The sequence below is a fragment of the Mustela lutreola genome, chromosome 9, assembly GCF_030435805.1.
Source record: "Mustela lutreola isolate mMusLut2 chromosome 9, mMusLut2.pri, whole genome shotgun sequence".
Classification (NCBI taxonomy): domain Eukaryota; kingdom Metazoa; phylum Chordata; class Mammalia; order Carnivora; family Mustelidae; genus Mustela; species Mustela lutreola.
This window is the reverse complement of record NC_081298.1, coordinates 104,274,130-104,562,487: the sequence shown is the minus strand read 5'-3', so window position 1 is coordinate 104,562,487 and position 288,358 is coordinate 104,274,130. Positions and strand designations below refer to the sequence as shown.

The following is a 288,358-nucleotide window of genomic DNA, read 5'->3' as shown; positions in this document are numbered from 1 at the left end:
TAAAAGCTGTTATCAAGCTCATTTCCTCTGTAAGTTACAAGTTGAATCCCACCGGCTACTCTGGAAGTCAGCATAGAATATGTGCTTTGAGTTATCCTGGGGGGAGGGTGGTTGAAGGATATTTACACACTGTCTCTCACTGGTTTTGACCAAAGGTCTTCCAAGGGTCATTAATTTTTCAGAGCACCTAGTCTTGTGCAGTTATATTCTCCTGAAAGGATAAGCCTGTGTAGCAGCTGGGAAAACCTTTGAGACTTTGGGTGAGCTACCTAACTCTTACACATTCTGTTTTCTCTTCTCAATATATTATTTACATAGAAATATTAGACCTTTTCCATGAGGTAATAGTTATTTAGTTCAGTAAGGATTCTTATCATAATGTATCACCCTCAATTAAGCACCTGGCTCCCACAATTGAAAGCATGACTTTCAAGAAACCTGTGTGTGTGTGTGTGTGTGTGTGTGTATACACACATTTGGGTGTGCTATAGATTTACAAAAGAATACCTGTGGCTTGATTGCTGCATCTTCTTTGAAGTAATTAGGCACATCTATTGCTCTATATTTAATATTGGAGGGAGGCAATTGATGATGATGGTGATATGATTATGATAAAATATCCCTGAGAAGTAAAAAATAAATTGGGAAAGATTCAAAAATATTATCTTATTTGTCAGTGTCCCCCTTACTTGGCTGTTCTTATTACTGACCATACTGCTGCTGGCTGCTCTCCCACATGCTGGCTCTGAAGTTGGTGTCCACCAGCATCCCCAACTGGTGCCCAGAACTGAGGTCACTTTCTGCTGAACCTGTTGGCATGAAAGCCACTCCAGTCCTGAGTTCTCCACATCTCTCAAGACTTGAGCATAACCATGCTTTGCTTTTGTTTATGCCCTATATTTCCAGCTTTCTGCCTTGAGGATTAGTCATGAACTCTTGTGGCTTTCACTTACCCCTAAGCCTCTGGCTCCCTGCTCAGTGGGGCGTCTGCTTTTCCCTCTCCTTCTGTTAGCTCCCCCATTTGTGCTCTCTCTCTCTCAAAAAAAAACCAAAAAAACAAAAAAACAAAAAACCAAACTAACTAACTAACTAAATAAATAAAATGTATTTTGTTATCCCCACACCCACTGGTGCAGAGTTCCAGCCTCTCCTATCTGGCCCAAATTGGGGACATAAATAAGTGAGGCACATCACAAAGTACTTTGGGCAGTCCTGGGACATTGTGTATGTTTACCATGGACTGCCCACCAAACTGAGCCTCATAATCTATCTTCTTCCCATTCTCCAACCTGTTCTTTTTTTTTAAGATTTTATTTATTTATTTGACAGACAGAGATCACAAGTAGGCAGAGAGAGAGAGAGAGAGAGAGAGAGAAAGAGAAGCAGGCCTCCTGCTGAGCAGAGAGCCCGATCCCAGGACTCTGGGATCATGACTTGAGCTGAAAGCAGAGGCTTTAACTCACTGAGCCACCCAGGCGCCCCTCTCCAACCTGTTCTAAAGCCTGCTCCAGAATAATCTTTTCAAAAGCCTAAATAAATCCCATCAAAACCTGCCATGCATCCCAGTTCCTATAAGTATAAAGGCACAACTCCTGAGCACATGCCCATGACTTCCCACTCATTGGTTTTTGCCTTGTTGTCCAGGCTCATCTCTCACGGCAGCCTCCTTCTTGCCTGTTGTCTGAGCACACGGCCTCACTCAGGCATCTGAGCACGTGCTTGCGCCGTGACTGCATTCTGCTCTCCTTCCCTTTGCTCCTCCTTCTGCTCGGATGCGCCTTCGCCTGCTATATGCCTACTAACTCCAGATCGCTTTACAAGCTGGGCTCAGTCCCCTCTTTTCTGGAGCTCCCATGTCCTCCCATAGAGAGGGTCTCTATGCCTCTCTCAGGCCTTCCTATGTAGAACATGAATGAGGTTAGTAGCAACCACCTAGGTGGCTGTAGGAGATTAATGACAGAAAATGATCGGAAATGTGTAAACTTTCCTGGTGCAGAGTCAATCCTTGATGCATGTTAGCTTTCTAAACGAGGACTTTAGAAATCTCTACCATGAAGATCATAACCCATGGTTGTCCTTAATGTGCACAATTCCCAGTACCTACCAGATATGAACTGTGTCTTATTCTTTTTTATGTCTCCAGTACTTAGTATCATGTTAAATAAAACGAAGGAAGGAAACCTGTTATTGCTATAAGCTAACACTTAACCTAGACATCCGCATGTCAAAAACAAACAAACAAACAAACAAACCCCCTCCTTAATTATTTCACTTAATCCTTAAGTCCCTAAATTAGGGCAGTGAAACTATTCCTTAATGATACCACAATGGTGGATACATGGTATCAGACATTTGTCATCATAGACTACAAAACCAAGAGTGAACCCTAATGTAAACTATGAACAATGATTAATAACAACATACCAATAATGAGGCGTTGTTTGTAACAAATGTGGTACATGAATGCAAGACGTTAATCACAGGAGAAACGGAGGGTGGGGAAGGTAGGGGTATGTGGGCACTCTACTTGCTGTTCAGTTGTTCTCTAAACCAACACTGCTCTGAGAAATCATCTCTGCTAATTAAAAAAATTGCGTCATGAAGCAGTGAGGGCTAGTGGATGGTATTGCTGGAAAGTCAGAGGAAGTGTGTGAATGGTCCAAGGTCACACAGCGAAATCAGTCCGAGAATGCATTCAAGTTTTCTTACGCCTCACTTTCCATAGTTAGTACAGGATGAATTTTAATCTCCATTCTTTTTTTTTTTTTTTTTGGGTGAGGGGTCAGGCAACCTCACATTGATATTCTCCTTTCGGCACTTTTGGAAAGTAGGTCTTAGGTGGAGTGGAGTTTATCAGGGACTGTATGAGACATACCCTTCACAAGACTAATTTAGAGTCTTTATGGCTCAGTAGAGGCTGTCAATCCTAAGTTATTTGACGTTTAATTCCTGCTGATGTAAATTTTATATGACAAATAGTTTCATTTAATTGTGTCACCTCTGGCTTATATACACCATAAAAGGTTTCAGTTTTAACAGCCAGCAACAACAGAGTCCTGAATGAGAGGAGTAATGTTGAGAAAACTTGCAAGGGCACAGCTGGCTGGGGAAGGTAGGTGGCTCTCTGGGTGGGGAGATCTCTGGAGGGAGGCTGGGCTTGAGGCAGAAGTACATCTGGAGCTGTGTTTGTGCTGAGTGCCTGGACTGGGACGGCTGCTACCTCCTCCTGACATTTCAGCTGATATACCTTTCTTCCGGCAGTGAGTTCCATACATGGGCCCCTCCCTCCTCTGGGTCATCCTTTCCACCCATGGATTTTCCACAAAGAGTTCCTGCTTTGTAAAAGCTCTGGCATGCCCTAATAACATTATAATAATTTCATGAAAATTCCTGAACTTTGTACCTTTGTTTTATAGAAAATCCCTCCGCTTAGGGATGATGGCATGACTGAATCCCATAAATATTGGCAAGCGCTGACTTGTATCTATGTATCCTCAAGCTATTTATTGAGTATCTACTGTATGCCAAGCTATTTATTGAGTATCTACTGTAGAAAATGAGTGGTCTCTGTCCTGAAGAAGCTTTCAGTTTACTGAGAAAATCTGATATATCTATATGAGACAATAGTAAAGGGCATATATGGTTGCTTAAGGACTTCCATGTGTCCACTGCAAAAACACTCTCTAGGGGCACCTGGGTGGCTCAGTGGGTTAAGCCTCTGCCCTTGGCTCAGGTCATGATCTCAGGGTCCTGGGATTGAGCCCCACATCGGGCTCTCTGCTCAGCAGGGAGCCTGCTTCCCCACCCCCTCTCTCTGCCTGCCTCTCTGCCTACTTGTGATCTCTGTCTGTCAAATAAATAAATAAAATCTTAAAACAACAACACTCTCTAGGGCAGTAGAGAGTATATTTCTCCCATTTCATTGGTGATGACTCTGAGATCCATGGTGTGACAGCTGGACTTTCCCTTCCCAGAGCTGGTACTCTGTTCTCATCATGCTTGGGACATAGGCTTCTATCCACACACTACAAAGTCTCCCACTAGAAGTTGAGTCCTGATGGGGAGCATTGTGTACATTTCTAATTATAAGGAAATCAAAGTAGAGACTGGCTAATACAGGTTCATTCTGCATATAAAACATTTGTTAATATCCCTCTAATAAAATGTGTATTTTATTAAGATACACTATATATGAGCTATTTCTCATTTTGAGTCCAATATCCCTTCCCAGTACCAACCTTGCTTATTTTTAAAAGAGATTTTATTTATTTATTTGACAAAGAGACAGTGAGAGCCCATGTGCACAGGAGCAAGAGAGAACACAAGCACGGGGAGGGGCCAAGGGAGAAGGAGAAGCAGACTCCCCACTGAGCAGGGGGCCTGGGATCGTGACCTGAGCCAAAGGCAGATGCTTATCCTTATGAGCCACCCAGGCACCCCCAACCTTGCTTACTTAAAAGTTCTCTCCTCTGTAGGAAAGATGAGATACCCGGCAAATCTTTGAGAATGACAGTCACTATCTATTCCAGATATCTTTTGTTTACGCCACACCATCCACTCTTCACATTTCACGCGTTACTACCCTGCCCTCTGCCTGGAGAGGGTGACCTGCAGGAACTCCATCAGAGGGCTCTCAGGAGGAGGTGTCCTGTTGGAATTGGCCAAGGGGGATCCCTGCAGGTGATCAGAGGGAGGGGAAAAAGCCTGGGGCCCCACCTCTGTGAGATCATCTTGGACTGACCCCACTGCTCCTCTCCTTCCTGCATCTTCTCCATGTCCCATTAAGTTTAAGGGAAGTAACAACTATTTACAAAGACGATACTCCTTTTTTTTTTTTTTTCTTTTAAGGTTTTATTTATTTGAGATAGAGAGCACGCATGCACATGCAGGGGGAGGAGCAGAGGGAGAGGGAGAAGCAGAGTCCCTGCCTAGAGGGGAGTTAGGCTACAGGGGGCTCAAGAGGAGACGACCCCAGGATCCTAAGAGGTCAGACCTGAGTGGAAGTGACCTGAGCAGATCATGACCTGAGCTGAAGTCATTCTTAACTGACTGAACCACCCAGGTGCCCCCCACTCCCACTGAGCCACGCAGGCACCCTCCTATTGACAAAGGAAGCACCTAATTTGTAAACAATCTATTTATTCAACTCTTCTTAAATTATCTGAATCTGAGTGTGTCTTTTGTTTCCCACTGGGAGTCTGTGCACCTTGAAAGGTCCGTGCCCCACACACCTGCCTCTCTCTGGCTTATCCTTTCTATTTTGTATAGTACATTTTGTATATTTGGTAAAGTAAAAGTAAGTACAGTGAACCTAGAAAGAAAACCCAGGCCATATGAGGGCTAGAAAAAGTACATGCGACGTGAATGATAGGGTGGGAGTGGATGTGGGCAGGACTGGAGATGACAGAAAGGGCAAGCTCCTAGCGAGAAGTTTCTGAGTGACTTGCCATGTCCTTGGTGGGGGTGCATTTTGAGATACACAGAAAAAATTTTCCCTCGGAAGGTCTATTGCTAAAATATTGCTAAAATACATATGTAATATAAAAAAATATATATATATATATATATATACATATATATATACACACACACATATATGTTAGGGAAATAGAATACAGTGTAGTGGGAAGAGTCTGGGGATAAATTTGTGATCCACTACTTACTAGATTCATTATCTGTTAACTTCTCTGGAGTTTCTTACACTTATCTATAAAGGGCTCTATGCCCTTAATATAGGATAAGCATCTCTATTATTATTTGTGGTTTAATTAAGATTTTAGATATGTAGAAATATATTTTCCTTAGTGAAAAAAAATTGGGGGGGACTTCATTTTTATATACAGAGGAAGAGGAAGTATGGATTAATATTTATACTGAAAATTAAGTTCTTCCCTAAATATCCATCAATTAAGGCCAGACTATCCAGGGTTGGGACAACCTCAGCTAATGTTAGCCTGCCATTAGAGAACCTTTTGGAATAAGGATTCTGGGACTGATGATACCACACTGTATCATTAAATGGTTCTCTTGGCAAAAAGTTTATTAAGTAACTGAGTGTCTTCTGCATTTTTGCAAGACTCTATATTAGGAACTTCAGATATAAAAAATAAATAGGCAATGGTCTTTGCATTCACGGATTCCCTAGCCCTGTGAAGGAGAAAGGATAAGAGGTGATCTAGCAAGATCATAGTTCATGTCTTCTTAGCTTTGTCTTCCCAGTACTAACATAGATCCCAGTCCATTGCTGGTATCATAAAAGCTGGCTGAATTTGAACACATGGCTAACTAATAATGCCAGGCAGGACAGACAAAGACACCAAGTGCATTAGAAATTCAAAGGTGAGAGAGCTCTTTGTGGCCTTAAAAGTTTCATAAAGGTGGAGGAAATTGTTCTGGGCCTTGAGAGATGTATAGATTTCAGTAGGTTTAGAGGGCCGGGACAACACTTCAGGGGACTATTTGCTTAGTATAGATTTATTGAAATCAAATTACCAGGTAAAGTGGTATGAATTTTGATAGGAAGTGATTTACAGACACAAACTTACATAGTCTCAATTTTATTAGGCTTAATTTACATTCACCATGGAGAAGATTGTATGTATATATATTTTTTTACCACAACCAGCAAAATGTTAAAGTACTGTTTCTCTATAACAGCGCTAGCATAGTGTGTTATCCCTGAAAAATATTGAGGGAGCAGGAGAACATTGGCGGAAAGGGGAAGATGGGGAGAGGGATGTATGGCACAGAGAGAGGCCAAAAGGAGGGGCTGGTGCTGATATCAGCTTATGTAGCTATCAGGAGCCAGCAGAGCTTCTTGGCTGAAAGTGGGCCTGGCTTTTCCATTTATTAGTCATTTGATTTGGGGCAAAGCACATTACCCTTTTGTGCCTCACTTGCCTCACCTGCAAAGTAGGACTGCTATGGATTTTAAATGAGATGCTACATTTAACATGAATAGAAGGGTGTCTGGCACATGGTAAGTGCCTCTAAGTGTTAGCCACGGTTGGTGGGGACAGTGTCGTATGGTGGTGACAGGAGGTGGTACTTTTTTCTGCTTGCCATTATTACATGTTGTTGGTAGAAAAGGTGGTTATGTGTTGTTCCATAAGGATGAGAGGAATGGAGCTGAAGGAGCCGCGGAGGGCCAGTGTTTCCAGCAGGAATAAAAGGGAGTGGTCTCTAGTCCTTCCAAAAGGTTGAAGAATGCCCCAGGGGTTGCTGAAAGAATGCTTAGCATCCACCTAATCTCCTAAATCTTGGGACTTTGGAATTCCTTTATATGCAAAGGAAGCACAGCAAGAATCAGGGCAAACAGTTAACAATTTTTTTTTTTTTAATTAGCTGTGGAGATAGAATTTAGTGATTCATCAGCTGCATTTAACACCCAATGCTCATTACATCATATGCCCTCCTTAATGCCCATCACCCAATTATGCCACCCCCCAGCAAGCCTCTGTTTCCTAAAGTTCAGCATCTCTTATGATTTGTCTCCCTCTCAATTTTTATCTTATTTCATTTTTCCTTCCCTTCTCCTATGTTCATCTGTTTTGCCTCTTAGTTCCACATATGAGTGAAGTCATATGATTGTTGTCTTTTTCTGACTGACTTATTTCACTTAGCATAATCCTTTCCAGTTTCATCCATGTCGTTGCAAATGGCAAAGTATCATTCTTTTGATGGCCAAGTAATATTCCATTGTGTATATATGTGTACACACACACACACACACACAGAGCATCTTTTTTACCCATTCATCTATCATAAAAGCCACATATGAAAAACCTGCGGCAAATATCATCCTCAATGGGGAAGAACTGAGAGCTTTTCCCCTAAGGTTAAGAACACAACATGGATGCCCACTCTCACCACTGTTATTTATCATAGTCCCAGAAGTCCTAGGCTCAGTTATCAGACAGCAAACAGTTAACATTTGCTGCAGAGTTTCTGACTCACTGGGAAGAAAGGAAAAAATCTACACTGACTTTTTGAACTCAGCCCAAACATGACTCTTTCTGGTAGGCAGCTGGGGGTACTGCCTGACTTCTGCCTTTCATGAAACCCAGGAGTCCCTAGGTGCCCATCACAGTCTTGGCTTAATCTTGGTTTTCTGCTCCTTTATGTGGGAGTTTATAGGCGTGTCATCTGTTTTGATGGGCTTCGCTCCATAAGGTGAGCTTATGAGCTTTGTAAAAATAGCCTTGTTTTTAGTACCGTTTGGTTCCTCGGTTTATCATTCTTATTTATCTGTTTGGTCTGTGACCTTTTTCCCTTCTTGGTGTGGCCTGATGAAAACAAGTGAATATTTCCTGACAACTTTTAGCCCAGAGTTTGTAACTTCTGCTATGTTTCAGATTATTCTATGCTTTGTCTAAAGCTGCAGTGGTGTGAGAGACGTGTTTGTCACGATGATTCGGGCACTGGCTGAAAAGCTTCTACCCTCTGTGTGCCCAGGGACAGAGGCACCTGGAGAACCCGAGTCCAGACTCAAGGTATGCGTATCTCCTGAAATGGGAAAAGAGCCTCCCAGCTTTGAGTTTGGCATAAAGGGCCCTTTGTCCTTAGATGAGACTGAGTTGCAGAATATATCAAACCTTTATTTGGTTGTTGTCACCTCCGTCACGGGTGAGTTTATAACATTTCCTCTCTTGTAGGTGTTTTAATAGGACAGGCCACTTCTGACAAAGGGACAGGAGCCAGGAAAGATTCTGGACATGCCTACGAGGGGACCGTGTGCCGTATAGCCACCGCTAGGGGCTCTGGGAACTACAGAAAGCGCCTCAGCACACTCCCTATTTGGTTCTGTCTTGGTGTTGCTTGGAAAGGAGAAGCTTATGAAGGAGAAGGGGGCTTGGGAAAATCATCACAGATCATTGTTGACAATCTTGATCTTACAGTGTTGGGTTATTCACCAATATTGGTCTGTCAGCGCAAGAGGCTGTGGAGAGAAACCCAGTGTGGAAGGGTTCCCAATGAATAGTCCATTTATTACCATCCCATCTAAGGGAAGGGGGCTCCAGCATACACACACGAATAACTTAAGAGATGTTGGATGATAAATGATTTTTTTCCTTTCACAGAACAAAAATGATTCTCTCACATCTTTCCATTACTTGGTGAGTTGATTGATGCGGTGGTTCTCAAATTGTTATGTGGGCTCGGTGGATCTAGAAGTGGGGTCAAAATTTATCTTCAAGCGCTAGAGGCATAACCCATTGCATATCCATAGAAGAGGGAAAAAAAAGATACAGCTGCTTTTTAAATATCCACACTAGTTAGTGTGATGCTCAAATTTAACACAGTACATCAGATGTGGTCAAATCAATGTTAGCTAAAAATAAAACAATTATTTTCCAATTTTCAATATTGTGTTTCTCTTGATGCCATTGAAGATGGCAGCCATAAGCCACAATGAGGTCTCCATCCCCTAAAACTTCTGGGTCTTTTTTCTTTAGCTGCTGCTGGACCATATTCTTACCCCAGCCTGTTTGTGCAGTAGACTATGTAGAGCCAACTGTAGGAATTTACATTTATCTTTGTAAAAATGACATCTTGTAAGATTCAGCTCATCACCCTAGCCTGTTAAGAGACATTTGAAACTGGATTACAAGAAATTAATTTTCTTTTCAGCCTAATGTCATTCATGCAGTTGATGTGCACAGCTGGGAATTGATGAAAACATTGAAAAAGATATAACTGAAGACATAATCAAGTCCAGGACCGCTGTGCTGATGCCAAAAGCTTCTGTCCTAAGCCTAATCCAGGCCCACAGGAACCCGAGGATCACTCAGCTCCAGTCTGCCCCCAGCATTAAGCTTCCAGGGCCTCCTCTCCTTGAGCCTTCTGCTGTCCATCCCGACCATCTTTTCTGTCCTTCTCCAAGTCTTCACTCCAGAAAAGGACTGGAATGTCTCTTTTCTGAACGGTACCTTTCCTTGGGGATGACCCCATGACTCAAGCCCACATTAATTAATGTCTCCTATTCCTAGACCACTCTTTGGCCCTGGTTTATACTTCTCTTTACTAAAATAATTATTATACTAGCAATAGTTAATATTGCTTGAGCCTTTAATATGCACCTGGCACTATGTATTACATACATGATCTAATTTATCTCCACAGTATGTCTATGTGTTGTTATTATTGCCCCGTCTATAAAGGAGAAATCTGTGGCTTAGAGACTCACCTTGTTCAAGCTCACCTTGGTGTGTCATGGCTTAAATGTTGATCTGAGTTTTTACAGGTCTCCCCCTTTTGGATTGTAAAGTCTTTGAGGGTAGAGTCTGGTCTTAAATTTCTCTGTTTTCCTACCCAACAGAGACACCTCACAGAGTACTGATAGTGAGCATACAGTGGTGCTTAATATGTATGTATTGAATTAAACAGTAATGAATGAAACAGGTGTTTTGCAATATTCTTTTTCCTACTGATAGTATGCCAACATCTGGAGACTTCTTTTCAAGTGGAGAGAGATGACAATATAGATTTGTCTGGAACACTGCCTGTCTTAGTCTGCTGGAGCTGCTGCAAATCCAACAGACTGGGGGGCATATGCAACAGAAGTTTATTTTTTCATGATTCTGGAAGCTAGAAGTTCAAGATCCAAGTAGGGTTGGGTTTTTTTTCCTGAGGCTTCTGTCCTTGGCTCATAGAGGCTATCTTCTCCCTATGTCTTCACATGGTATTCCTTCTGTGTGTGTCTCTGTCCTAATCTCTTCTTCTTCTAAGGAGACTGGTCACATGGGATTAGGCCCAGTTGCTGACCTCATTTAACCTTTGTCACCTCTCTAAAAACCCTATTTCCAAATACAGTCACGGTCTGAGATTCTGGGGGTTAGGATTTCAATATATGCATTTTGGGAGGACACAATTGAACCCTTACCACTAGCAAACAGAACTCATGAGCATCATGAAGGTTCCAGGGTGTGTATTCTTCTTGGAACCTTTCACCAAGTTAGTGCTAATAGATTTGCTATAAGCTAGAGGAAAAATCAATCTTCCCTTTGGACATATTTTTCTCAGCAGTTTGATCTTTTCTTCTTAATCAAGTCAAAAGTATTTTAGATATTTGGGGATCTTTGTTCCTTTTCTAAAAGTAAAATCAATGAAGTTAATAGGGTGAAATAGGGTAAGTCTATTGAACGAGAAGAATCTAATTAGAGGTGAATTTTTTTGCTGCATATTGTCTCCTTAATTTGGCTCTCTTTGCATATTTTACTTAAAAGCATTTAAAGTTAACATTTGACAAAGTTGACATGTAAGATGTTGAAAAGTGATTTTGGGATAGGCATGCCTAGATTTTTATTGTTACTCTATCATCAGCTGCCGGGTTGAACCTTGTTACTTCTTACTCTGTCATTTGCCTGTGCCACTCACATATTCAGGAGTTGTCAATGTTTTGTGATTTCAAGGGTGCCTAGGAAATGATGACTGCTATCCTACCCTGAATCTCCCCCCGTTGGCTTAACTTTGATTCCAGTTAAGGCACAGAGTCCCTGGAGCAGAAGATTCCCTGAGAGGATAATGCTAAGAGTTAATCTTAGTTAATCTTAGGCTTCTCATAGAGCTCTGGAATCGAGTCAGTTGTGTTTCTCATGGTTTCTTCATGGTTCACATTGTGAACAATCAGTTCATAGTCACTTAATCTTCTTTTTAAAGACAGCTACAGAACACTTCGATTTATCCCATGGGATTTATTGCCTCGGGATCATCCTGTTGACCACGATGGGACTTGTGCTTGGAAAGAGTTAGAGTTGCTTCACAGTGTGATGGGAGGTTCCCCTGCATCTTTCTGATTTGTATCTGCCACTGGCCAACCCCTCCCCAGAGAACATCTGAAAAATAGCAATTCAGACTCCTGAATTCCCACAAGTCTCCAGCTTCCCACGACTTCATAAAGAAAGTCTTCTTACTTAGGTCAGATGCAGCCACTATAATATTCTTAAATTGAGTCCAAAGATGCTTCCTGTTGGCCTCTGTTCTGGTACTATATAGAATAAACCATTCTAACAGCTTTTTTTTTTTTTCCTTATTCTATTTTTCTGTTTTTCTTTTGCTGGGAAGCAGCATATGTCTCAGTCAGCTGAGATTCAGACCATGACCTCCCTTACAAACAAAAATAAATACTGCCTTTCTTAGACTTTTTCCTCCTTCACATTTGCCCTTGACATTCTTTTAATGTGTATTTCAAATGGATGACTACATGGCCTGTGTGTTTGAGAAAGTGGCAGCCGATGCAGATCACTGACACCTGCAAACCTGCTCGGTACACCAGGGAGAGCCTGTTCTGCTGAGCTTGATGGGTTTTCTGCTCACCTTTTGGAATTGAAGAATGCCATGCTTCGAGGGGAGGCTGTGAGGAACACACCTGGTGAGACGTCCAGGAAGGGCCTTGTGATTATCCAGTGTCCGCCTGCCTGTCTACAATCCAAAAGCATTGTAGATGGCAGGAAACCAGAGATCTTTGGCATGAAGAAGCAGACTTCCATTTTTGTGTAGAAGCAGGTGAATGGCCAACTGTGAACCGGAGGCAGAGGAGACCTGGAAATTTCAGGGCTTATTTGCATCTCAAAGAGGCCTTGGAAATATATGTACTTACAGCATTTCATGTATTCTAAACTTACTGTAATTAGAGTAAATGGCATGCATTTCAGATACATTCAGGATGGCGGGCAGGAGACACAAATATGTCATCCAAGGAAGTTCCCTGGCAAGCAGTTGTCAGCTGATAACACCGGTTGAATATCCTGTAGGAAATGCAGTGCCCTACCTAAGATTTCTGTGAATTCCTGGGAGTTCCTTCATCATAGGCACTCTTGAATCAGAGCCCCTGTGCCCCTGAGCCCTCACCCTTCTTCAGTCTCGTTTCTCTGTTCTGTTTCTTCTGTTTTATGCTTATCTAACTCTAAAGCTCAGCACTTTCCCCTTGCCTTCCCCTCAAATCATGCATACAAAGCATTTAAAAATGTCGCAGATTTTATGGAAGCACTGCAGAGGAGAGAAGATAATTTATAGTAACATAAATAAATTTAAGTGGACTATGAGATGTCCTTGTTCTAAAAAGCTCTTCAGTTACCTTGTCACTGGGAATTTCTGACTGGTCACTTTCCAGCGGAGTGAACCGTCTCCCATATTTCTTTGCCTTTCTCTTTTCCTTTCCCACCCCCTCTCCTCTCCTTTTCAAGATCCCCTAATTCCTCTTCATTTCTATCAGTTTGATCTACCATCATCTTCTAAGCTCTGGCCTTACCTACTATACTCAAAGGGGCTTTCCTACACAGTTTAGGCTCTCTATAGAATAAACCTAAACACAGATAATTCCCTTATGGGAACTCTCTAAATCTCATTTGTATCCTGAACAGGATAGTTGTGTCTGATGTATTGGTCTCCCTCTAGAGCACAAGCTCCGTTAGGGCCGAGACCTTCTGTGTCATTGCCTGTGCATGTGTAGCCCCTTATGGGTCCCCAGAGCAAAAGGGATGCTTGGGGTATATGAAAACTGACCCGGCCATGATAGAATTGTTGAATCATTATAGTGTACACCTGAAACTAATATAACACTGTATGTTAATTACACTTCAATTAAAAAAAAAAAGACAAAAGACTGACTTGGTCATTGTTCTCTTTCTGGATCTGCATATTGTTATGCACATGTGTTCACTTTGTAATAATTATTTGAGCTGCACACTTACAAGTTGTTCACCCTTTTACTTGTATAACATTCCAATAAGTATGCTTTTAAGAAGTGGCTTGCACAAGATGGCATCATTGTTAAGGGACAGCCTTGGGTCTGTGGACTACCAGTGAGGGGTGTCCTGCTCAACCTGAGGTGCCTCTCCAAAGACTGTAGTGGGTTGGCTGTCTTCTCTAAGAATATGGGGCTCTGTGTGAAAGAAACAAAGTTCATGTTGCCTCCCTACCTCTCTCCTCTACGTGCACCCTTGCAGCTGCCTGAGCCTCCCCTCTGAAGCCCCAGAGGCTGGCACATTCTTTGCTAACAAAGACTCTGTTTCCATCTAATTCTCCTTCAGTGAGCAGCATTCATCTGGTTTCTTGTCTCAGGATCATTTTTGAGGGGTATGGGTTTATTCCACCCACCCACCCCCACCAAGGTATGACAGGTAGGCTTGGGGTCTCTGGTTAGGGGTGTCAGGGCTTGTAGACAGAATGTTGTTTCCAGGGGCTGCTCTCTCTTCCACCTCAGACAGGGGTTCTCAACGTTGGCTGCAAGTGAATCTCCCAGGTAGCTTAGAGACTGCAGAGCCTTGGGCCTCCATTTCTCCACCCCCGGTAGAGGGTAGAGCGTGTCTACCATAACTGGTCTGGGCACGCAGATTTAAAATCTCCCCAAGTGATTCCATGTTTAGGAATCTTCCAACAAGGTTGGTGGCCACTGACTGTGACTTAATCACTGGAAGGACCTGCTAAACAATGATGGTCTCAGCTGGAAATAGGGACCAAGATGCTGAGATGTAGCATCTGATCTGTAGCTCTACCTGGGATGAATCCTCCTTGTGATAATCAGAGATTCTTGCTGTATCATGTCATAATTATTTGGCACCTCCTGTTGAATCTCCACCTGTGGCCCAAATTAGGCTGAGTAACTTATAGCAGAGAAGGCTACTTGAGATGTACATGCTGATTTTCTTTTTCTTTTGCTACTTTGGCTTAAGCAACTTCTAGTCAGATCTGGTTAGTCACAGGTAAGTGGGCAGGAAACTCAGCCCCACTAGGCTGGGTAAGAAGGGTAGATGTGGGATGCATGAGACAAGAAAACCAAAAGAAAGCAACTGGGCTGCCTAGGAAGGTCACAGTGAAGGCTCAAAGTAAAAAGACCAAAAGGCAAGGAAGGTCAGCTCCAGAAAATCTAACCAAGGCACAGTGAAAGCAAATCGAGAGGATAGTTGAATACTCTGGAGGTCATGAGTAAGTGGTACCTGTCCATATATGATGGGAGCTACTTTTAAGGTAGGACGACAGCTCCCCAGAGATGGTGGCACTTCATGTCCAAAGTGCAAACAGAAGGGCCATCTGTACCCCAATGTTCATAGCAGCAATGGCCACAGTCGCCAAACTGTGGAAAGAACCAAGATGCCCTTCAACAGATGAATGGATAAAGAAGATATGGTCCATATATACAATGGAGTATTATGCCTCCCTCAGAAAGGATGAATACCCAACTTTTGTATCAACATGGGTGGGACTGGAAGAGATTATGCTGAGTGAGATAAGTCAAGCAGAGAGAGTTAATTATCATATGGTTTCACTTACTTGTGAAGCATAAAGAATAACACAGAGAACATTGGGAGATGGGGAGGAGAAGTGAGATGGCGGAAATCGGAGGGGGAGACTAACCATGAGAGACTGTGGACTCTGAGAAACAAACGGAGGGGCAGAGGGTGAGGGGTTGGGTGAGCCTGGTGGTGGGTATTAAGGAGGGCATGTATTGTATGGCGCACAGGGTGAGATGCATAAACAATGAATTTGGGAACACACACACACAAATTAAAATTAAATTAAAAACAAAAAGCAAAAAAAACCCCAAAACAAACAAACACCAAAAAACAAAGTGCAAACAGAGTAAGAGCAGGACCACCATATTAGAGAGGAAGAGGCCCAGTGCAGAAGCTATGCACCCAGGATGATTCAAGAGGGCACACGGGGCAGGTGAACACACCTCGTGAGTGGACAGCCTGGCCTTAGCTGGTCCTTCAAGACAGGTATCAACCTAAGAGCCCAGGAGCTGAGGCTAACCTTAGGGCCCTGGCTTGATTCTCAAACTCATCTGATCCTGTGGTTACTGCTCACCACATTGTATTTGAGACTTGTGACAAGGCCAGAGTTGGCCTGCTACTGAGGGCCACAAACTATAGGAGCTGGAAAAGGCACCAGAAGGTAACAAAGGCCTAGATTTCACTAGCTCTTGGGCCTCAACTTAGTTGGCTCCTTTTTCCTTCTTTTACCTTGTTTCCTAGTTGTTACATAATCTGTCATCTGGAAGCTAGACTGCCTTTTGGGTGGTAATGTCCATCTCAAGTGTCAGAAGTATGATCCTGAGCTCATCACACACATGGCAAGTGTCATATGTCATCAGGCAGTCACCTTGCTTTCTGGGGTCATTGAAGACTTGTCAGGGAAATGCTTGTCTGTGGATTTTACTGGTAGGTTTTTAGGCTTATCTAGTGACCTGCCCCTTACAGCCTTCACTCAGTCCTGTTGGCCAACACTTCCAGACACTGGCTTGTAGCAGTCTCTGTGGACTTTCTCTTTTCTCCTCCTCACCCCACTCCCAAATCCTCATTCATTTTATGGAAGTACTATGCTTTTCCTTCTGAGACCAACCTATAAAACATGTTCTCCCAGGGGCAATTGCCTTTCTCTCCTTCTCAGCACAGATGGTTGGTCTTCATCATCCCACTTGTTACAAGCTGCTCTGAGGTCAGCATTTCGTGGGCATTTAGGTTGTTATTCCTGTAACGATTAGTACTACAATGTTACTAATGTTGGTTAACTAAACTATTTACTATTTATTGTCTCATTTATTCCCCTCGAAAATTCTATCAGATGGCTACTGTTTTAAGTAGTATTTTACAGATAAGTAAACCGAGTTTTAAAGATTAAGTGGGTATAGGGTATAGGGTCCCACTCTTGATTTCGGCTCCAGTCATGATCTCAGGGTCCTGAGACCTGTGTCAGGCTCAGCACAGAAGCTGGGAGTCTGCTTGAGAGTCTCTCCCTCTCCCTCTGACCCTCCCCCTGCTCATGCCCTCTCTCTTAAAATAAATAAATTAATCTTTAAAACAAAAGATTAAGTGGGATTAACTGGGATATTCACCCAGACAGTATTTACTTATCTACATCACTGGTCCTGGGTGGTCATGGGTTATAGGATGTTTTATGAAATTCATGAGTATCTTTTTGTACCCACCGGAGTACCCACTGTTGCAGTTTCTGCATGGCACTATGACCTTGCTTCTGAATATGCATAATGTTTATTGGATTGTTTCGTCTGACTTATGTAAATGAAACATGCAGACTTAGGAAAATGACATGATCAATAGCTCCAGTGAAGATGTTTGCTTGTTTAAAGGTAAAATGAACTGTTATGATCACTGGAACCAAGGCTTCCTCTCAGATGTGTGGAGCTGAAAATATTTCTCGTGGGGCTCCTGTCTGGATAAACACTTGGAGTCACCCCACATCAGCATGTCAGCTCCATTCTTGCAGCTCAGTCTTCTGCAATTCCATTAAAAGAAAACTACCTTGGAGAGTGGGAATACTCTGGTCCCAAAGGGAACTGGAGTTCAGATGGGACTCCATCAGACCCAGTGTACCCCATATAGCTGCTCTGATCTGGTTCTCCCAGTCTCACTTACCAGAAAGGGACTTAGGAAATATAGAGGAAGATGCTCCAAAGCACAGAGGTGCTGGGAGGCAGCAGAGCCGAATCCTGCTGGCCTGGGTCTAAAGTGTGATACTGGCTGGAAATGTATAAGAGGCAAATAATAGTTCAGATAGTTGCAATAGAAGGCTTGATAGGCATATCCTTAACTCAATACTGGGTAGATATTTATTATATCTCAAGGTACCTTGGTATTGTAACCCTATATTGATTTCTTGCTTTCTCACTCATAAACTCTGCGGCTGGCCCAGCAACTACGTTCTCTCCACCTGTTTCCTCATCAATGTAATAGACAGTGATGGCACCCTGCCAGGCTCACGTGCAGAGGTGCTGCTATCATCACAAAAGCCTACATTTATGGATCGTTGTGTGCCAGGAACTGTTCTAAATGCATTACATGGATTAGCTCCTTCATACCTCATCACAACCCATTGGCGTGGGTTCTTTTATCCTCTTTTAACAGATGAGAACAATGAGGTATGGAGAGATACCTCTGAGTCCAATGCCAGGGACTAAGCACCCAACCATCTTGCCATATCGACTGGCTTATCTCTTCTCAACATGAGGTAGAACTGCTTGAGGAACCAGTGACAGGGCACCCCCTTCCCAACCCCAAGTTCCTATTTAATTGGTCCAAAGTGAGGCACAGGCATCAATCTATTGAACAGCTTCCCAGGAAATTCACATGGCAGCCAGTGCTGAGTACTAACAGAGAGGGAGCGTGCAGTGAGCTTGGGATGTATCTCAGTCAAGACGGCTCACCCCTGACAACACCGAAGAAGTAAATGTGTCCAAGTGCATTTTAAAACCAAGTACCCCCACATATACAAAATTAGATTTGATATTTGTTAAGCCAGGACTTATCCACGGTCTTCTTTACTCCTACCACTGACTAGAGAAACAAATCTGTATAGAGCATCTCTTAAGAGGGAGCAGGGGAGGGAGCCTGTGACAGTGATGATATGGGGGAAGGTGGCCTGCTGTCAAGGGGAGGGGCAGCTTATCACTGACCACAGCGAGCAGTGCACAGGCCTCATGAGAAGAGGAAGCAGACTGACTTGCGGTGGCTTTATTATTATTTAAGGATTTTCTCTCATCCTGTCCCATTCACATGCTGCCACTTAGGAGATCACTGTTGTTGCTTTAAAGTATATCACCAAAGTGATAAATTAAATGTATATAAAAATAAAATCATTTGCTATCAGAATATATAATATATACTATATAATATAGTACTATATAATATATATACTATATAATATGTTAATATTCTATTTCTGTGCAGATCGTATATTTATACTAAGTAAGGAAATATATGAATAAAGTCATATAAATAAAAATATTTATATTTTTCTAAGGATTATTATCCCGAATTTTACAAATGAAGAACTTGAAACAGATTAAGTCACTTGCCCAGTGGTAGGAAGCTAGTAGTAAGTAGAAGACATTTGCTGTGCATTTACTGTGTGATTTACTTAAATTATTTCTCTTAATTCTTTCAACAATCCTATGAAGAGGTACTATTAGTCTTTTCTTTCTTTTTCTCTTTCTTTCTTTCTTTCTTTCTTTCATAAAAGGTATAGGAGAAGGACAAAACCAAGTCCACAGGATGTCAAAGTAATTTTTTTTTAATTTAAAAATTGTTTTAGCCCCTCCCCATTAGGAAGCGGCTGAGCCAAAACTCGTCCCCCTGCAGTTTGCATCAGACACTTATTCTTACACATAGGCCATATCACCTCTCACAAAAGGTAGGAGGAGGTACAACCCAAGTACCTTTTCTCAGTATACTGCCCCCTCTTCTTTACCCTCTTTACTTTCCTCTGTGATTATTCCTTATCCTGTCTCCAGCCTCTAGATCCCTAAAAGAAAACTCTACTATGTTACTCCAAAATATGCCAATACAGCATAAGGAATGTATTGATCTGAAGGCCACTGAGAAGAAGCAGATTCAAGGAAAGCTCCCTGCCCTCCCTCTTTTTGCCTAAAAATGAGACATACATTTTCTTTTTTTTTTTTTTTAAGATTTTTATTTATTTGACGGACAGATCACAAGTAGGCAGAGAGGCAGGCAGAGAGAGAGAGGAGGAGGAGACAGGCTCCCTGCTGAGCAGAGAGCCTGATGTGAGGCTTGATCCTAGGACCCTGGGATCATGACCTGAGCCGAAGGCAGAGGCTTTAACCACTGAGCCACCCATGCGCCCCGAGACATACATTTTCAAATGTGTCCCTCCTCCTTTGTCTACCAGGAAGGACAGAAGTTAAATTATCAGATGAGACAACTTTGGGCTTGTATCAATCTGGAGATGGGAAGCAGAGGAATAATAAACTTCACCAACTAGCCTTTATCAGTTTCCCACATGGACAGTTTGCCATCCTTGAAAGCCTAGAAACTGTTCCCTTTGTCTTATTATTACTCTACAGATTTATTGTTTTTTGTGGAAGATCCTATTTAAGCCTGAATTCTAAGCTGCCTCTTTGAGTTACTCTTCTCTGAGTTTCTCCCAGGTATATATGAGATATACATGTTAAGAAAGTTGTTTGTTTTTCTCTTGTTGATCTGTCTTTTATTACAGAACATCAGCCAAGAGCCTATGGTGGGTAGAGGACAAATTTTCCTCCCCTATACCAAATGATGCACACAGTTCACTGTGTTCCTCTTTGATTCTGTGATGTGAGCACTTCTTCCTGGTTCAACCATGGGTGCTTCACTCAACATGTCTGGAATTAGACTCCTGCATTAGCCCTGACATCTGTGTTCCTCTTGTGTCAAGATCCTGGCTAACTGCATCAGTGTTCACCAGTCTGCCACACTAGACTCCCACTTTCCATCTGGGAATTGTTTTGCCATCTCCTCAGGCAGGAATGTGACTACAGTGCACATATATCTAGCATCCAAGCCCACCTTCTCTATCTCTAGGTGCTTCTCTGCTTCTACCACATTCCTAAATTCTTTCAAACAAGACTACCCTATTGGAGATAATCTGAAAAAACTAAAATTGGTGGCTGTGTGTTCTTGAAGATTTAGCAAATCTCCCTTCTATATCTTTTCAACCACAAATTGGAGATAATATTAAGACTTTGAAGGAGAGCATGAGAGGAGATAATATGGTAGGCAAGTGGTCGTCATTAAGAGGACACACTTCCTTGCAAGAGAGGGCAGGTGTATTTATACTGCCTGTCTTTCTAGATTCAGAATAAGCTGGAGGCCTGGGAGTTTGGAAGTCTCTTTCATTTCATACGTGTTTGGAATTAAAAGGTGAATATGATGACTGGTAGCGACTAAATTGTGTCTCCCCCAAATTGATATGCTGCTAACATCCAATAAGACTGTACAGGGAAATAAGGTATTTATTTATTTATTTATTTAAAGATTTATTTATTTGACAGAGAGAGTGAACTCACAAGGAGGTCGAGAGAAAGGCAGAAAAAGAAGGGGAAGCAGGCTCCCTGCTGAGCAGAGAGCCTGATGTGATGTGGGGCTTGATCCAAGGACCCTGAGACCATGATCTGAGCTCAAGGCAGAGGTTTAACTCCCTGCCACCCAGCGGGCCACCCAGACACCAAGAAATAGAGCCTTTAAAGAGGTGACTTTTCAGGGTGGGTGGGGCTTTACTCCAAATGACTGGTGTCCTTATGAGAACATAGATAGGCACAAGGGGTGCATATATCCATGTGAGGACACAGCTTGAGGAACCATCTGGCCTTGTGGAGAGAAGGTCAGCTTCAGGAGAAACCAAACCTACTGATCCCTTGGTCTTGAAGTTCCAGTCCCCAGAACTATGAAAACATGAATTTCTGTTGTTTTAGCCACCTGGTCTGTGGTATTTTGTTATGGCAGTCCTAGCAAATGAATACAATTACTTTTGCACTATGAAATTTATTTAAAAGTGAATGTTTCCTATGTGTTCATTTGATCAAGGCCCTGTAGCAGCATGTATATGAGGAGCATTCAAGGCTGGGCTTGGCTCTCCCCAAAATGACTTCCATTATTTCATTATAACAAAGAAATGATCACCTTAATTTGCATGCTAAGAATTTTATCCACTAATGGCCCAAGCTGCATAAACAGCTTTCATCTTTCTGGAAGGAAAAAAAAAAATCAATTTCCTCTTTGTACAGCACTTATGGTCTTTTGTGTCTTCTAAGAGGCCTGACTCTTTAAAGAGACTTTGATGTTTGTCCCAATTTTATTTTTGTTATTAAATCTCTCTGCCTGGCAGGCATACTCAGTGGAGGCTTATACCATACTCTCCCTCTTAATTGAACCTGGTATTGAGTGACAGATCAAATGATCTTAAATTAATAACAATGACAAATTGCCCTCAAATGGCACTTGTACATAAAAGGAAACACTTCCATTAAACAAATGTTATGTCATCAAGAAACCCATTAATAGCTCTGCCAGTGATCATAGCTGTGTAATTTTTCTCATCAGTGTTAATAACCAGCAAAGTTATAATTGCATATGGAGCTTAATTAAAATTTTCTATCCTATTAATGAGTGTCCATGCTTCAGATCTCCCATTAAATGGAGTGCAAAATTTAGACCATATTTCTTGAGGTCCAGGTTCTTAGAAGACATGAACAGGTACAGACAGAAATGGATTTGGATTATAAAATCTCAATATGCTGTGATTATTAACCACTGGATATTAGAGGTGGAATTGGTCTTAAATATTATTTAAGCTAACTCCAGTCCTTTAAGCTGATTTTAATTTTATATATTTGTGTCTCGTACATACAGTGTAATAGAAATAACAAAGAAAACTGCCTATCTCCTAAGTTAATAATACTGAGCAAGTAAATCTACCTCCTTAGTAAACCTACTTTTCCCACTTTTGCATCCTTACTATCCACTCATATACATATTGTGGCACAGATTGACCAGATGCCCAACAGACCTACCTTCTCTTCCTCCTGAGCCCTCACCTGCATTACATCTTCCAGCACCCTTCATCTAGGTTCCATCAGGGACCATGTGACTTATTCCGGCCAATGGCCTTAAGCAGAAGCCATGTTTGTCACTTTCAAGTGGAGACAGTTAAGGGCGGGTAAGCCTTCTCCACCTCTCATTTCCTCCATCTGCTTTTCACATAGAGAGGATGAGGCAACCATAAGGTGATGGGCACACTGGTGGGAAGGATCCTGGGTCCCTAAATAACTGAGTGGAGTAGAGACCACCCACTCACCACTGCCCACTGACCTAAATTAGACTGTGATGTGAGTGAGAAATTAAGCTTTATTAGTTTCAGCTACTAAGATTTGGAGAAAATTACTTTTTGATAGCACAACACCTGCCCTAATACATATTTTACCTAATTTCGTAGGTAGTTAGGATTTTTTCCTACTTAAAAAAAAAAATTGACATTACTGGATATGGAGTTTCTACATACTACACAGTCTTCCATGTGATAGAGAATTGTGATTTCAATTACTGAATAATATTTCAAGTTAAGTGATGTGCCAAATTAACATCACCCTTTTTCAAATATTGTGCAGATCATTTCTTGTGTTTTCCTCTTTAGGGAATATCCTCATACATATAATATATTTCCTTAGAATTATGTTGACAAATTAACTTTTTATAATTATGTGTTAGTTTATATTGCCTCTAACCATTATAAAAGTACTAGCTATTATAAGAGTATATGTATAATCAACCTACATAGAATTGAGAATTTGTCTCCTTTAAAATTTACTTGACAATAAATGGTACCTCGTATATAAATACACTGTATGTATAACCCATATATATATATATATATGATATTTATACATACATATATATACTTTATATAACCACTGTGTATACATACTGATACACGTTTTATAATTTGTGCTTCTTTAATAACTGGTGAGTTTTATACTTTCCAAGTATGTTCATGCTTACACAAACATATTAGCTCCTTTCACATGGAGAATGTAATCCTGTCCACTGGGGAGCATATGATCCTTAGGCTTAGCAGATGACACAACTGAGAATAGAGGGCATTAGTGAAGGGAAGCAATGTTAGGATTATGACTAGGTATCAGAATACAGATCTTATCATTTAAACACAGGGATTTTTCCATTATAGAAAAACCTCCATGTTTATAAAATATGGCATGTCATTCTTGTCCTTATGACTGTCATCTTGGAAAGAATGATCATGACATAAATAAAACATGCATCTCACCTGGTATCATTCCCTGTCACTTGATAGACAAGCTGAATTCAATAAAGGCTTCTACGCACCCAGGGTTTCGCAGCCTTGGAAGCTCAGAGATTATGGTTAAATCTAACCCTGCCATGGATAGAACCAAGCCCAACAGTGTATTTCACAATCTGATTTCCTAGGTTTTGTCCCTATGACATTCATTTAGGGATGAATGAATTCTACACGAGTGATTTAGTATTAGTGACTGAATGTTTGAGTATTAGTAATGGCAGGAAGAGGGGCAGAGACATATGATAATTGAACAGCAGTAGTAGGTCATCCTGAAGTAGTAGTAGGTCAACCTAGAGAAGAAGCAGAAGAGAATGCTGGAGAGACAAGGTAGAGCTAGTATAAGTGAAATCAATTAGCAAGTACTGAATTCCTGCTATGTGCCAGGCTCTGCCATAAACATTGGGTGGATGAAAGGCAAATCAGATAAAAGCCTCATTTGAATCAAATAAGAGAAAGTATAGTTTAGTGAAGAAGTCAAGAGGTTTTGTAATTAGCCTGAAGCAGGAGACTCAAGGCTAAATTTTGTAAGCTTGGACAAATCTCATTATAACTTCCCCCATATGTAAATTCAAGATAACTATAGTATATGTTTGTTGGGAAGCAAACCTGGGAGATAATATCTGCAAAGATTGTAATGACCTAGTTGGTGCAAATTGTGCCCACTAAAATGCTAATTGTTAAGTTTCATTAACTGGGAAAACCAACTGTCAAAACAGTTATTATACAGCATGAATAAATGCAACAGTAAACACACACACAAAATATGCACTTAGCTCAGAAGAGACCTGGGGATATTGTTAATCTGAATGTGGATTGAATTATCGATACTAATTCTTTACCTTTCTGTGTCCATGGCCCTTGCCATGTAATTTATTCAGCTCCTGCCATAATTAAATTAAAATAGTGTCTATTCCCCTGAAAGAAGAAAATCCATTGCAGCAATAATTAAAATGATAGATTTTCAGAAAGTGACCCAAAATCACAAAATTAAACAAAGCTAATTGTCAATAATTTCATGCCAAAATTATTTTTAAGCATATGAATGGTGCAATATCCTAGGATTTTTGCCTTCTACCTATAAATCTCTGTGACCAATACCTCCCTCCCTTTTCACTTTGTTCTATATATAGTGAATGGGTTTCTCTACAGATCTCTTAGGGTTCTTGAACAGATCTTCCTTTTTAAGTTAGAGTGAAAAGATACTCAGACTGGGGATCAGAAGTTCCTGGCTGCTGTCCTGTTCAGCCAATGATTTATTGTGAGTCCTTGCACAAGCTCTTTTATTGCTTTGGTTTTGGTTGGATAATCTTTAACATCCCATCCAGTACCGATATCCATGCATCTAGCCAGCCAACAAATATTTCTTGAGTCTCTCCTACATGTCTAACAATGCCCTGGATCTTGTTCTGCCTTTGCAGGGAGAAGACAGTCAGTAAACAGATAAATTGATGAATGAGAACAGTGTCTGATGCTGGGAAGTATTCTGCAGAAAAATTAAGATATGATGTGACCTGATTATTATTTGGTCATTGAGTAGATGGTAAACATGGTCTTCCTGAGGAGGTGACATTTCAGTTGAAAAGAAGCAAATGAAAAAAAAGTGGCCAGCCTTGTCAGGATAGGGGAAAAGTATATTTTATTCTAAGTGACAACTCTCAGAAGTTCTGTAAATATGGGGGCTGGTGGGACCAAGCTATGTAAAGTCACCACTTAAATTGTCAAAGAGCTTACATTCTGCCATGACTGGTTAGTTCTAAACTGACTACTCAAAAGACCAGTTTGTCCGCAGGCAGGAGGCGTAGGGTACTGCAGACTAGCCGCTCAGGAGGTCAAATTATGAAGTAGGGCCAGAGACACGCACGGAAGTAAGTATAAATTCCACCACTAGGGTGCAGCATAATCATCTAAAACTATAGGAAGAGCAGTAGTGCCTATCTGGGCCCCGCCCCCTTATTCTCAGATCAGAAAACACAAAACCAGAGAGGCATAGTAAATCCCGAGGGTCTACTCTGCAAGTCATGTGTCCAGTTCCTAAGAATCACTAATCATGTAAATCATGAATCAAGTTTGTGATGGGACTTAACGTTTTTTGAGATGGGGTGGGGAGGGGAAAGGAGGCTCTAATTTTGCTATAGCCTGCTAAAGAGTCAAGTTACCTGTTACTACTAATTCACTACTTCTCCATATTCTGTTTCCATTTGAATAGAGCAGAATTATTACAACACTGGTACACCAAATGAGAGCAACCTCCCCACCCACCCCCCCAAAAAAAAGAAGGAAGGAAGGAAAGAAAGAAAGAAAGAAAGAAAGAAAGAAAGAAAAAGGGAAAAAGGAAAAAAGTAGGTTGGGTTGCTTAGTCCTATAACACAGCCTAATTCTCACTTGGCTAATTCTAGCAGATGTGAGTCCTAGACCCTATTGGTGACTAACTAGGGGAGGTGGTATGTAGCAGAAGTAAAATGCCAAACTACTGTTATCATGGTCAGAAGCCCTGTGTTCATTCCCTATGGTCAACCCTAAAACTTTCATTCCCCAGCCCAGAAAATGATCATTCCATTTGTCTTGCCTACCACATGTGATTATCAAAAGTTAAGAAGAGAACTCGGAGTGGTATTTTGTATATTAAACAACAAACGTAAAAAGTGCCTGATTGTTTACTAATGGAAATGATTTATTAGTTGGATTAATTCACTTTTTTGGGTCTCAGTACTCTTTTATTTTATTATTATTATTTTTTAAAGATTTTATTTATTTATTTATTTGACAGAGAGAGATCACAAGCAGGCAGAGAGGCAGGCAGAGAGAGAGGAGGAAGCAGGCTCATTGCTGAGCGGAGAGCCCGATGCAGGGCTCGATCCCAGGACTCTGAGATCATGACCTGAGCCGAAGGCAGTGGCTTAACCCACTGAGCCACCCAGGCGCCCCCTTTTATTTTTTTTTTTTAAGAGATAATTAGATTAAATAAACTCTCAGGCTCTTCCAGATCTAACAGACTTGATTTTATGACAAAATAGTAGCCTTACATCCTCAAAGAAGTATCCTCTAGGTCTTTCATCTTTATTATGGGGTTTGCCACTGGCAACCCAATACATTCTGTGGTATTGAAGGGATGTTTTCATTACAAAGAAGTTGCCTATCTTAGTTCATTCACATACCAAATCATAAGGCACATTTGGGTTGAAGCTAGAAAGCATGTTAGACCTCACAGTATCCTTTTCTGGAGCTGACTGACATGGAACCACAATTTCTCAAGTTTATATCGGCAACATAGCTAATGGGATAATTCCATGATGCCTCTTGCAAGGTTTCAAAACGGCTGCCTGATGAACCATAAATCTGACTGGATTTATGCTGTAGGAGTAGAATCCTTTCTGAGTTCCTGGTCATAGATAGCCTATTCTCATTCTGGTTCTCAGGGCAGGATTCTGTAAATCACTGAATAGAATAACTGCTCCCTGAATAGTAAAGTAAACTCATTAGGAGCCCATGAGAAAGTAAGTCATTCTGAAGGGGGAAATGAATGGGCCAATTTCCTAGATATTTCCAAATAAGATGGGCACCCTGAAGCCAGCAGCTCTTAAACTTTTTTGTCAAATGTTCACTTATAAGAAACAAAATATAGTAAAGACCTTTTTCATTTGCTCCATTTCAAAAGGAGGCAAAAGAATCACCCTTGTTTAATTATAAAGGAGTGTCACTGTACAAGCAAATTTTGGGGGAAATGTATCCATCTCTTAGCAATGGCAGGGAAGGTGATACATTATCTTTTACTTGGAAAGTATGTAGTAATCCCTCCTTCTCTGTGGTTTCACCTTCCATGGTTTCAGTCACCCACGGTCAACCATGGTCTGGAAGCAAATGACCCTTTTCTGACATATTGTACTGTCAGAAGGTTAATAGTAGCCCAGTGCTATGTCACAGTGTCTATATATGTACTTCACTTCATCTGGTCACACGGGCATTTTATCATCTCACATTATTACAAGAAGGATGAGTATAGTACAATAAGATACTTTGAGAGACCATATTCACATAAGTTTTACAGCATGTTGTTCTAATTGTTTCATTTTATTGGAAGTTATTAGTGTAAATCTCTTACTGTACCCGAGTTAGAAATTAAGATTTATCATAGGTATGTATGTACAGGAAAAACAGTATATATAGGGTTTGGAACTACCTGTGCAATGGAGATCTTGGAACATATACTCCGCAGATTAAAGGGGGGCACTAGTGTATATAACTGAAAGTCTGATTATTTCAGTTATACACATCATATATTGTTAAAAACCCTGATAAACATGTATATCAACTTGCATGATAGATTTTTTTAAATATCCGATGATAATAGTATTGATAATGATTAAAAAACTCATAGTATTTCAAAACTGGAAAGCAAGAACATCAGCAAATGAATACCATGCCTTACTGAAGACAGCACTAGTGGTGCATTGATGGTTTTCTTATAGTATTACTGAAGATCTTCTTGTATACATTGCCATTAGGATCTCCATTGGATAGCCAAGAATTGCTGAGCAAAAACTTAGCAGAATATTGAATTAGAGTTGCTGGTAAAATCTTGTTATATCCTACTTCTCATCTAATATCAAGTTCTGCTAATGCTTAATAACTAACTTAGGAGGTCAGTAGTCGTAAGTGCTCTTCACCATTGCAAACTTGAGTCCACTACAAGATTGTCCATCATTCACCTCAGAACTAAAGAAAACTGACAAACCTAGGAGGAAAATGTCACGGGTCCTATAGTAGGCTAACCACCTGGTGCTTAATAGTACTTATATACTTTTTAAAAATTTCATTTGTTTATTTGAAAGAGAGAAAGTGGGTGGAGGGAGAGAAACTTCAAGTAGACTCCCCGCTGAGCCTGGAGCCTGACATAGGGCTCCATGCCACTACTCTTAAGATCATGACCTAAACTGAAACCAAGAGTTGGACGCTTAACTAACTGAGCCAACCAGGTGTCCCAATACTTAAATGTTTTTTATGTGGAAGCTTTGTTATTCTATATAGGACTAAAATTTAATATAAAGTGGATCATATTCTTTCACTGAATCACTTAATTCTAGGAATTGGGGATGTAGTCAAGTACTTACCAAAGATCCTATTTTCAACTTAATAATTGCCTGAGAAAAAGGGAGGAAGGGACTATTACCAATTATGCACTAAACATCAGGAGTTTTGCTAGATGTTTTACATATGCTATTGTGTTTAGTGTTTTGAGCAATTTTCTGTGATATTTATTATTTTTTCCTGATTTATGGTTTAGGAAACAAAGACTCGAAAAGTTAATTAAGTTGTTCAAGTCTATACAGCTAGTAAGTTGTGGAGTGGGGATTTGAACCAAGTATCTTTTCAATTCAAAGCTCTTCTTTTCACATTATTGCTCCTACAAAGGTGACAGATATCCTTCCCCCAAGCACATACTTTCCAAACTCTCTGCCAACACTACGATGGATTAGTCCATAATGTTGCCTATGGTCTGTAGGCCACAGCAACCAGGAACTGCCGAGCCACGATGAAGGGTCAGCATTCAAGTTTAGCACATGACGTGAGTTTCTGGAGAGTTTTTTTTTTTTTTTTTTTTTAGTAATAGAATGTACCAATCCCAGACTTTCTATGTGACAACAGGAGGAGGAAAAAAACCTATTTTGCCCGTTTTCTCTTTTTTAGGAATCAAAGGAATGGATAACTCGGTAAGTATCATCAACTAATTCTTTGAAAAGAGGCCCAGTGAGATGAACACTTAGTTTCCTGGGGATGTGATAAAAGTTTAAAGCCATCAATATCACATCTCATCTCCCCTAATCCCATAGGTCTAGCCCACCCAGGAATGCCACTGGAGAATTCTGATGCATTTGAGAGCAGAATATTAAAGAACAGGCAATGAATAAGTCATAAGAGTGGGGAGTCTTTAGCCACTTTCCTTGTAGAGTATGGTGCTTCAGAGGCAGCTCTACAGTGAAGATAAGTGAAAATAAACATCTTGCTCCTATGAGCATAATACCAGGAGCCCTGCCAGATAATTTATGTGAGTAAGTGTCTATAATTACTCATGTTCATACATATTCATTCCCATGCTCCTAATTTTAGAGAACAGAGAAGTGAATAAATTGATTAGTAATTTGATTGTATTTGATTCAGCTGGCTCTCTTAAGTGCCTTATAAAGGTCCCAGAATAAGTTTCTACTAATGGAGAATTCAGGGGCAGGCTTGAGACCTTGGGAAATAGTAGATTGACTGATGATGGGGTGATTGAGCCATTCATTTATTCAGACATTTTATTCATTCATTCATTCATTCAACAATTATGCCCTGCTCTACCCAGGTACTGTGCTAGGTACAGAGGACACCCATTTTGATAATTGACCACACCTGCACTATCTACTGTCTATTCTTGTGGGGAAGATAGTCAAGTAATGAAGGCACTGATTACAGGACAACGTGGCCAAGTTTTAAAGGCATCCAACACAGGCTGGGGTTTCAGGAATGAGTTCCTCATGATGGAGAAATCTGAGCAGCTTTTGGAAGAAAAGTTAAGAGCCATCTGGATTCTGAAGGATGGAACATGTTTCATTTGGAGGCATAGCAGTAAGAAGGCTCTGGACCTTAGAGTTTCAGCAATTTTGTACCATTAGAAGGAAATGGAAGAGTAGTTGAAAAAGAGCCTCCAGGTGCAGGGAGTCAAATGGTTACTTCTCCTAAAGCCCAGGGTGGGGCCTGGAAGGGTTTTAGGCCAAGGGTCTAATACACTAGGTTTTTATCTCAGAAAGTTCACTCAGACTTCTGTGTGGAAGGCAGACTGCATTTGGCGCAGATTCTGGCACAGAAAATTAATGGAGGAATTCACACAAGGAATGATGAAACTTGAAACTGAATTCATAACAATAGAGACTACGGAAAGGAGGAACAGATTTGATAGATACAAGTAAGGGAAAACTTGCACAAGTTGGGGATATTATGGTAAATGAAAAGGGATATCAGGGCACACTATGGTCCTGTGAGGCAGCTGGACGATGAGGATACCATTCGTGAGGAGAACACACTGGAAGGAACCGTTCTGGGGAGGAATGTATAGGAGATTAGTTTAGCAACATGAGGAGTTTAAGATGTCACAGAATTCACGCAGAGCTTAGCCACCGTATCCAAGTGATGTAGGACTGTCTTCAGAATTCCGTTTCTTTGTTTTCACACCTTTGTTGTGTCTCTTTGGAATGCTTCATTTTCCTCTCCTTCCATCCTCCCCAGAAAAGCATGTACTTCTGTTTTAGGGTCATCTCCAATGCTGCTTTCTCCATGAAGACTTCTGTTGTCCACTCACCTTCTCCCTATCATGGTTCACTCCACCTCATCCTTGCCCTAGAAAAGCTAAGTCTAAAGCTATTTCCTTTAGTCCTCATCCCAGTGAATTGTCTTTACATGCACTAACGATGGTTCACCTGACATCCTGTATCTCATTCTTACCCTTGTAACCTCAGCTCCTAACAGAGCCCTAAAGGGCGTGCAATAAATGTTTGTCCCTTGAATCTTTTTTTTACCTGACATTCTGTGCTCACATAAGAGCCATTCATAGCTTTCTAAATGAGGCAAGGGAGAGTTACACCTTGATTCTGCTCATCTACTGATGGCTGTATCCCTGGGAAGGGGTAGAGCACGGTGGTCCAGAGCTCAAGACTGCTTCTCAGAGAGGTTAGGAGGGGACCCAAGAGGAGTTTTAGTGTAGAAAACAACATTCCACCAGTTCACTGACATTCACTCCCTTATTTCCAGTTCCCTGGTGCAGTGTGTTTGTTAGCTCACACAGGGACAGAGCCCTTAGGAGCAGAGGGGTCTGGAGAGCTCATAGCTATCAGGCAAGGCCTCTCCTGAACTTGGCCTACGGAAACTCAGCCTGTCAAAAACCATGACTAGATGGTTGTAGCTTAGTGGTTTTGATTTTTATCTTCCCCTTACAGAATTTTGACTTAGAACTTCAGTGAACTACTAGTTGGGAGTCCCAGTCTTTCCTAGTTCCACCTGGCTTCCATGAAGATTACCCAAAGAGGAGTTCCCTAAATCCCCAAAGCAAAACAAGCCCAGCCTGACCCTAATGTTAGCAGCACCTTGGTTGGACATAGCAAGTTGTGTCTATACAGAGTCTAGTCTTGGATACTCTGTGCCTAATGACTGAAGACAAAGAAGTGAAAGCAGGCTCCAAACCTTCCCATATACCCAGTCCCACAAAGGCAATGTGTCTAACCCCTTCTTCTCACTGGATTTAAGCTTTTTTGAAGATTAGACCATTAGCCAGGTCTGTCTTCCAATTCTCTATTGAGGGGGCAGCTGGGCTTTAAGCATAAGCTCAACCTGTTTTCTAGGTGACCCCAAAATATGCCTACTTCTCCTTGTACCTTGGCCTCACAGCTAAGATTTGTTTCTCATAATCAATTAATCATCCTAGACTCAACTCAATTACCTGATTTTCTCTTACTGTGATAATTGCTTCAGCCTGACACTCCTGATGTGTTTTTGCCTGCCTATCTTTGCTTGGATGTTCTTCAGATCCTTACACTTTCTTAGACTGCTGTGAAATGCCATACCCTGGGCAGGGCTGTTCCTGGGGCTCTGTCAGATGCCACCAGCCTCTGTTTGCACTAGAATGTATTCCCTGCTTATGGGCTCATCACTACTGCAGGACCCTGTAGCAGGCTGAGCCACTAGTGTCAAAGTTGGTCTCCTTTCCTTAGATAAACAATGGCCACCCTCTGTAGCTGACTCATTTGCTACCCTGGAGTTTGTGGAGTGAAGGGGGGAGCCAGGGAGCCAGGGAAGCCAGGTCTGTTACTTCCTCCTTCCCAAACCACACTGAGCAGAACCCAGAAGTCAGGTCACTTAGCTTAGGAGAATTAGAGAACATTCAAGTGACTGGCAAAGGCTCTGGAATTGTACTGTGAAGACCCAGTAGCCAGGGATTCAGGAAGAGAAGGTGTGCAAAGACAATAGGAAAATGGAGAAACCAGCTAGACCTGAATTAACATAGAGGAGGAGATATTTGAAGGGACAGATTTGTGGATTAACCTTACTTGAGGTGTATTTGCCAAGACCATGCTGAGAATCAGAACATCACAAATTCACAGAACCTCAGAGCTGGGGAAACTGTGAGAGATGATGTTAAAGAAGCCCTTGGGGGCAAGATGGGCAATGTGAAGAAGTGAATAAATAAGGATCATGGCAGATGGTGAGTGGTAACCCCCGCAGAGATCATTGGTACCATGCAGCAAGTTGGCCCAGTGCTGCAAGATCTTCACATTTTTCAAGGGAACCCAGCAATCCAAATTTTACATGAGCTTTCATGATTTCTAAATGTTGTCAAATAATTAAAATTGTTTTCAAACACATCAAATCAAAATATATCTGTCAGCTGGATGCAGTCTCCAAGTTAAAGGGATCTTCTATTTTTAAGGGGGTAATAGGGGAGGCCCAGGGAAGTAGGTAGATTTCTCAAGATCCAATAATTATAGAAGGGGAAATAATTGATGGCTCAAGTGTACTTTACTCTCTCCCTCCCTCCTCTCTTCTCTCTCTTTCCAATCCAGCACCTTGTGGAGATGTAGGGAACCTTTGGTATTTGACCCTCTCTCCTCAACCAGAAAACAATGGAATGGAGACAAAGACCCTTGTTGCTTTTTGACTTCCTGTTGGCTTGTTCCTTCTTTGAGAGGTTGACCTCCTATTCCGTGTGGTGAGAGTGGAAAGAGACTGGATCACATTCCAGCCCAGGCTTAGCTACTAACCTTGGAGCTTTGGAGAATTCCGTTTTTTTGGACTTCATTCTCTTTGTAGATATAACGAGGTTGTCAGTCTGGTAACTTCCAAGTTTCCTAAGTGAACCCAAGCTTACTTCAAATATCTCTATAAATGCTCATTCTGTTAGCACTTCCTCCTGCTCTGTTCCCCTCTCCCAGCATCCACACACATATTTCAAGTACCTGGTACCCTCATGTAGCTCCCCAAAGCCTGGAGTTTACCATCTGAATAAAATTATCCCAATGGTCTGCAGTGACCCACATTATCTGACCCCTGTTACGGGACTTTCTCAAATTCTACTCCCCCACTTCCCACTCTGCCCAGGAACACTGGCATCCAAGGTATTCCTCAAGGGCACTCTGAATGTAAATTGTAAAATGGTGAGGCTGCTTGAAAAAGAAATTGACAGTTCTTCAAAATGTCAAAGAGAATTACCATGTGACCCAACAATTCTACTCCTAGGTATGCACCCAAGAGAAATTAAAACATAAGTCCACACAAAAAACTTGTACACAGATACTCATAGCAGCATTGTTCATAACAGCAAAAAGTGCTGATGATGCAAATGTCCATTACCTCATGAATGGCTAAAGAAAATGTGGTATATTCCTGGAAAGAATATTATTAGATAATAAATTAGATAAGAATGAAGTACTAATACATGCTAGAACATGGATGAACCTTGGAAACTATGCTACGTGAAAGGAGCCAGTCACAAAAGACCACATATTATATGAATCCACTTATATGAAATGTTCAGAATGAAAAAAACCCTCCAGAGACAGAAAGTAGGTTAGCGGTTGCCTAGGGCTAGGGTGGTGGTATTGGGGTTTGTGTGGGTGGGTGGGGGTGGGAGGCTGGTGGAGGAGAATGGGAGAATGATAATAGTTATAGGGCATTTTTGGGGTGAGGAAAATCTAAAGTTGATCATGATGATGGTTGTACAACTCTGTGAATATGCAAAAAATTATTAAACTGTATACTTTAAATAGGTCAATCATATATGTAAATGATACTTCAATAAAGATGTTCAAAAGGTAAAATGAGAAGTGTTTACAAAGGGCTTTTATATACATTATCTCATCATTTCCTCAAACGACAACAACAGTGCAGGTAGGGACATGGGCTCACCTCCACTAGTGTGCAGAAGGGAAACCCAAGTTCCAAGTTTGGCCATATATCCAAGGTCACTCTGCTGGTAAGTGAATCATCTAAAATGAAGATTTCTGGCTTCATATTTTATTTTATCCCCTCCCCCCCCACGCGATTTCTTACTTCTTTGCCCTTTTGATTTCTATTTTTAGATCTGGTTTTTGATTTAATTCTGATGAGCCCTTTATCCTCTGTTTGCATTTTCTTCACCACAGCCAGCATTTTACTCATTAATTCATTTATTCAAACATGGAAAAACACAAAGACTGCTCTGCAAGCTAACTGCCAGATATATGAGTTACTTCACATTCAAGAGATTTGAAAATTCTGGAAGTGATGGTCCTTCATGAAAAATACCTTTTGGGCTCCCCACCCTGCATTGTGGAATCAGGCTACAGTTCTGTCAGCTGGCCTACCTGCCAGGAGAGATAACCTCCTGTGGCCTCCTTGTCTGGATGTACTTATTCATTTACCTCAATGACACTGTCTAACCAGGCTGGTTAGTCTGACAGTCTGTCATCCACATATCTCTAACACTTTAAAAAGTTCTCTTTCCCTCCCTTCCATCTTTCCTTCCTCCCTTCTTCCTTTTCCTCCTTCCTTTCTCTCTTATGAATGAATAAATTAATCAATATGTAAATGAATGCCTGGAACATAGGATTTTTAAAAAGGGGACTGGCACATATACAAATTTTTCACTTGGGAGATCATCCCTAGTGGCAGAGGAGAGGATTGGATACTGGGAAACCCGTTAGGAGACCCTAACTATTAGTGTTGGCAGTTGTGGCTATTTATTTTGATGATCAAAGGCCTTTCAAGATATCAAAATGCCATTCAGAGCATCAGAAACTCAATTGAGTTTCTTGTGGTTCGATTTCTAAGATCACTAACCTAGAAATTGGTTATAAATCACCCACTCCCAGACCATACTAGATTCACTTGTTTATTCATTTATTCAGTAAATACTTGCTTCGCATCTACTCTGTTCTTGGCATTATGAAACTGGGTATGCAGCAGTGAACAAAACCGGCAGAGATCTGGGTACTGCGGTCTAGTGACAAACTTTAGATAAGCCAGCAAACAGATATGAAAGTGGATCTGTAAATGATCTATAGTTATGTGCATGGAAACCAAAGTTATGGATAAAGGGAGTAATGGAAAATGAAATAGTGAAATTAGAAAGGGCAGCCAAAGAAAAGTAAGTCTTAAATGCCAAATTGAGTCAAAAGTGATGGTAATCATGATGATGATGTTGATGATGCTAATGTTGACACTAATGCTTTATATTTAGGTAATGCTGTTATATTTACAGTCTTTTTTTTTTTTTTTTAATACCTGTCCAATCCTCCCCCTTTCTACATGAAATCTGAGCAGCATAAAGAAGTAAAGTGAGTCATCTTTGGTGACAGAATTTCTAGTGTCAGAGGTTATAGCAGAACCGTCTTTGGTGACTCACTCTCTAAATAAGTGTCATTGTTGTGCTTTATTAACACACAGTTTTACAGGGAAGCCCACCTCTCCCCTTGGTCGTCTGTGCATACTTTCTTCTACTCTCTTTTGCCTCCCAGGCCATGGCCAAATCTCCAAGGTATACAGTTTGGAAACTGGCTAAATGTCATGCTCTTCTATGGACACACTCCACTAGATACTGGGAAATATATTTGTGCTGTAATTCTAACAAATGCACTAAATACTTTGGCTTATGTTCAACCTCATACCTTTCATCTAACCATCGCTAGGAAAATGTAGCCTCAAAAATTTAATATGGTTTTGTTCCTACTGTATTGTGCTGTTAGGTTGGTCATGAGAACGAATCTGAGGAGAACCATCAGTACTTTTCTCTGTACTTGCTGAGATCTTACCCTGATCCAGTGCTGTTATCCTTGACCAGCCTCTGGGATGTGCCAGCTTTCCCACTGTACTCAGGGGTATGTCTTTTCTCTGGGTGCTGCAGGACAGCCTACAGTTCAACATTTTAAAATCAAAGTATTTCTCCCTAAGCTCAGGAAAACGTATACTTTGCACCTCATCTGGGAATTGAGGCTCCCACTGTGGACTATGGTGGAGGGTCCCCCAGACTATTCCTTACATCAATCCTCATTATTCTCTGCACCTCTGTGCTCTGTTCCATCCCTTCAGATGCCAACATCTATGACTGGTATCACCTAACTCCTTTGCTCTCTGGCTGCCACTTGGGTTGGTCAATGGGAGGTCTATCAGGAGATTCAAGAGGAAGAAAGAGGAAGGCATTGGGGAATTTCTTCGAGTGGCTCCCTTCATGCTGTTCGGAAGTTTTGACTCTGGTATCCTCCTTTACAACCATAGCTTTTGTCAGTTGGCCCTTCTTCCATGGATCTAGCTCCCACTTGGGGTCTAGTAATATTGTTTCCTCCCCCTGATTCTCTAAACCTACAGTGGTAACTTTGTTAGTCCTGGGTCCCTCAACATTCCTTGTAGATGTTCTTAACCCTGCCCCAAACTCTGCAAATGGTTTCATCGTTAGAAGTTCTCTTCACATATGTCTTATAGGAGTACAGGACCCTACTGTGCCCTCTGTGTAGTGCCTGGAGGACTTTAGAGAACTAACCTTTTCTCCCTCTCAAATTCTCAAAGACTGTGTGAGCCTTTATCTTATAGTCTCAACATTTCTCACAGAGTCTACCCCATTGGAGGTGCTTAGTAAATTAATCAAGAAACAAATACATGAGGATGGAAGCTCTTTCACATTCTGAGGGTGCCTGACGTGGAAGTTCATCTCATGGGTTCCTAGGAATGGCAGGCTGAGTTTCAGAGCTAAATAGTGGAGTTCACTGTCCAGATAATTACAGTAAATAATTACTGTATCCCATTACATTTGTGGAATGATTATGCATCTACCATGGCATTTGACCTTTACCACAATCTAAGAGAAATAGAAAAAAGCCAGATACTACCTCAGTTCACAAAATGGGCCCAGAGAATTTAAGCAACTTACTGAAGGTCATAATCTTTGGTTAATTAATATACCTTTCAGTGTGGAGAGAAATCCATAAACAAAGGATTTTACCCCCATCCCAAAAATATTGCCCTGTAGCTGGTAAAATTCAGAGCCATCTTTGAAGGGAACTGTTAATGCTTCAGTATCCATTCTTCTATTCACTCAGACTTTGACCCCTGTGTTGAGCCCATGGAAGCAGTGGTAGGACAAGAGGTGGTGGTTTCTGCCCTATGAGCTCATGCTTTTGTGGCGGAAACAGGGACCATTCAACTAACTACAGGAGTAGACTGCAGACAGAACTAAGAAGCAGTGTGAGGAAGGAAAAGAACAGGTCATTCTGAGCAGGACCCGTGATTTGGTCAGCACCCTATCTGAGAAAATGATGTCTAAGTTGAGAACTGAAGAATAAGTAGGAGTTACTGAGTAAGGGGATTGAGAACTTGGGTGAAGAACATTCTAGGCAGAGCAACTAACCCATTCCAAAGCTGAAACAGAGATTAGCCTATCTGAGAAACTAAAACAAGCCTAGTGAGGCTGAAATTTGGTGAGGGCAGGGGAAAGACATGGCCTTCGGGTTCTCAGAGGCTTTGTTCTACCTGGAAGCTCCCATTCTCCTAGCATTAGGTGGAGCTGAGATGATTATTCTCCTTTATGATTGGAATCCATGCAATGAACTGTCAATAAAAAATTTGAAAGGATTTCCAGGAAGGAAAAGAAAGCTTCAAATTTTCAATCATGGAACACTGGTTTTTATTATATTGTTGACTCTTGGGGTGTTTAAAAGTAAGACAAAGGGGTACCTGAGTAGCTCAGTTGGTTAAGCGTCTGCCTTTGACTCAGGTTATAGTCCCAGGGTCCAGGGATGGAACCCCACATTGGGCTCCCCACTCACCAGAGAGCCTGTTTCTCCCTCTCCCCCCGTTCATGCTCTCTCTCTCTCTCTCTCCTTCACTATCTCTCTCAAATAAGCAAATAAAATCTGAAAAAAAAAAAAAAAAAGACCAAGGGACTGCACTGAAAATACTAAAAAATTAGTTACGGCTGATTGCATTTTTCATAACTAACTTCAATAAACAGAGTGGGATTAGCATCCTAAATGAAAATACTGTCGTATCATGTCAAAAAAACAGTAGTAGTGTAATGAGAACAGTTTTATGATCTGAGAAATTAAGTGTCATAATAGTATCTATGTGGCCTAACATGCAGTGGAGATTAGCAGTTGTAGTCAGCGTCCTGGTGGGAAACAGATAGTCCACTTGAAAGGCTAACTCAGGAGTTTATTGAAAGAATTATTTATAGGGGTGAGCACAGGGTTAAGGAAACCCACAAGAGATAGGCAGATGGTGACATACCTAAGGACTAATGGGAAATTAGTGCCACACAGAGACCTGACTGTATTTTTTGTACTCCTGATGTTCTGGCATCTGGGACCTTGATCCTGGAGAGACTGTACCCCAAGGGCTAATTTCTAGAGACAGCAAAAGACTTTCCTACCTTTGATATGCAAACAAACCAATCCAGTTTGTATACAACCATCAACTTAAATTCTTACTTAGCAAGCCATTTTTTTTCCAGCAAGCCTTATCTCCCCTCCCTGAAATCCACCCCAATTCCAGGGCCAGGTAATAAACAACTAAGGACCACCCCTATAGCTCCCAACATGTTGAAATTATTCAAGCTCAAATTCAAGCTCCCAGCTTCCTGTGAAAACCCCAGTAAAGTTTCTGGTCCATCTTCTCTGTCTTCACCCTCCTCTGTCTGCTGACCTATTCTGGTTCTTTCCCTATATGGCCCTATGTGGTGTGCATTGCCTTCTGTTTCTAAGGACCTGTGAACATAAACTTCCCTGTTATTATATTATATATATTATATATGTGGACAGTTATTTCCATGTCCACATGTCTTATAATACCTGCTTAAAACAAGTTCCAAACACATTTTAAGCACGACCCATAAGGAGCTTTTCTTGGCATCTAGGAAGAGTTATAGCCACTGAAGAGGGGCCATTCAACGGGAAATATGGATCTATGGAGGGGGATACAGCTGCTGCAAACCACAGACAGTCTGAGATTCAGGAAAATAAATACCCAACCTCTCTTTTTCTCCTCTCTGATCTCCTAGCTGGACCTCTTACAGAAAAAAGTCAAATGAAAGCCAGGTGATACAGACTTGTCTGTTCCCTTGGCACAGAGCAGGACAGGGAACAGTGGAGAATGGATCAAGAGGTTGCACATGGGTGAAGAACCGGTCAGTGGCCATCTCACGAATTTCAGCCATGAAGGCTGTTCCTAATCTAGTAGCACCAAAGGGATTTTTGACTGTAGCATAGATTTGGCCCATGGAGTCGCACTGAGAAGAACAAAACTCATTGTCAATTTAAATGAGCCCTAATGCTCCCTTGATTTCCATGGAAGAGCTATGTCGTGGAAAAGTCACGGTCAGTCCAACTATTCACCAGTATTTCCATCTCTAATTACTCATGTTTCTGATCCACTTTGTTACCTTTCCAGAACACAAGTCAGATAATGCGCCTTATTTCTTCAAGAACTTGCAAGGCTGCCCAGTGCCTTAAGAAGCCGGACCACGAGGTTCTCCACCTGCCTGGCCCTGCACGCAAGCCTCAGGCTTAGCTTTCCGCCCCCTCCCATTCAGCTTCTGTGTCTTTGCACTGTGAACTCTTCTTTATCCCTTAAGCATGTTGAACCCTTTCAAAGCACAGCCTTTGCGTATCCTGCGACTACTGTTCAACTTAACTTTTCTAATCTTTGCCTGAAAAAGTCCTTTCAAATACAACCTCCCCTGTAACATCCCTACTCTTTTCCTTCCTATAATAAGCAGAATTACTCCCTCCTCCCCCCATAGTACTTTGCTCAAATACCTATTAACAACGCATATAGCCTCATCTTATTTAACTCATCAGCTTTTCATTCAGTGTTTCCCATTTGTCATTATACCCAACAAAGCTGTAGGGGCTCAGCAGTTACTTATTTGAATAAATAGATGAATGAATTAATGAGTGATTAAATTCGCATCTACTTATGAAATAGTCCAGCTCCACTGAAGAAATTAGAGATTTAGTTGGGGATTTGGAGGTAAGGAAGGAGGGAAAGGAGACAAGTAATTGAGTATTTTTAGGATAGTGATGGCTGCTGGCAGACTGCCATCCCTCAACATCCACGTGTTGGCAGGCCCCGGGGATTGAGGAAGGGACCACACAGGGATGGAGTAAAGCACAGAGAGGGAACCAAGAAGAGGATGTACATTATTTAGGACAGTGATGTTCAAGCTTCAAGTACTACTTAAACATTTTTATTATGTACCACTTGTGTGCTATTAATGCTTTTTAATTGACATACTTTAAAAACACATTAATTTAAAAACCTGTGTATTTGCAACCATAATGGAAAACCAGTATGTCTTGCCAAAAAATCAGAAAATAAGGATAAAAATAAACCCTGGAAACAGAACCTTATTGCTAATTTCAACCTGGACACTGCTGCCTGCTGAAATTCAAAGTCTGAGACCTAAGCCCTCTTAGTTAAAAAGATAATTTGGCAAGTCTCAGAAGGTGTCAAGAACATATATGTACTAAATTAATACTTTCTCTTATAAATGATCAGAAAACTCAGATGTAAACGGAGAAAGAATGACTCTGAACTAGACCCTCGTGTCTAGTTCCCTAGCCATGCCATAGAGTCAACCCATGACATCCACGCTCTGGAGAACGCTGCTCCTGGGTAGTCACTGCCCTTCAGAGGTAAATGGGCTTCCCCAGAAACTTCACCACGGATGACATTGTTTCTGTGTGAAAAGGCATTCCTCATGCTCCAGCAGCAGTTTCCTTAGGAACTTTCCAGAAGAAGGAATAGTCAGAAGATACCTTTTGGTTCCCAGCACCCAGACCTAGAAAAAGTCCTTTGCCTTTCATGAGCTTCATTTTCTTTCACTGTGAAATGGGCACTATGGTACCCATCCAATTGTACTCACAATGCAAAATTAGCAAGAGTACCCAAAGTGCTGTACAAAATGTGTTGAACGCACAACTGGCAGCAGACAGCACGTAGGAAATATTATGTGTTAGTTTTGGATTGCTGGTTTGAGTTACTAGAAATTATACTGAGACTTTCCCTAATCATTTATTTATTTACTGTTAAATATTAAATGTGTAGCGTTAAGTACATACCCATTTTCCAGATGTGATAGTGGTTAACATTTTATCATATTTGCTGCAGATTAGTTTTTTAAGAACAGTATCTTACAAGTTGTAATTAGAGTTTCCTTCATATTCAACCTAATTACATTTTTCTCTCTCATTTGCTATAAAATATTTAATGCAATTGCTATGTACATATTGTCATAAACATTTAGATTTTACTTGTATGTTTTTAAACCTTAAATAGCATACCTTGCATATATTATTTTGCTACTCACCTTTTTCAATTAAAATTATATTTTTGAAATTTATCCATATTATCTATTTATCTATTTATAAGAGCTACATTCTATTCCATGTACAAATATACTGCGTTACTTATCTCATCTCAAATAGTGGAAACCCACCACCCCATTCTTTACTATCACATATAATGTAGAGTGTATACTCAGAATATTGCTACTTACTTATTTCTAGTGTGTGTATTTTAGTGGAATTTCTAAATCACAGGATATGTGCCTTTAACTCTATCAGATATTGCCAACTTGTTTTCCAATTATAACAATCTGTGGCTTTTTCCATGAGTATATAAACAAAAGAGGAACACTCTGAGTGGTGGCATTTTAGGTAGTGGAGAAGGGAAGGTAGGAGGCGTTGATGGGCAGATGAATTCCTGTGACACGAGCATTCCTCTAATTCTCCACGGTCTCACTATAAGCATCTTCTACGACGGTGATCAATGAGCCCTATACCTTCTCTTCCCTGCATCTATTAAACTGCCATGAGGTTTCTTCTTTGCTTCTGTTCAGATGGTCACAGGTGTAACCAGCAGTAACTCTCCCTGAAGACAACTTTTGGAGTACCGGGAATGGTTAAGTTCCGTAGACACGTATCCAACTGTGGATATTGCATTAGAAATGTTTGTTACCATGGTATCAGCCTTACTCTGAAAGCATGGGAATCCAGGTATTTTCTGCAGGGCTTTTCAACCCAAGAAGTTACCTGTATTTCCTGATCTATAGGGAATGATTTTTCACTGTCCGAATAATAAAATGCATTTAGTATTCAGAATCAGGATTGTTCTTCCCTCCCTCCACCCCCACTTAATGGTCATAACTCCAGACCTTCAGGGAATCTTTTATCTTTTCTCTGCATTAGTAGTTCTTCATCTTGGCTGCACAATGGAACCATCTTGGGAGATTTAAAACATATGTATTTATGGAAAAGTCCCATTGCTGGAAATCCTGATTTAATTGGTTTGGAGTATGGTCCAGGTATGGAGAGTTTTAAGAACTTTCTGTGTAATTGAAATGGGGAGCCCCGGTTGAGAACCACTTTTAGTTTTTCACGTTTTCCTCCTTTGGCTAACTTTCATATTCTTCTCTCTCCCACAGTATCTTACAAAACATTTTGATTTCTCTTACTTTGTTTCCTCTAATGAAGCTCAATTATTTCACATGGAAATTTTTTTCCCCAACAAAATGACAACACTCTTCAAATTTTCTTTTGTACCTATCCCAGCTCTGTGTATGCAGCAGGTATTTAATAAGTATCCAGCGGGTCAGTGTTCTAGAGATCACGGAGTGGCATACAGTCTCTTCTTCCTTCCGGTTGGAGCCAGCCTCCCACTCCAGAGAAAGCAGCAAGCCAGAAGGTCAAGAAGATAAATTGGTTTTGAGAATGTCAACATGAAAAATGAGAAAACTACTTTTAACAGTTGGAAACCTATTTAAACTCCTAATCCTCTATTAAACCTGTTTGAAGACAGCCTGGAGAAACCCAGGCTAAAGATACTTGCATTTACCATCCAGATGTACAAAATAAATAATGGAATTTGAATCAGCTGGAGAAGCTGCTGAGCCCTAACACCTGATGAGATTCTTTTATTCATTTTTCCCCTGGGAAAACTAATTACAGCAAACTGTTTCATCAAACTGTCCTGGAGAGTGGTTGTACTTGGTAGTGCCACTCTTGGAGAGAGGGAGTTCACTTGATAAAAGGATACGATCTCAATTCCATTACATTAAGGTAACAGAAACCAATCGCATAGTGTGTGGGTCTCATAGGGGCTGTTGTTATAAATGAGCCTGCAGGGGAAGGACAATATAGCCGTTTAGAGAACCACTGACCCAATCTTCAAAAGCATCGTGTGTATAATTGTTAGAAACAATTTATTGTTATACGTACTTGACACGAGGTTGGCAGGTTCAAGATACACATTTTTTCCCTTGAATTTTCACAGTGATGCTGAAAGCCGGGGAACGCTGCAAATAAACAAAGACTTAGAAGTTACTTGTCCACAGTTGCATAGGTTTCAGTGTGAAAACAGACCTAAGAATTCAGCTAATTTATTTCTGGTTTCTAAGTTTCTTATTACTATAGTGAAAAAAAAAAAAAAGCCCAAGGCTTTCTTAGGAATATAGTACACATGTAAATTTTGTTCTTTTCAGCTACGCACAGGTAGATGTTGGATTAAGATCCCTGACTCAAGGCAGTGACTCACATGAACACCAGCCTGAGGTACCAGGGAGGGAAGGGCTTTTGTGACCCAGGCTTTTTTTTTTTTTCCCCCTTCGGGGCCTGAAGCCCAGATGGAAGCAGATCTCTTCTCCACTGGATGCTAACCTGGGTCCTGCATCTGATTCTACTCCTGGTGTTGACAGTGACTGCAGTCCAGCTCCTGTCTGTCTCGGCCGTGGTCGCTTCAAAGTGCCCGCTGCCTTCTGTCACCGTCGGCGGGCTTTTGCTCCCTCCCTGTCACTTCACACCCGGATTACAGCATTAGCCTTCATGTCAGGTCCTGTGATTTCATTTTCTCCCTCCTCTTCTCCATCCTGAGGCCAGAGGCATCTCTCTTTAATGCTGCTCTCTCTCTGGGTCCCTCACCTGCTTCCAAACCTGTGCTGGCTCCTGTCACAACTCATGGCTCTGACCCCCTGGCAGGTTTCTCTTCTTCTCTGCAGAGGAGCCAACTCTGAGGTGTGCCTTCTGTTTCGGTCTGTCGGATTCGTACGCTGTATTTTCTGCCCTCATTTTTTCCCTCTCCCCTTCCCCCTTCATTTCTAGACACTCCTGATCATCTCTTTCTCCTCCGCACATGAAAGTCCTACATGTTTCCAAATTCCTGTCACCCAAAGCTTCCTTTGCTGATCCATGCTTCACTCTTAGAATTTGTTCCTAAATACTCTGTCTTCTAGTGTTCTTTGTGGTTCTCATTAGGGTTCTTGGTAGGTTTCCCATGATGCTGAGTGATCAGTAGATAGTCAGTGAACTTCTGGAACTTATTGGAAAAGGGGAGAGGGTGAGATAAAATGTGTTGTGGACCCCCTGAGACTTCCATATATCTTCCCTCCTTTAACTCAGGAAGAAAAAAACCCCAAATGAGAAGGGGTAATTACATCTGGAAGGATTTTATTCTGCTAGTCAGTGTTTCAGAAAATGTTTCTCTTCAAGGAGAGCCAGTCAGCCTAAAGACAGATGACAGAATTGGTGATCTGTTTATTCATTTGGTCGGTCATCCGTGCTCCTTTGTCTCCCAGAGTATGAGGCCAACTGACCCAACATTTCTTTCTTTCTTTCTTTCTTAAAAGATTATATTTTTTAAAAGATTATATTTATTTATTTGACAGAGAGAGAGAGACAGAGAGAGATCACAAGTAGGCGGCGGAGAGGCAGGCAGAGAGAGAGGGAAGCAGTCTCCCTGCTGAGCAGAGAGCCCGATGCGGGGGCCCGTTCCCAGGACCCTGAGACCATGACCTGAGCCGAAGGCAGAGGCTTAAATCACTGAGCCACCCAGGCGCCACTGATCCAGCATTTCTTAAATAGTGCATCGTTTCCAACTTGACTTGAAATAACCCCTTTATCACCCACTAACATCTCATTTGTCTGAGTTAGTGTCTTACTGGGTTAGTGCTCTGGTAGCTTTTTGACTAGGTTCAATAACTTGTAGAGAAAAAAATTCCTTTAGTTTTTCTTATTTTTAGGAATATTCCTGGCTATATCCACCCATTAATTTTCCAGATAAAAATTCAAATTTACTACGACAAGTTAGAAGATTCTATTAGGGGGTTTGCCTGGAATTTTATTAAAACTGTGCGGTAATTCGAGGGAGAGTTAACATTATCATCACTTAGAATAACCTCATTCAACAACACAGTTTGAGGCAGTGTTTATTCCAGATTTCTTTCCTACATTCTCACACAAAAATGTTAGTTTCCTCCTTTGTAGAGTGGAGACTCTAGGATCTACCTCAGGAGGTATTGTGAAGGTGGAAATGACACCGTAGAGCCCTCATATACCCTGCACATAGTGAGCAGTCAGTAAGCGTGAACTTTCCGATGTTAATCAGAGTGAGGATGATGCCTCTTAGTAAAGAATGGTCATTTGCTTTTATAGTACCTGCATATTTCTCATTTACCCTAAGTGTTTTATGTCCTTATTGTGAGCAGACCATTTATTTTTCGCATGATGATTTATAGCTGGCTACTACTAGCACATAGGGAAACATTTTACTTTATTATACACTTATTTTTAACTGGACAACTTATTAAACTCTTATGGGTTCCATTAGCTTTCAGTGGATGTCCCTGGATTTTCTAGGTAAAAACTGCCAAGAGCAGCAAAAATAAAATGAAATAAAATTTATATTTTTAATAGTTCTCTTTCTTAACCCATTTTGTTTTCTATATTTTATTCCATTGACCTGAACTTACGGATCAATGTTAAATGATGGTAGTAATGAGGGTAGGGATTTTCACTTTATCCTGCCAAGAACGTATTGTTTGATTCACGAACGAGTGCACATTGTACAGCTAGTGAGTGGAATATCAAAAGCTTTGATTTTAGGAGAGGAGAGCGTCCCGCGTTCAGATAATTTAGATAATTTACTAAATTGAAGCAGCTTTGTTTATTACAAGATTTTTGAAGGCAGTAGGCATTGGTACCTAAGGGTAAGATGATAGTCTGCAGAATTTCTTGAATGCATCTGACACATATTTGACCCTTTTCTTTCAGCGCTCATCTATCGATATCTCCCAAAGCGGCATCCTGTTTATATCAGTTTGGAAATTATTGCCCTGATGACTGACTCATCTGTGGAGAGGTGCACTGATCTTGATGATGTCCCCAAAGTTCATTTTCGCTTTTGTTTCCTTTGCCTTTGGAGACATATCTTGAAAGAAGTTGCTGTGGCCGATATCAAAGAGGTTACTGCCTACGTACTCCTCTAGGATTGTGATGGATGCACTGAGATGGATAAACTTTACAAATCTTATGAAGAGCCTTTCTCCTGAGGAGCCTGGGTGGCTCGTTCAGTTACGTGTCTGCCTTCGGCTCAGGTCCTGATCCTGGGATCCTGGGATTGAGCACCGTGTCGGGCTCCCTGCTCAGCAGGGAGTCCACTTCTCCCTCTCCCTCTGCCTCTCCCCCGGCTTGTGTTCTCTCTTGCTCACTCACTCTCTCTCAGATAGATAAATAAAATCTTAAAAAAACAAAGCAACCTTGAAGAGCCTTACTCCTAACAGAAAAAAAAAAAAAAAAAAAAAAAAAAAAAAAAAGATGTGGATGTAGAACTTTAAATGGCTGAGATCTTATGAACGTTTATAGGGTGAAATGGTCAAAGGCATTGATTCTGGAGTCACACTACCTGGCCTTGACTCCCAGGCCATCTCCCGTCAGTTGTGTGACCTTGAGCAAGGTACTTGACTTCTTACACCTTCCTCATCTGTACAATGGTAGTTTCACCTACTTCATAGATTAGCATCGAGGGTCAAGCAAGTTAATGAGCAAGGCCGACTTGCTTAACAATTTAATAAAACATTAAATAAAAACAGAATAATGTGTCTAGTCCCACAGGAGGAGATCCTTAGGTATTTTCCCATAATGATGAAGGACTCAGAATCCCCATGTTCTCGGTACCACCTCATCCTTCCCCTTCCGTTTTCATACGGAGAAGGAGAGGGGCAGGAATATGCTAGATTCCCTGTGTGAGTCATCCCTGCAAATCTGAGACCACCTTCCTTGAAACGAATGCCAGGAATCCCTACTGTGGACCAGCTGACAGAAATGAAAAAGATCCAAGGTCATCCTGTATAGATTTTCTGTCTTTAGGCAAGTCAGAGACCTAGCATTTCTTATAATTCTGAGTGTTTGTCTTTGCTCCTTATTTTATTTACATTGACATTCTCGAGTTTTGCCTATTTGGGGAGGAATTTTGTTTTCAAAGAAGCAGTTCCTTCATTCACTTATCCTATCATTTCTTTTCTCCCTGGGATTTATATTTGTATTTCTGCTTGTATTCTTCTTAATTCCTTTCTCTTGCTTTCTTGAGGATTTTGTCTTTGTTCTTTTCCTTATTTGAGTTCAAGGCACAATTTAATTTATTTTCCTCATTTTTGGCTTACTAAGAAAACAATTTAAATTTATGATAATGCCTCTGAACATGGATTTTACTGTCTGTCCCATTAGAATTGATACATAGAATTATTCATGCCTAATAATCTGTAACTTCAGTGTTGATTTCTTTGTTGGCTTGAGAGTTTTTAGGCCAGTAAAGGTGTTTGTTTGCTTTATTACTGTTTTTTTTCCTTCGACATCCATGTGCTCATTTATTTTTATTTAAACTTTTGTTTCTATTGTACTGATTGTTGTTGGGGACCAGGTCTTGTGCATGTCTGATTAGGAGAATATATTGAGATTTCCTTAGTGACTGAATATATGACACTCCTACATTTTGCAAATGTTCCACAAATTCTTCAATAAAATGTTTATTTTTCCTGGAGGCATACATAAGTTGTCCTTTCCCACTGCTATCCAAATCCAATTTGTTACCAAACTGTCAGATGTAAAAAAAAAAAAAAACAAAAAACTTACTTTATCACAGCCTCTTCGTGGAGGCTTTTACTGCTTTTATCCCTCCTGCCCCACGTAGCTACCATCTCTGTCTTGGCCCACTGGAATCAACGCCTTCCTCCTGCTTTGGTTCTTGCTCCTTTCCAATCCACTTCCCACCTGCCAGCCACGCGGCTTAAAGAAAGGATCAGTTTGGAGCCCTTCCCTCACATGCTGAATGTTCCCTCTTTGCATCTGTTGTCTGGACAAAATCAAGACCAACATTCTGCCAAGATGCCCCTTTTCCTCTTGCTTATATTCCATCTCGCCACAGAAGCACCTGCCTTCTCTTGGTCCTTAAATTTATCGAGCTTTTTCCCCTTTCCAACTCATGGCACCTGGTGTCCTTCTACCAGGAATGGTCTCTGTGTGTTTGCCTGCCTGGCTCCGTCTCCTGCCCCCAAGCCTTGTCCTTCTGAGGGCCCTTCCCAAGCTACTTAATCTAAAGGAGATCTACCCCTCCCACTCCATATTCTCTTTCCTTGTACCCCGTACTTTTCCCTTATAGCATTTATTGCAATTTGTAACTGAATATTCATTGGATAGTTGTTCAGAGACTATCTCTTCCACCATGCTGAAAGCTCTGTGAGTGCAGGATCTTTCTTTATGACTCATAGAAAACCTATTGCTTAGCCCAATTCAATGTATAATAGTCTCTCAAAAAATATGCTGAATGGAAGAACGATTTGTACAGAGTACAGAGTGTGGTATGTTTCCCCAAATTTAGTCCTATTATTTTTAGTACTCAGAACATATATCCTTATTTATTTGTTCTTCTTCATCAGTCAAGTGCAGAGCAGTAAGGAATTAAAGTTCCTGCTAAAATAGTGTTTCTGTCAATTTCTTCTTATATTTCTGGCATATTTCACTTTATGTGTGCTAGGGCAATGTTGTTCAGAGCCTAAGTGTTTTTTGACGGTAATAATTCTGTATGATTTAGGACCTTATTGGTTGTAACTAAAAGAATCAAATGTGAGCTTGAAGCAGCAGACCAGAAAAGAAAAGGTTTGCAAGGTTGCAGAGCAGGAATATAGCAGGACCTCAAGATGTCTGTGTGTTCTTGGGTTTCTTTTCATGCACCTTTGATTGGTTTTTCTATGAAGACCTCAGACTTGGTCAGAGACAATGGATGTAGATTTTCCTTTGTTTTTCCTCAATGATTATGACTTGGATTCTTCCTGCATCCTAAGCAGAAGCCTGGTGCATGTGGCCATCTCAGGAGGGGATTTGGTGTCCACACTGTATCTTATCTGTGTTTGGTGAAGTACCCTCTTTGTGGTATAACCCTCTCCACCTGACCTTCTGTCCGGCTAGATTTCCAGATGTCACTGAGCCTTGCAAGGACCAATGACACCTGGCCTAGCGTCCTCCTACCTGCTAATCCTGGCTGCCACAATTGAGTAGCCCCTGGTTGGCTTTCTGAAAGATACGATCATTCTTCACCAATGTTGTTGAACTACAATTGCAGACAGACACCAAAGAGCTTACCCCTCATCTGTTCCACAGCCCATTCTCACTTTAGCTCATCAACCCCAATGTGAGTATGTGGTCATGGGAAGGGGTTCCTCCCCTTTCCCTCAGTCAAGGCCATTCCCTGCCACCCTGCTGACTCTCTGCTCAGTAAAGCACCTTTTCAACCCAGACTCTCCCAGGATTGCTCCTCCATTAAAATGCTGCTTTGAGAGAACTACGTATCACTGTATGTGGAAGGTGTCATGATTGAATGTTGTCTGAACCCTGTGATCCCAGCAAACAGCACATTAAAGTGCTCCAGAAAGAAGCTTACTGCAAAGAACCACCCTTCCCTGTAGGGTAAGACTCACAGTGCTCCCTTGTTTATCTATGCTAAGACCAGGCAGAGCTCCTCCAAATTTCCATTCTTTGCCTCATAAATGATTAGCTAAACTGCCTGTCTTCCCTGATTAATCAGAACGAAATGCTCGTTAACCATACTTTAGTTAAGATTCGTTCCTTTCCTCAGCTCTCAAACCTTTTACCACCCTCGGGGTGAGCCAGCAGGCAGCCCTTCATTAAGGGCCCTTCAAGGACAACAGGCTGGTCTCTGAGTAAAATACTCCATCATGCCACCTTTTCATCCCACTTCCCATGATCACACACTTTTCAACCAGCTCCATCTGGCTTCTGTACTAAAGCCCCCCCCCCCCTTTTTTTTTTTTACCGCCAATGACCTCCACATTGTCATATTTGATGGACTTTTCTCAGTCTTCCTATTCCCTAGCTCCCGGTAGCATTTGGGACAGGTGGCCAATTCCTCCTTGCTTCTTGGAATGTTAACTGCTCTTGGCCTCCATGACACCATACTCTTCTGCGCTCATTCCTGCTCATCTAGCACTGACTTCTGTCTCCTTTGTTTTTCTGTCCCAATGCCTAATGTCATTTTGTGGGGCTCAGATTTGGGACATCTTCTCATGTTTTAGGCTCTCTTGAGGTAACATTCATTTCTACCTCAAGAAATACTGCATTAAATAAGCAATATTTAAATATTATATCTTTGTCAGTGCTCCTCCAATTCCTGTCTCCATCCCACATCTCTTTCCTGAACCCTAGCTCCATATATCTGACGCGGGAAATCTATTTTGTCTAAAATGAATTTCAAGCTTCATATACCCCAAATGAACTAATTTTTATTTTCAGTGTCTGTCTCTGAAGGTCTCCCACTCATTCCATCCACTTTGTCGCATAATCTTCAAATACACACTCCTCCTTCCTCATCCCTCTCTTCAAATCCATTGCCAAGTCCTATTTGACCTCAGGTCACGTCCCAGGTCAGCCCAGTTTTCTTTGTTCTCCACAGTCACACTCACAGTCCAAAACCACCCCGGTCTGTCATAGGAGCTGCTGCTGTAGCCTCCAGCAGACTTCCCTCAGCCTGTCATGTTGCCCACCCAGTCAGTTTCCCACACAACAGCCAAAATAATCTTTTAAAATCCCCTGTTCAAAACATATTAAGGAAATAATGTAACACATCATGTTATATTATATTAGAAAATATAATCTACAGTTTTTGTGGGTTTGTTTGTTTGTTTGGTCTCAGCACTATCGACATCTTGTTCTGGATAATTATGTGATGTAAGGCACCATCCTGTATGTTTTAAGAAGTTTAACATATCCCGGGCTTCCACCCACCAGATACCAGAAGCATCCTTAGTCTTTCTCCTCTCCTCCACCCAGTGGGGACATCAAAAATGCCTCTAGATATTGACAAATGTTCCTGGGGGCATGGATATCCCTGGTTGAGAACCACTGATCTATGCCACCTGTAAGGCTCTGAATAATGTAGCCCTTCCTTCTCTGCAGCTGCTGAATTTCTTTCTTCTTGTAATGCTTTGTCATTGTTTGTGACATCTTTTTCATCCATCAAAATTCTGCTCAAGGTCTATTACATATCAGCTCCTTCATGGACCCTTTCTGAGATTTCCCAACACATAAAACGGTCTCCCAGCAAAACACACAGCTCCCTCTCTTATTCTCCTCTGGCCTTCTGTTCATATTCCAACTACATCATTTATCAGCTTTGTGTTCATCACAATTCATTATTTATAGTTTTTATCCTCTTTTGAATGAAATACCGAGCGTCATACCTGAAACATTGGGAGCATAATCAATTTTAACGAGCTAAATCATTTTATCATTTTTTAAATGGAAAAAAGTCGCATCCCTCACATTCCTCTAGCCATTCTCTCTCCATGCACACAGAGAAGTACTTACGCTGTGTTCCCTTTTGAGTCATCTCTTTTCCTGATGGGACTTTCTGTTCTATCTACTTTGAATTTACAGCCTCTCTCCAAAGATGTTTTATCACCAGTGTCTCTGCCTCTAACACCAAGCCTCCTAGCCACTTGTCTTGCTATTCTGCAAAGTAGAAAAGCCACCAGAAAACCAAGTGGTCCAGGGTCACTTGGCTTGTGGGAGGCAAAGCTAGCACTAGAACAGAGCCTGCAATCCACGCTTCCTACACGGCCTTCCTAACAGATGGTCTATTGGAAAGGACAATTGAGACCAAAAATAGACCTGTAATGGCTTATTAAGAGGCATTTACGGAGAGAGAGCACACTTTGCCATGTCCAACAAAGATATAAAAGCCGTAACTTGCAGTTGTATAAAATTTTTTGAAAACATTTCATCTTGTGTCTGGTGCACAGAATGTTCCTTATGGCTAAGACTCTCCTTCTGATGTAGTGAAAATATGCCTGCTGCTGGGATGCTGTTTTTGAGACTTTTGAGCGGAGCTCTCTGTTTTCCAAAATTCCTCTCTTCGCTGACAAACAGACACTAGACACGTGGCTTTGACTGCTTTTCTGTGGTCTGTAGCCAAACAGGGGAAATGGCCATAATTAAAATGTAACAAGTCCCTTCAGGAGGCCTTGACTGAGAGATACATGTTTGTGTAATTTGAAAGAATTAATGAATATATTTGAAGTCTCCTTTAAAGAAAGTTCACATTTTGTTTTGTTTTGTTTTGTTTTGGAAAGGGGTTTGGAGATAGAATGAAAGTACCTCCAGCCAGTTTAGGAGAGACAGCAGCAAGAGAGGAGAGTATGAAGACTCATATACGTCATTAACAGAGTTGAGGGGACTGGGGTGTCCCTGAGGACAGGATGTAAGTCCCTGTGATCTGCTGAAAATGAGCACAAGGAAATAAGAAACTGCCATTCACAGGTGTGGCTCCAGCTTGAACCCAGAAATAGATCCTATGAAATGGGGAAATGCAGGTTCGACTAGATTCCTTTTTCAGCCTTCTGATGAACTGTTACTGTCGCATTTGTGAACAAATATCTTTTATGAATATCTTGGTGTCTAGAGCCAGAATTTCATATTTGTTAAATCATCACATACAAATAAGAAATGGGCATTAGAAAGCACTCCATTATTTTGATACACTATCTGTACACATTCAGCTTCCTCTTTATTTATCATAATTTGAAAAGAAATATTGTTACTTGCCAGGGGATAGAGCTCACCATATATTTGTCACAGTGTTGTTATTCTCAACATCTGCATGTGTAATTAAAGAGAGAAAAAAAGATAGGTTGTCTTTCCTCGTACACAGAAAAGATAGAATGAGAGGAATTATTTTTGGAATTGATGAGATGATGTTTGCTAATGATTTAAACTAGGATTACAAATGAAGATAGCCACAAACTTCATTCTAGTGTCAGTCTATCAAATTGTTGTTGGGAAATATATGCCACACCAGGAATTTTACATTACAAATATGTGAACTAACAGAAATGTAAAAGTTAACATTAGCAAGTAAAAGGCTTAATTACACACACACACACTTTTTCTCAAAACAGACCACCAGAATTAGGGATTTATAGGTCACTGAATAAGGATATACAAAAGATATAAAAGAACTTTTCCAAGGTCACACAGCATCTACCTTGATGTATAGTCTTTCCAGTCCTCCTGCCCCTTTGGTTTGGCTCCTCCCCTCAGACTTGCAGTGACTGAAGAAGAAGTGGGTCAAGGAAAGAAAGAGGAAAAGATGGTACAAGGGGTCTTGGAGTAAAGAGCAAAGGCTCTACCTGCTGTCCCAGCCCCAAGTCTCTTCCACTTGGATTTCCAGTTAAAAGACCCCTGACAAGGAATGAGGCTTAATGTCTCTGTGACCAGGATCTGGGCTTCAGGGTAGATAAGGTTAGTCCAGTACAGAGGATTAAAAACAGTGCTAGACACAAAGTCATACGATGTCTGTGACCTATGTTTGTAGGAAAGATAGGGAGGCCCCAGGAAGCATAATTTGGGCAGCCACATACTGGGGGGCAAGCCCTATTGTCCCAAGGATGAGGCTCCCACTCAAGGTGAGTCATATTATTGTGTAGCCATTTATATCACCTCCTAAGGTACCTTCCCTCCAACGTCCAGTCTTGGCACCTTTTCATGAACCCCACTTTCATTGGAGACCCTGGATCGCTTGAGCTCCTTTCTTCTTACACAGCCCTAGGTACCGTAACAGAAGTCCCAGAAGGTAAATTTCTTCTGTCATAGGATTTTTCCTGTTTGCCCTATTGCCTTTTGTATTTTGACTCTCTCACTTCCTCTCCTTATTTATTTACCTTATATATTCCTTGTGTTCCCAAAGAACCTCTTTTAAGAATCAGCTGAAGATGGAGAAGAATCAGATGAAGAATCGGATGAAGATGAAGAAGATACAAATAATGGGAATTTTAATTTTGAAAGATAATATTCCTTAAGAAAAGATTCCATTCGCTCCTCTAAGGCTGTGGTTCTTAGGTTATAGGTGCGTCTTGGGTTTCTCCAGAGAGCTTTTAAAAAACATAGGTTCTTGGTGCCAGCCTGGATCTTCTAACTGGACTTTGAGGAATAAAAGCCTAGTGGATTTTGAAAAATGCCTAGAATTAGTTTAGATCGTTTGACTTTTATTCTAAGACCAAAGCAATTTGTTGGAAAACCGATTACTTGAACTACATTCTTTAGTGCCTAATAGGATTGCATTTAGGAAATTGTTCTTTGGCCTTAACTGCTCAGGTTGAATTGAATAGCCTTATGAAAACTGCTAATTTAAAGTAAATTGGGTATTAAGGATATTGTCTACAACTTCACATACAACCTCACATTTGCATCGGACTCCTGGATAAAAATTTCTCTTAGACCCAAGTGCTGCCATGAGGTAGGGGTTGACAGAGGAGGCAGAAAACAACTATTTCTCCTGAGAAACTTTCATCTTTTGCATTTAAAAATTTGTAGCTAATCAGGTTCCCCCTTTTCTTTGTAGTCTATTACAAAGCTCTCAAATCAAATTCAAGCTCAAAATAGCCCATATTTAGTAATTGTGTACATCTTTCTGGTGTACCTACCTGTGTATAACCTAGGCTTCATTTTATTTTTCAAATTATATTTTGGGCTTCATTTCTTATTCTTTTTCTGTTATTTTGAAATTGTTATTAGAAATAGCATTAAATTCTCATGGAGTAACTAATAACAAGGCACAAACATACACATAACAGTGATTGCATTTTTTTTTTTCCTTTTACAAAGTTCATTACTAGATGTGGGAACAAATATAAACTCTAGGGTTTAAAAAAGTATAATAAATGACAGATGAAGGAACTTGAAATTAGAAATAATATCTTCTTGTAACCTTTCATTAATAGATACATATCAATTATTAACACTATCTTTTAAAAACAGTGATTAAATTTATGTGAATACCATGACTTCTCTCCTGATCATTTTTCACTCATATTGTGTGGTATGCTTCCACAAATTTTCTGTGTTATAACAAGCATTACAATTTTTTTAAAAAAAGATTTTATTTATTTGAGAGAGAGAGCGAGAGAGCACAAACCAAGGAGAAAGGCAGAGGGAAAAGCAGACTCCCCACTGAGCAAGTAGCCCAATGTGGGGCTCAATTCCAGGACCCTGGGATCATGACCTGAGCCAAAGGCAGACGCTTAACCAACTGAGCCACCCATGTTCCCCTATTTTCTCATTTTAGAGTTGAAAAAATAAAAAGATTTTATAATGTCCACAGAAGTATTATTCCTATATAGTGGAGGCATTCAGAAATTCCTGCTCTGACTCTGCTGTTGATCAATTAAGGTCAACTGTGTCTACAAAATTCATTTAATGTTTGTTAAATGCATGCAGCCTGAATGGCATGGTACCAGAGACTATGGTAAACATAGAGAGAATAATGTAGCCCCTGATCTCAAGATATTAAAACTCAGTTGGAGGGAAAGACTTATGACGTATGATTTTAAGGAAAAACTAAACAATAAATAGCATAAAAAAGTATCAGCCCAAAATAAGCTATTATAGAAAAATTAGAGTGATGTTATTTTATTATTTGTTTATCAAATTGATAAAGATAATATATACATCATATTCAAAACTAACAGTGATCTGAATGTATCTTAATATGCTTTTGAATTGTAATTTCTTTATAAATATTCTGGAGGACAATTTGTTAATATATATTAAAGATCTCAAATGTGTTCATATCCCTGGACCCCATAGTTCTACTCCTTTAACTTTAACCTGAGAAAATAACTGAAGACATAATCAAAGATGTATTTATGAGACTGTTTAAGTCTAAAATATTTATGAGACTTTACATGTATAATCACAGGGAAAAAATGGAGAACTAAATCAAGTTATTAATAATGTTTATCTCTGAATTGAAATTTTCTATACTTGGTGAAATACTCCAAAGTTTTATAGGACAGGGTATTACCTTTATAACCAGAAAAATCTGACCATACATCTAATTTTCAAATTCTCATCAAAGAAAGCAGTTATTGAATTCTATGTGAAGCCAGGTGTCCAGATGTTTAGAAATATCTAATTAGTAGTATCCAATTTTTAACTCTGGTTATTGCAGAAGGAAGAATGAGCAGTGGGGTTGGAGTTTGCATCGACTACATGCATCAGTACAGCTGATGTAGTTCGAGGAAGGAGAGATTTCAAGGAGAAATCTCTTTAAGGGCAACCTGTGTGCACCACCTTCCTTGAGATGTAGGGGGTTCTGATCTGCTGCTTTTGCCAGAGTCACATGAGCTGACATCAGTCTACATGGGGAAGAGGGACGCTCTATTCTGAGTGTGGCTGTCATGCCACAGCTGCTCCTACCATCTGTTCTGCCTTTGATTCATATTGTTTGTCATTTCCCTTGTGCCTTTTTTGTAGGCGGCTGTCCAGTGCTCATTTTTAAGTGACTCCTCCGAGACCAGGGGATTGATGGTCATAACAGCATGATTTTAATTCTATTTTACCTGGAGGGCTTCGGTTTCAGAAAAAGAAATCCAAATAATATATCAGCAATCCATGTGAGGCATTGAAAATTCAATTCGAGAAGTTAATCAAGTTTTTGTGATCCCTTTGTTCTGATGACCTAGTTAAGTATCTTGAAGATGATAGCAGGGATACATTTGGCTTGAGTGTAGACAGAAGGAAAGAGACATGGTTTAGATGGTACATAGACTTCAAGTGGCAGCTCAGAGGTGGCTCTTTTAGGGTCAAATCAGTCACGATATTTGTAGTGTCTTAATTGCTCTCAATCTAATGTTTTATGTAATTGATGGTTTTTGTCTTTTTCAGAGCCTTAAAGAACAAAAAGAATTATTTTAAGTAAAAATATTCAAACACGTTCATTCATTCATTTCTCCAGACACCTGGGCACCAGCTTTGAGGCTGGCTCAGCACAGGACTGGAGGTAGAGAGATGAGTAAGAGGCTTTCCTTCCTTGGAGACAACGATGAATTTGTTTCTTGACTGGGTTAAACACTGTGAGGTAGTTCAGCTGCTGTCTCTTTGAAGCAATGTCTGTGAAGACTCACTAGAAGAAAAGCACTGAAAAATCTGTTACGGAAGGAGGGAGAGCAAATGAAAAGAGACAGAAGAGAACCATGAAATCCTAAAATAGAAAACGGTATGAGTTAGGACAGTTTTATCATCTGAAGGAGAAGTCAGTTGTTCATTCCCTTGCTTTTAGGTCATCCAAAAGGGAGTTCCTTTTTCACTTCCTGGAGATCCCTGTGGAAAGTGCCTTGAGCCATTCCCGTAACAAGCCATTTAGGGGTCTCATTTCCCCCCTCTGACAAAACATTCTTCTCCATGTCCAATCCCACCTCCGCTTTGCGGAACCAGCGCAGCGCCTGCTAAGATCTGCTCCATACTCTGCAAAACCAAAACCATTTCCTTCTGTTCCATAGTCTCGACATCCGCAAACAGTATCTGCAAACATTCGGTGTGCTTTGTTGCGAAGGACACTTCGCATTTTTTTATCTTATTTAATTCTTAGAACCAGCCTGGGAGACTGGCATTTTTTTTTTTTTTTTAATCCTCATTTAATAGCTGAGGCCATTTGGATGCAGAGAATTAAGAAACTTGTGGAAAAACACTACGCCATAAGGGACAGACTCGGTTCAGGCTGCTCGGACTCAACAGTCATAGTTTAAAGCACAGGTTATTTTAACTAGTTATCATTGCTGCCATTTGCCAGATATTTCTGGGTCTTTATCCTTCCAGAAAACTGTTAGGCTTGTTTTTCCTGGCTCCCTCGTGGTACAGTGGTTTAGCCCATGAGTTGAAAGCATAGGGTAGTTGCTGGCATGAGAGGATCCAGAATTTCCCCCTCTCAGATAAAAGCTGGCAACGTTCAAGATGGTGGCTACTCACTGAACCTTTGTCTACCAGTCATGGTGAAAACCAGGGTCCCCACTGACCCATGGTGGTCAAAAGCGAACAACAGATGCCTTCATTTATAATTCATTGTGATTTTGGGAGTTGTTGCAGGAGCATAAATAAGCATATTCCGACCAGCACAAACTCTAAGCTCTTGCACTTGTGCAAAGAAGATCTTCTGTGTGTGTATGTGTCTTCCTTCTCTTGCGTGCCCTCTGGGCACACATCAGCCAGAGTTGATGGCAAAGTTTGGCTTTACCTTTGAAAGGAAGGGTGGAGGAAGGGCTCAGGGGGATTCAAAGAGAAGAGAAGGTATGAAATGGGTAAAGGTGATTCCTCTAGAGCAATGGTTCTCAAAGTCCTGTTTCTGGCTGGCAGTGAAGATCATGATGAAAGAGGCAGGGTTTGCCCTTCTGAGCTTTTATGAAGACCATAAATAGATATTTTGAAAATGACTATATCCACATCATGAAATGAACTTTACACATTTATTGAACAATTAAGTGTGTATTTATTGTATTTATTGTATTTATTGTAAATACACTGAGAAACCAAGTAGTTACTATAGAAATGTCTCTGATGGGATTGAGGTAGAGGTGAGACGATTCTTCCCATGAGCTCCAAAACTACAGAAACCCCACTGGGATTTGGGTTATTTCCTGGGACTCTTTCCTAGGAAGACTGTTGTTAAATATCAATAGCTAAGCACGTTTTATGACATGATTTCCAGATCTAGGTATATTTAGCATCATATGAGAAGCTGTTATAGCTCAAGATTCCTAGACCTCACCCCTAGATACTCTGTCACAGTGTTTGGCAGGAGCCCAGGGAAACTGTATTTTAAAGGAATGAAAGTGAGGGGGGCCTGGGTGGCTCAGTGGGTTAAGCCTCTGCTTTTGGCTCAGGTCATGATCCCAGGGTCCTGGGATGGAGCCCCACATCGGGCTCTCTGCTTGGTGGGGAGCCTGCTTCCCCCCACCCCTATCTGCCTCTCTGCCTATTTGTGATCTCTGTCTGTCAAATAAATAAATAAAATCTTTAAAAAATCAAAGCGAAAAGTCTCAACTCCAGAAATCCTGCTTGATTGCGCTGACCACAGCCAAGTTTGGTTGTTTTCAAATATCCTTCCCTTCAGAACTCTCCTTTCAAACGCACATTTGGAGCCCCCTTGGATGATTTCTGGTTGACTGGAGGAGGGTTATGCCTCAAAGTTTTCCAAACATGAATTTCCTGGGGTCCCAGGGAGACAAGCCTGAGGGGGACTGGGAAGGACATAAAGAGCAGAAAGTACAGTCTACTCCACGCATCTGCTACAACATAGAGGGCTCGCTGCATAAAGATGGCTGGATTCCTTGCAGAGCCTTTTATCTTCACACTGTCAGAAACATACAGACAAAAGCCTATGCATATTAAGCAGGAGTTTGCCTCAAATGACCAATAATTTATTTTTTGGAGGGAAGAGGAATCTAATTTATTCACTTATTTATTTTTTTTTTTTTAGCACTAAGGAAAACCAGACCCTGAAATTGATAAGATCATTCTGGAAGGCAGAATTTTTCTGGAAGGACTCACTTGCATGTCTGAATGACATGCTATTGTCCATTTGACATGCACCTCAGAGGCATGAGGTAGCCCCTAGGCAGTTCCCAAGTTCCACTTCTAGGTCTCAAGATACACCAGGCTCCTCCACTTCCTTTTCTCATATCCATATATCTATGCCATCTCCTGATTCTTTGATTTCTAGCCAAAGGTCCCTGGTGTCAGTAGTCCACGCTCTGGCATCTCCTGAGTCCTCGAGCATGGAGCTGGCTCGCCATAATTGTTGAAAATATTCTCCTTTCTTTCTTAAAGATTCTTAGCCTTAGTTATTTATAAATTAACATACAGAATTAAATGATGATCAGTGATGAATGTAGTTTAGATTTATGAATCTTTATGTTTTTCCTTTTCTTTTTTTTTTTTTTTTTTAAAGATTTTTATTTATTTATTTGACAGAGAGAGATCACAAGCAGACAGAGAGGCAGGCAGAGAGAGAGAGAGGAGGAAGCAGGCTCCTGCTGAGCAGAGAGCCCGATGCGGGACTCGATCCCAGGACCCTGAGATCATGACCTGAGCTGAAGGCAGCGGCTTAACCCACTGAGCCACCCAGGCACCCTGTTTTTCCTTTTCTTTAGGAATTATGAAACTTATAAAAAGTAATCTTATTATTAAAAGCCTAAGGGGGCACTTGGGTGGATCAGTTGGTTAAGTGTCTGCCTTCTGCTCAGGTCATGGTTCTGGGGTCCTGGAACTGAGCCCTGCATTGGCTCTTTGCTCAGTGGGGAGCCTGGTTTTCCCACTGCCTCCCGTTACTCCTGCTGGTGCTCTCTCCCTCTCTCTGTTAAATAAATAAATTTTTTTTTAAAGCCTCTGAAGTCTTACTAAAATGCTATGAAGATGTGCCCATTTTCAACTTTGCACAGAATGGAGAGAGAAGACAGGGAATGCTTCACGGTCACCTGTAGCAGGTGAAGCAAATGAGCTCAGTTGAGTTTTCACACTCACATTGCCCCTGTTCTGTTTCACATTGTTCTATGTGTGGAAATCATCTTTATTCCTGAATTTTCATAAAATGAAATCAAATGAAATCATTAAAGCACCCACAGAACACATTGGTATGTGTGAAAAACTTCGCTGAAGATTTGGAGAAAATGCTGAGATTGACACAACAGAAAGGCAAAGAGCTCGAAGTTTGATAACAGTTCTCTTATTCTTACAAGTGCCCGGCTGTTCCAGAGCCCAAGCTTGAACTTCCTCCACGCTGCCCTCCTCTCCCTCCCTTCTTCTCTCCTCCTCCTTTCTTCTCACTCTCCCTCAAGTTCATGTTCTCTTCCATACAGACCAACTTACCTACTATGTTTGTGGTCTTCGATCCTTAGAGTCAAATCCTCAGGATCCTCAAAGTACGTCTCTAAAAAGATACAACTCCTTCCTTTGCAGCTGAGAGTAGCCATTAAAAATGCATGAAGGGGCACCTGGGTGGCTCAGTGGGTTGAGCCTCTGCCTTCGGCTCAGGTCATGATCTCAGGGTCCTGGGATCGAGCCCTGCATCGGGCTCTCTGCTCAGAGGGGAGCCTGCTTTCTCCTCTCTCTCTGCTTGCATCTCTGACTACTTGTGATCTCTGTCTGTCAAATACATAAATAAAATCTTAAAAAAAAATGCATGAATATATATATTCCTCTACATAATTATAAAATATAAAATTGTGAAAACTAGAAGGATGCTCTGTCAACATGAATCTCAGGAAGACATGCGGGTCACCATTCTGGTTGGGTGCCAATGTGCCCGTAAAATGCAGATATAAGAACTGAGCGATAAAGAAAAAAAAATCAAAACATAACACTATAGGCATTAACTTTACTTTCTTTTAAGGTTTTGTTTACTTTAGAGAGGGGTTTCAAGGGCAGAGGGAGGAGGAGAAAGAATCCTTAAGCAGTCTTCCTGCTGAGTGGAGTGCCTAATGTGGGGCTTGATCCCAGGACCCTGGGATCGTGATCTGAGCCGAAGGCAGTCACTTAACTGACTGAGCCACCCTATGATACTATTAATAATTTTAAGGAACTGATATAAACCTTAAGATACATATAGTTTCTTATCCAACACCCGACTATTCTATGAAAGTGTTTTCTTGCAGACTTTCTTTGATACTATGCTTTTCTGGTTTGAGTTTCCCTCTCACCTGAAGTCATAAGCTGCTGGGTTAGCTGCAAAGCGTACTTGCAGTTAGAAGCTTGAACCTCAAAGGACCTGACCCAGCTATAGAATTCACTGGAAAGTGTAGTAGCCCTCATCTTGGCAGGTTTGAGTATCCAGGAGGTCCAATGTGAAGACTAGGGCTTGGCCACAGTAGTATTAGATAAAAAATAGTACTCAGCCCCAGGCAGTTGGAATTAGGGATCTGTTCAGAATAGGAGAAAACTATTCTATCCTATTCGCTTAATTTGTATTCTTCCTAGCTGTTATCATCTCTTGGATTAATTTAATTTCTAGTCTTTCCCCTCTGCATTCATTGTACGGAAATACATATGTTCAGGAAACGTCTTTCTGGAAGGACATAACCGTGTATGTAGAAGTTCCGTGACAGCACTTGAGCATCACAGAGCCTCAGGTGTGGGTGGAGGCAGGGCAATTTATGACAATTACAAGTAAAGAGAATGTAGGTTACTAGTAGGTTAATCACACTAGATAGTAGACCCAAAGGGGAGATCCCACTGTGACCCTGATAGTGTAACTTAATTGTATAGGGACTCCATTTCCTTATTTGTAACATGTTGTGAATAACACATGCTTTACGGGACTATTATCAGCCAAATTAAGATAAGATGATGTGAGTGACACATAGTAGGTCTTCAGTATATACTAAAACAAAATCCAAAACAACTTAAGTAAGTTTGAGTATAAGGTAGCATGATTTACGTTTATACCAGAAAGTAATGTAATTTTTCTAAAAACAAACTTCATTTCTTTAATTTTTATGTTAAACTCAAGGATTAGCTCAGTGAAAAGTGGCAAAAAATGTGACTAACTTAGTAAGATAATCAGCAGTAGCTAGATAATGACAGAAAGAAGGGTGACTAACAGATCTTAAAAAGGTCCAAATTGGGACACCTAGGTGGCTCAGTTGGTTAAGCGACTACCTTCAGCTCAAGTCATGATTCTGGCGTCCTGGGATCGAGTCCCACATAAGACTCCCTGCTTGGCAGAGAGTCTGCTTCTCCTGCTGACCTCTCTCCTCTCATGTGCGCGTGCTCTCTCTCTCCCTCAAATTAAAAAAAAAAGAAAAAGGTCCAAATTTGTCTCAGACAGCTACATCAACATGAAAATGGATGTGAAAATGTTTCATAAAATGTGAAGTCGAATAGAAATATTTGCATTAACTCTTGTTTTGAGAGATGTCATGATTAGAGGAGAGCAAAAGAGTGTTGGAATGAGGTAGACTCAAGTCCTGTAGTTCAAATTTGCCATTTTAATAACAGTCAGATTGCATGCATTAAAAAAAAAAAAAACAAACTTTATCTCAGTTTGCTTTTAGGGAGTACTGGGACATTGATTCCAACTTTGCAAGGCTGTTGGAATCAGCGTGATGTAACGTAAGTTCACATGGTTGCTCTCTGGTAGATGGAAACATCAATCGCAATTCCCTTCCTCAGTCTATATTTGCTGCATGAGTTAGCAGTTCATCCTTCTAGAGGCAGGTGGGTGTTCTCCCCTGGACTCAAGTATGGCTGGAAGGTGGGCTTTTCCCTTGTTTTGGCAGAGCACAGGACACAGGCAGAGACTGGGGATGCATTTGTATAATTCTACTTGCCCTCTTGTGCTGCTGCTATCACTATCAGAAGAGCCGCCCTCAAGGAGCTGCCTCCCCTTTAGGCTGGGAATTCAGCACAAAGACACACACGAGGGACCTGGGCCTAAGCCCAAGTGAAGAGTCAAGCGGAGACGCCCAGCCTGAAACAGTGATGCTCAGTTACTCTGAGTTTAAGTCGGTTGAACCACATCCAGCTGAGAGAGAAAAAGCTCACCAAGTTCTGGGAAGGTTGTCACCAGGGCTGTTGTGGTGGTGGATGACTGATACTCTCACCCACAGTATATGCTCACCAGAATAAGTGTACGTGACCTCTTGTAGGATTATTAATGGCATTGCCACAACCATTTCTGAAGAAATAAGAGCATAAACGGATGGGACAGCAAAAGGGCAGAGAGTGAAGTCAGACTTTCTTGAGACTAACTTCTGTGGCATTTTTTAAGATCACAAAGGGCGGGGGTTTTCATGTTCCCGCAGGTCCCAGAAATAACTGTATAGGTCACCTAACCTAAATCCCATAAGCATGTATCAGAATTAATAAGATTGATAAAGAAGCAGAAATCAAGTATGACTGATGTGTTAAGCCAACCTGAGGGGCAAGAGAACGTGCTGTTAGATAATTTTGTAATAATTTTGTAAATAATTTTGCTCTGGATTTACTCTTTTGATGAGCAGGAGGAACCCATGCCAGAGACCTGGAAGGGAGATCCCATCCCTGCTGAGGAATCAGACGTGAGTTCAAATCTTATCTCCTCTGTTTCCTCGGTAGATGGCTTGAGCCACAGAAATAGACACTCGGGAGAACATTTTGAGTGAGTGTGAGTTCAGTGAGAATACAGCAGGGCTCACACGGTGCCTCGTTTTTCCTAATGAACAGAGGATGAGCAGTGAAGCATGGTCATCTGTATAACACCCACAGCAACCCTGCAGGCCCCAGAACTCACACTTAGAATCTTCCCCGGCCAACACTTGTTCTCCTAACTGGCATCTCCAGTGGTCTTCCCACTTTAAATCCATTTGCTTTCTACTTGAAACCTCCTCTTTTCATGGTTTAAACTCCACATCTCCTCGGAACAGTTGGGTGTCATGTTGCCTTCTGCCCTGAAAATCTTCCAGAACACACACGCACTTCACAGGTGGCTGTCTCTGCAGTCTTTTCTTGTATTTTTACAGCTTTCTGCCCTGAAGCACCTCTTTGTTTCAGAGAAACTAGATTTAAAAAATGGACCTGTGCCCAGAGAGTTTACACATCTTTATAAAAAGTATCATGTGCTAAATAATGAGTGTGTGAATACCAAACACTGTAAGCGAATTACATAGCAACCTACTCGCTAATGGATTAGAGTATTTTCATTCCATTTAAAAGAATTAAAACACCAATTTCATGATCCTTCAAGAGTAAGTGAAAATTCCAACCATTTATTATTATTATTATTTAAATCTGCCTCTTGACATGTACTTTTAAAAAAATCATCTTTTTTTTTTAATGGCTTTAAAAAGGGGAATAATCCATTACTTAGCCTAGCCTACTTAATATGGGAAAGAACAACTGAAATGTATGATTTTGAAAACAGAATTTTGGTGTGAGGATGTATTAAACATGGAAAGAATGCTGAGTGGCTGTTGAGTGGAAATATACTAAGTGTTTTTTTTTTTTTTTCTTGGATACCATTCAACCTTATCTTTTTGGTTTTAGAATTCAATGAAAGTAGAAATATGTTAATGAAGCCTCTTAATGGCAAAAGCAATGAAATTGTATTGAACCATTAAAAGAGAAATTGGTAAGAAATGACTGAGTATGAAGACATTATAGGTACATTCTGTGAATTTTATTCAAAGTTATTCTCCTTGGTGGCTATTAATAGCACCCCATAATTTGGCCTATTTTTCCTCAAAGAGAAAAATTCCCAAAGAGAGAGGCAGATCATCATCTCCTATATGGCTTCTATACATTTCTAGCATTCCCTTAAATTGACAAAATTGCCCAAGTTATACTTTCCTGGACATTAAGATGTGCTCTGCACCCATAGGGCGATTCAAAAGTGGTATTTTTACTGTCCTTTTAAGGCTACCATCTTTGAAAGTTGAAATGAAATTATTGTTGAAATTATCTTCCAGGACTTTCAAAACCAGTGATAATGGCATAAACAACATGGCTCTTTCTTCGGCTATGACTAATTTCTACTGGAAGAAATACTTCCTGTCCAAGAGCTGGGTCAGTTCAACTTTGAGCCCCAGTTCTATTCCCTATGCTTCAAGTTCAAATCATGTCTCTTATGAGCAGTTGGCCTTGTTTGCCAGGAATCTCTTGAGCACTGTTTCTACGATGCATTTTTACCTCAGTGTGTCCCTCTTTTCTTCTCTCCCACAACACTGTTTGCCATTCTTCGTACGCATGAAATCATGCTAGGAGTTTAATGAAAAGAAAATACTATAAAGCACGCAGAACGGATATTAAAGTGTCTGGATTGCAAATGAATAGTGACAATGCTCACATTACCTCAGGCCATTTGCCTTATTTTCTTATGTTCAATCCATCTTCTCCCTCTCTTTGCAGGATTTGGAAATACAGCCGGTTTTTGGGGGGCTTGAGCTCTGCTGAGCCCACATAGTTCCTGGATACCTAGAGCTACCCTCATTGTAATGGAATGAAGATCCTTCCTTGTCTGGGCCGCGTGCTTCTCAATGTTCATTCTTCTCTGGGGCTAGATTAGAGTTCAGGTGGGAAAAATTTATTCAGATTCACATCAGCAGAACATCCTGCTCTGGCCCTAAAACTCAGGACTTTTTCCCAAATACGTTTCTCATTCAGGGTCCCTCCTGTTTATAAATACCTAAAAAGGAAGTCCTCTACCCACTTGCACCAGCATTATCCAAAAATTAAAAAAATTGAAAATTTTTAAAATTCAAATTCTTGGGCTCTTTGCTATAATTCTACTGAACCAGAATTTTAGGGAGTTTGGCCAGAGAACTGAAATAGTTAAAAGCTCTCCAGGTGATTCCTATACACATTAGGATGTGGGACCGCCACAATAAATGGCACCATTAGCCATCCAATTGCTCATACTAAACTCTGGCAGTCATCCCTAAGATTTTATGTCTCTCACCCTCCCCACATTTAATCAATAACCTAATCTACAAATTTACCTCTTAGAGATGTCATGATTATAAGAGATACTGTCTGAGACAGTGATTTATAATCTGATTAGGTAGGATGCCGAAGCATAAAATTAATTAATTCCTATGTGCGATTTATACTCTTCCCACAAAACTTAAAGATAAATACTCCTTAGGGAATAAGATGCTGAGTGGTTGAACAAGATGCTAAATCAAAGCGCTCGATGTCTAATCTACCAGATTCCCTCATCCTTTCTGGGTTTCAGCTCCCCTTGCTTATCCTTTCCTGATTATCTCTCCGAATCTCAAACAGACACTGTAACCTTGCTTAATTCCTGTTTCTGGTGAAAAGGCATGGTGTATTTTACTTTAGTACATTAAGGATTACAATGTTAAATCATGTGTTCTGCTGCTAGGTGATAGAAACTAATTTTCCAGAAGCTTAAATAACTCAGAACATTTTATTTTTTGCTGGGAAGTAAGACAGGGAAGAGAAACTTGAGGATGAACTTTCTTGTAATTGTGTCTTTTTTTTTTTTTTTTTTTAAGATTTTATTTATTTGACAGACAGAGGTCACAAGCAGGCAGAGAGAGAGAGGAAGGGAAGCAGGCTCCCTGCTGAGCAGAGAGCCGGACACGAGGCTCAATCCCAGGACCCTGAGACCACGACCCGAGTCAAAGGCAGAGGCTTAACCCACTGAGCCACCCAGGTGTCCCTTGTTATTGTGTCTTATGGTACCATTTGCTTGAATTGGTTCCCAATAGAATCGTTTCATAATGACCATTGTTAGAGCTAATGCTTATGAATGTATTTCTTAGTATCTCTAGTATTTCCTTTTTCACTTAAAATCATTTAATACCTTCTTTTGATTTTCTTATAAATATCTGACACTGATAAATAATTCCTTAAAATCAACTTTTTCTTGGGGCACCTGGGTGGCTCAGTGGGTTAAAGCCTCTGCCTTCAGCTCGGGTTGTGATCCCAGAGTCCTGGGATGGAGCCCTGCGTCAGACTCTCAGCTTGGTAGGGAGCCTGCTTCCTTCTCTCTCTCTCTGCCTACTTGTGAACTCTGTCAAATAAATAAATAAATAAAATCTTAAAAAAAATTAACTTTTTCTTTTTTCTGATTGTAATGTAATAATGACTCATAGATACAAGTTGAAAAACAGAGAAAAGTATAAAGGCAAAAGGAAAATCAACTATAATTCTACAAAATATGTAACTCCACATAAAATCAGGCTTAAAGAGGAGTTATGAAACTCTAAAGCATTTATGAAGCTCACAAATCCCTTTTAAGAAAAATGGCAATAAATGCTTATTAAGCACATACTTTGTGCCAGCCATGTGGCACAAATGATCTCTGAGCATTTAGTGGTGAATGATTTAGATACAGGTGCTACAGAATCTCATGGAGTTTACAGTCCTGAGTTTTATTTTATTTTATTTATTATTTTATATATATTTTTTATTTTGGCAAAAGTCACTGTGGACTTTCCATTAAGTGAAATGGTATCTTCTACTAACCCAGTTCAACAACATATTTATTCAACAATAATTCAACAAATATTTATTGAATTCTATTTAGTCAGCATAAGTAACACTAGCTGCTTTTAAAAAAATGCCTTAACAATTTAGAGTTTTAAACTAGTAAGACCTTTTCTTCTGGCTCCTGTTTCAATCTGATGGAGGTTGGAGAGGACTCCAAGCTGTGTTCTGAGGATTCTGACATCTACTTTGTAATGGCACCATTTTTAGCACAGACCTTCCTGGGAGGATGTGGATTATCACATGGGATCATTACAAGGGCCAGACCCAGAGTGTCTTATATTATATATGGTCACACTCCTTTGGTCAGTTGTAGTTGGCTCCCAACTCAGCAGCAAATGAGAGACCCAGGGAGAGGAGAATTAAAATGGACTCTCAATATTTAGCTTTATCTCTGCCACAGCTCATCAAATGTCCATCTCAGTATTTCCCACACAGGCAAGACTCCCTACTCCCATTTTCTCCCTACGGAAGATAACCTTAAATCTCATCTAGTCAAGGTTTAGTATCACTGTATAATGTGTTATCTCTTCATGTCACATTTTGTTGCCCTCAAGTTGGCTTAACAGTACAAACAATAAAGGAACAGATGATCTATTGCCCCCATACCTATATAAAATTGTGGAACAGGGACTGTTTAACAGCAACAAACACTCACAGGCAGAAAGGTGATGAATGGTAGATACTCTACAGCCCCTGGTCTGTTGCAGTCTAAAGTCCCAGTGAATGGATACTGAGAAGATTTCCCATCTTGGAGATGGTAGAAGGGAAAAAATGTCCTAACTGGTATAAGAAGAATTTACCCCTGAAAATGATTTTCAGCAAGACATGCAGATAAAATTTAAAAGGCACCAAAAATATCAAGCTTATATGGGTTGTGGGAAAGGTTTTTCGTCTGTAAACGTCTAGAACAAAGTCTGCTACATAATGAGCATGCATTTAATGTATCTTAACAAGATCGGTCATATACTTTTGGCAACAGGTAATAAAAGAGTAAGTCAAACTGGCCTTGAAAATTAGGAAATTTGGGACACCTGGGTGGCTCAGTCGGTTGGGCCGCTGCCTTCAGTTCAGGTCGTGATCCCAGGGTCCTGGGATTGAGTCCAGCATCGGGCTCCTGGCTTGGCAGGGAACCTACTTTTCTCTCCGCCTCTGCCTGCCACTCTGCCTGCTTGTGCACGCACTCTCTCTCTCAATCTCTGACAAATAAATAAATAAATAAATAATCTTTAAAAAATACATTAGGAAATTTATTATCTCATAAACCCTGAAATCCAGATAGGGTACAGGCTTCTAAGTTGGATTCCATAATGGCTCCCTGTTCTTTTCTTCTCTTTGCTCTGTTGGAGGGCCCCTCAGAGATTGCCAGCTCCAATAGGGTAGCATACTTTTTTGATCACATACTGTGAGAAAAAAAAACCCAAAAGCCTTTTTACCTCAACTCTGGAGTGAGTTCTTTATCAGTAGCCTGATTGGACCAACTTAGGTCACATGGCTTTCCTGCACCAAGAAAAACCTCAGGCTAATATCATGTGCTGGTTGGCTTGACCTAGAATACACTCCGGAAGCTGGAATGGGCTTCACATCCCTTGAGTTACATGGGCCATCTGAGGTTGGCAAGGGTTGTGGCTGGGAAACCACGTGTGTCTGTTTTACTTATATTGTGTTAAATATTGTGACGAGTGCTGGATGTTTTAAGATATGTGTGACACAGCTTAAAAACGAAAAAAAAAACCCTAAGACCTCCTATACAATATTTGTTGAGGAAAGCTCAGAGTGTTCTAGGAATGCATGAGAGAGACATAATTTCGAGGAGGTGAGTCAGGAAGGGGCAATGGAGGAAGACCAGTAACCACAGTGGGGCAGGATGTGGATGGGGAGGGAGGGAATTCAAGCCAAAGGTAGCACGGGAAAGCCTGAAGAAAATGAAAGTGTCTTAGATTTGCACTGTCGGATATGTGTGGCTATTGAACATTTGAAATGTGGCAAATGCCACATGTTGAAATAATATTTTGGGTATATTTTATTAAAATTCACTTCACTTGTTCATTTTTTACTTTTAAGTATGGCTCCCATTATATTTCTCTTGGATGGTGCTGGCTTAGACAGAAATGAGAGTGCGGGGGGGGGGTGCTGTGGAGTGAGGGGAGTTTGGGGCATCAAGCAGGGGCTGACTCATTTGGGGTTTTGAATGTTAAGTCATGGAATTCACATGTGATCATTTTATTGTTGGGGAGTCACTGAAGATCTGAGGTACATTCCAGCAAGTTTACCAGCTGCTTTTGGAGAATGGATTAAAGGGGGGAAAAACAGTGAGCAAGGAGCCCAGGAGATAGCTGTGGTAATTCAGGCAAGAGGTAGCATGAAAAAGAAGCAGTAGGGATGATGAATGAACAGATTCAAGAAGCAGGAAGGTGACAAAGTCAGCGGGATTTTGTGATTGATTAGATGGTTGGGCAGAGCTGAGAGAGAAAGTAGTATGACTTGTAGGATTTCTGGCTTTGGCCACCTGGGCTCCTGTGGTCAGAGAAATAGGAAATACACATAAGGGGGAGGCAGTGTGGGTTAAAGGTTGACAAACGTGCCCTGTGCTAGGAGAGGGAGATCAAAGGCAAAAACAAAAACAAAAACATGACTAGGGGTAGGGACTGGGGATGGTGGTCTTTGTCATGCCCTCACCAGAATAGTCTTTCTGGAGGAGAGTCAAATGCGTTGTAGGATCAGTGGAGCTGTTCTTGATGTCCATTACTTATTTGTTTCTTTTTGTTTTGGGGTGGTATTCTTTTATTATTATTATTTTTTTTTAGATTTTATTTATTTATTTGACAGACAGAGATCACAGGTAGGTAGAGAGGCAGGCAAAGACAGAGAGAGAGAAAGGAGGAAGCAGGCTCCCTGCTGAGCAAAGAGCCTGATGAGGGGCTCGATCCCAGGACCCTGGGATCATGACCTGAGCTGAAGGCAGTGGCTTTAACCCACTGAGCCACCTAGGTGCCCCGGGGTGGTATTCTTCTAAGTTATTGTCTTTCCTGGTACTTGGGATCAAGGATATTTTTATTCCCCCAATTTCTCTAATAAGTTAGCATACATTGTGACTTTTATTAATAGATAAGGAATCCAAGTTTCTATGAGTTTCCCAGGGTGTCTCATTATTATTAATGGCAGGTAATTTTAGTTTTTTGCTCACATCAGAAACCAAATCATCTCTGTGCCTCTCAGCTTTGTCACTGCAGTTTTGGCTTGCCACAGCAAAATGTCTGGCCCGGTTCAATTTTCTTTTCAGCTTCTGGGTTCAAAATGGAAGGGGATTTGGAATCCTAGTAGTTCTGTGTGTTTCCTTCCATATATCCTACACTATAGTATGATCTACTCTACTATATAGCTACGTTTGCTATGTTTGCATATATAAATGTGACTTTATTTTCCTGGGGAGATGCTGAAAGACAGGAGGTTTTTATGTCTCCTTTGGTGTTTGGAATCACGGCTGCCACTCCTGTAGGAGCAGCACCTGGAGACAGAACATATATGCTCTACGGAGGGGGCTTTAGAGAGGATAGATATCTGAGGGACAGAAGTCCTTTGACGATAATGACAAATTTTCCCGAATCACTTTGATGAGGCTTTTGTTATTTTTAAAACCAGTATTTCACTAGAGAAGAGAAGCATAGCATTTTCTAGCAGGATTTTGGATAGAGTCAGATCAATTAGATATACCAGCATAGAAGGGATTCTCAGGGATAAACAGAAGGAGGCTGTGTTATTGATGAAGGACCTTTAATAAGCCCTCTTTCCATGGCTGACCTAAATCCAGCCAATTATTATGTGGCTCTTTATTCTGAAATGAGTCCATTTTCTCTTCAACACTCACGCTAATAGTCTCATAATAATCAAGAGAGTTGCTGTGGGTTGAACATCTACCACGTGCCAGCTGCTTTATTATGTATGTATTTTTCTGATCCTTAAAGCAACTCTATCAATTAGGCATCATTACCCCCATTTTTTAAATTGGACTCTAGATACAAATATAGTTTTGTCATAGATGTCTGCATCTCTCACACAGTTTAGTTGTTTTCAATTGTATAAAAAGCTCGTAATGTTAAATTTTGCTCAATATTATATTATTAAGATTTATTCTTTGTGTGTCTGTGTAGTTGTAATTCAGAGAATTTTACTATTGTGTAATAATCCATCCTATAAGAAACATAATTTACTTCATTATACTACTATTAATGATTTTTGCTAACATGAAAAATACTATCATGAACATTTTTACACATGCCTCCTGATGTGCATTTGTGATATTTCTTTTGGGTATCTTATTCTATTTCCTTATTCTATTTCCTATTATTTCCCAATCCTATTTCCCCTATTATTAATATCTTGTATGAATGTGGTTCATTTGTCACAACTGATGGACCAATGTGGATACATTATTAGTAATTAAATTCCATAATATATGTTGGAGGTCACTTTTTTGTCTTGTGTAGTTTTGTGGATTTGACAAACGTAAAATGTGATGTATTCATCATTACAGTATCATACAAAATACTTTCACTCCCTAAAAATTCCTTGTGCCTGTAGGTAATTATGGTATCTCCTCATGAGTTTTTTAGGTACATTTTTGTTTGATTTTAACACACCTCTCTCAGAAATAGACAGATCATTGAAGCAGAAAATCAATAAAGAAACAAGAGCATTAAATGGCACATTGGATCAGATGGACCTCATAGATATATACAGAACATTCCACCCTAAAACAACAGAATACTCATTCTTCTCAAGTGCACATGGGACCTTCTCAAGAATAGACCACATACTGGGTCACAAATCAGGACTCAACCAATACCAAAGGACTGAGATTATTCCCTGCATATTCTCAGATCACAATGATTTGAAACTGGAGCTCAATCACAAGGAAAAGTTCCAAAGGAACTCAAACACCTGGAAGCTAAAGGCCACCTTGCTTAAGAATGCTTGGATCAACCAGGAGACCAAAGAAGAACTGAAACAATTCATGGAAACCAATGAGAATGAAGACACTTCGGTCCAAAACCTATGGGATACAGCAAAGGTGGTACTAAGGGGGAAATACATAGCCATCCAAGCCTCTCTCAAAAAAACTGAAAAATCCAGAACACAGCAGCTGTCTCTACACCTTCAAGAACTGGAGAATCAACAACAAATCAAACCAACTCCACACATAAGAAGGAAAATAATCAAGATTAGAGCTGAGATCAGCGAGGTAGAAACCAGAGATACAGTAGAACGTATCAATGAAACTAGAAGCTGGTTTTTTGAAAGAATCAATAAGATCGATAAACCATTGGCCACACTAATCCTAAAGAAAAGAGAGAAAGCCCAAATTCATAAAATTATGAATGAAAAGGGAGAGATCACAACTAACACCAAGGAAGTAGAAGCAATCATCAGAAGTTATTATCAACAGTCATATGCCAATAAGCTAAGCAACCTAGATGAAATGGATGCAATCCTGGAAAACGATAAACTCCCAAAATTGAATCAGGAAGAAACTGACAACCTGAATGGACTGATATCTAGTAACGAGATTTTGTTTGAATTTTAAAATGTGTAGGAAATTGTTACTTTTTATAATTAATTCTTTGAAATTTATGAAGGCTTGCTTTATATTCTAGTACATGATGAATTTGTATAAAGTTACTTATATTCTTGAGAAGCAGGTTTATTCTGAATAGTTGAATGCAGCTTTCTACTTATGTCCATATATAGGTCAAGCTTTGTGTTTAAATCTTTTACATAGTTTATTAGATCTGACTGATCAATTAGTAATGAGAAAGTCACACTGAAATCTCCCATTCTGATGATGAATTTATATATTTATAACTATAGGTCTATCATTTTATTAACATATAGAAGACCGTTTTTTAGTTGTGTGTATATTTAAAATTATTATATTTTCCACCATGGTGAATGGGAACTTCTATCAATGTGTAAGAAACTTCTCTATCCCTAATGAAAGTGTTTAAAATTTAAACCCTATTTTGTCTAATATAAACAGAGATATACTAGAATATTTTTCTTTAGAATCTGGCTGATACCTCTTTTTGCATCTTTTTAATTTCAACCTTGCCAAACTCCTATGGTTTAAGTGTGTTTATTACTTCTACGCATATATTTTTAAAACCCAACCTGATAATCTCTGTCTTTTAGTGGCTGAGCTTATTCTTCTTATATTTATTATAATTATTGATATATTTGGATTTGTTTCTATTACTTTTGTTTATTATTCAATTATCCTACCTCTTGTTTCTTCTTATTTTTTGTAAGCACTGATAGTGTATATACTTTACCACTAGACACAAATTTTTGCATGCCTTTTATTTCCCTTTTTCTCAAATTCTGGACTATTAATATATAGATTTTTAAATACTACATTATTCTGGTTGTGGTGTATAAACAATGAATTTTGGAATACTGAAAAAATGAAAAAAATACATTATTATGGAAATAAAGTCTTTTTTTGATGGCTACAGACTGAATTTATATTACATCTCTATATTAACAATAATTTAATATAGAGAGAGTTGTCTTACAACATCTTGATTTGTTTCTCCTATTTAATATCTTCTCCCAAATGGCTTCAGTGAAGTAATTATGCATCAAATCTTCTGAATCATTTATCTGCTAGAGAGGTTTATCTACCCCCTTCTTTTCTCTTTTAAGTTTTTATTTATTTATTTGTCATAGAGAGAGAGAGAGCGCACAAGCAGGGGGAGTGGCAGGCAGAGGGAGAAGCATGCTCCCTCCTGAGCAAGAAGCCCAATGCAGGACTAGATTCCAGGATCCTGGGATCATGACCTGAGCTGAAGGCAGATGCTTAACCTAACCGAGCCACCCAGGTGCCCCTATCTACCTTCTGAACACAACACACACACTGTCTCACATTTGAACAATAATTTGGCAAAATATAAAATTTTAGCTTCAAAAAACTATTTTCTTTTAATTCTTAAAAAATATTTCTTTATTGATTTCTCACCTCCAGTGTTGCCATTAAGAAGATCTGAGGTCAGGGGGCACCTGGGTGGCTCAGTTATTAAGCGTCTGCCTTTCAGCTCAGGTCATAATCCCAGGGTCCTGGGATCCATGGCCTGTTGGGCTGTCTGCTCAGTGTGGAGTCTGTTCTTCCTTCTCCCCACTCTTGCTCTCTCTTTCTTTCCTCTCAAATAAATAAATAAAAACTTAAAAAAAAAAAAAAAGATCTGAGGTCAACATGATCGTTCCCTTTGAATGTGATGTCTTCTTTTGTCTCCAGAGATTTTAGAATTTTCTGCTCATCTTTGATTCTTACATTTTCCTGTAACATGGTTTTCTTTTTCACTTTTGTTTGACATTCCATAGGGTGGTCAGCCAGACCTTCACATCCACTCTCCCTCCCTCCCTCCTTTTCTTCCTTCCTTCCTTCTGTTATTTTGGGAAGCTTAGCTCAATTATCCCTGCAAATATTTCCTTCTATTTGATATTTTTTTTCTTCTGTGACTCATTATTCAGTTGTTATAATTTATTTTCATTTTATTTTTTTAAAAGATTTTGTTTATTTATTTGACAGAGAAAGACACAGTGAGAGAGGGAACACAGCAGAAGAAGTGGGAGAGGGAGAAGCAGGCTCCCCACAGAGCAGGGAGCCTGATCTCAGGACCCAAGCCAAGCCAAGGCAGATGCGTAAGAACTGAGTCAACTAGGCACCCCAGTTGCTATTATTTAAACGTTTTTGTTTGTTTAACCTTTACTGCTTTTCTTCTGGACCAGGTTCTCAATACAATGTTCCTGCCCACAAATCTCTTCTTTCACTATATTCACTCCACATCTCTTACCATCATAATTAGAGTTAGCAGAACTGCAAGATTAAGGGCACAGTCATCCAGACTGCAAAATCTGCCCAAGACTTCTGACAGGAGGGGCAAGTTCACAGGTTCTCAGGGCTACCTACCCTCACTAGTCACAAATTTAAGGGTCACCATGGATCCCTTCAGATTCGACAATTTGCTAGAATGACATCAAACTCAGGAAAGTATTGTACTTGGGATTGTACTTTCATTACAGAAAAAGGATAAAAAAATCAAACTCAGTAAAGGAAGAGAAGCAGAGGAGAATCTGGGACTGGTAGGCTTCCGAATGCAAAACTTCTGTGTCCCTGGGGATGGGTTACCCTTCCACCTTTGACATGAGATAATACTGAGTGTTGCCAACCTAGGAAGCTCATCCTAGCATCAGTATGTAGCTCATTTATTGACGTTTCATTACATAGGCATTATTGATTGAATTATGGCTCATATGCTTGAACTCAGTCTCTATCCCCCTACTCCCAGAAGCTGGGCTGACTTCATGTGACTCAAACTCCAACCTTCTAATCACATGATTGATTTTTCTCACATGGACAGCCTCTACCCTGAGTCATTTTATTAGTATAAAAAGTTCCAGGGGTCCATCAGGAATAACAAAGGCATTCCTATCATTTGGGAAATTCCAAGCCTGTAAGGTTGCTCCCTAAGGGCCAAACTTCTTTGGGTAAAGTTAATTTTTGACTACACTGTATTGGTTCATTTCAAAAATTAAATTTACATAACTAATATTTATAACTAGATAGCTTACATTCTTTCTTTTGTTATATAATATTAATATTATACACATATTACATTTACTATAAAATGTCACCTTATGTTTAAGGTCTCTGCCCCTGATGGCGTCTGCTATCTAGTTCACAGCTTTTTCTTGTTTGCTTTTTTAGCTTTATTGAGGTATGGCTGGTATACAAAAAATTGCACATAATTATTGCATGCGATTTGGTGCATTTAGACATATGTATACACTCATGTTACCATCACCACATTTAAGGTAGTAGACATACCCATCACCTCTAAAAGTTGCCTTGTGTCCCTCCCCACCTCCAGCGTACATGGTATTTCAAATAGCTCTCTGTGCCTCCAAGTATTTCTCATAGTTGTTTGTTATTTCTTAGGTTTCTGAAAGTTTCAGTAGTTCCCCAACCTACCATTGTTCTCAGGAGAAGTCAGCAGTCTGTGATAATTCTGCTTCCTGTTGGAAATTGGAATCAGGTGCTACTTTTTAATCCACATCACAAAGATGAGGCATCACAGGTTAAGTTAAGTAAGTGTTCAAGAATCCATCACTAATAAGGAGTTAAAACCAGATTTCAAACCTCGTCAGACTAAATCCAAATCCTATGCTCTTTCTCCTCCATTTTTCTCTGTCTCTATGAGGGTTTAGACTAAACTGAATTTACCTTCCTTTTAGCTTTGTAGCAATCAAACCTTTCCCTTACCTACTGTTAAATAACAAAAGTCAGCCGAGGAAACGTGAAGATCTAATTGGCTTTAGTCAATGACTCATGAATTGTGCAGATTCCCATCTAGAAAGTACAGAGGGGCTCCGAGGAGCCCGATGATGGTTTCAGGGAAGGTCACCTTCCTCTGGGGGAAGGACGGTGGTCTCTCAGATTGCCTTAATGCTTTTCAGGAAATTACAGGTTGACTGGTTAAACATTACATTCCTGCAGTTAAATATTGGTTTGCTGTCATGGCAAGGAGCCCCATTTTGGGGCCGTTGTTTGTTTCACAGTACTCTCATTGCCACCTGAGGAAAATGCAATTGGTATGGTTAGGGAATGTCTGCAGAGTGGCAAGCTCTCCGAAACTCTGCAAATGAGCAATTACAATAATAAACCAGTATGGACCCCTCTGTGTTTTCCACAGAGCAAATTCATTGCTGGTTTGTCTGACCTTGAAACCTTGTGATACTGCTTTGTGCAATTAGCAGACTCTAAATGTATATTCAGGTCACATCTGTGCTGAATTGTTTTATTTATGTTGATTGATTGTGGGTTATGACACAGCATCCTTCCTTATTCAGAGTAAGTGGAGTGAGGAGTTTTAAGGACAGTGAACCAGCTGCAGAAAGGTCGAGAAGACAGAAGAGTGTAATATTGCAACTTGATAATGTAAACTTCAAGAATGAATTTTTATTAAACCATAAAAAACATCTGTACCTTCTTAAGACTGAAAGTTCAGGCTTATTAGGCACAGGCTGCATAATGAATTTTCCTACAGTCATCATAAAACTCTTCTCCACCTGCCATAGCTCCTATGGAGGAACATTGAGTTTATTCCTTACCTGGGAAGCATTTCAAACCTTCCCTTAAATATCCTCTAATGGCCAATAAGAGTTAGGGAATATCTTTAGGGTGATAGCCTGAAGTAGCTATAGAAAATTCTTATAGAAAATTCAAAAAATATTTCTTTGAATGATCACAGTTTTGTTTTAAAAAGGATCAGTTTCACACATTATTCTATAAGATAGCCATGTTGCTGTCATAAATACAAATACCACCCATTGCCTAAATCTTGCGGTTTGGGACATACCTCAGTTCCACTGAATTAGAATCACAGAGATACAGACTTGTGCATAGTTTTGTGTTCAGATGTGCGGCTAAATTGAAAGCTGCTATAGAAAGATGTTTCCATTGTCATGTGGCTTTGTATACTCCTTGGCACAGGAATGAGCAGTTCTGCTTAAGAAGTGAGGAACTCTGAAGATTGGATTCTATCTTCTAAGCCTAGAGAGTCATTAAAGGTACAAGGCTACAGGGACAAGTCAGAACAGCATGGTGAAGATTTCTGATGAGATACTCAACCAGCGGAACAGTGTTGGATATGACCCGCTTTTTTTTTTTTTTTTAAAGATTTTATTTATTTATTTGACAGAGAAAGAGAGCACAAGTAGGCAGAGAGGCAGGTAGAGAGAAAGGGAGAAGCTGCTCAGCAGGGAGCCTGATGCGGGGCTGGATCCCAGGACCCTGAGATCACAACCTGAGCAGAAGGCAGAGGCTTTACCCACTGAGCCGCACAGGAACCCCTGGATATGACACAGTTTTAAGGAGACAGCAGAAACCCTGGCTAGGTCATTGACAATGCAGTGTTGCATCTCTGTCTATTGTACACCAATAAATTTTACAGAAAAAGGGTCACTTTACAAAACTGCCTTCTTCGAAAGCTTCATGCTGGTTTGGTCTATGGGGCATTCAAAGATATAATCAACAAATTTGTTTTCTTTGGCTTCCCTTTCACCCTTCTGCAGTTTGGGTACAGCTCACTATATCAGTCAGCTGGAGGACCCACTTCGTGTGGGCCCTTGCTTGTGGTCATCAGGGGAGAGAAAAGGAAGAGGTAACTTTTTCTAGTAGTATTCTCAGTAGCAGAAATTGTTGGTCTCCCTTTGAATATTCATTCCCCAATCTTCACCCCCACCCCCCCACCAAACAGAACCATGACTTAAGTTCAGATGTCTACCTATTCCCCACACGACTCTGGGTAAATTCTGATTAGAACTTGGTGGTTTCAATCTTTTTTATTCAGTGATTTATTTAGGATGCGCTTGTGACCTAATTCTGGCCAGAAGCCCAAAGGACAGTCCACCTTAATGGTTTCTCCTCACCTTAAGGGTTTCTCCTCTTAAGCAGGAGACTCCAGAGAACACTGTACAACTATCTTATCCCCTTGTGTGGGGATAAGGTTTGGAATTCTAGCAGGCATCTTGTTCTGTGAGAGGAGCCAGCCCAGAGGCAAAACTGAGCCACTGAAGATGGTACAGAGGGGGTACCTGGGGGCACATTTGGTGAAGCATCTGCCTTATGCTCAGGTCACGATTCCAGGGTCCTGGCATAGATCCCCACGGAGCTTCAGTGTCCGGCTCCCTGCTCATCGGGGAGCCTGCATCTCCCTTTCCCTCTGCCACTCTCCTTGCTTGTGTTCTTCCTCTCTCTCTCTCTTTCAGATAAATAAATAAAATGAAATAAAAGATGGGACAGAGAGGGAGGGGTTGGAAAGAAACGGGGTCCTTGATGAGGCCACCGAGCCACTAAATCAATAAAACCTAGAGCCCTTCCTTGAATTTTTTTTTTTTTTAATTTTCTTTTTTACTTTTTGGAGACTTTTAGGTTCACAGAAACATTGAGCAGAAAGTAGAGATTTCCCACATAGCCCCCCTCCCAGCTCCCAACACCCTCCTCCACCATCAACATTCTGCACCAGACTGATACATTTGTTACAATCGACGACACTACAGAATCATTTTTATGATCTGTCTTCCATCATGGCTCCCATTTGCCTTTCAGCCTGGCCTCCAAAAGTTCCTTGAAGCTACTGGAAGCTATTATTTCATTCTGTTTTGTCTTATTCATTTTAGTGTTTTTCTTGCTTTATGGTTCGGTCATGTGTGGACGTGTGTGAATGTTGAGGGAAGTGGGGGTGAAGGCAAATTAGAAGATCCAGGCAGAAAAGAAATTTTCAATTAGTCATAATTAAGGGTCTAAACATACACTTCCTCTTACATTAAATGCCATTTGATGGAAAGGGCACAGTTCTGTCCTGGTGAAGTATTTTAAAATGGGATTTTGAAAACATTAATAATCAGGAACTGATCTATCTAATAAAAGGGACAACCAAATGTTTATTGAAGCTTGTCACTGTCAGGCTTGTTGTGTTCTGGCTTATAGGGAGTAAGAAATAACCATTATGAAGGAATTAACACCGCAAAATATAAATCTTGCAAGTAATTAGGCAGCTGTATATTTATCAGTACAGAATGTATTTTAATTTTTAATCAGGGCTTTTGTTCCAACTGACAAAATAATGGCTTGTTTGCAATCTTCCACTGAAACAGACTTCCCAAAATGGGATTTGGTGCATCAGTGGGCCCCTCTGTGTTTCATCTGCCATCAAGTCTGATGCATCATGTAATCCCCCCACTGAGAGGCCCCAAGGAAATACTGTGCTGCTTTCAAATTGGCTATGTTTTTCTCATATATGATTCACAAGGTAAATAAAAATGGTCTGTTTAAGCAATGCATTTCTATTTGCAGGGAAATGAAAGAGAAATATTATTACGAAGGTACTGGAATTATTATACAAGGAGCCAGAATGGTTTTTATAGGCCCAGAACTCAGATTAAATCTCCAGAGAAACTACAAAATTGAAGAACTCCAATTGGGATAGTTGTTATCTTGCCCATGGCAGAAATCTTCCCGTTTATCTCCACCCCAATCATGAACAATATGTATATAATTTAGATGCCAAGGATAATGGGATTTCAGAAACATATCTCTGTATCCCTAGCAATCATTTCCTAAAGAAATATTATTTGCCAAAATTAGTAGATATGAAGATGTCTGTGGCACGTTTGATAAAACAGTAGAAGGAGCTCCAGAATTTAATCAGAAAACCCAAACATGAATCCTGACTCTCAGGTTTATTGGGTGTAGCTTGAGCAAGCGGTTTTTGACTCTCTGGGCTCTTGTTGCCACTTTGGTAAAAGGGAATCATTCTACCTGGGCAATCATTTTGTTGGGCAAATTATTTGAATTTTGACTTTGCCTCTTATTTACTGTGACATTTGTAAGTTATCTCACCATTAAAGAGCCTCAGTTTCCTTATGTGCAACATGGAGCTAATGATTTCCATTTCACAGGGTTCTTGTGAGGACTTCTCAAAATCCCAGGAAAAAAACTTCATGGACATTTTAGGAGTGAGATCATGTTTGTTGAATGAATAAGGACAGTCCTTGTTCTGAAGAACTCACATAAACTTTGCTAATGTGAGTACAACAGAATCCATTTCAAGCTGATTTGGGAAACTGGGAGAAGGTTTGTTCATAAGGAACTGAAAATGGTATCTATTCCAAGAATGCTTGTTGAGCCCATGAACAGAGGTAGTCTATCATGGCTGGATGATAAGTATCATACTTAAGATAAGTATCTTAAGTTGCTACATATTATGTGTCTCTGTGACACACACTCAACTCTGCCATTGTGGCACAGAAACTTTATTTATGGTAGCTAAAACCCTGAGGAAGAAAGGAGCACGTGTCTTTGGAAATACAGTGAGAATCCATGATGATGTTCCTTTTCTTTATCAGGAGAGAGGACAGTGCCACATTGGGTGACGTAGATCCAGTCTCTTTACTTCTTTTCACTGAGATTTCCTTCCTGTTAGCAGTAAATAACCATTGCTGTGAAGGTATGAGAACATAAAACCCTGTGCCAGTGGTAATTATCATAGTGGAATCTTGTGAACTACCTTGAGTTAAGGTGTCAGAAGGGACAAGCTCTCTGCACTCCTGGAGATGCCAAGGGTATCCAGAGGAGAAGATCTGCTGACTACCAGCTGGCAGGCCAGGCTCCCCAGGGGGTGCTTACCCTGGTCTGTCTGCAACCAAAGTCCACAGTCCTGTCTCCGTATCATGGTCCATAGTGTAATGGAAATTGCCACTCATCCGGCACCCACCACTGACCACCACTGTATAACACCAGGCTGGTCACCTTTCCATTCTGAGCCTTCATCTCCACATCTATAAAAGGACCAGGCTGATCAAGAGGATTCTGACATGTCTTCCATTGTACCGATCCTATCGACTGTGACTGTATACACTGGAACCTTCCTGCCTTTGCAGAGCAGCTAACAGACATAAGGTCTTTCAGACCCTGGAGGATGATCCTCCTTCGGATGAGACCCCAGACAGACTAACTTTGCAATGAATTTCACAGTGAACAGTAACAGTAAAATTCTCCTTTTACGGAGCGCAGGACAGAACTCACTTTACCTATTGTTGCTCTTCTTCTTCTTTTTTAAAAAAATTTTTTTAAATTTAAATTCAATTAATTAACATATAATGTATTATTGGTTTTAGGGGTACAGCCTGTGATTCATCAGTCCCTGTTGTTGTTCTTTTTCCTTACGATCCCCCATAACCCATGCACATTTAGCCCTGTCTTTAGGAAGTGGAGAACCCATTCCCACTTGTCTTAACCAGATCCTTAAATGGAGTGGAAGAGGCAGTGCTGTGTGGTAGGCATTGCCCCAGGCTATGGTTTCGAGGAGACAGGTTTGTGTTTAGTATCTGTGTGGCCCTCCCTTGCCTTGGTTTCACACTGGTAAAATAATCATGATGCCTACCCACTTCATGGGGAAATTTTTTTTCTTAAAGATTTTATGTATTTATTTATTTATTTGACAGAGAGATAGAGAGCACAAGTAGGCAGAGTGGCAGGCATACGGAGAGGGAGAAGCAGGCTCTCCCGCCGAGCACAGAGCCCGATACGGGGCTTGATCCCATCATGACCTGAGTTGAAGGCAGAGGCTTAACCGACTGAGCCACCCAGGCATCCCTTCATGGGGAAATTCTGATGAGTAAGTGTGACAATGGCAATAAAGTTGTAAAACACAGTAACTGGAACATAGTAAGTGTTCAAAATCATTCATAATGATTATTACTTTTACTCTTCAGTTCTCCACAGAAAACTAAGTTTTTTCTTAGCACCAAGAAGACAGATTTGGAAGATGTCTCATTTTCCTTCTCTTTTAGGTCTCATAACTGGCTGCTTTGCTGTTGGACTCCCCTCTGGAGGAATGCTCCATCTCCCTGAGCACGGTGGAGAACAATCGTGACAAACATGGGCAAACACCAGCACCATATCATGTGATGGTACCTTGGTGTCTTTATTAGCTGCTAATGCATTAATTAAGTCATGAGGAGCCATGAGGCAGAAAGGGATAATTTTTTTTTCCTTCACAAATCAGACGCTAACTGAATAAAACTTACAGATCTATTCTTAACGTTATTGCACTGTGATACAGGATGGGATACAAGATGGGCTGCCAAGAGCAAGGGATCTCAGAAAAGCCCAAGAGATGAGGTCGGAATTGGAGGTCCCAGCGAGGTCAGAGCAGGTAGGCCAGGTAGGGGACTTACGAAGTGAGACATCCATGGTGAACAGTCAGCCTAGCTGAAGCTGGCAAACTTCGTAATGGACTGGCTGGTAAATAGTGTAGGTTCTTGGGCATTATGTATCTGTCTCACCTCTTCAGCTCTGCCATTGTGGCACAAAAGCAGGTACAGAACACCATGCATGAATGGGTGTGGCTGTGTTCCAATTAAATTTTATTCATGGACACCGAAATTTGAATTTTATTTATCCTTTTGTTGTTTTTGTTGTTTTGTCTTTAAAAATGTAAAAATCGTTCCTAGCTGGCTCAAAAACACAGGGTGGGGGGGGTGGTTTGCTGACCTATAGTTTAGAGAATTTGAAATTGCAAATTAAAGAGACTTGAGCAAGATATTACACTGAAAATGCAAAATATACAAGTGCAAAAATACAGCTATGGGACAAGCCCAGGCTCCTTGGTTGGGTATCTGCTCAGTAGGCTCTTACCTCCACCAAAAAATGTGGCTGCCCTTTACTTGAAGGTCCTGGCTAATCTTTAAGTGTGGCCTGAGGCCATCAGGATTTGTAGAGGAACACAAAAGAAAATGAGGACGGTGACAGATAGGTTCTGGCTCTGGTGGTTCCTGACCTACTTTTTCCTATTATTTCTAAAACATTTTCCTTCAAAGCTACTAGATCTTCTGCTGCTGCTGGTGTTGACACATGTCCTTTTGAAAAAACCTTCTACAGTATTCCTGCTGTCCTTTTGAGCAAATGCCCTGATCCTTTGCTAAAACCCAATTTGCTCTACAAGGAGATTTTGTGTTAGATGGGCGCACCCATGGATTTCATACAAGAAACTTTACTTACCAAAGAACTAAAGGAGTTCCCGAAAAGCCAGTCTTGCCCAAAGTGACTGTTACAGAGCAGATTCTTTGGTACACATACACACATACACACTGACTATTCTTAAATGTCCTCTATTAATTAATTCCACTCTGAAAACCTGTGCTTCTCTCCCTAATTTGCATCAAACACCTGAAAACGTGCATCACTGAAGACAATGTCAAGCCTGGATAAATTCAAGCTCCACCACATGCTGGCTAATGACCTTGGACACATTATTTGAATTTTGCCTAATACACATTTTTTAAAAAAGATTTTATTTATTTATTTGACAGACAGAGACCACAAGTAGGCAGAGAGGCAGGCAGAGAGAGAGGAGGAAGCAGGCTCCCTGCCGAGCAGAGAGCCCTATGTGGGGCTTGATCCCAGGACCCTGAGATCACGACCTGAGCCGAAGACAGAGGCTTAATCCACTGAGCCACCCAGGCACCCTAATATGCATTTTTCAAGCACATTTGATGATTATTTCCTGGTCTAATGATACAGGTATTTACTGGGTCTTAGAATGTATGAAAACAAAGGTGTCAGGCTGGTTTAATTAATTTGTATATTCCAGTATGTATGTGCTTTAAGTCATTTGGAAACACAAATTAAATATTGCATGGAGTCTTTTAAGTTCGCTCACACACACACACACACACACACACTCACACTCACTGCTGCAGGTGGTACAAAGAGACAAAAAATATATATGTGACTTCTGATCTCTGAGTGGGAACAGTGCAATACAGCAAAAAAGAACCCTGGCTTTAGAAACAAGGCACTGGGACTTGCATTACCGGCCTGTATCCATTTTTAATTAGCTGTAACAGTAGAAAAGTTGCTTAACACCTCTGAATCTGTCTTCCTTCATTTTTAAAAATGGGGATATTAACTCTTGCCCCCATCACAGGATTATTTTAAGAATCCACTGAAATAATGAACAGTGTTTTATAAAAAGTAAAGTGCTATGCAAATGTAAGCCTTGCTTCATTACCATCATTTTCTCCCTTGTGGCACCCTGAAAGTCTGCTCAAAATTTCTAGGGAGCCAGAGTTTGGAACCGCTAGCAGCTAAAATGGCAAACTTTCAGAAAAAGGTAATGGTTCATTGACAGGTGAAATATACTTACGGGATTTTCCTATATATGATGAGAAGACCAACTTCAAAGTATGCTTTATTAAAATCCAAAAGGTACCCTCAAGGTTCAACAATAGGATTTCTACTAAATCCAATAAATAAGAGATTCTGCCTATGCAGTCCACAAATGTGTATCTATTACTTTTCCTTGCATCTGTTAATGCAACAAAATGTCGAGACTCACTTAAGCACCAGGAATCTGAAGCTCCCTTTGACTGGAAAAAAAGAGAAACAGTATCTTTGCCAGAGTCATGGGGGGAAGAAAATTCCTTCCCAGCTTCTAAAGAAGGTCAGACAAACTGGCCAATTTCACCAGAGCAGTCAAGCAGTTAGTTGAACTAATTGCTTCCCTGAAATGACTTTTTTTCTGACTGAATATACTTGAGTCCAGAGGGCTGATCTCATATTGCTTGCTTGACCATCTAACACCCAAAGCCTCAGGCAACGAACCTAGTATAAAACAAAACACAAAAAAGTGGTTACAAAAATGGTTCTAGGATGTGTACGGAGTGACCCAAGTTAAACAGGCAGTCTCATGTCTGTTATTAATTTGACAATATAGTGGGAGCCCCCCAGTCCCACCCCTCCAAGAGACTGAAATTCTCAGCCCTTATTGTTTCAAATATTTCTTCTGTTTCCTACTCTCTTTCTTCTCCTTCTGGTATTCCCACTCCGTGTTTGTTACACCTTTTACGGTTGTTGCAGTCTTTAGATATTCTGTTCTGTTTTTTTTCCCCCGTCTTTGTTCTCTTTGCTTTTCAGTTTTTGAAGTTTCTATTGATAGATCCTCAAGCCTGGAGACTGTCTTCGGCCGTGCCCCATTGAGGGCATTCTTCGTTTCTGATACAGTGTTTTGATCCCTAGCATGTCTTTACGTTCTTGTAGGATTTCCATCTCTTGCTTACACGGTTCATCTGTTTCTATATGCTGTCTACTTGACTCGTTAGAGCTCTCAGCATATCAATCATCACTGTTTTAATTTCCAGGTCTTACAATTCCAGTACCTCTGCCATGTTTGGTTCTGAGGCTTGCTTTGTCTCTTCAAATTGTGCTTTTTGTTTCTTGTGTGCCTTGTAATTTTGTCTTCATAAAGGAGAATATACCAGGTCAAAGGAACAGCAGTAAATAGGTCTTCAGTAATGTGGTGGTGAGGCATGGAGGGAGGGAAGGCTTTCTCACTTATGAATAGATCTAGCTTTTTATTAAGCCTGAGCCTCTGGGCTGTGAACTTCCCAAGCATTTCTCAGTTTTTTCTCCTCCTTTAGGTAAGACAAGATGGCTACCATTGGCTGTAATTGTGTATTTTCCTTTTGCCATGTGGAAGGCTAGAGCTGACTGATGTTAAGTATTTCCCTTCTCCTGGGTCATTTGGCCTCTGGTAATACCCTAGCAGTTTAGGCTCTGGTTCTCCTGAAGGCAGGCCTTGTTAGGAACAGAGTGCTCTGGTACTACAAAATGGTTCCTCTTCCCCTCTCCTTACCAGAGCCATGAGAGGATTTTGTTTGCTATTTAGTGTAGGAACCTGGTTAAGCCCCTGGAGGTAAATCTTACAGTATTGCGAAGGCCGCCTGTGAGTGGGTCCCTCTGGGGCTTTCAGCTCTCAGACTTATCCATAATGAGGATCCAGCAATTTGTGAATTACAGTTCAGGTTTTCCTACCTTAGTATTGGTTTCCCCAGCAGTTTCTTCTCGTTAGTCTCTGGTAAGTAGTGACTCCCTATATGCAGTCTCGTCTCCAGTCTTGAGGACAGCAGTTTGCTCCATGTCCTCCACAGATCCTTATGGATCCAAGAACAGTTGTTGATTTTTCAATCTGCTCAGCTCTTCAGTTGTTAGGATGGAGTGACAATCTCCAAACTCCCTGCATGTGAGACTAGAAACCCCAAATCTATTCCTTTATTTTTCATCTTTCTAGTGTTTATTAAATACTTGCTATCTGTCATTATTTTGTAAGTGCCAGGGACATGATGATGTAAAAAATAATTTTTCTGCCATCATAGAGTATTTGTGGCGGTAAGAAGGAAACCATAAATAAGTTAAGTAGACACATATGGTGAAAAACATTGCAAAGGAAACCAGTCATGTCACAGGTAGGAACTGGATGGGGAATAAAGGGAGGCTAATTTACATGTAGAGGTCAGGGAAGGCCTGGGGAGGTTGACTTGTGAGCAGAGAAGTTGCCATCAAGGTTTGAATAGCATTAGAAGTGAATAGCATTCTAGGTACAGGAAACAGCAAGTGGAATGGTCTTCAACTGGGTGTCTTTGAAGAATGCAAAGGAGATCAATGTGGCTGGAATAGAGTGACCGAGTGGAAAACAGAAAAGTAGTGGAAAAGCAAGTTCCAGATCATGCAGTGCACCTTAGGCCAGGTAAGGATTTTGGAGTATATGGTAAATGTAAAGGGATTCTAAAGAAAGGGGGGATTAATATGGGGAAAAACCTTACAGGATTATGTTTTTTCCATCTCTTGGAAAAAACCAGTCTAGCTCTACACTGGAACTAGATTGGAAGCTGCAGAAACAATGAATACATTTAAGCATTTATTATTAAACTATCTTTTTTTGGTGTGTGTGTGTGTGTGTGTGTGTGTGTGTGTGTATGTGTGTGTGTTGAGAATATTTAAGCACTACTCTGCTTGCAACTTTCAAGTATATAATACAGTATTGCTGACTATAGTCCTTATCTCTTTATTAGACCTTAAAACTTACTCATCTCATAACCGAAAGTTTGTTCCCTTTGACCACATCTCCTTGTTTTCCTCAGCTTCTAGCCAATGGCAACCAACATTCTATTTTCTATGACTTAGGCATTTTTAGACTCTACATGTAGGTGATTTCTTGCAGTATTTGTCTTTTGTTGTCTAACATGTTCACTTAGCCCAATGCCCTCAAGGTACATGTTGCAAATGGCAGGGCTGCCTTCTTTTTTGTGGCTGTATAATATTCCATTATATATATTATGTCACATATGCCACATTTTCTTTACCCATTCATACATCTATTGACATTTAGGTTATTTCCATGTGTTGGCTATTATAATAATGCTGTAATGAACATGGGGGTGCAGTTAGCTCTTTGAGATAGTGATTTTATTTCTTTGGATATATACCCAAAAGCAAGATTGCTAGATTATATAGTGGTTCTATTTTTAATTTTTTGAGGAACCGCTATTCTGTATTCCAGAGTACCAGGTTACATTCCCATTAACAGTGTGCATGGGTTCCCTTTTATCCACATTTTTGCCATCACTTGTTTTCTCTTGTCTTTCTCCATTCTACCAGGTGTGAGGTGACATTTCACTGTGGGTTTGATTTGGAGATCCCTGATGATTAGTTAGTGATGTTAAGAACCTTTTCCTTCAGTTGTTGGCATTTGTATGTCTTCTTTGGAAAAATATCTATCCAGATCCTCTGACTATTTTTAAATCAGATTGTTTTTTGATATTGAGTTATATGAATTCCTTGTATATTTGCATATTATCCCCTTATTAGGTAGATGATTTGCAAATATTTTTCCCATGCCATCTTTGTTCATTTAGTAATGTATGTATTCAACTTTTCTTTGGTGTTAACTTTATATTTTGTGTGATATAAAGATATAATAATATTTTAGAAGATTATAGTGCATTGAGATGAATAAGATATGTGCAATGCAATACAAGGCAGCATTTGATAAAAGTAATATGAAAGGTTAATTAATCATGTATTCAGCTTTTAGAAAAACAAGGAATCCCACTCAGCTAGGTTAATTAGAGGAGGTATCATGGGAGAGGGCTGGAGGGGCTGAGAAGACTCACACACTGAACATTGACTAGTGTGTTCGTTTTCTATCTCATGACCACTCATTAAGATAGCACTGCCACTGTTCACTTAGTCAATGTAGGGTAAAACCTAGAATCAACATTGACTCCTCCCTTTATTTATTTACTGCCCACAGCAGGAATGTTGCTGTGATTGGTATTGAGTAAGGTTTGAATGATTGCTTCAGATCTCAAGGGATCTAGTTAAACTATCCCCCTTTCTTTGCCTTTGGACTATCTTCTTTATTCTAATCATTTTTGCTACTATCCAAGAGATTTTATGTTCTAGAGAAAATAACACATATTTTGCAGTCATATAAATGGCTTTAGTATAAATACTGTATCTACCACTGATTTTGTAATCAAAGGAACATGCTCCTTTCTTGTTTCATTCTTAGGCTTTGAATTTCTAAATTGAAGGAATATCAGTTCAGATTATGTTTAGTTTGAGAAAACAGAAATCTCAATTTATGTACCTTAGATATTTATATCACATAGAAAAATGTTTTGAGGTAGGAGATCCAGAAATGGTACATAGCTCCACAAAGATGTCAGAGATTCTGGTCGGTTTCCACTCATTGCTGTGACAGAGTACATGATGTGCACTGTCAGGCTGCAGCCAATACATCTGCATTCCAGCCAGCAGATGGAAGAAAAGATAATGAAAAAAGGTACAGAGAACACATACCAGCTATCTACTGAGGACATGTTTAAGATGCTCTAATGTAACACTTCCACTTACATTTCATTGCCTAGAATTTAGTCACATGACAGCACCTATTTGCAAAGGAAGCTGGGAAATGTGTTCTTTAGTTTTGTGCCATGTGCATAGCTGAAGATTGGGAGGATTTGTTATTAAGAACAGTAACAAGAGGGAAAAAAATCCCCAAATATTAATAAAGTGTCCAGTTCATAGTTAAATTGGTGTTTCATTTTTGTCTTTCTGATCCAGTCTCGCTTTCCCTAAATCATATTTTCCAGTATTATTTTGTGTCAAATTTGTCATGAATCCAGATATGTACATTCTTTGTCAGACTGTTAGTACATTAGTTTATGTTTATAAAATGCAACTAAATAGTTAAATCATTTGAACAGATTTAAATTTGGCTCAAAATAGGTATTTCAGTCTTCACTGTAAGAGGTAACCAAATACTTAGGTTATAGGAATAGGTATAAAAACTCCAATGAGAAGTATAGGAAATGAGATCAGGAGTGGGCTGACTTTAGTCTATATTGCAGATGCTTAATTTGTTGTTGGTACCACCAGATTCCTGTTCAAATTCCTCCCACAACCCCTCCCTCCAGGTTTTCACATAGCTCTGCATTGCCTCTTATACCTTCCACCAAAACTTGGGAGATCTCATTTGTTCCCCTACTAAAAACTCCTCTCTTTTTTATTTTGAGACCACTGAATAAAAAATGTTGGGGACCGCTTAAAGTAATTGGATTCTAGATGGATCAAGCCTTGAACACAAGTACAAGATAAAATGTGTAGAATTCCAGGAATAACAGCGTGAAGGATCTGCCAACACCAATTATTCATGGGACTTACCCTCTCAAAGCCAGGCTTATGAAGCTGTCAGGGCAGAGGACCTCCTCTCTGTGGGTCTGAGTTTCCACATCTGTTAAATGAGAGCTGGACTCAATATTACCAATTTCATACTCCAGGGGGCACCATCTGCATCGTATTCTATGTCTTACCCAGCTGTTCCAGTCTTAAAAAATGAAAGGCAAATGGTATCTCTGGTATTGGGCAACATAGTCCTAGACAACACCAAATATGTAACCGGACAACGTCCTCCTTTGATCAGACCAAATCCTTTTAAAATCTGTATGAAAATCACCAACTTGGGCGCCTGGGTGGCTCAGTGGGTTAAGCCGCTGCCTTCGGCTCAGGTCATGGTCTCAGGGTCCTGGGATCGAGTCCCGCATCGGGAGCCTGCTTCCCCCTCTCTCTCTCTGCCTGCCTCTCTGCCTACTTGTGATCTCTGTCTGTCAAATAAATAAATAAAATCTTTAAAAAAAAAATCACCAACTTGTGTTTTGATTGTATTTATTTTGCTTCTATATATTTTCCTATTGACTTTATGAATTAAACTGTTTACTATGCAAGATATGATCTGTGTTTGCAGAGAAAAACGCCATAACTTTTATTCAATTGAACAAAATGGTGGAGGTTTATGATCGTCAGTGGGGTTGTGGTTTGTTCAAACTAAAGATGAACAACTTTATTAACCATGTGCTGTGTATCATCATTATTGTTATTATTCTAGGTTGTGAGCAGATGATTCATGATTCCTGAGCAGTAAGTAAATATATGAACAGAGTTTACTGTTGTGATAAAATAAAACTTACAGCACAGTTTATCTGACTTTTTATGGAACACATAATCTGTATTGTGTTGCACAGTATAAACAGGCATAAATTGTGAACTGTTCACTTTAAGGCTTATGATTAAAATTACTTTTTACAAAGACAAATAATGTTTTCAGTTTTCTTATATTATTTAGCTTTCTTGTATGTAGAATCAACATCAGTGGAGTCTGGCAATCAGAGAATGATTCAGAATGGGGTATCCACCACTACTTAAAAGAAGAATGTGTGATTCTCTAAGTTCACTATAGCTTTAGCTAGAGGAAGATGTGATGGTCTTGTCATGTTCCAGAAGTAGGAGCAAATTGTCCAGAATTTTAGTTAATAGGAAGTGCACAGGGGAGTAGATCTGAAGGTTGAATATGTCTATTTGAATGTGGAATTAAAAAAATAAAACTGTAATAATTGTACTCTCTAATATACCTGTTAAAAGCACAAGCCAGGATGCTTTGATAATTTGTTTACCTGCTTATAAGATCTGGGCTGGACCAAAAAGGAGAAACTCAGTGTAGTGTATAGACCTTATAATATTAAAAATACCTGGGGCACCTGGGTAGCTCAGTCAGTTAAGTGTCTGCCTTTGGCTCAGGCCATGATCTCCAGATCCTGGGATGGATTAAGCCCCACATCAGGCTCCCTGCTCATCAGGGAGTCTGCTTCTCCATCTCGATCTGCCCTGCTTGTGCATATACACGCTCTCTCTCAAATAAAGAAATAAAATTTTTAAAAAATTAAAAAAAAATATTTGCTGTTCTCCCCTTATGAGAGGAGTATACTTTCCTCTTTCACTAACATGGGGTTTAGCTACATGACTTGCTTAGTCCGAAGAAGTATGAGGGAAGTGATGTTGGCCACACTGGAGCATAAGCTTTAAGAGCACTGTGAGGTTTCACTATGTTCTTTTTCCCTTTTGTCTGAAGACTGGCATGTTCCACACATGCTTCTTAGCCTGGGTCTCTGAATGAAGATAATATGAAGTCAAGTCACAGACAGCCTGCACAGGGCAGTTTAACAAGAGAGGGAAATAAGCCTTTGTGATGCAAGCCACTGAGCTTTGGTGTATCAAAACTCAGAGTCATCACAGCCAATGTGAGAAAATGTCTTATGTGTTCCGTGTTGATATGGGTCAACAAACGTAGAGGCGATTAAGGTATACAAATAAGGGGATTTATGATGCATCATATGAAAGCTAAGAGTCCAAGATCAAGCATTACAAATACAAGTGCATTAATAGAAAAAAATAGGACAACGTAAGCAGCAGTACTAAAACGCCAGGGAAACTGTAAAACAACATAATTAAAATGTAAAATCTGATTGACTTTTATAGAGGCTCGCCTTCATTTAATGAACATTTAGGGGACACCTCCTTCAATTGTGGAACTGTGCTAAATCTTTTGAACAGTGTTATCTCAGCTGTGCTTGAGGAAATTGATCCCTAGAAATAAATACCACATGGAGGTCAGAGGAGGCAGAGAATCTATGGTTCCAAAAGTTTGGGAAAAGCTACGAACTGTATCATGCTCTTGGGAATTCATAAGGCACACAGGAAAGTAACAGCTTGAGAATTCCTTCACCAGAAACCTGTTTCATTGGGTTTATTCCAATATTTCTGAAAGTTATTTGGACACAGTGTAGGAAATGTGGTCTTGAGGTATTCAAAGATTAATAAGACATGCTCTATTTCAACTCCCTCCCACCTCCCACCATAGCTAGTAGGGGGCAGAAAAAGTGTACACAAACTTCACAAGAGAATGCATGAGCAGGGTTGAGAAGTAATGAGGAGGAGGGACCAAACGTGCAAAGGGCCAGTTCCCAAACTCCAATTCAGAGCATGAGTGCTATATGGGAAGGAACATTTTTAAACCCTGACCCAGTAGCAAGGGCATCTTTAGCACATCATATATGAGTTACAACTGACTCCTCACAGTCCACTTCATCCTTAACCTCTTTCATTTTATCCTGCCCTGCTCATCTCTACTATTTAATCTTTTGAAGACCATAGCTTAATTTCCTTCTCAAAATCTTCTATGGCTTTCATTCTCTTCAGGATGATATCCATGTAATTGATTGATTTGTAAGAAGTTTGTATTATCATAATGCATGTCTCTCCTTGGGTGACCTTTATTACATTGTCATTGAGTTCTTCTTTTAGCTATTCATTCATTTAACAAGCATTCACCACGTGTCCTCTTTATATCTAGTATAAAGCTAAGCAGTGGGTTTTGGAGAGAAAGAAGCTTGGGGCTTGATGTCAGGCCACCCACACTCAAATTCAGTCTTCTACTCTCTAGTGATTTAGTTGTCTGTGACTAAATATCAAAGGTAAAAATAATAATACATGTATCTCAGGGTCTTAGAGATTTGATATGATTAAGTTACATGAAAAAATTTCACCAGATGCTTAGATCAAAACAGATGCTCAAACAATGCTAGTTGTTGAATCCAAATCTAAGTAGTATAAAATATAAAATGAGGTGGTCCATCCTTGAAGTTTAAGGAATTTAAAGGCAGCCTAAAAAGGAATAATACAAATGCAAAAGCAAACAAGGAACACAAACATAAACAGAGAAGACTCCAGACTGCATTTAAAAGTATGGATGTACCCTTTTGCATGTTATAGTTTGTCACAGGGTGCTTGAATTTGCCTCTTGTAATCAGATGTATGGGTTCAATTCCTTATTTCATCTTTGCTAACTCCATAACTTCGGTACAATTTCATAAACTCCCTGGACCTCTTATTTTATTATTTTTTTAAAATTCAGGTAAAATCTTATAGAACTGATTTTGAAATTAGCCTGTCTTCATGGAAGACATAAATCTTTACATGAATCTTTAAAGAAGTAAAGATATGAGATATTTGAGAAGAGCAGGCAGCATCAAAACAGATGAAGAGAAGGAAGGGGAAAGAATTGTGTGCGTGACTATGGTGGAGTGCACTTAGAGCAGCATTCCTGGGGCTTCTGGGAAGTGCTAAGAGCTCGGATATGTATGCCTAACGCAAGAGAGCGTGGTCATTGTGGGATGAAGGCAAGAAGAGGACACCACCGTTACAAATGACAGAAATGACCTGGGACAGGCAAGCGAGTAGATGGTATGGGCCACTGGAACAAACTGGAGACTACCTCAACTCACTTCAGTCACTACCCAGCTCTATACTTACATGCTGCCTCAGTGTGGCTCAATTGTCTATGTTTTTAGAAGCAGCCAATAATGTGGAACTTTATGTGAACTTCCAGAATTATTCATGTTCTTTTACCTCCTTATATCTTTAGGATTGCCTTTTCTTCTGTTATAATAACCTGCTCCTCCTTTCTCTTTGGCTAAGTTCAATATATCCCACAAAGCTCCCCCGCCCCCCCCCACATCACTTGCTTTGTGGAACCACTTCCTCAACCTGAGGGACTTTATTCTGCCTCTGTTCTAGCACTTCCCACATGGATTACAACCTTGAGGATAGGAGCTACACCAGGTTGTTCACTGCGTGGCCCCAGGGCTGTCACATACAGACTCCTATGGGGAATGAGCTCCTCAGAACCATGGGCCCAGGCGCAGGGCCTCCCTGAGGACAGAGCCTGCCCTCCCTTGGTTACAATGCCTAGCACAGTGTCTGACACAGAAAAGTCTTCAATGAGCATGTGCTGCAAGTCTGTATAGGGCTGGATTCCTGAGTCACAGGGGATGATGAGTTTACTGTCCATCTCTGCAATAGAGGAAACACTGAGAGGAACCAAATTTCCTTTCAGATTAAAAAAAAAAAAATTGAGTTCAGTTTAGCATAAAAATCACATTTGGAAAATATTTTGGAGACTCATTTTTTAAAATTCCCAATTCTCCTGTATCAGATAGGTCTACACATTTTTCCCCCCTCTATGTGTGACCAATTAAGTTTTGAAAATACACAGATCACACGCACGCACACACACACACACACACATGCACACGCACACACAGAAATGGACAGTTGTATCTATTAGTCAGTGGTGGGGGGCATGTTAAGGCTCTGTACTAATAAGTAAATCCGGAGAAAAAAGAGAAAGGAACACAGAGCCAGGCCATGCTGGTGGAGGGTCATGGTCTCCATACTAAGAAAGAAGTTTTTAAGTGGCAAGGGTGTCGAAAGGATATCTTGTAGAGGGAACAGGTGGCGCCCAGAAAATGCTCTGGGAGAACATGGGTGCACCAGTGACATAAAGTTGACAATGACACTGTCAGCTTGCAGCAGAGCTACCCAGTCCCCGAGTCCTCATGCTTCCTTTTTTTCCGATTCCCCATCTCTCCCTCCTTCCTTCCCTTCCTGCCTGCCTCCCTCCCCCACTCCGTTCCAGGAGTCCTGCTCCTACTACTTCTTTCCCTTTTTATTTTCTTCCTCCTTTTCCTCCTCACGATCTTCTTTCTCTTTCTGGTCTACTTCCCTCTTCTTCCTGCCTCTGTTCTTCTCACCTTTCCTCCTTCTCCTCTTTCTTCTCTTCAAGGAATCTAGCTCTAATTATGGAAGGAAGTGGGGCAGCAGAACTCATTTGAGAGTCAATTTTGCTGGGCTGCATTTATTCTAGAATATGAGGGCTGACGATAATTTTAAAATATTGTAAGATAAATTCTGGCAGATTAATCACATTTAATTAATCCCAATTTCTTTGTCAATGATAACAGAGCTTCTATCTGTCCTGTGTCATTTTCCTTTAGGCATCTTATGTAATTTAGCATAAGTGGGTTAAGTTTTTAATTAACTATGGTCAGTCAAGGAGACAGAATTGCCAGTATCTAATCATCTGTCTTATTTTGTCTTTTGAAATAGATTTGAACATGAGGAAAATCTGTCTTGTTTGGTTTGATTTGGTTCATTAATTTAAAACTTTTTAAAGGTGCCCATCTTCCATGTATTTGAGACATGATTTAAAATATTTTCTATTTTCAGTAATTAATACAACCATTTCCATGAAATTCAATTATTTCCTGATTAAATCAATTCTCCCTAATCTTAGGGTACTAGAATTTCTAGATATTAAATACTCCGTGGCTGTTATTCCATAACAGGCCTGATTAGAATCCATGTGGGTTGTTAAAGCTGAATGTCATGCTTAAAACTTGACAGTACATATTTTTGTAAAGTGAAGTGGGATGAAAGATATGTAAATGATGAGTTACCATTTTACCTGTGATAAAGAGTTTATTGATTTTTCATATTGCAATTTTAATAGAAAACTGTCACTTTTTAAAACAGTAGTTTATAATAAACCGATATTACCATATATGCTTGAAGACTTAAGGTTATTAAAATGGCTTTATTTCTAGTACATGAAGTACATCTGCTATTTTGAGACTCTGCTCTATATATGTCCAGGCTTATTTATCAGCTATTTGGTGTTCAAACCAGAACTATATAATTTATGTATTACTTTGATGGACTTAAGGCAATTTACATATATGCATTGTATTTTTAAAAATAAATGGAACTCAGGCGCACCTGGGTGGCCCAGTCAGTTAAGTGTTTGCCTTTGGCTCAGGTCATGATCCCAGGGTTTGGGATTGAGCCCAGCCCTGGGGCTCCCTGCTCAGTGGGGAGTCTGCATCTCCCTCTGGCCCTCCCCTTGCTCATGCTCTGTCTCTCACATGCTTTCTCTCTCTCTTAAATAAATAAAAATCTTAAAAAAAAAAATACATAGAATTTGGGACATTATTTCTACCTTTAAGAATTATAAAATGTCTTTCCTGTTCTTGTTTTCATTCTTTCTTGTCTTTTTTTTACACTCCTTAACCTTCCTTGCCTGCACCTGCTCCCTTACCTGTAAATGGGACTCCTACACATCTAGGATCATTCGTGCTCTCTTGGTCTTGATTCATCTCCCATCATATGAATCAAGGGGTCAGATCTTTTGGTAACTCCATCTCGGTCTCAGCCACTATCTTGTCTTGTCCCAAGTGAGTTTCCTTGTGAATGTCCTCACTTTGGTTGCCCATTTCATCTACGGAAGAGCTGCACTGAATTTGTTAAAATGCAAATCTGTTCAGGACGCCTGGTGGCTCAGTGGGTTAAAGCCTCTGCCTTTCGTTAAAGTCATGATCCCAGGGTCCTGGGATAGAGCCTGAGAGCCTGCATTGGGCTCTCTGCTCGGTGGGGAGCCTGCTTCCTCCCCACTACTGCCCCAACCTCCTGCCTCTCTAACTGCTTGTGATCTCTCTGTTAAGTAAATAAATAGACCTTAAAAAAAATGCAAATCTGTTCAACTCTCCAACCTTCCTTCTAATCTGGCAATGGCTTCCTACTGACCCTGGTAGGAAGGCCAGTTGGTTTTTCAAAAGATGAAACCCTACCTGTGATATCCATGATCTTTGCTTGGTTCTTCAGCTCTCCCTCTCACCATAGCAACCCAAAAACTCAATCCTCTAAATCCTCTAACCTACTGCATTTTCCAACGAGTCAAGCTCACATTTAACCCCAAGTCTTGGCACATTCTATTCTGTATGCCTTAAATGATTCTACTCCTTTTAGTTTCACATATTATGAATAAAATAAATATACTTCAAGTTTGTGAAAATAATGTCTCTACCTAAATCATATTTTTAAAATGAAAATACAAATCTATTAAAGTTGATATTCCATCTCAGTTCACTCATTTGGAATAAGAAGGTTGTAGCTACCTGGAGTGACTGAATCATTTTTTAATCCACTCTCAACAATTTCTGCCTTTTATTTGGTGCACTTAGATTGTTCATATTTAAAATGGTTATTGATGCAGTTGTGATAATATTTAGCATGCTTATAACTATTCCTTAAATACTTCATTTTCTTCTTTGTTTCTACCACTTTCACTGTCTTCTGTTTTTAATTGAGCATTTTATATGATTCTATTTTATCTTCTCTCTTAGCATATCAATTGTACTTCTTTTAAAAACTATTTTGGTGATTGCACTGGAGTTTATAACTAATATAAATCCACTTTCAAGTAACACTACACTACTGCATGAGTAGTGCAGGTGCTGTATAATAGGGAATTCACAATTTATCCTCCTACTTCCTTATTACACTGCTATAAGAAATTTTCATACAGGGATTGATTTATAATCATCATTTAAGGAATTATAATCTATTAGAATTTCCATCGTATAGCTAAGCAAATTGAAGTTGACAGAGAAGAGGGAAAAAAGGACTGGATATCTTATATTTCTTTGACACCAATAAAAAGGATCTTGCCAAGGCCCCAAAATAATTCTACCATGAACACTTGTAATTGCTATCTCTTGGAGATGGGGGCCGAACCATCTCTACTGGCTGAAGACCATTGACAAAATAAATAAATCTAACAGATTCATAATATGGTTCCTCATCAGAACTTGCTCACAATCAGCAAACACATGAACGTTCATATACAAACATACAATTGCTCTCCATTAGACATGAATACTTCTTGCAATCAAGACTGGGTTTGCCTCATTCCTATATTAATTAAATTGGTGATTAACCCATCAAAGACCATTCCTTAATTATGTTTTTGTCCCTAAGATTCAGCCACACAGTCTTGACTTCCTGTCTTGTCCCACTGGTCCATTCTGTTTATCAGAGAAACTGGTATGCTTCTTGGTAAAACCCAGAATGTTTTCCACATTCCGCATTGCCTCATAGAGCAGGCACTGGCTTTCCTTTATTCTACATAATCAGATATGTTTCATAAATCTTAAATCCCCCCATTAACATTTCTTGATTTATGCCAAAGTATTTGTTTTTGGTTGCCTTATTAGTCACCTTAGTCATGCTTATTCAATTACAGATTCCTATATTTCTTATTTGGCTAACGTGTACAGTTTTAAAATTTCTTATCTCCCAGGTTTTAAAATAAATACTGGTGAGTCCCAGGTATGAGTGAGGCACTCAAGCTTTCATTATCAGGTTTACAAAACAAGATATTTTATATGTTGGGAACTCTGATATGATATCAGAATAAAGGGAAGACTTTTTTGAGGATTTCCTGGTAAAAGACTCAAAAAAGAATGACTTTAATTATTTAGTTTATATATACACCAGTCTTGAAGATGGTGTGAAATTTTTAGTTGCATAGGAGATACAGTGCAATTATGACCTCTTTGGTCAATGCTGAATAGCTTCAGATGAAACATTTACTGATTCTTTGGGGTTGTATTTACTCTGGGAGAAGCTGTAGTAAAGGCGATCATAGCATAGCTTTGTCATTCCTTTTAAAGATCTTCCTTGTGATTAGACTTTTAAAATGCTTCAGGTGTGAAGAGTGGAAAAGCACCCAACACATATGAAAAGGTTAAATGGTTGCTGTTGAAAAGAGTAAACATCTTCCTGAATATAAATCTTCTTCATTCATTTCCTTGTAGTGATTTCCTTACTTGAAGTGACTTCTCTATCTTGGTAGACTTTTATCCTACAGATCCTGCTTAGACATAACTCTTTGCTGAAACCTTCTCCAATCGTCCTCCTCACTCAAATTGCTATATATTCATTCACTCACCCATTCATTCATTCACTCATCTACCTACTCATTCATTAAATAAATCTCTAGATCATTTACCAGGAATTGGGGCTATAAATTCCAATAAGATTTAGTATCTGTCTTCCAGAAATATATAATGTATTCAGAGGATACACATATTGAGAAAAATTAGGGCAATGCTCATTAAACCTTCTATTAGATAAGTCATTAGGAAGGATAAAGAGATTGCAAAGTCAAGAACTATTAACAACCTTAGGAACTACAAAGGTGTCATAGAGAAGGAGGCATTGTGATTATCTTAAGAAATGTGTACGTTTGGCTAGTGCAGCTGAAGCTGTTGGTAGCCTGTCTATGCTTTTGGTCTTTACAACATCTGTGCCTACTGGCTCAAAAGTCATTGGACTTTTGGCCATACCCATGATAGGCTGGACATGCTTGGAATGAACTATTCTCCTCAAGCAGCCCTCAATTATAGATACATGGCTTACAATCAGGAGAAAGGTCTGGGACAGAAGTATTAAGAATGGGAGTTGGTGGATAAATACTACACCTCTCTTACCCATGGTTGAGACAACTCTGAGGAATGTGTAGCATAATGATTAGGAGTCATCCAAGGAGAATAAACTCCAGTTACCCACAGTTTTAACTAGCTTTATAATGTACATTTATTAGCTGACTTCCTGTCTCACTTCCCAATTTTCTTACTTTTGAAATGACTCCCTATACTCTGTTATGGGATGATTTTTTAAAAAGTAAAATCAAGACTCTCATACTGCTATGAAATATAGACATATCACATACTACATTACTGATTAATGAGGGAAGTGAGGGCACTGGTAAGAGGTTACGTGGGGTAAATGTAGGACCTCCAGATGCTTAGTTAAATTTGAATTGCAGACAAACAACTTATAATTTTTCAGGATAAAATTGAATGGGACCATACTTATGTTAAAAAATAATTATTTATTTGAAATTCAAGTTAACTGGGCATCCCGATATTTTGATTTGCTAAATATGACAACCTTACTCAAAGAGGAATTCAAACTACTACATACAGATGCCAGATAAAGCATGCTCGGAAATAAATTTACAGATACAAAACTGACTGAACTAGTCAATATCTATAGGACCAGGAGGGTGTGCTCTAACAGAGCCCAGGCAAAGAGAGGAGAGCTTTGGGAAACAGGGAGCAAGAAACTATGTCAAGTGTTACAGAGAGGAACACCAGTAGGAATAGTACACCAGTACTAAAGTGATGAATATTGCCCATTAACCACTGGGGCAGCATTTTCCAAAGCATGCTCTGAGATACTCAAGTTCAGTGTACCATGTTCGCTTGATCTTAGCCAAAAGACCAAGAATCGATAGGGGTACCATGTTGAAATAAGCATAGGATCACTTGGATATCATATTCCCCTATTGTTGAGTTAAAAGAAACATCATTTAGACAACTTTGAGAAATTCTGATATATTTCCCCCAAAACAATAAGCACAGACAAGCAGTATGATTTAACATTATGTAGTCCAAAAGTTCCCAATCGGATTTGATGATGAAGCATTTTCTGTAACCCGCTACCTATTGATATACTCTGGAATATGTTTTTGGGAAGGATGCATTAGAATTAGTGAAGAAATAGGAATACAAGAGTAAAAAGTGGTAGGTGAAACAATGTAGAATGTTTAGTATCAGTACTAGCAAGTTATGATTATTGGTGCTTGGCCAATATACTAAGACCTCTACAAAGATTACTTCATTTGAATTCCACAATGATCCTGTAACATGGGTACTGTTATCATCCCCATTTACTAATGAAGAAACTTAAGATAAATAAAGCAGTTAACTAACTTGCCCTAGGGGGTGCCTGGGTGGCTTAGTTGGTTAAGCAGTCAACTCTTGATTTCAGCTCAGGTCATGATCTTAGGGTCCAGGGATCAGCCCCACATTGGACTGCCCACTCAGGGGGGAGTCTGCTTGAGATTCTCTCCCTCTCCCTCTGCCCCCCCTCCTCATTTGCTCTCTCTCTTAAAAAAAAAAAAAAAAAAGTTACCAACTTTCCCTAGATCATACAGATAATTAATGGCAGAATCAGCTTCTGAATTCAGGCAGCCTTGCTGCTGAGCAATACTCTTATGCACAATGTTATATTACCTCCCAAATATTTCTGAGAGTTATTCCAAAATGTTAAGGATACATAAGGATGACCTATAAAGTTGAAACTAAAACGAAGCAAAAACTGACTACAGTAACCACACATGTTCTATTATAGGAGCTGGCAAACTATGGCCTATGATCCAAATCACACCTGTCATTTGCTTCTGTAAGAACAGTGAGCTAAAAAATGCTTAATTTTTCATTTTAATTCTTTATGTTTAAGTGGTTGCAAATAAATGAAGAATAATGTTTCATGACACATTATATAAAATTATGTATAAGTGTCCATAAATAGAGTTTTATTGGAACACAACTGGATCCATTTGTTTGCATACTACCTTTGCATGTTTTCATGGTACAACAGCAGAATGGAGTTGAAACAGACAGAATGGCCCTCAAAGCCTTAATTAAAATTTTACTGTCCGGTTGTTTACAGAAAAAGTTTGCTGACTCCTGTTCTGTAAGAAAGGGCATATTTTCAAAAAGAAGAAAAGAGAGTAGAGACTCAAGGGCTAGGTGTCACAGTTGACATTATTATTATTGATGCAGGGCTTGGGAAAACGAAGCATTATGTTTGGTTAATACAAGCCTTCTGTGAATGTTAGTAAGAAGAGCCAACACACAAGCAGGCACGGGTTCAGTTATAGAGAATAACAACCATTCAAGACAGCAAAAATAAAGGGGCAGAGAAACATCATTGTATTTTCAGGATATGAGAATGCCACAACTCAAGGACTTGTATTGCAAGAAATACAGCTAGTACTTCCATAAAATGGACAGTCCTCAAGCCTTCATCTTTGCCCTCCTTCTTATCACATGGTACCTTGCCTCTAATTTTCTTCTGCCTCTTTTTTTGCCTTCATAGAACAGCTCTCTCCTCACTCACCTACCTTCACAAAGCTGCCTCCAAATGGTAGTCTGCATAACTCAAAGATCTACACAACCTTCCAGTTTGGTTCCACATTGTAAATGGGTAAGTAGGTCCCAGAAGATGACATATATAGTATACTACCTTTTCTTATAAGGTTAAAGAAACTAAGATGAAATGATATATTTCAGTATTTGTGAGTCCACTGAGCGATGAACTATAAAAAGAAGGCAAAGGAATAAGAGGCATAAGATTCAGGCATAAGATTCACATTGACTTCCGGGGATGGGAAGCAAGGCAAAGGGATGGGTTGGGGGAGAAGTAAATTACTGACAATGTTCTCATTTTGGAGTTGGCTGTATTGTGGAAGCTTATTATCTTAATAATTTAAATAAATGCATGCAATATAATAAAAAGACACATACATGAAGCAATAATAGGTCATGAGCTCAGAATTATAATTAATCTAGTTTTGTACACATGTGGTTCACCAAAAAATAAATAAATAAAAAGAGAGAGAGAGACAGAAAGAAAGAAAGGAAGAAGGAAGAAAAGCATAGAGACCTAGCTAATACTCCCAACTATGGCTGGGGAAGAATGAGTCCACAAAGTAAGCTTAGTGAGTGGAGAGAGAAGTAATACTCTTTTTGCTTGTACCTAGGACATCAAGCTTTTTCAGAGTTGTCTTTGCTCTAGCTTACACACATGTAAGAGGGTCAAGTTTTGACTGGCCTTTCAAAACATGGTAACATCTTGTCAAAGTGTAAGGGCAAGGGGAAGATGAAAACTAAAATGTCAGGGCTGTATTTATATAAACCAAGTAGAAGTGATCTGAAGGTCTAAAGAGAAGGTTTTATCATCAACTTAATTGTGGATTTTGATGTTAATGCTGGTGTTCAGAGTTTCCTCTTTCTCAACTAAAGGTTATTCTGTCAATGAATAAAGGGTAGAGGGTGACCTGTCAGAGATAAGACTCCGGGGTGGTACCAAAGGATCTAATTAGATAGAGCCAGAGGCTCCAAGAAACAGATGAAGGAAAAAATTGAGAGGTCCTCAAAGAAGACACTACTCTCAATTTTATAAAGTAAATTTACATATAAAAAGATCCTATAATACAACTGTGTTAGAAACATTGGAACGTATTAAATAGTGTAGCTTTCTCCAATATTTGTCTTATGTGCCTGAGAGGAAGAAGAAAGCCTCAGATGGGCCTGAAATTGCTGGGCATTGGTGGTGTTTGGAAAGCCCTCGACCAAGGCAAGTTTCAATACCAACTGGAATCCTCATGGCTCTGGAAGCCCCTGTCTTCTCTCATCCACTAGCACCCTCCACACCAGACACTGTGATATCAGTTTGCTAGCTGAACTGGAAAATGGTATGTGAGGTTTAAGTGTAATAACTGTAGAAAGAGATGGGAAACAGATCTCTTAGGGACAGGATAAGGCAGCATGAATTCTCAAAGCCACTCTCTAAAATTGGGTAAATGAATGAAGATTCTTTGTATGTATGTATGTATGTATGTATGTATCTTGCTCTTTTGATAGAGTCCACCTTTCCTTGGGCTGCAAAGCTTGCTGAAGAGCCATTCTGCCTGGCTGGTGTCAAATGTACAGACATCCCGGAAAGTGAGAGAAATGCCTAGGACATATATCTGCTGATACATTCATAAGGATGGCTATCTATAAAAACTGACTTAACAAATTGGAGAAAACTCAGATCAATTTAAAAGCTGTCCTGGAACATTTGTATGAAGTAGCCAACCAGGGTATTCTATTCAATGGAGCAGATGGACTCTTGGAATGTGGCAAGTAGCATCTGGTGACAAGTGTCTACTTTCTCTGACTTCAGTCATTTCCGTTTTAAATTGGGGCAGAGGAAGAGTAAAAAGATGCAAAAGAGTGCCTGGTTCCAGAGAATGGTGTTGATTTTTTCCTCCATTCAACAGATGTTTGCCTCAATGATGCCACAACATGGTCAGCAATCGTGTGAAATTAGCAAGGCTGATTTCTAGAGCAGCTATTATGGGCACTGAAGTGGTTTTCAAATAGGTAGAAGCATTTAGTCACTGTGTAAGGAAATGTTTAAGTAGCTCAACAAATATGTCACATTATCTTGTTTAGACGTCCATGAAGGAAAAGCACATGACTCATTTATAGCCATTGCTAAAACTATATTATATATCTGTCAAGACTGGAGTTGGCTAAAAGATCTGAGTGGGGGAACCAAGCTCATTCATATCCATGTTGGAGTTAAGGAATAAAATCAACTGTCAAAGAAGATATCCCATGGGCCATTTGCAGTGATTGTGACAGTTTGTCCCTTGTGGCCAGCTGGAGAGAAGCCATACTTCATTTCTGCCAACCCCCTGCATCTCTCAAGTAGAAATCCTGGCACTGGGCAAATGCCTGTGTGAGTCTGACCTACTCTGGAGACAGAGAAGTCTGCCTGTAGGGGTCATGGTCCCTGAAAATAGACTCAGAAGATGACCTCAACTGACAACCAACCTTGTAGTCAGGATGCACCCTTTCAATAAACCATTGTGTTTTTGAAAAAGAGCTACAATCATGTAGTTTGGTTTATTCAGATTGCTTTATAAGAGTTGTTTGGGCAAGCAGAGGCATTTGACAGGAATCAGCTCTCAAGGCTGGCAAGAAATAAGGCTTATCGAGTTGGTGAAAAAATAATGAATACTGTTTTTCTGAAAATAAATAAATTAACTTAACTTAAATTAACTTATGAATATATATATATATATATATATATATATATATATATATATATAAAGGCTTATAGAGTTTAGCAACGGTGGGAGTTTAGGAGGCTCCAAACAGACAAAGTCAGTTTCTGGGAGGTGAATCAGTTAGAAACGGAGACCTTTCTTGAGTCAATTGATCCTCTGTTTCTTTTTTCTTTTCTTTTTTTTTTTTTTTCACATATAAAGTCTACTTTTATTCAGTGAATATCGAGGGCACTTGATGGATATTTGTACAATGATTGATAGAATTTTCCTCAGCATGGTGATTGCTTTATAATATCTATAACAGTGATTTGTTCAATGTTGGATGGCTGGCCCTGGCTGACCCTTGGCTTACCTGTAAGATTAGGGCCTAAAGAACATTAGAAACTGCCAGGTAAATCTTGCTTCTCAGTGAGGATTGTGGGGGGAAATGTCAGGCTTACCTCCCAGGTTGCACTTTGTGTACTAGGGATGAGTAATTCCTACAGGAGGACAAGGAAAAGTTATAAGCAAACAGGTTTATGTGTGTTTTCCTCTGGGGGAATGGCATTGGAGAATGAGACAGGCATCTCACTTTTACTTTGTGCACTTTTGTCTTGTTTGATTTTTTTTTTTTTTTTTTTTTTTGGCCAAGGGCATTCATGTGTTAAAAAGTGAATTGGCATCCAAAGTCTATGAAAGATCGCTGTTCTGGCTGAGATATTTTTTGTAGGATGAGAGGCTGATTTTTGTTGTTGGTGTTGTTACTTGTTTTCAGTCTCTTTTTTTCCTACTGACCTTGAAAAATACATATGACACTAAATGTTCTTAAGGGAAACAGAAAAATTTAGTCTAAAAATATGAATGTCAAATAATATTTAATATTTGAGCAACAAAACTGTAATGTTTTAACTTCTTTGGAAAGTCGTTTCTTAACCTGTATGTGGTTTAAGATATATTAATACAGGGGTGCCTGGGTGGCTCAGTGGGTTAAAGTCTCTGTCTTCTGCTCAGGTCATGATCTTAGGGTCCTGGAATGAGCCCCACATTGGGCTCCCTGCTTGTCAGGGAGCCTGCTTGCCCCCCCTCTCTGACTGCCTCTCTGTCTACTTATGATTTCTGTCAAGTAAATAAATAAAATCTTAAAAAAAGATATATTATTACATAGTTATAGCACTCATTTGAAAATAAATCAGTTAAACCAATTAATTGGGCTTATGAAATATGCGAGAAATGCTGGTGTTTTTTTTTGAGCTTTCCTAGTCTTGTGTGTTAACTCCAATTCAACAGTCTTCTACTCAGTTCCTTGTATGTGCAAAATACTGCATTAGATATTTTAAGATTAATCCAATATAAATGCTGGCCTATAGAAGTTTACTTCTAATTGGTAGAAAATACAAGATGAAATAAGTCTTACTTGGAGGGGAAAAACAAAGATCTGTGGGGTACAAAGGAGTGAGTCATAGTCTTGAGGAATAGCCAAATGAAGATAAAGTTGTTTTTATTTTTTTTCTGGAATGGATCTTATTCCCACAATGATAACATACCTCATCTCTTATTTAAAAAAATGATTAAGACTAAAGTTTATAGTGGGCTGGTTTTCCAAATATCTGGATTTTGGTTTCAGTTCTTTTATGGGTCAGTTGCATTGGATAGATGCTTGGCAAATCATTCAAGGTTCCTATTTGGTCTCCTCTTTTACCTCACTCCACCCTCAGCAGGCGGCCATGATATGGGTGAGTATGTTTAAGGATCATTACTAGGTCATTGAGCTGTGCTGGAGTTAGTCATGATGAAGGGAAGGATTAATATGCAGAGCCTTTGGGTTGAGTGCTCCTCTTTGGAACCTTCCACAGTTCATCTCTATGGCGATTTCTTTCTTCCTTACCGGTGGGTAGAAAAGGCTTCAGGGTTTCTTTTAGCTTAGAAGGAAAGGCTCAGAGAACCATTAACAATCATAGCCCTTCCTAAGGAAAGGAGGCATAAAGAGTAACAGTCCTATAAGTTTAGGTCTTTAAGATCAAAAAGACCTCTAAAAGAGACCTCTTTTCCCCCTCCATCTTTAACCCTGGAATTTTATTCAGCATTAAGATACTAAGTGTAGATCAGGGGATTAAGAATTGGGTGTGGACTGAGGAGAAAGACTGGAAAAGCCCAAGAGCTGGCTTTTGATTTTACTTTTAGGCTCATTCACGTTGGGCCAAAGGTTTCTTTATAGCTATAGTCTAACCAATTAAGAAAGTCTAATATTCAGGAAAATATCTCATTTGAATAAATAAAATAATTTTGCCTCGTTGATTATTTTTTTATTTTCCTTGGGAATTTGGGGGCAGAGAAAGTTGGATGATTGAGGATTCCTGTTTTTAGGATGACATGACTGGCCATGTTTGTTTGTTTTTTTCCAAAAGAAATGAGATTTGTTTAGCTCAACTTGTTTCTTGTGTCTTTTTCTTTTGCTTTTTTTCTTTTACGTTATTTTTATAAATATATTTACTCTACTTTCTTACAAGCAGAGGCTCAAGGAAAATGCATGTATCCTCCTTGTTTTCAACTCAAAAGTATAGGGCTAACTGCAGGCAGCTCAGGAGATTAGTGGATGTTTGAATATTATTCATAAGACAATTCATTAGCTAATGGATTAGTTAAATGAATAATTATTGAGTTTCTTCCATGTAATGCTATCTTCTACATTACACTTTAACCTGGGGTTTCTAATTTGAGATCCTTGAATGGCTGTAGGGTCCAAAGATGATTTTCAGAAGGTATAATCCCCTGAATTTATATATAAGCTTTGTGTGTCTGTTTATCTAAAAATATGAATCCATAGCTTTGATAGGATTTCCAAGGGGATCTTTAACCTCAAAAATGTAAAAACAGTTACTTTGAAATCTAAATTCTCTAAGGTCATGGGCCTTATACTTTATTTTCTTGGTGTCTTCTAGTATAAAAAATCAGTGGAGAGTAAAAAAATCCATCAATGTGGATTAACTGACTCAATTCAATAGGCCTTAACTAAATGGCCATTTGGATTCAGGTAAAATGTTTATCTGCTAGATAGATAAAGTTGAAGGGGAGGGAGTGGGAAAGGAGGAGAGGTTCAGAGCTATCTGGGGAGCTCATTCTCATCTACCGCCTACTGAATCTGAATTTCAGGAGCAGGGATAGGCACAGATGGATGAACTACAAACAAGGCTTTCCTGGGGATCTTGTGGGATCTGATCCTTTATCCAGGTGGTAAATCACTGGGCTGGTGGGAAAGATAAAGAGATAAACATTAAACAAATAGACTTCAAGACAGGATGAGCTGCCTTCTAAAAAGAAGTCATTGACATGAACTAGGAAACAGAGAGACCTATGTAAATTTCAGAATATCTACAGCTTTGAACTGGACCTTGAAGTGTGAGAAAATTTCAATAAGAACAGAATAATAAGGCTTGAAAATTCTGAGTATGGAAGTTTTGATGATGGAGAAGGAAGGACAAGAGAATTTTTGGATATTCTCCTGTGACAGAGTATTCAGAAAGGGTAAAATTTAGTATAGGAATCAGATACAAATATATTTAGTGCAGAGCTGTACACAAAGGACTAAGTCAATTGATCTGTGTTGGCTGAAAATACCTTCATAACTGATGTAGCTCTACCATAAATTCATCCTCATTTTGTTCATACCAAGTCTACTATTCACAGGATATACAGTTTGACTTGACTTAAATAAGCAGGTGGAAGTTCTAAGAGCCAATTTAGCATAATCAACATAACTTCTTAAAAAGCAGACATTTACCCAAAGCTTCTCAAAAAAAAACCCCTTCATAATGAGAAAAGTACTGTGGATCTCTGGAATATCCTGACAGGGCTAGGATTTATCTTTGATGCTGTTAATTCAGCTTAAACGATTTCCAGTATCTTGATGCCATTAGCCAGTATTTGGCTACCTGCATTGTATTTTCTTTGGGAATTTCACGCAAGAAATTATCTGTTGATAACAGTATTGGTTTCCAGTGTCTGCTATAACAAATCACCACAACCCTGGTGGCTTAAAACAACAGAAATTTATTCTCCCACAGTTCTGGAAGCCCAACATCCAAAATCAAGGTGTCAACAGGTATGTAGTCCATCTGAAGTCTCTAGGGGAGAATCTGTTCCTAACATCTTCCAAACTTTGGTGGCTGCTGGCATTCTCTGTCTTGTGGATACATGTCTCTGCTCTATGTCTTCTATTTTGTGAGTCTCCTTGGTTTATCTCTCAGAACTCTAATTTCTCCTTTCATAAGGACACCTGTGTTGAAGTTTTCAATTTCAGTGGTATTTGCTCAAATTTTTATTATTTCTTTCCTTTTGCTTACTAGGGCTATAAGTTGCTCTTCTCTTTTTTGAAAGTTACCTAAGGTAGAAGCTTAGATTATTGATTTTAGACATTTCTTCGATTCTATTATATTCATTCAGTACTATATATTTCCCTCTAAGTACTGTTTTCACTGCATTCTACACATTTTGATGAGTTGTATTTTCATTTTCATTTAGTTAAAAATATTTAAACATTTCTCAAGATTTCTTTTCTGATCCACTTGTTATTTAGAAGTATGTTGTTTACTTTCCAAATATTTTAGGATTTTTCCAGCTAATTTTGTTATGGTTTTCTAGTTTAATACCCTTGTGGTCTTATGATATTTGCTCTTTTAGATTTGTTAAGGTGTGTTTTATGATCCAGAATGTGTTTTATCTTGATGAATGCTCCATGGAAGCTTCAGAAGACTATGTTGGATGAACTAGTGTATAAATGTCAATTAGACTAAGTTTTTGTTTTTATTGAATGGCACACATGAGGTCCTGGGTAAAAGAACTGAGGCAAACAGGTCTTTAGTGTGAGAGTTTATGCTTATCTAGTTAGGAGTAAGGCTATAATTACTGCTTGCTATAGCTGTGGTATCAGAGGCTAAAGTTTCCTTTAATGTCCTTGTTTTTATTTTCCTTATTGTCCTGTTTCCCTAGAGCCTCCTCCTTCTTATTTTTATTAACATATAATGTATTATTTGCCCCAGGGGTACAGGTCTGTAAATCATCAGGCTTACATATTTCACAGCACTCACCATAGCACATACCCTACCCACTGTCCATAACCCAGCCACCCTATCCTACCCCCAACTTTTTTTTTTTTTAAGATTTTATTTATTTGACAGAGAGAGAAAGAAAGAGAGAGAGATCACAAGTAGGCAGAGAGGCAGACAGAAGGGGGAAGCAGGCTCCCTGCTGAGCAGTGATCCTAATGTGGGGCTCCATTCCAGGACCCTGAGATCATGACCTTAGCCGAAGGCAGAGGCTTAACCCACTGAGCCACCCAGGTGCTCCTCCCTAGAGTCTCCTTCTTAACTAAAGTCTGAGTCTTGCTGTCCTTTCAGATATAATCTTCTGTCATGTAGGAGAACTGGTGTAGTGGTAAGTTGTGGGGGAGGGCAGTATTTTATAATCCTATGATTAAGTTTCAATGTTTTAGTGAGCCCATTTCCCTGGGCTGTGACTTTTACAAGTATTTCACAGTTAACCATTTTCATTTAGGTGAGACAGGAAGGCTACAAGGGGCTGGAGTCCAGTAGTTCCCTTCTACCAGGACAACTAGGCTCTGATAAAAATAGTTTCCCTTGAGGATAGGCAGTTGTTAAGAAGAATGAAACAATCTGAGCTCATTTAAAAATTATTCCTTTCCTGGGGTGCTTGGGTGGCTCAGTCCGTTAAGTGTCTGACTCTTGATCTTAGCTCAGGTCTTGATCTCACAGCCGTGAGTTGAAGCCTTGCTTTGGACTTCATGCTGGGTATGGAGCCTACTTTTAAAAAATGTTATTTTTCCCGTCTCTCTGCCAGAAACATTAAGGGGTTTTTCTCTGATCTTTACTGGGAAAGCGTGGTAGAGCTCTTTGAGGTAAAACTCAACAAAGTTGGCAACCTCCTTAAGGCTGTGTCCACAGGAGTTTTTCTCTCAAATGTTGCTGCATCTCCAGCAATTATTCCATTATCCTTTGAGCGTTCTTAGTAGACTCCAGCAGAAGCTTCTGCTGCAGGTAAACTGCGATTATGTGTTCACTCATTTCTCCAGTTTTCAAGGTAGTTGTTTGCCCTGTGACCTCAGTTCTCCAATGGACCTAAGAAGAGTTGTTGGTTTGATTTTCAGTTGGTTCAGCTTTTTCGTTGCTGTTGTAAAAACAAAAGTGATGATCCCAAACTTTTTGCATGCCAGAATGGAAACCATATCATTGAGACCCACTTTTTAAAGATATTACAGAGTGGGCATATTTATCAGGAAAAGTAGTTGTACTTAATAATCCCTAAATTCTCTTCTAGGTCTGAGCTTTTCTTTTAGTTCTAACAAGTTTTGCCTTGTAAATTTTGCCCCATAAAATGGAGTTCAAAGCCATTATGATGTCTTTAATATTAGAGTTCTGAAGCAATATACAAATGGGGTAGGAGAAAGCCTGTATATAAATCATGAAGGTGAGGTCTAAGTTTCAGCTCACCACTTCTGTTGGGTCTAAGAAAAAGCTACCTCATATCTTTGGATTTCAGCACATTCATTTATAGAATATGGCAGTTGGCTTACATTGCAATTAATGTTAACATTCTGCTATTCCAGAGGATGATTATTTAAAGGATTCATAGCAAAATTGTGCCTAATTTATGACTCACAACCTTGGTTCTCATACATGAAATACATTATTGGCATTAAGCAAATAGCTATTTAAATGTCAGCAGTTGATCTGGGTACTTTATCTGGCAGGCTTCCATTTTCTAAATGGAAAGGAGAGGTCTTGCTGGTGCTCCCACTTATTTTAAAAATAAGAAATATAGTTCCTGGTGGTTAACAGATCTCCTGAAAACTAGACAAATTGGCCTCAGTTGAGCAAGATGGCTTTTGAATAGCCGATTAACTAAAAGGGCAACAAAAGCTACAGATAGTACGTACTGATTTTCAGCAGTTGAGAACTCAAATTATTGAATTTGTCAACAGATTCAGTTGGAACATGAAAAGTTCAATCAGTCAGTGGGTTATTAAGGCTCTCATGCTCCCCAAAGATGGATTTTTTTCCTTCTTCTTTTTTTACTTCACCGATTTGAATATATTTTTGTGTGACTTGAACAAATAGGCTTTCTTTGGTTGCTATGTTGGCACAGAATAATTCTAGTACTTGCCTGTATGCAATAAATTTACATGTGTCTGTACTTTCATCTTCTAACCAATTCAGATATCATTTAGTGAATATCTATGGCATGTCAGGTACTATTTTAGAGGAATTGATTTGAGTATCATCAACCTATAGATAGTAAATGAAAACAAGAATATGGATTTAAAAAAAAAAAACAAAAAGGGCGCCTGGGTGGTTCAGTCGGTTAAGCCTCCGCCTTCGGCTTGGGTCATGATCCCAGGGTCCTGGGATCAAGCCTCGCATAGGGCTCTCTGCTCAGCAGGGAGCCTGCTTCCCCCTCTCTCTCTGCCTGCCTCTCTGCCTACTTGTGATTTCTCTCTGTCAAATAAATAAATAAAAATCTTAAAAAAAAAAAAAAAACAAAGAATGTGGATGAGCTCTGTCAGAGGATGGGACCATGAGAATCCCCAATACTTAAAAGTTTCAGTGGGAGGAAACCACTACTGAAAATAAAAATTTAGGGAAGTAACTATAGAATTAAAAATTTGCCTTCATTTGGGTTCCATAGGAAGCAGACCCCAAGACAAAGTTTAAGTCCAAGGAATTTATATGATGAATGAATGATCCGGGAAGTCCCAGTAGAGGAGTAAGGAGGCGAGGCAGAGAAGAGAAGGCAGTAAAGGTTGCAAGCTCCTGCTGTGAGTAACTGAAGCTTCGCTTCACTGGAACTCTGCACTGAAAGGCAGTACAGACATGTCTCCTAGAATTGTCTTGGCTGAAGGGTGGAGGAGCTGAAGTATTTGTTCACTAATTGTTGTAAGTCATTGGTTAGGGGAAGTTCTTGGGAGATCTTCATTCCCTGGCATTGCTGACCTATCACCTGTGCACCAAGAGCGGGTTCCAGTGGTCACAGAGAACCCTGAGTTCCACAAAAGAGGGTGTGCTGATGGTGGGTATAGGTCTGGGCCATCACGCACAGACATGTTAAGTGCATAGGAGCTACAGATGCAGCATTAACAGCACTTGCCGAAGTTTAGCTCCCTGAGACTACCAAAGGGAGAGAGAATTTCTGGAGGAGAAAGTAGTAAATCATCTCAAAAAGACTGACACGTCACATAAGTAAAAGGATGGAGAAAGTGATAAGGCGAGGGGAAGGCACTAACAGAAACAGAAAAGATAAAAAAAAAGTGATAGAAAATGAGTATTTGACGGAGCAGGATACAAGAGGAGATGAAATGAGAGGTATGTGCTTATTTATAACTAAAATTCAGAATATATACAAAGACAGGGATGCCGGGGTGGCTCAGTCAGTTAAATGTCTGCCTTCAGCTCAGGTTAAGATTCCAGGGATCGGGGGCGCCTAGGTGGCTCAGTGGGTTAAAGCCTCTGCCTTCGGCTCAGATCAGGTCATGATCTCAGGGTTCTGGGATCGAGCCCTACATAGGGCTCTCGCAGAGAGCCTGCTTCTTCCCTTCTCTCTCTGCCTGCCTATCTGCCTACTTGTGATCTCTGTCTGTCAAATAAATAAATAAAATCTTTAAAAAAAAAAAAAAGATTCCAGGGATCAAATCCTGCATCAGGCTCCCTGCTTCAAGAGGAGCCTGCTTCTCCCTCTCCCTCTGCTGCTCCTCCTGCTTGTGCTCTCTCTGACAAATAAATAAATAAAATATTTTAAAAAAATCCCTTCATAATATACATAAAGACAAATTAAATATTACAATTAAAAATAAAAATGCCTTTTTGAGACTTAATTCATTTATCAACTTATTCAGGAGACTCTCCTTGAACTGCCAAGTCTGGCTTCAGTGTCACTTTTTCTTCTTTCCAGCGCACCCTGTGCTCATTTTTATGATGGGATTTACCACTCAGACTCCAAGTTATTTATTTGCTGCTTATGCAGGGATGGTATCAGGCACAGAGAGAAGTTAGAGCTCCATTTGGTTCATTTGAGCTATAAAGCATTGAATTACTTTGTGCCCAGCAATCTTAGGACACCTGAATAGAAACTAAACCAGCATCCTGGGGGATATAAACCCGGTCACACAGTGTCCATCTCAAATTGAGGTTAGTCACGTCCTTGATGTTCTCTCCTGACATACCGAGGAGCTGCACTGCAGCCCAGCATCAGAATACAGGATGACTTCTTTGGAGCAATTACATTTTTCCTAAGCAGGCTCTAGATGGAGATATTCATCTATTGTTCCTTTGTTTTCTCAGCAGTTGGGGTGAACAATATACTCGACAACTAAAAAAAAGTAAATTAAAATTATTCCTCATTTTTAAGTCTCTCAAAGACTTGTAGAAATGATTTAGAATATTATTTAAGGCAGATAAGATATGAAAAATATTTTTGCATTGCTAATCTGGATAATTTATTAAAGTGGGACACTGCTGCATGTTACCTCTTTCTATCTACGGACATTTTCTAAAGAAGATACAGATCAATTGCCTTTTTATATGAAATAGATTTAATCTGAAATACAAAGGAATTAAAAAACATTTCAATATATTCTTTAAAATCTGCATTTTGTAAACAATGATGGAGAGTACCAAAGTCAATTCACAATAGAAAATAAAAGACCAAATTTGCAAATCTGCATGGATTTTAACCTTTAGGTAAGGTTTAAGAAGTTAGTATTGTTATAGCTATTGTTATTGAGTAATCACATGCCTCAGTTCTTTGGGGGGAAATGGGTTACTTGGTACCCTGCAGAACGTGTTTCAAGCAGGAGAGGAAAAGAAAAGGGAAATTAGTATGGAGTGAGGAGTGACACAGGTTGATGGAAGGAGAAGGTAACCAACTCCTCACACTACTGGGAGAACATTAACCTCGCTGACCTTCTGCTTTCTCTGCTGTCAAACAGGAACATTTCTTCCTGCTGTGCTTATCTTGTAGACTGATTAAGGTAAGAGAGGAAAAGAGTAAGTGGTTGTGAGGGGGAGGTGGAGGGGTTGGGGGTAGGGGAGAGGTCAGGGCCAGCTGGCAGCAGGACATGCCACGGCCCAGTGACTGCTTCTTCTGCTGGTGGTGGGGCGGACCTAGGCTTGAAGCTGAGCTTGAGTAACACAACTGTGGAAGAGATATACATACCTAGTACTGGGGTCCCCCATCCTGCTAACAGTTTGCATAACTGTGATGTGACTATGGGTTTATCATGGAAACTACTAGAAATTTCCTGAACACTATTTTGAGTGAAGGAAGAAGCCACTGAAATTTATATAAACCATGATTTGCTTTTTGGGGTCACTCTGTGGAAGGACATGTAGAAGACTGGTATTCTTCACTTGTACCAGCAGGGACTCCGGAAGTTCCCAAGCCCTTTGCTACTCCTTGCAAAGCTGTGGCTTTCATCCTCTCAGTGGGCTTTTACTTGTGTTTTCAATCTTTGCAGGAACTCCAGCTCCCCTCTTCCCCCTCCTGCTTCCCAGCAGGGGATATTGAAGAGCGGCTATACAGTTCTCCCCAAACATGAGACACCTGCTACTGTGTTCACCCCTAGCAAGAAAACTCTGCTCTGGGTCTAAGATACACATCTCAACCTTAGCCAAGGAAATATGGAAGGCTTTCCTGGATCTGCTCTAAAACAAAAGACACACTTCCAAGAAGGTTAAGATGTACTCTCAGCTCCGAAAAGGCAGGCATATCTCAGAGTTGAGCATGCCGAAGCCAGTATTTAAGACTGCTACTTTAGGAATGTTAGCAGAATGATTCAGGACCTATCACTTAAACCAAGATCAAGCAGCAGCACAGGCAAAGTGCAATGCCTAGCCCAGCCCTACCCCGAACTAGGTCAAGATTTCACAGAACACTCCAGAGCAATTCTTCAGCAACACAAGGATAAGTCTTATAAATTTTTCTATAAGATGTCAATTCTCTGAGAACATAAGATTAACTGGCTTCTGAGCCATGGGGAGGGGTTGCATTCTTACCTGAAAGTGGGAGCACAAAGAGAGCAGAAAGGAAAAGACAATGTAATTTGAAATTAAATAATTCCATCAGTGACCTATAATGATTTGTCTTTTTGTTCTTTTATCTTTTCTTTTTTTTCCTCTTTTCCTTCTTTTGCATTGTGAAATAGAGAAGGCATATACAATTACGAACTGCAGGGTAAAGTGTGAGGCTCACTTTTAGATTTCAAGAATCACGGGAGATTTCGGGTGTTTGGTGGGGGTGTCAGTTACACTGAAGACTGCCTACCACCGAAGTAAAATCCATTATAGACTTTTTACTAGTTTGTTACAAAAAAGATGGCATTAATGTATAATGAACCCTAAGTTAAATCATGATTTCAATTAATATGAACTGAATTAGTTGATAATCAATGTAATAATTGTAGATAGATGAGAACTGTAACTTCTGGGCCTTTACTGGTTCTCAGACTGGTTTAAGGAAATCTCATCCAACAGAGTATTGCCACCCAGCACACTTAACCAGCCTTGTGATTTAATGCTTTAGTGACTAGAAGCTTTGGACAATGTCATGTGCTATGCCAGGGGATTAGCCAACCTGAGACTTTCCAAGGAGCATTTGCCATGGACAGTCCCTCATGGACCAATCTGGACTTCAGTTCTGCAGTTTCAGAAGATGGATTTTACCAGCACGCTTAACACTAGGAATGAATGAGCTCAATAACTAGAATTAAGAGACTCATGTAAATGAACCTGCTGCGATAGTAAATTTACAGAGAGACTAGATAAACACACAAAAATGATTGAGACAGTGTTGTGAAAGATGTTACATAACAGGAGGCATTATAGCAGCCTTTGAATGTAAACCAGAATATCCAGAATGGATGCAGCCTAGAAGCAGAAGCTCAGTTCCTGGAAATAAGAAAGTTGTGGCTTTAACCCCTTGATCCATTTTCCTGATCTTGAAAATCCAGCTGACTTTTCTGTCCCTTTGTTACATAATCTGCAAAAGTGGGCTGTCGGAGAAGCAGCAAAGGTGAAGTTGTCTGTAAGTACAACACGCTAAGATAATTAGCCACAGGAGACTGTTTTCTTCAAAGAAGTTCAAGTTTCCTGAAACTCTGGTTGGTGAGATTATTTTCATGCTTTTTAAGTTGGCATTTGAACTTTCAAATGAAAAAAAAAAGTTCTTATTTTTACACAGCTAGAGGTGTGACAGAATTTTATTTCTGCCTCTCCTGGGTTGACTCGAAGTCACGACAACAAGCAGCAGAGTTGAATGCTGCCAAATGGTGTATTATTCAAATGTAGTCGGGTACTCCCCCCCACCCCGACACCCGCACTATTTTACTGGGAGGTGATACACACAGTAGTAATTATAATACTATTGATCTCTAACAAGCAGGCAGACACACACTCCTACATATTCATTACATCATTACATTACTGACCAGCACACTTAGTCTTTTCTTTTCTTATCACTGTGAATGATAAGTTGAACATTACCTCCCCCGCCACCAACTGCTAGATGTGGACTGACCCCATCACACATTCATGGCCTACTGGCTCCATTTGTGGCCCAAAGGTCTCAGGGCACATGCTGAGTTTTCTTTCTTCATGTTATGTGACATCATCTCTATGTTTATCTTCCCATGGTCTTGTTTTCTATCATCGTTTTTGTTTCAGTGAACATTTTTTGACTCAAGGATAGGCATGTGGTCACACTGGAAGTTTCGTAAAGTGCCAAGACAAATATAAATGACATTAAAAGTAGTGTGTGTGTGTGTGTGTGTGTGCACGTGTGTATGTGTTTTACCATGGTTCAAAGCAAGAGAGCATAATCAAGGAACTGTTTTAGGAAGCAAATGGTCAAAATTAGCCTTTAAATAGACACTGAGGAAAATTCTTCAAATAGCATCTGATCAGACGGAGTGACCAACAATAAAATAGAATCTAGAAGAGAGAATGGCCAGAGACATGACATGATTTCAAGTATATGCTGCCCAGAATGTATCTCCATGGGGGCCTGTGCTTTGGCCTTCTAATGAAGATTCTCTTAGCCATTGCATTTCCAGGAGAATATTCTTGTCCCATTGCTGCGTAAGGGTAAATATGGATTCTGACTCTAATTTCAGTGGAGAGTGAGGGATTTTCTCACCACCAAGCAATTCTCAGACACCAGCTGGGTGCCCTAAAATTCAATTTAATTCTGGCGCTATCTCCCTAGGGATAACATCAGATCCCATGGATTAAGGGCTCAATCCCACAAGACTGTCCTCCACTTCAGATGCTAATGGCAAGCACAGGTTGTTACCTGGGCTTCTGACCTGCCAATTACTGATTGGTGGTTTCCTCAACTCCTTCCTTGGGTTGATTATTTCCACAGAACTCAGGAAGCCCATTTCCTCACTAGATTACTAGTTTATTATGAAGCATATTAAAAGATATGAATGAACAGCCAGATGAAAAGATACATAAGTGAGGTCCTGAACAAAAGAGCTTCTGTCCTTATGGAGTTTGGGGCCTGGCACTGTGGCACACAAAAGTGTTCTAGTTCACCAATCTGGAAGCTCTCTAAACCCTCTCTCACTCAATCTGTTTTTTTGTGTGTGTTGTGTGTGTGTGTGTGTGTGTGTGTGTGTGTGTGTGTTTTAAATTATGAAGTCTTCACACAAGCATGGTTGATTAAATCATTGGCTACTGTGACCTATTCCACCCCCAGTCCCTTTCTCTTCCCCCAGAAATCAGGGGCTGGGACTGAAAGAAGTTCCATCCCTCTGTTCTCGTTGGTTCCCCTGGCAACCAGCCTTAGGAGCTTTCCAAAAGTCATATCATTAACATAAACTCAGTTGTGGTAGGAAGCACTTATTATGAATAAAAAAACACCCATTTCACCTTTATGGCTCTGAAGGGATTTCAAGAACTGAGGACAAGAGACCAAACATTATAACAAAAGATGCTCCCAATTGTTCTTTATCTCTTAGAAAATTCCAAGGGTTTGGGAAGCTGTGATCTAGGAAGCATGGATGAAAACCAAATGTATATATATTTTAGTACAGATCATAATATCATAGGATAGTTACTTGTAGAATATTATGGTTAAGAACATAGATTTATAATGAGACCCATGTTCAAACATGCCACCAAAAAGTGGTAACTGTGTGACCGATAAATCCTTTTATTCTTCAGCAAGAATTCTGTGGAGCAGCATTCAGATCCCCCCTTCAGGACTGCAGCACCAAATCCCCTAGCTGAGACCAGTAGTGGCTGGTGGCTTTGAGTCCCTCTCCAAGACAGCTCTCAGAGTTTCCTAGGGGATCCTTGAGGTCTTTGTTGAGACTAGTTCCAGTTCACCTTCCTCTGTCCACTCCTCTGCAGGTGGCTCTCCCCAGTCAAATCCCTGAATGTAAGAATCTGTCCCTGAGTCCATTTCTCTCAGGACATACTTGCAACCCTCTCTGAGTATCTGTTTCCTTATAACAGTATAGACCTCTTCACAGTTTTGTGGAGAAGAAAGAACATGCCATTATTTTTTTTGTATCATACTAGAGGCAGGCTCTGCTGTCCTTCCAAGTTTCTCTTGCTGCTACCACCTTCCCTTTTCCTTCTTACACCACTAAGCTCTGAGAATAGCTATTTTGTGTCTTCCATAATCTTTCCTTTTGAGGCACTATTCTTGGCTAGCTATAAGCTTTTTTTTTTTTTTTTTAAATTTTCCTGTTTAAAACTCTGGTTTCTTCATGTGGAATAAGGCCTAAAATTAAGTCCCAATATTATGTGTTCCTTGGCATCTGGGGCAAGGCAGGAGTACCTCAAATGACCTAATCACAAGTTCATGTCCTCACTCTCACTCTGCTCCCAGGAATAAGATTTCCTAGGAAACATCTCTCCTTATGATGGGGACCAGCTATAGTTCCTGCTTATCCTTGAGTACCAGCTTTGGTTCCTTGACAATCTATGGAACTATTCAAGATTAATTTTTTTTTTTTTAATTTATTTGAGAGAGAGACAGTGAGAGAGCATGAAAGGTGAGAAAGTCAGAGGGAGAAGCCAACTCCCTGTGGAGCTGGGAGCCTGAGGTGGACTCGATCTTAGTACTCCCGGATCATAACCTGAGCTGAAGGCATTACTTAACAAACTGAGCCACCCAGGAGCCCCTATGGAATTATTCAAATGAGCCAACCATATCCTCCCTGGAAACCAGGAGTTAGCCAACTGCCTGATACTGCAAAGCCTGGCTCCCACCACCACTGACTGTTCACTCTGCTCCTCATTGTAAAGAAGCGTCATCCTACATGGTGTGTGGTGTCCTTCTCTTCCAGGCTGCAAGTATATATGAAGGACAAATTGCAGTCAGTCTCATTTGTCCAATGTCAGTTGTTGTGGATTTGTCATTCCCACAACCCCGAGGCAAGAAACCATTTCTCACCAATAGGTAAAGACATGACTGAAACACTTTACTAAAAGAAAAGGGCCCTTTTCAATGGCTCACTTCACTGTAATGAGCTTTCATGTCTGAGATAAGAATTGTAAACAAGGCTCCAGTCAGTTTAGGGTGTAAGGGCTGAGGGCAGGCTGTCCTAAAATGTGTCACTTTGGTATATTATTTTAAATTAAAAAGTTACTTAAAAAACAGCCAGTGCAAAAAAGAACACCCTGACCTTCCTTTGTCTCCAGAAATCAGGAAGTGAATCTCCCACGTGAAAGGTAGCTTTCCTGCACCAGGAGCTAAAGATATACTGTTATCACCAGAGATAAGAAATTCAGAGAAGAGAAGGCTGTATTACGAATCTTGTTACTTTTTATTAATTCAACCCCAGCTCAAATCCTGTTTAGAAGTCCTTACTAATTAAACACCTGAACGTAAGTTTTCATGGTCCTGTCAATTCCTCACAGATTTATTATCTTTTTGTCTAAAAAGTATAAAAACTGCCTACCATCATTTCTTTGGGTATCAATTTCGTTATTGGTCCTCTGTGCTCATGTCATTAATTTTTTTTTCTCCTGTTTATCTGTCTCATGTCAATTTAATTCTAAGGCCAGCTAGAAGAATCTTGCAGGGAAGAGGAAAACAGATGTCTGCATATGCAATCACACAGGTGTCAACCACTGGCATCTTATTTTAACAATTATTCCGTTGGTTACTTCTGCAATTCTTTTGCCACCCAGTCCCATAAATTCCCTCTCTACCATGTCCCTAGATATTATTGTCCATGTCCACTTTAGAATTTTTTTTTAAAGATTTTATTTATTTATTTATTTGACAGAGAAAGCACAAGGAGGCAGAGAAGCAGGCAGAGGCAGAGAAAGAAGCAGGCTCCCCACTGAGCAAGGAGCCCAATGCGGGGCTCAATCCCAGGACCCTGAGATCATGACCTGAGCTGAAGGCAGTGGCCCAACCCACAGAGTCAGCCAGGTGCCCCCACATTAGAATTTTGAATGCCGAAAGGCTGCTTTGAGAAACTGAGATTGGTTCAGAGTCTCAGTTGAAAGATGCAGGTACAACTCCCAGGGAAGATGGTGGAATAGGAGGATCCTAGGTTCACTTTGTCCCAAAGACACAATTATATAACACTGATATCGGTCTTAGTAACCCAGAAAATGACATGGAGACTGGCATAACTGAATCTCCACTACTAAATGTAGAGAAGAGGCCACATAGGAGAGGGTAGGAAGGGCAGAGACTCTGTCAGGAGCCAAAGAGATCCAGGCCATCCATTGGGGGAAGAATTCATGGTACAGAGAGGGAAGAGAAGCAGAGCCCCACACCAGGCACCCCAGGCTTTGGGGACCCACAATGGGAGGACAAATCTCTGTAACCTTTGGTGTTGAAAACCAGAGAAGACTGGTTTTGCAAGTTTTTTTTAAAAAAAGATTTTATTTATTTATTTGACACAGAGAGACCACAAGTAGGCAGAGAGACAGGCAGAGAGAGAGGAAGGGAAGCAGGCTCCCGCTGAGCAGAGAGCCCGATGCGGGACTCAATCCCAGGACCCTGAGATCATGACCTGAGCCGAAGGCAGCAGCCTAACCCACTGAGCCACCCAGGAGCCCTTTTTTTAAATCAGTGGGGCTTAACACCTGGAACTTTTAAAGTCAGTAGGCTTGGCTCTGGGAGAGCTGGTGGATGATGGGAAACTGAGTCTCTGACCTTAGAGATAGCAAAACAAAAAGCCTTGCTGATATATAGCACAGAAGAGGCAATCTGAAAAATATCCATGGTATACAGGAAGGAGATTTATTTAATAACCTCAGCATGTGCTGGAGGGATAGGGATCTTTGGGAGAATTCTCCAAGAGCAAAAGAGCTTGTGGGCACCTTTCCTTCCCTTCATCCCCAGGCTAGGTAAACTGACACCTGTGGGAACCAGCACAGCATTTGAACCCTCTCCTCCTAGCTAGTAACAGTGCACCCAGCCCCTGTGTGCTTCTGAAGAGCTGCCTCCTCCAACCCTGCTGGTCTCAGCAGGAGTTTTTTTTCAGGCAGCTGCAGGGCTCCTCCTGCAGCAGACTAGCACAGATTTTGTTGGCCTCATGTGCCCCACCCCCTCATTCTCCTGTGGATACACCCTCCAACATGCCCTTGAAAGGAGTCCATACAAAGTGTGCCATGAGCCTCGCAGTGTGTGCAAGCAGCCCTGATAGGGGCCAGTACCCCTCCAAAGTGACTCATGCCCAGGGAGAGGGGAAGATAACCACACACAAGCCAGTACTAATGCAGCCCCAGTGGTAGGCTGGGGGCAGGAACTGGGATTGACTGCAGGCTCTGCCCACCAAAGAAAGATTGTCAGGGCACCACACAGGGAGAGTACCCTGCAGTTCTGTGTTACTGAACTCTGGAAAAGGCATGGTCTGACTCTCCTCAAATCCAAGGTGGCCCCAGACTGGCCCACTACAACACAGAGACAAAAACCTGCCCCAAATAGGACCATTGTAGATGACTGGACTGAAGGCAAAAGTGGCTCAGCCACAACAGTAGAGGGCATGCAAAATACATAGGAGATATCTCTCTAGTGCCAGGTTCTAGTGAATAGAAGATAGCTCATCAGAACAGAACCATTTAGTAGTACCTGTCACTTCAGGGTACTACAGAAATCATCTTCAAAAAGCCACTACTTTCAAGAGCTGACTTTCCTAAAACTTAGAAACAGATACAGAGAGTTAGACAAAATGAGACAGAGGAATATGTTCCAAATGAAAGACTAGGACAAAAACCACAGCAAGAGAGCTAAATGAAATGGAGATAAGTAATATGCCTGACAGAGAGTTTAAAGTAATGGTCATAGAGATACTCAATGGACTTTAGAAGAGAGTGGACAACCTCATTGTGACCATCAAAAAATAGAAAACAAAAAGAACCAAGCAGAGATAAAGAACATAATAACTTAATTTAGAAATACACTAGATGGAATAAACAGTAGATAACAGAAAGCAGAAGAATGGATTAACAACCTGGAGGACAAAGCAAGGAAAGCAATCAAGCCGAACAGGGGAGAGAAAACTGAACATTAATGAAAGAAAATAGATTCAGGGAAATCAGTGATACCATCAAGTGTAGTAACATTCACATTATGGGGGTCCCAGAAGAAGAAGACAGAAAAGGGGGCAGAAAATTAATTTGAAGAAATATAGCTAAAAATGTCTCAAATCTGGGGAAGAAACAGAAATCCAGACCAAAGAGGCACAGAGACCTCCAACAAAATCAACATAATGAGGCCCATACCAAAACACATAATAATTAAAATGGCAAAAAGTAGTGACAGAGAATTTCAAAAACAGCAAGAAGAATACAGTTACAGAAAAGGGAATCCCCTTAAGCTATCAGTAGGTAGATTTTTCTGCAGTCCAGAACAGATTAGGATGATATATTCAAAATGCTGAAAGAAAAAAACCCCTGCAGCAAAGAATACCCAGCAAGGCTATCATTCAGAACAGAAGGAGAGATAAAGAATTTCCCAGACAAAAAAAAAAGTTAGAGGAATTCATCACCACTAAACCATCCTTACAAGAAATGTTAAAGGGGACTCTTTCAGTGGAAAGGGAAGACCATAAGCAGGAGTAAGAAAAGTAGGAAGCATTAAAATTAAGTATATTTACAAAAACCCATCAAGGGACTCACAAAATAAAAGGATGTAAAGTGTGATAACATATACCTAAAACATGGGTGGAAGAAGAGTGAGTATTTGGTGCTTTTAGAAGGGGTTCAAACTTAGATAACCATCAACTTAATATAGACTGCTATATGCATAAGCAGTTATATATAAACTTAATGATACATACAAGTAAAAAGCCAGTAATAGACATGCAAAGAATACAGAGAAAGAAATCCAGGTATATCACCTAAAAACAAACAAAACAAAACAAAAAAACAGCAAACCATGAGAGAAGAGAGCAAGCCAAGAAAGGAACAGAGGAACTACAAAAACAATTGTAAAACAGGTAACAAAATGGCAAAAAGTAAAAGCCTATGAATAATAACTTTGAATGTAAATGGACTAAATGCTCTGATCAAAATACATAGGATGATGGAATGGATACAAAAGAAAGACCCATCTGTATTCTGCCAACAAGAGACTCATTTTAGACCTAAAGACACATGCAAATTGTGAAGGAAGGGATGGAAAAGCATTTATAATGCAAATGGAAGTGAAAAGAAAGCTGAGGTAGCAATACTTCTATCAGACAAAATAGACTTTAAAACAAAGTCTGTAACAAGAGACAAAGAAGGACACTACCTAAGCATAAAGGGAACAATCCAACAAGACACAACAATTGCAAATACTTATGCACTCAATATGGTAGCAGCCAAATATGTAAAGCAGCTAATAACAAATATAAAGGAAGTAATTGATAGTAATATAATAGTAGTAGGGAACTTTAACACCCCACTTACATTAATGGATAGATTATCTAAACAGAAAATCAGCAAGGAAACGGTGGCTGTGAATTACACATTGGCCAGATGGATCTAACAAATATATCTAGAATTTTTCATCTTAAAACAATGGAACACACATTCTTTTCAAGTATGCAAGGAACATTCTCCAGAATAGAACACATATTAGTTCACAAAACAAGTCTCAACAAATTAAAAAAGATCAAAGTCATTTCATGCATCTTTTTCTGATTACAATACTATGAAACTAGAAATCAACCACAAGAAAAATTCTGGAAAGAGCTCACATACATGGAAGTTAAATAACATGCTCCTAAATAAAAGCAGGCCAACCAAGAAATCAAAGAGGAAATTAAAAAATACATGGAGACAAAAGAAAATGAAAATGCAATGGTCCAGAATCTTTGGGATGCAGCAAAAGCTGTTTTAAGAGGAAGTTTATACTTACGCAGGCCTATCTCAAGAAGCTAAAAAACTCTCAAATAAACCATCTAATCTTACACTTATAGGAGCTAGAAAAAGAAAAAAAAAAAGAAATCCAAAACCCATAGAAGGAGGGAAATAATAAAGATTAGAGCACAAATAAAAAATATAGAAATTGAAAAAACAATAGAACATAGCAATGAAACCAGGAGCTGGTTCTTTGAAAAGATCTATCAAATTAATAAACCTTTAGCCAAACTCACTATGAAAAATTATACACCAACAAATTGGACAACCTAGAAGAAATGGGTAAATTCCTAGAAACATTTAACCCCCCAAAACTAAATCAAGAAGAAATTGAAAATTTGAACAGACCAATCATCAGTAATGGTATTGAGTCAGTAATCAAAAAACTCCCAACAAAAAATGTCTAGGACTAGATGGCATCCCAGGTGAATTCTACCAAACATTTAAAGAAGAGCTAATACCTATTCTTCTCAAACTAGTCCAAAAAACAGAAGGGAGGTACAACTCCCAAATTCTTTCTATGAGGCGTCATTACCCTAAAACCCAAACCCGAAAAAAACACCACAAAAAAGAGAAGTAGAGGCCAATATCTCTGATGAACATAGATGTAAAAGTCCTCAACAAAATAGCAGCAAACCAAATCCAACAATACATTAAAAAAAAAAAAAAATCATTCACCACTATCAAGGGGATTGCAAGGGGTGGTTTAAAATTCCCAAATCAATGAACACAATACAGTCACAATAATAAGAGAAAGGACACAAAACAAAAGATCATTTCAATAGATGTAGAAAAAGCATTTGACAAAGTACAACATCCAGTCATGATAAAAACTCTCAATAAAGTAGGCTTAGAGTGAACATACCTCAACAGAATAAAGGCCATATATGAAAAACCCACAGCTAACATTATACTCAATGGTCAAAAACTGAGAGCTTTTCCCCTAAGCTCAGCAACAAGGAAAGGATGCCCACTCATACCAATTTTTTTTTCATACCACTTTTATTCAATATATTACTGGAAGTCCTAGCCACAGCAATCAGATAACAAAAAGAAATAAAGGGCATCCACATTGGTAAGGAATAAGAAAAACTATCACTATTTGCAGATTACATGATACTATATCATGTACCCACCAAAAAACTATCAGAACCAATAAATAAGTTCAGTAAAGTCACAGGATACAGAATCAATAGAGGAATCCATTGCACTTCTATATACTAATAATGAAGTAACAGAAAGAGAAATTAAGAAAACAGTCCCATTTATAATTGTACAAAAATAATAAAATACCCAGGAATAAACTTAACCAGGGAGGTGAAAGACCTGTACTTGAAAACTATAAAACACTGATGACAGAATTGAAGATGACACAAACAAGTGGAAAGACATTCCATGCTCATGAACTGGGAGAATAAATATTATCAAAATGGACATACTACCCAAAGCAATTTACAGATTTAATGCAATCCTTATCAAAATACCAACAGCATTTTTCACAGAACAAATAATCCTAAAATTCGATGGGACCACAAAAGACCCTGAATACCTAAAGCAATCTTGAAAAAGAAGGACAAAACTGGAGTTACCATAATCCCAGATTTCAAAATATACCTCAAAACTGTAGTAAACCAAACAGCATGGAACTGGCACAAAAATAAACACAGATATCAAAAGAGTAGACCAGAGATCCCAGAAATAAGCCCATGATTATATGGGCAATTAATCTTTGACAACAGAGCCAAGAATACTTAATGAGGAAAAGACAGTCTCCTCAACAAATGGTGTTGGGAAAACTGGACCACTCTCTTACACCATACACCAAAACTCAAAATATTTTAAGGACCTAAATATAAGACCTAAAACCACAAGTATCCTAGAATAGAGCATAGGCAGTAATTTCTCTGATGTAGAGATTTTTTGCTATGGCAAAAAATTTCTCTGATGTAGAGATTTGTTGCTATGGCAACATTTTTCTAGATATGTCTCCGAGGGAAGGGAAGCAAAAGCAAAAATAAATTACTTAGATTACATCAAAAGAAAAATCTTCTTTACAGCAAAGGAAACAATCAACAAACTAAAAGAATCTACTGAATGGAATAAGATACTTGCAAATGACATATCCGATAAAGGGTTAGTATACAAAATATATAAAGAACTTATACAACTCTACACCAAAAAATAAAATCATCCAATTAAAAAATGGGCAGAATACATTAACAGACATTTCTTCAAAGGATGACCAAGAGACACATGGAAAGATGCTCAACACCACTCATTATCAGGGAAATGCAAATTAAAACCACAACGAGCTATTGCCTTGCACCTGTCAGAATGGCTAAAATAAAAAAACCTGAAAAATAACAAGTATTGGTAAGGATGTGGAAAAAGAGGAACCCAATGCAAACTGGCACAGTCACTGGGGAAAACAGTATGGAGGCTGCTCAAAAAACTGAGAATAGAATTACCATATGACCCAGCAATTCCGCTACTGGATATTTACCAGAAGAATATGAAAACACTAATTCAAAAGATATGTGCACCTCTCTGTTTATTGCAGCAGTATTTACAATAGCCAAATTATGGGAGCAACCCAAGTATTCATTGGTAGACAGATGGACAAAGGAAAGTGGTATATACACACAATGGAAAATTACTCAGCCTTAGAAATGAATGAAATCTTGCATCTGCAACAACATGGATGGATCTAGTGGGTAAATGCTGAATGAAAAAAGTCAGAGAGAGACAGGTATCATATGATTTCACTTGTACATAGAATTTAAGGACCAAAAAGGAAAATGAACAAAGAAAATAGAGACAAACCGTAAAACCAGACTCTTAATTATAATGAACAAACTGATGGTTACCAGAGGCATTAAGAGTACACTTATTTTGATGAGCACTGAGTAATGTATAGAATTGAGTCATTATATTGCACATCTGAAACTAATATAACACTGTAGGTTCCTTATGCTGGGGTTAAAAAAAAAAAGAGAGAGAGGTACAATGAATTTTTGTATCTCAGTCATCAAAATATACTCCTAGCTGTCAAACTCAACTTTTATCTAAGGCTTTACTCTTTCTATATCTCTCACCCATTTGCATTTTTCACTTACCCTCTTTGAGGTGATTACTTTCAAATATCTCTCTATTTTGGCTTCACTCCTGAGGGGTAATTTCATATTTTCAACTACCACAAGGATAATTCAGATGGCTGCCCTATCATCAAATCCTGTTCTACATTTTAAAAGAATTTATGTTTCCTTCAACACAAATTTTCTCCTACAGTTGACTGATTCCTAATAGTCTATTTTTTCCACTTACATTTCTTAGTCTCTGTTGCAGGTGGACCAAGCCTATAGGTATATACTAAGACTAGCCTGTGCACCGAAATAACCCTAGCAGTCATGCACCATCCAAAGGAGACAGCCCTGTGCCGTGGCACATTATTTGCACACAGAGATGTGAATGTATTGTGCCTCATGTGATTTTTTTTAGGTGAATCCAGAAATCCAGATTTTCATGTGAAATTTTTCAATTTTCAAACATTGGTTCAAATTTATTCATCACTATTTGGGCCACAAAAAATGTCTGTGGGTTATATTCTGCTGATGGGACATTTGTTTGCAATCTGGAACTGTATGATCGCTAAGTCTTTGTCAGCAAACAACACCACATCCATTAGACAGATGTTCACACATTGGTCCATAATAATATTATGGAAGTATCTATTTCATTGCATCATAACCCTGCTTTAAAAACGAAAATTAAAACAGATAAACAAAAATCCTAGGGCTGCCTAGACTTTAAACCTCATACTACCCACTCTAAGCAAACTCATCTTCACAAAAATGTGCCATGTTCATTTACTTGTGTTTGTATATCTTTTCTACTGTGCTGGCTACCATGTGATCATCTATGCCCCTGCTACTTAGCCAAATCATATCAGTCCTTAAGGGTCACCCAACTCATTCAAAGCAACCTTCCTTGATCAGTAGAGTCATCACTGGGCCACTTTTATTTTGAATCCTTGGTGCATTTATAGCTGAGAGCACATTAAGTTGCCTTTAAATGCATTATCATATATTAGCAGTACTATTCCAAGTACATTAGCACTCTCTCTTAAACCAGAATGAAAGCTGGAACAATTCTTGAACCATGCCATTTTTATATTTCTCAAAGTGCTCAGTGCTATTCTTCAGCATTATGTGACAAATTTTCCTGTGTCACTCAGACTGCTAGTGCATAGGACAATACTCCACTACAAATGCAGCTGGTAACACCTTTAGAGAAGATGGGTGAGGACGTTCTAACTTGAAAGCAGTCCATGTCTGGTAGAAGGTAAAAGAGGGCAAAGAAAGAGAGTAAGCAGAGGGACATCTAGCACATCGTTTTTTTTTTTTTTTTTCCCTTTAATTTTTAAAGATTTTATTTATTTATTTGACAGACAGAGATCACAAGTAGGCAGAGAGGCAGGCAGAGAGAGATAGAGGAAAGCAGGCTCCCCACTGAGCAGAGAGCCCAATGCGGGGCTCGATCCCAGGACCCCGAGATCATGACCCAAGCTGAAGACAGAGGCTAAACCCACTGAGCCACCCAGGTGCCCCTATCTAGCACATATTAGCATAACTACTTACTTACTATACAAAAAGGCAAGGAGAAAAAGGGCATGATTGTTTAACAGAATTTGAATTCCAAATAAATTATCTTAAAAAAAAAATCAAACTTGCTTTTTCAAACATTTTTGAACTGGTTAAAGAGAAAAAAAAATCACATTGCAAAGAAAAATCTGTAGGCTTATACAGCAAGTTAAGACCACTATATTAATAAAATAAATAAATGCTTCAAATATTTTACACAAATTCAAATTTTTCAAAAAACAGGTCAAATGTTTACCATATGTTTGTTTCAGCAGCTGAAATACCATTTATCAAACTGACATTAAACTGGACTGCACTTCCTATCCTACAAACAGTACAGGTGCATCACTGAGGCTGATATGCACATGTGCGTATTACATACGTGTGAAATCTCTGACACTGCTGGGCATACTATTTCCATTAGTAGTTTAACTCTCTAAAAACCCCTTGGACTATCTTGAATCAAATGGCAAAGAATCAGTGAAGGTAAGTGTTTTGACATTTGGTCAAAGAATTTGAAAATGCAAAAATTTGTAATGGTTTTGGGATTAAAGAGAATTGAACACTAGAAAAAAGTCAATATTCCTTACAAAATACCTGGATATGGAGAGTATATGCAACACACTCATGTCAAAGAGTATAAGAGGAAGGTGTATTACAGAACTCTGGCTTCATTAATTCTGTACCTATTGTTTTATTCTAAGTTTTACCTAAACTTGGATGGAAAGTCTATCAAATAATACGTTTTTTTTTTTTTCCCACTTCTAATAACCAGCTTTAAGAAGAAGTACAGTGCAAGGGTATAGATCTTTCTGTACTCATACTTCTATGGCCAGTTTGATTTTTATTGTGATGTGATATTGTAATTAATATCATGCTAAAAATAAAATCGACTGTATTATGCTTTTGTCCACAACATTCAAGTATCTTATTGCTAAAATATTCCAAAATGAATCCAGTAAACTATTTCCAATAGCCTGAGAGATGGATCCAACCTTTTTTTTTTAACCAATTACAACTAAACTAGGCTGAGAGAACAGCTGTGTTGAAACCCCACAAACCAAAGCCAGTCATCCAAAACCCGAAAATACTAACATTTTCCATCCAAGATAGAAAAACAAGTATGCAAAGTAACGAAAACCCCACAATTAATCAAGTAACCAATGAACATTCATTTCTCTGTTATTCAAGCTAATAGTTCTTTGAAGTTTGAAATTTCTGCCTTTGTTATTTATTGGTGGCTCCTAGAGTCACGATTTCCATGTCAGATGACAGTGTTCCATTGACCCCTTTGTCTAGAGGTAACTTTGCACAGCTGATTATATTTTTCTGTTTAAAAAATGGCAACATTTGTATTAATGCACAATGCTTGATCCTTCTAAGAGCATTTCAATTATGAATGCTAATGTTTGCCCACAGTAATAAATTAGAGTGCTAGAGCTGGATTCAGAATCATTCTGGTGTGTTCTATGCTCAGACAGTACCTCTCAAGGCCAGCTTTCCACTCATCAGGCACTAATGTGGAATGACATATTTGGAGGATGCTCCAAGCACTCCACTCCTATCAGCCATCTCCCCCACCAGAACTGACCCTCAACACTGGAGTCTATGTGCAATGCTATGAGTTCCATGTCAGGGTTACATGTATATCCTCAAAATGACTGGAAGTACATTTATGGAATTGATGCCTGTAATCTTGGGCGTCAAAGTCACCATCTACCTTACACCACTGTACTGTAATGCCTCCGGGGTTTTTTACTAGTTCTTGTATGGGTTCTGGTGTTTGAGATGACATTGTACCATGGTTAAAAATGTAGTCTTTTACTATGTCAAGAACTGAGTTATCTGACTGAGCAGATAAACAAGGCACATTAAACAGTATGGTCATTTCTGGTAACCTGTCCAGCTGAATGTGTGAGGCTTTTTTGGTAAAGCATCCCAGCTTTTCATTCTGTTTTCACTACCAAGACTCGGCTTTTCTCTTCTTCTTGGACTAAATCCTCTGCAATGTTAGTCCCAAGCTCTCTGACTTCTGGAAGTCGTCTATTGGCTTAGTAGTCTCCTGTTCAGTGGTGTTCACCTCTTATAAAAGAGACAGCAGTCATTTATCCTGGAGCTTCCCTTTAAATCACTAAAATGCCATATCAGGACTTCCTTTGTGATGCTCTCTCTTGGATCTCTGGGACAGCGAGCTAATCCTAAGTCATGATCCTTTTCTGAGAATCTCATGAGAGATTTATAGACACTCTCTCTCTTTTTTAAAAAAGATTTTATTTATTCATTTGCAGAGAGAAAGCTAGAAAGGGAACACAAGCAGAGGGAGAGGGAGAGAGAGAAGCAGGCTTCCGGCTGAGCAGGGCACCCGATGCGGGTCCCAGGACCTTGGGATCATGACCTGAGCCAAAGGCAGATGCCTAATGACTGAGCCACCCAGGTGCCCCGATTTATAGACTCTCTTCCCAGAAAAGTGATAATCCCTATCCTGCCTCTGTGCCTCCCGCAAAGCAGCTCAGGTGCAGCTCCCTTGTCCCCTTGACCCGGATGTATGGCTGTGAGCTGTTCTTTGCAGCTTCCTCACTTCCCATCCATCACCTGAAGCAGCTCTTTGGAGGGAGAAACAGACTCTGAAGAAAACCAAAATTCTTGGTTTGATACGTTATGCTCGAGCTGTTTTCAGCATGACTTTTGCTCTTTCCAGATTGGTTGACCCATGTTGGCAACGAGAAAGAGTAAAAGAGACCAATAGCCCCATCTGGCTACATATGGTACCGCTCGGCCTGGGGTTGATGGTGTGAATGCCTGGGGGGGCAGGGGGCAAAAGGCAAGGACAAATGGTCTTTTTATAACAAAAAAGTCAGGGAACCAGGCCAATTAGTTGATTGCCCTAACTTCTAACTCCCAAATCCAAACCCTGTATTCACCTAGCAGTTATTTCAGATGAAGAGGAAAAATCTCTTCATCTATTTTCTAATATTTCCAGTTGGTTTTGAGAAAGAAAAACTTTTTCTGGTTAAATTATATGCAACTTCTAAGGAAGAATTTGAGAGAGTTGAGCCAGGGGAATTAACACTGAAATGATTTTTATAAGCTTCAACAACATTATGACTCAGGAATAAAGTAATAATTTTAAATGCTTTGAATGTTTTATGAGAAGAAAATGAGTTAGGTACGAGGAAGAGTCCAAGAGTCGTCATTTGGCATTGCATGCTTCCTAGCTCATACATTCTCTAGAGTGGTGACCTCTAACTGAAGGTTACAAGAATAAAGCATGGCATGATGTAGAGGATGGAGATGAGAGGGTATTAGCCCAGGGAATGTGTGGGCTGAAGACGCTCCCATTATGCCAGCATGAGATTATTTGGATCCATGTTTTTTCCTCCATGGGCCTGGACCAGGTGGGACCTTTGGTTTCCTCTGACTCTGTTATTGCTTGAGTTTCCAGGACTGCCTGTTGGAAGGGGAGGCGAACGTGGAATGGACAGCAAGCCCCATAGGCCCTGGGACTAGGCATTTGGTATGCTGCTCATGGTGCTGCTGTTACAGACTCTGACCTTTCTGCCCATCTGGGACCCACCCATCCCTTTCTGTCTCAGTGAACCCCTTCATCCTGGCCCACTGTCTTCCTGGACTGAGGAGTCTGCCCGGCTTTATCTTCTCCAGGCCCATTCTCTCCCTGGCTTATTTTGAACAAAACTTCAGTACTACTCACCACCCTGTTCTTTCTCTTCCAGGATCACATGCATGAGGGACAGTTTAGCTAAATGAACTTGTTAACCTTTATTGAATGTTTATTGTGTACCAGGCACTGTTCTAAAGGCTTGCTCATATCAACTCATTTAATTCTCTTGTTGACTATGTGAGGTCCATATTATTATCCCCATGCAGTAATTTTCCCAAGTTAACACAGGTATTAGGGGACAGAGCCAAGATTCAAATCCAGATAGTTTGGTTCCCAAAGGCTAAACTCTTAACCATCACACTGTAAGGCCTCTGTAAATAAACACCCAGGTGGTAAAATGGGAAAGCCAGACCAGCACGTGGAATCATTCAATATTTATTGTATTTTTATTCTGTACCAGGCTCTTATGCCTGCAATGACAGATCCTAAGTCATACTAGATAACAATTTTACATTCTCTGAGTTCCCAATCTAGTAAACAATAAAATAAAGGACACTGTGATCATGACTAGAAGAAAATGCAGTCTGATTTACTAAGAGAGCACAGAAGAGAGAGTGAGCAGTCCCTGGACAGAGGATCAGGGAACCCTTCATGGTTGAGCCAGAGTTTGATCTGGATCCAAGCACTGTATCTGGGCTTTAGAAGGGAGGAAAAAAGGCAGCAATTCCAGGAAAGGGACCAAAAGAGTCTCTGTGTACAGGGTCAGCATATAATTCTGGATAAGAACCAGAATAGGAGCAGAACATAGAGCTGAGAAGGCAAGGCTAGAATTTAGAAAACCTCATATGCCAGGTTAAAGAGTTTGTATAAAAACTGAAAGGTGACATACGTCAGAGGTCTTGAGCATGCTTTAGGAGAAATGACTGGGCAGTAGAGTAGGACATCAATCAGAACTAGGAGCAACAAGATAGGAGGTAAGGCAGTTTCTTAGAAGGGTCACTAAGGAGTGGGCCCGCAGGGACGGGGGGTGGAATGAACTTGAAGGCCATCTAAAAATTTGGTCAAAAGTCTTACTGAGTTGGATATGAGAAGTGAGGAAGAGTGAACTGTTGGAGCTGGTGGGAGTCAGAGTGCCCAGGCCCTTGCCCATGGCTGAGTATCTTTTCCCTTCACCTGATTTCTTAGCACACCTTGCCCAACAAACATCAAGTGAAAGGCCTCCACTTCGACTACTCTGCCTTCTGTGACCCTCAGAAGAGGCAGAATAAAGTGGGTCTTGGCTGAGATCAAACCCTTCTTGGTACCTAAGAAACTGATACCGACAAGTGCAGAGAGCACTTACTGAAAATTTGGCAGGCTCCATTTAGAAATTGCATCAATTCTTACAGCCACAGTTCTTAAAAAGAGTCAGGGGAACTCCCAAAGTAGCCCAGAGAGCCACAGCTCAAACAATGATAGGTCGAGTTAATTGTTTACTTATACCTTTGTTTTATTCTGGGATCTCAGGGAGGGAAAAAGATGAAGTACTATTTTGAGAAGGGCTTTGAGAACAGGTGTGATCTACTGAGCAGCAATGTTAGTTGTGGATACAGGAGGGGGGATAATGGACCACATACAAGCTATCCCAACTCAGGCCCAGTTTTTGTGGGATTCTGGAGTTAAAATGGGGGGACCATCTATAGGGACAAGATCCCTTGAATATCTCTAGGGGACTTTGGGAGTATGGCTTTTTTTCTGTGAGAACCTTTTTTTTTTTTTAAGATTTTATTTATTTATTTGACAGAGAGAGATCACAGTAGGAGAGAGGAAGGGAAGAGATCACAGAGAGAGAGGAAGGGAAGCAGGCCCCCTGCTGAGCAGAGAGCCCGATGTGGGGCTCGATCCCAGGACCCTGAGATCATGACCTGAGCTGAAGGCAGTGGCTTAACCCACTGAGCCACCCAGGAGCCCCTGTGAGAACCTTTTAATGGAAATGTCAATAGCCTTAAAAAAGAAATGGAGATTACCTTGCTTCATAGGAGCCTTAGGAGACTAGCAGATATGTTGGACCTAGTTTTGGCAAATGGATTTCACTTCCTCCCTCCAAAAGGAAGAATAGGACCTAGTGTGATGGATACATGGGTATCTTCACTGACTGAGATTTATATTTTCTTATTAGTACTGGTCTGAAGGGGCCAACTGCTCTTCTTCTTCTAGTGGTTCCCTTCCCTTGGACCCCAAAGAGCGAGATAATGAGACAGAACTGGATGGCTTAGACCTGTCTCTCCTTCCTTGACAATAATTTCAGGACATGTGCTCTTCTGGTACAGACACATGATAATGAAGGGTAATTCCAAAGTCACAGCGTTGTTCCCAAACCATGCCTGGACTCAGTCTGAGGCTGAATGACCTAGACATCAAATCCACTGCCCTTTTCATGCCTGCAAACTGGAATACCAAATGTTGCTTTCTTCATGTGACTTTGTCACCTATCAATCTATTTGCTCAGAGTCCGCTACTTGCCCAACTATCACTTCTCTTATTCAGATGAAAGCCAAAGTGTTACATAATATACAAGCTATATTCTCCATTGGTTCCTACCAATGACACTTCATAAAAGAGGCTGATGTGACTGCCTAAAACCCAAAGTGTTAATTTCACCAATCCTAAGAGAGCACCTTTTTCTTCTTAGGGGCTGTTGGAGTGTGGTTGTATTAAGCTGTTGTATTAAGCTGTTGTATTTATCTGGTATGAGTCAGATAATGGCCAGCATTGCATTTATCCTAATTTGAAATGATGCCTGATCTTATGAGCAGACGTCAGTCATTTTAGAGGTAGGGGCATAAACAAAACTTGGCAGTGACTTGGAAGAATCTTTCACTCAAAGGCTGGAATCAAGATTTTCTGAGCTATGATTTCATTAGGAGGTGGCACGGGTAAGAGATGGCAGTAGAGGCCAATGAAGCAACGTTGCCGTATCTAGAGGCTGACCTGGTTAGAAGTGGGACACTCCTCAGTGAACCCAGAAATCCTTCCTCCTTGACTGATTAGTAGAAAACACCTTGTTCCCTATATGTATGAGTTTTACCTTTTGCTCTTTGTATTACGTGAATATTCAACCCAGCCAATAAGGAATTTGGAAGAAACATTTTCATGTGTGACTGTTTGAAATATTTTCACATAGATCAATAAGATGGAAACATAACTCTTTAGACGGTTTAAATCCACAGCAACTCAGAGAAGCCATTTTGCATGATTTATAATAGAATTTATCCAAGGCTGTGACAGGTCCCAAAGATAAGCATCCTGGGGTCTATGATGGTTGCATAATAAATCGAGCTGAGCATAACAGGAGAGGTCAAACATCCAAAAGCAAACCCCTTATCTACCACCACATCTTTTTTTAAAAAAATGAATCCCTAGAAAGAGGTCACACTGTTACTTTTGCTATGTTGGGATTCAAGCAAATTCACTAGTAATTGTACCCAAGAGAGATATCTTAGCCTCTACTTGAAAAGCAGCGACAGGAGGGGAAATAACTCCAGGTGGGAGGTTTTTTTTCATGGTCCATCAAATCTCATACATAGGTTTCTTATTTTAAAATAGAAAAAGCTGGTCAGGATGGTTTTGTTTTACTCTCTTGCCTCAACCTTTTTAATACCTACTTGGTTTCATATTTGACAAACAATGATCACGACACGGCTGTTTGCCTGGCAGAGTGCTAAGCATATTTGCCCAGTTTTCGCACTAAATCACTTAACACTAAGAAAAAGATATTCAGATCTTCATTTCAAAGATTACGAGACTGGATTTCGGAAATAACGCGGTACATCACCCAAGGTCACACAGCGAGGATATGGCATCTTAGGGATTTGAACAAGGTTTTCTCCAAGCCTCGGAATCTTCAGATGGCAAAATGCCATCTCTTTAATATTACATCTGCATTAGGAACACATTTTTATATCTACAGTGTTGATGTGTTGATCTTTTTATGTATAAAACTGCACTTTTTATTTTCAGTTTTTGAGAATGTAGAAGCACAAAATATGCTTCTTGTTTATTGAAACAATGTTAAGTGCATTTAAAGTATAGATCTTGATTTTATAAAATATTATCTGATAATCTCTTATTAGATCAATAAAATTATGCAGTAAAGCCATTTTAAATGGAATTTAACAAGCACAGAGTTTATTCTAATACATGCTTTTAAATCCCTAAAATATCAACACAGGTGGAATCCCAGAGTAACTGTATAACACCTTCAGTTGCCTCATCTATAAATAAGAAGGTAGGTATTTTAATTTTTATTGTTTTACCCTTATAACTCATGTCTCTGCAGTTGGTTAGTTTAATTCAAGGCAAGTCTCAGACCCAAATTGAGGCAATTACTATCCCATTATGAGAGGTAATTAATACATCGTTCATTCAAATTACTGAAGATTTTCATTTCCAGTATTTTCACCTGGTAGATCTTTAGAATGCCAGACCTCATACTCTGTAGGGAAGTAGCTTAACACACTGTTCACTTTTCCTACAATTCCTAGTCTGGACCTTCTGTGCTATGAGACTGTCAAGTTTCTATTTTGCATCCTTCTAGTCAAGGAACTCTCATCCTGTATTTCTAACTCTTTCCCCTCGGAGGGCTTCCTTCCCTGGCCTCACTGACCCTTTTGTCAGAGGTGAAAAAGTGACATTCTCCCTTTTCAGTCAAGTACCTAATGGATGTCAATTCCTAGAATTTCCTCACTCACGCAAAGTAGAAAATCAGACACAATATTCTCTTCCTGTGAAAGTAATCACTTGGGATAGCAGAAAACCCTGGAAATCTCCAAATTAAGATGACTTCCTGGCTGGAGGACATCTGGTCTTCATAATGGCATCTTTGGAAAAGAAGGATCTCTCAGCTGCTCCTCCTCATGGCAATTTCTAGCCCTGTATTTTCTACTGGAGCCCTTCTGTCTTTAGGAATTGCTCCAAGCTACATGGGTTTTGAGAAAAGTTATATATTTTTTAAATCTACCATCTGATTTTTTTCTTACGACAGAGCCTGTTAGTGGTAGCTGTGAGACCATGGAACTAATCTGTGGATCAGTTTTTTTGAAAGTTTCTTTTTAAAGTTCTAAAGTTCTAAAGAATTCCACCAGAAAGTAAACAAAGACATTTCAGTGGCACATGGGTAGTTCCTCCCTTATGCCCTTTCCACCATGTTGCAAGGGAGAGCTGAGATCCACTGATTCCCTGGCTGGGTTGAATATTCATATACTAATGTAACAAACACTAAGTATTTACTTTTTACCAGTCACAGTTCCAAGCACTGGGGAATACAGAATATAACCAAAGAGAAAAATTCCTTCCTACATCAAACTTATTTTCAAGTAGGAAAGAGAGACAATAAAACACATAAACAAAATATGTAAGATAATATATGATAAATCAGGGAGAACATTCTGAATTGTGTGTAGGCTGCCATGTTCTTCAGCCCCTCCTCATCCTCATTCTCTTCAGACCATGTCTGAATTCACATTACTGGGTATAATGGACATTGACTTTGCTGCCTTATATAATATCCTTACTCCCTTGTTCTTTACTAACAGAATTCTGATTTTCTCTAGGCAATGTCGTACTAATTTTCCCAGACTCATTTGCAGCTGTAGAAGGCAATGCAACTCAGTTCTAGTCATGAGATCAAGCAAATAAATGTTCTTGAGCCGGTTGTCTCTGAGTCTTTAGAGAAGACTCTATTTTCCTTCAGCTTTATTCCTGCCAAGGATATGGACATGATTTCTGGAGTTGCAGCAGACACCTTGCAATCAGGAGGCAAGGTCATACCAGAGATCACATAGTGGGAAAATGGAACTTAAGCAGTTGTATCAGCCTGGATTACCTGCTTCACTCAGCACCAAACATCCTATGACCTCGGGTGGCTCCATCCACATTGCAGCCTCTGCAATGGGGCACATTGAGCCCCAATTCTAAAAAGTCTGTAATATGTAAGAGATTCTCGGGAATTGTGTAATACTGCAGCACTGTGTGTGTGTGTGTATGTGTGTGATAATCCTGTGGTTTATTCATGGTAATATTACATGCAGCCAAACACAACCTTACACCCTGATTTACTAGAGGATTAACAGTAGCTGCATTTCCTCTTCTAACCTTTTCTCTCAGGAAACACACAGGCATATACTCAAGTAAGTCCTAGGACAATTCAAGTATCTTACACGACAGTTATGCAGAGTGGGCTGCAACAGGTCACTGTCAGGATGATTCATCTAGCAAGTTCGTTTTCTTGCCCACCCAACAACTTTTAGGAGACCAACTTGTTTAGGAAGGAGAATTCAAGAAAAGAGGAGGTTGAAAGCATTAGGCTTTAAGTCAAATGATCAGAACTCTATCTCACATGACACAGATTCAAGGGGTGGCTGTTTCTCAACCCCATATCCAGGTGCTCACCTGTCAAGACATCTTTCAAGCCAATCCTCTACAATCTAGAATCTGTGTCCACTGACATTGACCAGATTTAGCCTCTTATGTCTTGCTCAAGCCATTGCATTTGCTTTAAGCTTCATCTCCTTGTCTTCACTTATGTTCCTTCTAAATAAGTCTCCATATTACCACAGACTTGCCTTCCTCAAAACTACATTTCCTACCACTTTCTTTCTTTAGAACTTTCTTCAGATAAACACTGCCTTCTGAATAAAGTCCAGATGCCTTAACTTGGCATACTAGGTTCCTTATTTTATGGCAGCATTTCACTTTCCACCTTCAATTCCTGCCACTCACTACTTCTTGACAATATCTCAGTACATTGTGCCATTTATAATTTTGTGCCTTTCTTTTTCATGGGTTTTCTTTCTGTAAGAATGTTCCTCCTCTTCTCAACTTTCTGTGTTCCCCTCACTCTTCTTCAAGGCTTAGCAAATAGAACTGCCTCTAAAGTTTTTCCTGATTTATGCAGACACTTGGTTATTCTTTCCCCTGCACTTTTCTTCTTTTATAAAAAGATTTATTTATTTATTTATTTGAGAGAGAGAGAGAATGTGGTAGGGAGGAGCAGAGGGAGAGGGAGAGAGAGTTTTAAGCAGGCTCTATTCTGAGTGTGGAGATCCACTCAGGGCTTGATCTCATGACCCTGAGATCACAATCTGAGCCACAGCCAAGAGTTAGATGCTCAACCAACTGTGCCACCCAAGCACCCCTATCCTGGATTATTCTTTACATATCACTTGGTACTACCTCATAATACTTACTTTACCCCATTACAACGATCAGCTTTCATTTGTCTCTGTCTCCCTTTCCATATAATGGAATCTTCAAGGGTTTATTTCCTCATCTTATTAATCTTTATACTAATTTTTAGTATAAGTGCTTGGCGCAGGATGAGTTTTCTAAATATGAGTTTAAAATTTTTTAAAATTCTGGGGCTCCTGGGTGGCTCAGTCGTTTAAGCGTCTGCCTTCTGCTCATGTCATGATCACAGGGTCCTGGGATCGAGCCCCGTTTCTGGCTCCCTGCTCTGCAGGAAGCCTGCTTCTCCCTCTCCCACTCCCTGTGCTTGTGTTCCCTCTCTTGTGGTCTCTTTCCGTGTGTGTCAAATAAAGAAATAAAATCTTCTAAAAAAATTTTTTTTAATTCAGAATTTAATCTAGGTAATTGTCTCCATCATAGGTAACGTGGTTAAGTCAGAGATGAGAATGAAGTAACCAAAAATTCCAAATGCAAAGTTTCTGAATTATTTGGAATCAGAGTCAAAGCCTTGAATTATGTTGAAAATTACTAAACTGAGACCATTCCTAAAATAGAGACTTTGAACTGCATTCAGGATAATATCAGTGCACAACATAACTATCAATAGATAAGTGTGGATACATCTTCATACACTTAATGGCAGAAAATATATCTTAATATATTTTGCTACTAACCAGAGCAATAATATTTTATGAGATTATATTATGTAAGTATACATATTAATTTTCAGTTGGCTGGTATAAGAACTCATCTAATTTGATTAGATTGCAGTGGTATAAACAATACATACTGATACCAAGGGAGCCTATTGTATTTAATGTTGATGGATGCTAACAACGGCATTCATATATGGTTCCAATAGCAGTGACTAGAAACATTGCTTTTAGGTGCAAACCTATTAATAAATAAAGCTCATTATAAAATGTCATCCAGTGAGCCTATCTTTCCCCACTAGAGAAAAAAAAATACAGCTTAATGCTTGTATGTGACATGTCTAAGGGAATTGAGCTAGAAGACAGATGCATAATTACTGTGCTCTGTATTGGAAATTCTCAGGTTGTTATGAGAAAGTGGAGCCAGGAGGGCGCGGTTTGCACAAAATTATACACTGAGCAGTGGCATTCCTCTATCCTCTCCCTCTCTGTCTCGGCCCCTCTCATTTTCTCTCCCAAATGGACACTTTGTTGGCGCCCATTGTATTTGAATAGGCCACTATTTCGTCTGTACTTTAGAACACATCAGTATACACTGCACGTACATGTGTGAGAGAATTAACTTTGCACCGAAGTAATTGTTTAACACTTGATACATCTCATTCAAATTCACATTTCAAAGGTAGTTCCTAAGCATTTTAAAAGTTCTGATCAGGAGTCTGCTTGTCAAAGGAGGCTCAAACTGGCCCTTCAATAGGGCCACCTGAATCTCTACTAGCCTCTTGCTCTTTAACGTAGTTCAGAGATCAGTAACAGGCCTTTCCCTAGGAGCTTGTCAGGATGTAGAATCTCAGGCCCTCAGCCCAGACTTAATGAATCAGAGTCTGCATTTTCACATGACTCTCAGTAGATTCTGTGAGCATTTAATTTGAGAATCACTGCACGAGGCAATTTGTTAATGAGCATATGAGAGGTTAGGAATATTTTTTGCATGGGTGAAGTGAGTAATGACCAATCATGTAGGTTGTTAGAAATATCGTACAGGTACCTTTGCTCTTGCCAAAATCTGGGAGTTCAGTAGCTTTTTGGGTGGCACTCCAAAATGAATCTAGGTCTCTTTGGGTTTGGTTTCCCACTTAACAGAAGATTCTGGTATCTGCTCTGACCGCGAGGTCGGCTGGCCCAGCTGTCAAAATATTGTCACATTTACTTTGGAATAAAACTTTCACAAAAGGTGCTTGTCATTGTCCAAAAGGATAGTGAATGAGGATGTCATGTAATTGCTTTTGTACTTGCTTGTTTTCCTGTACTTTTTGGTTTGGACCCCACCCTGGGAGTTTGCTGGATATAATCTGAAACCGGGCCTTGGAGCCGCAGGGTGGGGAGGGACAAGGGGAGGCAGGCCACTCCAGATGAGGTAGGTGGCAGGTTTGAAAAAATCAGGGGAACTATGAAGCTTGTTTTAGGCAGCCCCAAGACAAGTAGATCTCTGCATTCCCTGGCCAAATCTTAAAGCTTTATATAGAGGCCTTAATTGGGTTTAATTATACCTAGATAGTCTGAACACCACCTCCCTGTCTCAATGCTGTCCTTGGAGCAGCTTCTAGCGGTGAGAAATGAAAATAGAATTTAAAAAAGCAAAAAAAAAAAAAAAAAAAAGCAAAATGCACATTCTAAGGACGGGGAGGGTGGAGCCTCTGATTGCCAGGGCCAGTTCAAAGGTCAACTGGTGGTCCCGTGTTCTCAATGATCTGTCACAATAGAGTTTCTAAGTTTGTATGTTCGGGACTTCTCACATGATAACATTATAACATGCCACCCGGTAGGAAGCACATTATACTTCTAACAACCCTTCCATCTTGATATTGGCACCTACTGTCTCTTCCTTTTGTTTGAGATCTTCCTGATTCTCAGTATGATTAATCTTTTTTTTTTTTTTTTAACTGTAGCTTTTTGTGCTATGTTGTAATTCTACATTCTATTTAAACCTTTCCTTTTAGCTGAAGATCTCTGACTTCATTTCAGCAGAAGGGAGCATGATGCCTCGTTATTGTCAGTTGGCTATAGAAACCCGGGTTCCTTAGTCTTTGTTGACATCTGGATAGGAGTCACTACTGTTTGGCAGGGTGGGAGTTCCAATACTCTGTATGGTTTCTATTGGCAGTACACTGGTGTAGTCTCATTACTACTGTGTGATTATGAAAGTCTGTCTCTCCACGGGCCTCTTCTGATTCCACCTGAGCAGGGAGGGGTAGGGGCACCTCATTACTGTGTGTGTGCGTGGAGGTGGGAGGGTGGAAGTGTAGGTTTCCCACTTGGACTCCACTGTGGATAAACACTGCTGATTGTTGACTCCAGACTCCTAATAAGTTCATGACAATAAAACTGATTCTAAATAAGAAAGTCGAATTCTCCAAATGAGAGGAGACATCTGAAATCTTTGAGAAATCAATTCTTGTGGAAAATGGAAGGGGAAATATTCCTTATGATTTTGTTCTGGAAACTTTGCCTTTTCTGCCAATCCTTCCTTTATGTTTGTTTATTTTGCATTCCCCCATCTCCTCTATTACATGCTTTGTTTATGTGAGTGCTTCTGCATTGAAGACGATGCAATTGTATCCTTAGAGGGGAGGTTGTAGCAGCTTTACAGAAACATTTTGATCTCTCTGAAAGAAATTGCCTTTGCAATGCTGTATCTGCACGGTATTTTCTCCCTGCATCTCAGTTAAGATACAACTTTATATGGGTGAGTACATCTCTGGAAAAATTCTCTTGTGTCAATTTCCCCAGGCCAGAAATCTCAATTGCAGAAAGCTCATGGCACATTATTCTTAAAGAAAATAATAATTTTTATAAGAAAGTTCAGATCTTGACCACATATTGTCAATGTGTCAAATTTTTTTAAAAATTAACAACTTACTTTATTTTCTTTCTGCTTAATGTCAATTAAGTGCATTGATTGATATTGTTTACAGAAATTACACATCCAGGCTCTGGATGGAGAGAATTTCTGACCAAAGTTTCCCCTTATCTCATGTGCAGTTCTCACTGCAGAATCACATTCAAGAGGCAGCAAAGGAGCTTAGACTCTATGATGTATCAGTGTTTTAAGGGAAATGTCAGAAACTATTGATGTTCAGATTCTAGGGGGAAAAAAAAAATTCAATCCAGAAAATAGATCCAAGCATGAAGGATTTGAAAAGGGCTACAAATGCAAGTATATTAAAAAAAAAAAAAAAAAAAAAAGGTTATTTTTACTGAGGAGATATGACAAAGTGTGAGACTGTTGTCCACTTGAGGCACTAATTTTCTTTCCAAACCCTGCTAAGACTTAATTGTCATAAGTATTGCATCTCCCTATTCTAGAAGCAGTATTTATCAGAATATTACAGATAATATCCATTTCCACCACGTTATCCGGAGGGATGTGTCTAGAATTTAGCTTGTGAAAAGCAACGGGAGAGAAATGGAAAACAGTAGCTTCTGAAGACCTGTCACCAAGAAGTAAAGAGAAATTTAGAAAAAAGCTCCACATTCTCCTATTAAAATTCAGCTTTGTCTTTTTACAAGTATTTTCTTATTATTCTCCTTTATTTCTCTAACCATTTTCCCCACCCCACTCCCCTGACTTTTTGTTCTATTTTGGAGAGGTTGTTGGTTGTGTGGAAAAGGAGTGGGGGAGACCCATTACTGAGGATTCTCAGCCTTCCCAACTTGGGTTCATGCCATATTCCCCTGGAAGCAATTTCCCTCCTAAATATAACACTTCTGCTGTATTAATACATTGCATTAACTGTCCCCTGCTCTTCCCTGCAATTTCACTCCCCAATATCCTGCATATACACCTCTGCCTGGATCACTTCAAAATCAAGTTCTTCCCAGGGTTGTACCTGAATAGCACATACTTAGGATCAGAATGCTGATGAAGAATTTTAATTTCAATATTCACGGTCTATGATCATAAGGAGTTAAAAATGTTCACTTTTCTGTCTTTATGCTTGAGACCTAACTATTTGAAGAATAGCTTTAGACATTGGTCTCTCTTTGTGAATTTTACCTGATACTGAATAAACCTTCAGTTGTGGTTTTAACAGTCATTCTTTGCTTCTAGAATTTCTGTTTCCATTTTACTGTGGATTACTGCTTCTGTCCCATTTTCTAGATTTCCCTATAGGACTGTCAGTTATCCATATGCTTAATCTCCATTGTCTGTCTATCATGTTTATTATTTATCTCACTGTTTGCATGGTTTTTACATGATTCTTGGAGATTTCCATAAGTTCTTCATTTACATATTAAGATGAGTGAGCACAGGATGGAGACAAACTATTATGAATAGGCCCAGTCAAATTCATTGTGTAGCGAATACTTGTGGTCAAACCTCACTTAAGCCAGGTGAGAGCTTTTCTGACTTGAATATGAATTTCTGCCAGTGCATTATGAAGCAGGTGGTAATTCTCATCTCTCTAAAGGATGGATGAAAAACTCTAAGCTCCAAACTGCTCTGTTCTCACTGCCTTTCCCTGTCTTTTTAGCTCCCTTTGTCATCTTGATGCTCAAGCGTGGAGGCGGCCACCCTCCCCTTGAGACATGCAGTAGAAGGGGAGGGAAGAGGGCGGTATCTGTCTCTGGCTTTCTCAAAGCATACACATTCGGGTCTTGTTTATATTTGGGGCAAAAACTATATTTTTAAGGAATGCTGTTAGGTTGAAATGGTCTACCGTTTTCCTGTAGGACACAGCTGCTCAGTTTCAGGCATAGAAGCCTGTGTCAGAAGTCAAAGTTGATGTTTCCCAATACAACCCTGTCTGGCAATCTAGTTAATAGAAATACCTCTTGTTCTTCAAAACATTTATTTCCATCTGTAATGCTAGGTTATCATTGTTACTCTGCTTATTTATGATCTCTTTCTATTTTAATATAAACTCCCTATGAGCAGGGAATTTGAGAGCTTTGGTCACTGCTGGATTCTTAGTGCCTGGCACACAGAAGGTACTCGGTAGATGTTTGTTAAAAGGAAGTAAGGACATAACCATAAACTGGAGAAGACAAAGGTGACTATCAGTCTCTTTACTTCCTTAACTGTCTGTTTCCAATATATAAGTGTCTAAAGTTGAGGATGAATGAATGGTTTAGGAAGGGAAGGTAGAATGGTGTATTTTAAGAACATATTGGGTTTCAGGTGCCCAAAAGACATTTTCATGGAACTGTCAATTACAAATGTAGATTGAAAAGCTGAAGCTAAAGGGACACTTCTGTGCTGAAGGAGAGACTGAAGAGTCAATAGCCTCTACGTAGTATCTGGTGGAGGGAAAACACTAGGCAGATTTTACAGAATGAAATAATCAGTGTACTGAATACTGGATCCTTGGCACACTAATGTGGAACTTAAAAGTATTTTTTACGGGGCACCTGGGTGGCTCAGTGGGTTAAAGCCTGTGCCTTCAGCTCAGGTCATGATCCCAGGGTCCTGGGATTGAGCCTCACACCGGGCTCTCTGCTCAGCATGGAGTCTGCTTCCTCCTCTCTCTGCCTGCCTCTCTGCCTATTTGTGATCTTTCAAGTAAATAAATAAAATGTTTAAAAAGTACTTTTTACATAATTATGGCCTTCTAAGCAAAGAACACTAAGTAAAAGGGACAAACATGGATATGACACAGTGACTGACTAGAGATCTCTATAGATAGAGATTTATCTTCAGGAGGATAGTTTTTATATTTCCAAAGGGGATAAAATCCCTAGGGCCATCTGCTTATAATTAAAAGGATTATAAAACAGCAGGGAGCAAAGATTTATCTCAGTCTTTCTGGAAGGAGAGTGGTAGCTTAGTAGTAGTTCTTATATGAGCTCCCAGATTCACAATTTTGGGATTCTTCTCTTTAGTGCCAAAGGGAAAAATTACTTGTGCATGCAGGGTTTCATCTGGCTCCCTCTGTATCACCTTGAAGAGAGATAGTGGGGTATGGGGAACCAACACATTTGTTGCTGTAACATAATAATACTATGCCTTTGATCCCAAAACCTAATGTTTGATTTTAGGACAAAATAACTATATCTTTTAAAAACACTGACTAACAGTTACAGGCCATTGAGAGAAACAGTTACAGGCCATTCAGAGAAAAGAAAAAAACCATGCATGTGACTGAGAACTGGGAGAAGATGGTATCTTAGAAGGTAACTGAGTTTTCAAGTATTTGAATTCTGAAGTAGAAAATAGATTTAATCTAATCTTTATCTAGATCACAGAGGGCTCTATAAAGGTCAGTTGTTGCATATTACTGGCAAGCCAGTTCTGGTACAAAAAGGGAAAGCATTTTTATCAAAGCTTCCCGTAATGGACCATGATCCCTTAGAATTTGAGAAGTAATATATTGTAATGAAAAGAATACTGGACCAAGATTAGGACAATTCCTGGGATTTTTAAAATTCTCATAGTCACATTTTTTTCAGGCCCATTATAATATTTGAATCTTTGTTTTCTCATCCATTATCTATTTAACAGTCCTGTCCTAAAGATGAATCATGTGAAAATACTGATGTATAAAAAAGTTATAAATTTTTAAATGCCAAATGAATCTGAAATAAATTATCCTGAATTAAAGTATAAAAAGAGACTGTGTGGCCACTTCTCAAACCATCTTGAATGTCTGATATTCTGATGACTCCAACCCCAGTTGTCTAAGTGCAACTTCATGGGGGACACCAGTAGGGACCACCCAATGGAGTCCAGTCAACCCACAGAATCATGAGAGACAATAATACATTGTTGTTTCAAATTGAGGGCTAGTGCTGTATACATACACATAGGTAGGCACATAGATAATAGATAGATAGTTATCTCTGTGTATTTCCTGTGTGAACGGGCAATATATAAAAACTAAACTACCTGAAGGTTCCCAAACCCAATCAACCTGAAATGTTTTGCTAGAAGTCTATCCTTTGTTCTTATCACAGAGTTAACTGGAACTTTTAAAATCTTATGTGCTCATTTTTTCCCCAAGCCTCCAGCTCAGTTCTCTGTGGAATAACTTCACTGTGACTCCACCTACCTGAGAGGACATAACTCAGTATTCCTTTCCAAAGCAATTTATGGTCACCAGGGATGTGCTGCAAATATACTGGAAAGGAGAACACCTTGTTCCCTTTATAATATTTTCTTTGCTTAAGAAAATAGAATTATGTAAAGAAAAATAAATACATTCTTTGAGAGGTACCATAAGCACCTGAGAATTGCATGAGAATATGTCTTGTTTTTTGAGGAAATGGTCTATTTGGGGCATACTTTTCCTAAAGATTGAATGTTTGATGTTATTTCATCATACAACATGGCCATTCCTCAGAAAGGAGGTATGTGATATATGTAAACTGCCTTTAACTTATCCAAATATTTTTGCATATGTTAATAATATTAAAGTGAATGAGAATGTTAGACAAAAACAAGTCTAATTCCTTCATTTTCCAAATAAGGACAATGGAGGCTAGTAGGTAAAGTGTTTTGTTCATGGACATTCAGCTAGTTGGTGGCAGAATCTAGATTCTTCAGTCCCTGTCCACTCACCATTAGATCATTTCTGTCTTGGGAGACCCCTCTGTGATAAATACAGCAGGATTTGTTTGTCTAATTTTACCATGAGTGAATTAAGGCAGAATATAATTATGTTTGAGTGATTTAATTGAGGTAAAAAGGTAATTTAAAACATAACCCCAAGCACTGCTAAGACACTTTATCATCTCAGCAATTCCACTCCTGGGCATATAATGCAAAAAAAAAAAAAAAAAAAAAAAAAAAAATCTATGGATCTATGGCAGCCAAAAAGTGAAAACAATCCCCAACTGATGAATGGATAAACAAACCGTGGTATTTCCATGCAATGATATATTATTCAGCAATAAGAAGTTGTTAAAATAGTGATATAGTCTACATCATGGGCTAGTTTTGAAACATTACACTAGACGTAAGAAGCCAGACACAAAAGATCACATGTTGCATGACTCCACTTATATGGAATACCTAAAATATGTAAATACATACAGCCAGAAAGTAGATTAGTGTTTGCTTAGGGCTGGGGTGTAGTGGGAGACTAGGAATGACTAGTAAAGGAAATGAGGTTTCCTTTTGCAGCGATGAAGATGTTATAGAACGGACTGTGGTGATGACGGCACAACTGTGTGAGTTTGCTGATGGGAAAGGTCATCAAAAAGATACGACTGCTGAAGGACCCATGAGCCAGATCTGTACACTCAGAGGCTCTCAGCCTCTCCTCTGTCCTTGGAATGTGGGTTCTGCTTGCCTTTCCTGCTCCCAGAGGCTGCTCTAAAGACACTGCCTTGAGATGATGATGTCGTGTTGAAAACATCTACATGGTATACATAATTGAGCCCAGTTAGGGCTTCTTCATAAATTTTTATGGGGGTGCGGGAATCCACTCCTCTTGCTATAGCCCAAGATAATTCTTTTATGTCAGTCCCCTTTGCTTGTCAAAACTGCTACCTACCAATCTGGAGGGGTCTGCCTCTTTCTTTAATTTCTTCCTGCCTTCCATTTTCTTGTGGGCCAGTTTCAGATTACACCTTGGAAGCTCCAGAGAGAATTGCAAACCAACATATACCATTGAATTACACTCTTAAAATGGGCCAATTTTATGGTATGTGAACTATACCTCAATAAAACCATTATGAGAAAGACAGAGACAGACAAAGGAAAAAGAAGAAGACAGCTCTTCACCTTGACCAAGGAAATCAGGATTGAATTTCAAAAGGGTACATTCTATAATACTGAAATATGCCAGTTGAGTAGTTCCATTAAAGTGAGATGCAAATGAGTTAAGGTTGTGATTTATTCCTGAAGTCTGTCAGATTTGCCTAAAGCGGTATATCCTAAAGTGTGGTAAGCATTCTCTTGAGGGCACCCGTGATGATATTAATGAGTACCCAGATTTTAATTACTATGAAATTAATTAATTGATGCTGATATTCCATTTGTGGTGATAATATAAAGTTTTCTTTGGAAATATATTAATTTTAGTTAAATTAATTTAAAGAAACAAAAATGTACCAAAAAATGGCACAGTTGGAATGAGGATATGGTAAAATATTATGAAGATGGTTCATGAACAGTTCACTTTTGGGAAACTCTACTCTAGAGTATACTTCTTTGAACACTCAAATTATTATCTAAACTTCTCCAGGATTAGTGAGTTTTTGGTTACCTGAAGGGAGGATTAGGTGTGTGGGCATATATGGTTCAAGGCCAACAAACCAGAGGGCACGTGGCTTAAAATGGCAAATCAAAAGTGGCTCACTTCTGTATGAAAGACCCTATCTCATGTTTGATTCAGTGATACAAAGAAAGAAAATAGAAGTGCTGTTAGCTCAAGGAATTTGGATTTGAATATTTTCTATGTGACTTGTTAAACTTTGGGCACATGACAGTATCTCTGAGTCTGTATTTTATGTGTGAAATAGAAATACTAAGACTTACTTTAATAGCATGGTTGTGAGGATTAACTAAAACAATGTAAGTGACATATCTTACACTGTGTAAAGTAGATAATTAAAGACTGGTTTCTTTCCTTTCACTGTAGTTTGTACAATCACATTCCATGGAACAGAGTGGAAATTTAATTAGCTGTGTCATTCTATCAAGAAGATACATGTTATGGCTCTTGTAGGGCTGAAGGTTGAGCCCCTCTGGTCTTCCCAAGACAAATACAGTTATTGGTAAGTGACACTCCACGGGCAATTAGCACAGTCTCTGGACAAAATTCACTGCCTTTCAAAAGATTTCTCTGCTGAATTGTGTCATTGTGATTACTGTTCTAGACCCTTTGGTGTCATACAGAATGTGTGTGTGTGTGTCTCTGTGTGTGTTTGGTGACTGTGTCTTCTCTGCATATAGACTGGAAGATCACCTAGGGAATTCCTTTGGGTTCCCAGATACTTCCTACTAAAGGAAACTGATCACCAAGAGACTGGTAGTTTAGTTCACTTAGAAATGGAGCAGAGGACCACCTGGGTGGCTCAGTGGGTTAAAGCCTCTGCCTTCTGCTCATGTCATGACCCCAGGGTCCTGGGATCCAGCCCCGCATCAGGCTCTCTGCTCAGCAGGAGCCTGCTTCCTCCTCTCTCTCTGCCTGCTTTTCTGCCTACTTGTGATTTCTCTCTGTCATATAAATAAATAAATAATCTTTAAAAAAAAAAAAAGGGAGCAGAAATGACTCCCTCTTAAATACCACCGTATCTTTCACAGAAATTACATAATGGAGTCTTCATTCAGGGTGCAATATGAGAAGATAAACAGAACATGGGCTTTGCAGCTTTACATGCTGGCATGTACCTGTTCATTTGCTTCTTAGTCTCAGAGTTTTCTTCGATGAAAAAAAGAAGATAAAAGAAAGGAAGAGAGGGAGTTAGGGAGGGAGAAAAGACGGAAAGAAAGAGAGAAAGGAAACTAAGAAGGAAGGGAAGAAGGAATGAAAGAATGGGGGGAAGGAAGGAAGATGAATCTCTCTCTCTCTCTCTCTTTTTTTTTTTGGATTGTATTTCCAAGATGTTTTCCACCAAGATGTTGTAAGAATAAATAAAAGCAAGGTAATCTGGAAGAGAATTTGAGTAGTCACTTAGCAAATGGTTTTGTTCTATTCTTACCTCCTCTTTGTCAAGTAACTAATCTATTCAGACGGACCGGTAGAGATTACAAAAGCCATAGGGTATAGTTCTTATCATTAAAAACAATTACCACTTAGATAAGACGGAACAGGCTTAACATAAATTGGATGGAGGAGCAACGGCTGGGAACTACACATAAAAGCTAATAAAAATCCTTCTAAATATCACCGGGAAGCTTCCACTGAGAGAGTCCTTTTTCTCCTATATCACCTTGTTACAGTGACATTTCAGTCAATATATTTCTGACTTGATGAATGAGTGGCTTTGTCCTCAGGCAGTGAATACTGTTTCACTAGCAAACTTGTCATACTTCGAGAAACACCAAGATGGGGCTATATTTATTATTGTCACTTTACAGATGAGGGAATTAAGGCTCACTGAGGTTGAGCAACACACCCAAAGTCATACAACTGGGGCGGGGGGAACCCTCAGACTCGACTCTATCCAATCCTAGAGACCACGCCTCGTCACCACGCATCACTGCCTCTCCAGGTCTTGAGGAGAGTGAGGAGAGTCGGTTGTTGGGAAGAGAGCACCTGTGCAGGGCATTGGGCTCGTTTCCAGAAATGACAAGATAAAAGCCTTAGGAGGCTCTCTCAGGAGAGACATCAGACAACTTGGCACATTTAGAGCAGAGCATGGGCTAACTCAAGTAGCTAGCTACTGGAGTACTTTGGGGATGTTACGGATTCCAGGTTTACAAGGACAAAGCACAGGTTTTAAAGATCACAGCCCGAGTACTTGGTTATGAAATAATGATCATTCCTTGGTTTCTTAGGTTGAGCAGACAAAAGTGACCTTGCCATCAACTTCTTTTTTCTCTTATTAAAAACTCTGCATTCTAGGGGCACCTGGGTGGCTCAATGGGTTAAGCCTGTGCCTTCGGCTCAGGTCATGATCCCAGGGTCCTGGGATCGAGCCCCGAGTCGGGCTCTCTGCTCTGCAGGGAGCCTGCTTCCTCCTCTCTCTCTGCCTGCCTCTCTGCCTACTTGTGATCTCTCTCTGTCAAATAAATAAATAAAATCTTTAAACAAACAAACAAACAAAAAAAAAAACCTCTGCATTCTGCAGCAGTCTGGGTTAATATTCCTGCCCACATGCACATGGAGACCAACCCTTTCCATTTGTTTGTGGAAAGGCCATCATGATGTAAGAAAAATGCTAATAGACTTCGTCTTTGGAAGAGAATGAGCTTGGTTTCTGTGAAACCATCCATTACATCTTTAGTGTGATTTTCATGCAGAGAATGCATGATTTTTACTGCTTTTTAAACTTTAGCAAGATGGATACTGTTTAAAAAATACTGTGATCAAAGTGCACGTAGGGAAGGGTGGTGTTTGGGTTCTGTGTGGTGAATACTGTGGGCATATGGGGGTTCTTCCCCCACATCTAGGCAAAGTGATACTTTGAGTACATACGAGTTTGTTTGTGGGGCATGCATCTCTTTCTCTCCTTTTTGGGGGCCTCTCTCTCCTACCTCCTGGAGTCCTATTCCTTCATGAAATTGTTCCAGCAGCTTACTCTCTTGGATTTAATCTAGTCATCAAATACTGTCCACTGACACTAATTCCGGGAGCCAGAGGTTCAGTTTTGTAGGAACAGAAGTAGTTTAAAAAAAAAAAAAAAAAAGGCCTTTTCTCTCATCTCAAGTGGAACAAGCATATCTCAGACTTTGTCACTTAAAGCAGTGACCAGGGACCAAGAGCCAAAGCACTGCCTGGGTATTTGTGAGAAATGCAGAAGTCTGGGCTTCATTCCAATGGACTGAAATCAGAATCTGCCTTTTTACAAGACTCTCAGATGACAGAGGTTGGAGAAGGTCTGCTCTGGAAACCCACTGCCTTCCATGGAGATTTCCTAAGTATCATGTCTCAGCACAGTATACAAACCCTGTATGATCTTAATGCATACTAGAGTGGGAGCTCAATTTGCTCAGGTTCCTTTGGGAAATCTCTGGGTTAAATTAAACAGATAGTGATAATCATGAAAATAACATTACTAGTATCGCTACCAGCTGCTGTGTTTGAGTACTGACTGTATCAAGATACACTTGAAAAGTCTTCTTACTTAATTCTCACTATGATTCTATGAGGTAAGTACATTAAGTGCCTCTGCTTCACATGTGGAGAAACCTAACTTCATGATATGAAGACCACGCAAGGAGGGAATTAAAGATTCGGTCAAACCCCAGGTAATCTGGCTCCAAAACCTAAAACAGTATTTTGACTGTTTGGAACTTCTTAGAACCTTTAGAATCTAATCTGCTTTATGTATCTTCAAACCAGAAATATAATAGTTAAGTTCTCTCAAATGAGTTGGACACAGAACCCCTTTTGAAGGAACGAACAACTCTCTAGAATAGCCTCTGGGAGAGCATCTGGGAGCTGTCACTTCTGGTCATAGCTTTGTAGATGATGATGGACATAGGGAATGTGGTGGAGCAGACAGGTGGGCATTCGGCAAGTAACTCTGAGGTGCCAAAAGGCCTAAAATACTCTGACAGGTCTGTAATTAGTATGAAGCTGTTGCTACTACACTCATTTTGTGTAATCACTGAAAAACATTTTATGTTAAGCCTTCATCTTCAACGCTTTGTCAGAGCTCCAGTAAGCAGCAGACCTTGGGTTTTCTTTCTGAACATGGTGAGGAGCCCAAAGTGGGTTCTTCTCAAGCTCACATTTCATTTCAAGTTTCATTCTTTCAGATTCAAAGTTGGTATAACTTCTGCTTTCTGCTCTGGGCTGTCTATTCTGTTTGCTCCTCCAGATTCACTTGCTATGCTCCTCCTCCTTGCTCGGGGCTCCCCTACCCAGCCTCTATGGATGGCACTAATAGGCTGCACTTACCCTCTAGCTTATGGCTGGATTCAGCTCAAGGGTAATGATATGTCAGAGTGCAGAGGGATAGAGAGGTCAGGTTACTTATTTACTTGGCTGTGTGCCTACTGGGCTACTTCTTCAGTGCCTCCTTGCTACCAAATATCCCAGTTCCAGTGGAAGGTTCTTTCTTATAGCTGCAGATTATCCCAGGTTCCCTCTGGTCCAGGGGTGAGAATGGACCCCTGCTGTTAAGATGCTTCACTGCCCCTTGTTGGTTTCCCTTCATTCCACCCATTTATCTGTAAATAAGCCTTTATTAGACTCTGTTCATCTTCACCATTTGATCCTGCTATTGATTTCCTGCATGGATCTTGAACGATATATAAATCAACATATAATCAGGTATATTTAAGTTAAAATGTTATTGACAATTTTCTTAATATATTGTGTTACTTCTTTCTCATATGTTCCCCTATTTCCTGACTCTTCGGATAAATCAGTGTTCCAGAAAAATGTGCCATGTTCCTCCACTGGGTTCTTTCCAATATTTCCAAGGGTATTAGGAGTACTCCAGATGGAGGATGCTGTGAAACTGATACAAATGTTCACACCTACCTGAGAGCCATGAATGAACAAAAAGCAGAGCCCCAAGGCATTAGCTAACTTCTTTTCACCAGAGAAATGTAGGAACATGATATGGGTCACTGTCTAGGATGAGAACCCTGAGAATCATTGCAGCAGAGTGGGGTACAGGGAAGCGCCGATGGGGAAAGGGAGAATGCTAACAGGAAGACTGCTATGGGGAAAAAGAATGAAACAAAATTCCTGCCCTGGAAGGTGCCTGCGGCCTCAAACAGGATTGAGGATGTGGGAACAAAGGTGTAAGATGTTTTCGTAGTTGTGAGGGATGTCAGTCTTAGAGCATCTCTGGGTCCAGATGGTGGCTGTCAGAACACAAACACCTCTTCTGGAGACAAGAGACATCTGGAACCAGGTGGTGCCAGGGTTGAAAAGGAGTGAGGAGAACTGACAGGAGAGGGAGAGGCCTTTTGAGGAAGCGGAGGGGGAGCTAATGAGAGAAAGGCTGTGAGAAGGGCCTTCTCTTAAGTACCAGGGGCTCGCAGAGAGGTGTGACTAGAGGTAGTGACTGAGCTTGGCGCACTAAATAAAGCCCCTGGGAGACTGCGGGTAGATTCTTTGCCTTGTTAATAAGGGGGGACGGACTGCCAGGACAGAAGTTTGGATCTGGATGCAAACAAAATGAAAAAAAGGGGAGCTAGAGTTTCTTAAATAGAGCAGTCTCATTTTTATCCTCTTAATGAGTAGTTTTTTCCTTTTCATTTTATACTTGAGGAAACTGAGGCAGAAATTGACTAGCAGGAGATCACAAGACTACTAAGTATCAGAGCCAGACTCAAATTAAGCTGGTTCCAGGTTTGGAGCCAGCTGTCCCAAGCATCCTCCTCCTAACGCACAGAGGGAGTCACTTTCCTACCACAGAGTGGACGCAGGGATAAGCAGAAAGCAGTCAGCACAGGGCTGGAGTGGCAATAATTCAGACAATTAAGAAGAACTGATTCATATACCCAAAGCCTGAAGGAAGAGGTCTATGAACTGGAAAGAGGAAAAATTGAGGAATTCCCTGGAAGAGACGGTTTTAAGCCTGCCATCTGTGGCCAATGAAGTGAGTAGGTGAAAGCCCATATTTTAAACTTACATTAACCATATGTATTCTGCAGTTAGACTCCACTGCCCCCTCCCACCCCAACAAATCTCGGTTGAATATCAGAATGCATTTAAAGTACCAGACCACAAAATGAGTACATTGAGAAAACTGATCCCAAATTTACTGTGCATGAAAATCGCCCAGGAGCAACAGTTAAAACACAGACTACTAGGTCCCACCGGATTTAATAGGTCTGGAAAGGAACCCAGGAATTTGCATTATAATAAGCACACAGGTGACTTTGCTGGAGGGCGACTGTGGGCTTTGAAGCATGGGTTTTAAAACTGTTTGACTTGAAATCTGACCTAGGAAATCATCTCAGTAGAAAAACAAGAATATATGGCAGATATGTACATGAAATGAGTCATTAAGGATTGATTTATACAACTCTACTTTTTTTCATCTGTTTTTCTTTCTTTTTTTTTTTTTAAGATTTTATTTATTTATTTGACAGACAGATATTACAAGTAGGCAGAGAGGCAGGTAGAGAGAGAGACAGAGAGAGAGAGAGAGAGAGAGGAGAAAGCAGGCTCCCTGCTGAGCAGAAAGCCCGATGTGGGACTCGATCCCGGGACCCCGAGATCATGACCTGAGCCGAAGGCAGCGGCTTAACCCACTGAGCCACCCAGGCACCCCTTCATCTGTTTTTCTATTTGCTTAGTTTTCACATCATCATCTCCTCACTCTTGGACCACTTAATAGACTTTATTACTGAAGTTCCTAAAAATATTTCTTTTTTACCCACTAGATCATCTCATGTGATATATCCTAAAAGGTAATTTTTCCATACTCATTTCATGATGATGTTCTTTTCCACAAAACTTCAAGTTTTCTTAATGACTAAGCAACAAAGACTAGGTTCTTTGCTGTGGCATTTAAAGTTCTCTATACTCTAACCCCTCCTTATCTTTCAGGATAATCTCCTATATCCTACATAGAATAAGCTCATTTCTTCTTCTTTACCAAGTTCACTTTGAGCAGCCATTCTTCCACGTGCTTGCTAAAACTCTAGCTATGAGGAATGAAACTCCTCACCCTTTCTACCTGGAGGTAGGGAGGAGGTGTGAGGACTAGGCAGTGGGAGGCTGGTGAAAGGCAATCAGCTCCCTTTGGGGAAAAAAGATCCTGATTTTTACCATTTCAATTTCCACGGTATAAATAAATCCCATTAGGGCTGATTTCAGGCTACCAACGTGATAGCAGGGAAAGTAAGGCTTGGAAGCACTGTGCACAGTTGGCCCCCTGTGTTAGGCCTATATAAGCTAACTAGAGCATACCAGTGGGAACGGAGTTTATTCCCTTCTCATTCCACATATCCCAGTCATGTCTGGCTACAAGGGAAACTCTACACATCTTTCACAATGCTTGGAGGGGTGACTAGTCTATATGCAAAACTGGTTCTGCCCTAGGTCTTGGCTGGTTTCTGGCCTGATGGCCTCTGTTCTGGGCAGTACTTGGTGTCCTGCTGCCAAAATCTAGTTGGTGAATTATGCACAGTCTACACTCTTGGTACTTTCAAGGCCCTGAGCCCCTTCTGCATCAGCTAACTTGCTTTACCTCAGTTCTTGCTGGGGCTACTTGGCTCTTGGCTCATACTGGGCTCCAATAATCACTTCCACACTGCCAGCCTGTGGTTCCCACCTCAGCCATCTTCCAAGTACTGATTGGGTGCAGGCAGGAACTTCCCAATCCTCAATCCAGGTTCCTCAGGAAACCCTGGGGCATTATCAATCACCCCTCTATACTACATAGAGTACAGAGTACTCATCCTTTATTTCTTTTCCAACATTTATATAGAGTCATGTTAGTCACAGAGATTGTCTAAGAGACCTACAAAGGTCTCCAGTTTTCATCAGAAAGATCTAGGAGTGAGTGGCAGAGCTCTGAGGTCCCCTAACCTGTTTGCTTGTTTCTAAAACCACCAGCAACCCTTTACCCTGGCTTTCATCCTAGAGTGGTTAGCAGGGTACAACCATTTCCCTCTCTGTCCTTCCCTATTCTGCCTCCCCTGACTTTTCCTTGCCAAAGGGCTCCTATTTCCATTTCCTTTTTGGAAAGTCACTTTTCTTATATACTGAGTTCTCCTTACAAATGACTATATGAAAGAAAAATTTAAAAAAAATCCAATACATTCATATATTGAGTCAATACACAAATTCATTCCCTCCATAGGTACAAACAAAGGGATACGAGTGAAAGACCTCTCCCCCAGAAAGCCCCCTCCCCTAGAAGATAGATAGGATAACTAACCGCTTGTTTGCTTTTCTGTGAACCGCTGGCTTTTAGGTGTAGATTAGGTTATTAATTGCGTGATTAATCGCTCTCTTGCCCTTCTGTAACTGCTTGGCTTATAGAAATAATGGAGACGCCATGATGGCATTCCTACCTTCCCCCTTCTTGTTCCCCCTCCCTGCCTCTCTCCTCCCGCGCGCGGGCCCTCAGAACCAATCAGCTTGTTCCCCCTTCCCGCCTCTCTCTTCGCGCGCGCGGGTCCCCAAAGCCAATCAGCAAACTCCACTAAGGCCTTTTTCAAAAGTTCTAACTGTCAACCAATCAGTTGCGCCCCACCCAAAACTTGTTTGTACCTGTTTATAAAAACCCGGCGCCACCACAGCTGGGTGTGCTCAGCTAGCAGGAGCTGCTGACCACCCGCAGGCGCCTGCGTAACAATAAAGAACCTCTTGCTGATTGCATCCAGTGGCAGTGTTGGATTCTTGGGTAAGGGGATCCGCGAGTCTTTCACGAGCAGCAAATAAAACTTATAATGACATTAAGTTTGGACTCCAGAATGTGCCGGAAAAAGTGATGGAGCCTCCAGTCCCTCCAAGTTTCCCCCATTAATTGTCCTCAGGCTGACGTATACTCGCAGCTTAGGTGGACCCGGGAACGCGGTCTCAGGGACACCAAGCCCACCATGTTGATTTCCGCTGCACTGATGCTCCACTTGTCTTTTTCATGATGTGGAGCTATCAGGTTTTTAGGTTTAATATTCAAGTTTTTAAGATTTCTTGTTTTTTAAAATCATAGTTGCAAAGACGTCTGCTTTGAGATTCCAGTCTGTCTGCTGACCTCTCATATGTACTTTCTCTGGCATGAGGAGCTTCATGATTTAACCTTCATGACAAGAGACTTGCCAGTCTCTTGCCCAGAAGAACAAGGGGAAAAAATCTATCATTACTTAAATATTTTTGAATACTATGTTGGTTCACAGTGTTTACTGAGTTCTGTTCCTAATACATCTTTGCTATCCTCTCTCCATAAGGGGAGTTGATATTCTATTACTGGGTGTAGGTATTCTGCCCACAGTTGGGAACGGACCTAGTGCGTTCTCTTATTTCTTGTACTCTGGGGTGGTGTGTCTTCTTTTTCTTGTAGGAAACACCCTTGAGTGGTGGTTGCCGGAAGAATCCCACCCTCTCTGTTCTCTCTGTTCTGACTGAAGAGGGAGCAAGGCCAGGTTTGAACTGAAGACCTGGTTATTGCTAATGTGAGAGGCAGGAAGTCTACCTTAGCACCAGTACTGAGTGTATTTGACCTCAAACTGCATTTGGGGGAATGGATACTTGCTCAAATATATTATTTTTATTTCCTTTTAGGTTGTTACTCTTGGTTATACTCCACGTGTCAGGGGCCTGGAAAGGAGGAGGGGTATGTGACAATTCTTAGCCCTAAAACTTCTCACCATGGGAAGTCTTCCTTCATTTATTCGTTCCAATTTTTACACTCAACCACAGGTCAGCTTAAATCTCAATTTATGTCAGCAACACATTACCTTTTTCAACCTGTATTTCAAGTATTCACCAGTCTGGTTCACTGACCCGATAGTGTGCTTTTGAAAGTAGTGACAGTATCTTCAAATTCTTTGTATCTCATTTGGCATAATAGAAACTTCCTTAAATAAAACTTAATTAAACAATTAATAATTGCACCGCATTTTATGTTTTACAAGCTCTCGTTCAGAGGGTCTGCTAGATGTTTACACACTTTACATATTAGAAATCCACATTTCAAAGGATGCAGAGTTATCTCAGACATGGGATCCGCCTCTCCAGAGACAAGAGATGAGAAGAAGAATCCTGGCTACCTTGCTTTCATCTCCTGTCATTGTTCCCAGAGTCTAAGTTCTGAGACTCAAGGGCTTGAAACAGAACCACAGATGAGTCAGCAATTATCCTGATGGCAATTCTCCCAGAGAGAAAACATTGAACAACTGGAATGACTTGTCCCTTCAGGGTCTTAAGTATTTAGGGGGGTAATCTTCTCACTGGGTATTTCTAAATTATTTAAACTAAATTGGCCTGCCCTGTGGTCTGTTCTCTCCGCAGGATTTGAAAGGCTGACTATTTCCGTCTCACAAGTGGGTAGGTTTATAGCTTAATCAAAATGACAATTACCTAAGGCATTATGCCTATTATAAACCACATACATTACAGGGTCACCAAGGCAGGGAAGAGGGAGGGGTGAGGAGGACGTTCAGGCTGCTAGTATAATTGGAAAGCAGTTTCCTTCCTTTGCCTTCTATGCTTTCTCCTGCAGGTTAGAAGGGAGCCCGCCTTTGGGGCAATTCGTCCTTCCCAGAGGCAATTTTGGCAGCCCATTTCTGGGGTCAAGATGTCAGCACGCTGGTTTTGCAGCCACATAGTTGATGTACTCGATAGTCAGGAATTCTGCCTTTGCCCTCTGTGCCTCCGGATCACTTCTCTCACGACACATAGGACTTCCATTGTTTTGACAAGAGGAAGACAGAGTGCTGAGACACACGGACATTCCAACATTTTAGGAGCTGAATGATTTAGGGATTTACATTTTTCAGTGTGGAAGTTCTGAAAGTGGTATTGAAACCCACGTGTGGAAGTTGTAACTGAGGTTGTTTTCTGTTTTATCTAACCAGTCTACTAGGTCACACCTGCATGGATAGGGATAATCAAAGAGATAGGACCAGTGTGTGTGTGTGTGTGTGTGTGTGTGTGTGTGTGTTTTAAGAGAGAGAGAAAACAGGGAGGGCAGGGGGAGAGGAAGAGAGAGGATCTTAACCAGGCTCCACACCCAGCACAGAGCTCGACATGGGGCTCAGTCTCACAACCCTGAGATCATGATTTGAGCTGAAATCAAGAGTCAGACAATTTTATAATGACATTAAACTTTAACTCCAGGATTCACCAGAATATGGAAGCTCCAGTCCCTAAAAATGTCTTCTATTAGGGTTTTCAGGTTGGCACATATGCTCATCTTGGCAGACCAAACTACCCTGTTTAAGTACTGATCCCACTCTGTGATATTTCTTTTCCTGTACTGATGCAGCAAAAATAAGTCGATGTTATTTTTTTCTCTTTCATGAGGTTATTTGTCACTCGACCTCTAGTCCCAGTGGTTACTAAAACCAATCTTCTTGCTGTAGATGGTCATGGCCACTCTAATAGTTCAACAATTAGATTAATTCTCTATTATTCCAAGACTGTGTACTGCCCCTCCCTGACGGTGATTTGGACATACTATTTGCACATAAACTTTTGCAGAACAAATTAGGTGAAGTGAAGTGAAAAGAAAACTGGCAGAAGGGAAATTTTTTCTTGAGTCCTTAAAGCAGGGAGCAATTTATCCGCTAAATGAGATCTTCATTCTCTGGGAGGCCCCCATGGTTAAGCTCATTAAAAAATACAGCCATAAGCACATCATAAACCAGGTAAAAGGTCTCAGTGTGATCCTTGGAAAGGTGCCAACATAGAGAATCACAAAGGGAGGTTTGGGACCAAGATGGGAATCTGGATCCACCTGGCTCTGTGGATGTCTCTCTCCAAATTACAGTGGGGGGGAAAAAAAGGTTGGAAACAGAGCTGCATACATAGAAACTTGGTTTTCTTTCAGGAGAGACCCCTAGTCATTAGTTTTGAAAATAAGAATTGCCTCCTCTGTAAAGGCCTTATGGAAATGGGATGGGATAAGTTGGAAATAAAGTTGTGCTTGTATTTTAATAAGGATAAGATGCACTGAATTCTTAAGCCATCTTTGTGAGAAAAGGAATAAGAACATGAGCACAAAATAAGTACAAAGTCAGAATATAGTTTAGGGGACATCACTGGGGACATAGAGGGTTTTTGACTATAACACTATTAAAACCCATTAAAGTCATATCTTTTGCTGTATGATGAATGGGTTTAGATATCCTATTAGGGAAGAAGAATCAGGTATTAGTACTAACTGAGATTCCTGAAGAGCATATTTTTATGGCTTCTGTAAAATAACTTAAAAGAGAGTGATGAAACAAACAAACAAACAACAAAATAAAGAGAGTGATGCAAACGATTGTTACTTCTAAGCTGTCTGGGGCCTACCTAAAGATCTGGCACAAAGGATTTGCTTCTGGTTTTTTGTTTGTTTGTTTGTTTTAGTATTTTGCTCAGCAGCTGGAATCCAGAACTCTGAGATCATGACCTGAGATGAAGGCAGACATTGAACCAACTGAGCCACTCAGGTACCCCACAAAGGATTTGTTTCTGTTTTGCCTAACTAAGAATTCACTCAGGGTGGAAAAGCAGTATTATCCAACAATGTTAAAGGCAAACAGAAAACTTATAGCCACCTGGGACAATAGGTTATGGTTGAGATATACAATAAATAGCCTAAAGTCTGGGGATCAAACATGAGGGGAGAATTTTTACCTAAGAAATCAGGGCATTTAAATACTCCCATGTATACCTGACAATTTATAAAGCCACACACATGCCTAGGACTTGATGCATGCTCAGGAAAGATCTGTGAAAAGCCTGAGCTGCCATCTTTGCCTGATCTCTAAGCTTGGTGCAAGCAGGAAACTAAGGCTAAGGCAGAGTTGTAAATGGTCCGCCTAAGTAATACTGCCTCGACGCAGAGAAAATCTGCAAAAAGTGGGAGTTTTTTTTAAGCTTCTAGTATTCAAGAAATCTCTTTCAAAATACTAGCTGAAAACAAGCTAAAGGAACAGAACTTTTAGTGACCACTCATGGAAAGAAATAGAAACTTTGCAGAAGTAGACTGGAAAAGTCACTAATTAAATGGATGACTCCAGAGCGAATATATTTAATGGTGAAAGACTGGAAGGCTCCTGCCTTGACAAGGATTCCCACTGTTATTAACCACTGCTAGTTAACATTGTACTGGAAATTCTAGCCATCGAAAATTACTTTTGAAGTACATGGAAGTTTAAAAGTTGAGAAGGACTTCTTGGGTGATGCATCTATTACATTTGGGAGGTGGGTTTACTGTGAGCTATTCATCAAGCCACGCATTTGTGATTTGTGCATTTTTGTATCTATACTTTAATAAAAAAGTTAAGCCATATACCACTGAATAAAAAATTAAAGTTGCCATTGTGAGAGATTGTATTTTGGTTCTAATGTTACTTTTTCCTTATCTTTGGATTAAATAATAAATCTACTTTTAATGGAATGTAATAAAAATATATAAAAGCATATATTAAGCTTCCAGTAAATGAACAGTAAATGCTTTTTACAGCAGTTATTTTTCAGTGGAGAACTTGTGATATGGCATTTCTGATTTAAGCAATAAAAATCTCACTGGAGGTGCTGATAGAAACTAGAGGAAGGATCTGATCTGATGATTTTACATTATTAGCCTGGCTGTTTCTTCGTTTTTTCATTCCTCTATAATTCTGTGAACATTATGATGGAGAAATGACTCTTTATTTCCCAAAAGATGGCTTAAAAATCATTATTTATTCATTCATGTATGTTGATTTTTTTTTCTTAGTATTAATATTTGAGACTTTGAATGTGTGGAGAAGAACTCTTACTATTTGTACTTTGATTAATGCTAAATTCATTAAATTTTGTCTTTTTGGCATCACCCTTGACATTTTATTTTTATTTTTATTTTTCTTCACCCTTGACATTTTATAAAGCATTTCTGTTTTCTGTCAATAGCATCATAAATCCAGAAGCATTCTGATATTTTCTCGGCTAGCCCATGGAATCAGGTGTTTTCTGATGTTCCCACTGATTTTCCCAGTTCCATATATTATGTTGCTTAACCCTACTTTTTTAGAATGAGGCTTCATCAGCTACTAAGGCTCTCTTCTACCCTGGTAATTTATAAAAAGGAGATCAAAGGAAGCCAGGTTGGAGGAATACAGATTCTTGCCACTGTGACATGGAGGACAGGTCAGTGGAGGTCATGCAACAGCTGAACTCTATCTTGGGCAGCATCACAAGAGTGGGATGTGAATGGTGCCTCCCAGACTCAGAGCTGTGCTCATTCTGTACAAGCAGTCACTTTGATGTAAACAGTGGGAATATACTGATAGTGAGATTAGCAGTTGGTTATTTCAATAGGTAAGAAACCCCAGGGTAATTTGGCCAAGGTCTGTACAAACCAACCATTTCCTAATAGTGCCACACAAATCACTTGCAGTGTTAGCCCACTGTAATTATGGGTCCTGGATAGTAATATGAATATACAGTAATGTGAATGTAATGTGAATACACAGTGTTTTAGTTTGCTGGGGCTGTCATGATGAAGTACTACAGACATGGTGGGTTAAACAACAGAAACTTATTTTCTTCAGCTCTGGAGGTTAGAAGTCCAAGATCAAGGTGTCAGTAGGGCTGGTGTATTCTGGAGCCTCTCTCTTTGGCTTGCAGATGTCTACCTTCTCTCTGTGTTGCCATCTTTGTCTGTCTGTGTACTAATTTCCTCTTGTTGTAAGGACACCAGGCAGATTGGTTTAGGGCCTATGCTAATGATCCTATTTTAACTTTACCTCTTTAAAAACCCTATCTCCAAATATAGCTACATTCTGAGGTACTAGGGTTTAGGACTTCAACATAGGAATTTTGGAAGGACACAATTCAGTCCCTAACACTGGAGTAGTTTCTTATCTTGGTCAGGTGCATTGACTTGCAACCAATATATTATATGTAACAGCATCACATTCTCAAGTCCATGTTCAAAATGGAAATAGTTTAGCAGGTCTCTCTGAGGTGATCATGGGTGTGAAATATAAAAAAGAAATGGAAGCATATAATACTCATAACTTCTTTGTAAAAGGGGTATTAACATTTTAGCAGAATTTTGTAGCTAGATACATATTAATAAGACTACATATTTGCAGAAGTACTGTAAAAGCTGGTTTTAAAATATCAGTGTTACTAAAGCACTGCTTTGCCCCTTTCTCCTTTGTTCAGTAATACTAGAACATATGCAAATGTAGGGGGATATTAGAAATTAATGGCCCTCCTAGTCAAAGTGAATAGATTTGAACTCATCCTATTTACCATCAAATCTGTTCCTTCTTTAGTATGACCTCTGTTTTTTAATGATAATACCAGTTAGCTGTCACCCAAAGTGTACGGTCTTTGACTTTCTCCTTCTCTTTCTTCTTATTCTAATGTGACAGCTGGAGCCAAACAGATCTGCTTTCAAAATCTAGGTTTGCCATTTATTCTCTGTGTCCCTGACATGTTATTTATCCTCTTGTTTTACCTGGGTTTCCACATCTGCAAAATATGGGACAGTAACAGTCCTCATTTCATGGAATTATTGATAGAGTCAAATGGTAATATAGATATATAGTAAATATTAATAATCATTGCTATTATTTCCAAGTACCCCTGATTCTATCTCTAAATTTTCTCTAATAGTTGCACATTTCTCCACATTCATATTGTTCCTGTCCTGATTAAGGACTGGTCTTCTTGCTGCCCTGGGCTCTTGGAAATCTAATGCAATTCTACTCTTTTCACTCACTTTTATTCCTTATCTTACCCTGTTCCCTTTATAAACCTCCAATGATTTCAAATTATTCAGAAAATGAGGTTGAATTGTCTTGAGCTGGCTTTTTAGGCCTTTAAAATTTTAGATCAATGTTCCTTTTTGATTCTCTTTGGTCTCAGCCTGCTCTTTACCTGTTGTGTTGTCTTCAATCAGTCACTAGACTTGGCAGTGAGGATGCCTACTCCTAGGGTTTATTTTGAAGATTATTTAGTTTAATTTTTATTGTAAGGACCTATTTAGCCAGAGGCTTCCATCAAGATTAAAACAATAATGTTGTTTAACCCTTAAACTATCCCAGGGGACTGACTTAAAAACAAGTCTCAGAAACCAACCCCAGGTAACAAAGCCCAGATACAAGGGTGGGTCAGGCCAGGTGGAGACATCCCATCAGTGCAGGGTTGCATACTGTCTCCCTAGCTACCAAGGAGTATGGACCCCACCCTTTGAAAGTCTTTTTGGGCGCCAATTCTAACCAAGGTGATAGGCTGGGTCAAATGTCTACTATAGGGTAAACTGTAATTCAATTGGTCACCTAGCATCACTGTGCAGCTTTCTCTGTGTGTTATAATTTCATTGGCCACCTGTGCATGGCCAGGCCCAGCCACATGGCCTTTGCCCTTAAAAGCTAGCCTGTGAAACAGAGAAGGAATGCTCTCTCTGTAAGAGGTGTGGCCCTGGCCGGTCAGTTTGATTCTTGATGCTTGGCGTGAAATAAAGCTTTGCTTGACCTTCGCTTTACATTAGTCTCGTTCCTTTAATCACGGACCCGTTTTTTTTTTGGGGGGGGGAGCACATAACACTGTAAGTTCTGGTTTTGAGAGCTCCATTAACCAGCAGAGTGACTTCGGGAAAATCAATGAACTTCCCTGTGCTTAATTTTGCTAATCTGTTCTAAAACTTCAGTGTGCATAAAGAATCATCCAGTGAACTTGTGAAAAATGGAGATTCTAGCCCTTATTCAAGGATTTTTGAGGTTTCTAAAGTCTTTTAAAGTTAAGGTAGAACATACAGTAATTGCACAGAGTACACTAAGAGGTGCACATCTTGACTTATGTTGTAATCTTGTATGAAAACCATCCAAGTCAAGATATACAGTATTTCCAAGCACCCTAGACATTTCTTCCCATAACTTCCTAGTCTATGTCTCTTCTATACATAGCCACTACTCTCATTTCTGTCAAGACTCCATTTTAACAATCTAAATTACGTGATTTTTGGTGTTCCTTTTAGATCTGGCTTTATCTCATTCTAAATTTCTAATTCAAATGGAGAAGTAATTTGAGTATGTTCACATTGGTATCCCCAATTTAGATATTTAGAAATGTTTCTGCAACCCCTACCCTCACCTCTGTAGGTAACAAAGGAACTCCCTCTCCTTTGATTTTCCATCTCCCCAAACCTTCATATTCTTTCTTAATCTTCAGCTTTCTAGTGGTTCCTTCTTAAGCTAGGTTAGAAATACAAAATATTAGAGTTAGAGGTCAGGTGTTCTAAACCCCATCTCTTAAGGCAATTTCTTCTGCAGCATCCCTGGCAAATGGTTTTTTACTTCTGCCTGAAAGCTTCTAGTGCTGAGACATGATTATATCACATTATTGGTTATTTTTCTTTGTTAGAAAAGGCATTCATATGTCGAGCTTGATACATTTGATCACAGTTACACCCTTTAGAATAATGAAGATTATTTGCTCTTCTTTTCCTGTGGGAGCCTTTCAAATATCTAAGGCAGTTGCCATATACACCCTGAGATTTTTCTTTGGTAGTTGGAATCAAGACTCCCAACACCTTACTGAATCCTGCCATAACTTTCAAAAACCAATGAGGTTGAAGGCTACTATGCAGTTAAAAAGCACAATAACCTACCAGGAGAGAAATTACATTATGCTGTAACACAATGGTTGAAGCAATAATGTGTAGGTTCTACCCTACTAGGACATATGGAAGAGCACATATCTCTTCCCTTACTTCAAAACCAACTTCGAGGACATGCAACTTGTGCAGCATCTCTGGTCTCATGCCTAGATGGTCCCCATGCATGGTTTGGTGTTCTGCTATTGCTATCTTAAAGTTCTCAACATATTTTAGAAAAAGGACCTGGCATTTCATTTTGCAATGTGTCTCACACATTGAACAGCCAGTTCTACCTTTCTGGTTGTATTGCATTTGTTAATGCCCTACATATTTTGATTTTTCTTTTTTTTAATAATGCTTCCTATAAGTGCCATTAAGGGTATATTATATTTTATCGTCCTTTTTACTTATTTCAAAAAGCTTTCCTTAGAGCAGTGAAGATAGGTTCAATATAATAATCACACTCATGTTATAGATGCACAACCTAGGGTTTAAAAAAATTAGGTGAATTGCCAAGTTTTTATAGCTTATTAGTAAGAAATCTAGGACAGAACTAGGTCTCCTGTCTTGAGTATCCTTTGGATAGGCCGTCTTCTCCTGGGATAGTGTTATATTCCAGATTTCCAGGGTTTGAGTTGGACACTCTAATCTTACTAATTTTCCAGGTTCTTAGAGTTCCCTTTTTAGTTCACTCTCTCAGCATCATGCTTCCACTTGACACTGTGTATTGCTGACTCATATTTAGTCTAGAGTTCCATTTGCTCCTCAGGTCATTTACCCATAATTGCCTAGTCCTTTCTTATCTAATAATTGAAGCTTATTTTTCTACCCTAAGTGATTTACCCTGAGCTTGCATTTTTTTTTTTTTTTTAAAGTAATCTCAGGTTAATTTTGAGAGAATTCCAATGCAATCTAATTTTTTCCTCCCTCAATTATAATTCTGATCTATAGCTAATCTCCAGATCATTAAGGATGTTTCAGTAATTGGAAAGAAATCGCCATTTTTTTTTTCCATTAAGTGCTCATCTAACTTGTGAAGGGAAGTTAAACTAACTTAAGCTGTTGAGACTTGCCTTATTTGACCAAAAAGAAATCCAAAGCAATTCTATGAAAATGTAGCTTCATTTGCAATTATATTAGTCAGGGGAAAGGAAATGGAGAGTATAATGTAACAAGGTTATAATGACTATCTTAATATGGCAAGGTTGATAGTGGCATGAAGCCTCAACATTGTTGTTACGTCTGTATCTTCCACAGACTGGTCTCTCAGCATTGTGGGCTGTCCAGCTCCAGTAACACTGTGCAGTTGGTGTCCCTGTCTTCTGGTGACAACTCTGACTCAGGTTCTGCTTCCTGGAGAGCCCAGGCTAAAATACACATTTTCATATGTAGTGCTTATACCAGAGGTAGTCTACCAGCATTATTAACTAATTTCTGGAGGATAAAAATAAAAGGAATTGAGATTATTTAATTGTCCTTACATCTGTAACAGTGCCAGCTAAGGGAGACTACCACTTTAAGCAAGTAATACCGTCCTAGAAATAAACTGAACCAGTAATTTCTATCCCAGTCAATGACACCCCACCATCTTCTTCACTGAACAATTAGAAACCTGGGCACTCCCCTTGTTCACTCCTTTCCCTTTCCCCCCACATCCAATCAAATAAGCCCTGTGGCTTCTATCTCCACATATATCCCAAAGGACTCCTACTCCTCATTCACAGCTACACCTACACAATACTCACTACACTCATGGGCCATACACTACATTTACCCATCAAAGCTCATCAGCACTGCTTCTCACCTGGTCTCTGCAATAAACTGGTCTCCGTTGGCACCTTTATAAGCCATGCTCCACATAGCGATGAGATTGGATTTTTAATAATGCAAATCAGATCCTATCATTCCTCTGATTATAATTTCACCCGAGTTCTGCATCTCTTTAGTCTGTTCTTCTTTTATAAAAACAGCACTTAATACCATCTATATACTTTCCCCTCCTATTTATGCTCTTCTTTCTTTCAATCCTCAATCTAGAATGAACAGAGCAGCTTCCTGTTTGGGTCATCATTTATCTTCCTACGCTTAGCAGTGCTAGCACCCAGTAGGTTGCTCACAAATTATTCACTGAATAAATAAATGAACCTGCAAGCCAGGGCTGAAATACAGCTGACCTCCTTTTATTTTAGACCGTTCTCCCCCAATACCCCAGTGCTAACCCCAAGACTTAGCAAACTCTGGCTCCCTTAGTGTTGGCCTTCAGGACTTGCACCTCCTCTGCTTATCCCTTTGGCTTAGCTATAGCCAGAGACCTCACTTGGATTAAGGTCTGGCTTCCCATCCTTTCCCTATGCCTCTTCTGCAATGTTTCTTCAGCTCTACAATTATCCCTCCTATCTGATTTCAGCCTCTAACTAGTCATGCCTTCTTGTCTTTCCTTTGCCTATTTCCAAAGTTGACTAGGTCACTATTCCCAGCTTCCCCTGCTCCTGCTCCCTCCCTGAGCCAATACTTGCAAATCATCATCTACCCTTTAAACCCTGTAGGGTTCAGTGGATCCCAGGTGGAAAATGCTTAGAGCTACTAAGCCAGATGAGTGCCTCTGTCTGATCACATAACATATTCAGGATAAATGTTTCCTCCAAGCTGAGATTTTCAAGTCCTCACTGCTTAAAAATAAGCACTTGTTTTATAAAAATAGTTTGCATATTTGTGCTCACTGAGTCCACCTATGAATCTATGATGAGAATACCGCTGCTTGGCCTCCAGAGAAAAATTGAGCTGTATCTGAATTATTCCCAACTGTTCTCTGATCTTAAAACTTAGCAGTTCACTTAGAAGTCAAAAAAGATTGCAATAAGCAGCTGGCAAAACAATCCTAATGGCAGAGATGGGATGTTGAGCACAACTTTGGCTGGCATTTTCAGGATTTTTAAATGCTTGGCTGCAACTGTCACTTCCATAAGGATTTCATGAAGATTAATAATGTAAGAAAAAGGCCATATTTTAAGTAACTGAACACAGTAACTTAGGACTTTTTCTGGCAAAATAGAGAAGAAATCTGTCTCTCTGTATATCCATCCCAATTTTCATTTTTTTCTTCTTCTTAAAAAATCTGCATTCTGTTTTTTGTCAAGTACCTCTTGATAAATTTGCATTTCTATTACCATTAGATCATGGTGGTAATAATAATATATACACATAGGCGTACGTGCAGATATATGCACATATATGTTTATGCATGAGTGTAATATTTTGTAGGGTTATTTGACAATAACAATGTGAATAAATGAACTGGACTAGTAAATGTGTTATAGGAGGTACTCAATAAACATTAGCCACTGTTTTTATGATTATATTATCATTTCTATAAATAATTAATACAGGAAAGTTGGCTTCCAGCATGACAGTGTGGGGAGCTCCACTGTCCTGCTCCCCAGTGAAACTGGTAAAAAGTATAAAAAGCCAACTATTTAAAAGCCTCCGTACAATGGTCCTAAGGGTGAAAGGTAAATAAGCATCAATTCAAAACAATTTGTGAAAGGTCAGTAAGAGAGGTAGTAGTCTATAGTCTTTCAATCAACAAATCCCTCCCAGCTCAGCAAGGCAAATAATGCTGCGCTCTGGATTACTACAGCCAAGAACACATGGCTCCCACTCCCCTAGCACCCAGAAAGACCACTTTAAAAAAAAAATAATTAACCAAGTGCAAGATCACAAGTAGGCAGAAAGGTTCGCAGAGATGAGCAGAGAGCCGGATGTGGGGCTCGATCCCAGGACCCTAAGACCATGACCTGAGCTGAAGGCAGAGGCTTAAACCAGTTGCTAATTATTTTTAAAACCAAAGACTATTTCCCTTTTTTCCATCCTCAGGATCGGAGATGAGTTGACATTGATGGCCTTCCCTTTCTAAAGAGTGTCTAGGTGCGTTATGTGTATGCGTTCACATGAGCACAGACAGACCCCGGAGCTCACAGCAGTATTATTGGTTCGTAGTAGCAGTATGCTGGCGTTTACTCCCACTTCAAGGATCTTCACTTTAAGCATCCCCATTCTACCACGTGCTTGATAATGTTTCCCAAACACTACTGTTTGCAGTTAAAATCCTTTGCATTTTACTCTTGCTTCCAGATCCCTGTGTCTCTGCTTCAATCTGGAACGCACACTGGGGGACTCTTTCATTGGGGGCACCTCCCTCTTCAAGCCTTTGGATGGTTTCTTTTTCACACCGCACGGAGCTAATTTTGTCATTAACATTTCAGGGAACACGCAGTGGCATTTTAAATGAAATACAAATGAGAAAACTCTGCTGTTCTTAGTTACACATTTCTCCCAAATTTGAAAAGAAATCACTGTCAAATTAGCCGAGTCATATTTATCCTTTTTAAACGGCATTGGTTGTTGTCATTATTCTGCCAAACTCTCTTTTTCTAGCCCTTTAGATAGAAATTATGCCTCTTTTGGAGCAACAGTGGGGCGAAAACTGAAGTATGATATATTCAGAGAAAAAAAAAAAATTCCATGAGGCAAAAAGAGAGCTGCTTCCCTTAGCACTTGGCACACACTTCTGCTTTGTCGGCTCTTGTCGATGTGAACGTGTGCATCCATGTTGCACCGACCCATTTCTGGAACATAGTAATCAGTCAATCAATCAATATAAGTTGATTCGTCAGCTGATTGATGAAGAAACCCTTCCTTTAACTGGAATTACAGATGAAGATTATGCTCTTAATTTTTAAAAGCTAACATTTTATTGATTTTTTACAGTGTGCCAACCACTCTGATAAGTACATGAAATGTATTATCTCGCTCAGTTCTTTTCCCTGTTCAGCAGTTCCATGAGGTGGTGACCATTTCTACAGCTAACAGATCAGAAATGATGCACACACTGGAATATGTTAAGAAGTAGTTAAGTTTCCACATTGAGTATTAAATCCATTAAGTATTAATTAATTTTGTTTTAATTAATGGAATACATGGGAACATATGTTTTATTTCAGCAGACAAACCTTCACAGCATAAAATTAACCAGCAATTATTAAGCATTTATACCGTGCCAGGCACTATGATGTGATTTACATAATTATTTCATTTACTTTTAATAATTGTCTTATGTGGGAGATATATTATTAATGTTCTTCTTGCATGGAAGAGAAAGATGAAGCTAGAAATGTTGAGGGGACAGACTTAAGAACAGAAAAATAATAATGGAGTTAGGCTTTGCAATCAGGACTGAATGTTTACCCCACGTGGAAAGATACTTCAAAATCACTGCATAGCTCCCTAGGAGTCAACCACACTAGCAAAAGTTACCATCTCCCTGCCAGCAATCTCCTTTGAACTCACTTTCTTTTCTGGTTGAGGAAAGAGCGAGGGAGTTGTCACCAGAACTATGGCTTCTGGGTTTATAGGACAATGGAGCAAATGTCTTCTAGGGAGAATTATTTTAAACATAGCTTTGTATCCTGTTTTATTTTTCACTTAACATTATAATGTAAATGTTCCCTAATGTTATTAAAGATGCTTAATACGCATAATTTTAAATGGTTGCTTGACTTTTAAAATCAGGTGATTGCAATGTAATTTAATTATCCATTTTCTTGTTACTATTATTTCCTTTTTCTGTCATTTTACATACTGCTGTAATAAGCACCTCTTTACACAGAGATTTCCCCCACACCCTGATTTAAGCATCATGCATACTGAAATTACCTCAAAGTGAATTTGGGGGCTTAGATATTTTAAGTCTCTTGATGTGCATTGCAAAATTGCCTTCTAAAAGTCCTGTTCCAATTTATACTACCCCAGCAGGCTCATAGTACCTTCGTATTAGGTATATAATTAAAATAAGAGAAACCTTTGCTAATTTTATGGGTGAAAAACTCCATCACATTATTATAATTTCTGTTTGATTAATTATAAAGTGAAGTATTTTTCTAATATTTACCAGGCACAGAATATCCTTATTTGACAAATTTTATTTTTTGCTAAAGTGCAATTTTACTTCTTTGTTTGTATTCCTTATCAAGGAATTCAAACTTCTGCTTTGATTATGGTAAATATTTTCCAGTTGTTGCCTCTGCCTGGAGCAGAAACAGAAGGAGATACATTGCTGAAAGCAAGGGAGCCAAGGAGCCCTTCAACAAAGGAGTGAGCAGTTTGCAGTGCTACAGAGAGACCCAGTAAGGTAAGATTTAGGTCCTATCTGATGTGGGAAACAAAGGCAGAAGAGGAATTATTAAATTTTCTTACTACCTACAGCCCATTGATTAAGTCCTTGAAAGAGGCATAATGACTTTCCTCTAGGGACTCAACTGCCTTAATGTTAATACTTTGCTAAGGGCAAAAGGCAACCTTAGCCCAACCCCCAGGATCCTGCAAGTTTACTTAAGCAAATAAAAATTACTTTAGAAATTTCCTTTATCTCTAACTCCTCCAAGAGACATGTTGGTAATCATCCCCTAAGCATTTGGCCCACCAACATACATCTGAAGAGTCTCATGACTAAGCTTTTATTAAATGGTAATAAATGACCCTTTCCCAACAATAGCTAGCCCCCTCAGGGTTCTGGAAACCTTCTTCCAAAATCCCTTAGAGACTTACAACGCTGTCTCTAACCATCCCCCAACTTGAAAGTATATAATGGACCATTCTTCATGACCCCCAGTGCAGCTCTTTCTGCCCACAGGTCCTGTCCCCATACTTTAATAAAATCACCTTTTTTCTCAAGAATTCTTTCTTGGCTGTTGGCTTTGAACCCTAATGTCTTTCCTACACCAGTATCCATTTTTTTCTCCACACACTGTAATGAATGGTCATAAAGATTATATATTGCTTTAGACCAGGTGGGCACTAATTTACTCTTGTTCATTAAAAGGAAAGTGGTATATCACATTTAAAAAAAACCAAAAAACTAATCTACCTCGTAGTGGTTAACAAATAAATGAAAGTGTCACATATTTGATAGCATGGTGGCAAGAACTTCAGTCCCTGCTCACCTCCATCATCTTACAGAATAGGAAACTGAGGTTTCTGAGAGACAAGTAGTGACTCTGGTCCAAATCACATAGACTAAAACCAGGTTTTCAGTTTCAAGTCTCTGCAAATATACCATGCTCTTTCTCTTGCTCAAAACAGTTCAAATGGAAATATTTTCTGATTAAAATAAAAATAATAATAAAAATGTTGAATCTGGTACATTAGAATTCTTAAGAGAAACAGAACCAACAGAATGTGTGTGTGGATATATATATTTAAGGAATTGTCTTACACAATCATGGAGGCTTGGTAGATCCACAATTTGTAGGTTAGGCAGCCTGTGAAGAGTTGCGGTTTGAGTCCAAAAACTGTCTGCAGGCAGAATTCCTTCTTGCTCAGGGGAGGTCAATCTTTGTTCTAAGGCCTTCAACTGCTTGCATGAAGCAGAGCCTCTCACATTATGGAGGGGAATCTGCTTGACTCAAAGTCCACCAGTTTAAATGTTAATCACAACTTCAAAAACCTTCACGGAAATATCCCTAATAGAAAAAGCTAGGTGCCAACAGAAAGTTAACCATCACGTGTGGTAAGAAGGTTAATCAGAATGCAACTGATCTTAAGATTTTTGATAACTGAGGTTTTATTTGCAATGGGATTTATCTCATTGAGACATATAACAGTTTTCTCAGTCCTACTCCACTTTAAAAATATATATATATATATATACACATATTTTTTTAAAGGATTTATTTATTTATTTGACAGGCAGAGATCACAAGTAGGCAGAGAGGTACGCAGAGAGAGGAAGGGAAGCAGGCTCCCTGCTGAACAGAGAGCCCAACGCAGGGCTCAATCCCAGGACCCTGAAATCATGACCTGAACTGAAGGCAGAGGCTTTAACCCACTGAGCCACCCAGGCGCCCCTAAAAAATAGTTTTGAAAATATTCACTATCCTTCTTCCGAACATTTTGATCTTGCCTGTGACCAAGCTAGGAGGTGTAGACTATGTGGAAGGAGGGGGATGTTTTTTGCACTGAGTTCTTAGGAACTTAGTTTCTGTAGAAATGTAATGATGTTACTGTTCTCTATTCCCCTGGGGCTTTTGTACCTTTTCATTTTGAGTTCAGCAGCCACAATGAAGTTAAGATGATGGATGTGAAATGGAAATTTTCTGGTTCAGATACAATTATACCCTTTTCAGTGGCTTATTTTTTAATTTTAGTAAATATTCATTTAGCAGCCTCAGGTAGTAGAACTAATGATTACAATTTTGCCTCAAACAAAGAAGGAGACAAATACTGTAATTATATAAAGTACAAATCAAATCACCTAATTAAATAGAGAAAGAAAATCTGCAATAATTACTGGGTATAGGCCCGTTAATAATGCACAGAAAAAGGACCCATAATCTTAAGAAATATACCAATGCCTGATTTATCAAAAGGCAAATGTAATAAACAAGTACATTTTAACTTAAAATAATATAAGCTTCATGTATAATAAATTAACTCAAATGACTCATCAGGTGTCAGACTGTCGATTTTCCTGTTTATATTTCTTCAGAGAATTAAAAAATACTTAAATTATGTGTTCTGGGTGCAAAGAACATTAATACTTAATTGTGAAAATTTAAATACTACTTTGTTATATTCAAACTCCAGGAAGCTTCTGTGATTATTGCCAGCCGATGAAAGCAACATTATGTCCAAATGCTCAGCTCTTAGACATTTGGTTTCTTCTAGTTTCTTTGGCACCATGTTTGACTTATATGGTTTGCCATCAATGCTCAAGTTATTTTCCATAAGGGCTGACTCTGTCCTGCCAAAGAAGACTCTACAGCTATCAGAAATAAGATATTGTGCCTTCCATCTTTACTGTCTCTTTCCATTACTACACCAGTTACTTAAAGCAGTAGTCAATCAATACCCGTGTGTGTGTGTGTGTGTGTGTGTGTGTGTGTGTGTTCCTATACATGTAAGTATCATACTCTGCCTCTTTCCAGAAAAGACTGGAAAGTTTCACACCAGAATGTTGTTGGAAGCATTTCAGAGCCTGCTTCATGGCATTATACAATGCACTAACCAGAGTGGATTTTACCACATCTCAATATTTTTCCCAAAAAAATTTTTAAAAGATTTTATTTATTTGACACAGAGAGAGAGTGAGTGAGTACAGGCAGGGGGAGTGGCAGGCAGAGGGAGAGGAAGAAGCAGACTCCCCACTGAGCAGGAGGATGTCCTGATCCCAGGACCCTAAGATTATGACATGAGTTGAAGGCAGATGCTTAACCAACTGAGACAACCAGGTGCCCTAGTTACAAAATCTTGATGAAGATATGACAACTATCAAGATCCCTTAGTCAAATAAAGCTCTGTATTAGTAACTCAGATTACATTCCAAATTTCCCAATGCCTTTTCATCTTAATCTCCTTAAACTGTTAAAGAGAATTTCCATTCAGAATTTTCACCTTTTCACACTCTCCACAGCAGGGGAGTTCAGGATTTCCATTATCCTGAAGAAGGATATTCAGAAGATGGTCAAATCCAAACAAAATGCTCCCTAATTACTTTCCACCTCAGAATACCGAAGTGTTTTGGCTTGATCCTATGGCCTCCAAGTTTTCCCCAGATCTTGCTCTCCAAAGACATGATCTATCTTTAGTCCATCCTTCTTCATCCATAACCTTACTTAGGTCGTTCCCATCCTAAATTGGTTCTAAAGCATCATGTATCACTTCCTCCTCCTTTTTCTGTATTGGTTACAAGTCTTCTACAACTTATGTTTTCTTTACTTTCTTAGCTACCCCCTATTTCGGTGTACATCTCATAATTTTTTCTTAAATTGTCCTTGCAACACTGAAATTGTCCTTGCAATACCTTCTAAATGAATCAAACTAAGAACCAAATCAAGTGATTATTTTTCAGTCCCTAACCTCCTTGAGTTCTCAGTGACATTACAGGCTATTTTGAATGTCCCTGCTTAAAATGTATTCTTTCTAGGTTTTCCTAAAAACAATCTTCTGGAGGGCTTCTTACTCTCTCTAACATCACCTGCTTCCTTCATCGGCTCTTCATTCAATTTTGTAGTCCAGTGGGAAGAACATCAGTTTTACAGGTTTTACTAGGATTGAACCTCAATCCTAATTTCTTCATAACTTATTTCTTCTCCTGGAGATTGCTTATTCTCCATGGTTCTCAGCTTTTACAGTTGTAAAATGGGGGTGGGGTAGTCCACACAACTGGACTACCACCACACAGTTCTAACTGTGCTCTAGAGAGTCTTTAAGAATGCCTTTCTTAAGGTGCTTGGGTGGTTCAGTCAGTTGAGTGTCCAACTCTTGATTTCAGCTCAGGTCATGACCTCAGGGTTGTGAGATCGAGCCCTGCATCAAGCTCTGTACTCGCTTCCAGGTCTGCTTGTCCCTCTCCCTCTGCTTGTACACACACACTCTCTCTCAAATAAATAAAATCCACAAAAAAAGGAGGAGGAGGAGGAGAGAGCGGGGAGGAGAAGAATCCTTTTCTTATTTCTCAGCCACCACATGATTCCTGCCTTCATTTCAGCAACAACAGACACATTCTAACCTGGCTTACATATTGGGCATCTGTAATAGATTTCCATCTCTAGGGAAAGATGAGACTGGAAATGTACGTACTTTGGACAAGTGAGTCCATGACTGTTAGCCTACAAAAGTTGATAGAGACTATTTCCTAAGATAAAGTTTGATGAGGGAAGAGATGCCATGAAAGGGCATAAAACGGATGTTGGGCATGCCATCTATTGGGGTGGTATTCAATATGGTAATTCAGGGTGGTGCAGGGGTGGGAGGTGGAGGTGGCGTCTGAACAAGTAAAAGCACTTTCCTATCCAAGTCCTAGCATTCATCTCTAAGATGATATTTTGTTCTAAATGTAAAAATTCAGCATTTATTTTCTGGAGTTGATGTGAGAATTATGTAAGATAATATTTTTAAAGCATTTAGCACAGCACTTGGCACACAGCCAGCAATTAATACATTTATTTGTTTTAAGTACTTTCTCTGAGACATTAAGTGAGGAAATGCCAACTTGCGCTTTCCATACAGTGGCTCAACCACATGCTGCTCCAGTATATTAGTAGTCTGATTTCTGCTACTCATTTTGCAAAACTGAGACTAGAAAAATGGTTCTATAACCAGGAAGAGGCACCAGGAGAGGCATTTAAAATTATCTAGCTATGAGAACTACTCTCTTATGTTTCAAAGAGTGAAAAGGGGGGAAAAAAAGGCACTGTGGTTCCATTAGAGTTCCGCCCTTAGAAAGATGGAAGGGTTAGAGGTTCTCTGAAAGCAGGGCATCTGAACTTTGGAAGCCTGTCTACAAAGTTTCTATTGGAAAAGCCACAAAGATTGCATTTCCCCCACTCTAGAGGGACACATCCTCCCTGCAGTAAAATTCTTTGTTTTATATCACATCATGCTGGGCTGGGAAGATAATACCTGTGATTGCTCCTATATTTATTTTCCCTGCAAACTGCTGCCAGGACACCCTAGTTCTGCGCAGTGAATCATTATTTTGTCACATCACGAATATCAGCAGCACCTAGTTGATTCCACTTAAAATCAAAAGAATGATGCATGTGTGCGCGCATGCGCAGACACATACACACACACACACACACATACACACACATCAGGAACAAAGCCCAAATCTCAAACCGAGCATTAAATGTCCCTGAAATTCCTGCAGCAGGCTTGGTGTTCTTTTTATGTAAGGAAATGGAGTAACAGTCTGCAACGCAGTATTGGCTGTTTTCCTGATTTGCTTAGGTTAGTTGTAAAGGAATTTCTGCTCTTGCTGTGCATTTAAGTGTGAATGACAAAAGCAGGAGAACAGCTGTGCCCACTAGCACTTTCCTCAGGCACTGACTCTTCAAGAAATCAAGTACTAGGCTTAAAACCAGTACCCTAGTCACAAAAGATGCTAAGTACATTACTTCTTCCTTTGCTAAATTCTATGAGGATAACTATAGTGTGGAACATGTCACAATTTTAAAGTCTCTTACAGTTTATTAAGCACTTTCACATATAATACGCTACCTGGTCCTCATACTCATCCTGTAAGATAGATGGGGCAGGATTATGTATTTTCAGATAAACACACACAATGACTCAGAAAAGTGTTTTGCTCACAATCACAAAGCTAGGAAAAACAGAGCTGGAACCAAGAGTCCTATTTTTGACTCTGGAGTTTTGCTCACTAGAGCTCTCATTTCTTCTACAAGAGCGTCTGCAAACAAACAGGCTTCTGCCAAACGGTGATGTGATGCCAAGCCCACTTTAGGCATTCCCCTTCCTTTCTCTTCTCCTCAACATCCAAGACCCTCATGCTGACTCTCTCTCCCTCTCCAACACACTTGCCCTTGTGTCCTAGTTCCTGCGGTGGGGGAGGAGTCCTTGTTCAGCTCTGCACTCCTCATGAGTGAGGGGCTGGACAAAAGATGGATAGTGGCTGTTACAGACAACTGTGTGTCCTCAAATTCATATGTTGAACTCTTAAGACCTGATGTGATGGTATTTGGAGATGGGGGCTTCAGGAGATAGTTAGATTTGGATGAGGTCATAAGAGTAGGATACTTAACTTACAATGAGATTAGTGCCCTTATAAGAAGAGACATGAGACATTTCTTTCTCTCTCTCTCTCTCTCCCATGTGGGGACACAGTGAGAACACAGCCATCTGCCAGCTCTTACCAGAATCAGACCATGGTGGCTGCCTGATCTCAGGGTCTCAGACTCCTGAACTGTGAAAAGTAAATTCCTGTCGTTTAAGCCACCCAGTCTGTGGTAATTTGATTGGTAGCCCCTGCTGATACATGGCTTCATGCATTTCCTATCCTGGTGTGTGCATTTCTTTTGTAATAGAAACTCACAGATGTACAGGCTTTAAGCTGGAGCCCTGGGCATTGGAGACAGCATGAAGAGCACATGGTTTACTGAAGTGTAAGGCTGGTCTGATCTTACTGGGGATCTTCTCTTGGTTCATATAAGTCAGAACTCCAAGGGGAGAGCGCTCTCAGCTGCTGCCTTTCTAATGGCCCCTCCCTTCCTCATCCTAACAACAGTTCCCAAAGAATTGAAGACTGACCCAGAGGTAATTAGAAGCTGGTCAAGGAGTGTTAGTCTTGATTCAGCCACTTTTTTTTTTTTAAAGCCTTGTGAATATGGGGTGTTATTTTTCCCCTGGACTTCCGTTTTCTCACTGGTAAAAATAAGAAGATTAAACTAAGTCATTTTGTAAACTTTTATCTCTTTTGACAGTGGACTCTCATTTTTAAATGTAAAATAATAAAGGTTGTCAACACAAAAAACAGATAAACATTGTGCCCTTTCCCTTTTTTAACAGAGTGATCTGCTAAGGGAGAGAGAAATAGCTATAAAGGAAAAAAAGAGGAGATATGGAAATGAGAGAGATTTTGACATATATTTTTGTGTGTGCATACATTTAGCTAACATTTATTGTTTCTTTAGGATAGTATGGTTGGGGATGCAAAGATTTTGCAAAACCTTGTTCATGGTCTCTGGGTCTAGGAGACAAGACATATGGATCAATAACTAAAACGTGAGGTAGAAATGACATGTGCACAGCTAACTTGCTAAGAAAGCCCAGCAGTGAGAGATGAGAGAGACAGTGAAGGGGACAGAGACGGACAGAGAGTGGGGAGGTAGTAAAGGTAGTGAAAGGTCTGGACCTTAAATAATTAAAATGCATACAAGTCTCTGTTTATGGTCATTTCGAAATAATGAATTATAGCTTTAAAGAGGTGAGTGAAGGGGGCACTGTGTGTTTAATTCCAATGAGATTGCTTCTATGTCCAAAGACATCCCAGTCCAACTGCAGTGTCTCTCTTGGTTCTTACTCAAACAGATTCTCAGAAGGACTTTCTCCTTAGTTATCTGGATTAGCCATCTGTATTGATCAAATTTATCAAGTAGCAGCTAATCTCTCACACAGAGACCTCCTTTATTTCATTATGCCCTAAGAACATTCTCTCTTCATGGACCCAGACCTGTAAGTAGAATTTTATAGCACCAGAGCCTGGTAGAATTTTAATTAACTCAGCTAAGCCTTCCTATTACACTAAGGAGTAGAAGTTTATAGGTTAATTTAGTTTTCTTAATTACAATGATAAGGCCAGAAAAATTCCGATACAGTACAAGTTAGTAGCCCACATGCTTAATTACCCAGGGTTGCTGCCATATTTGGCATTCTCTGTTTACTGAACTCCAGACTCATTAATAACACCTCCAGACACCTACTCTCTATAGAAAGTCACTTGCTGATTCCAGACCTCAGTTGAAGTTTAACTCACCAGAGAGGTGAGTTCAGTTCTAAACTCTAGCCTTGTGCTGTGGTCACAAGGCACTCTTTCCAACAGGATATCTTCACCCATCAGTAGGCTGCCTTTTTGATTTGTTGTTGGTTTCCTTTGCTGTTTGTGAAAGCTTCTTATTTTGATGTGGTCCCAATAGTTTATTTTTGCTTTTGTTTCCCCCGTTTCATGAAAAGATACACATCACTGATCATCAGAGAAATACAAGTCAAAACCACAATGAGATATCAGCTTATACCTGTCAGAAGGGCTAACATCAAAAAGATAAGAAATAACAAGTGTTGGCAAGGATATGGAGAAAAAGGAACACTGATGCCCTGTTGGTGGGAATATAAATTGGTGCAGCCATGTGAAAAATAGTATGGAGTTTCCTCAAAAAATTAAAAATAGAAATACCATATGATCCAACAATTCCACTACTGGGTATTTACCCAAAGAAAATGAAAACACTAATTCAAAAAGGCATATATACCCTTGTGTTTATTGCAGCATTAGTTACAATAGTCAAGATATGGAAGCAACCTAAATGTCCACTGATAGTTAAATGGATAAGGAAGATGTGTTATACACTCGTGCACGCACACACACACACACACACACACACAGGAATTATGCAGGCATAAAAGGGATGAGATCCCTTTTGACATTTTTGACATGATCCTTGTTGCCATTTGTGACAACATGGATGGACCTAGAGAATATTATGCTAAATGAAATAAATCAGACTGAGAATTACAAATAGCTGCGTGATTTCACTTTTATGTGGAATCAAAAAGAAAATGGATATAAAAAACAAACAAAAAGCAGAATTGTTAATACAGAGAACAAAGTGGTAGTTGCCAGAGGGAAGAGGGGTGGAAGGATGGGCAAATGGGTGAAGGGCAGCGGGAGGAAGAGGCTTCCAGTTATGGAATGAATAAGTCACGGAAGTAAGAGGCACAGCATAGGGAATATAGTCAATGATACTGTAATAGTGTTGCATGGTGGCTGATGGTGGCTATACTTGTGGTAAGCCCAGTATACAATGTATAGAGAAGTTGAATCACTATGTTGTACATCTGAAACTAATGTAACATTCTATGTCAACTATAGCAAGTAAAATACTTTTTAAAAAAGAGAAAAAATGCAACAATTTAAATAGTTATCATTTGCTTATCAATTGTGATTCTTTAGGACCTCTCCTGAATTTGAGAGAGAGAGTGGGGAAGGACAGTTTCTCAACCTCAGCCCTACTGACACTGGACCAGTCAATTCTTTGCTTTGGAGACTCTCCTGAACATTGTAGGATGTATGACAGTAACCCTGTCCTCTACCCACTACTTGCCAGTAGTACTCCTACCCGTCTTGTGGCAACCAAAAATGTCTCCAGACACCGCCTAATGTCACCTGTGGCACAACACTGTCCCAGCCAAGAACCACTGGTTGTAAGGGTTGTATGTGTGACTCTATAGTTAAATTGGCTTAAACCCAGTCACCCCCATCTAGGGGCTGTGACCTTGGGCACTTGACTTAAACTCTGACTTTCCATATTTATGAAAGGGGATAAGTGCACCCCTTGTATAGCACAGTGGTAAGAGTCAAATAAATTAACATGTGAAAAGTTCTTAGAATTGCGCTTGGTGCATAGTAAACATTCAATAAATAGAAAGTATTATTCATATTATTAGTATTATCTGGATCAATCTATATTTTATAGATTTACTTTTTATAAGGATAAGAATAACTGATCATAAAAAACATGAGCAGCCAGGTGCCATCACAAAATCATTAGCTGGTCAATATCTTAGCCTGGTGAAGGGACTTTCTAGCTTGAAGTCATAGATACAGTTGCAAATTCTGTTTCTGTTACTTTGATTTGGCTATGGACAACCTTCTCTTTGCCCCTCAGCATTCTCCTTTAAAGAAGAACATCTCCTACACCACAGGGCTATACTATAAACCATTCAGTACAAGACTGCAAAAACAAAAATCCTCCCACCTGCCCCTGCCTGCTTTCCCACATTCCTATCCTTGTCTTTCTTCCTTTTCTTTTTCCTTTTCCTTTTTCTTTCTATGTCTGAATATCAAAAGCTTTATTTTTATTGGTTCATATTTTTAAAGGACAGTGATTCTCAACAACGGGAGAGCTTGTTAGAATAATAATAAAAAAAAAACAATACTGGCAGCTGGATCTTTTTTTTTTTTTAAATTTAATTTATATTTATTTGGGAGATAGAGCATGAGAAGGGTGAAGGGCAGAGGGAGAAGCAAGACTCCACTGAGCAGGGAACTTGACATGGGACTCAATCCCAAAATCATGACCTGAGCCAAAGGCAAAGGCTTAACTGACTTAGCCACCCGGGTACCCCCTGGGTCCATTTTCAGAGTACCTGACTCCAGTAGGTCTGGGGACCAGCATGCAAGAATTTGCATTTCCAATACATTCCCAGGTGATCCTGATGCTGATGATCCTGACTGAGGACAACTGCTAAACTAAAGTCAGAATATTTACTGCTATGCTCTAGAACAGTGGTCCTGAATCTTTTTTTTTTTTTAAATACATTTTTTTTTTAAAGATTTTATTTATTCATTTGACAGAGAGAGGTCACAAGTAGGCAGAGAGGCAGGCAGAGAGAGAGGAAGGGAAGCAGGCCCCTTGCTGAGCAGAGCCCAATGCGGGACTCGATCCCAGGCCCCTGAGATCATGACCTGAGCCGAAGGCAGCAGCTTAACCCACTGAGCCACCCAGGTGCCCAGTGGTTCTGAATCTTAAGCGTGCATTAAAACCTCTAGATGGCTTTTAGAGACACATTGCTGGGCCCCATCCCTGAGTTTCTGATTTAGTAAGTCCATATATTGTGAACCAATGCTTTGGAAAGGCTCTCAACTTGAGCTATGCATTAGAATCACTGGGGAGTTTTAGAAAAAAGTCCTAAAGTCTAAGTTCCAACCCAGACCAATTAAATCAAGGTCTCTCTGTAGTTTGTAAGGCTTTTCGGATGATGCCAATATGCAGACAAGGTTGAGATGTCATTCAAAAGCAGAAACAGAGATTTACAAAATCTGGGAGGGCAAGAAAGGAATTTGAGGATTTCCTACTCAATATGACAGATGCTAAACAGAAAATGCAATTCAGAGCTTTGGGTATTGAAATGATGAGCATATATTTGGTCCTGATCTACCTTGGATTAGCAATATAAACACTCACAGGCCTTGGGGGTTATATGGGTCTTTGTAGTGTTCAGGTAGTGAACTTGGAAAACTCATGACAATCTGAGGCGAAAGTCAGAAATAGCCTTTTAAGTGATCAGATAAAGACATGACCAGTTAGAACATTTTAAAAGACAATGACTATGTTTTCTAAGCATCCTTAGACTTTGTTAGATAGTCTTGGTATTCTACATTCTTTGTCCTGATTGCTGTTGAGAGATGTGGAAGGACTTAACTCTAAATAATAATCCTGACTCTTTAGTGACTGGGCCCATTGTTCCCAAAGAGAAAAGCTATGTCTTTCATTTTTCTAAAAGATTTCTGGAAATGCCTTACTCCTCTCTTTTCCAGCATTACTTGGAGTAGTTGATCAGATACACGTATGGAAACCAGGAACTTGGGAGAGGAGGACCAAGGAAGCAATGTAATATTGTAATGAATACAGAGCCGCCTGAGACTTGGCCTAGGTAATGTCATCTGACGATGTCGCTGAGGCTTCGAGGTCAGAGAAGAGCTGTGAGCCTTTAGGAGACTAGGGCTACCTGGTGAAGACAGAGAAAGATGGTGGTTTGGATCTAGGTCTGGCCCTCTTGGAGCTATTATTGGGTGGATGTGACCAGAAGATGCTGTTGGTGGTATCCATTCCCAGGAATTTACCTGGTATCTTTGACATTGCCTCAGTGAGAATAAAAGGTGCTCTCCTCACCCATAATTACAGCACTTTAATTAATCTCTTTAAAAGTAACCTACCCTGTATATTTTCACACACTACCATCTCTTAAGCAATATGGGAAAAGCCCCTCTAAAACCTAACACTTCTCACCCTCCCATCCACCATTCTTTCCTCCATCCATCCCCTCCAGGTCCCAGAATGGACCTCCAAATAATTCAGGTCTCTCTGCTGCCATTTTGGATTTCCTGGAATTGGTAATTCTCCACAACTTCTTCCCCCCTCTTTTCTTGGGCCTTAATTCCACTACACCTCCATCTAACCATCAGTGACCTCACCTGACCCCTGAGGTTTTCCTAGGAGGTTCTTGTGCAGTTTGGCTGTCTGTCGGCAGAGCAAGTACTCCATTCCCTCCTCTCCTGCTCCTGGCACCACTCGGATAAATCCACGTCTCTGATGATGACGGTGAGAAGGCTTGATTTTTGCGCATCTAATTCAACTGCATCCCTTGCGAAAGCTATATAGGCTTTTTTAACTTCCTGCAGGGGGAGAGTAGTAGGGAGTCAAATAGTGAACGTATGAATGAGAATTCTTCTCATGTTCTAAAAGCACTTGTTTCCCCCCTGCATTGCATCCAGGTAAAGTCAGTGGTGTTTAGCAGTGATAAATCTTGAAAGCAGGATGATTTTCCTATTAGAAAGAAGGAAAGAATCAACCGAGTTTCTAATCCCTGCTTCCCACAGGAACAAGGACAAATAGAGAAGAAAGCACAAAGCAAACATTCTTAGATCATGTTCTTAACAAGTATAAAGGGGCTTCAAGTCCTACTCTAAAGTGAAGATTTTGACAAACGTTTTCCCAACGGATTAATTTTGAATTCCATGATTATTTGAAGTAAAAGTTAGGTGGACATTATGAAAAAGTAAAATAATAATTGCAGTATGTGGTAATAAGCTAAAGGGGTTTGGTTATGCAGTGGTTTTCAAACAGGGTTCCTCAGAGCCCAGGTGTTCCAGGGTGGGAGGGGGAAGCATTCTATTGCTTTGTACCCTCACCATTTCAACAGAGCCACTCTGCTTTCTTTGTCTTCATACATAGGATAACTTAAATAGACTTACATGCTTTATATGGTTTTATGCTATAGATGTATATATTTATTTAAAATTACATTATTTGTGGCCATTTCTATGAAATGTTCTGCATTAGGGATAACCCTGAGCAGTAGGACTGGCATTTTTTCATGGCTAATGAACTGGTTAAGGTAGGTCTGGTCTGGCTGAGATGCCAACCCCAAGAGAGACAAATGTGGTACAGTGAGGGAGGAAGGGGATTCTCAACCAGCTAAAAAAATGAGCCAAGAAAGTCCCTGTGACTGGGGAGGTCGAAGGTCTCTCCAAGCTCCCGAGAATGACCAGCTTCAGTTGGAGTTTAAAATGTTTAGTTTTCTGATATTTTATCCTAATATTTCCCCTGATAACTCACATTTTAAAAACATTTTAATTAATTTACAATTAGCCACAGTTAACATCATCTCCATGTTTTTATAAATACAAAGACCTATGCCCCAGGAGGATAAATGACCTGTCCAGGCTCACAAATTTAGAGATGAGATAAAGATTCCCTAATTCTTTATCGGGGGTTCTTTCCTCTACAATACTGATTAAAACCAATTTTAGAAGCTGATGAGTCTTTCTCTCTTTTTCTTTCTTTCTCTTCCTTTCTTTCTGATGAGTTCTTGTTTCTAATGTACTTTTACACAGAAGCTCTGCACACAAAATATAAAATCATGGAAACGTTTTAGATGAAGCCAAGTTGGGGAGCGGGCTTTTAATCCTACCTACTTTATCCCCCTCCTTTTCTTTCTCCACCTCCAGCAGCAATCCTGGGTTTCCCGCAGATCAGGATTGGAAAATGACTGTTCTGGGTATCATTGACAGCTGGAGTCCAAAGGCCTCTAGCTCTTCTTCCTTTCATACCTATTGCTTATGTGAGTAATACTGGCAGGATTGAATGTACTAGATTTTCTAACCTAAGACCTTGCAAGGTAAAATATTAAAAAGAATTTTTGCTGGGGCGCCTGGGTGGCTCAGTGGTTTGGGCTGCTGCCTTCGGCTCGGGTCATGATCTCAGGGTCCTGGGATCGAGCCCCGCATCGGGCTCCCTGCTCCGCAGGAAGCCTGCTTCCCTCTCTCTCTCTCTCTCTCTCTCTGCCTGCCTCTCTGCCTACTTGTGATCTCTGTCTGTCAAATAAATACATAAAATCTTTAAAAAAAAAAAAAAAAGGCCCACAGCTTAAAAAAGAATTTTTGCTTTTAATTTGTGGTATTAAGTCTAATGAAAACAGTATGACATTTACTGGTAGCTTAATGGCCTATTAGGTGAACATTTTATTGCTTACATAATTTTGAATTAATTATATCTCACATCCTTTAAGTCCACATGGTATCCTCATTTACAAAACTGTCACACTTGTCCAAACACTCCTCTATAGAAAAAGCATAACATCTCAATATTATGTGAATTAAAAACATGATTATCTCTGCCCCATAATTAATTGAAAGATGATCACGTGTCATGTCACTTTGATTTGTATGGAAATACTTAAGCCACAATTACTCTATCAGGTTAACCCAAAAATGTCCATTCTTCCAGTATTCTCTTTTTCCCTCCTTCTACTGCACTGGAGTAATACTGTTCTGCTGCATGGCACACTCAATTTTTTAAAGCACTTTAAAATAGATCATTTAATGTTACCAATGGCAGGCAAAAGATGCATTATTATTCCTTTGTAACAAATAAGAAAAATTGATGCTTATAGAAGTTAAAAGAATTGCTAAGGTCACATAGAATACCATTAAAAATGTAACACGGGAATTACTGTCTCAATTTCTAGTCCTTTTTTTCTTCTTTTTTTTTTATCACAGGGATAAGTCAGATTGGCTATTGAGAGACCCAACCTCCTTTACAGGAAAGGGAGTAGCTGGCTTATGGACCACCTTCCAAAGGAGCTTCTCCCCTCTTTCTTCTTTACTGAACCCCAGGGGATGGTGCTGCCTCTCACTGCACAGTGAGGCAGGGCCAGGGAACCAAACTGCCTTTGCAAACACCTTCCTGTCAGGAACAGGTGCTAAGAAGGCAAGAAGGTGAGCACCCTCCCACTGCTCAGCTGTCTTCAAGTCTAAAGGATATTTTGTTTCAAATCACATGTGGGCTGAGCGGGGAGGTGGGGGTAAGGGGAAGACAAGGACAAATCTCCTTAAGTCTATGTTTTCAGCACACAAGTGTTCAAAGAAACATTTGAGCCCCGAAAACCCATGTTCAATGGCATAATTCTGAATCTCGAAGAGGCTAAGAATTTTCTACCTCAGGATACTAAGAGCTGTTTGTCCTTTTAAATGCTGATCCAACAACCCACTGAACGCTTACTTTTTTTTTTTTTTTTTTTGAACGCTTACTTTTAACAGGTGTTTACTGAGTAACTACACTATGCTTGGAGCAGTCTTCAAAAAGAGATGAGAAAAAAATGTAAAAGCAGATAGTGTTATGACTACAGAATCCCTGTAGACTAGCAACACTTTATCTTAGAGCAAACTTATCCCAAGAGACCACTAAAATATGAGTGCTACTACTGAAACCAGATTTGTCAGGCTATAGGCCTCCCCCCACCCCATTTATACAAAAAATAAGTAGAACAGGGGTTTGAAGGATGGACATGGGATGAGTGGTAACAGAATTTAATAACTGGTTGGAATATGAGTTTCAGTTCTTTACTGACAAAACAATGTTTTTTGTGTGTGTATAAAATATTGATTCTTTCTCTCAAAGTGATTAAGATGATTTGGGGGATATTGACAGAACACACACACACACACACACACACACACACACATACACACACACTCAGCCTGTGAAATATAGAGTATGGCAGGAACTGAACCATGTGGGGAAGCGTGAGGGAGCCTGCTGGGGCACTCATGTCATCGGTGATAGTGAGCTCTGTCACTTGCTCAGCTCTCACAGTTGTGATCCAGTAAATTGCTATACCTTATTATTTTTTTCAGTAGTTGGGAAAGAGCTGGGGAATCTTTGGGGAAACCTTGCTGTGTTTTGAATCCACTCTTAGTTTCATCTCTAGTATTTTTGTCAGTCTTCTGATGTGATGCCAGTTCTTACTAAGATATTAGTCTTGAGAATTCTCTAACATGGACTTTAAAGGTAAATCAGACTCACTGTTTTTTCTTACTGTATGCTTGTCATCTTTTACAGCAAAATCATTTCCCTGTTTGTGATGTGAATTATTCACTAATATAACTAAACCACATGCTGATATTGGATAAGAAGACTGAAACAACCCAAGACAAAAGGAGAAGCAGTAAGAACCTGTGGGGAGAAGGAAGATTTGCTTGCACTACATTTAAGGACATTTTCAGAAAAGTTAGAGAATGCCTCAGTTCACTTATTTCACAGGGGGAAAATCTCTACATCTATTATTTTTCTTCCTTACACTCATAACTTGTACACATGCATTCAGGCCATGATGAGAAGAAATAAATCAAATTATCATTGATAGGCTTATCAACTTAAGACAGTTTGGCTACAACAGAGTTTTGAAAAAAGTGTCTCTTTTTTATGGAGAAAGTTTTTACAATATCAGGCTTTGAGAAAATGGGTAATGTCAGAGTCTCATTAGAATTATCACACCTTATTTTGTTATTTTATTTGGGTTTGTTTCTTCAAAGTAGGCTTTCCTGATCTGATTTACCTTGATGACTATAACATATTCTCCCAGTATTCTTCTCTTCCGTGTTCTCTGTTTGCACTGCCTCTGCCTGGGGAAGCAAGTGTTGTTGGTTTAAGAAAACTCAGGCACATTACCATGTACTTCAAACAAAGTCCACATTCTTTCCTAACTGGAAATTCACTAAGCATGCCTGGGACTCTCACTTGTTTAGAAAACATACTGGGGATTCTCAAAATACAGAACGCATGGTTATAGCTATGAGGTGAACACAGGAAAAAGTCAGATGCTACCTGAGGGGCTACAGTGTAACAGCTGGGCAGGGGCAGTGGACCCAAGATTCCAGGAGCAAGTCCACGCCTTTTCAGGCATGTGCAGCCTTGCTGGGAGCCATACTCTGGGCCTTGTGCTGGATCATGCAGAGACTGCCAAGGTGAAGCCTGTGGTCCACCAGGCCTACTGCTGTTTTGTTCTGATAAAATGTTAATAGCCTCAATTCATTACACCAATAGAGAAACTTCTTCCTGTTTCTCTAAGTTGGAATTTGGAATTTGGGAGACATGGAACATAACTCAGGAAGGACAGAGTTACAGTAACCAATGTGGAAGCCCACGGTGGATGAGTAGCTGGTAAGAGGTAAGTTGTCTGGGGACAGTGGTAAAGATTCAACAACTTCTGAATGAATAATTATTGAATACCTACTGCTGTTAAGAAGTGGCTTATAGATCCTGATATAGTCTCAAAGCCTAGAAAGTAGAAGAACAAGAACAGTAATAAGGCCCTCAAAAGGAATCGAACCATTGGAGCTTGGGATGTAGAATGTTGGGGGCCAGATGGAGACTTCTGCTAGTGAGTAAATGAGATACCAAACTGGTACAAGTTTTCAAGTATGTGATTTTCTTTTCATCTGGCAGCATATTCCTCCTCATAAATCATATCTTCTGACATAATTCAGGCAGCTCTCAACCTGCTCTGATTACCTTCTTTCAAAGGCACAATACATGAGACTTTCCCAAGGGTCCTATGGGTTTCACTTCACCATTCTCAACCTTTTTCATTTCTCTTATCTCAAGGCTATGTTAAGATGGAATCACTGATTCCATGTGAAATGAAAGAAACACACTAAGAAAAATTGGCTGTGGTGTTTTGCTAAAGGGAATCCTTTACTGCTCTGAAACACAGGGCACATGTGTGTTGTTGCTATGAGAGAGGCTGGAATGTTAATAGTGAACATCTTCCTGGGCAGGATAATCTGGAAGCTCCAGTAACCCACCCAACCAAACAAAGCTGGGGCATGTTTTTATTCTTCAGCACGAGCTGTGAATAATGCATCTTGTCAAGGAGGATCTAAGCAAGCACCCTTCCCTCCCCGAATACTTCAACTGAGACCATTTTATTTCCCTGATAATTCCTTGCCTTGAGACAATCAGGTGTGATACGTATCCTCATTATGATTTTATGGAGCAGTAAATGCCACCACCCCCATCTCCCAGGAGGCAGCCTTCACTGAAGGGTTAGGCTGAGAACCACACAGCTTTGTTGAAACACCATAGGAAATAGATTGCTGGTACACTCGGCTTGTGCTGCAGTCTGTTGTGTCTAAAGTCCTAACATGTGAAGATTACTGTTGTTTACTGCACTACCGAAGAAACAGTGCAGGCACACCAAAGGGCATCATCTTCATTTTTTAAGTGAGTTTGGGTGGAAAGCTTTTCCTTCGCCAGGGGCTTTGCTAGGGAACAGCTAAGACCCTCTGAGGCTATGAGGGAAAGCCCTGACAGAAGACGGGGAGTGGAACTGAAGCCAGGGAGGGACTTGTTCAAGCCTCGGGATGACTCACAGGATCAAGAGGCCTAAGATAGAAAGCAGAGAACAGAATAAAAACTAAAAGTTTTGGGAAAATTGGACAAACTTGTTCCATTGGCGATTTTATGGAATTTTGGCTGAGCAAGGCTGTGTATAATCATTGCTATTAGTACATTTGATAATTAGAGTCATCGTTAGCCTACTGATAAGTATAATTAATGTGGTCTATGCCTACCTGGGAATGAAGCCTAGCATTTAACAAAAATGTTAGCATATTTGGAGGTTTCAGTAGAAAAAGGGTTTTTGTTTTCTTCTGTCTAGTAGCAACACTATCAGGCCAAAGTAAGTTGCTACGAAGTTACCATTTAGAAAAGTAAGGCTCACTGCTGCACACTGGATGATTCTTCTTAGGGAGTAAGCGCATGGGATCTGGATTCATAATATCTTAATTCAAATCCTGCCCTTTCTACTTCTAGCTGTGTGACTTTGGGTAAGTTACTTACTTACTTTTGTTTCCCTATGTAAAAACTAAAAATAACAATAGTAACTGAGTTACATTTTTTTTTTTTTTTTTTAGAATTAAATAAGGCAGATAAAGCATTTAGCACAGTACTGGACACCTAATAAATGATTTGTAAATGTTATTAGTTTATAAGTCAATCAATTTAAGAGTGGATTCTAGAAAGCATCCTAATTACACAAATACTAAAGTAGGTGACTGCCAAAGCTATTTGTCTGGTAAGACAGCATCTACAAGGCAGCTGTGACGTGACAACAGAACTATGTAAGTCTCATAAGCAATAAGACTTGGTTCTGTCTCACATACATAGTTCTGTTATTGTTGTTGTTCTTCTAAAACAGTGCTCTTTTTTCCCCAAGTTTTTATTTGAATTCCAGTTAACATACAGTGCACTATCAGTTTCAGGTGTAGAATTTGTGACTCATCACTTACATACAATACCTAGTGCTCATCATAAGTGCCCTCCTTAATGCCCATCACACATTTAACCCCCCCATCTGCCTCCCCTGTAGTAACCCTCAGTTTGTTCTTTATAGTTATGAAACCATTTCTTGGTTTGCCTCTTTTTTGCCCCAAGTTCACCTGTTTTGTTTCTTTAATTCCACATATGAGTGAAATCATATGGTATTTGTCTTTCCCTGACTTATTTTGCTTAGTATAATACCCTCTAGTTCCATCCATGTCACTGCAAATGGCAAGATTTCATTCTTTTTGAGAGCTGAGGAATATTCCTATATATATATATATATATATACACATACATATATATGTATATATACACATAAAGAAAATGTGGTATATATATATATATATACACATACATATACCATATATATGTATGTGTGTATATATATATATATGTATATATATATATACCACATTTTCTTTATCCATTCATCAACCAATGGAAATTGGGGCTCTTCCCATCATTTGTCTATTGTTGATAATGCTGCTAAAAACACTGAGGTCATGTGCCCCTTCAAATCTGTATTTTTGTAGCCTTTGGATAAATGCCTAGTAGTTCAATTGCTGGGTCGTAGGGTAGCTCTATTTTTAACATTTTGAGGAACCCTCATGCTGTTCTCCAGAGTGGCTGCACCAGTTTGTATTCCCACCAGCAGTGTAAGAGTGTCCCCTTTCTCTGCAACCTCACGAACACTTGTTTACTGTGTTGTTATTTTTAGCCATTCTGACAGGCGTGGGGTGATATTTTATTGTAGTTTTGATTTGTATTTCCCCAATGATGAGTGATGCTGAGCATCTTTTTGGTGTCTCAAAACAGTGCTCTTTTTAATTTATTAAACTCTAAGTTTCTTTTTTTTTTAATATTTTATTTATTTATTTGAGAGAAAGAGAGAGCACAACCAGGGGGAGCAGTAGAGAGAGGCAGAAGCAGGCTCCCCACCGAACAGAGAGCCTGATGTGGGACTCGATCCTAGGACCCCGGGATCATGACCTGAGTCAAAGGCAGACACTCAACCATCTGAGCCACCCAGGCACCCTAAACTCTAAATTTCTTGAGAACAACAGCTTACACCCTCAATGCTCAGAACTCAGTGTGTCATTAAAAAATGTTCCCAAGGCACTGGCTATATGAGTTGCCATAATTTTACACTAGGGACTTTGGTCATTATATCTAGTCAATAATCACATGAGTAATGTTTTTAAGCAGAAAGGTTTCTATTCTTTTTAGGTGGTATCAAAGTGAAGATCTTTTCTTTGGGAAGGCGGTTTCATAAATATATCATTTTGAGAAGGCTGGCACTCACACTGGGTTGAAGTTGCAGATAGTGCCCATATCAGTCTCTTTACCATCAGGATCCTACACATTTCTCCTTTTTTTTTTTTTTTTTTTTTTTTTTTTTTTTTTTTTTTTTTGCCTCTTACTTAACTTTGCTTTATAGTTTATTATTTCCAGATGACAGGTCTTATCAGCTTGGAATTGGAAGCACATTAATTATTCTTTTTAAATTTTCAAGTGCCGGGCCCTCAGCACAGTGAGTATCATCATGACTCCAAATGGCTTTTGGATAAATACATGATCAAACAGAGAGGTCTGCATGAGCTTTCTAATTCACAACGTGGGCATTTAAAGATCATGGAACCTCATCAACCCATGTCACACCAAGAACTTCTGTTGTCAACCCTTTCCTAAGTTCTCCTTAGGTGGGCTTGCCCAGCTTTCCATAGCTTTATATACAGATGCACAGAGGCACAGAAAGATTTTCTCTGTTTTCTGAATTAAAAACAGGGCAGGATACATGCTGTTTACCTGTGTTCTACAATTTAGTAGAGAAGAGGTACTTAATCTTCTATTGATAGATAGGCTCTTTGGTGGGCCAGAGATGCAAGCTGGGTAGGACACTACAGATTGGGAGTTATATTACTTATCTCTGACATGGTGGTTCATTGTACTCTTCTTATTCTCTTTCTTGGATTTTTTGTCTAGTTCAGAGATGGAGAATTCAATCCTAAATTTCATTTCACTAGAACCCTGGCTATAGCCTGAGAACTGCCTCCAGAGGCTCAGTCTTTCTCTAAACTCTTCTCTCTACTCCTGGAGCCCTGGTGTGAATAGACCACTCTACCAAGTTATGTTGCTGTTCTCCACTTATCTGTATGGATCCTCATGGGTCAAAACTTCTTGCCTTCCTTTGCCTTTATCTGCTTGCCAGATTCATAGCTCAAATACCAGCAATCATCTAAATCGGCATCTCTCAAACATCAGTCCATACAATGCAAGTTCGGGGAGGTGCTACAGATGTCCTTTCATTATTATATTTGAAAAACACCTTTTCTCCCTCTTGAAGAAATACATCGTGTGATAGCTTCCTCAGAGAAAAAATACACTTGTTGAATTTGAACCTGGAACATTTGTAAAATTGCAAATCTTAATATTATGTCCCATGAAATAGTGTTCTATCAGACACCAGTTTGCAAAATGCTGGTCTGGCCCTAAGTCATTGATCTACCTCTAAGGGATGACACTCTGATCCTCAGGTTAACCATCCATGGATTCCTTTCCTCTCAACCGTTTCCCATTGCTAGGTTCTAGAAAAACCATTACCTGTTATACACACATGGATCATAATCCAATGGTTTTGGCCTACTAGGGACGTCATCTTTTCTATCTCCAACTGTCCCTCTCCCCAGAAGTTGTGTTTTGTTTTTGATTTTGGAGGAAGAGGGCAATTCTTTTTCCTTCACAGTATTATTTCAGCTTCTCAGCTTTTTAGCGGCACACTTTATATCTGTTACAAGACACTTATTCATCTTCTATCTTTAGAAATATTTTCAACATGGCAACTAAAATCACACCCTGCAAATTACAGCTTAACTACTATCTCTTCATGTCAGCTCACAAGTACAAGGCAGGCCCTTGAGCTACACTTCTGTTACATGACATGTCAGCAAGGCAACTTGTCAGTCATGTACTCCCAATGATGACATTTTATTATCTAACAATTCTGAGTAAATCCATCACAGACGCTCATTTATACTTCAACCACTACTGTATTGTGGCACCTCGCAGTGACATTTGCCCCATACTTGTTATAGGCAAATATCTTGTTGAACTTTTGGTTTTAAAGGCTGTGTTATAGCCCTTTCCAGTAAGCGGCCTTGCAGGGCAGCAAGGTCACTGAGAGCTGGCTTATTCCTCTGTGCTTTGTTCTAGTTTATTGCTAGGATCTTTTTCATTACTGACATTATTTCTACTGTCTCTCCCAGTTTACCTCTTTTTTTTTTTTTAATCAGTTTTTCTTACCTAACAAGAGCCTCTGTGACATATACTCTCCACTTGAAAGATGAGAAGGTTCAGATACAGAGAGTATATCTCACTGAGATCACACAGCAGGAGAGAAACAGAAGGATGGACAAGTAGACTCTGGGATTCTGGACCAGAGTCCACCTATCCTGTGTTTTTGGAATGGTCACTAACTGAACAAAGAGATTAAAGATACTGAAAAATAAACCATCAGAATGTACTCCTACACATCCATCTTAGACTTTTATAAGCACTCTAATGGATAATAATCCAAAAAGAAATTGCTCTCATGTTCCAGGACAGTAAACTGGAAGATACACACACACACACACACACACACACACACACACACACGATTCAGACTTCTATTCCCATGAGTGTGTCTGACATGTAGCTAGTGGTCAACATATGTTAACGGAGTGAATGGGTGGTTACTGCACCTCACTGACTGAAAGCCTCATGGTCCCAAACTTCAGAATTGCCTACTTCAATCTGTGCAATGCTTCTATTTTTCTCTCCCTTTGTCTTATCAAATAAAAACACATCTCCCTCTGAGAGGGGTGAAGAGGGGAGTGGTTTATAGCAGATGCTGATATATAGAGCTGATAACTTCAAATGAAAGGAAGGAAGAGGGATTTCCAGTGACATTTCTGGGTGGCACACTAAATGCAAATGGTGTGGTGTGCAGCGTGGCCTGAGTGATGTCGGACCTGCAGCGGGAAAGAAATAATTAAAATACTTTCATAGCTGGAGATGCAGGTGATCTGAAGGATCCCAACTCTGAATTTAACTTCTCTCTTTCAAAGCTGGGGTGCAATGAGTCCTTACCACCAGTTACAGATGGGAGAAAGGCTTTGTGGCGGGGGGAGAGGAACAGGAGGCAGGAAGGCAATGTGGAATCAGGACAAACTGGGAGGGGGGGAAGTAAAAGCAAGTTGACCCCTTTGCTTGCTTTCTGTAAGAAGTGAAGGGGAAGAGAAAGGAAGCAAGAAGAGATGAGAGGACATGGGGGGATCAATGGGTCAGAATGAAACATTAAAAATGGGAAATAGCATTGGCTTGAGATGACTCAGAGCCAGGCACTGATCTCAGTGACATCACAGTGTTCTGAGACCTTTGGTAAATTATCAGACTTCTTTGAATCTGCTTTTTTATACTAAAAGAGTAAAACAACACTTCCTTCTAGAATTTGAGGAATGGATTTGTACATGGAGAACTTCAGGTAATCCTCCCAGCCGCAGAAGGTCCTATAATTATCCTCACTTCCAGATAAATAAACTGAAGTCTAGACAAGTTACATATGCTACCCAGACCACACAGGTGCTGAGTAATACAACTGGAACTTATGCCCACTTTGCCTGCATCCAAAGTCAATGTTCTTAAACATGAGACCATATTATATCACTTTCTTCATTAAAGAATCCACAAGGATAAGTCAAAGAACAAGAGAATTTGATCTTAAAAAATAAAAAAAGAGAGAGAAGTAAAATGGAAGGACTTTTGTAACATCAGGAGACCATGCAAGCTGGGCCAGCACTCACTGTACTACTTCTCATGGGAAAGGGGGAAAATCACCCATCCCTACAGAAGAATGGAAACAGACCAAAGTGATCCTCAAAAAGAACGGCATTCCTATGGAGTTCAAATTGAACTATTTTTTACAAGTACAGATTGGGCATTTTCTTCTATAACATATCTGGGCTAGTATGTATATATGAATAGATAGAGTTCCTAGCATAAACGTAAACACAAAAGATGGCCTAGGGTTGTCCCGAGTCTTTTGTGAATAACTATGCATTACAAAGGGATTTCGGTGGCCATGGGTCCATGGAAATGTACTCCCACAACAGTGTGGTGGCACAAGTTCTTTTTGGGCCTGTACACCTGAGAAAAGAGGCTTCCAAAGACGGTTTAAAACAATTCCAAAGACTACGGACTCTGAAAAACAATCTGAGTGTTTTGAAGGAGAGGGGGTGGGAGGTCGGGGTACCAGGTGGTGGGTATTATAGAGGGCACAGATTGCATGTAGCACTGGGTGTGGTGCAAAAAATAATGAATAATGTTATGCTGAAAATAAATTAAAAAAAATTCCAATGTGTATCTTTTAGACATTATTATTTTCTTGGAAACCAAGGCAGCACTGCAGACTTCAGAAAGTTCTTGAGGGAATGGGATGAGATAATGTATGTAAAGTAGTTATTCAGGCACTTTCTTCCCAGCTCTTCTTAAGTAACCGTCGGCTGTCTGCCTCAGCATCTTCCCCTTAAAAGGGCAGAAAGATTCACTTTGAAGGAAATGAGATCAACTTTAGAAATTGCAACTTTGAGGTCAGGACAAATGAATTCATTTGGGATGAAACCAAGAAATGTTTGCTGTAATTCAGATTCCTGAGGTCAAGACCTCAAGATCAACCCAGAAACTGGATTTCCTTTTCAGAAATATACCAGGCATGAAGGAACAATAAGTTTAGGAGAACTTTATAAAGAAAACTTTGTGACCTATTCTTCCAGGCTCTAATCAGTTTTGGTTAATTCATTATAACAAAATGAACTCAACAAACGTATATATTTAGTTAGTGATGGCTGTAGTATAAAGTTGGGCTTTTTTAAGAAGTTTAGATTGGTTCCAATCATTCAGGTGGGACACAGCTGGGAGAACCTTGCACAAATGCCCGTGAGCTTTAAAAAAAAATAATGGCTTGCTATGTTTACACAGGTTCTAACTCATTTAAACTAGTCTGGTTTACTCAAAGTTGTTCTCGTTCTTTTAAATTAATTTGGACTCATCCAAGCCAAGTTACACCTATAAAAACTACCTGAATCAAGCGAGCCACAGAAAAAGTTTTCTTTGGCTCAAAATGTTTTTGAAACTACAGGATGAATTTAAAACTTTTCGATCAGTTCTAATTTCTTTTTATTTAGATCCCACTGCTCTGAGTAAAACCCGTCATAGTCAGGTCTTATCCTGTTTGAACTGGATCAGAACCATTTAAAGGAATTTACTTGGTTTCTGCTAAGCAGTCTAATGATTTGTTGAAATAGGTGCTGTAATTAGATCCCCAGGTACAATAAAAAATGAGAATATAGTCAACTGGGCTTTAGGAATGGATGGGAAAATTAAAAAGATGGATTTGGATGGCCATAAGAATGAACAGACAATAAAACAAAGGCAAATAGTTCAGAAGAAAATAGTTGAGAGAATCTAGCTTCTGCTAAAAAAAAAAAAAAAAAAGGTGGTATAGCATGGCAGGACAGCTTCACAGGAAACAGATATGTTAGAGACAAGAGAAGGAAAAAGGGAAGGCGAAGTCTTCAGTAATATTATTCGAGATGAAGGGTATAGAAGAAGCCAACCAACACTCAACCATTATATTATAAATCTCTCAAGAATATCTACAACACAAAGAAACAGTAGCTAAACAACAGAACAGGAAAAGTAAAGAGTAAGACAAGCTAAAAGAGGGAGTTCATGGCAAACATCAAGGACTGAAATTCAGAAACATGACTGAATCACAATGGAATATCAGGGTTGATAACACAAAAATCATTTAAAAATCACAGGCTATTGATGTATTCAAAAGGGGTATCAGACAAAAGAGTGCATGTAATTTTAGCATATGAAATTGGAAAAATTAGGGAAAAAGGTGTTTTATCTGTGAAAAATACTGGGTTAAGAGTTCTCACTGTTGTTCGGAAGAACTGCAGGCAGATAGGATTTGGTTTTAATCTTCACTGGGATCCCACTGTCCTGCTGCAAGCAGGACAGTGAAACACACTATACCTGGAATGGAACATGCACCACGGAAAGAGGGGATGTTCCTGGGGGTCTTGGTCTGGCATATTCCACTCCCAGTCCAGCTACTCATGCCTGACAATGCTGCTTCCCCTGACCAACATGTACGGTATGACAACCAAGTCAAATTCCTAAAACTACCAACTTCCCTCTTCTCTTGGCCATGTGGGCACATTCTGTTTTCCACTGGTACAATCATTTGGCCTCTGTCTTTGTTCCCTCCGTTGGCTTTTATACAGTCCATAAGAACATTATAACACACACAGAAGCCCGTAGTAGATTCACCCAACAAGCCTTAAATGATAGCCAGCAAAGCCTATCCTTACTGAACACTGGCTGAACACTGAAATGTCTCTAGTGAGAAAAACTGTCTCCAAAATAGGATGGTCTTAGACATTATTACTGCCTCCAAGGGAGGCACCTGTGCCATTATTCAAGCAGAATGTTGTATGTTCATGAGTCTGCTAATGTAACATCTTTATTAAATCACATGATACCAAGAGTGAATGCCTTGAGTGATTTAACCCCCAGTCCAGGGGACTTAGTAAATCAGTGGCTTAGATCATGAGGCTCTTGTTAAAAAAAAGTTACTTATTTTAGGAATCAGGATCTTCATCTGTGTTTTCTCTTACATTTGCATCTGCCTCCAATGCAGCCAGATAGCAGCCAAATGAGCCACATCCATGCTAATGAAACCCCCTGCTGATTGCTAATAGAACATTGTGGACAGGTGAGTGTGTAAGACTGTGAGAGCCAGTCATGAGAGGTGTGTCTGAGGAGGTCATTAAGATGACGAGACTGTTTGTTGACTTGCAAGCTGGAACCAGGCCATTGAGGTTCCTTACCCACTTCCCTGTTCTTGGAATGTACATTCCACCCATCATTCCCATAGCCAGAGTTGTTTCAAGGATGCTCCTTGAGAGAACCATGTGTTGCTGCCATGTGGATTGATATGTGGCTGAACCCTGTTAAGTCCTATATATAGAAACTTTGAAGATTCCTGAAGGTAGATATGAAGATCTATTTGTTTTGTTGCCACCTAAGACAAGCCTAATAGGTGAGGTCCCTTGCTTATTAGATCTGCCACCTACCAATCTGGGGTGGCCTGTCTCTTTCTCAGATTTCTTCTTGCCCTTCACATACAGAGCCAGTTTCAAATTTCACCTGGGATGCTCCAGAGGACGCTCCAACAAAAGCACTCAAAAAATCATGTCTTTCTCTGATGTGTAAGATCATATTAGAATAGTGATCCAAAGGGGCACATGTACCCGAATGTTTATAGCAGCAATGTCCACAATAGCCAAACTATGGAAAGAACCTAGATGTCCATCAACAGATGAATGGATCAAGAAGATGTGGTATATATACACAATGGAATACTATGCAGCCATCAAAAGAAATGAAATCTTGCCATTTGCGACAACATGGATGGAACTAGAGCGTATCATGCTTAGCGAAATAAGTCAAGCAGAGAAAGACAACTATCATATGATCTCCCTGATATGAGGAAGTGGTGATGCAACATGGGGGCTTAGGTGGGTAGGAGAAGAATAAATGAAACAAGATGGGATTGGGAGGGAGACAAACCATAAGTGACTCTTAATCTCACAAAACAAACTGAGGATTGCTGGGGGGAGGGGGTTTGGGAGAAGGGGGTGGGATTATGGACATTGGGGAGGGTATGTGCTTTGGTGAGTACTGTGAAGTGTGTAAACCTGGTGATTCACAGACCTGTACCCTGGGGATAAAAATATATGTTTATAAAAAATAAAAAATTTAAAAAAAGAAAAAAGAATAGTCTCTGGCATATACTAGGTGTTCGATCCATGCTTACTTAATTTTTCCTAGGTGTGAGTAAAATTATTCTAGCATAGTATTCGGCCTATACCACATGCTCCATGCAGGCTTGTTTCCTTCCTCTCTATGTGAGTATATTCTACTTGAGTAGTACCAATTATAAATTAGATGTTAATGAATGCATGCTTTCTTCTCCCTATGAGGAGAGAAATGCTATACTAGATTAATGTTTGGCATATACTCAGTGCTCAGTGCTCTGCTTGGCTTAACCTATGTGTGAAATGTATGAATGCATTCTTCATTCAGTGTAGTGGTAAGATTGTACTAAAAAAACTGCCTGGCATACACAGGTGTTTAATGAATGCATGCTTCATTTTTCCCAATTCTGGTTTATGTTGTATTAAAACAGTGCTTGGCAATATCAGGTATTATTTGCAAGCCTGTTTTCTTCTCCTATGAGTGAGTAAATTATACTAGAATAGTATCTGACAAATATTAGGCACTTGGTAATACTGGTATCATTCCACGGATTTGTGAGTAATGATCTGCTAGAAAAGTACCAAGCAATACTTGGCATTAAATATATATTCATTTTCTTTCCCAATATGAAAGTAAACATTAACTTGAGTCATACCTGGTATATATATCAGGAACTCATCGCAGGCACGTTACTTATGCCTACGTGTGAATAAAGTTGTACCAGAATAGACCCTTGCACATTCTGGTGGCTCAGCGCATGACTGTTTCCTTCCCCCTGTGTGAGCAATGTTGTAAGAATAACACCTGGCATATACAAAGTGCCTGATGCATGCTTGTTTGTTCACCCTTAAAGTGAGAAATGTACTAGAAGAATGCCTGGCATATCCTAGTTGCTTCATCGTGCTTATTTCCTTCTCCTATGTGTGAGTAAGGTTGCATGCACTTAATATATAAGGCATATATTAAGTTCAAAGTGCATGTTTGTTTTCTCCCCACTATGTGAAACCAAAGTTGTACTAGATTAGAATGTGCTAGACTAGAATATAGCAGGAGTTTAATCCATGAACCCTTCCTTTCCCCTATATGTGTGTAAGATTGTACTAGAAGAGCAGGTGACATGCCTTTGGCAATCAATGCATTTATACTTCCTTCCCCCTACATGTGGGTAAATTGGTATCAGAACAGTAGCTGGCTTGGATGCTCAATGTATGTTGGTTCCCTTCTCCCTATTAGTGAGTCAGGTTGTCTTAGAATTGTTCCTGACATATACTCAGTGCTCAATTCAATCTTGCTTTCTTCCCCGATGGGTAAGTGACATATTCTAGAATAGAACCAGAGATACACTAGATACTCAGTGCAAGCTTATTTCTTGTCTTTATGCTCGAGAATGATTGTCCTAGTATAGTACTTGAGATATACTACATACTCCATGCATGCTCAATACCTCCCCATTCGTGTAAGTAATGCAATAGAATAGCAACTGGCACATATTAGAAGCTCAATGCATGCATATTTGCTTCCACTTATATAAGAGTCAATTTCTTTTTTTTTATTATTTATTTATTTATTTGACAGAGAGAAATCACAAGTAGATGGAGAGGCAGGCAGAGAGAGAGAGAGGGAAGCAGGCTCCCTGCTGAGCAGAGAGCCCGATGCGGGACTCGATCCCAGGACCCCGAGATCATGACCTGAGCTGAGGGCAGCGGCTTAACCCACTGAGCCACCCAGGCGCCCTATAAGAGTCAATTTCAATGACAAAAGTAGAATATATATGTATATATGGAACACATGAAATGCTTAATATGTGCTACCTTTCTTCCACATATGTGTGAGTAATGGTGCCTTAGAATACAGATTGCCTTCTATATACCTGGTGCTTCATGCAGGCTTTTTTTTTTTCCATGAATGTGAACAGTTTTCTTGGAATTACACTTCCTAAACATGAAGTTTCCTCTGTATTTGCCTTCTCTATGTTTGAATAAAGTTGTAGTAGATCAGGTCCAGGCATAAACTAAGGGATCAATAAATGGTAATTTTTTTTCTTCATGTGTTAAGTTTCACTTAACTAGTACTTGGAATTACTAGCTATTTAGCACATAATTCTTTTTCTCTCCTATGTGTAACGTTGTAGAAGAAGAGTGCTAAGCAATACTCTGTGCTCCAGGAATACTTGATTGTTTCCCTTAGGCGTAGGCAAGGACATAGTAAAAATCATCTAGCATATACTAGGTATTGCATGCATGCTCCTTTTCTTACCCTGTGTGAGAGTAATGTTGCACTAGCATAGTATGTGGCATATACCAGACATTTAATGAATACTTGCTGCCTTTACTCATGTATGAGTAATGTTTTTACTAGAGTATAACCTGGTATATACAAGGTACTTCATGCATGTTTATTTCATTCCACTTATGCTAGAGTAACACTCAACTAGAATAATTCCTGGCACACAATAGTCAATTGATGCCTATGTCCTTCCTTTTTCCCAAAGTGTGTGTAATGTTGTGCTAAAATGGTGCCTGGCATATAATTTGCACTCAATGTTGGCTCATAGTATTTTCCAATGTGAGAGTAATGATGTATTAGAATAGTGTCCAGCATATAATAGACACTAATTGCATGAATATTTTCCTCCTTGTATGTATGAGTAATGTTGTAATTAAAAAGCACCTTGCGTATGCTGCTGGTTCAATGCATGTTTTGTTCCTTCACACGATGTGTAAGTAATATTTTATTGCAATAATACCTGACACATACTAAGTGCTCAATGCCTGTTTATTTGTTTTTCTCTTTCTGTGGGGGAGTGTAGCACTAGAATGGTGTCTGGCATAAACTACTCGCTCACTTATACTGGTTTTCTGTCACCTGTGTGTGAATAATGTCATATTAGAGTAATGTTGACATATACTGGTTGTTCTACAGCCTTGTTTCCTTTGCTTATGTGTGTGCAATGTTGTATATAATAGGATCTGGCATTTACTAGGTGCCGATTGCATGCTCATGTCATTCAGCTACATATGAATGAGTAAATTCGTAATTAATAGCACCTTGCATATACTAGGAATCAGTGCATGCTTACTTAATTCCAGGATGTGTGGGCAATGCTATTCTTGAATAGTTCCTGGCCTATCCTAGGTAAACTATGCAAGCTTATTTTCTTCTAATATCTATGAAAAATGTAGTACTAGATATTCCCTGGATGATTTTATGTGATGAACTCATGATTTTATTCCTTCAGTCATGTGTGGATAATGTTAGAATAGAACCTAGCATATATTAGGGACACACTGAATACATTTTGTCTTCCTCCTATATATGACTTACATTATACTAGACCAGTATCTGTCTTCTGCAAAAAGATCAGTGCATGATTGCATCACTCCTACCATGTGTGAGTAACTTGGTACCAGAATGTATTTCAGGTACTATGCAAGGACAACCTTACTGTCAAATTGGAAAGGGAAATAAGTATATGTGTAAGTAACATACCAGAATAGTGTCTGTCATATACTCAGTACTCTGGGTGGCTTTCTTTCCTTCCACTATGTGTGAGTAATGTTGTACTATCAAAGCTGGCATGTATTAGGCAATTGATGTTTACTTTCTTTTCCCAGTGTGTGAATCACGCTGTACTAAAGTAGTGTCAGGCATATATAATATGTTCCATTTATGAATGTTTCCTTCCTTTATATGTGAGCAAATCTGTACCAGGATACTATCTGCCTTATCAAAGGCACATTTGGATGATTGCTTCTTTTACTCTATTGTGAGTGATGTTGTAACTGGCGTATTTGAGGCACTCGCTGCAATACTGTTTCCTTCCCTGTGTGTGCAGTGTTGTATTAGAATAGTTCTTGACACATTCTTGGCACTCAATGCATTCTTGTGTCCTTTATACTAAGTAAGAGCAAAGTGGTACTAGATGACTGGCTGGCATTAACAAGGTACTTAAGGCATGTTTGCTACTTTCCCTCTAATAGTAGGTAATGTTGTATTAATGCTCTAGTGGCTGTACCATATATATAAGGTATGCTCCTTTCTTTTTCATTTGAATAAGACTGTATGAGAATAGCACCTTGCATATATAGGTGACTTATTTTCTTCCTTATATGTGAGTACTGTTGTACTAGAATGGTTGTCTGCATTTAGTAGACAGTAATGCTTATTTCTTCCACCTATGTGTGAGTAACATTGCATTAGACTAGTGCCTGGCACATACAAGATGCTTAATTTTTTTTCTATTATATGTAAGTAACGTTTTACTAGAATAAGACTTGGCATATAGTAGGCATTTAATGCATGCTAATTTCTTTCTCCCTATGTGCAAGTTATGTTTTACTAGACCATCACCTGACATATATTAGGTGCTTCATGAATCTGTGTTTCCTATCCCCATCTATAATTAAGTTTATACTAAAATAGGGCCTCACATATACTAAGCACTTAACACATTGTTTTTCCTTCTAATTTTATGTAAGAAATAATGGGTTATGAAAATGCCTGACATGAAGTTATTACTAAGTGCATGCTCTTTTTCCCCCTTTTATGAGGATATTTTCCTGGAATAGTACCTGGCACATATCTGGCATTCTTTCATGCTTTTTTTTCTCCAGTATATGGGCTATATTGTGCAGTAACAGTATGCAATAACTGTGTGCTCCTTGTATGCTCATCTCCTTTATCTACATGTGCATAACGGCATACTAGAATCATGTCTGGCATACACCAAGGCTTCATGCATGAAAGTTTTCTTTCTCTCTTTATTTCAATCTATGAAGTAAGATTGTTCTGAAAAGTACTTGCTGTGTATTGGATGATGAATTCATGCTTATGTCCTTCCCCCTATGTGTGAGTAATATTGTGGTGGAATCATGCTTCACATATTCTAGGTGCTCAATGTAATGTTGTTTTCTTCCTCCTAATTATGTGTAATGTTATACCAGAATAGGGTTTGGCCTATCTTTAGCTCTGAATTTATGCTCATTCCCTTCTTTGTGTGTGAACAACACTGTAATGGTACAGAGCCATATACCAGGCTATGAATGCATGCTCATTTCTTTCCCTTATGTGTAAGTCTATCATGGAATAGTATCTGATGTACACTAGGCAATTCATGCAGCTTTAACATTCTGCCTATGTGTGAGTAATGTTATGCCAAATAATTCCTGGTACGTACTAAATGCTTCATGTAGACTCCTTTCTTCCTCCTTGTATGGGAGTAATGTACTAGAAGAATCCTTGGTATCTCGTAAGTACTCAGTTCATACTTGCTTCTGTCTCAGTATATCTGTAATGTTTAAATATAATAATAGTCTAATACACATGTAGTGTATTAGACTAGAGCCTGTCATATACTAGCTGTTCAAGCATACTCATTTCCTTCCCTTATATTTACATAAGGCCGTATTAGATAACACCTGGCACACAGTAGGCAATTAAAGCATGCTTGTTTCCTCACTTCTGAGTAATGATGGAGTAGAATAGTACCTGGAAAATACTAGGAGTTTAATCCATCCTTGTTTGCTTGCCTTACGTATAAATGATGTTAAACTAGAATTGTGCCTGTAATTAGTGCTTCATGGATGCTTGTTGCTTCCCTCTACATATAAGTAGTTTTTACCAGAAAAGGAAGTAGCATATACCACTGGCTCCATGCATGCTCATTTTCTTCCCCAAATTCCATGTACGTTTGTATCTAGAATTTATTAGGCATTTAATGCATGCTCATATACTTCCATGTATGTGAAAAAATATATTAGAAATTATCTGAAACTTACTTCCTTTCCCTTTGAATAATGTTGTATTGGAATAGTGCCCGGCGCATACTAGGTGATTTGAGCACACTAGTTTCCTTCTGCAGTGTATTAGCAAGTGTTACTGAACTTACTGATTTATATTGAAACACTGTGTTTGGTAGTATTTGGTATGTGTGATACTGTAGTTAGTGCTGTTTTTGTGAGGCATGGTGTTTAGTGCTATGGGGTATATGGATTCCTGGGTTAGTGATATTTGTGAGATAGTGTGTTGTACTGTATTTAATACTGGGTATGTAACACACTGTGTTAATAGTGACTATATGAGACACTGTGTTTAATGGTGTGTGATTTATGTTATAGTGTGGTTCATACTGCATTTCAGTCATTTTGCTTTTGTTGTGAGTAGTTGTGAGTTGTACTTGTGAGACTTTGTGTCTACTGATGTGTCATGTTGTATTTAGCGCTGTGTGCAAGCTATTGTGTTAATGATGTGTGTGTGACACAACAGTAAATAATATTTAGTGGGTATACTAATAAGTTTAGTGATGAGTTTAAGTCACTGTGTTTAGAACAGTGTGTGAGAGACTGTTAACTTTTATGTGGCATGTGTGATGCTGGGCTTAGTGACATGTGTGAGAAGCACTGGATTTATTAATATGTATGAAATGTAGTTTTATTGATAAAATGGTGTGAGTAATACTATAGCTATGAGAATATGTGATTTTTAAAATCACATACAACAATGTGTAAGGCATTGCTTTAATAATGTGTAAGATGTTAAAATATTTTAAGTGATGTGTTAGGTATTGTGTGTGTGTGTGCATGTGAATGTGAGTTTAGTGTTGTGTGATGTGTGTAGATTTTGTGAAAAGACTGTGTAGACACAGTGGATTTAGTGGTGTGTTCTGTCAGTGGCACTATGTATAGTGAAGTGTGTATGAGACATTGTGTTTACTGAGGTGTGTATGAGGTACTCTGTTTAGTTATATATGCATAAAACACTCCTTTTGTTATATGATTGGTGTGTGTGTGTGTGTGTGTGACATGCGTTTAATAATACATGCATGAGGCACTGTGTTTTGTGAAGTATGTTTGAGGCCTTGTGTTTAATAACTTGTATATTAGTCACTGTGCTTAGTGATGTGTTGTGTGTGATAATGTGTTTACTGATGTTTGTGTGAGGCACACTGTAAAGTGATGTGTGTTTAGTCACTGTGGTAGTGGTATGTTGCATGTGGGTGATAATCTCAGTAAATCATGAGTGAGATATTGTGTTTACTCATCTTTGTGTATCTAAGGCACGGGGTTAGTGGCATTTGTTGTTAGGGATAAGTGTTTAGTGATGTGTGGGCGAGGCACAGTGTCCGTTCAGCTGATCATCAAGCACGCACCTCACACTTTCAAACACAGTATATGAAGCATATATCACTAGACAAACTAGTACATGTACCATTTACTGCTCAGCTCAGTGTCTTACACATATATGATGACACACACCAGTTACACATGCCCTGAGCACTAATAAATACTGTGCCACATATACAATAGAAAACAAAGTGGTATATGTACCAAATATGGCTAAATGCACTGTTTCAAAAATGTATCACTGTATACAGTAACATACACATGCCTCTATTAAGCAGTGTTTCAACATCTCTCAACATATACAAAGTACAGTTCACCCTCAAACGACACAGGTTTGAACTATGTGGTCCACTTATATGCAGATTTTTTTCAATAAATACAGTAAAATACTATAAATATATATTCTGTTCCCATGATTCTTGATAACATTTTCCTTTCTCTAACTTATTTTATTGTAAGAATACAATATATAGTAAATATAATATACATAATATGTTTTAATCTACTGTTTATCTTATCAGTAAGGCCTCTGATCAACTGCAGGGTAATAGTAGTTAAGTTTTGGGGTGTCCAAAGTTTATATGTGGATTTTTTGACTGTGCAGGGGTTTGAATCCCTAACTCTGGTGTCATTCAGGGTCAGCTGTACATACCTATACACTGTCAAACCCAGTGTTAGACACAGTTTTTCAACATACATACCTAAATACCCTTGAAACACCTACATTTTACCTGCAAACAGTGTCTCATGTATGCATCACTAAACACCGTAGTAAACATGTTAAACACCACTAAGCATGATCTCTCACACGTAACACTAAACAGAGTAGCACATACACAAGCAGCATGAAACACAGTGTGTCACACATGTATCACTGAACATACCAGCACACACACCACTGAACCCAAGGCCTCACATTACCTGAGGAGCACAATCATGAGTCATCACTACACACAGTATCTCAAACAGTATTACTAACAGCAGCAGCCAACACACCTGGAATCCTTTAACATGGTGTCTCTCACATGTATCACTAAACAAAGCCCCAAGCATACCAGGCACTATTAAACACAGTAGCTCACACACATCACTGAACACAGGAGCCAACACCAGTCATATCTGCAAGGTATTTTGCTTCTATTCAGCCAAACACAGTAGCCCATACACCAGGCACTACTGAACACAGTCGCACTCGTGCATCACTGAAACACTAGCACATATCAAGCACTAGTAACACAGTAGCTCACGAATATATCACTCAACAAAGTATCACAGAAAAACGGGCACTCTAAATGTTTTGCACAAATGTATCACTAAACACAGTAGCGTCCACACCAATAAACACAATACCTCACACACAGATAAGTATACATTGTAGCAGACATTTCTCTAAAAGTATACCACCCACAGCAGGCATCAAGGAGAGACTGTCTCACACATATGTATGACACATACATAACTACACAGCAGCACATATACCACTGAGTCCAGGGGTTCAGCCATATGCCATCAAACAGGTTAGCACAGCCTCAGTGCAACAGTAACACAGTGTCTCATGTAATATTACTAAACATGGTACCACACACATTTGTATTTTTTAACTCAGATCTCACTCATCTATCACTAAACAGAACAGCCAAATACACGAAGCACAACTGAACAGCATTTCACTCATATATCTAAACAACACAGCAAATAGATAATCCAAATATCACTAAACAGAGCACAGTATTTGCCCCCCTCCCTCACCGTCCCTTACCTGTAGTTTTGCTTTCCATGGTTTCAGTTAATCGCAGTCAACTGTGGTCCAAAAGAGATGATTTTCCTTCTGACATATGGTCAGAAGGTCAATAGTAGCCTGACACTATGCCTATATCACTCACCTCACTTCACCCATCACATAGGTATTTTATCATCTCACATTGTCACAAGAAGGGCGGGTACAGTACAAAACACGTTTGGACAGAGATGGCATTCACATCACTGTTATTAGAGTATATTGTTATAATTGTTCCATTTTATTAGTAATTGTTTTTGTCAATCTCTTATTGTGCTTAATTTATATATTAAACTTTATCATAAGTACGTGTTTGTAGGAAAAAACACAGTATACACAGGGTTCAGCAGGATCCACGGGTTCAGACATCCACTAAGTGTCTTGGAACATTCCCCTGTGGATAAGCATAGACTACTATATACACACACACACAGCACTTCAAAATACAGTGTTTTAGACATTTATCAATAACAATTTTCCATAAAGTAGCCACAACCAACAAGTATCTATAAACATAGGTTCGAAGGGATTTGGACTTGATGTGGGTCCCCAGTGTAATAATTCACTATACAGGATCAGGTATTGTGACAGTATCAGAAATGAAAGCATAAGCTAGAACTGACTTAAGTACAATGGTGATCACTAGAGGCTGATAAATAAACCCGGTAGAGATCCAAGGCACAACCAAACAGATCCTTCAGAACAAATAGGGCAGGGGCACCTTTAACATTCCTCATTCAGTTAAAAAATAAACTGCTTTCATCGCCTACATATATAACCAAACAAGAAGCATTGCACCAGGTCAGGTTGTTTAAATTTTGGAGGAGGCATATTCCAGATCTGGGAATATTGGTAGACTGTAGCAATCAAAATACCTCAAAGAATGCCATGTACTGTGGACCCAAACAATGGCAGATTATGTCTGAGTTATAAGAGGGGGTAACTCAGTCAAAGCTTTTGAGTCCTTAATGTTTCACACTCTGATACAAGTTTTGCAGTATCTGCTGCTCACGGTTACACAGACTGGAGTGGACTGAAATGGATGTTTTCTTTGCAAGGATAGGAAAATTGATCAAAAACAAGAACCCCGAACAATGCCTTCTTCATTTTGGTAATGTGTTCCTAGAAGAGCGATGGGCATATACTATCTGTTCCATGAACTGTTACCTTTTCCAAAGTGAGCACATGAAGTGACTAGAATATTATTTGGAATACATGTGGCACTAAGTGACTGCTTGTTTTTTTCCACCATTGTTCTAAAATAATGCCTGGTAGCTGTTGGTGATCAATGCCCTACTATCTTCTTGGCTGTATGTGAATAATGTAGTTTCAGAAGAGTACCTGCCAAATGGTCAGTTCTCAAAATATACTCATTTCCCTCTCACTCCTACTATGTATGAGTAGGGTGTGTACACTGGACTATTATCAGGTATATATGAGGCAGTTAAGAGTGTGTTCCTTTTCTTTCTTTCTTTCTTTCTTTCTTTCTTTCTTTCTTTCTTTTTTTTTTTTTTAAGATTTATTTATTTATTTGACAGATAGAGGTCACAAGTAGCCAGAGAGGCAGGCAGAGAGAGAAGGGGAAGCAGGCTCCCTGCTGAGCAGAGAGCCCGATGCAGGGCTCAAACCCAGGACCCTGGGATCATGACCAGAGCTGAGGGCAGAGGCTTTAACCCACTGAGCCACCCAGGCACCCCAAGTGTGTTCCTTTTCTTCCACTGATGTGCAAGTGATGTGCTAGAATGGCAACTGGCCTATACCTGGTGCTCAATGCACAGTCTTACTTTTCACCTCTGCGTGACTAAGTTCTTAATAGAATAGCATCTGTGATATGCTAGGTACTTGAATGTTTGTTTTCTTTCTGTTGATATGAGTAAGGTTGTATTTGAATTGTGTGTGGTACACAGTACGTGCTCAATACATGCTTTCTTCCCTTATATAAATGTAATGTTGTCTAGAGTAGTTCCTGGTACATAACAAGCAGTCAGAGTGTGCTCATTTCTTTAGGACTAGTGCAATAAAAATTGTACCTATCAAATATGGTTAGTATGAGCTCATTCCATCTCCTACCTATGAGTAATGCTGTAAATTTAGACTAATATCTGACATATATTAGGTGCTCAATTCATGTTTTTCATTCCTCCTACATGTGAGTAAAGTCATACTGGAATAGTTTCTGGCATTTACAAGGTAGACGATACAGACTTCTTTAATATCTTATATGTATGAGTAATATTGTTCTGATTTTTGTGTCCTTTAGAAGTGTTGACAAAGACAAAATGTGTGTCGATTTAAGACGCCTATAGGTATATTATATCATCAAACAGATGTCTAATGAAATGTGATGAAGGATGAGCTTTGCCAGAGCTCTGAAGGTGGGACAGAATTTACTGTGGTGAAGGTAATGAAGAACCATCCAGGTAGAGAGCCATGAACCAATAAAGCAACTGAATTGGAATATGAAAAGAACAGCTGGAATTTGAGCATGGAGCCCGTTGTGAGCCCAGGCTCTGCTCCTGTGCAATACTGAAGATGTCATGTTAGCTCACTGGTTCTCATACTCTAATTTCTCTATAACCCAAATGCCTAAGGATGTCTCCAGCTTGTGGATAGAAATCAAGTCCCATTAGCACACATCATTACTGCAGTTGTCATTGTTCTTTGCCTTGTCAGAGCACACAAGATCACTGCTTTATGAAAAAGAATCTGCTCAGTAAATTCATAGGAACCCCCGTTTTCTAGGGGCCAGTCTCTGTCTGCTGAAGGGCCTCTCATACCAGGTCACCTCTCTTATCCCTGCTGTATCTGCTCACACGTGGTTCTTCCAGGGAACACTGTACTCTAAACTCAACCTTTAATGGCCTGCATGTGACTCAAAATGGATTCGTCACAGAAATGGTGACCTCGAGTGTTAGGCTTTTCTCTCCCCTTAGGCACTGTCTCAAACTCTGTTTTCTACTACGGCCTTCGATGTTAAAGGGCAAAGAGACATTTGGTAGAATTAAAGAATAACTGAACTGCAGACATTTTCACTGGCAAATAGAAAAACTACACTGCAGTGGTAAGATCCTTGACTTGAATGAACCTGGGGATCATCTATTCAAAATGTAATAATAGTAGGCTTCATAGTAAATAAGTCAGAAACCAGAAATTTCATAACAAATGGCATACTCCTCAGGATCCCTGCTCTTATGGACACTTTGGTCAGTGGAGGTGACAGGTATTTTAATGAATAATCACATTTCAACATATAATCTTTTTTGGAGATAATCTAGAAATGGGCTTTATTGGAAACATTTCAATTTGAGTATTAGGGAGAATTAAAGAATAGTGAGCCAGAAGGTATATTAGAACACACATTCCACTTTCACCGCTATATCACTGCTGTACCCCATGACTAGGATATATACATATTCAATATATGTTTGTGTGAATAAGTGCTGCCAAGGTGACAAATGGGGGGGGGGAAGCCAGTGAAAAAATATGGAGGTGTGGAGATCCTTTATCTGCTCATCAGTAAAATGTGAATATAGTACTTCCCTTTATGGAGTGTTGTGGTGATAAAATTATACACTCCGCGCACTTAGCATCCCATTAATGTTAGTTCTTAAGGGGGAAACGCCAAATCACAAGAAGAAAGTTGAGCAGGATGGGAGGACACTTTGTGAGGACAGCATGTCCCTGGGTTTTGAGACATACCATGCTATCCCTCACTAGGGGACCCCAGGCCAACTTGGAAACCTGGTGAAAACCAACACTGTAGCTGAGTACTTTTCCCAGCACTGTGAGAATCTCCCCCCTAGGAGAGAGTAGCTCGTGTGATGCTCCAGCCAAAATTGCCTGAAGATACAAGTTTAGAACAGTTGAGTTTGAGGATTATCTTCTGAGCTTGAAAAGGCTTAGCAAATATCTCTGTGTAAAATTCTAAGAGGACCATTTTCGTTTTCATTAAATGTTATAGATTCTTAGCTAAGGTACTGAGCTTTGGAATTAATAGATCAGCTTGGCTGTGTCTAGGCTACGCTTCTGGGTAAAAAAAGAAATGCTGGCAGTAATTTTTTTTTTTTTTTTCTGGTATCACCTCACAAAAAGGTAGATGCTGTGTGAAGACAAAATGAACAGAAAGAGTGGGGAAAGAGAAAATGGACACTCCAAGGTTAGAGAATTCATTCTTTCCCCAACGTTATGAAACCATTAGTCTGAAATGAGCGGGTGTTTCTCTTCTAAGAAAACCCTGATGCAGAAAAGAGGATAATGCTTTTGTTTTTGGATTGAACGCAAGGTAGTATTTGTTGCTTATGTTTATATGAAAAGGTGATTTGATTTGCAAATCTGAATAAATGTTCAGTCAAAACCTGAGATTGTTTTTACTAGGTAACCTTCCATTTTTAATCTCTTTATGCGATAAGTGGAATATAAATAAAATAGAGGAAATACCCAGGACTACTAAAGTACGCATATATAACTTACATTGCATATATCTTGCAGGTTAATTGGATCATGAGCCTTTGAAAAGTATACATTTAATTTTTGGCTGTTTTAGAGTTGTCTTTTAATGAATATTAGATCATATTGCATATTTGCTCTGAATATTGCATTTTTTTCACTCAGCAGCATGCCTTGAATGTACTGTGTCTATACATACAGATCAACCTTTTTCTGACAGTTTTATTATTCTGCATGGCATGAACTGACCATAACTTACCACATACTGAATATTAGACTATCTCTAACTGTTCCATATTATAAACAATACTACCATGAACATATTTATACAAATACCCTGACACTCCTGTTTGAATATCTCCACAGATTTCTACAAGTGGGATTTCTTGAAGGATATGTGCATTCAGTTTGATTTTTATTTTACTTTTGTTTTGTTTTGGAGCAGTTCCACACTTACAGAATAGCGGCAAGTATAATACAAATAACTGAATTTGTTATATGAATAAGCATATTTTCCTATATAGCCATGGTACAATGATCAAAGTCAGGAAGTTAAAATTGATTTATTACTACTATCTATTCCTTAGGCCTCATTCAAGTTTCTGCATGTGTTCCAAAAGTGTAATATTTAGCAAAGGATCCATTTCAGAACCAGACATTGTATTTAGTTGTCATGTCTCTCTCTTTACTTTTATTCATTTTGGAAAAGTTTATATTTTTCTTGACTTTCAAGACCTTGACACTTTTGAAGAGTATGGAACAATTACACACAATGGTAATTATGTGAGGTGATAGACATGTTAATTTGCTTGATTGTGGTAATCACTACACAAGGTATATTTATACCAAAATACCATACTGTATACCTTAAACATATACATTTTTTATTTATCAATCATACCTTCATAAAGTTGGGGGAAAAAATCTGACTCCCAATTAAAAAAAATAATAAAAATAGGGGTGCCTGGGTGGCTCAGTCATTTGAGCATCTGCCTTTGGCTCAGGTCATGAGTTTGGGGCCCTGGGATCAAAACCAGGGTCAGGCTCCCTGCTTAGCGGGGAGTCTGCTTCTCCCTCTCCTTCTGCCCCTTCCCCCGTTTGCACTCTCTCTCTCTCTCTCAAATAAATAAATAAATCTTAAAAAAAAAAAAAAAAACAAAAAACCTAACCCAATGTCTTCTGTTTAATAAAAACAAAAATGAAGTAAGTAAATAAAATGCTTTCATCACTTTCCAACAACGACAACAATAACAAGAACAATGAAAAGATGCTGTGAAGGACTCATGACAATGCGGATAATTGCTAATTTAATAATAAATAGAAGAAAACAAATTAGAGTAGGAAAAGCTCTACCAGGAATTATGATTTGTCTCCAGCATACCAGCCTCATGGAACTCAAACGAATCAAGCAAGAATGTGATGACTTTGTTATATGGAGCTTCACAGTCATTATAAAACATTCAAAACTAAGAAAGTGAAGTTGAGTGTCAAGCAGGTACTGAACTGAGTTTTCATTCCCTCAGAATGTAACTACAAAAATGAACACTGCATTCAGCTGGACTCTGTTCTGTCTTTGGGGTCTAAGCAATTGTTACTTAACTCTCTAATTCCCTTACTTGACCTAATATAGGTGGGGTCTCAGATCTTGTCCATAGTTTTAAGTTTTACAAATGGAACTAACCCTTTGGGATAAAGGCATTAATTTTTCAAATATCTTATCACTTCACTTATAAGTCTTACATATGCTTTTGCATAATTATTTTGCATCTGGAGCCCTATAAGAGCCTTATCCATTTTAAACTCTTGTCTCTTGTCTGGAAAAGAAATAGATATTCTGAAAGTCCCAAGTCATTATTCCAGTCTTCAAAACTGCCAAGGGCACTAAAAAGTACATCTTACATTTATATATGCATTTTCCTTCAATTTAGCTTGACATCATGCAATCATTCATTGGATTTAATATTTATTGAGCACCTATTATGTTCCAGGCAATAATCCAAGTGTCACGGAAAGATAAATTATGCAGGTATATAATGCATCATGTTTATACCAGATGTCATGGGACTGAATGAATTGAGTCGGGTATGGATGCTGCCCTCTAGGAAATTACAAGAAACTAAAGAGGGTAAAAGATATAGAGGATCACAATAAGGATGGATCATGAGAGACATATGGTAAAAGAAAGAACAGTCAAGGGAGGCAAGATACAATTTCTGGATGGAGAGCTGAGGTGGGATGGAGTGTGGAGAGTGGAAATGGGAAACCTTCATGGAGGAGAAAGATCTGAATGATATCTGTATTATACTGACAATTTTGTAGGTTTATTTCAAATATCCATAACCTTCCTAAATAGTAAAAGAATTAAGTGTATGTAGCATGGGCAGTTTTATATTTGGAACAACAGAAAAAAAAAAAAAAGGAAAGGTAGACACATAGGTGAGAACCTATTCCCCCCCTTTTTTTTCTCACATAGGTACTATTCTAGGTCTTCCTTGTCTACTTTGCTTAATATTTATTACCAGCATTTTGAAGAATGTATGGAACTTTGTAGGCACTCAATATATATTTATGGAATTAAAGACAAAATCACAGACAAAAGAATCTTAGGGTTTGGTCATCTTTCCTCAAAATGGATGACTCAGTTTTAGCAGACAGATGGGGATCACAGGAACAAATGACATGTACAGAATACAGTATTTTTCTTTCAATTGTTTATTTTTCACTAGTTCTTCATCTACTTATTAATTTATAAACTAGAACACTGGGATAATCTTTTTACTTTTCTTCAAAGAACTGTGAAAATCCATCTACATCAAATGTCAACTCTCCATGTGTCTCTTCACCCATTAGAAGACTGCAGGAAGGCAGGATCTAATCAACCTTCATGCTTCTGCAGTTCTTATATAAGCCAGCCTGACTGGCTGAAACTCATGTGTTGATCTTGTATTGGAATTCCTACAAAGCCGTGTTGAGCATTTTCGTGTAATTTGGTTTTAATATCTTAAACAAATAGTAAATAAATGAGGCAAAAATGACAAGAGGGTTAAAATTGATCATTGCTTACAGAAAGTCTTATTGTCTGGATTAAAACCGATATTGTGTATTAAATACTAGTATAAAGGTTGAGTTCTTTTATTTCCCCCAAGATTTGTCCAATGGAATTGTATTAATCCTACCAGCAGTTGAAACAGCTTATATTTATATTGGGTGTTGTGTTTAATGGTGTTTTTATCACTCGATAAAAGAGCTAGATATTATTTGATAGTTTAAAAAAATTACATGAGATGGGGTGCCTGGGTGGCTCAGTGGGTTAAAGCCTCTGTCTTCGGCTCAGGTCATGATTCCAGGGTCCTGGGATCGAGTCCCGCATTGGGCTCTCTGCTCCGCGGGGAACCTGCTCCCTCTCTCTCTCTGCCTGCCTCTCTGCCTACTTGTGATCTCTATCAAATAAATAAGTAAAATCTTTTTAAAAAATTATGTGAGAGAAACAGTAGTCTCCAGTTTATAGATAAGGAGTGAAGCTTAGGAAGAGTAAAACTCAAGTTCATATACCCATTAAAGGGCAGAGCTGGGACACTTCCAAATCCATCCCTCTGGCACTGCCTTTTTACATTAGAATTCTACTTTTCATAGAGGAAGGAAAGTTAGTAGGCTAATGATGCAAAATAAGTGAATCTTGTCTAATAGCCATGTTCATACTCTGGACTTCAGGCAACTGAGAAAAAGAAATAGGAAGAGAAAGGTGACATAGAGCAGAATGAGTTCATGATCAAAGTCTCTGCTATTTCCTGCTGAGAGTATGAGATTTACTGCTGTCTCCCCAGGGAAAGCCAGATCGTTATTTCATACTTGTGGAAAAGAACTACTGACACAAAGAGACACTGCTCATTCTGTTCTTAGTTTTCCAACTTCAACCATAATCACAGGAAAGAAGTGGCCACAGATGAGAATGAGATTACTTTTCACATAAAATTGGATCAAGGAGTCCTGCTACTTTCTTTGAAGTATTCCTTGAAAAAATGCACACGTTTCTATTGAGGATCTTATAAATTATTGCTTTTAATGGATCTTGCAACATAAAATGCACTGTGCTTGAACTCCAAACTTGTGTCATGCCTTGGTGAGTATTTTATGAATTGTAAAATTGGAAAGTAAGTTAAAATACAAAAGTGGCTGCTGGCTCCTCCGTCTGATAAATCTTATTTGGGATTAGTGTGTAATATCCCTTTTAAGACCTCTTTCATTTCTTTTTTATAGAGTTTAACTGAATACAAATAAAAGTGAGGAAGTTCTATCTATGTATTTTTGCTTCTTCCTTGTGAACTATATTACTTAGCTGTGCAAATTTTTTTCTTCTAAATGATCAAAGTTTTTCTGAAACTGTCAGCATCAGGTTTAACTGTGTTTCTAGTTTTCAGATACTGCACCGTGACTGATACATTGTTGGAAATAAACATTTTAAAACCTTATTAACCAGCAGATGATCAGCTTCTGGAATGGCAGAGTGGGGACCTTGATGAACTCACTCTCCCTCGGAAACAACAAAAATACAAGCAAAACAACTAAAGTAAATCATTTTAGAACTTTGGCAATCAACAAGAGCTACAGAATAAACTGAAAAATTTCTATACAAGACAAACTACTGAATTTTGGGGAAACACAAGTTCTGTGATGCTTGTACTCAGAGCTATTCTCATCTCCTCTCACTCCCTCCCCAGCTTAGCAATATAATAGGCAAAAGCCAGCATCACTGCAGAAAATGAAAAAATTGGATGCTTTTGGAGCTCCATTAAAAGTATCATCCCCCGTGCAGAGTCAATATTTTGCCTGAACTTTCAGCTCCCTGGGAAATTTCTATGCTTAGGTGGCCTTCTGAATGACTCAGAGCTTAGTTCCATGGGAGGTGGAGAGACCTGATTCCAGAGTGATTACAAATATCTCTACTTGTAACAAAGAAAAGATACAAGGCCTGGGAAGAAACAGGAAAGTGAGCCCACATACACTGGGAGAAAAAGCAACCAACAGAAAATGCCCCTGAGGGGACCAGATTTTGGATTTAGTAGAGAAAGACTATTATAAATATATTCAAAGAACTATAGGAAACCATGTATAATGAATTAAAGAAAAGTGTAAAAATGATACTGGTAAGGGGTAATTACTATTTGGGTATTATGAAAGGCAATATAAATGTATTTTTGTTTGCAATTCTTTTCTCTTCAATTTTTTAAAACTTCATAACTACATAACAATAAATACAAAACTGTGTTGATGGGCTTTTAATGTATACTGTGCATTTGTACAAAGGAGAGAGAGGAAATAGTATTTTAGAGAGACATCTTTGCATATTATTGAAAATAGCTAGCATTAATCAACTAAATTGTTTTACACTAAGGTGCTAATCATAGCCTCCAGAGCAGGGACTACAAAAAATAAGTTAATTAAATACAGTGAAACAAATGACAAGAAAATTAAAAAGGTACACTAGAAAATATATATTTAACAAAAGTAGAAGGGAAAAATCAAGGAATCCAGAAAAAAAAGCAAAGACATAAGGAAAAGAGATAGCAAAAAGTCAGATATAAATCCTGCCATATCAGCAACTGCATTAAATGTAAGTGGATTAAACACCTTAATCAAAAGAGAGTCATTGGCAGAATAGATACGCTCTCTACAGGATGTAGGCTTTGGATTCAAAGAGACAAATACATCAAAGGAAAAGAATGGAAACATTTACATGTAAGTGGTAATTAAAAGAGAGCCACAATAGGTCTACTAAAATCTGGAAAAATAGACTCTGAGAGAAAAATCATTACTAGAGATAAAGACAGACATTTTATTTTATGATAAGGACAATCTCTTAGGAAGATACAAAAATTATAAACATACATGCTCCTATCAATAGAGCTCCAAAGCACATAAAGCAAAGAAAATGACATAAGTTAAGAGAGAAATAGACACTTCAGCATTAATAACTGGAATTTCAAGGCCTACCTTCAATAATGAATGGGAAAACTAGGCAGCATAAATAAAGAAATAAAAGGCATGAACAGTACTATAACTGAGTAGACAAGACATTTATAGAAAAGACCATCTAACAGCAGGACACACATTAATCTCAAGTTCTCATGGAACAAAATTCAGGATAGACCTTGTGACAGGCCATCAGATAAACTTCAATAAACTTAAACAGATTGAAATACAATGTTATTTAACCCTAAAGGAATTGAATTAGAAATCCACAGCAGCAGAAAATTTGAGAAACTCATAAACATGGAAATTAAATATTCTTCTAAATAATTAAAGCAGCAAAGAAGAACTTATGAAGGAAATTAGAAAACACTAAGAAGAAATTAAAACACATCAATATTTATGGAATGATGCAAAAGCAATATTTAGCAGGGGATTTATAGTTGTAAATGACCATATCAAAAAAGAAAAAAGAAATTCATCTGAACTTCATATTAAGAATCTAGAGAAGGAAGAACAAACTAAACCCAAAGCAAGCAGAAGGAAAGAATAAAGTTTAGAGCAGAAATTAAAGAAAGGGTCCTGTCATTTTATCCAGTCTGCAACCCTGTGCCGTTTTATGGGCGCATTTAGGCCATTCACATTGAGGGTAATTATTGATAGATACATTTTTATTGACATCGTGTTACCTTTGAAGTCTTTCTTTCTGTAGATTGTCTCTATATTTCTGTTCAATGCTATTCTTGGGCTTTTTCCTCCTTTAAAAAAGCCCCCTTAATATTTCCTGCAGCTTGGTGATTGCATAGTTTTTTAAGCCTTGCAGGTCCTGTAAACTCTTTATCTCTCCAACCATTTTGAATATCAGTCTTGCTGGATAAAGTATTCTTGGCTGCATGTTCTTCTCATTCAGTGCCCTGAATATATCTTGCCAGTCCTTTCTGGCTTGCCAGGTCTCTGTGGACAGGTCTGACGTTATTCTGATGGGCTTTCCTCTGTACATAAGGATCTTCTTTGTCCTAGCTGCTTTCAAGAGGTTCTGCCTACAATTATAATTCTTCATTCTTACTATTAGGTGTCTTGAGGACTTTCAAGAATCTGTAATCTTGGGGGGAAACCTTTTGGCCTCTAGTACATGAACGCTGGTTCCATTCATGAGATTTGGAAAATTTTCATGAAGAACTTGTTCCACTATATCTTCTAGACTTCTTTCTTTCTCCTCCCCTTCAGGGATTCCAATAATTCTGACGTTGGAACGTTTCATGGCATCATTTATTTCCCTGATTCTGTTTTCATGGCTTCTAAGCTATCTGTTCCAGGCTTCCTCCTGATCCTTTCTCTCTATCTGTTTGTCCTCCAGATCACTAATTCTATCTTCTGTCTCAGTTACTCTAGCGTTGAGAGACTTTAGATTAGATTGAAACTCATTGAGAGCATTGTGAAGCTCATCCCTGGTAGCTTTCAGCTCTTCCCTAATAGACCATTCCATGTTCTTGGATCGGAAGAATAAACATTGTTAAAATGTCTATACTGCCTAGAGCAATCTATACTTTTAATGCTATTCTAATCAAAATTCCACCGGTATTCTTCAAAGAGCTGGAGCAAATAATCCAAAAATTTGTATGGAATCAGAAGAGACCCCGAATCGCTAAGGAAATGTTGAAAAACAAAAATAAAGCTGGGGACATCATGTTACCTGATTTCAAGCTTTACTACAAAGCTTTGATCACTAAGACAGCATGGTACTGGCATAAAAACAGACACATAGACCAGTGGAACAGAGTAGAGAGCCCAGATATGGAACCTCAACTCTATGGTCAAATAATCTTCGACAAAACAGGAAAAAATATACAGTGGAAAAAAGACAGTCTCTTCAATAAATGGTGCTGGGAAAACTGGGCAGCTATATGTAGAAGAATGAAACTCGACCATTCTCTTACACTGTACACAAAGATAAACTCAAAATGGATAAAAAACCTCAATGTGAGACAGGAATCCATCAGAATCCTAGAGGAGAACATAGGCAGTAATCTCTTCGATATCAGCCACAGAAACTTCTTTCAAGATATGTCTCCAAAGGCAAAGGAAACAAAAGCAAAGATGAACTTTTGGGACTTCATCAAAATCAAAAGCTTCTGCACAGCAAAGGAAACAGTTAAGAAAACAAAGAGGCAACCCACAGAATGGGAGAAGATATTGGCAAATCACAGTACAGACAAAAGGTTGATATCCAGGATTTATAATGAACTCCTCAAACTCAACACACACAAAACAGACAATCATATCAAAAAATGGGCAGAAGATATGGACAGACACTTCTCCAATAAAGACATACAAATGGCTATCAGATACATGAAAAAATGTTCATCATCACTAGCCATCAGGGAGATTCAAATTAAAACTACATTGAGATATCACCTTACACCAGTTAGAATGGCCAAAATTAGCAAGACAGGAAACAACATGTGTTGGAGAGGATGTGGAGAAAGGGGAACCCTCTTACACTGTTAGTGGGAATGCAAGTTGGTGCAGCCTCTTTGGAGAACAGTGTGGAGATTCCTCAAGAAATTAAAAGTAGAACTTCCCTATGACCCTGCCATTGCACCTCTGGGTATTTACCCCAAAGATACAGATGTAGTGAAAAGAAGGGCCATCTGTACCCCAATGTTTATAGCAGCAATGGCCACGGTCGCCAAACTGTGGAAAGAACCAAGATGCCCTTCAACGGATGAATGGATAAGGAAGATGTGGTCCATATACACTATGGAGTATTATGCCTCCATCAGAAAGGACGAATACCCAACTTTTGTAGCAACATGGACGGGACTGGAAGAGATGATGCTGAGTGAAATAAGTCAAGCAGAGAGAGTCAATTATCATATGGTTTCACTTATTTGTGGAGCATAACAAAAAGCATGGAGGACATGGGGAGTTAGAGAGAAGGGGGTTGGGGTAAATTGGAAGGGGAGGTGAATCATGAGAGACTATGGACTCTGAAAAACAATCTGAGGTGTTTGAAGTGGCGGCGGGGTGGGAGGTCGGGGTACTAGGTGGTGGGTATTATAGAGGGCACGGATTGCATGGAGCACTGGGTGTGGTGAAAAAATAATGATACTGTTATGCTGAAAATAAATAAACAAAATTAAAAATAGATAAATAAAAATGTTATTAATGAAAAAAAAAAGAAATTAAAGAAAGGGAATAGAAAAACAATAGCAAAATCAATGACACCAAAAGTGGTGCTTTGAAAAGATTAGTGAAATTGACAATCTTAGCTAGCCTGATTATGAGAAGATAGAAGATTCAAATTACTGAAGTCAGCAGTGAAAGTGGGAACATCACTACTGATCTTACAGAAATAAAGTCATAAGTAAATACCAACTAATGCATGACAACAAGTTAAATAAATAAAATGGGCAAATTCCTAGAAAGACAGATAGTAAGAATGTACATATGGAACTGGCATGGAGAGAAGCTCTTTGAATTTCCAGGATTTCAGAACACAAAAGTGGCTACAAAATGATTATTTTGGGGGGTGGGAGTGGTTAATGGATGTCAAGCACAGCGTGATTGAAGCAACGCCAAACAAACTCATTTTTCAGACGTTTAGAAAACCCCTTAAGTATGATTTCTCTGTATATTCTCTGGCCATATTTCCCTGATAAACTGCCCTGTGGCTTTATGAAAGGCCATTTGTTTGTAGATGATTTGTTTCTAAAACTCACTGTGGTTATATAAACCAGGGACAGGAAAATTGCTTTATTTATGTCCTATAGGAGTAGAACTTTGTTTCTTTCATTTCAGACTTTAGTAAGCCATGTGCTTGCGAATTCTCATAGGGATCTTTTTCTCTCCTGTACTCAACACTGCTTTGGGGATAGTTTTTGAAATGGTAAGTAGTGTATAGCTAAACACTTACCAGTGTCGGGACTACAAAATACATTCCTTTTCAGCTGTTCAGTATGCGTTCCAGTATGTGAGAAAAATCATCAACTTGGTGTTTTAATATTTTGAATATTTTCACCCACTATTTTCTTTTTTTTTTTTTGATTTGGGAAAAAGTCATGGCTTACAGTAATTATCAACCTGGGGTAGAGTGGCTTTGTTTTCTAGGGCTTTTAGTTTTGTTTTTTTAAAAATTAATCAGTCCATATCCAGTAAGTACTAAGAACATCGTAGTACTATATTAGTCACTATGGGGGAGGCAAAGATGTACTGAGATCTTGAACAAAGAGAACTTATATCTATTATTTCACCCATCCCCACCCATACCTTCCTTGGTTAAACCTTCTTCATCAGTTACTTAATGCTTTCTCTGACTATATTCCTCAGTCACACTCTAGTCCAATATTTGCTTTGCAAATGTTGACTCCCAATCTGTGTCTTGTGTCTCATTTAAAAGGTTTCTTTTGCAGAGATATTTTAAAACTGTATAGAGAAATTTAAATAGTGGGTTGAAGATTTTGAACTTATTACTATATAAACATTTCTTGAGGACTTCCAATGAGCCAGCTTTCTGAACAGCCATCAATTCCATCACTGATGTTAGCTGCTTGTAACATTTCTATGAAAAAAAGCATCACTTCCTCTCTTACCAAGGAGGAAACTGATGCCCTGGAGATCCAGTAAATTGCATGCATAAGTTGTATTGTATTGTTCCTTGGCTTCCATTGTTATGCTGTTATACAATTTTGCTATTGATTTATTTGGGGGGATGTCACTACATTTATGGGAGAGCTAGACATTTTAGGGCTTCGTGAATGACTCTGTAATTAGAACCTTCCACTTCTGAAAAATAGTTCAGTCACAGCCACAGGGAACATGCCACATGAAATCAATGAGGTTTCCCTTTGGATTCTTCCAATTTGGTTATAAAGATTCAGGGTATGGTGACGTGAGTAGTACATAATTTATTTTACTTGATACTTGCACCTTGCTAATAATTCTTCTTAAAATAATTTCCTCCCTCATGGCATTTTCATAGCCTTAATGGACTGCTAGTCTCTTTGATTATTTCACATTCCCCACACTGTGGGATGGTATGTAAAGGCAGCAAAACAGCTCATGCACTTATAGCAACAGAATCTCCCACGATTTGGCCAAAACAGATGCTTGAACACATCATATTCATATTCTAACACTTGTGATGAATTTATGAGATAAATACAGTATGCTATAATTATTATGCTGTTTCATTATTCCTCTTCCTGACTTGTGGTTCTCCAATACTAAACCAATATGGGTATTTTAAGAAAACCCAGTCTATCAGGAACTGCGTATAATGACATTCACCTTTCTAGTACATACCCTGCATTCATCAAGTAGGCTATATCAATAGCTGCCATCCAAGATTAAGTGCCAAGTGTTTCACTGTGACTGGTTTTATTAGTCACTCAGTGAGAATTAAAAAAAAAAAAAAGAAAAAGAAAACTCATGAGAGAAAAAAGGTTCACATATATTATCCAAACTCTGATAGAATTATATTTAACCAGTATCACTCTTTACTACTCTCTCTACAAAAGCGCCAATGTAATTCTGTGAAACACCTTCCTAGAGCCTGATGTTGGAGCACAAATTGTGATGTGTTGTATGTTTGGAATTATGGACATTAACAATGAGATGCTGTATAAATACGTATTTGGATATCTAAACGGGTAGGGTAAAAGCTTTACCTAAAATGGTTATATGTTCACAGGCTCATATTCACATTACGAGTGAGGGTTTATAGTGATGTAAGTCTGAACTGGCAAAGAGCAAGAAAACTTACATACCTCATAAAATGGGATCGAGATAAATTTTCACTCATTTCAGAATGAATAAATAAAAAACCCCAACATGGGAGGAATAGAGAACAACAGATTGCAAAAGAAGAGAAAGGGATTTTCCTCCCAGGCGACTGAGAAAGAGAGAACTAGTATAAATTTTATTTACTTCCTCAACTAAAAGAATATCCTATATGATATCAAGAGGATGAAAAGCACAGCTGATTCCTTTTCATTGGTTTGGTTCCTTCTCATTCTTTTAATCTCAGCTTAAGAGTCATCTTTTCAAGGGGTAGGGAATGAGAGGGGCTTTTTGGATCACTACATAAATTAGGTCAGCCCTTTTGTTGTGGCTCTTTGCAATTTATTCATTTCCTTTACAGTACTAATTATAATTTAAAATTATGCACTTAGTTGTTTTAATTTTATTTTGTCTCTCTCATAGGATATAACTCCATTAAAGCAGTGATAATATAGCACCCAATATGTTTCTTGGCAAAAGTTAACTGATAAAAACATGTCGACTAATTTAATGAACCAATAAGAAACAGGAGAATATGAGAAGAGACCTGGTTGACTTAGGAAAAAATAAACACTGTTGAAAAAAGTACAACAGAATTTTGTCTCAGAAAGACCTATAAATCCAGGCTCCTGGCTTTAAAGATAAACTCTTTCAAATTTTCCAAGAAACAATGCTATCTAGCTCATTCCAGAACAAAGAACATGGTAGAAAATATATCAATTGATGGAACATTCCAGTTAATAGTACAGAATTTGTTCCCCAAAGTACCAGAGTTGGTGATATGCATCTACCATTATCAAGGGTATAACAATAGGTCAAATCCTCAGTGTCTCAAAAATTCATTTTATTTATCTATAAAATGAGCACAAAAATGAACTCCACTAAATAGAGTTGTTGTGGGGATTGATTATGAAATTTTATACAAACTTAACATCACAGAAGCACAGTTAGTAAAAATTTACAACTTATCCCAGTATGGGGCATATAATAAACATTTATCATATATAATCACTAGTATCATTTTTATGTTAAATGAATAAACTCTGATACTAAAATCCAACATAGCATGTGGCTTATCAATATACAAATATCTTTAAGAAATGACCAGCATTACCAGTATCATGACTGAGAATTCATGATGGCTTAATAGAATCTATTAGCTGACTATTGGATGCTAGAAGAAAAAAATATAAATGAGAATATGGTGGGGTACCTAAAATGTATTAAAAATAAGCCCCTGCAGCCACTGTTATTAAAAGCTTTTAAAAAATTGGAAATGTTGGAAAACTTCTAGATTATTTAAAGAATATATCAACTCTATAGCTCTCCTTCATTAATTGTTTTATTTACAAAACAAACATTTGTTGAATATAAATTATGCTAGGCAATACGGGTATTGTCAAAAACAGAATAATGAACCTCCCCAACAAATGTCCCTGACTTAATTCCTGGAATCTATGAAAATGTATGTTACTTCACATCACAAATTAAGATTGTTAATCAGCTAACTTTAAAATAGGGAGACTGTCATGGATATTTGAGTGGACTTGATCTGATCACAAGATTCTTTAGAAGTGGTGAGGCAGAAGTGGTCAGAGTGACTCAAGCCCACCATTGCTAGTTTTAAAAATAAGGGAGGAGGCCAGAAGCCAAGGGACAAAATAAAACCACCAAGCAAAAGTTCAAAAACATAAAAACAAAAAACCCTCCAGAAGGGAACACAGCCCTTGCTGATACCTTGGTTTTAGCCCAGCAGGACCAGAGTCAGACACTGTTACAGTAATAATAGAACACTGATACAGGTGGGCCAATGAATGAAATAAAGAAAAAAATGAATCCTGCCCCAATAGAACTTAGAATCTGGTAGAAAAGTAAATAGTTGTTTAATAATAGTAAATGTCAATGGAAAGCAGTTATTCTGTGAAGGGCTACAAAAGAGTATAAGCTTTGAGATGTTTGTTCATATTTAAAAAGAGTTCTATTATGTTCTAAAGTCAGTATAAAACATACAAATCATCAGAGTTATGACTAATTCTGAATAACACTTAAGGTGTCCACATTAGGTTTTATTATACATGGTTTTGGCCATCCTAGCCAGAATAGTAATTCTAAAGCCCAGTAACCAGTAAAGCAGATTAACAAAACAAAAGCAGAGATAGTCTATACAGAGTGTCTGGTTATCAAATGTGTCTTCTTTTTTGAAAGCAATCAAATGTCTGACGGTGACTGAAGGAGGGATGTGGAAGATGCTAACATACTGGGCTTTCCTTCAGGGTTTACTCGGTTTTATTTTTCATATCAAGCTTTTAAAACCTCATTTTCAATAGTGAAATGCTAGATATAGTCCTATTAAATTTACAAATAAAATAAGTTCCTTGTGAATTTTAATACTTTTAAACTTGTTCTAGACATTCTGATCAACATAATATGATATGACAAAAAAAAAGAGCTGTAATCATTAGAAAGTTGAAGATAAAATGTTCTTCTTTATTTTTATTTTATGGTGGCAGGAACATTTACAGACGGTATTATATACCTTGAAACCCCAAGAAAATCAACTGAAGAGCTCTAAATTTACCTAGAGATTATCAGTAAAATTGTTACATATAAAATGAAATGACAGCTTTCCCTTAGAAGTTATGTTATAAAAGAGAATCATCCATAACAGAGAAACAAATAATCAAGTACCCAGCAAGTCATTAAACAGTGAATGCGCAGAATTTGTATGAAGAAAAAAGATTAAAAAAAAAAAAAGACCTGGCAAATGCCCTATGAATTAACTAAGAACATTTTAAGTTAAAGAGTTATGTCAGCCTGTTTGGGCGGGACAGAGACTTGGGGAGGAATTAGGAGGTACAGCTTATATGAGACTCCAACAGAGTTTCAGAAAACTCCTAAGTTAATAGGAAGTGGAAAGAGTATTCAAGAAATTATTTTGAAATAAAAGCACGGATCTTCTTTATTGTATATAATTAATCAGAATGTATGTAATGCATATTAAAGCATTAAGATTTCCTAAATGAAATCTTATTGCTATGTGTGATATAAAAGAAAATGTAGGGGCACCTGGGTAGCTCAGTGGGTTAAGCCTCTGCCTTCAGCTCAGGTGATGATCCCAAGGTCCTGGGATAGAGCCCAGAGTCAGGCTCTTGGCTCAGCAGGGGGCCTGCTTCCCCCTCTCTCTCTGCCTGCCTCTCTGCCTACTTGTGATCTCTCTCTCTCTGTGTCAACTAAATAAATAAATCTTAAAAAAAAAAAAGAAAATGTAGATGACCATTTAAATGAAAAAGAAAAACCCTAGAGGTATCACAATTACAGATTTCAAGCTGTCACAAATCTATAGTCATCAAGACAGTATGGAACTGGCACAAAAGCAGACACATAGATCAATGGAACAGAACAGAAAGCCCAGCAATGGACCCTACTGTCAACTCTATTGTCAACTTATCTTTGACAGAGCAGGAAAGAATATCCAATGGGAAAAAGACAGCTTCTTCAACAAATGGTGTTGGGAAAACTGGACAGCCACATGCAGAAGAATGAAACTGGACCACTTTCTTACAACATACACAAAAATAAACTCAAAATGGATGCATGACTTAAATGTGAGGCAGGAATCCATCAAAACTCTAGAGGAGGAGAACACAGGCAGAAGCCTCTTTGACCTTGGCCACAGCAACTTCTTGCAGACACATCTCCAGAGGCAAGGGAAACAAAAGCAAAAATAAATTACTGGGACTTTATCAAGATAAAAAGCTTCTGCACAGTAAAGGAAACAGGTAACAAATCTAAACAGCTACCTATGGAATGGGAGAAGATATTTGCAAATGACATATCGGATTTTGCTAGTACCCAAAATCTATAAAGAACTTATTAAACTCAACACCCAAAAAACAAAAAATGCAGTCAAGAAATGAGCAGAAGATATGAATCGACACTTTTCCAAAAAACACATCAAGATAGCTAACAGGCACATGAAAAGATGCTTGACATCACTCATCATCAGGGAAATACAAATCAAAACCACAGTGAGATACCATCTCACACCTGTCAGGATGGCTAATACTAACAACACAAGAAACAGGTGTTAGTGAGGATGTGGAGAAAGGGAAAGCCACTTGCATGGATGGGAATGCAAAATGGTATAGCCACTCTAGCCACTCTGGAGAACAGCCTGGAGTTTCTTCAAAATGTTAAAACAAACAAACAAACAAACAAACAAAAAAACACTGTGCAATCCAGCAATTGCACTATTAAGTATTTACTCAAAGGATACAAAAAAAGAGGTCTGAAGGGGTACATGCACCCCAATGCTTACAGCAGCTTTATCAACAGTAGCCAAACTATGGAGAGATCCCAAATGTCCACTAACTGATGAATGGATAAAGATGAGCTGGTATATATATATACACAATGGAATATTACTCAGTCACAAAAAGAATGAAATCTTGCCACTTGCAATGACATGGATAGAGCTAGAGTGTATTACACACAAGTCAGAGAAAGACAAATACCATATGATCTTACTCAAATGTGGAATTTAAGAAAGAATACAGATGAACATATGGGAAGGAGGAAAAGTATAAAAATGAGAGCAGGAAACAAACCACAGGAGACTCTTAATGACAAAGAACAAACTGAGGGTTGATGGAGGGGTCTGGCCTGGAGATGGGCTGGATAGGTGATGGGGATTAAGGAGGGCACTTTTTGTGATGAGCCCTGGGTGTTGTATGTAAGTGATGAATCACTGAATTCTACTCCAGAAACCAATATTGCACTGTATGTTAACTACCTAAATTTTAATTTAAAAAACTAAATAAATCATTAATGGAGGGGACTTAACAAGCAACAAAAAAATGGGAGAACAGCAGATACGAAAGTACAAAAATATGTCTGCATAGCAAACATCCTGTAAAAACATCAAGATTTGTTACAAACTGAAAGATTTACTATAAACTAATATTTGTAGCAAACATGGCTGATAAAAAGTTAATATTCTTATGAAAAGATCTTAAGAAAAAGCAATGAGAAAACCTGTTAATTAAACAAACATGAATGTGTTAGACTTCTCCACTGATCAATGTCATATATGCAGATTAAAGTAAAAATGTATAATTTTTTTACTTATTACTTTAGAAAGAGTCAAGTATTAAATATCAGTATTCAATACTATTGATTTTATAGCAAGATGCTGCTGCTCCTGGGATTATTAGTAAATATATATTTTCTGAAATGCCATTATCAATATATATTAAAAGCCCCCAAAACTTACATGTTTTAATATTCTTTTTGGACTCTATCTTAATAAAATAATCATAGGTTCCAACAGGGAAGATTTTTATACTAAGATTTTAACCATGGAATGTTTAATTTTAGTCAGCATAATAAAATAAATTTTTATTTCAGTTTTAGAGCATTGAAGGAACTTAATACATACTTTTAAATGAAAAACTAATGCCCACTTTTTAAGTGGCAAAAATGGAAATGGACCTAAGGATCTAGCAGAGAAAAAAATATATATACATTACATAAAAAGTTATATACAGTTATACCAGTTATATATAATAAGGTGAATATGCTAGCCAGACTCCAAGATGGCCTCAAGTATCCCTGTCGCCTGGTCTTCATACATTTGTGTAATGTTCTCTTCCTCTTTAGTATGGGTTAGTCTTAGTGACTATTTCTACTGAATAACATATGGTACATGTGATAGTATGTGACCACAAGACTTGGTCATAAAAAGCAGTGTCATCAATCTCTCTCTCTTTTTGTCTCCCTGCTTCCCTCCCTCTCTTTCTCTTTATTCATCCACCCTGGGAGGAGCCATGGTGGGAACAGCTCTGCAGAGAAGCCCATGGGTTAAGAAACTGAAGCCTCCAGTCAATAAACAGCCAAGTGAATGAGCTTCAGAGTGACTCATCCAGGGTCAGTCAAGTCTTCGGAGGCTGTAACACCAGTTACAGCTTGACTGCAGCCTTATGAGACACCTTGAACCAGAACATCCCAGCCAGGCCCTCCTGAATTCCTGACACTCAGAAACTCTGTGACATAATAAATATTTGGTTTGAGTTCTAGAGTAAAACGTCATACAACAGTAATATAGTAAGTTCCGAGTTATTAAAGTTTCAGTTATTTAATCATATTCTCACAGACTAATGGCATAACAGCATTTATATGAGACAGCATCAAGGGCTAAAGAGATGTTTATTTATTTATTTATTTATTTACTTATTTATTTATTTAAGAGAGAGAGAGAGAGAGAGCTCAACAGGAGAGAATCAGAAGGAGAGGGAGAAGCAGGCTCATGGGGCTTTCTCCCAGGACCCTGGGATCATAACCTAAGCCAAAGGCAGATGCTTAACGGATTGAGCCACCCAGGCATCCCTAAGAAGATATTTTTTAAAAAACACCTCATGAAGTAGAATTTTGTGAACATTACAACCCCAAGTTAAATCCATCTTTATCTATAGGTCTCAAAAGAAAAAGGATCAAGATGTTAACAGTAATGTTACACGTGATATGATAATCACTTATTTTAATTTTTTGTACCTGCCTGTTTTCTCCTTGAAAATTCTGTAATGAGCATATATTCCTTTTATAATCAGAAACCAGAAATAAACCATTGACTGTTACTTACAAAATGTGTCTTAGAAATTTGTGCAAATAAACTCCCATGCAAGTCATTGGGGAAAAGAGCCAAACGTTTTCACATACAAAGAAGAAAGAATAAGTTAAAAATTCACTGTTCTTCTAAGAATGTATATTCCTCTTTACTGGTGGGTTATAATTATGACCCCTCTCTTTGTTACAGTCAGCTCTTACCTTCCTTTTGCAATTAAGGATGCTTTATATAACCTAATAATTTCTATAATAATGGATGTGAATTCTTTTTCAAGATTTCATTATTTTTCTCATTCATATTCCTCTCCTTGAATTTTATTTGCCCTTGTGAACAGTTGGCTTGCAGACTATATCAAGCCTTGGATTCCTTCCAATGTCCAGCAAATTCTATGAAGAGGAATATGGGGATAACTTCCCACACACATGTACTGGGACTTACGCAGGCAATGAATGGGACCCTGTGAACCAGGAACAGTACACACTCGATTGAATATAATCTTGGGTCACAAAGGTATGATTCATTCATTCATTTGCTTATTCATTCATTTATTTATTTAACAATTTTTTTTTTTACTGAGTATTTACTCTGCATCAAATACTATGCTAAGTCTTGACATATGGTAGTAGTTCCAACCTGCAGAAATAAGATGAGGGGTTGAGTTAAAAGCACACATGTCCCAACTCTGGAGTGGAAGGAAGTATGGTGCATACAAAGGACTGAGAAAAGTTCCCTTGTGGCTCCAGAGGAGTGAGTGAGAGTAAATGTGATCTGCAAAGAGCTCTCAAACCATTTAGGAAGTTCATACTAAGAGCAATAAGAAGTCCCTCAGTAAAAAATAAAAATGAAAATGAAAATAAAAAAGAACAGCCCCTGACATCTGAAAGCTGGCCTGGAATTCACAGCACAGCCACATTATTCTCTTGTTAAACATAAACCATCTCATAGAATACCAGCTTCTGACATGATTACTTAGGGACCATGATAAAATGAAACAAAACAAGGCCATGTCATGGGCACCTGAATGGCTCAGCTGGGAGAACATGTGACTCTTGATCTCTGGGTGTTGAGTTCAAGCCCCATGTTGGGCATGGAGCCTACTTAAAGACAAACAAAATAAAACAAGGCCACTTCATCGTTTATATAAGCATAGGCAAAAAAAAAAAAAAAAAAAAAAAAAAAAAAAGTCACAGTGCTACCCACAAAATACCAAACACCCCATCCTGACCAAAATATATGACTGCTACTTCTTTACCAATTAGTTTTATTTTTGTGCCAGAAAAGATTTATTAGATATCCAATCAAAGAATAACCCCTATTTTCTGGCAGCATCCAAACTAGAGCAAATTCCGGCTTTCTTAGACTCTCCCCTGAGTCACCTAACCAAATTCCCAATCCTAAAATAGGTTTTCTCGGGTGCCTGGGTGGCTCAGTGGGTTAAGCCGCTGCCTTCGGCTCAGGTCATGATCTCAGGGTCCTGGGATCGAGTCCCACATCGGGCTCTCTGCTCAGCGGGGAGCCTGCTTCCTCCTCTCTCTCTCTCTGCCTGCCTCTCTGCCTACTTGTGATCTCTCTCTCTCTGTCAAATAAATAAATAAATAAATCTTAAATAAATAAATAAATAAATAAATAAAATAGGTTTTCTCTAACAGCATCTTATTGAAATACTCCATGACTTCCTATGGGTACTTTGCCCCCCACTGCAATAAGTAATAAACCCAACTGGTCTAACTCCAAGCATATTCATGATGTTCTTTGGTTGAAGGGCACTGATATCACTATGAGGCTTTTTTCATACTTAGAATAACAAGATTTTACTGAGAGAGCTGATAAAATGGAATGTAAATTACGTTACATTCTTATATAGGCCCAGGCAGATTTATATGGTCTATCCTGGTTAATTTTCTCATTTCCTTTTGGGCCTTTCCATGGGTTCAGGGGCAGGTTTGACCTTTCCTTACCTCACTTTTTCTTCAGTGTTGACCGCACACCCATTCTGGAAGCACTATATAGAATCCCACATCTCAGAACATGAGCAAAATTAAGTCTATGCTTTCAAAGAAAACTGGGAGAAATTTATCCCTCACACCATCTGATTTAGTTTATGTTCTCTACAGTAAGAGCCTGAGATGGAGACTCATGTGCTCATGATCTGTTAAGGAATTCTCCCAGGAGTGGCACCTGGCTGGCTTGGTTGATACAACATGAGATTCTTGATCTCCGTGTTGTTAAGTCTGAACCCCATGTTGGGTGTAGAGATAACTTAAAAATAAAATCTTTTAAAAAACTGCTCCCTCGGGGCGCCTGGGTGGCTCAGTGGGTTAAAGCCTCTGCCTTCGGCTCAGGTCATGATCCCAGGGTCCTGGGATCGAGCCCCACATCGGGCTCTCTGCTCAGCAGGAAACCTGCTTCCTCCTCTCTCTCTGCCTGCCTCTCCACCTACTTGTGATCTCTGCCTGTCAAATAAATAAATAAAATCTTTAAAAAAACAAAAAACTGCTCCCAGAAGAAATCTGTGAGACCATGAAGGAAATGGAAAGGAAAAAGTCAAGCAAGGATGCAATTAACAGGCACAATCCCAGTATCAGCCTAGTCTACAGGGAGCTGTGAAGTATGAATTTATATCAACTTGAGGCAAAGATCTGGGCTATCATACTCTGACATTAGTCATTGGTAATGACTGCACCATGGGCACATAAATTTGCAGGCACTTCCAATTCCAGTATTCAGGAACAGTCATACAAAGAGAGTCACAAATGGGGGTAGTTTGAAGCAAAAGCAGGTTGGGGCAGAGGTTTCACAAAAATGGTCAAATCAGAGAATCTGGTGAAGCATCTCCATTTCCTAATCCTTGTCCACCCATGTTTATTTCCTACTGCTGGACTGACCTTCCCAAGAGTGATGACAATGGAAACATTTGTTCGACTTGGAGGAAGCTCTACAGAGATACGTGTGGACCACTGGCTCCTACCAAATAATCTTATACAGCAGGACTTTAATCTATTTCCTGAAAGTCCTTTAAATTAATTTTAATGTTCCTGAAATCTTCATTTTAAATATCCCATGAGGAGCATCTCATCGCAAATTCAGATTTCCTTGCAACAAGTTCCATTTTGCTCCCTTTTCATTCTTCCCCCAGTAAGTGTTCAAGAAAATATGGGTCCAGCCTCACCATATGTCACATCAATAGATATGTTAAGCATATAGCACACTGCCTGGCACTGTGTAGATCCCAAGGATATAGTAGCTATCTTTATGATTGTTTCATTCTAAAACCCTGCCCTAACAGGAAGTTAAATGCTAGGGGAGGGAATTACCCCTTTTGGCTATTATTGACCAATTATCCACTATTCTTTCTGTCCTCCTGGGACCTGAAAGATGTGTTGGCCACAGCCATGTGAGAGAACCATCTGTAGTTTGTGTTTTTTGGGACCAGAATATTTTCTTCCCCTAGAATTATCAGCATGGCTATAATGGCTCAGTAACAAACACATGTCTTATGTGACTTTGTGGAGGGAAGATTTCCAGAAGTCTCTCTGACTGCTTGGAGGCAGCAAAAAGAGGGAGGATCAGTTGCCAAGATACCTCTTCCATCATAATGAGCACTAATTGAATGTCTTGTTTGAAAAATGTATAAAGCGATAAAGACATCATCACTTAGATGATTTGGGCTGCAGCCTGGCCAGATGCAGCTCTATGTTTCAGACATGATGTCATAAGCCCGTTAAGATGTGTTATATATTTTAAAATATTGTGTTTTCTTGGACTAGTCAAGTATTCTAGGACTTGTCCTAGATAAGCCTTCAGGCGAATTGATGAAGAAATGTCCCTACCCGCAACGTTCTTCAGTTCTAATGTGCTCTTCCCTTTTTGGTTCTCACCTAAGTATATTCTGCCCTCCCAAAGTGCTGGCCTTTCCTGTCTCTCTGTCTCCAGTTACCATTTGCTTATTCGCTGTATGCTAACTCATGGGGTCTATGGGCCAAGAAACAGGAAAAAGCAGGGGCGTAGCTGTGGGACCTCCCAGAATACCTGGATAGTTGGGGACGTGGCCAGAAAGGATTTCAGTAATAGGTTTCAGGATTTTATTGAATTTCTTGGTACGAATAAGGGATAAGGGTGGAATTTGGGTGACACTTTGGTGGAATTACAGCCAGGGCTTTAGAATACCTGGCTGCCGCTCTACCAGTTAATCTATCAATTGATTCCTTCTCATCAAACTCAGAAAAATCTAAGTGCATTAAAAAAAAGAATAAAGAGAATGAGATGAGAATACATTTATTTGAAATATATTGACAAGTATCTAATTGACTTCTAATGTAATGCTGTTTGGCAAAACATAAAGAACGTAGCCCAACTCTTATAAAAGGAATGTCCTGGGATCTAATTAATCAAGTTATCTTCTTTATTTGAGGGCAAGTTGGGAAGGGGCATTAGCAGATTCTTCTAGAATAGGAAGAAAGGTAGAAATTTTCCTTATTTGTCTCTACTTTATTTTTGTCTTCTCTTAACTTGATAGAGAGCCTAGCATAAAGATCAAGTAAAAGTATGGCTATCCTTGCCCACCTCTATGAGACTATCTCACCAATATCATCCTCTGTTCACTTTTAACTTGCTTAGAATCACTGAAGCGGCTGTCTCTGCATCTGACCAGAACAAACATGAAGTTAACATTAAGGCTAAACTAATCGCCAGGCCAAAGCTGGACTCTCAGTTCTAATTACCACTTATTAATGGTGATGAATCAACTTTATCCTAAACCCAGGATGAGATTTCAAAGAAAGCCAATTAATAATGATCCAAATATGCAAACTTTTTACAGTTTCCTCCTTCTTCTGTCCCCTCGTTATCTAAGAGAAACACAAGATCCAGTGCTTTGAACATGGGCCTCCAAGCAAGCAGGGCTGGTTCAGTCCAGGATTTCACACATAAGAACTGGATGACTCACTAAGATACATGTCCTCTCTTTGACTCCTGTTCCTAATCTCTTAAGTGGGATAAGGTTTTGTGCTGGTTAATCAAGTTATCAATAAGCATCAGTAATCATTGATTACTGGTTAATCAAGTACATTTTTAGGTGTACCATATAGGATAGTGCCTGGCATATTTATCATCATGAACACATTTATTTTAAAAGGGAAAGAACCAGATGGAATGTACCTTTAAAGGAGCAGTTCCTTTGACCATAGTCTGAGTTTCTGGGTTATGGTGTATGAGATAAGATCCTCCTGTTTGGGGAGGAGTTAGGAAGAAGAGGGTAGAAGAAGCATTACACTAAGAAGACTAACAATTTGATCCAGAATTCCAATTTCTCATATCACCAAAGACAGAGCAAACCAAAGGACAAAAGAGATAGGATACTGACCAGGGACCAAGAGGCAGAAAGCTGGGAGTAGCATAACAAAATTATACAACTCATGTGAAGGTACAGTCCTCCCAAAAACAGTGTGTCATCTAGAATTACTTTTAGACACATTGGTGAAAATACCTTCAAAAGCCTTAATGGGAAGGAGTTATCTTTCATTGAGAATAGATTTTTATATTTAAAAACAACCATCATGTAGATATGAAAGAGAAATGAAAACTATGGTAATATGTTCTTTTTTCAAAATGATGCCATGAATGGAAAAAAAAAGGTATATCATTGTAATTTTATGTCTTTGATTTCTAGCACCTTTAATATATATTTTCATATTTCTTTGGTCATTCGCCACCCCCCACCCTATAATATAAATACACTGCTTATGACTTTGCCTACCTTTATACTGAGGAATTTTTCTTCTTATAGAATTGTATCTACTCATGTATAATTTCTGCCAGGGGAAAGTTGTGTATGTACTCTGTAGCAGGACTCCTGTTGTTAAAACTTAATGAAATTAATGCCTCCTGCTTCTCTTCAGTTTTGTTGGCCTGGGGTCTCCATGTAATGCCATCTTGGCCAACTGGACATTGCTGTTTCATTGTGAGCTCTGCAACTCTTTCTCCCTCTTTCCCTCTTCCTTTGGTGAGGATTCATTTCTCAGGGTCTTTCCTGCCATTTTTCTTATTTGTAGAATCTATCCACTATTTCTCAGGTTTGATACTGAGATCACCTTTGCTAATTCTAAGAAACATCTTATTAAATTTCTTGTTTAAGCCTGAGGCTTCCTTCCATAGTGATAGTAGAATTCCTCAAGTAATTCTGGAAACAAAGGAATGAGAGGCAGTGAGGGCTATTTGCTATGGAAGAAGACCTCTGAAAGGGCCCAGAATCTGCAGAAGAGGAGGGGGAAAGGAATGTGCTCTTGAAACGATGTCCCTGGGTGTAAGGAATCGCTGACTAAACTGATTTCATTTACATGCCTGGCCCCAAACACAGATGTAAAAGATGATTTTCAGATAAGCAGAGAGGTTCTAAATATGTGTGTGGATATGTGGAATTGGTAAAGGTGAATACTCCCTAGAGAGAGGTCAATACTCTTTCAAATTATTTATATATTTATTTGCATCGGCTCATGTTTTCTTCTCCAGGAATGCAGAGGTGACAATTGCATAGCGTTGAAACAGGAGCAACAATTTAATATCATTGATAATTGAGTCATAGGCCTTCCTTGGGTGCTTATGATATCACAGTACCTGAGCAGGTGCTATAGAGTAAGAGAAGAAGGAAGGGAATTGAATCTCTACCCTCAAGTTTGAGGACTAGGAAAGAAGATTTGAGATACCAAGCAACAGATTAACACATTTCAAAAATTTATTCTACAATGAATGGTAGTTAACTGAAACATTTAAAAGCCTTACCTTACATGTTCTTTTAAATTTTTTTGAGGAAGTATGACTTTTAAAAGGTTTTTCATTTAACATCACCTGAGTAGAAAATGATTCCTTCTGATCTCACCCTCATGGCACGTAGAGTTACGTAACTGTTCCAGTTCCACGGTGAAATATGACACATGGAACCAGTAAGAGGTGAAGCTGACAGTGATGGTTGGGTCAATGGTTAGGAAAACGGGCAAAAATGTGGGTGAAGAAACTCACCCAAATGTAAAGGTCAAAATAAAATTATTCCTGAGTTATTATTTATTGAGTATCTTCTAGGTTTCATGGAAGTGCTTTTCGACTTTGGCCTTAGAAAAGTGCTATGGGAACCTTAACAACATATCCAAACATAAATTTTATCAGAAATAATAGAAGGTTATAAGGGAAAGCAATTGCTGTGGAAATTAAGATAAGGGTAAATATTTAAGAAGATAAAGTCTACAAAATTTGGAGGTTTTTTTTTTGTATTAAGGGGCTGATAACTATGGAGAAATCCAGAATAAGTATGATATTACAGGAGCAACAAAAAAAAAGGAAATCAGTGTTAGTTATGATGTATCATGGGGTGGGGAGTAAGGATCAGGTATAGATAATCTGGAAAAAGTTTTGCCTGGTAAACTTTTTTGTTTGGACTGGTTGTTAGTGGTTTTTCTGTTGATAGAGCAACTTCTATCATGGACTCTTTTCAAGGGAGCACATGGCTTATGACAGTTCTCACCATGCCAATCCTTTATGAAATGAAAAAGAGTGGTTCCTGGGTGATAGATACTCCTGCTGCACCAGGGGAAATTGTCAGGAGCTTAGAGGTGCTTAGCAGATAACAGGCATTTGTTCTAAGGTACACTGACACTGCAGGGAAAAGCAAGCAGCAGTTTGTTATTTCATGGTGGGGCCAGTTTGGGGAATGCGGATTTAGTGGACAGAGCAAGATAACAGACCTGGAACCATGCAAATTATCAGAAAACCTGAAAAAGTAAATACTGTCCCATCTAAATCCATCTGCCATTATAAGGGATAAATTCCCTTTTCAAGTGTTCCATTCAGGCAGAAATCACAGGGTGGACCAAACCTGATGTGAGCAAACCAACTATGCTAATCCCTTAGCATGGTCTCTGACAATATTAGGAGCTTGACCAATACTGTTGTGTGAGTTTTTCTGATTTGTTTCCTTATTTCAAGATTTTACAAGTCTCGGTTAATCTTACTCTATAAATGTTTATATTCCTAGTTCCCACTTTGTGTCACAAAGGACACACCTGTAAATGGCCACATTATCATGTAATAAACCTGAATATATGGCTAACACTGACACCAAGCCAAGAGGTTCCAGGTGTTCATCTTAAACAATCTGGCTGCATACCCGCATGTCATGAGTGTTGAATGACCCTAATCCATTAATAAATCATGAACCAATCTCTGAAAAAAGATAGGAATTCTTCAGTTGAAAGGATGAGACATTTAACTCATAAAGCTCATCTGGTGACACAAATGGTATTTTGAGTTTCAGTTTCTCATTCAAGGACCTCTTCCAAAACCTTTTAAGTAAAACAAGAGTTGTTTGTAGTGCCCAAATGATCCACCAAAAGAGGAATAGGATTTATATCAGTTTTCATGTTAGAGCATACTTTAATGTACATAAAATTGGACTGTACCATTTTCAATTGGTGATAAGCACCTTGAAGAAACAGAGATTTTTATCTCTCTAATCTAATTTTAATATATACTCTTTCCATTTTTCACTTCCCACTATCTGTTTTTATTTTCCTAGTTTTTATTAATAGACTAAATGAAATTTAGCTCATAATTGTAGCTCAATATTTCCTCTCTGATTTGCCTAGAGATGCTTCACATATTTCACATAAAAATAACTTATTTTATGATTGAAAATATTCAAGTACTTATCTACCCTTCTGCTAATTTTCACCAGATACATAGCGATAGTTCTTTGAACTGTTTCCTAGGAGCATAATTCCAGATCCTCAGGATTCTAGTCATTCTTCACCAAACGAGTCAACATTATTAGACCTGATTCCAATCAGTGCATCCTAAGACATCTTAAGGAACATTATATAAACTAAAAAATTAGGTTACTATTACTATGCACTTACTATATAATTTTCTTATTTCCCCGAACCTATCAAAGGACAAAACTTCTTCTTGTATACTACATCCCAATTCTCATTACCTTCTTAGAGGTGCTCTGATAATTTAATACCCTGAAGGTGCTTTCCAAGTAGAAGGTATTAAAACAATCGGGCAAATAATTGTCTTACCACACACACACAAAATTGCTGATGGTTTTCTATTTTCATATATATTTAAATAGTTATTTGTTTGAGGTTATGTTTTCACAGCAGCCAAAATGACTGTTTGCCCAAAGAAAAAAAATCAAGTCAATGAAATAAACAAACACAGAGACTTCTTGTATGGAATGGATTATATTCTAGATGGGGAATGATGTTCAAGGCAGATAAAAGTATTTACCCAAGAGGCCCAGCTGAGATAAATTGTTCATTTTCCTTCCATAGGTGTTATATGGTAATTAGTTAGCTCAGAGCTGCCTTACATGCAGAAAATAACAATAAGTACTAGATAAATAAATGAGTAAGTGAATGAATGAATGAATACCAAGAAAACCTTGCTGCCTCTAAACCAAGAAGGGCAGCTGCATCATTTAATGTCTGCAAATGTCTTTTCTGCTTCCCTGCAGAGTTATAAAGACCATATATCTTTTCTGTTTATTGAATTAGTTGGTTATAATGCCTGTACACCCAGATGCATCTTGGAAGTATTTGCATCTATCCACAATAATGTATTGGGAAGAATCCATTCTGGAAAAGTACTAAGAGTTGGGCCAATATGTTCTGAGAAGGCTGACACCATGGGAGATCAAGGAGAGGGAGTGATTTCTGGCTGTCAGGATCTCTCTCTCTCTCTCTCAAGTTTTTCTGTCCTACCCTCCTGACATGGAGGTATGAAGTCAGAATTATAAAATATGGCTATGGGCATAGAAGAGGAAAAATAAGGATCCTCTTTTAGGACAGCACTGGTCTGAAGAAAAATCCATAATGCAAACAAGATGTCTTGGGAACATTTCATAAATAAATAGAACAGTGAGGCTGAAATGCAGAACTGAGATGAATCCTAAGGTGCTGTCTTAGGGGTGGGGACTTACTTTACAATCTAAACCAATACATCTCTTTGCCAAGACTCAAATGAAAACCTCAACAGAGGATCCAAGGCTTCAATTATTTATTCTACAGGAATTCCCTGCTCATCATTATTTAAACATTGGTGTTTAATTTTTTAGTGAGAGAAAATGAATTAGATACTTGACTCCAACTCCTCTATGGAGAAAATGTATAGGTTTCAAAGGGATCTGATGTTGAATAATCTAAATCATCATTATCACCATCTTCAATATCATCGTTAATATTGACTCAGCATTTGCTGTGTAATTGAGACTTCTAAGATTCTCACGAGTCATGTTATTGAATCTTTCAAAGCTGAAAGAAGCAAATGCTAATGTTACTATCTTAAGATGAGAAATTTGAGGCTCAAGGAAGTTAGATAATTTTCACAAAGTCACACAGCTCTGTGCCTTGTCTAGGTATATGTGCTGGTTAGGGCAGGATTTAAATATAGACAATCCAGGGGAGGAAGAGTAAGTGTGAGGAGTTCACCTGAGCTGGAGAGATCTGAGCTGTCAGATGTTGGAGTAGCCAATTAAAGCAATAAGTCAAAAATAGAAGTAATAGTCAAGGCTTTTATCACTGACTGAGAAACTATAAGCAAGAAGGTGAACCACAGAAAATACTAACTCTCCTAATCCTTTTGCCTCCACGGAACAGCACAGTGGTTTGAGGGTCTAGAGGATGTGTGCATCTGCTGAAGATGTCTCAAACACAAGTCTTCTACAGTTTTATTCTCCCGGGGCTGGGTAAAGGGCAAGGGGAAAGAGCCAGGTATAGAAAAGTATGGAATCCTTTGTCAGAGTGGGGACAAGTGTCTTTGAGTTTCTCTTCCCCTCCACCTCCTCAAGGAGGCCTTAGTAGAGGCACCTGAGAAGTCATTTCCTTAACACCCCAGATAAAGAGGCTTTGGGTGGAGGTTCCTGGGCTAGAGATGCAGATAAGTAAGAGCATGCTGGCCAGAGCAGCTTTAGACCATGACCCAGGGGCTGTGTACCAAGTCTGGGGTGGGGAGGTCAGCTCTCTCCTGTGAGGCCTGTCAGGTAAGGCCTTTGTAACTGCCTATGGTGTGGCCTGAAAAATCACATACAGGTGATTTTTATATGTTTTTCTAGACTGAGACTGGACTCCTCAGTATGCAGATCTAATTTGGAGAGGTTCACTATATAAATTTGCTCCCTATCCCCTATTGGTTCCTCTTCTTTTTTTTTTTTTAAAGATTTTATTTATTTATTTGACAGAGATCACAAGTAGGCAGAGAAGCAGGCAGAGAGAGAGGGGGAAGCAGGCTCCTGTTGAGCAGAGAGCCCGATGTGGGGCTCGATCCCAGGACCCTGAGAACATGACCTGAGCTGAAGGCAGAGGCTTTAACCCACTGAGCCATCCAGGCGCCCCAGTCCCCTATTGGTTCTGATAGGGTCTCTGCTTCATTCTGTTTTGGAAAATCTCTCCACAAGTATGCTACTGTGACTGACAAGAATTATGTTCTCCATTTTTGGGGGGGGGGGTTAAGGAAAAGAAAGATTAAATATAATCTAGATTTCTGACTAACCATAGAAAATGACAGCAAATTTGAAATTCATAAATTCACAAGATCAAAAGGAATGGAAGGGAAGAACAGTTATGCATAGGAGATGTCAATACGGGATTGGAAGAGGCAAACGGATGGAGGCTTAGTAGAAAAGAGAACCAATAGCAGAGGATAGCAGTGAAAAGCAAGATTACTGCTTTCTAGGATCCTGCAAAGACTCCGAAATGAGAGGCTCCAAGTGTCATAGATGGTGATCCTGATTTAAGTGGCAAAAACAGGGGGCTATTTATAGCAGCAATGGCCACGGTCACCAAACTGTGGAAAGAACTAAGATGCCCTTCAACGAACAAATGGATAAGGAAGATGTGGTCCATATACACTATGGAGTATTATGCCTCCATCAGAAAGGACGAATACCCAACTTTTGTAGCAACATGGACGGGACTGGAAGAGATGATGCTGAGTGAAATAAGTCAAGCAGAGAGAGTCAATTATCATATGGTTTCACTTATTTGTGGAGCATAACAAATAGCATGGAGGACAGGGGAGATAGAGAGGAGAAGGGAGTTGAGGGAAATTGGAAGGGGAGGTGAACCATGAGAGACTATGGACTCTGAAAAACCACCTGAGAGTTTTGAAGGGGCGGGGGGTGGGAGGTTGGGGGAGCCTGGTGGTGGGTATTATGGAGGGCATGCATTGCATGGAGTAGTGGGTGTGGTGCAAAAATAATGAATTCTGTTACGCTGAAAAGAAATAAAAACAAAACAAAACAAAACAACAACAACAACAAAAAACAAAACAGGGGGCTGTTCAACAGGTCTACCCACACACAGTCAAACAAACCCCTCCTGCTGCCTTCAGGAGATGACAATTGGTGTATTCTGTGGGGGCAACAGACCCTAAAGATCACAATTGTTTCTGGCCACTAGGCTCAGGAGAAGTCGAAGGTGAGATGTGGGAATGAAAATGGGGGCTCACGTGAAAAGCTGCCTGCTGAGTGCTGAGGCCCCAGCCACATTTTCCATCCTGCTCTCGTGATTCTGATAGGCAATCAGTAAAAATGCTCCACATAGAAGACTGGAGGACTGGAGGCTTCCTCTAGAAACACTGGTAATTGTGGGCAAAACATTCAGTTCCCTGCCTGATTTCTCAATAGTGAAGCCCAAAAAATGGAAAGGATTTTCCATACCGACACAACTTCCAGGCAGCCTTCTAAATGTGACTAGAGAGTCAAGGATGGCTGACATTTTAGGAAATGCTCCAACATGAAAGACAGTTACACAAAGAAACAAATAAGAAGAAAAGAGGGAAACTTAAAATATTCTATAATCAATATCCTCAGAAAGATAAAAGAAGATGCTGTATTTGTTTAAAAGAATGGATGCCAGGGGCATCTGGGTGGCTCAGTGGGTTAAGCCCCTGCCTTGGGCTCAGGTCATGATCTCAGGGTCCTGGGATTGACCCCATATTGGGCTCAGTGGGGAGCCTGCTTCCCCCTTTTTCCCCCTCTCTCTCTGCCTGCCTCTCTGCCTACTTATGATATCTGTCAGATAAATAAAATCTTAAAAAAAAAAAAGAATGGATGCTAGACAACAGGAATCAACAGGAATATACATAGGTTTTAAAAATGAACACGTTTCAATTATCATATGGTTTCACTTATTTGTGGAGCATAACAAATATCATGGAGGATAAGGAGTGTTAGAGAGAAGAAGGGAGTTGGGGTAAATTGGAAGGGGAGGTGAATCACGAGAGACTATGGACTCTGAAAAACAATCTGAGGGGTTTGAAGTGGTGGGGGGGTGGTGGGAGGTTGGGGTACCAAGTGGTGGGTATCATAGAGGGCACCGATTGCATGGAGCACTGGGTGTGGTGAAAAAAAAATAATGAATACTGTTTTTCTGATAATAAATAAATTGAAAAAATTTAAAAAAATAAATAAAAACGAACACATTAGTCTGAATTATTTATACATATATAAGAACATTCTGAAGGGCTAGGGGACACAATGCTTTCAAAATTCCAAGACAAATTTTTTTTAAAAAAGGTTTTATTTACTTATTTGGCATAGAGAGACAGAATGAGAGAGGGAACCCAAGCAGGGGGAGTAGGATAGGGAGGAGTGGGCTTCCGCTGAGCAGCGAGCCTGATGTGCAGCTCTATCCCAGAACCCTGGGATCATGACCTATACTGAAGGCAGACACTTAATGACTCAGCCACCCAGACGCCCCCCCCAAGAGAAATGGTTTTTAACTGAGATTTCTATACCAAGGCTAGAGGACATAATTCAAGATCAAGAAAGTGGAAGTGGTGAAAAAATAATGAATACTGTTTTTCTGAAAATAAATAAATTGAAAAAATTAAAAAAAAAAAAGAAAGTGGAATAATGAGAAATTATTGTGGACCCAATACAGAAGAGTACAGGTCCTTGGGAAATAGTTGTTCAATAGGCTGAGAGAACAACCAAACTAATGTGGAGCAAACCAGACAGCTGTATGACAGTGAGTATGAGAAGTTCATCCTTGGGGGATGGCAGATGAGTGAAGGTGGGGGAAAAAAAAAAAACAACCTGATCCATTATTCAACATTTTTGAGCCCTTGGAAAAAACGGTTACTGTGTGCTTGACAGATATACTGGAACATTCGTGGAAAGTGACAGATACATACAAATCTAAGTAAAGGAAAAATGGGAGATTAACTAATAACTCCAGGAAAAACAGAAAAGGACTCATAAGAATAGTGCCTTTTGACTCAGTAGTAAATGGCATGTATTAATAACAAGATAAACCCTGATAACTGAACCTTACATGGTGACATAACTACACAGATAGAGGCTTAGGAAGCAGGCAGAATATGCTAAACCTTACGAACAGAACCAGAGGCCAACAGAATGTTTAAAATTAAGAAATCAAAAAACAAGAGCACAATGATATTATTTGGAAATAAAATCTGTAAGTCAATAAAAAAGAACACAATAAAAGCAAAAACTGTTCCCCTGAGGAACAGGGCATGAAGGTACAGAAGGCTGCAGTGAGGAAAGTCTGGTTTTCTCTGTGACTTTTAATACATGAGATCCCAAGCACAAAATGCTACCTATGGCCATAACCATAATGCATTCATTTTATCAATTTCTTTTCACTTGTAGAAGAGCTAAAGTAATTGTCTTGGTGTTAGTGTCCACCAAGAAGTAGTTGATTATAATCATCAATTTGTTGTTTTGTCTACATGGTCCTGGATGTCTAAAAGTTTTCACATTTCTGGATGAATGGAACTATGAAGACTTAGTATCTTATCACTTCTTATCACTCATGTCTATTATACAGACCTTTCTGACTTCTTTAAACCATACATATTTCCTGCATTTATTCACAGATCATGTAAATTAATACTAAAAAACAATTAGGAGGTGTTTATCTTACCCGTCCAGACAGATGTTAAGTTTCTCAAGAAAAAAAAAAATGCTGTGAATTTTTTATTATATTCTTTTCTCCCCACCAGGGTTTAGTACTCTGCATTTTTCATGGTTAAAAACAACAGAAAATAAAAGAAAACAAAAATAATAAATAACCTCTATATTTTAAGTTTAGAAAAACTTGAATTTGCCTTAAATCTGGCCCATATTTTTATCTATCATCTATCTATCTACTTCTCAACCCAAGTGATTTATAGTTTTCTCATTTCTATATTGGTACTCAAAGACATTATAAAAATTGGATGAGATCATGCATATTTATATGTTTTGTAAGCTAAATTACATAAAGCATCAGTATGATAGGTTACAAATACATACAAATATGTATACATGCAAATTTTTGTTTCCTTTTTCATCTAGAAGCACAGAAGAGGCCAGAAAGGAAAAACCCTAGGGAATGTTTTAGGCTTACTTGGAATCTCAAAGGAAGAAGGGAAAAAAAGAGATGGAAATAAGAACATCAACACCAACATAAATTTGACCAAGTTTTAGTACCTTTTTTGGTAAGTTATATATTTTAGACAAAATCAAATTAATAACCTGAAATCAAAGTCTTAATACTAAAATGATTATTTCCTAGGATCTCTCTCGATTTTTAGCAGAAAATAAAATTATAAACTATTATAATTCTGTCAATTATTTAACTGCATATTTTCGGTTAACTCACACAATATATTCAAAATACTTACTACATTTTTACATTTTTTAAGTGAGATTAACATTCAGAGACTTTTAAAAAATGTGTCCCTCAAAAGGTAGTGTGTGCTAGTAACTAGTATAGAGCCAACATGAGAGCACAGGTCTGTTGGAATCTGTATTTCTTTCCACTGTAAGTATGGTAGAATAATCTACTGAAATAACCATTTGTGCTTTATGTCACTGCATTCAAAGGAATGTGAGGTATTTTTCTTTCTCACAATACTTGTGCCCACCTCTCTAAGAAAGTAGATAACCTTAGATCCAGAAGGGCTATTGCTTCTCTGCTTCAGGACCTTGTCTTAGCCCTTTGTGAAAGTACCTTAATCTTTCCAAGCTGGACATTTATGTCCCAGGGCCCCCTAACCCAACTGTTGGGGTATGAGACAAGCCTTGTTAGGAAGGTGGAAGATGGAAAGAGGCATAGCTTGCTGACTCCTGGAAAAGTGGCTTAAAGGAATTCCTGGGGTGGTGACCTTGCCCTCTTTTGCACTCAGTGTCACAGTCAGGAAGAAAGCTGGATGAGATGGATGCTGAGGGCACCTGTGGTGGATACTACTCATGTCCTTTGATAATTTGTTCTCCTCTTCTTCCAGGCACATGAAGGATTATGATTATTTAACCCTCGAGGTTATACCTGTCCATGTTAGTTTCCTGGGCACTGAAAAGTGAGGAGAGAAAAGTGTCATTTCCTGTCTGAAGCATTAATGGCCAGTATTTGGTTCTCTTGTCTTGATCAGGCTGCTGCATAGGTAAGTTTGTCTACATATTCTCTCTCTGGTCATCAACAAAGAGAAGGAATGGAACCAAACATAAATGATCCATATTTTCTTTTCTCTATGTACTATCCCAGAAGTAGTTCTTAGAAAGGCTGGCAAGGGGAGAAGCCTACTTCAGAGTAGTACAAGGAAGGAAGGGAGGAAGGAGGTTCCCTCTCTTCTTCCTGTTGTCCACTGGTCAAAGATCATTCCATTAGAGGTTAACTCCCCATACTTGTGGTTTATATTATCCTCATCTCACACCAATGAGGCCTGTTAGGAAGCCACATTGCAGGATTTTTAGTGTGATGTTTAACTCCAGTTTGAAAATGGAAAAACCACTACACCGGAGGGTCATTGGCCAGGAGACATACAAGAAGCAGTTGAGGAAACATGAAGAGGCACACAGATCTCTTTTCTACTAGAAGAATCCTGATAATGGTTGCCTGGTGGACTTTCAAAATTGCTATGGATAGTGATTGCTGTATTTTTTCCCCCATTGTTTCTGAAATCGTTAACATTTATTGTTTTTATTCTGTCCCAGTGTCACCAGCATAAGCTGAGTTACTGGAAACAGTTTGTTAGTTCTTCTTTATCTAAATTAAAGGAATAACATCTGGATTAGTTGTAACCACCTTCTTTCATACATGTATGCTGGACGTTTGAGTTGCCTCCCTTGAGGAGTAGTTGAAAGTCTATCTAATATATAGTGACCAGAAGGTTGAATTGTGATAGGCATTATAAATATTCACTTATATTAATCATTAATATCTAATCCTTATTTCTGGGCATAGGAAGAATTATAATTCCCATTCACTTGAAGTTAGGCATTGACAGGAGATTAGTCAAGGAAAGGTGAGTAGAAGTGGTGGGTATAGTTCTCAAACTAGAATATTCAATAGGCCAATATTCTTCCTTCTCCTGCACAGTGATTGTGATCAAGGAAGCACAAATGAAAAGAGTGATGTCATAGTTTGATTGAGCATCTATTAGCTTCTGTCCTGTAATAACCACAATGAGTACATTTCTCTGGCCTTCTTCACTGAGCATGTAGTGTGAGACAGAAATGAACCCTTAATATTTTCAGCTACTGAGAATTTAGACTTGTTAACTTAGGTTCCTCTGAGTAATTGGGGATGTTACCTAGACTTTCCTGATCAATACAATCCACAAAAGATTCCATTCCTCCACAATGACTCAGGTTAAACTTTTTGATTACTGGGGACTGCAAGATTTAATTTGACTTAGAAAAAAATAACGGTGACTTCTATTGTTCTAAATTATAATTGACCAAGCTTCTACTGATAAATAGGTATCTTCTCTGGTAAGAAGAACAGAAATTATGTGATAGGCACTGCTTTTTGTTTGGGCATGTTTACTAATCTAATTGCTAATTGTGTTGAGCATAACATTTTTAATTTAGTGGAATAGAACAGATGCATAAAAGTGATTTTAAGGAGTGAAGTTGCTACACTGTCATTCATTCCACTGACTTGCTTACAGAAATAAGTGTTCTGTCCTCAGATTTTTCAGACTATTTGTTCCACACTAATAGCTTGGAAACATGACTTCTGGAAGTAATTTACTTAAACCACAAATCCTCACTACTTCTTTCCGCTCGGCTACACGGCATCTGAGCTAGCTATGGTGTGTTTCTGCAGGATACAATCTATTACATGGCAAGCGTAAATAGGATGTCCTTATTTCTCTGACCCAGATTGCTTGTGGACCTTTGGTCTTTCCATGTTATTCCCAGCTCTGCTATGTAGTCTATACCTGAATCTTGGATGTCTCCCCAGTTCATTAATCATACCGAGGATTACTCAACAGTATGTATGGGGCTTTGGTTTTCCACCCCAGAGCAGACTAAAGCTTCTGATAATTTGAGTACGTCTCTTAAATTTCCAGATGTATCCAATGGAACAGAAGTACTAAGAAAGATCAGAAGCTCATGAAGGCTTAACCTATTCATAAATATTTTACCATCAGGCAAAACAGTATGGATGTAGACTCCTCTTATGTTTTGCTTACTACCTTCATAGAAGCTTGTTTATGGCTGGTATTTATTCATAAATGAACACATTGTTTCAATTTATGTGTGGAAATACAAACATGGAAATACAAACCAATTGCACCAAGCAAAAAATGTAACCACTTTGTATTAGTACCAGTCTGAGCAATTTCACTGAGATAACTTTTGTTCTTGATTTCTTGTATCATGGGGTGTGTAAAAAATAGACTGGAAGCATTCCTCATAGTCTCTGAAAATAACGCCCCCCTCAAGCCGCATTGCTGTATTTTGGTATTGAGAGTAAAATAATCGAAAGGGCATTAAGAAAAGAGGGATGTTCAGAGAACAGGGGCATGGGAAACGTCAAACGATATTCCAAAGTGGATCATCGCTACTGAAAGATAGGGAGGTGGAGTTGAAACTACAACAGGAATGTGAATTAAACTTACTGTGGTGGTCGCTTCACAAATCACTATGTTTTACACTTTAAACTAATACAATGTATATGTTCAGTTATAACTCAACAATTAAAAAAAATTCAGGATCCAGGAGCCCCTGAATCTTCATCTTCTGTCTTCAGTTGCTCAATGCTTCAAAGAGTTGGTCTGTATTTCAACACGACACTATACAGAAGTGAATATTTCATTTCATGATAACATTCAAAATGGGAATATGTGGCATCTGAGTAAGGCCAGAAGGGCTATCCTGGGTGTTAGTTTTCATGCATAAAATAAGTTTGAGAGTTAAGTGAAAGTTTAAAGTAGACTTATATTAATGAAGCTCATAAATGTGCATAACTTGAGTGCTCATTTATTAATTTCATATGGGTAATAGAAGAACATTACAGATTGGAATTCTTCGGCCAACATATCCTATATAGTCTACCCCTATATACAAACCTACAGAAGATATAAAATCATGAATGATGAACATAAAATTAAAGAGATGCATTAATTATGCAATGACTAAAACTGAAAAACATCTTGCCAAAAAGGGTTATTCTCAAAATTACAGTTTTTTTCTTGCAATTATTCCTTTTCTCTTTTGCATCTTGAGTACATATTCTGTGTCCATGAGCCTGGACATGCCTCAAGGCTTTCACCTTAGAAACAACTAAAATAATCACAGTAAGGCTCCTTGAATCCAGTATTTCCTCCAAATTATGATCCATTTTCTGTCTCCCATCAGAGCAAAGACTTCTTACAATTTGTCTATGGCTGTTTTCTCCACTTCCTCCCATGGTAGCTCTAACAGTGTTTCAAATACAAATCCTGTCAAGTCGCACTCCTGAATATATATCCAAATTACTAATGTTCTTACCTCTTTGCTACCTTTTTGTTTCATGCCATCATCACTTCTTACCTCAGCTACAAGAAAAGCCTTCTGAAAAGATTTCCCCACATCCCTATTTGTACTTTTGTCATTATCTACAAAATAGCCAGAATCATTGGCTTTTAATTAAAAGCATGATCCTGTCATTCTTTCACTTAGTTCCTTTTAGAGTCTTTAGATTACACTAATGATAAAGTCTGGTAGTTTTACATGTAATTATTAAAAGTCATGTAATTATTATACCCATAATCTATCAAGTTTGCCTCATTTCATGCTGCTCACACCTTCATTTTCTATATTTTGCAACCTGACTTTCTATCAGTTCCCAGGATCTGCTAGCATCCTTTGGGATTCAGAGCATTCACACAACCTGTTCTTTTTGCCCTGGAATGTTTTTCTCTTGTTTAGTCTTATTTAGGTTACTTTTCTTGCCTTACACGTCACTTCCACAAGTAAATATTACATGAAAACCCAGGAACAGGTGCCTTGTATTTCCTTTACTATAGCATATAATAATTTTGACTCAATATTTATTTGCTCATTATATCATTGATTTCTAACTAATTCCTTACAGTATAAGCTTCACATAAGAAGGGATGCGGGGTGCCTGGGTGGCTCAGTTGGTTAAGTGGCCGACTCTTGATTTTGGCTCAGATCATTATCTCAGGGTCCTGGAATGAAGCCCTGTGCCAAGCTCTGCAGTCAGCAGGGAGTCTGCTGGAGGAGACTGTCTCTTTCCCTCTCCCTCTGCTCCTCTAACTGCCCACCCCCATTTTCTTTCTCTCAAATATATAAATAAATTAAAGCTTTCAAAAATTAAAAAAAAAAAAGGAGTGACATTGGAAATATTGACTCCTGTATCCCCATCTTCTTAGAATCTGTTAGTCTCATTAATCGCTCACTGAAAAAAATGTGTGAATCAATAGGAGGAAAAAAGAGGTAGAATCTTTCATTTACAGAGCATTTGCCATATGCCTAGCACTTTGGCTGATATCTAGATAAAGAAACTAAGATTTAGCACATCTCATAAATTTGTTTTAAGATTACATGATACCTAGTAGAAGAGGAAAGATTTGAATTCAGATAGTTCTAGCTGCAAAAGTAACCTCCAAGGCTGGTAAAATCCTGAATTCCTCCTAGAAACAGTTTCTTTAGACTGTCTCCTATTATTGATCTCCAAGGGGCATCTTCGGCAGGAACTACTCTATATTACTATTCCCTAGGTGCTGTGGTCCCTCCTAAAACTTTTTGGTACCTGATCTCTGGTACTCTGGAGAAATCAGTCATTTCCAGATCTATCCCCAGACACTGACTTCACCTCATCATCAACTGACCCCCTCCCAACATTTATATACTTAACAAATATAATTTTAGCTCTTTTCATGAACAAATACTTGTATGCATCATTGTTTTAGTCGAGATGTCCTATTATCTTCTGACATCAAAGTCTCTGGAATGAAAGGATAACATAAGAGGCAATACTTGATCTCTTTATGGCCAGTCCATTTCTTTGTTTGCCTCATTCAACCTCACAGAGTATGTAAGAGTTAAAGTCACAATAGATCAGAGAAGAAAATGGCACAGATAATAAAAGAGTCAGCAGAAATAGCTTGCTGTCCTGCTGCTTCTGCTGCAGGGCCTTTAGGAATATTACAAACTATGACTATATATACATTTATGTGCCCTTGTAAATATGTCGCATGTAAATATTTTTCTGGAAGGCTGGGAGGGCTGAATCAATGTGTGACCATTTTTCCTCCTGTCAGAAGCAATAGAATTTTTATTAGCATAATTTCCATTACTCAGCACTGACTATGGTATCTTTGATCAAACTAATTAGAAATAGTTACACTTTGTACCATGAGATATATCAAATTTATTAGAAAAAATTATGTATGTGCACACATTGAAAATAAATAGGGATATTAAATATAAAAGTATGACATTTATGCCACTGGTTGGAGTGAGGAGGCATCCTAATTAGATAGTGAATATTCTTAAAGTATGGGTTTTCCTGTGTGGGTTGCATTATGCAGCTACAACTACAATTGCTAATAGAACTTGAATGCATAGAAGCATAGAAGAAGATGAAGTTTTTTTTGTTTTTTTTTTTTTAGTGCTCAAGTCAATCTGTATTTACTGGTCTACTGTTAGGTGTCTTTACTCAATTTTTTGGTAAGGAAAATGGGTTTCAGGCATTAAGAAGTTCTTTATCATATCTTGCAAACAAAGATTAGTTAGCTAATTTATGAAAATAAAATGTCTTGATATCTTTAAGTGTGCGTTAAAAGAAAGAATTGGTGGAGTTGTTCACAGAAAAGATGGATTCTTATAGTTGGGAGACATATCTATGAGGAAGGTGCCAACTCCTACAGTTTTGAAAACTGAGTTGGGGAAAGAGGACGGACACTGGTAGGGGGTATGTCAGGGAGAGAATGGGATAAGAACTTGAGCTTTATTTCCGGTACTCAAGGACTTAAATCATCAAAGACTGAGTATCTCCATACTCAGACCCTACTGAATGAATAAGCAGCGTGGCTAGTGAATATTTTTGAAACTTTCATGGTAGATACTGCACTAGGAGTTCAACAGGATGAACAAACCAGCAGTCCTGGGTGCTGCTATCATGGTTTCTCTTGCTGTGGTGTTATTGTTAGGATTTTAATCATCCTTATTTAGAAGCAACTTCAGTGTTCTTGAGAAAAGGGGCTTTCCGTGTTTTGGCAGCAAAAAGTATTTATGTGACTTACATAACTGCATGTCCCTGGCTCTTACCAGTCTGTGATACACATGAGGTCATATTATTTTGATAATCCACACTTTGTAGAGGTTTTGCCAAGCCATCTCCATCAGTCAGAGCTAAGCTGCACATCTACCAACATGGCAGCCTTTAGCATTCTCCAGCAGTAGCAGTAGTAGTCCAGCTCTGTGGCTGTGGCATCTAATACCAATGACAGGGATCTCCAATGCTGAATTCCAGCAAAGCTCTCCTCACAGACAGTATCCAAATCTTGGTAATTTATACCTGCTGAGACCCTCAGTAAACTTGCACTGAACAAAAATTAATGCCTGTTCCTTCCTGGAGAGCCAGAAGAAGGTAACCATATAATTTAGCAGCTCTTCAGTTTGGAGCCCTCCCGCCTCACTTGATGGACATTCAAAAATGGGATAGTAGTTGTCGTTCCTCTTAAATCTGAGACAAAGTGTCCCTCCTCCTCACAGAAACTTTCTTGTACTTGCTTTTCAATTACCAAATTTTCTCTTTGCAAGTTCTAAACTTCTAAGTTAATTTTACTAAAAATTTTCAGACTGATTGGCAAAACCAAATACATTTTCCATAAGTGAAACTCAGAGTTCCATCATGTGACTACTCTTTAAAAAGCCTGTTTCCTTCTGCCCGTGGTCTCCCTTTCCACTACATTGTTCAGAAGCACACAATGACTGACTGAAAGCGATATTTCTCTTTGAGAAAAATTAATCTGCACTGGCAAGAGTTAGCAGAGTTGAAGAGATTTGTTTTTTGAATTACTGGCAACTAGGCAACCGCATACAAAGTCACATTAGGAAAGACAGAGTTATAACTTCTAAGCAACCAATCGGGGGGAAGTAAAAGTATAACATCCTTAATTACATTCTCTTTTTCTTGTCCTCTCATTTCATGTTTCCTTAAACTTAAACATATTTAGACTACTGAACACTAAATCTGCTAAATATGTTAAAAATAAAATAAGGATGGTACACAAACACTCCCCCACATGTATATATTTATCTATCTGTATAACTTTCACTCAGTGTAGACATCTTAGAGGACATAGATTTCAGAGATTCTTTCCTGGAGAAAATCTGTTTGCCTCAGTGCCAAGATAAAGGACAAGGCAAGGTATGTGAGATCCCTATGGCTATGTAGTTCAGGAATTTCCATGTATAACTGTTGCCTTTCTTCATCAGGTGTTAGGAAATACAGAATCAAATTTCTAGTTCACTTTCAGAAACTAAAAAAAAAAAAAAAAAAAAAAAAACATATGGTATGCATTTCTATTTATAGATTTTTAATTCTTAGTTTTCTCTTGATCAACTTTGCTATAATAGTATTTCATAAAATGAGCATTATTTAGAACTCCGTTCTAGGAATTATAGCTAGGTAACTAAAGGCTGAACACTATATACCCTTCTTTGATAGTCATGGATCACATTAATATTATCCAGAGAGTGCTAGTGTGATAAATAATTTAACTATCTTTAAAACCAGCTTTTCTCATATTTATTTTGTTAGTGCAAAATATTTTGTAGTGCCCTGTGAAATGCCAGTCTGAACAATTCTGTCTTAAGTCACTTATTTTATTCTCTTGAACTTTGTTTTCCTAAATTGCTCTGAAACTTCTGTCATTTGAGGAAGGCTGGGGAGACCACCTGGTCTCTAAATTGAGGGACGAGGTGATTTTACTTGACTTAAAGTTTAATTTACACCCCAGAAAGTTGTATACCCATTTCAAACAAACATGTTCTATTTTCCCTTAATGCATTATAAATGGTGTTTTCCTATGTTTGCTTTTTTTGTTTAATATAAAACATAAAAATAAGGAAACACAAATGATCCATAGGTTGGTAACCTCATGAATACCTACCGAAATTAAAAAAACAAAAACAAAACCCCTAATATGTTAGGCACTTATGAAAATTCTAAATATTTAAAACCAATATAAAGTTACATTTCTTTCTAAAGGGAACGACTGTTAGTAACTTCTTGACTTGATTTGAAAAAAAAGTCATATGCCAGTAAATAAACATGCACAGATGTACATAAGCAACACTTTTCCTACTATGTTAATTCACTAACTTGTGGCTTTTTCTACCTTAAAATACATCTTAAGGATTTTTCTATATAATTGTAAAATATGGTGACTTATTGTTTCTAAGAGTTACATATCACTGAAGGGGAAAAAAAACAATTAATTTAACCACTTAAAAACTAGGCGTAAAAATGACAGAGATCAAACTAAGGGTTGATGGAGGGAAGTGGGTGGGGGATGGGCTAAATGGATAATGGGTATTAAGGAGGGCACTTGTTATGATGAGCACTGGGTGTTACATGGTAAGTGACAAATCACTAAATTCTACTCCTGAAACCAATATTACACTAGATATTAACTAACTAGAATTTAAATAAAAATTTGAAAGAAAAGAAAACTTGGCATAGCAGGGTAAATTCATAACTCAAAGAGAATATGCACCCACATTCCACAAAATTATGTGAGATTTCTGTTTTCTTCTTACCCACATTTTAAGGAAGATATTGCACTATTTTGATAGGAATTGCACTGAATGTGTAGGTCGTTTTTGGATAATACCAGCATTTTTCACAGAGCTGGAACAAACAATTCTAAAATTCTTATGGAACGAGAAAAGATCCTGAATAGCCGAAGTAATGTTGAAAAGGAAAACCAGGGGTGCCTGGGTGGCTCAGTGGGTTAAAGCCTCTGCCTTTGGCTCAGGTCATGATCCCAGGGTCCTAGGATAGAGCCCCAAATCAGGCTCTCTGCTCAGTGGGGAACTTGCTTCCCATCCTCTCTCTCTGCCTGCCTCTCTGCCTACTTGTGATTTCTGTCTGTCTGTCAAAAAAAAAAAAAAAAAAAAAAAAAGAAAAGAAAAGGAAAACCAAAGCTGAAGCCATCAGAATTCTGGACTTTAAACTGTATTACAAAACTGTAATCATCAAGATAGTATGGTATTAATGACAAAGCAGAAACACAGGTCAATGGAACAGAAGAGAGAACCCAGAAATGGACCTTCAACTCTACGGTCAACTAATCTTTGACAAAGCAGGAAAGAATACCCAATAGTAAAAATACAATCTTTTCAACAAACAGTGTTGGGAAAACTGGACAGCCACCTGCAAAAGAATGAAACTGTACCACTTTCTTATGACATACACAAAAATAAATTCAAAATAGATCAAAGATCTAAGTGTGAGACAGGAATCTATCAAAATCCTATAGGAGAACAAAGGCAGAAACCTCTTCAACCTTGGCTGCACAACTTCTTCCTAGACACGTCCCCTGATGCAAGAAAAATAAAAGCAAAAATAAACTACTGGGACTTCATCAAGATAAAAAGCTTCTGCACAGCAAAGGAAACAATCAACAAAACTAAAATGCAACCTATGGAATGGGAGAATATTTTTGCAAATAATATATCAGATAAAGGGCTGGTATCCAAGATCTATAAAGAACTTATTAAACTCAACACCCAAAAAACAAATAATCCAGTAAAGAAATGGGTAGAAGACATGAATAGACATTTCTCCAAAGAAGACAGACAAATGGCCAACAGACACATGAAAAAATGCTGCACATCACTTGTCATCAGGGAAATACAATCAAAACCACAATGAGATACCACCTTACACCAGTTAGAATGGTTAAAATTAACAAGACAGGAAACAACAGATGTTGGTTAGGATGTGGAGAAAAGGGAACCCTCTTACACTGCTAGTAGGAATGCAGGCTGATACAGCTACTCTGAAAAACAGTATGGAGGTTTCTCAAGATGTTAAAAATAGAGCTGCCCTGAAATAAGTCAATAAGACAATTATCATATGATCTCTCTGATATGAGGAAGTTGAGAGGCAATGTGGGGGGGTTTAGGGAGTAGGAAAGGAATAAATGAAACAAGATGGGAACAGGAGGGATACAAGCCATAAGAGACTCTTAATCTGAGTCTGAGGGTTGCTGGGGAGCGGAGGGTAGGGAGAGGGTGGTGGGGTTATGGACATTGGGGAAGGTATGTGCTATGGTGTGTGCTGTGAAGTGTGTAAACCTGGCGATTCACAGATCTGTACCCCTGGGACTAATAATACATTATATGTTAATAAAAAAAATTATTTTAAAAAACAGAGCTGCCCTATGACCCAGAAATTGCACTACTGGGTATTTACCAAAAAATAAAGACATGGTGAAATGAAGGGGCAGAGGCACCCTGATGTATATAGCAGCAATGTCCACAGTAGTAAAACTATGGAAAGGGACCAAATGTCCATCAACAGATGAATGGTTAAAGAAAATGTGGTATGCATATATTATGGAATATTACTCAGCCATCAAAAAATGAAATCTTGTGATTTACAAGATGTGGATGGAGATGTGGAGCTATAGTGTATTATGCTAAGTGAAATATGTCGTCAGAGAAAGACAAATACTATATGATTTCACTCATATGTAATTTAAGAAAGAAGACTGATGCACATAGGGTAAAAGAAGGAAAAATAAAATAAGAGGAAGACAGAGAGGGAGACAATCCATAAGAGACTCTTAATATAGGGAACAAACTGAGGGTTGTTGGAGGGAAAAGGGGGTTACTGGGTGATGGGCATTAAGGAGGGCACTTGATGTAATGAGCACTGAGTGTTCTATGCAACCGATGAATCACTAAATTCTAGCCCTGAAACTCATAGTACGCCATATGCTAAATAACTTGAATTTAAATAAAATTTAAAAAGGGTGGGGGGAGATATTGTGAAACACAATGCAGCACACATACAGCAAGGGTGTAGAAAGCGTCTGGAAATCAGATTATGTGACAACAGACTGGTAAGACTGGGCTACTCATCCCCCAGGTCAAAAAGCTAGAGAATATGAACTAATTTGCATTAAAGCATAAATGAGTTCTACGCAGCCTACTTAACTTTCCCAGGGTACTTATAAAACATTATTTTAACACTATTCATTTTCTAATTATGAGATTTTATTACAGGAAATTAGTAAGTACAGTTAAAATTGGAGAAAAAAATCACAAGTTTTTGACCTACAGGGTTTAAGGCTCTACACATTAATCTTGTAAGAGCTTCCTTCCTTAGTCCATTACTCTTCACCCTCCGTTGAAAGACAGGTATGCTAAAAGGATTAAAAGAAACTATAGATGATTTATACTATAAATCAAAATAGCTGATCACTTTCTTTCCCTACACAGTTTTGACAAATGTATCAGGAAAACATGGCTCTCATTGGTGAAGGCAGGGAGCAAAGGAAAAGATTGCTCTATTTGGGGACTGTGACATTTTTAAGAGAGAGACTGGACTGACCTTGGGGCTACCTTGTTTGGGGGACCGAGACATTATTTACCCAGAAGTCAGCCTATGGGGAGTGAATAACCGACTCCAGGATAGAACTGAGCCTCATAAAATGCGAGTGTGGAAAATACCCAAAGACAAGCTCACACATTTCACGAATGTTTGTGGAGCTCCTATTACTACCCACTCTTCCTCTTCTCTTCTTTACCTTTTTTTCTTTTCTCTTCCTTTTTTCCTTTCCTTTCCTTTCTTTGCTTCTTTTCCCTCCCTCCCTTCCTCCCCTTCTTTTCTTTCTTTCCTAGACTATTTTTTCTTTATTTTTGTTTCTTTTTTCCTTCCTCCTCTGCCCCTTTTGCTCTTGAGAAATCAGTTCAGATCTGCTCAATAAGGATTTCCCGAGAGCGGGAGTTCAGAACAATGCCTCCAACTCCTTCCATCCAAGTCCTAAGAATGTGTAAGTCCGTGTCTCCACTTGCTTTCTACTCATCTTTATATCAACTCCTCTTTCCACATTCCACTTTTAGTGTGTATGTATGGTTTTTAAATCCTCAAATTATTAAAAAATAAAATAAAATAAATCTTCAAATTATTATTAATTTTTTTCTTGCCTTTTGAAAAATGCTGCTTCTCCTATATCATTCATGAGATGCATCATTCTATATACCTTGGTATTCTGCTTCCTTAACCACACAGGATTGGGGTAAAGAAAGCTTATGAATCAAGTCTGGCCAAGGAGAATCCTTAGCCTTTTCCAAACTCAACTACAAGGTGCCTCCTTCAATAACAGCATAGGGAGGGCCTGGACCATAGAAGACTGAACGTTCACCTAAAACATTCATTAGCATTTCAAAGAAAGAATATATAGTCTTTCCTCTCAGCATTTCTCAGTGGTGGTTGGGAGCCTCGTGGGGAACAGTAAATCAATAAATCTATACAAGAAGTCCTATTTTAATTCAACGCTCAAATGAGAGTAACTTTATAGCATGTAAATGTAAATATTTAGAGCATGCAACAGCATCACTGTTCTGACTCATGATGAGATGAACATTGTAAACTCTTAAGAGTGGCATTATAGATGTCCTTATTTCATTAAAAGTAGAGGCACACACATGTGAGATGTTCTTCCTTAGAAAAATTTTAAACTGCAATAAATACCCAGTGAAAATAAAGGGAAAGGAAAAAGCTGAATAGTTATCACAAAATGAACTTTAGGAAGTTCACCTTTTTGTTTTGTTTTCTGTTTTTAAAATTTATTTATTGTAGAGAGAGAGAGCATGAAAGGGAGGGGTAGAGGAAGAGGAAGAGAGAATGACGTGGGGCTCTATCTCACAACCCTGAGCTCACAACCTGAGCCGAAACCAAGAGTGCGATGCTCAACTGACGACATCACTCAGGCGCACCTAGGAAGTTCGCCTTTGATGAATGATTTTGATTCCATTGTTTAAAGTTACTTTGGAGTTTAGTTTGAAGAACTTTTTTCTGGATTCTTACTCTTTTAAGACGGTTTAAGACTGCAGCCCTGGAAAACGCTTCCCAAGGTCACAGTCGGTCTTAGAGCAGGCATCTTCCATGAAGCTAGGAATTAAAGGAAGAAAATAAAAATCCATATGTCTCAAGGAAAATACAATAGACAGGTAGTCTTTGGTGAATGTGATTTATGGTAACTGATGGCTAAGGTTGGTAACTGATGGCTAAGGTTGTGCATTTTTATTTCATAAATCAGAAAGTAAAGCCTATGACAGGGTGGCACTACTGACAAGACTTAGTCCAAGACATATTGGATCTTAATTTTTGGATTTTCTGGAGAAGGATTAGCAAAATGCCATTTCTTACCTGTACTTTTATAATACCTAGGATATGTAAATATCAAAATCACAGATTCTTTAGAATTTGTCCAACAAGAAATATTAAAAAACACTGAAAACTTGGAAATCAAATTATCTGTAGCATTTCCATAATTAAATGATCCACTCATATTTTATTCAAGCATTCATTTATTCTACTCAAATTTGTTGCACTCCTAATCCACGTTAGACATTGTGGCAGACCCAATGCCAGTGTGCCTCCCCCTCCCTCTGAGGATCCTTGCTCCATCCTTGCTCGTCACTTGCCCTCCCTCCTTACCTAGTCCACAATGATCCTTTGAACTAACTTCAGTCACCCAAGAAGGTTATGCTCCAAGTCACAAGTAACCTAAAAACAAACTCTGCCTTCCTTAAATATTCCCTGTAAGGGGCTGAATCATTTCTTCTCAAGAAATAAAGGGGAGAAAACCAAACTAGAGAAAAAAATGGAGGCAGAGATGAGACTCTATACAGCAGGATTTGTTTCTTTATCTGGCTATGGATAAGAAACATTCTGCTTGATTGATAACTCATTTTTAATTTACAGACTGTCCAATTCTTGGACATTGAGTAACTTCACAAATCAGATACTTTGACAAAATCCAGGTGTGGGAGGGACTGTACTTTGATGAGTGCAACCTCAAGTCTTTCTTGTTGACATGATCTTCTCAGGTTCTTTTCATGTTTGTTCCAAACTAAAGAACATGAACATGATTGAATTTTTCACATACATTTGCATCTGATGTATTTTTTTTTTTTAACAAATCAGGAGTAGCATAAATTCCAAGGAGAATTTGTAAGAAAGATTAATTGCTTTTCCTTTCAAAAATGTTGCTCCCTCATTTCATATCAGTGGTAGGTATTAGTATCGTGAGCTTTTTCTGTTTCCTTGTTTGTGCTCAGCTAGTCTGAAATACTTCTAATTATTCACTCACCTTAACAAGCACACATTCATTGCACTGACACTTCTGTTCATGTGCTTTAAAACAAGATGAGAATAAAATAATATATCCACTATGCCCAACACACAAAGAAGTAATCCAGATAGATTCTACCTATATTATGAAATGTCTCAGAGTATTAAGGTTAGAATTCGCAGCCTGATCCTCACCAAGTTATAATCCTTCTATGATACAAACTTAAGTCCTTGAAGGAAGGATATAAAAGTGGTAAACATATTGTTTCTTCATTGTCTAAAATTCAAATGTATTAAAAAGGCAAAATGGTAGAAAGTAAAGCACATATAAGGCAAGCAAATTAGAGAGAAACTTGCATTTCAAAAGTAGATGGGAGGTTTTAATGATAATTATTAATAGTGGAATATATAGGCCAGACTTTATTTGAAAGACTACAATCAACTTTTGAACATTAAATATGACTCTTTCTGAACATCTACTACATGCTAGGCATTACGGAAGGAATGAAGACAACATCTGCACCTTCATTCTATGTTTTCATGTTATCTCTGATCTCACCATAACTCCATTCCAGTCACTATGTCTTCCCAGGCTAGGGCTTCTGGCCCTGGGTCCCTCCATCCAGCCTTCTCCATCCTGAATCCCCTAGTAAAATACAGAGGCTCCATATCATTCTCTTGGTGCTATTTTACTGTTGTGCTAAACTGATTAATTCAAATAACCAAACTGGTTGAGATTTTATTGATAAAATTCTGTGGTCAGTGCATAGGAGTCTATGGCCAAAGTATGGGCAAGGTCAGGATAACTCTTCCCCATGAGCATACAGACAAATAACAACAAAACAATAAAACAACTAGTCAAAAAATAACATCCCTAACAAGGATAAGATTTTCATCTTCAAAAAGACCTTACTGAGGTAATTTCTTAATTTCCAACCAAGGATAAATGTAATAATAATAATAGCTGGAGTTTGAGGCAACTCTGATGGTCAAATATGGAATATTTATCCCAAGGAGCAGCTTTCAGTGCTAGGCATGCTATGCGTTTTTAGGTAACTACTCATTTCATCTTTTGCTAAGACTCCTTCATGTTTCACTTAACTGCTATTCACTCAATAACTTCCTTGAAAAGGGTTATCAATCTAGTACCTTCTGGTGCTGAAACAAAAACTGCCACACTTACCCATGTGTTAACTGATTAACAACAACAACAACACAATAAAAACGAGTTACAAATGAGATCATAACCAAGAAATTTGGATTTGCTGGGCAAGCCACATGCATCACACCACTAATGGATGTTTGACCCTGGGTCACAATGTCTCTTATGTCATTTCTACTAGGAAGATGGAGCAGAAGGTCTGGGGAAACAGGATATTAGGCTGAAGCTTGTGATTCAGGTTTTCACTAGCCAGATCAAAATAAAACACTGGGACCCATCCCCAATCTTTCCATCTCCCTCATACAAGAACAGGCAGTCCTGAGATGCCCTTGGCCCCTATCCAGCATGGCAGCTGTGACTCTCAAAGCTGTGGATTGATGCTGGCAATGAAATTCTCGACAAGATATTTTTCTGCCATATGTTCTGGGAGTACCCAGGGCATCAGGCTTCCAATGACAATGTAATTTAATGGCTTAAGAGTATCTTAACCATATTTCCTTCCAGAATCTTCAGACTGGGAGATAAGCACTGCATGAAATCTGCTTCTGGATACAGGCCATTTACTTACTTGAACTATTAATTACCTATTCTGTCCCATAGACACTGTCCCTCTGAGACTCTGGAATTACTGACTTATTTCATTTACTTAAGATGCTGTGGCTCAGAGTATTAACTGCCTCTGTGGAAAAATTGTGAGAGTGAAAGTGAAAGAGAAGACTCTTTTTGGAAGTTTAATTGCCTCTGTTCAACCTTATGGCAACTTTATTTTTCAAATTCCATTTATCCCTGAGTGGAATAAACCTATAAAACTTAGCTTATAATGCAATTGTCTTTCCTAATATTTAACTGTTTCCCTTCACACTGAGGCTAAGCAAAGTAGGGGGATGAGTACCAGAGAGAAAGAGAAGGTTTTTTTTTTTTCCTCATGTCCCCACCGGTGTGAATCTTAAACCTGCTCTGTATCCCTTAAACCTTCTGTCTCCTATGTTCTTAATCTACTTACAAAAACTTTATAGCTAGAAATATTGACATCACCTTCTATATCTGCCTTACCTGTGACAGCAAATTAGACATTAAGTTTAAGCCACTCTACCTGCAGGACAACTATCAAATCTGACCTCTCACCAAGTTCTACTATCACTACCTTAGTTCAATTGTTCTCCTAGTCAGGTCTCCCCTAGCCACAGTAGATAGCTTTTTAAAAAAATATTTATGTATTTTAGAGAAAGAGTGTACTGAGTGACGGAGAGTCAGCGAGAGAAGGAGAGAGAAGAGAAACCTCAAGCAGCCTCCCTGCTAAACACGGAGCCCGAGGCAGGGCTTGATCTCAGTACCCTGAAATCATGACTTAAGCTGAAACTGAGTCTTCTGCTTCACTGAATGAGCCACCCAGGTGCCCCTCATCAGGTAGTTTTTATACCAATACCCTTTCCTTTGAGATACCTCCTCAGATAACATTTCTCAAACTACTGGCACAGTTATTTTTCCCAAGCCATTTGGGAAAAATAGGGGCATATCACTTTGCCCCTTAAATATCCCTGGGGATTATCTTTGGTACTGGTAAAAATAACACTCTAACCCCTTACCAGGACACACAAGGTGGACTCTACTGCTGAACCATATCTCCAGCCATGTTGTGCTCATCACTGAACTTAATCACGATTTTCTGAATAAGCCATGTGTTTCCATATCTTTACTATATGTTCCATATCTTTACTTCTACTTTACATATTTTTACATTCATTAGAATGTCTTTGCCCCCTTATCTGCCTAGTGAATTAATTTCTTGTCAAATATTCAAGGCACAGCCCCAAAGTCACCGGCAACTTTTCTCCATTCACTCTGACCATTATGCACCCATATTTGTTATTCATTCCTGTGTGTAGTACACTTTGAGCTAACTGTCAACCCTGGGGAGAGAGTCTCCAGGTTCACTTCTTAGCAAAGGTGCCTCTGAGTGGAATCTGCTGTTGAAAAGCTTAGGTACTAGTTGGAGAGATAAGATTAATTTCCCTGAAATATTATACCAATGACGCAAAACAATGACACATCAGTAATGCAACAGACAATAATGCTACATGGTAAGAAGTTAGAGGACTAAAAGGAAAAGTTTAAAAGAAAGTTAAAGAGCAGATATAATTGTTGGTGAAACTCTTATCAATGAGTTGAAAATGAGTGAGTAGAATCATAGCATGATCTCTATGACCCAGAGATTTTACATGTTTATTGAATCCCAAACAAGAAGAAACAGTTAAGTGATAAACTCCTATCAAAATAGCTATGAAATATCCTACATTGAATATCCCTATTTGCTCTAAATACAATCCAAGGAATACTATAATATAAAGGATAAATTTAATTGTAAGCTATTTAAGCTCACAATTAAAGTATATATCTTTCTTCACTAGAAACCCAAAAGAAATGTGAATTAGTTAGCAGTGTAAAGAGCAGAAACTAGGCTCTGGGTCTAGGGACAGCCTTACATAGCATAATGTAAAAAAAGCTTATTCATACCTAAGGAATACTTTTCAAAGAGACAAACCATGAGAGACTCTAGACTTTGAGAAATAAACTGAGGGTTTTGGAGGGGGGGAGGTGGAGGGTGGGGTGAGCCTGGTGGTGGGTATTATGGAGGGCACATATTGTATGGAGCATTGGGTGTGGTGCATAACCAATAAACTGAAAAAAAAAATAAAAAATTTTATAAAAGCTACAATGTGCTAGGTATTGGATGTTATGCACCATAACATAGTAACCCCTTTATAAAACAAAACTATAGGTGACATAAGAAGATATATATGGAAATACATTGTGAAAAAGAAACTATATGCTACCTTTACTTATTTATTTTTAAAAAGATTTATTTATTTATTAGAGAGAGAGAGTAGCAGGGAGTGGCAGAGGGATAGAGAGAAAGGATCCCAAGCACACTCCCTGCTCAGTGGGGAGCCTGACCTGGGACTCCACTTCAGGACTCTTGAGATCATGACACGAGCTGAAACCAAGAGCTGGCCACTCAAACAGACTAAGCCATATAGGCACCCCAACATGCTACATTTTAGTACAACACAGATCATAGGAATGAGAAAACTTTTTTTTTTAAAGATTTTATTTATTTATTTGACAGATAGAGAGAAATCACAAGTAGGCAGAGAGGCAGGCAGAGAGAAGGGGAAAGCAGGCTCCCTGCTGAGCAGAGAGTGCAATGAGGGGCTTGATTCCAGGACCCTGAGATCATGACCTGAGCCGAAGGCAGAGGCTTAACCCACTGAGCCACCCAGGTGCCCAGTAATGAGAAAACTTAAGTAAGACTATAGAAGACCCAAAAGACATAATGAATCAGGCATTGATCATTATATATAACTTTTTGGTTATATATTGAGTGTTACACAGATAATAGAGGATACAAGTTTTCTCAAGCACACGTAGAATATTCACAAAAACTGAGCATATATTAGATAAAAAATAAATCATTGGTAGGGCCAATACAGTAGAAATATTATAAACAATACTTTAATGACAAGGTAATAAAACTGAAATTAGTATCAAAATTTTAAAAAGGCCTTTTCTCTTCGAAATGTATAAAATCCTTCTCAATAACTCTTCGTGTGAGGGGAAATACAAATAGAATTTATGCAACTTCAAAAAATAATGATTAATCATTTGGGATTTTCTCCATTATGATCACTTTTATAGTTTCTTGTTTTGCTTTGTTTTGTTTAAGTCTCAATAGTTTATTTTTGCTCTTGTTTCCCTTGCCTTAGGAGGCATATCTGGAAAAATGTTGCTACTGCGAATGTTGGAGAAACTACTGCCTGTGCTCTCTTTTAGGATTTTTATGGCTTTGGGTCTCCCATCTTAATCTTTAACCCATCTTGAGTCTTTGTGTATGGTGTTCGAAAGCAGTTACATTTCATTCTTTCACATTTGGAGATCCAGTTTTCTCAGCACCATTTACTGAAAAAACTCTGTTTTCCCCATTTTACATTCTTGCTCTCCTTGATATAAATTAATTGACCATATTATTGTGGGTTGATTTCTGGACTCTGTATTCTGTTCTGTTGACCTATGTGTCTATTTTTGTTCTAGTACCATCCTGTTTTGATTACCTGGAATTGATAATATATCTTGAAATCTGGAATCGTGATACTTCCAGCTTTGTTCGTCTTTCTCAAGATTGTTTTGACTCTTTGGGGTATTTTGTGGTTCTGTACACATTTTAGTACTATTTGTTCTAGTTATGTGAAGAATGCTTGTTGGTATTTCTGGTATCTGTAGATTGCTTTGTACAGTCAGACATTTTAACAGTATTAATTCTCCTAATCCATGAGTATGGAATATCTTTCCATTTGTGTCTTCTTTAGTTCTTCATCAATGCTTTATGGTTTTTAATTTCATACTTTGGAGAACATTACAGGCTGAAAAACACTGCTTTTCTTTAATTTTGTAATAATGTGAACCGTGTTTTATAAGATTGAATATTTGGAGCCCATTTACCACCTTTTGTTGAGCTTTTACTGTGCTTCATTATATGATTAAACAACAGTTTATCTACTATTGTACTGATGGAGCACTAGGGTGTTACTGACAAAGCTGTTGTTGATACGGTCATGCAGGTCTCCTTGTTTTTATACAAAGCACTTGAATTGTTCTTTTAGAGTATCTGCATCTTTAAATTTATTACATGTTGTTAAATTATTTTCTAAATTGGTTTCAGACAAAAAATACTCTGTAAAATATGGGACTTCCCATTTATCACAATTTTACCATCAGTTGATGATAAGTTCTTCAGTTTTTGCCAAAGTGTATGAAAATGATGACCTTATCACAATGAGCAGTAGAGGTTGTGGTTAGCAATAGTGAGCCCATGTGTAAAGTGTTCTCTTTTGGTGCTGGCTTTGCTTCTTGTTCACTGCATTATTTGGGTAGGTTACTTGGCTTCCCTGTGCCTTATTTTCCTCATCTATGAAATAATGATAAGAATAATAACTCATGAGGATTAAATGAGTTTACATATATGCAAAACACTTAGAACAATGCCTGTTCTGTGGTAGGTACTATGCAAGATTTATCAGCTACAAATCACTCTAATAATTTCCTTATAGCAAAAGAAAATCCCAGTTATGTTATACTTGTTTAGGCTATTTTACCTGGCATGCTGCATTGGGTTTTCTTTGACTTTTACGACATCCAGATTTCTGAAGAATATAGGCCAGTTATCTTGCAGAGTTACTATTAATTTGGGGAATTCTGATGTTCTTCTACAGTTAAAGTTCCTCTATAGTTTGATTCAAGTTGTACAAGATCTGTTCTCAAAAAAGACTTCTCTGACCCTCCATAGGGAAATATGGAGTTGGGATGGCCTTTCAAAAGTTCCTGAGTTGGGTTGAAGGGTCTGGGTCTTTACACTCCCCATTGAACAGGCTGCCTTGGGGAAGAGTGAGACTGTGGGTAAGGCACCCTCTTTAGTAGAGGGTCATTTCCAGAGAGGTATGACAGCTGAGAGCTATTAGGCCCTACACTCTCACCAACCAGGTAGTAAGTTCCCCAATCTTGAAAGTGGAGTTGGGAGATACTTCATGACTTCCACATGAGTAATGCAAGTTGATGAACCATATGAACTATATCATGCCTTTAATGTAGTCCTAAAATATGTAAATCAATGCTAAAATATATGCAAATAGTAAAACAATGAGCCAACTCAGGCACATATATATGCAGTAATAGTATGAGATAAAAATATTAAATTCAGATTATTGGTTATATCTGGGGGTATGTGGTTAATAGGGTAAAGGAGGGGTACCCAGAAGTGTATCTATATTAGTAATGATCCTTCTTGAAATGGAGAAAAGAGAGATTTTTTATAAATTTCTTAAAATTTTCAGTGTAATATACTATAATGATACATTATTTTCAGGTGTATAAAAAGCTCACCATAAGTGTAGCTGCCATCTGTTCCCATAGAATGCTATTACAATATTATTGACTACATGCCCTATGATGTGCCCCCCATGACTATTCTTTCCATAACCAGAAGCCTGTATCTCTCACTCCCCTTCACCCATTATGCCCATCACCCCACTCCCTTTCTCTCTGGCACTCATCAGTCTGTTCTCTGTACTTACACAACCGATTCTGCTTTTTGTTTATTCAATTGTTTCATTTTTTAGATTCCACATATGAGAGAAATAATGTATTTGTCTTTCTTAGTCTGACTTATCTATCTACTATTTCTTCTTCAAAGATATTTTTCCTCATCTTATTTAATTTTATAATGATACTGGCATTTCTCATACTGAGACATTCACACCTACCAAGAATCAAAGAACTGCTCATCTGTGGGTTTTTAAAAGATCAGTTCAAGGCTTGTTGAGTTCCAGACAGATGGGGATGGGATGGTTGAGGAAAAAAAAAAATCCTGTCATCAAGGGTCCAAGTTTGTAACTTTAAGTATCCAGAATATTATTCTGAGAGGCTTCTTTAAAGAGGAGTCTGCATATTTTTAGATTCCATGGGTCTAGTCAGACCTGAATGTGTCTTCTATAGACAAAGAATATCTTTTGTGGGACTTTCCTGTATGTGAGGTCACTCTGACTCATTCTGACTCTATCTCAACAATAAGTACACAGGGTTCGGGTTATCACCATACTCTGTATTTTGTATTTGTATTGGTCCTACTCATTAGTGGACCTGTAGGTTACAGATGTGTAGAGGAGGTTCTCTGAGATAAAAGAGATATTAGGGATAAGTAACAGAGGTGTCTTTAAACAACATAGGTGTATTTAAATAACATAGTTCCTAACCTGCAAAAACCCAAACTGATTTAAGTGGGATGATTTATGTAAGTCCTCATAAGATAGAGTGAAAGGAAGATTATAGGTCCTTCTGTTTCCCAGTACTCACTGAATGGTAGAATCAGACATTGGTAGCTCTCCTTTAAAGACTTTTACCTAACCCCCCAATTCTATATTATGGAAGAAAACCAGGGAGACTGAACAAATTACCAAAGGTTTCACAGCTGGTAAATGGCAGATCCAGGCCCAGATTTAAGATCACCTGTCTCGCAGGTCAGTGCCTTATTGTCTCCAGTTTATTTACATGCTTTTGGCATCAGTAAGCTATAGGGTTGTTGATTTTGTCATTAAAACGAATGAAGGAATTTATTAAGTGCTTTCTTCTTACTTAGGTCATCTTGGACATAGGTTTAAACTGTCAAAATATGATTTCCTTCAAAGCAAGGTCACACAGCAAGACGGAGAAGAAACTCTCCAAGAATAATCAATCCGTTACCAAAATCTCACTGAATAATTTCCGAACTGTTATACTGTATCTTAATAATGACATGAAAACTTCTATACTAGTCCTAGTTTTAAGGACAGGGTTAGAGTATGATCTATTAATTGCAACTTGATTGAAGTATTTGTGCTTTGTATTTTAGTGGGAAATCTGAGGGCGATGGCATGAAATAAATTTGCCCTGCTAATAGAAAAACTCTTAGTAGAATAGAATTGAAAATCCAATCATGCCACCTTCTTGTGAATAAAATGTACAGATTGAAAGCTAGGGATGGAGCCAGGCATAGCACCTGAATCACACAGAATTATAGGTCTGGTTCACAAAATTGCTAGTTGGGATTACATTTACATAATAGCCAGTGATAGATTATGCTGAGGCCAAGAAAGCGTATGTGCTTGGCACTCTGAAGAGAACACTGTCACCGGGCATCTCCTGGTACCTACTGGAAATCATTTAGAGTCAACCCTAGTAAATGTACCAACCCAGAATTTGGACGTTGGATTTCCAGCTCTAAAGCTGAAGCCTATTTTCATGACGCTATACTGCCTGTTAGTCACCTGGTATCTTTGATACTTGTATTGCTTCCTGTCTCTCCCTGGGAAAAACACTTCTTTTTTTTTTTTTTTTTTTTTTTTAAGTAGATGGAGAGGCAGACAGAGAGAGAGAGGGAAGCAGGCTCCCCGCTGAGCAGAGAGCCCGATGCGGGACTCGATTCCCAGGACTCTGAGATCATGACCTGAGCCGAAGGCAGCGGCCTAACCCACTGAGCCACCCAGGCGCCCCGGGAAAAACACTTCTAATTCTCGGCTGATTGACACTATGAACTCACGGCAATAAAACTAAATTTCTATTTAACATTATGGTTGTCCCTCAGGATGCCTGGGACATAAATTCCTCTGAACTACTCCCTAGTCCAGCTCTGGGAGTCTCAGCTACTAAACTGTCTTTTAAAACCATTAACCTTAGGGTGAGTGTCTATGTGTGAGTGGTGTGTGTATAAGGATGAGTATCTTACCGGTCTGCTCGGACACATTATTGGGGTCTAACATCTGGCTATAGTCATGTCTCAGAAGCCAGAGTCTGCCACTGGGAAGGCTGGGACTGCTGAACTTGAGGCAACCTCTGCAGATTTCCTCAACCTTCCTAATTTCTTCTCTTCTAATACATCAGGAAACTTCAGGAATGCTCTCCACGCTACCAGCATCATTTTCAATCTTGGGAATGCACTAGCTGAAATACTTTCTCTCCTTTCCCTCCAACATAGTGAAAGCCAAGTTGAAATCACAAAGAAAAAGTCTTGACAAAGAAAACATAAGCAGTATGATAAATTTCTGCTTTCCTGGCCACATAATAAATGGTTATTCTCTGGCCATAACCACTAGCTCCATGAACTTGGCCAGAATCAGATGAACTCAAGTTCTTCCAAGAAAATGGGACCTTACAGGGGATGATTTCCATGCACACTGAGGACCAGTCTTCTTACTTAAACCAGGGAGAAACTGCTGTTTCCTTTTTGTCCCCAGGTGGGGAAATTTCCTAGACAGTAACTGCATCATTAAAAAAATGGAAGCTGTATGCCCAATATCACTGAAGTCACCTTGTGCTTGTGCTTAGATGGATCAATGTCACCTCTGCTGCTGAGGTTTCTCTTTCATTCCAAGGCTGATAATAATAAAGGCCAGAGACACTGTATATACAAGTCGAGGGTACAATGGTGGTTAGCTCTGTATCCTTGGCCCAGCACTAAGTCCTCAGCCATATTCCTATTATTATGAGGTTCACTGTCATCACCAGAACTGCAGTTGGAAAATAAAAAACAAAACTGCATTTGGTATTTTATGATCTCAGACTTTTACAGAATTTATTGGAAAACACTCCTTTAACTTATTAATTTCTTGAGGACTTTTTCATGCTTCATGCTGAAGTTTTCCCATAACACACTCTCTCTCTCTTTTAAGATTTTATTTATTTATTTGACACAGAGAGAGGGTAAGAGAAAAAGAGAAGGAGAGAGAGAAAGAGCACAAGTAGGGTGGCAGGCAGAGGGAGAGAGAGAAGCAGGCTTCCCACTGAGCAGGGAGCCTGACATAGGTCTTATAGAACACTGGAATCATGACCTGAGCCGAAGGCAGATGCTTAACGACTGAGTCATCCAGGTGCCCCTCAAATACATTTCTCATTTGATTTCTTTCTTGATTAGTGAATTTCAGGATAAAGTCCCTTAGTTCAAAATAATCTTGTCTCCACTTTCTCTTTCATGCCTGTCTCTGAATGGGGCTCCAGCCATTCCATTATTATCTTTAACTCCTACTTTGTTCTGTCATAGTTTAATATTATATACACTGTTCCCCTGCCTGAATTGCTCCCCCTTTTTTTCACCCATAACTAATTTCTATACATTTTATATCACCTTTTAAGGCTAAAAATATATCTTATTTATTCTTCTTTACTAAAAGACAGGTCAGCTGTTCCTGTCCTGCATTCCTATGACACATGTTTATCTTTTCACTGATTATCGAGCCCTTGTACACTTGCCAAATATGAAATGATTATTTCATATTTTTTAAACTATCATTACTATTATTCACATTATTATTACTTTATTTTTTAAAGAAGAGTTACCACTATGAGCTCCTTCTATGAATAAGTGGGGAAAGTATAGCAGTTGCCACTGTAACACATAATTCCAAGGGCTGAGAACTTCACATCTGGATTCTGAAGAGCCTTTGTCAAGCTATACTTTTTGGTTTGATTTTCATTTAATCACTCTATGTAACTGGATAGGCTATTACTGTTTTACTTACAATCTAACTCTCTGAAGTTGGGGGAAGGGAGAGCTAATAGAAAAGTACTGAATACAGTACGGGGGTGGGGGAGATGACCTTTGAGTTTTCTTCAGCACCATCTCCATCTGCTGCAGGAAGATCTCAGCACAGGCACCAGAGGAAGGCTCCAGATAAAGAGACATGTCAACCTAGGTGGCCGGGCTTGGAATGCAAATATGCATAAAAGCATAGATGGCCAGGGGCCTGAGTCCTTGACTACAACCCCATTCAGAGACCCAAACATACCTGCTGTGCACCAAATCTGGTATGGGGAGGCAAGCCTTCCTCTGTGAGTCCTGCCAGCTGAGGCCTTTGTAATTGCCTATCGTTGGGCCTGAAAAATCACACATCATTTTTCAAGCAGAAGTTTTTCTCCTCAAATCCCTGTTGGATTCATTTAGGAACTCCTTTTGGACAATGTGCTTAGATTGACTTCAGGAAAGCCTAAGGAGTGTTTGGCTCAATGATTGTCCGTCTCTTCTCCAATAAACTCTGGGAATGTAGTTAGTTCCCAGTGCAGACCTCTGTTTATATGCTTCCACAAGCACAAGTAGCCAGTAATAGTCTTTCTTATTTAGGCCTCCTCAGTCCTAGGGCTGTCAGCATTCACAGCTCAAGGTCCAGTGTTGTCCACTGAAGGTTTTCACCTGGACTTTGATGTAAGAGAGAAGTGCCCATTCCCATTCTCTAGAAAAAGGGATATTATGCCACAATTTGCAAAGACATTCTTGTTCCATGGTCCTTCCACTTCAACAATTCTATAAGTATGATATGAGTATAGAACTAAGGGTTACAAAAAAAAAAAAAAAAGCCAACAACCCAACCCAGTCTTTTGTTATATTCTTTTCAAGTCTTGCATGGTATGTCAAGCCCATTCTTTTAGAATATGAGAATGTTTGCCATATGACTTTATGCTCTTCTTTTTGGGAAACAGGCCAAAACTGAGATAAGGTACAGCCATCTCATTATACTTAAAGCACTGCTGAGAAGGAAATCATGTCATAGTCAATCTTGACTTTATAGCTGAGGAAAATAAGGCCCAAAGAAGTGAAATAGAGTTTTATCCAATATTATGCATTTTATCAGGGTGCTGGGAACTTAATTGTTTATATTTGATTCTAATAGTCATCTCCACGCTAGTTTTATTAATGAGAGAAGAAATAAGGACTGTGAACCTGTTTCCACATTTTAAGCCAATTTTCTTTTAAAATTAAATAAAATAATGTAAGTAAAGTTGTTAGCAAAGGGATGATCCACTTTATCCTCAGAAAGTATAAGTAAGCACTATTCTTCTTTCACTTTTCTTTATGTTCTTTAAATCCACATATATTTCTAAAATTCCTAATGTAGTTTTAAAATAAAATTTAGATTCAGTGAACTCTTTTGTTCATTTGAAACTAGAATAGATTTTGAAACCTCTTGTTCTAATTAGGTCCATGGAAGGAAGAAGACACCTGGGAGGATTTTTATGAATGAATGTGAAGAGAGGAGGAGATATAATAAATATTGTGAAGGTAAGAAACTAAAAGGAGAAAGAGATGTTTGGGAGGGAAACAGCAACAGCAATGAAGGAAAAGAACTTAGTGTAGCACTGATATCTCTAAACTGGTGGAGAGATCAGCGGTCTCAGGCAACTAATGATTAATCTACAAACAGGGCTTGTTTTGTAAACAAATGACCTGGAACAGCATTAACTTGACCAGTTAGAGCTCTGAACACACAGAAGCAATCAAAAATTAGAAAATATTAAACAAGACAGCTGAAAAATGACCATGCCTGGAAGGTGTCAAATGCATCATTTATTGAGTAGATAAATTACATGCACTATAAGCAAATGACACAACTGAGTAAACAGGAGCAAATTGGATTTCTTGTTTTTTATTTTCATACATAGATATATGAAATCTATCTATCCATTGATCTACCATCTATCTATCTAGATATAAATATATCCTCCAATGGAAGAAGATTATTTTTCTCATAGCTGATCTGTGGAGAAAGGATTTTGTAAGAATTGGTGTCCACTGGGAAATTTCATGTATGTAAACTATCTGGTGATCATCTCAGAAGAATGATGCAATTCCATTGTGAAATTAATTCTGAGCCTGTGTCATTCCTTGTTCTAAGTTCCTTCCCAGGTGTAATTAGGCACATCAGAAATAGTGTGTTCTGTCTTCCAGCAATCCCAATTACTCCATCAAGTCTTGATCACGGTTCCTGACTTACCTTTTGTCATCCTCTATAAAATGTCTTGTTAATCGGATGAAGCTATATATTCTGATATTCCTCATCTTCTTTCTGTTGTATTCAGAGATCCCATTTTATCAATGGTGCTGGAACCAGTGAACTCGAGTATCAATTCAGGGACCAACTGTTGGTCTAACTTTTTAATGTTAGGAATACCGGTGTCTATGACAAGAGTGGAGGGGAAAGAGGTATCTGTACTGTATTTGAAAAGGCCCTATAGGGACATTGGATAGTATAACAGAAAATGTGCTTGGATCCTAACTGATTTTAAGTCCCAGTATCAGCGCATTTAGCCCAGAGGTGGATCTTTAGGACTAGGAGTTCTGCTCTGAGACGGCAGATTCCAAAGCTCTGATCTGGAAGTTTAAAATAAAAATCTCAATGGATGGTCTCAGCAGAAGAATGAAAGAGAACAGGCAAAATCCATGAATTGAAAGACAGAACAAAAGAAATTACTCAATTTGAAAAAACAGGGTGAAAACAGACTGAGGGAAAAAAAGCCTTGTGATTTGTGGGGCCATAACAAAAGATCCAACATTTATGGCATCAAAGTCCCAGAAGGAGAGGAAAGAGGGCAGCATTGAAAAAGTATTCAAATAAATAATGCTTGAGAATTTCCCAAATTTGGCAAATCATAAATACAGATTCAAAAAGCTGAGGGAACCCCAAGGAAAAGAATCCCAAACAAATTCACACGAAGGTTCATTATAGTCAAACTTCTGACTTCTGAAAACTAAAAACTAAGAAAAAAAAATTTTGATTCAGTCAGAGAAAAACATCTTTCATCTTTCACAAAGTCCAGAAACAAACGCTAAACATTTTTCAAATGTTGATAAAAACCCCTGTCTACCCCAAATCCTATAACCAGCAAAAGTAACATTCAGGAAGAGGGGGAGATCCAAATATCTTCAGATGAAGGAAAACTAAGGGAAATAGTTATCCACAGATCTTCCATGAAAGAATGGCTTAAAAGAAGATATCTAAACCAAGAGAAAGCAATAAAAAAGGAATCTTGGAACATCATCACAGGATAAGAAACATGATTAAAAAAAATAGATAAAAGCGATAGACTTTTCTTTTGTATTTAGATTTTCTAATTTATGTTTGGTGATAAAGTGACAATATCTGATATTTTTCTAAATATATAAAGAAGAAATATTTAACACAAATAATAAACAGAGAAGTTAAGTGTTATAAAAGGAGGTAAGGTTTCTGTACTTCAGTTGGCTACACAAAAACACTATATATACAATAAATGTAGTGCTAAATATATTCAAGGAACTCACATGAAGTAACTAAAAAGAGAAAGGATCAAAATAAAAAAGAACAAAGAAAAAATAAAAAAAGAACAAAGAAAAAACAAAAAATAAAATAGCAGATTTATTAATTCCAACCTATCAATGATTATCTTAAATGTAAATGGTCTAAGTATAGCAATTAAAATACAAAAATTGAAGTGAGAATTGAAATGGCCCATCTATGTGATATCTTGATGTCTACAAGAAACTCACTTCAAATATAAAGGTACTTAGCACTAAATAGAGTAGCACACACCCAAGCAGCATGAAACAGTCTCACACATGTATCACTAAACATACCAGCACACACACCACTGAACCCAAGGCCTCATACTACCTGAGGAGCACAATCATGAGTCATCACTACACACAGTATCTCAAACAGTATTACTAATGGCAGCAGCCAACACACCTGGAATCCTTAAACATGGTGTCTCTCACATGTATCACTAAACAAAGCCCCAAGCATACCAGGCACTATTAAACACAGTAGCTCACACACATCACTGAACACAGGAGCCAACACCAGTCATATCTGCAAGGTATTTTGCTTCTATTCAGCCAAACACAGTAGCCCATACACCAGGCACTACTGAACACAGTCGCACTTGTGCATCACTGAAACACTAACACATATCAAGCACTAGTAACACAGTAGCTCACGAATATATCACTCAACAAAGTATCACAGAAAAATAGGCACTCTAAATGTTCTGCACAAATATATCACTAAACACAGTAGCGTCCACACCAATAAACACAATACCTCACACACAGATAAGTATACATTGTAGCAGACATTTCTCTAAAAGTATACCACCCACAGCAGGCACCATGGAGAGACTGTCTCACACATAGGAATGATACATACATAACTACACAGCAGCACATATACCACTGAGTCCAGGGGTTCAGCCATATGCCATCAAACAGGTTAGCACAGCTTCAGTGCAACAGTGACACAGTGTCTCATGTAATATTACTAAACATGGTGCCACACATATTTTTTAACTCAATATCCCACTCTTCTATCACTGACCTAAGTAGCAAATACATGAAGCACAACTAAACACAGCATTTTACTCACATATCAATGAAACGACATAGCAAATAGATAACCCAAACATCACTAAACAGAGCATGGTATTCTGCTGTTGCCCTTCACCCCAACCCTTATCTGCTCTTTTGCTTTCCATGTTTTTTTTTTTTTTTTAAGATTTTATTTATTTATTTGACAGAGATCACAAGTAGGCAGAGAGGCAGGCAGAGAGAGAGGAAAGGAAGCAGGCTCCCTGCTGAGCAAAGAGCCTGATGCGGGAGTCGATCCCAGAACCCTGGGATCATGACCTGAACTGAAGGCAGAGGCTTTAACCCACTGAGCCACCCAGGCGCCCCCCATGGTTTAATTACTTATAGTCAACTGTGGTCTGGAAGCAGATGAGCCTCCTTCTGATTTATGGTCAATGAGTCAATAATAGCCTCGGGCTATGCCACAAAGCCCAAGTCATTCACCTCACTTCATCTCATCACACAGGTGTTCTATTACTTCACATCATCACAAATAAGAAGGGTGAGCACAACACAATGAGGTATTTTGAGAGACAGCATTCATGTAACTTTTACTGCAGTATACTGTTAAAATTATTAGTTATTGTTGCTAATCTCTTACTGTGACTGATTTATAAATTAAACTTTATCATAGGTCTATGTATAGGAAATGTATAGGAAAAAACATGGTATATGTAGGTTTCAGTACTATCCATAGTTCCAGGCATCCACTGGAAGTCTTGGAACATATCCCCCACGGATATGAGGGGCAGGGAGGGGGTAGCTACTGCACAGTTAATATATCCACTAGTGAAATGTAAACTCTTTCAGTGATCAAGAAAGTGGCAAGTGTAACTGTTTGCATCACTTGTATTTACAGTTTCTGGATATCTTAAGAAAAGCAATAAGATGAGAAAATATAACAAATGGTAAAAAGATTAAATAAGAAGAAATAAAACTATCATTATATACAGATGACATTGTATATATAAAGCCAGAAAAATCATAAACTGTTAGAATTAATACATGAAATTAAGAAGTCACTTTATATAAATTTGAAAAACAGAAATCAGTATTTTTATATGGCAGGAATAAATAATTTGAAAATAATCATTACAAAAGGAAAAACTTAAATTATGCTATTTATAGTAGTCTGAAGTAGCTAGAATGATTCTAAAAAGTGTAATTTTTCTACATATAATATGATAAACATTGCTAAGAGAAATTAAATAAGACCTAAAGGGATGGTATGTTTATGGTTCAAAAGATTTAATATTAAAAAGGGGTAATTTTCTAATCAATTTATCCGCAGATTCAATGAAATCCCAAGCAAAGTTCATCAGATATCTGGGAAAGAGGGAGATTGGCAAAAGAATTCTAGGATGTATATGGAGTGCCTTGGTCCAAGGTCAGTTCAGAAAAATTTTGAGGAACAAAATTGGTAGAATTACACTATCAGATAGTGAGTAAGTATAAAGCTATAGTTTTCTTTTCTTTTCTTTTCTTTTTTTTTTTTTTAAGATTTTACTTATTTATTTGAGAGAGAGTGAGAAAGAGTGAGCAGAAGGAGAGAGAGAAGCAGGCTTTGCACTGAGCTCAATGATCCCACGACCTTGAGATCAGGACCTGAGCCAAAATCAACAGTCAGATGCTTAATTGATTGAGCCACCCAGAAGCTCCAGAGCTAAAGTTTTTAAGACAGTGATGTTATAGATATTATATAGGTGCAACAGTAGGTTATAGGTTGAAACATAAAAGAAAAAACCATGGGACAGAGTAAGAGAGTCTATAACTATCTACTCACATATTTGAACAAGTCAATATGTTAAAAAGTGACAGCAGATCAGCAGGGAAAGGAATGGTCTTTCCAATAAATACTGCTAGGTGAACTGAACATCCATATGGAGACAAAAGAGTTTGAATGATACCACAGATCATACTGAAAATGAACTCCAGGTAGATGGTAGATCTAAATGTGAACATAAAACCAATGAAAATTCAAAAAAGATAACATAGATGAATATCTTTATCAACTTCAGGTAGAAAAATATTTAATAAATAAGACACAGAAAGCACCAACCAAGAAAGAAAATACTGATATTTTAGACTTCACTAAAATTTTATATATAGAGAGAGAAAAACAAAATTTATTAGGTAACAGAAAAATAAATCCTATGAAACAAAAAAGGGATAGCATTCTAAATAATAATTATCATCCAAAAAAGAACAGAATGGGAAATGACATCTCACAAGAAATCCACGTGACAGTAACAATTAAGGTCTTGTTGAGTAGTCACAAACTTCTTTAGAGCTTATTTATTCATGAAACTCTTGCTCTCTCCTATTTTGAGTGGTGCCCTTCCTAAATAAAGTCTTCTTGACTCCAGTTCTCATTTTTTTAAAAAAATTATATTCAATTAATTAACATGTAGCATATTATCAGTTTTAGATGTAGAGTTTAGTGATTCATCAGTTGCATGGAACACCCAGTGCTCATCCCATCAAGTGCCTTCCTTAAGGTCCATCACCCAGTTATCCCAACCCACCTCCTTTCCCTCCAGCAATACTCAGTTTGTTTCCTATAGTTAAGAGTCTTTTATGGCTTGTCTCCCTCTCTGTTTTTGTGTTATTTCCCCTCCCCCTTCCCCTATGATCCTGTTTTGTTTCTTAATTTCCACATTTGTCTAGAAAAGAGTACAGAGCTTCCTCCAAAAGTGAAAAATTGAGCTACCCTATGAGCCAGTGACTGTACTACTAGGTATTTACACAAAGAATACAACATAGTGATCCAAAGGAGCACCTGCACCCCAGTGTTTACAGCAGCAATGTCCATCCATAATAGCCAAACAATGCAAAGAGCCCAGATGTCCATCGACATGTGAATGGATAAAGATGTGGTATATATAGACAAAGGAATATTACTCAGCCATCAAAAAAAAAATCTTACCATTTGTGCTCAGAGTTTTCTTCCCATTCAGCAGGCTGAAAAGATCACGCCCCTCCCTTCTGGCTTGCCAAGTGTCTGTGGGGAAATCGGCTCCTTCCATCCTCAAGTTCATTGCTTCAAGCCTGTTTCCCATCTCAGTTATTGTATTGTTCATACCTGACTTTTTTTTTTTTTTAACTCTTTTATATCTGCAGTAAGGGCGTCCCTGAACTCCTCCTCTCTTCTCTTAATCCCAGTGAGTATACTTAGGATTGTTGCTTTAAATTCTCCATCAGGCATATAATTAAGTTTATCTGTTGCACTTAGATCTGTGGCTATGACTTGACCTTGTTCTTTCATTTGGGATGAATTCCTCTGTCTTGGCATGTTGTGGAAGTCCCTGCCTTCTTCTGGGTGCAAGAACAGTTCGTTTGCTTCCCATTCTGCAGGGAAACGGCTTTGGGAAGCAGAGGGTATGCAGTGCCTCGGGTCGGGGCTGCGTGCACTCCGAAGTTCTAGCCTTCGGGCCGGTCATCTGCAGAGGGTTTCCCGGCTGGATGCGGACAGTGTTTGGTCCCTGGTCTGATCGTGGCCGAGTTTGCACTAACTGTGCTCCGCTCTGCGTGTAAAACGGGACCTGAGCTTCTGGCACTAGACCTGAAGCCCGGCAGAAGGCTCTAGTCTGGGAGGAGGTATGCGTGGGGGTTCATGCTGCTCTTCTGGACAAGGGACCCGCCACACCAGGACTGAGGCAAGCTTGGCTGAGAAGGGCAGCAGGGCCAGAGCGCCAGGCTGTGGGGTGCGGCGTCAGCAGGTTGGGCGGCCGCGTCCTCTCTGTGCTGCTCACCGCCCCATGTGGCTCTGCGTGCAGGCTGATGGCCTGGGAGGCAAATGGCACCGGCCACGTCCTTTGCCTCGGGGAGCAGGCTCCGAGCCCGCTGCCTGCCAGGAAAGCCCTGTGCGGAGAGCAAACCATCTCCCCCCTTGCATCCCAGGCTTTTTCCAGGCAGCTGTTTGCAGGCCGTCCGCCCCACGCGCCTGGGCCTGCATCCTCTCCTCCCCACGAGCGGCAGCGCGGTGCCCTGCGGCTTGTACCCCAGCCAAACCTGCCCACTTTACAAACCCCCGGCTTTAGGGACACGGCGCGGGCTGGGGCCAGTGCGCTCTTCTGGGGATAGATCTCACTGCGCTGGGACTGAGGCGAGCTGGACCCGCAAAGACTGCCCCACCGGAGCGCCGGGAAGGCGGGTTTCGCGGAAGCACGTGCGGCAGCCGGTGCTGGCCCAGCGCTGCCTCCTGCCGGTGCCCCTGGGTTTCTGCGGAGGGGCCGGGAGAGAGATGGCGCCGGCGGGCTCCTGTGTGCCGGGAGAGGCCTCTCCAAGGCTGGCTCCTGCGGGGAGGGCACATCATCTCCCCACGGTGTGCTGCAGGCCCTCTTCAAACGGCTGTTCCCAAGACGGCTGCCCCCGGGGCGTGTGTGCGCCGCCCCCTCAGGGCTCTAGGTCCCCCAAGACCACCAACCTTTCAAACTCCAGGGTTGGAGCCTCTCTGGCTGCAAAAGCTCATGAAAGCCAGCCCCTCTCTTTTAACCAGCAAATAGCTTTGGGGAAATGTTCTCCCTGTGGCTTCCCCTGTGCGCTCCTCTCTCTCATTCCCTGTATCTCTCTTGCTTCTGCAACCACAGCTCCCTCTGCTCAGCAGTCCTGATCCCCTTCTGAGCCAAACCGAATCTCCGCCTTTCCTACCCTCTTCCAGGACGCGTCTTCTCCCCCTTTAGTTGTGGAGTTTGTTCTGTCAATCTTCAGGCCAATTTCTGGGGTATTTAGGATAATCTGGTAGTTATCTCGCTGTGTTCCACAGACAGGACGGGGCGAGGATCCTTCTACGGCGCCGCCATCTTAGCTCTTCCCCGGACTTCACTCTAATTAAGTCATTTGTTAATCAGACACCATTGAGAAAATGTTAGCCCAGGAATGGAAAAAACGCATTTACAACAGATATAACTAGCGATATATTTATATAGAGTTTATTTAAAGAACTTATATAAATAAGTAAGAAAGAAAATCTAGGGAAAAAATCTGCTAGAAAAAAAAAATGGACAGACTTGAACAGGTACTTTAGACTAGATAGGATATTCAAATCAATAAACCTAAAAAGCCGCTCACTCCTGTTAGAATTTAATGAAATGAAAATCAAAACCAGTAAAAGATACTAACATCTACTAGAATGGTTAAAATGTGAAAGGCTGATAATACTTAGCTTTGATGAGGTAACAGAAAAGCTAGAATCTCAAATACTGCTAGATGGACTGTATTTTGGTTTAACTTCTTTGGAACTCTTTTTGGCGGTAGCTAATAAAGCAAAATAAATATG

General features: G+C 39.2%; 1 pseudogene; it reads right to left on the bottom strand.

Moving 5' to 3' along the window:
- Window positions 1-133,350: 133,350 nt before the first annotated feature.
- Window positions 133,351-134,153, bottom strand: LOC131808409 (cytokine receptor-like factor 3; annotated as a pseudogene).
- Window positions 134,154-288,358: the final 154,205 nt, after the last annotated feature.